Source organism: Panthera onca, chromosome D1 (assembly GCF_046562875.1).
Source record: "Panthera onca isolate mPanOnc1 chromosome D1, mPanOnc1 haplotype 2, whole genome shotgun sequence".
NCBI classification, from domain to species: domain Eukaryota; kingdom Metazoa; phylum Chordata; class Mammalia; order Carnivora; family Felidae; genus Panthera; species Panthera onca.
Genome location: NC_138348.1, coordinates 18,649,965 through 18,927,297, shown reverse-complemented (window position 1 = coordinate 18,927,297; position 277,333 = coordinate 18,649,965). Strand labels below are relative to the sequence as shown.

The following is a 277,333-nucleotide window of genomic DNA, read 5'->3' as shown; positions in this document are numbered from 1 at the left end:
TGTGCTGCCTTCCTCCAGTCCTGCTACCACTGCCTTCCCCCAACCAGGCAGCGCCTCACAGGCAGCAGCTCTGGGTCCTAGCCCTCGCCAGTGCTCCTGGACAGTGAGCTCCCTGTGCCTACACGCGTCCATGACTTTGACCGCTGGACCTTCTGCTTCTTAGCACCGATGACTGTCACGGCCTCAGTTATTTATTTGATTAGTCAGTTCATGTCTGTCTACCCTGATAAACTGTAAGCCCCCTGAAAACAGGGGTTGTCATTGTGTCTGCTGGGCCAATCTGACAGATAGTAGATGCTCGGTAAATACATGTCAAAGGTATGAATGACTACAGCCTTTTCCTCTCTCATCTACTCTTCTCCTGACTCTTCCCCAGAGTCCTGCAAGAGAGTGTCCTCAGCTATAGAGAATGCAGGTACTGTTCTAACATTAAAAAAAAGTGGGGGTGCGCCTGGGGAGCTTAGTCTGTTGAGCAGCTGACTCTTGATTTCAGCTCAGGTCATGATCCCAGGCATAGGATTGAGCCCCGAGTTGGGTTCTGTGCTGGGCGGGGAACCTGCTTAAGATCGGCTCTCTCTCGCCCTCTGCCCCTCCTCAACTTGCACCCTCTCTCTTCTCTCTCTCTCTCAAATAAAAAATAAAATAAAGAAAGAATTAAGGCACTTTTGATGGTTCAGAGAAAGAAAGGACCTGTTTCCAGAATCCCACACCAAGCAAGGAACAGAGCTAGGACCCAGGCCCATTCCACCTTTGTGAATTGTGTCCCCCACTGCCCTTTACCTCAGTGTTCAGATTCCCAGCCCCAAGGAAGTACCTCTGGGCTTCTGGAAACCCACACATAAGGACTCTGGGTAGTATTTAGTTCTCAGGAAAATGGAGTTATTTATATTTCTAATACTTGGTTTTGAAATTTACATAATTGAGGGGTTTCTGGTGAGTCATGGCAATACCAGGAGGGGCCTTAGAAGCCATCTAAAATTGACAGCTATCCTTGGCTGTGCAATTCTACAGGTGACCACAAGAGACCTTTCTGGGAAGACTGTCTTATGCCTCCCATGAAGTCCAGACCCACCTGGTAATAGAAGATTGAGACTAAACCCAGCAGATGAGGAGACATACCCTAGGGCACAGGTGATGTGCTGTCACTGACGGGCACAAGAAAGGAGTTTCTGTATCAGATTTACCAACAGGGCCAAATAAAGGGTGAATATCAATTCAAAGAAAAAAGTCATTTAAAACCCAAGCAATGAGTCAGGACCAGGAGGAGAATACCCATGAGTGGGGTTTCTCTGGAGCAGAATCACTGAGGGAGCTGGTTAATGCAGACTCGTGGGCTCTACCTCAATAATGCTAAGTCACAACCTCTAAAAGGAGTTTTTCTCTTTCACAAGTGTCCATCCACCCAAAGGAACACTGACTCACACTAGTCATTGAAGCCCAGTGTCATAGAGAAAAGACTACATGATATGCCCTGGCATGAGAAACCTCCAATACCAAATATTTAATGTGTCCTTTGAAACTAAAAGAATAAAAAAATAATCCCATGTAAAGAACTAAAAGATAAAGAATAGTGGGCATGGTTATATGACTATCAGATAAAGTAGATTTTAAAACAAAAAGCAGAGACTAACTAATAGAAATCCAGATGGCGGTTAAAAGAAGGATCACCATCTTGGGGCACCTGGGTGGCTCAGTCTATTGAGCAACCACTTCGGCTCCTGGGCTCAGATCATGATCTCCCGGTTGGTGGGTTGGAGCTCCACATGGGGCTCCTCTCAGCATGCCCAGTGCACTTCAGATCCTGTATTTCCCTCTCTCTCTGCCCCTCCCCCACGCACGCTCTCGCTCTCTCTCAAAACTAAAATAAGATATTTTTTTTTTAAAAAAAGAAGGATCACCATCTTGATTACAGTAGCAGGCTGCAGGTGCTCATTTCTGGGATAGATGAAAAGAGGGGCTGCCATAAGGACTGGTCGGGGGACTTAACGGTTGCCAACAATGGTCAATGTCTCTGCTGGATAGTGATCTTATGGCTGTTTGCTTTATAACTGTTGTACATAGGACACGATGTACCTTTGCTTTAATTCCTCTCTGTGTTGTATTTCACCCAAGAGTTAGTTTTTGTTTTGTTGATGAATGAATGATGAGAGTGATTCCATCCCAGGCAGCCTGCCATCAAAGCTTAAGCCTTTAGTTACATTAATTCTGTGCTTACTAATTACCTAATGATAAGTAAAGCTCTGTAGATGTGTTAACTTATTTAACCCTCATAATGACCCTATGAGATAGATTCTATTTTTCATCCCCATTTTAAGATGTGGAAACAGGGCAAACACATTAAGTTCAAAGTCAGAGACTAGAAAGGGACGGAGGTGAGAACTGAAACATATATAGTCTAGTTTCTGAGCCTCTGTGCCAGAAGAGCACTTCATGGTCCTTACCACACTCTGGAAACAAAAGAAAGAGGCTTTCGGATGCACTGATAATATTTTTATATCTGTAAATGAATCTTTGCTCTCAGATTGGAGAAAAATTCATATTGAAGAGTAATTGGCTTAGAAGAGCAAAGATAATTTTGGAGAAAAATGGAGAAATAATCCTATACTAGTATTTATTAAAGAAAAAAATTGCTAAGCACTGTCTTTTAGGGGAATGGAATTGAGGACCTAGAAACAGACCCACATAAGTATGGGAGTAGAGAATCAGTAGGGAGACATTACAAATCAGTGAGGAAAGTATGGGCAATTTAATATATTCTGTTGGAGAAAATGGCTATCCATATGGAAAAACATAAAGCTAAGTTACTAACTCACACCACATGTAGTTATAAATTTCAGACAGATTTAAGACCTTTTTTTAGCAGAAAACATAGAAGAAATGTCTTTATGTCTTTATGACTATATTGAAATTTTTAAAAACCCAAAAGATATATATCAAGTTAAAAGATGCACCGCATATATCCTGGGCTTCCTGTGTTTTATCTGGCAACTTTACTGAAAAGATGCTTGACCTCACTAGAAATCAAAACAGGCAAATTACAACAACAATGAAATTTCACATCCATCAGGGTAGCGAAAATACTCTAATAACAGTTGCAGGTGAGTATATAAATGGGTGCACTCATTTCAGAGAGAATTTTGTAATACCTGCTAAAATTGAAAATGGTTGTTGCACTATGACCTAACAATTCTATTCTTCGGTGTCCGTGGAGAAACTTGCTCACCAGTACGTAAAGGAACACATACAAGATGTTGATTGCATGCTATAGAAGTAAGGAAACAAAACAAAACAAAACAAGATGAAGACAACCCTGTCACCCTTCAGTGGCTCAAACCTTTGTCAAAGGTTGCATCATGTAACATGACTGTCATCACAATCACAGAACAAAGAGCTAATCAGTAGTCAAAAATGAATGAGTTCGAGCTGGATGTACATTTCCACATGGATACACTGCAAATACATTACATGGAGTGATTGAGACACAAATGGATGCCTCCAGCACACTTAGAGCCACACAATCGCAGAGGATGCTATTTATTAGTATGTGTCTGCACGCTGGAAGTGAAAGACTAATTTATGTGTGGGTATGTGTCTTGGCACCAGATGGAAGTGCGAGAGGTCAAAGTAGGGGTGAGCTTTTAACTATATTTTTACTGCTTTCTTCCTATAATAAAAATGTTAAATCTGTTTCATCCAGGTGGTGGGGTGTGGAGGTTGCTGTTTTTCCTATTTTCTGTATCTTTGAAATGATGCAGAATTAAGAGTCAGAAGTCATTTTTTTTTTTTAAAGGAACAAAATGATCTGGTAGATATTGCAATGCCCAGATGTGCTTCCAGTTCACAGGCAGTATTTGGTATCAACTCTGGCTCAGGTTACTAATCTCGTGGATCTCCTTGAGTCACCTCCAAAGGGAAGGTTGTTATACTCCAGTGAGTCATTCTCAAGCTGGTGGCTGCTTTTAAGTAAGGCGGGCGTGTGTCTGGGTGGGAAGGCAGCATGAATTGCATGGACAGCAGGGAGATGCCTTTTGTGTGTGTCAATCCTGCCTTAGCTATAGATGATGGGTGGTATTTCGAAGTCCCTTGTTCACACCTAACTTGTTTCGGCAGGCTTTGGCAGAGGGCAGGTGCTGTCAACCCAAAAGGCTGTTTCGACCTGTTCCAACCCAAGCCAGGCCTTAGTGCGTTAAGCAGAGCTGGGCCCCATACCTTCTCTCAGCTTCCTCCTCCCTTTCAGCATCAGCCTACGGTTTAAGGGCCTCTAAGGCCAAGGCTTGCCTGGGCCAGCTCTGCTTCATTGGGCTTGCTTTGCCTGCCAAGAGAAACATGGAGTGCGGGGAGGAGGCACAAAAGCGGTATTAGAGAGGAAGGGGGCCAAGTGCTGCAGACAAAACGTAAAGCAGCCACTGGCTGAGCCCCTCAAAGGGTCTTCTAAGTGCGTGCATCTCTAGGAGCGCCTGGGTGGCATAGTCGGTTGAGGGTCCAACTCGTGATTTTGGCTCAGGTCATGATCCCAGGGTTGTGCTGAGCATGGAGCCTGCTTAGTGCTCTCTCTCCTTCTGCCCCTCTCCCCGCCGCCCCCCCCCCAAATAATAAATAATAGTTTAAATACGTGCATCTTTAGCAACAGGTCGGTAGAGTGCCAGTTCTTAAAAAGCTTACCTTTTCAGCCAGCACCTGTATTTAATAGGGAAGATCAGCACTTAACCTAAAGATGCAAGTCCTAAAAAAATTAAAAAATTAAAAATAAAAATGATGTAAGTCCTAATTAATTCAGTGCAGCTTTCTGGATCCAAACCCTCAACCATTCCCAAATTGTCTACCGAATTCAGTACAGACACCTACCCTGGCATTCAAGACTCCGAACCTGCCTTTCCAGCCTCTTCACTACTTTCTACCACAGCTCTGTGCTCTCACCAAGCCAGACCACTGGCTTTCTAGAGGCTGGCGTAGAGGCATGCCTTCTGCCTCCTGAATTCCAATGCCAAGGCCACTGTCTGTTCACAGGAGGATCTTGGGAAAGCCACTTCAAGTCTCTGAACCTCTGTGTCCTCATCTGTAAAATGGGAATAAAATAGAACTGAAACTTCTTGGTGAGGAATCCATATTATCCATGAGAGAACATCTAGGGTGTGGGAACAGCCCAGAGCCTGGTGTGCGGTTGTTCAGTCAACATGAGTTCACCTTCCCCACATCTGTTGAACCATTTCCCCTTTCAAAATCTACACTTATTGACCATTGTTTCCTTTTCCTTGTTGGTATTTTTCTCACTGGAAACTTTCCTCTCTTCTCTGTCATCATTTATGTGGTAGCCATTGCTACTAGATTTAGCCTACTCTATTGGCTTGAAAAATCATTTTTTATTGGGGTAAAATATACATAACATGAAAGTTATCCTTTAACTATTTTAAGTATACCATTCAATGGCATTAAGTGTATTCACATTGTGCATTCATCACCACCAGCCATCTCTAGAATTTTTTCATGTCCCCAAATTGAAACTCTGTACCTATTAAACACTAACTCTCCATTCCCTCCTCTCCCTTCAGCCTCTGGCAGCCACTATTCTATTTTCATAAATTTGACAACTCTAGGAACTTTATACTAGAGGATTCGTATAGTATTTGTCCTTTTGTGATGGGCTTCAGTTAGCGTAATGCCTTCAGGATTTATCCAGGCTGGAGCCGGTGTCAGAATGCCCTTTCTCACTGTATGTGTTCACCGTTTTGTTTTGTTTTGTTTATCCATTCGTCTGTTGGTGGACAGACACTTGGGTTGCATCTACTGGTCTTTGAATGTCTGGAGGAGCAAGACTGGGTCTCCTGGCAGAGCCTGGCACCAGGAGGCAATGTCAGTCCTTCCGAGTTGGAGAGCTTTTCTCCAGCAACATGAGCGCAGAAGGCAAGAGAGGCCATCACCACACCGAGAAGGAAGCCAGGGAAATCCAAGGCAAAGTGGATGAAAGCAGCTTTTTGACTGTCCCCCACGGCTTCTACCCTTAGTCCTCCCATCCCTCCTTCCAGCTGTAGCGAATGCAAAGATGGCCACGTCAGAACCTTCAACAGCTCCCCAGTATCAAGCTTAAAAAAATTTTTTTTTTACATTTATTTATTTTTGAGAAACAGAGTGAGACAAAGCATGAGCAGGGGAGGGGCAGAGAGAGGGAGACACAGAATCTGAAGCAGGCTCCAGGCTCTGAGCAAGCGGTCAGCACAGAGCCTGATGCGGGGCTTGAACCCATGAACTGTGAGATCATGACCTGAGCTGAAGTCGGACACTCAACCGACTGAGCCACCCAGGCACCCCTAATAAAATTCAAGCTGTTTACGACGGTTCACACAACCCTTCATGCCAACCCTATCCTACCTCCACTCCCATCTCTTAGCAATCCTCTTGCCAGCTGGATTCAGCCTCTTCTGAGTCGTGAAACACATCATGCACAGGTGCCTACAACTCTGTGTGCCTGGAACCCTCTTCTTGGGGCAGATTCCAACTCATCCTTTAGAGTCCAAGTCTGTCCTTTGAATCCTTGCCTCACTGCATGAGGGTTTAACTGCTATAAAGTTTGTTTTCAGTTGCAAGCAACAGAAGAGTCAATACACAGTGATTGATTAGGAGGGACTGTTTATTGTCTCATCACCTATGTTGAGGACTGGTTAATTCAGTGACTCAGGAATGGCATCTAAGTCCCAAAAAACCTTCCTCTTTCCCCTCCGCTATATTCGGGCAATCAGCTCATCCTTTTGGCTTCGCTCCCCTCATGGTGCCAAGATGCTTGCAGCAGCTCCAGGCAGGATGGAGCCTTAGGTGTCTTTTTAGGCACAAAGGAAACCTCCTCCAAAGCCCCCTATCAGATATCCCCAGACGTTCCATTGGCTGGAATTACATCACATGTTCATACCCCAGCTAGTCACATGGCCTGGGGAATGAGATTATGCTGAATACACAGAACAGTCAGGGACCCACCCCCTGTGGGATGGGGAAGGACCCAGCACAGTGCTGCATGAAGGATGAACAAAATCATCATGTTTAAGAAAGGAAGGAGTGAAGAAATGGCTATTTCTTAGTCTCCTCTGTATCCCCAGCGCATAACCAGTGCTTAATATATGATAGGCATTTAATAATTATTCGTTAATTGGTGTCACAAGCCCAAAGGGAGGATGTGGCATTCTTTACCCTTCTGTAAGCATCCATGAACATGTTGCCACCAGATGTGGGCTCCATGCTGTGTTAGGGATAGTCCTTTGAGTGTTTCATGGCATGGATGTCCCTCAGGGCCACCCCATTCCCCACATTGATACTGTGCTCACCAAAATGCCTCATGAGGAAAGCAGAAATACAAACCACCAATACATCTTATTTCAAACGAGGCACTGTAAGGCATGCCAAGAGAAATAAGCTGCCATTTCTTATCTGACAAGTTGGCAGAGGTGAAACTGCTTGATGGCACATAGTATTGGCAAGGGTTTGAGAAAACAGGCACCTCCATTCACTATTCATTAGAGTTGACGCTGGTACAAACTTGGGGGAAGGCAATTTGATGATAACCCTTCACAATGGGTATATGAGCCGGTCTTTGATCCTGGCAGCTCTCCTTGTAGGAACATCGCCTCCAGAAAGCCGCACGAGGCTGTGCAAAGATGTATTTGCAGCAAAGCCTGTAGTATGTTATTCATAATATCAAATCGCTATAATCATTTGAAACATCCATGGGTGGGGGATTGGCAAAGTACATTCCAGGGCAGCCCTACACCAAGAAATTTGATGCCATTGAAAAAAACTAAGTAGATACACTTATTCTTTTTTTTTTTTTAATTTTTTTTAACGTTTATTTATTTTTGAGACAGAGAGACAGAGCATGAATGGGGGAGGGGCAGAGAGAGAGGGAGACACAGAATCGGAAACAGGCTCCAGGCTCTGAGCCATCAGCCCAGAGCCCGACACGGGGCTCGAACTCACGGACCGCGAGATCATGACCTGAGCTGAAGTCGGACGCTTAACCGACTGAGCCACCCAGGCGCCCCTAGATACACTTATTCTTAGCCAAACGTCTGAGAAGCAATAGTGTCTAGAATTAACAGCACAGCTTTGTCCACTTCACAGTTTGTTAACAGGGTAGATCTCATGTCAGGTACACACACACACACACACACACACACGCGCGCGCGACAAAGGGAACTCTGGGAGGTGCTGGGTATGTCTATTACTTTGATTGTTACACAGGTGTTTGCATGTTTCCAAACTCCTCAAATTGTACACTTTAAATATGTGCAGTTCTTTGTATATCAATTTTACTGTAATAAAGCTGCTAAAAAAACACACACACAACTGAGTAGATCTACATGTACTGAAAGATGCCCTTGGTGTACTGCTAAGTGAAAAGAACAGGTTACAAAATAGCATTTATATCAAGGTACGATTTCAGTATTTGTCCCAAAGGTATATGCTTTATATTTGCCCAGTATAAGTCATTCTGAAAGATTTAACAAAACTTAAATGTCTAAGTACTTGTTAATAGTAGCTAGTATGAAAAACTGGCAGGTCTGGCAAAGTCTACACAATAGAACTTCATCTCTGGCTCCAAGTCAAAAGCAGGTGTCCTGACCCATGCACTTCTCTCCTCCAAGCAGTGACGCAGAATTCCAGACCCATCCTGAGTGCTGCCATTTTCCGTATAGGGTGTCCCAGGAGGAGGCTTCCCGGGGCCAGGCTTGCAAGCAGTGGCCTTCACCCCTGTGTGTCCTCATTGGCCAGAACATGTCACATGGCCACCCAGGACTACAGGGAAGATTGGGAAAAGAGGACCAGCTGTGTGCCTGCTGAGAATGTGAGGCTTGTTCCAATGAATACATTACGGTGCATTGCAGTCACATGCTTCTATAATGTTTATTTTGCGTGAGCAGATACTACTTTTGTAAAGTAACCATAAATAGCTTTGGGTAAATAATCCTCATGCTGGGTCTTTCTGACCTATCAGGACCAGGACAGGCATGCTTCCAACTGTGACAGATCATTGATGTTCCTGGCCTAGGAATCAGTCTCTTGGGCATTTTCGTCAGGATGAGTCAGTTTCTCCACTGGGTGGGTGAAAACCAGACCCTGAGTTTGGTGGCTCCTTGAAGTCACTGCCTCCCTAAGCGTGGTAGGCAGAGCAATGTACCCCCTTCAACCAAATGTCTAGGACCTTATCCCCAGAGCCTGTGAAGAATATGTTCTGTTCCATGACAAAGGGGAATTAAGGCTGCAGATGGAAGTAAGGATGCTAATCAGATGACTTCGAAATAAAGAGATTATCCTGGATTACCTAAATAGCCCAATGTAACGGCAGGGTCTTGACGTGGGAAAAGGGGAGCAGAAGAATGAGAACCAAGGAACAGGCATCGTGTAAAGACACCATTGGCCTTTGCTCGCTTTGTAGATGCTGGTGGAGGCCACCAGCCAAGGACAGGGCAGCTCTGGAAGGCAGAAAGGGTTAGGAAGTGGATTTTCCCTTAAGCCTCCTGAAAGGAAGGCAGCTGTGCCAGCACCTTGACTCTAGCCCAGTGAGACCTATTGTAGACTTCTGACCTCCTTCCAAATTCTAAGATGATACATTTGTGTTGTTTCAAGCCACCAAGTTGGTGTGATTTTTTGCAGCAACAATCGGGAAGGAATATACTGGGTATCCTGCCTAAGGAACTTACCAGGATTGTCTGGAGACATCTCTGTCTCTCTCAATGTAACAGCAGTCCGCAGTTGTGTAGCCAAATTGACTGGGTTTGAATCTTGACCTCACCACTCACCAGCTGTGTGACCTTAGGCAAGTCACTTCATGTCTCTGAGCTTCATTTTCCTCCGTTGTAAGATGGGGAGGATAATGTTTTTAGGGTTGTTCTGGGTAACAAATGACATCATTTTCATACAACATGTAGCATATGCCCCATCCTGATGGCAATAATAACGATGCACGTGTCACTGGATGGAAGAATCTCTCCTTTACTTGCCTCTAGGAAGGTCCAGCCCAAGACGATCGAGATCTGTCCTTGGCCTGCCATTTTGTCAAGTGCTTTTGTAAGGCACTCATGAAATATGGTTGGAAGAAAAATCTTGAATTAATACTATAAGCTCACACAGATCGCTGGGCAATAGAGGCTCTTCTGAGGTCCTGGCAGGGTGGTGGGGGCAAGGGGCCCAGAAGCTCCCTCCTCAGCCTCCCCACTGCCAAGGTACTTTGCCCGTACCTACAGATGTATTTTGTTCCCACCTGGACAGGGAGGCACCTTATCTCTCACCACCCCATCCTTTTGAGGTGGGGAAACTTGTTTTTTTCTTTCTGCTTGAGACAGTGCTCACTGGGGTTGATGAAACACTGTCTACTTAATGCCTAAAAAAAACCAAAAAAAAAAATCCTGAAACCTAGAATGAATATAACTTCCTGGTGGAGAAGGTGGGGTTTTCACCAATAAAAGGAAGGACTGCTCTTCTGCCAGCTCTGAGCCCCTCCTGTTCTCCAAGGTCAGCTGGTCTGGTAAGAAGTTTTCATTCTTTTAACTATCTGGCCCCGCTTTAACCCTCAGTGGGGGACACTGTGATCTGGGGTTTCATTAGGAAAGCCTTTTGGTACTAATTATTGTTGTTGTTATGGTTTCCAGGTAAGGAATCTTTCCAATTGCTTTCCCTTAAATCTGGATAAAGGACCAAGGAGGACCCTCACGCACAGGTTCTGGGTGGTTTATAGCTGGCCAAAGTAAAATCGCTCAGGGTTTCTATCACATTCAAGCCTAACACATCTCCTGGGGGGGCTGGGGCAGGGGTCGTGGATGTGGCAATCCTGGCCTTTTATCCCAGGGAAAAAAGCTGCAGTTACTCAGAGAAGCTTTAGACTCACCTTGTGTGTCCTGTATTTGATCTATGTTCTATACACTGGTTGGTACAAAGAGGCCATTTCTCAGAATGTTCTCACATGACTAACCCTAACTCCCTGAAAAGGAAGCTTTTGGCACGACCAGTTGAGACCACCCCACTTACTGCCATCTCTTTTAAAATCCGCATGCTTTGTGTCTAATAATAAAAGAAGTATCTGCAGAGCTCCTGGGTGGCTCAGCGGGTTAGGTGTCTGACTTTGCCTTATGTCATGATCTCACAGTTCATGAGTTTGAGCCCTGCGTTGGGCTCTGTGCTGACAGATCAGTGTCTAGAGCCTGCTTCGGATTCTGTGTCTCTCTCTCTGGCCTCTCTCTCCTGCTCACGCTCTCTCTCTCTCTCTCTCAAAATAAGTAAAACATTAAAAAAAAGATAAATATTTGCTCATCATAAAAAATATGAGAAATACAAAATGCCAAAAAAAGTAGAAAAGAACAAAAAGAGAAAGTCACCTGTGTACCACCCCTGTTAATCTTTGTACTTTCTGTTCTTCCTTGATAGTAGCAGTTTCATACCCTCACCTTATGGTACATGTACTATTTTTGTGAGTTTTCATCACTTAAAATAATCCTGTTTATAGGGGCATTTTTGATCAATGCTTATACATTAAAGGAAAACCACTTTCTCCCAGCACAACGTTATATATGCCCCTCCCAATTTTAGTCAACGACTCCTTCCTACCACCCCAGCATCCCTGGGTGTTTCATAGGAAGCCATTCATCTGTCTTGCTCTTATGCTGGGTAGTTTGCCTTCTGAGCTCCAGGAGGCCAGCCCAGAAAGCTAAACCCTAGAGACCCTCTGCTCACCAGCCTCCTGCCGGGACATCTTGGCAGAATGCCTGGATGGGGAAGGGTGGCTGGTGTCTGTGCTCGCTAGCAGTCTGGGGTGGGATTCTGAGGCCAGGCTGGCTTCCTTCTGCCCATCCCCTTCTGCTGCACCCTCTCCCTGTGGTGAGGGCGGGGGGATCTTCACAGTCTGCTTTTCTTTTTCCAATTCCATTCCAAACATCCCCTGGAAGGACCTGCAAGGGGAGAGGCAGGCGTTGGGGTTTGGTCTGTTTGTGACTTTAAGGGTGTGGAGTAGGCAGAACCCACTTGCTGACAAGGCTTTGGTGACATAGTCAGCTCACTAGAGCATGGTGGGGACGGTTGGGGGGCCTGCAGGGCATGCCAACATGCCCCCTTCCTAGTTTGCAGGGTGACAGAGCCTGAGCTGTGGAGGGCTGTGCACTGCGCCGGACCTTCAGCTCACCTTGTCCTTCCCCTTCATCTCCCTCCCGGGTGCCTTCCCAGGGCCCCCAGTCTAACCTACCTCCCCACCCCAGACCCCCAGACCCTCCTGACCACTTCTGCCCATTGCTAAACTTTTCTTCATACAACTTATCGCCACTTTATCCACTTTCTTTATTGGTGTGTGTGTGTGTGTGTGTGTGTGTGTGTGTGTGTCTCTCACGTGGGGGAGGAAGTAAAGATGCATCCTCTGAGCAGAGAGTCCCCAGCCTTCACCCCATAGCCCAATGCTCTCATGGGGACCTGGGAGCCAGGGGTCCTGGAAGTCCTTCCTCCTGTTGTGGGCTAGGTGCCCGGGAGTCAGCTCTCACAAGGAGATATGTATGCAGGGCCATAATTAAAGGGGACTTTGGGGACCCATGCCATGGGAGGAAGAGAAGAGAGGGAGCGGTGGGTTGCAGCACAGCTGACCTCTCGCCCAGAGCCCAGGTCACTCTGAGGATGGGATGGCCTTGCAGTGCTGTTCCAAGTGGGGCCCAGGGCAGGCCTTTCCTTTGTCAGCCCTCGGATGCAGCTGCCCAGGAGGGGACGGGATGCTGCCCAGGAGGGGACGGGATGCTGGGAGGAGGTTCTCTTCCGAGGCATTCTCTGCCACAGGAGGCTGGCCGCGGAGGGTGGGGGGGGGCAGGCCCTCTGCGTTAAGGGGGTCTGAGCTAGCAGTGCGGCCTCCACCCACAGCCTCTTGCTCGCCATCCCTCCATCCCTCCATGGAAGTGATCTTATGTCCTCCAGACTCTCAAGGGACTTGAGAAGGCAGATAGAAGAGCTTTGGTTAAGGAGTTGTAAATAAAGGTGCTCCTGGCAAAACAAAATTAATTCCAATTACTTGGAATTAATTAAAGAGAAGCAGAAGGCCAAGTTTGAGTTAAGAACATTCTTAAGAAAAAAAGAAGTTCATTGCTTTTATTTATCAACGCTTCTATAAATACCCATTGAGCACCTACTATGTGCCCGGTATGCGGGACTTAGTCCTTGCCTTCATTCGTGTACCTTCTAGTGGGAAGACAGATGACCACCAAGCACACACAGAGGATCCCTTTAGGTGTTGATCACCACTGTGAAGAAGGGAAGGGAAGCACAGACGAGTGTGACAGGGGCTGGGGAGTTCTGTCAGATGGGGGCAGGGAGGTCTCTCTGAGACCCAAGTGCAGGGAGAGAGGAGCCAGGCTTGGGGGAGGTGGGAGGGGCCCGTGTGCAGGGGCCAGGCAGGTGCCGAGGGCGGCCAGATGGGAGGGAATACACGGAGAATGCTGTTGACTGAGGTCATGAAGGAACACAAGTAACTTTTGAAAGAACACACTGAGAGATGGAGGTATTATGCCAGGGTCACTTCGGTGAGTCGTGCCTGAAATGTTGTTGATCTTAAAAATAATCGTGGGGGGCTGGTGGGGGCAGGGAGCGTCAGACAGACCTGGGCGGATGGCAGCCCCTGCACCACTAACCGTGACTTCGCGGTTTCTATAATCATGCAGAACCTCCATCGTCCCTTCCGTGGCACTGAGGGGAAGGGAGAACGCAAATCACCAATATCAGGACTGAAGGAGTGGACATAACTAGAGACCCTATAGACATTGATGAGAGAGGGAACGTAAGGCCAGTACAACTGGAATTTTGGATACAAAAAAATTCTGTGGGAGACATAAATTGTTTCTCAAGAAGATTCAAGAAGAGATAGAACACTTTAGTAGTCTTAAAGCAATTAAAGACATTTGTTTAAAAAATCTGCCTTGCTGAGAAGTTGAGGGAAAGAGACAGAACATGTATAAAATTCCCAGCCCTGTTTCTGGCACATGGGAGGTATCTAACACACATGACTATTATTATGCACTATTCTAAACAACAATGAAAATATTTCATCATCTTCAGAACCACATAACAGTCTAAGAAAAAAAATGCTCTGTAGAGCCTTGCCATTAAAATCTCTCCTCCACCTCTGCCCCTACCGTCCCCCCCCCCCAAAAAAACATTATCTGCTTTATTTATTAGACTTGATAGAAAATGACTTTTTGCTTGTGACTGAAACTACGTCACTTGCTTGCCTCGGGAGAGGATGCCTAGATGAATGTACTGTATGTAGGCTCAGACCTCCTCTAAGTACAAGCAAGAGGTTTGGGAGCACAGAAGCCAGAAGTGAGGCCACTGAAATGCCACCCGCCCTTGACAATGACCCAGCAAGTCTCTGTATTTAGGGATGCTGCGGGGACACGACACTGCAGCCAGGCTCTGAATAAATTAGCAGTGACCCAGAGTTAGTGGTGTCCAAAAGGACATTTCTCTGTGTATCTTGCCAAGATATTCATTTCAAAGAAGGCCCTGGCTCCTTCGGGCGGCCTTTCCCGTCGGCCACGTGCCTCTCCTTCACAGGGCTGTGTTGCACAATTGGTTTTCCAAGCAGAGGTCAGGTCCTGTCCCTTTCCTGTCACAGCCTTGCCCAACAGAGGGTGATTTCTCCAAGCCTGGGCCCACAGGACTCAGATGTGAAGAGCAGGTGGTGAGCGTCTGCTGGACTGAGCAGTGACTGCTGGGAAATGACCAAGGGCTCCTGTGGCCACCAGAGAGAGGGCTGGGGGTGGGCATTCAGATCCACAGCCTTTAGAACCTCCTGGGAGAGGCTAGAGCTGGGGTCCAGGGGCCTTCAAATTAGAGAGACTCAGAGAACTGCACAGAGGGAAGGGGGACCTGTCCAATTACTTGCAACTCCCTATTTGTCAGATGGGGAAACTGAGGCCCAGGGAGAGAAAGGGAGTTGGCCAAGGCAGCACAGCAAGTTCTTTCCAATCCTCCACAGGACCCCCTCTGCCAGAGCTAGTAGGAGTTGTTGTCGGGTGGAGGGTGAGCCTGGATCATGGAACACTGTGGAACAGAAAACAATGTGAGGGAGGCTGGCTTTCCCACGGAATCCTATTCAAAAGCATGTAGGGGCTGTGTGTGGAGAGGTCCCTGGGCTTGGCCCGCTGGTGCCCAAGACTTTCCCCTGCCTTGCCCTCTCCCTGGCCGGATGTTACAAGACCTACAAGGCCACCATTAACACTCCCTCCGTTGAAGGGCTTCTCTGCTATCCTAAGTGCGAGACTCCTGGAGGATTCTTGTGAAAGCAGCGAGACAGAGGTCTACGCTCCCTTTCTGATTTTGCCAGCCCCAAGCTGAAAGCTTCTTCCCTCATTTCCTGTCAGGGGCAGCGGAGGGTGGGCAGGGGCTGTGTCTGCCCCCCTCCAAGTCTAGCTTCGAGGATCATTCAAGATAATGGAAGGCAAAGTGTTTTGAGAACTAAGTGCAGCTCCAATGTAAGAGGTGATTGTAGTTAATGATTTATGCCTGGGGGCTGTGCTTCCTGCCCGGAAGCGGGGGTGGGGAGGGAGAGGAGGGGAGCTGAGGGAGAGCTGGGAAAGCAGGAGCCCAGGACTGAGTTTCCCAGGGGGCCAGCCCGGATGGTGGCTTAGGCACGGTCTGTCCCCGGGGCCCCAGTTTCCAGCCTCATCTGCATACCCAGCGCCCTCTGTCCTTTCAGTTGTTTATTTGACAAACGGTATTGAGCTCCCACCTCCGGCAGCACTGGATTCAAGGCTGAGAGCAAGTTTAGAAGAAGAAAAACCAGGCTCAGCCCCTGCCTCTCGGAACACACCAGGCACACAGGAAAATAGGAGCACGAATCAAATAGGATCCCCACGATTATTGTCCTTGCTATGAACATCCAGCTGCTTCCTCAACATCTCCCCTTGGATGTTTAGCGGCTTCGCTTGCTTAACTCAACTGAAGCTGAGCATTTCATTTGCCCCTCCCCAGTCTTACTATGTTTCCCCTGGGAGCCATCCTTGTGCCTCCCTGTCCCCACAGTCCTCCGCCTCCTCAGCAAGCCCTGTCATTTCTACCACCCAAAGCTCTCTTCCACGAGGTGCATGCCCCTAGGCAAATGGCATCACCTCCCATCCTGACCACGGGCCCCTACAGCCCCCTAACCAGTCACCCTGCTGCCTCTCTCTCTCCCATCCTGTCCCATCCCCCTTTATTCAGAGCAACATATGGTCTTTAAACATAAACCGGATCCCATCAATCCTCTTGCTTATAGCTCTTCCCCAGCTTCCTGGTGCTTTCAAAATAAGACCTGAGCTCCACACCCTGTTCACAAGACCCTGTGTGACCAGGGCCCGACCAGCCTTACAGACCTTGTGGGGGGCTACCCTCTGCACCTCACGGAGATCCAGCAACACCCATTGTGGCCTTTCGTTGCAGAGGATGCTGAGATCTTGCACACCCGAGGTCCTTTTGATGTGGAAATGTTGGCGTTCAGAGCCAAGGCCAAGAAAGAATTTTTGAGACTTTTTGGTGCAAAAAGGTTTTTGCTATTAACGCACGGGAACAGGACCCAGTGGGCAGAAAGCCGCACTGGCGTTGTGAGGAGTGACTGATTCTATACTCAGTTGAGGAGGGAGGTAAAGACAAAGGAAGTTTCCAAGAGGACTTTCATATGCTAAAGAAGACTCACAGGATCCTGGAGGGCTAGCTATTGCCAAGCTCAGGTAGTTTTTCCCTCTAAGAAAGCATTAGCATTAAACAGCTGGGAGTTCCTGGAGTCAGGTCGTACTCTGCCAGCCTCAAGTATTTATCAGTGGGCTGCAGGTTATGAGGAAATTTAATTTTATCTGCATTTCTTTTTGCCTTCGTTCTGCACTTCATGCCCCCTCCCTACAATTTTGACCCTTAAATCTTTAAGGTTATTGAGGGTGGAATGTCCTCTGTAACTTCTTCCTGCTGAATAGGGGCATAGAGAGGTCCCTACCCCATTGGTCAGTTGGGGAATTTATACATAGGAGTTATTGAAGGCAAAGGCAGCCAATCCAAGGTAGACAATACATATGAACCTCCTTGAGTAGAAAGAATCATCTGTCAGCTGGAAGTTATGGCGGTGAAGGGGTCTTGGCAACAGGCTGAGAGACACCAGAAAAGACAACAAAATAAGGTTAATATTATTGACCTTTCATAGTTGATCAAAATCTTCCTCCGGTCCAGGAGTTTAACCAGTCACTACAGGAAAGAGAGAGAGATGTAAAGCACCAATTTGAGTATCTCTATGTTTTAGCAATACGGTTACATTTTTGTGATCTCTGGGATATCCTTGTGCAGCAGTTAAAACATCTAATGCCATTTTGAGAGTCATTTAATTGTGTGGCAGGTGGTGTTAGCCATCATATACTCTGTTTTGTTTAGTAAGCGATCAGGTAGTTAATAAGAGGCAATTTATAGAAACAAAAGAAAAAAATACGGGTTAATGGCTAGAGAAAATTACAAACCCAGTGTCCGAGTCTTGAGTGCTGTCAGTGAGAAGATTTTTAGATGCCAGGCTTGAAGTAAAGAGTGGGAACAGGCAGCTGGAATCAGATGGGTTTTTCTCCTTTGTAATTTAAATGTCTCTGGTGATCCGTTTGAATGGTCCATTGTAAGAAGGAATTATCAGTATAAATTGGAGAAAGGAGAATGAAAAAGAAAGTTACAACCTTCATTTTCATTTGAAGAGAAGTTTGAGGGCTTCTAAACAGGTTCACCGGAATAAGAAGGTGTATTAGCTGGCACACTGGATTCTTGTGAAGAAGGTAAAGGTTTGTTGTTGTTGGGTTTTTTTTTGTACTTACTTTTTTTAAACATTTAATTTACGTTTTAATTTACATCCAAGTTAGTTAGCATATAGTGCAACAATGATTTCAGGAGTGGATTCCTTAATGCCCCTTACTCATTTAGCCTATCCCCCTTCTCACAACCCCTCCAGTAATCCTCTGTTTGTTCTCCATATTTAAGAGTCTCTTATGTTTTGTCCCCCTCCCTGTTTTTATATTATTTTTGCTTGCTTTCCCTGTATTCATCTGTTTTGTCTCTTAAAGTCCTCATATGAGTGAAGTCATATGATATTTGCCTTTCTCTGCCTAATTTCGCTTAGCATACCTTCTAGTTCCATCCACATAGTTGCAAATGGCAAGATTTCGTTCTTTTTGATTGCCAAGTAGTACTCCATTGTGTGTGTGTATATGTATATATATGTATATGTACATATATATGTGTATATATATGTATATATGTATATATGTGTATATGTATATATGTATATGTACATATATATGTGTATATATGTGTATATACATATATGTGTATATACATATATGTGTGTATATATACATATATGTATATGTGCATATACATATATGTGTATATACATATGTGTATATGTGTATGTACATATATGTGTATATACATATGTGTATATACATATATGTATATGTGTGTATACATATATATGTATATATACATATATGTATATGTGTATATATACATATATATGTATATGTGTATATATACATATATGTATATGTATATATATGTATATATATATACATATATACCACATCTTCTTTATCCATTCATCCATCGATGGACAGATATTTGGGCTCCTTCCATACTTTGGCTATTGTTGGTAGCGCTGTTATAAACATTGGGGTGCATGTGCCCCTTCGAAACAGCACACCTGTGTCCCTTGGATAAGTACCTACTAGTGCAATTGCTGGGTTGTAGAGTAGTTCTATTTTTAATTTTTTGAGGAACCTCCATACTGTTTTCCAGAGTGGCTGCACCAGTTTGCATTCCCACTAGCAGTGCAAAAGGGTTTCCCTTACTCTGCATCCTGGCCAACATCTGTTGTTGCATGAGTTGTTAATTTTAGCCATTCTGACATGTGTGAGGTGGTATCTTATTGTGGTTTTGATTTGTATTTCCCTGATGATGAGTGATGTTGAGCATTTTTTCATATGTTGGTTGGCTATCTGGAGAGGAAGGTACAAGTTTAATTGTTGATATATGAGTCCATGAGGAATGTCCTTCTAATTTTATGGGTGGGGAGTACATAATATGACCTGGTAGGGGCCTTTTTATTTTGGAGTTAAACCTCCTGCTATATTAGACTTTCAATTCTTTAAATAAACCATGTCTCCTGGGTTTAAAATGGGGTGGGTTGCTAGTAACTGTTAATCAGGTTTAGGGAGTGTTAGAAATAAGCCCATTGACCCAATCAAAGGAGGGAGGCAGAGACTCAGAGTATAGTGAAGGCACAGTGAATCAAGGCTTTAATCAATATTCTTGCAAGAGTGGTTACCTGATGGACAGGTACACTTGGGGCAGTTACAGCAGACAATTTATCTCCTAGCATGAAGTCCTGCCCCTGGTTCCTCATTGGCTGAGTACTACAGAGATTACAGCCTCACCTGGATGTCATCTGTGCCCATGTAAGGCAAAAAGTAGTCTTATTGGAACAAATGTACATTCTCCGAGATGACGCAGAGACTTTCAGTCCAATCTCCCTTTGTTCTTTGGCACATGCTCATTGAAAAGCCCATGAAAATAAGCCCGAGAAACTGGAGAGGGGAAGAAGAACCAGGAAGTGAAGTGTCTAAGTGTCTGGGACTCCACTGTGGGGGGCTGGGGTTCATACATATTTCCAATAGGTTGTAAACCTACTGTTAACTAGACAGCACAGCTTTCATTTGACATTTCTGAAAACGAACCATCTCCCTTACTTCTCATAGGGGGGATATTGTTTACACATTTATAGAGATTTAAGAATTAATTGGGCCTCAAGTGAATAATTTAATAAAGCATTATTAAGTTAAATTAAATGAATAGATAAATAGTCTATATCTACTGATAGGACTATAGTGAGAAAAGGCTTTTCATATACAATTAATTGTTGGGGAAATCCATCCCATTTTCCAGTTGTTCCAAGAATCATATGCTCATGGGGGCTTGTTATTATCCCCACAGAATAATAAGCAGGAAGATTGTCTATACATGAACTATTTCAATGAAGTTGACCTCAAGTTGTCCAGCATCAGTTTTTAGGACTTTTAGGAAAAAGGCAGTTTTCATTTTTAATGATGTTAAGTCAAGAGGATGGAAGAGGATAGGAAACCTTAGTTGGAGAGTCATAGCCAGATATTTGAGGAAACCTGAAGAATTCAAGATCTAGTCTAGTTTATAATAGTATTAAAATTTAATATCTACAAAGATGTGTTGTTGAAGCATAATTTTCCTCTATATTTACTCTTATTTCCAGAGATAGCCAAATCAAGACTAATTTGTTTGTAGAGCAAGTCCAGTTTAACAGACTTGGCCTAATTATTTACATAAGCTCAGCAAGAACAGTGATTGATCATACAGATCTTTGAAATTTTGCTTTGCTGGAACTTTCCATAAGGAATCTCAATTGAACTTTTAGTAGCCTCTCTAGGCCAGATGCCAAGCCAAATACTTGCCGTCAGACATGCCTGCAATATCTGTAGATTTGGGCAAATTCCTCTTCTTGAGGTCCCCAAAATATCCTGAGTTTCCTGCACCTGCCAAGAAGTAACATTCTTTATTCACCTGATGTGGCTCCTGGGAACTCTGTAAGCAAGGTATCAGGCCAACATTTCCAAGAGGCTTTATTGGTTCCAGGCTTCATAAAGTCAACCTTAGTTTTCTAAAGCTGTCTGGTCATATCTGATTCTATGCAGATTTCTCTCAAATATGACAATTCAACCAAAAGCCTTGGTAAAATGACCATTGTTTCCAGTGGTGTCCTCTTACAAGGAAAACAGATTCTTAATGAACTTATGCAAATAACGGTAAGAGTTTTTGAACTTCAGTGGGTTTGGTAGAAAAGTTAAATAAATGCTTCAGTTTGTTCACAGAGGAATATTTTATCACATTTCTGTAAGTCATAGATATCTTAAGAGCAAATTTCCTTAATATGGAGGAGCAAACATTACATAACCAGCAATGTTTCAAACACAAGTCACAAAAATTATAATCATCTTCCTTGACTTATTTAACCCCATGTTAACTAATGCTTGTTCAGTTTGAGTATAGCTTGCAGTTAGTTCTGGAAATTCTAACCAGTTTTCAAGATATCAAAAACCTTGTCAAAGGTTTGTCAAAAGCCCCCCCCCGTTTTTTTTAAATCTCCTTGAAGATGAAACATGTTACACAAGAGAATAATAACAAGAACTATAAATGAAAAAAGGCTAAAAAATGGACATGGTTAGGGGCACCTGGGCAGCTCAGTTGGTTAAGCGTCTTACTTTGGCTCAAGTCATGATCTTGTGGTTCGTGGGTTTGAGCCCCGCATCGGGCTCTGTGCTGACAGCTCAGAGCCTGGAGCCTGCTTCAGATTTTGTGTCTCCCTCTCTCTCTGCTCCTCCCCACTCACGTTCTGTCTCTGTCTCTCTCAAATATAATTAAAAACATTAAAAAAAATTTTTTTAAATGGACTTGGTTAAAGATCTGATGTGAGTTCATTATAATGTAGCTGACAAGGAAATCTGGTTGTTTCTGTAACACATAACAACGCTTCAATAATTAGAATGTTAAATGATGATCTTATTACCAAAACATTAAAACTTTTACACACACACACACACACATGCGCGCACAGCTGTAGCATTGACCCAAACATAACCTAAGGCTTATTATTTGTTGGATGGTGTTTCCATAGTCACTTAATATACCAAAGAAAAAGGTCTAATTAGTCAGAAAGACTTCATTTACAGTTTAAATCCTGGGAAGTTTGTTTAAAAACCTTAGAAAGCTTTTTTTTTTTTTAATGTTTATTTATTTGTTTTGAGAGAGAGAGCACAAGTAAGAGAGAGGCAGAGAGAGAAGGAGGGAGAGAAAGAATCCCAAGCAGGCTCCATGCTGCCAGTGCAGAGCCCTGTGCGAGGCTCGATCTCATGAACTGTGAGATTAGGACCTGAGCCGAAATCAAGAGTCAGAAACTTAACTGACTGAGCCGCCGAGCCACCCTAGAAAGTTTTTAAAACACATTGCCTAGATAGGATGACAGATCATTACAAAACTTAATTATTTCTTTAACCAAAGCGGCAGTAAGAGATTCTAAAGGCAAGTATGTAGGGTTATGTAGTTATGAGCAAAGCTTAGTGTTTTAGTATTGAAAAGTTTTAACTAAGTAATCAAAGACCTGATAAAGACAAAACATAGAAACTGGTTTTCCTGGCAGACAAAAGAGGAACTAAAACAAATAAGCAAACAAACAAAAAAACCCAAAAAGAAACTTTGTTTACGTTTTCTTATCAAGAGCAGACCAACAATCCAAGAAAACTTTGTCTTTTGAACAGACAGAAAAACAGAATTTCAATCTTATGCCAGTGGACTTTTAAAATCCATTCATTTCAGCTTTAGTCCTGAACACACATAAAATTCCGTTCCAAAGATTTCCCTTCATGAACCTACAACTTTTTAATTCAGAGTTGCTTCCCTTATTTCCATCAGTCTTAACTACATTTAGCAGAGATTTTTAACTCTTGGAAACCTTGGTCTCCAGTGAAAACTAAGTAGTAACCAATTGTGAACTGTTATACAAAAATTCTTTAGATGGCAAGTTATGAATCTATTAAGCACAAATTATGTTTTCCAACAGACTCAAATATCCTTAGTGTCTTTGCAATAAGAAGCGAAAAACACAAACCTACATTCAGTAATCAATGCTTTAGCATTCCATTCTATTTGGAAAGTACTTACATGTCCAACCAATTCAATCCAATTTATCATCCAAGCAAAACTTAAAGTTCCAGGTCACCAAAGACTTTGAAAGCTATCTTAACAATTACCCATGAAAATCTTTAGACAAAATTAGCCATCATTTTAAGTCATCTTTTTGCTGACAAATTTCAAAAGAGATAACACGAATTTATTTGACCTTTAGTAAACTTTGATAGCATAAAAGTTTCTTATATAATGCTGATAGCTCTATAGACATGTCTATCTTAATTAAACCAACAAACTTAAATTAGTTTAAATATAGAATTATGTTCCATCTGCATCCACTTAAAAGTCAATCAATTTGTTCCCCATTGTCAGTTTTTACCTGAGGCACTGATGGGTGGTTTGAGTCCAGTGGGGTGCTCCTCCTTACTTGACAGCAAGAGGAGGAGGAGGAGCCTATGGTGCTGAGAGGCACCTGGATGATGGGAGCTGTTATGTGGACCATACCCAAGGTGGTGCCCAGAGGGGGTGGGGTGGAGGCAGAAGAGGTGAGGTGCTACCTGGAAGGCTGGAGGAGGATAAAAGTCCAGAGAGAAAGAGGTCTCCCAGTCCTAAAACTCATCCGCTTAGACAGATGAAAAGACAGGTTTTCTTTCCACGAGAGTGGTAATAGGCAGTCCATGTCAGGCCAGAGAAAACAGGGAACTTCCCTGAAACAAAAGGAATTCAGACAGAGGCTTGGGAATATTCCTTAAAGTCCCTATCCTGAGGTAGACTCACCAAAGACAATGGGCTCCAATTATCATAGCCGTTAGCCCAGGAAATGAATGAGGGAGAAGCCCCCACATAAGGCTAGAGTAACCTGGGTGTATTAGGAGGAACAGTGAGAGAGAGGGTCAATGTTGCTTCCATCAGGGATGGACTGTGTTTCCTCACGCAACCTGGGTTTATTCAGAGGAGGCGTGTTTAGACAGTCATCATGCAATATATCAGGAGAGGGTTTACTAGCCAAACACATTTGGGCAAACACATTCTGCAAGATGTCCTTAGGTTGGGGTCCTGATTTATGGGCCATGCAGGGCTGGACACAGGGTACCTCTGTTCATTTTCCCTGTTTCCTGCAGAAGAGATCTAACTGATAGATCATATTGAAATTTAATGTCCCATTAATGGGCCATTTTTCTTGTCTATGAAGGAGTACTAAGCCCTTACAGTGTAACAAAAGAAGATCAGGGGTTTTTCCCTTCAATCTCGCAATCTGAACTATTTCCATTGGGTTAAAGGTATCCTGAGGGAGAGTCCCTGGGGACAGAAGAGAGAAGATCCATTACCAAGAAAATCCCCCCTGACACCCTGGTGGCATCCAACACAGGATACGTCAGAGGTTCCTGGTGTCAAAGCAACCAGAGGTGTCCCTTGAAGGAAATCACTATGATCACCATCCTACCAAAAAGGCCCTATAGGAGGGATGCCAGCATTTTCCTATTTTCACATTGCATCCTAGGCTACAGATGGGTGCCTCATGAATGGACCAAAATACTGTGCCATGCCTTGCCTTGACGTGAAGGCTATGCCTTGAAGGCCATACCATACTGTGAATAATCAGCTGTTTTTAACCCATGGGAAACACTAGAAAAGTTTTACAAGAGGAAGTTACCCGATTTTATTTTATTTTATTTATTTATTTTTTTTAACATTTATTTATTTGAGACAGAGAGAGAGAGAGCATGAACAGGGGAGGGTAAGAGAAAGAGGGAGACATAGAATCTGAACCAGACTCCAGGCTCTGAGCTGTCAGCACAGAGCCCGATGTGGGGCTCAAACCCACAGACCGCGAGATCATGACCTGAGCCGAAGTCGGACACTTAACCGACTGAGCCACCCAGGCGCCCCCCAATTTTATAATTTAAGTAGTCAGTAGACAGTGACAGAAAACAGTAAAGATAGAAATCCATCATGATGTAAGTGACATTCCATCATATGTAGTCCTCTAAAGCCAACTTCCCTAGGAAATGGTCCCCAGTTGGGCTTTAATTCAATTCATTCAGGTACTGGTTTCAGCTGGCTCCAAGTGGAGATCTTGTGGCCAGAAGAGGATAGATCAGGGATGTGGGAGGGATCACACTAGACCAATGAGGAGGAAACCTTACACTGGAGTCTTAAGATTGGCAGCATTCCTGGTGACCTAGGTGGCTGTCCTGTGCTCAAGACAGCTTTGTATAAGGACAGGAATAAAGAGAGAGCATCAAGTTCTTGGATCTTATTACCATTCTGGCCAGGGTAATGGTAAAAAAATGGTAAAAATGGTAAAAAATGGTAAAAAAAAAAAAAATGGTAAAAAAAAAAAAAAACTAACTTCCTCTCAAAAGGCAAGCTTTCTACTCCCTGTAGAGTAGCCAAGGGCTAGAGGATTCAGCCTGAGCAATTGACTTGAAAGTGTTCCAGTAACACCATATTCCTTAAAAAGCCCCTTCAATGAAAATAAAAGAAGAGAAGAGGAATTATTCACCAAATTTGCACTGAGGCTGGGAGTCCAGATGAGAGGACTCAGGCCCTCAGGCCCCACATTGGGCGCCAAAATGATGTGGAAATGTTGGGGTTTGGAGCCACTAGTCAAGAAAGAATTGAGATGTCTCTGGTGCAAAAAGGGGTTTTATTGAAGCACAGGGACAGGACCTGCAGGCAGAAAGAGCTATACTGGGGTTATGAGGAGTGGCTGATTATATACTTCAGAGTTGAGGTAGGTAAAGACAAAAGAAGTTTCCAAAAGGAATTTCATATGTTAAGGAAGACTCATGGGATCCTGGAGGCATAACTATTGTCAAGCTAAGGTGGTTTTTTCCTCTAGCAAAGCATTAACATTAAAAAAGTTGGGAGTTCCTAGAAGAACGTCCTATTCTGCCTGTCTCAAGAATTTGTCAATGGGCTGCAGGTAATAAGGAAATTTAATTTTATCTACATTTCTTTTCTTTTTGTTCTCCACATCACTTTAACCTGCTACTTCCTCTGGCTGAAAAAGCCCTTTCCTAGACCTTTACCAGGCTGGCTCCTTCTCATTTTGTGGGCTCAACCTAAATGTCACCTCTTTGGAGAAGCAATAGAGACACCCCGCCCCCCCCCCCCCCCCCCCCGCCAGACCTTTTCTCTACCAAGCACATCCCAGCACCACTCACTTCTGTCACGTTGGTCATTGGTGTTAGTGTCGTTGATGTTGCAGTTGGTCATCTCTCATTCATTTGTTTGCCTATTGGCTAGTTGTCTCACCTACAAGTTCAGGGGCCTTGTCTGGATGGTTCACAGTACAAATTCCATGGTTAGCATATAATATGCCCCCAATAATGAGCACCCAATAACGCCCTCACTGCCCCCCATCCCAGAAGAGGTGAAAGCAGCAGCTTCTTAGAGCCAGAGAAAGTTTGGATCCGGGGCTCAAAAAGTTCTAGCAACACTCCCACTCCAACTATCAGAATGGTGTGGGTACTGCAGCACTCTGGGTCCTACTCCCTCTCTCTGGTGTTCTGGTCCCCTAAATCTGTGCTTAAGAAGAACTTTTTAATTGACCCTTTATTCCCCGTCCCATCCTCTATCACTACTATAGGGGCACATGCATCAGGATTTTCATTTGTGCATTTATTTCGAACATCCTGAGAACCTGGATTCAGAAGTCCTGGGCTTAGGTGTGACCTCTACCACCAACCCATTGTGTAGCTTTGGTCGTGTCTCTGCCTCATTCTGGGGCTTAGTTTGTTCCTGTGTCAAAGGGGAGGTAAGGGGTGGACCTCATGAGCTAAGTCCCTGATGATGTGGGAAACAAAGGCAAAAGAAAAATTAAATTTACTGACTACTTACAGCCCATTGACAAGCCCTTGAGACAAGGGAGCTCAGCTGCCTTGATGATGACACTTTACTAAGGGCAAAAGGCAATCTTAGCTTGGCATTATCCCTTCCCTCCCCTCCAGGATCCTGTGAGTCTATTTTAACATCTGAAAATTCCTTTGGAAACTCCCTTTATCTCTACCACCCAAGATATATGTTAGCAATCATCCTCCAAGCTTATGGTCCACTGATACATATCTGAAAGGCCTCATGACTGAGGTTTTATTAGACAGTAATAAATGACCTTTTCCTAACAATAGCTAGCCCCCTCAAGTACCTGGAAATCTTGCTTCCAAAATTCTTTAGAGACTTACCCTATTCCTAACCCCCTCCCAACTTGAAAGTTTATAATCAGTCACTCATCACAAACCCAGTGCAGCTCTTTCTGCCCATGAGTCCTGTCCCCATGGTTTAATAAAAAAACCTTTTTGCACCAAAGATGTCTCAAGAATTCTTTCTTTCTCATCGGCTCTGAACTCCAACATTTCCACATCATTTCGGTGCCTGAACATGTGGCTCAAGTCTTCTCATCTGGATTCTGAGCTTTGGTGCAAACTTGGTGAGTAATTCCTCTCATCTCTGTTTACTTTCATTTTAGGGGCTTTTCCAGGAGTATGGCCTTATTGGAACACTTTCATATCAATTGCTTAGGCTGAATCCTCTAGCCTGTGGCTACTCTATAGGGAGGAGAAAACCTGCCTTTTGGCTGGAAGTTAGTACCCTGGCCAGCATGGTCATAAGACCCAGAAACTTGATGCCCTCTCTTTATTCCTGTCCTTATACAAAGCTGTGTTGGGCACAGGACAGCCAGCTAAGTCACCAGGAAGGTTGCTGATCTTAAGACTCTCGTGTAAGGTTTTGTCCTCATTGGTCTAATGTGATCCCCTCCATATACCTGGTCTAGGCTCTTCTGGCTGCAAGACCTCCACCTGGAGCCAGCCAAAACCAGTGCCGACTTAATTAAAGCCCACTGGGGACTGTTTCTTAGGGAAGTTCGCTGTAGAAGACTACAAATGATGGAATGTCACTTAGATCATGACAGATTTCTTTTTTTTAATGGTTATTTATTTTTGAGACAGAGAGAGAGATAGCGCGCGCACGCGTGCACGAGCAGGTAGGGGAAGGGCAGAGAGAGAGAGAGGGAGACACAGAATCTGAAGCAGGCTTCAGGCTCTGAGCTGTCAGCACAGAGCCTGATGTGGGGCTCAAACACATGAACCATGAGATCATGACCTGAGCCAAAGTCGGACGCCCAACCGACTGAGCCACCAGGTACTCTGATCATGATAGCTTTCTATGTATACTTTTTCTGTTCATGTCATCTACTAACTATTTAAATTACAAAGTTGGGTAATTTTCTCTTGTAAAACTTTTCTGCTGTTTTCCATGGGTTGAAAATAGCAGGTTCTTCATGGCAAGGTAAGGCATGGTCTTCGTGGTATAGCCTTCAAGGTAAGGCATGGAACAGCCTGGGCTTCGTGGCAAGGCAAGGCATGATATCTCAGACCGTACATCAGCACACATTTTGCAGTCTAGAATATGATGGGGGAAGCGGGAGGATGCTGACATCACTCTTACAGGGCCTTTAATGGTAGGGCAGTGATCATAGAGATTTCGTTTGAGGGATTCCTCCAGTCACTTTGACACAGGGTATATGGGATGCCACCTGGGAGTCAGGGGTGGGGGGTTTCCTGCTACTGGACCTTCTCTCTTCTTTGGGCTCCAAGGACTCTCCCTTGGGATGCCTTTTACCCCACTGAAAACAATTTGGATTGCAAAATTTGAGGAAGGATTGATCTTCTGTAACACTGCATGGCCTCAGGATAATCTGTCAGTTAGATCTATTGGCAACAGGGCAAATGGACAGAGGTACCCTAGTTCCAGGCCTTCAGGGCCCTAAATCAGGATCTGGATCTGAGGGCCTCTTAGAAGACATGTTGGGTCAATAACCAGGCCAGTAAACTCCCTCCTGATATATTGGATGATAATTATCTAAACCTAAACCCAGGTTGTTAGAGGAAACACAGGCATCCCTAATGAAGGGAATGCTGACTCTCTCACTGTTCCTCCTCCTAATACATGTGGAGGCTTCTCCCTCATTCATGTCCCAGGTTAGTGGCTATAATTGGAGTTGACTGTGGTTAGTCTACCTTGGGACAGGGACTTTAAGGAATATTCCCATATAGCTGCCAAAACTCCCTTTGTTTCTAGGAAGTTCCCTGTCTTTTCCAGCCTGACATGGGCTGAATATTTACACTTTGGTGGAAAAAACATGGCATCTGCTCATCTGTTTTAGGTGACAATGTTTAGAACCAGGAACCCTCTTTCTCTGCCTTCTGGTGGTAACTTACTTTTTTTCTTTCCCCCTTCTCCCTCCTCCTGTTTCTGCACCACTTTGGGTGTGGCCTGTATAACGGGTTCCTATGACATCTAGGGTGCCTCCTGCACCGTGGGCTCCTCCTCCTACCCTTGCTGTCAAGGAGTGAGGAACACTTCCTTGGACTTACACCACCCACTTCAGATTTCCCCACCAGTGCCCCAGATAAAAACTGACAATGGGAACAAATTGATTGACTTTAAGTGGACCCAGGTGGAACATAATTCATTATTTAAATGAACTTAAGTTTGTTGGTTTCATTAAAACAGATATGCCTTTAGAATTATCAGTACTAAATATAAAACATTTATTCTACCAAGGTTTACTGAAAGTCAAATAAGCCTTTTGCAATATGTCAGCACAAAGATGACTTAAAATGATGGTTCATTTTATCTCAAAGTTTTCATGGGTAATTGTTACGATAACTTTCAAAGTCTTTGGTAACCTGAAACTTTACAGTTTTGCTTGAATGATAAATGTGATTGAATTTGTTGGACATCTAGGTCTTTTCCAAATAAGATAAAGTGCTAAAGCATTGATTACTAAACAATAACATTTATTTGCTTTTGACTTCTTTTTTCTTTTTTAATTTAATGTTTATTTATTTTGAGAGAGAGAGGCAGAGACAGAGACAGAACACGAGCTGGGGAGGGGCAGAGAGAGAGGGAGACCCAGAATCTGAAGTAGGTTCCAGGCTCAGAGCTGTCAGCACAGAACCTGACTCGGGGCCCAAACTCACCAACCATGAGATCATGATCTGAGCCAAAGTCGGACGCTCAACCAACTGAGCCACCCAGATGCCCCTGCTTTTGACTTCTTATTGCAAAGAAACAAAGGATATTTGAGTCTGTTGGAAACCATGCTTTGTGTGTAAATGTATCCATAAATTTGCCATCTAAAGAATTCCGGTGTAACAGTTCACAACTGGTTACTACTTAGCTTTCACTGGAGACTAAGTTTTCTAAGGGTTAAGATTCTGCTGCATGTAATTAAGACTGAAGGGAGTAAGGGAAGTAACCCTGTATGTGCAAGAAAGATGTAAAGAATGGGAATACATTTTTGTTGAAGGTAAAAGAAGGTAATTTTGTCCAAAATGAGACTGGTTGTTTGGAGAGAAATGGCTTGGGACAAAATCTGAATGCAAAGGAAAGTTGTAGATGGTTTGTGAAGGGAAATCTTTGGAAAGGAATTTTACGTGTGGCAAGGACAGACTAAGGTTGAAATGAATGGATTTTAAAAGTACACTGGTATAAGATTGAAGTCCTCTTTCTCTCTGTTAAAAAAAGAAGTTTTGCTGGATAGTTGGTCTGCTCTTGATAAGAAAATGTAAACAAAGTTGTTTTTCCTTTGTCAGTCCAGAAAAAACAGTTTCTATGTTTTGTCTTTATCAGGTCTTTGATGATTTGTAATCCTGTTTAGACACCTGCTTTAAAACTTTCTAAGGTTTTTAACAAACTTCCCTGAGATTTAAATCACAAATAAAATCTCTTTGACTAATTATTTATTTGGTATGTCACATTCTGGTATAAGGTCATCACTCAATATTCTGATTATTAAAGTGTTATGTGTCACAGAAATAACCAAATTTCCATGTCAATTGCATCATAATGAACTCTCATATTAGATATTTAACAGTGTCCATTTCTGAGTTTTTTTTTTTTTATCATTTATAGTTAGTGTTCTGATGTTCTTGCAAAATGTGTTTCGTCGTCAAGGAGATTCATATAAAAGGCTTTTGACAAATACAGGTAGTTGATATCTTTAAGATCATAAAACTAAAATGGGTGAGAATTTCCAGAACTAACAGAAAAGCTGCATTCAACCTGAACAAGAATTAGTTACATGGGGCAGGGAGTGTCTCCTGGGTGGCTCAGTCGTTAAGCATCAGATTCAGGTCACGATCTTGCTGTTCATGAGTTCGAGCCCCGCATTAGGCTCCACACTGACAGTGGAGAGCCTGCTTGGGATTCTCTCTCTCCCCTCTCTCTCTGTCCCTACCCAACTTGCACACATGCTGTCTCTCAAAATAAATAAATAAAGTTAAAAAAATTTTTAATAACACCCAAAAAAAGAATTAGTAAAATGGGACTAAATGAATTAAGAAAGACGATTCTAGTTTTTGTGACTGTTGTTTGAAACATTGCGGGTTCTCTAATGTTTGCTCTTCCAGATTAAGGAAACTTTCTTTTAAGATATCTATGACTACAGAAATGTGATAGAATATTCATTTGTAAACAAATTGAAGCGTTTAACTTTACTGTCTACCTGAGCCCTCTGAAATGCAAAGTCTCTGTGAGTATTCTTTGTTCCATAGCAATCATCCTTATTTGCATTACTAGTTCAAGAAGAATCTGTCCTCTTTGTAACAGGACACCAATGTAATTGGTCATTTTGCAAGGCTTTGACTGGAATGTCATATTTGAGAGAGACATCCATAGAATCAGATATGACCAGACAACTTTAAGGGACTCAGGTTGACTTCATGAAGCCTGGAACCAATAAAGCCCCTTTGAAATGTTGGCCTGATACCTTACCAGATGAGTAAAGAAATGTCACTTCCTGGCAGGTGTAACAATCTCAGGGTATTTTGGGTCCTTGTGACGAGGAATTCGCCCAAATCTACAGGTATTGCAGGCATGTCTGATGGCGAGTATTATTAGGCTTGACTTCTGGTCTGGAGAGGCTACTCTAAGTTCAATCAAGATTCCTTATAAAAGTTCCAGCAAAGCAGATTTTAAAAGATCTGTACAATAAATCATCATTCTTTCTGCACTTTTCTAAGTAATCAGGCCAAGTTTGTTAAATTCGGACTTGCTTTACAAACAAATTAATCTTGATTTGGCTATCTCTGGAAATAAGGGTGATTTTAGAGAGAAAAATTCTGTTTTAATAACCCACCTTTGTTGATGTTAAATTCTAGTTCTGATTGTCTTTGAGTGTTTGTTGTTTGCCTGAGCTAGACAACTTGGGGTAAACTTCAGAGAAATTGCTACAATAGCTCATGTATAGACAATCTTCTTTCTTGTTATTCTGTGGGGATAATAACAGGACCCGGTGGGCATATGAAATGGAAAAGGCTGGAAAATGCTCCAATAGAGCATAACTGTTCAGAGGTATCAATCTTGTTTATTCTGACCAATCCGACTTAAAAGGGGATTCTCCTATTAGAAATGCAGACGACAGTTGGTTTAGCGATGGCAGAAGTTTCATGGAAAAGGGGATTAGAAAAGCTGGGTGTGCTATAGAAGCCAAAGCTGTCCCAGCAAATACATCCACCCCAAACGCGGAGTTAGTAGCACTCACTGGGGCTTTGCAATTGGCAAAGGGCCTCAAAAGTAACATCTATACTGACTCTAAATATGCCTCCTAGTCCCACATTCCCATGGGGAAATTTGGAAGGAAAGGGGATTATTATCAGCTCCACAATCAAATATGGGCCCGAAGTTATTACTCTTCTTGAGGCTGCACACCTATCTAGGGAGGCAGCTGTAATTCACCTCAGAGGAGATCAAAGGGATATGACCTGAGAATCTAAAGAAAACAATCTGGCAGACGGTGCATCCAAACCAGCAGACAAAATAAACAAATACTAAGTCTTATACCAGCCTTACCTCCAAGAAAGTCCATGACTCCAGTCTATTCAGACCCAGAAAGTCACAGAGCCCAGGAACAAGGATGTTCAAAACATGTACAGGACTGGCTTGTTAATAATGAAGGAAAAATCTTTATACCCAACAATAACCAATGGAAAGTAATACAGGGTTTACACCAAGTAACTCATTTGGGTAAAGAGGCCCTGGGGCGATTGGTTAAAAACACCTTTGCTGGAATTAACTACACCACTACTAGAAAACAGGTCTGTTGATCATGTGCTATTTGTGCACAAGCAAATCCAGAGGGTGCAACTCGACACCCTCTTTTTTTTTTTTTTAACATTTATTTATTTTTGAGACAGAGAGAGATAGAGCATGCGCGGGGGAGGGGCAGAGAGAGAGGGAGTCACAGAATCGGAAGCAGGCTCCAGGCTCCGAGCTGTCAGCACAGAGCCTGATGGGGGGCTCGAACTCACGGACTGTGAGATCACGACCTGAGCCAAAGTCGGATGCTTAACCAACTGAGCCACCCAGGCACCCCTTGACACCCTCTCTTAAGGCTGGCCCAAAGGCAGGGGGGACATATCCTGCGAGGACTGGCAATTAGATTTTACACAAATGCCACCTTGTAAAGGATCTAAGTACTTACTGGTTCATATAGACACCTTTACTGGATGGGTAGAGAGGCCTTTCCTTGTAAAATAAAAAAGTCCACTGAGGTGACAAAAACTTTGCTAAGAGAAATTGTCCCTAGATTTGGCCTCTCTTGGTCCTTACAAAGTGACAACACTCTCTTTTACTGCACAAATAACTCAGCAAGTAGCTTGGGCCTGAAAAATTAATTACTATTTGCATTCGGCCTGGCATCCACAGTCCTCCAAAACTGAATTGCCCTTGATATTCTGACTGCAGTTCAAGGGGGCTGAAGACTAGATTGCTGGCCTCTAACAGGGCCCCAACGGCTATGCTGCTGTAACTTGTGTCCATGGCTTCCACAGGCTGGTGAGGCTGCTGTATTCTGGGTTTTGCCTCGACGCACAGATGCATTATTAAAACCACTACCAACCCAGCCAACCTTCCAAGTTTAAAACAACGGTGAACACATTCTGTGTTTCATTGGTGTGACCACCTAACATCCATCCTTGTTTCCTCTTTGGGGCTGAAGAATGTTGTGTGGCACACGGAAACTCTTAATAAGTACGTAGTCAAAGCCCTAAATGACACCCAAAATAGCATTTCCCTATTAAACACTTAAGTAACAAACGGGTAAAGCAATTTTACAAAATAGAACGGCATTAGATGTTTTAACGGCTGCGCAAGGCAGAACTTGTGCTCTCATAGAAACAGAATGCTGTGTATACATTCCAGATTACCACAAAAATATTTCTGGGTTTCTGACAGACAAGAATACTCAGTTTGGTGCTTTAAACGATCCCTCTCTTTCCTTTAATGATTGGTTAAACTCCTGGACTGGAAGAATATTTTGTCAACTATCAAAGGACTCTTATTTGGGCTGCTTCTTCTTTTTGTTATTCTAATGATGTTTTACCGTTTTCCTCCCATGTCTCTCCACCTGGTGCTGAGCCTCCTTCACTGACATAAATTCAAGGCAACAGATAGCGCTTTCCACTCGGGAAGATCCATACATGTGGTCTCCCTTAGATTCAGCTGCCTCTGCCTTTCATAACTCCCGTAAATTCCCCAACTGACCGATGTTGACCCATAGGTAGAGACATCTCTATGCCCCTCATTCAGAAGATGAGACTTTCCTCCCTCCCTCAGCAACCTTAAAGATTTAAGGGTCAAAATTATTCAGGGGGGAATGATGGGGGAAACAAAGGCAAAAGAAAAATTAGATTTCCTTACTACTTACTACTATAGCCCAGTGACAAGTCCTTGAGACAGGCAGTGACCTTTCTCTGCCTCGAAGATGACACTTTGCTAACAGCAAACGGTAATCGTATAGCCCTCTCCGCCCCCGGGATGCTGTGAGTCCTACTTTAACATATAAAAATTCCTTTGGAAACTTCCTTTATCTCCAGCCCCTGAGATATATGTTAGCAATCATCCTCCAAGCATATGGTCCACTGATAGACATCTGAAGGGTCTTGTGACTCAGGTTTTATTTTATTTTATTTTGTTTTGTTTTATTTTATTTTATTTTATTTTATTTTATTTTATTTTATTTTATAAGGTTTTTGTTTGTTTGTTTAAATGTTTATTAATTTTAGAGAGAGAGGGCTCGAGAGAGAGTATGGGCTTAGGAGGGGCAGAGAGAGTGGGGGACAGAGGATCCAAAGCGAGTTCTGTGCTGACAGCAGAGACCCTGATGCAGGGTTCTGTGGGGCTTGCAGAAGGGAGATCATGACCTGAGCAGCAGAAGTTAGATGGTCAACTGACTGAGCCACCCAAGTGCCCCTGTTTGTTCATTTTTAAGTTTATTCATTTATTTTGAGAGTGAGAGCAAGTGAGCACAGGGGAGGGGCAGAGAGAGAGGGATAGAGAATCGCAAGCAGGCCCCACATTGTGGAGCCCTGATATGAGGCTTGAACCCACGAACCATGAGATCATGACCTGAGCTGGAATTGAGTCAGACGCTTACCTAACTGAGCCACCCAGGTGCCCCTCATGACTAAGGTTTTATTAGACAGTAATAAACGACCTTTTCCTAACAACAGCTAGCTCCTCAAGATGCTAGAAAACTTGCTTCCAAAATTCCTTAGAGACTTACGCTATCCCTAACCCCCTCCCAACTTGAGAGTATACAATCAGTCATCCCATCACAACCCCAGTGCAGCTTTTCCTGCCCGTGGGTCCCATCCCTGTACTTTAATAAAACCACCTTTCTGCACGGAAGACATCTCAAGAATTCCTTCTTGGCCATTTGTTCTGAACCCCAACATTGTCACCTCCATTAAAAAGGGCTGGGGACATGGTCCAGGGGGACCATGTGGGCTGTGGGATGTCTGAGTCTAGCTGGAGCGAGTGAGTCTAGCCTCACTCACGGCAGGGAGACAGTCGGTTTCCTGCTGGCCTGTGCTCCACGTGTCCAGCCCTCCTAGCTGGTATCTGGGAATGAAGGGAAGTGGGACAGGACGGGAAATCTGGGTCACCAGCCCACCAAGCACACCCGCCCCGCCACGTTCCCAGACTCTCTCTGCCTCCCTCTGAACTGAGCTTCCTCACAGGCTGTGGAAGTGGCCCAGGTCTCATGCAGTAACTGTCCCAATCTATGGGAAGAGCAGGGTGGGGGGAGGGGCAGGGCGGGGAGCACAGAGCAGGCAGACCAGCCAACTTCCCAAAATAGGCTCACATCTCTTCCCAAGTGAACGGAATCAAGATAATCCAGCCTTCTGAAGTTCAAGGCCAAGGCAGGGCAGAGGTCCCAGCAGAAGTGGGTTTGAGGCTGGGGATATGGCAGGAACAATAATGTGCATTTGGCAGGCAGAGAAGATTTTTCCTTTCAGGCACTTCAGGCGGATGCTTCTTCCTGCACCTCCTGCAGGGAATTTCCTTGGGCCAAGGACTAGCAGACCCTGGAAGAGTCCGCATGGAAACTGATTTCCCTGGTTTCTGTCCCAGGGGTCAGATCTGCATCCCCATTCCAATCCCAAGCAAAACAGGATGGATGAATTCCCCTGTGGCTCTCTCGGCTCTCTCTTGGCACACACACTCTCTCTCATCTCTCTGTCTCTCTGGGCTCAAGCAAGAATTTTCCATGGTGTGAAACCTTTTCTTCTACAGACTTGGTCACCTCACTAGAAAGTCCCCTTCCCCCTTTCAAGGACAGTAGTCTGTTAAACTAATTCATATCAAGGTGTGAACAATTCCCTGATGGCTTTCAACCTGCTGTGTGCATTTGACTATGAACTCCTGCAGCAGGGGGTGGTGGGGGAGGCTGTAATTAGTGTTTGGATAATAATAAAGACGATGACCGTAATAAGTAATAGTAGATAACAAATCGTAACAGCCAGCAATTACGGAATGTTTTCTAAATGCAATGCAATCTCTTAAAGACTTTATGTATATTACCTTATCTCACTACCCCTTATGGTAGGTACTATTCTTACCCCACTTTACAGAGGAGGAACTAAGGCTCAAAGAAGGTAAATAAGGTGCCTAGAATCTCACCAGAGCGGGGTGGGTTGGAGCCTCAAATTGGAGAGTCCCTTCCAACAGGTGTGTGGATGGTGGCGGGAGCAGATGGGAGAGGACCGAGCCAGGCCCCAGCTTTGGGGTAGAAGATGGGCCTATGGCCTCTGCAAGGTTTGTGTCGTCCCTGCCTTCCTCCCAGGCAGAACCCTGAGTGCCGAAACCACCCTCACTACCAAGCCTCGTATTGCTGGGGCTCTCCCAGGCAGCCGCGGGGCAGGCATGCCACAAGACTGGTCCTTCCTGGGCTACCCTTGGTGAGTCACAAACTTGGCTTCCAAGGGGAGCTGGTCTCACGTTAGGTTTAGCCAAAAGGTAGGGGATTAATAGCAGGCCGCAGGCCTTGCCGTCCAGCCTCATGGCCGTGAGGACAGCTCAACACCGTGCGCGGGCCTACCCAGCTCTGCCCCTTGCCAGCTGTGTGGCCTTGGACGAGTCACTTTATCTCTCCGAGTCTCAGCCTCCTGATATTTCAAATGACAACAACCCTTGCCTTGCAACCGTGCCATAAGAGTCCACGGAAGATGAACAGAAAACCTGGCAGGGAGAGGTGCTGGGTGAATGGTGGGCGCCTGCTTGGCTCAGGGCTGCCAGCCCATCCACACTCCGGCTCTCCCCTCCCCCGCCCCACTTCCGGCCCAGGCTCGGCCAGATGGTGGGACCTGGGAAACGCAGCCGAGCTGCACGCTCCTGGTCTATTTTGAGAATCCTCCTGTTTCCTTTCCTGCCTGGGGCCATGTGGTGGCTGCGGGTCTCTGCTCACAGGATGGGCTCAGAGCTGGACCTTATCCTTCCCCTGCCCCTCACTTCTAGCCCTTCCCTTCCTCCTGGCCTGGGCCCTGTGAGCCCCCACATCCTGGCTCCCAGCTCAGACACTGCAGCCGGTGACCACAGGGGCAAAGGTCGGGTGCCCAAAGGGGCTTTGAGGTGGGGGCTGGTCGATTGCCTACAATATCGAGAAGGTGGGCAGCTAGAGCCGGCCCCTTGTTGCCCTAGCCTGGGCCCCACTTCTGCAGAGCCTTGTCCTCAGAGGCCGCCAGCACCCTGTTGTCACTGCTAGATTGCCGGTTGGGTGGAGTCATCTGTATTCCACACACTGTTTCCTTCACAACCACCTCGGGATCCTACAGAGAATCCTGGCCCAGGCGGAAAGTGAGAATGTTCCCTGGCCTGGGCCCTGGCTGGTTCAAATTCCAGGGGAGCAGGGGAAGCAGAGGTCCCACATCCCTCAGTCACCATGCTGGAAACCTGGGAGTCCTCCTTGCCTCCTCTCCCTCCCTTCCTCCTCTCTGCACAGAGCTCTGATGCCCTCTGCCTGGCTTTCAGTCCCCCCTCCCTCACTTATTAAATCTGTGACCTCTCACCTCTCGGTGCCTCAGTTTGCTCATCTGAGAAAAGAAGGGTACCTACTTCATGGGCCTGTGGGGAAGTGATATTGAGTCGATACTGGTAAAGTGCTTAGGAAAGTGCCTGGCACATAGTAATTGCTCAATAAAGTGTAGCTCCTATTCTCTAACTGGTCAACAAAGTCTGCCTCCTCCAATTCTCTTACGTGGTTTCATCCCTTCTGTTGCTGTCCTTGTTCACCCTCTCCTGGGGTGCAGCCAAATCCTTCCACCGGTTTCACCTCCTCTGTTCTTCACCCTGCTAAAACTGGGCATCTTTCTGAATAAAAAGTCTGATTTGTGTTGCAGGGTTTTGGAATCAGATAGATTCACTAATTTGCTCAACAAATTCTTGAGCACCTACTGTGCCCTCAGCCCTATTCTGAGAGCTGGACCCCCCGAGTGCCCTAAACAAAGTATGAAGTGAATTTTCTAGTGGGTTCCAGTTCCAGCCCCTACTACCCAGTGGCCATGGGCAAGTTCCTTACCTCTGGGACTCTCAATTCTGTCAGCTACACAATGGGATCATGGAGAACCTGCCCTGGGCTGGCTGTGAGGATTAGGTGAGGATTAAGTGAGCACATGGCTCTACACACGGAGTGTATGAAATGTTGTCCCAGTGATAGCTCCAGAGTAACGCCTGGGAGGATGGTGTCATTCCACCCCTCATAACCTTCCAAGTTTCATGCTGGCCTCAGGCATGGCATTCAAGGCGCGTGTGATCTGGTCCCGGGAGACGCCTCCCCACCCCCACCATTCCTGTCTCTGTGCAACTCCGGCCAACCCAGGTGTCCCCCCAGGCTCCCCCCCCCCCCCTCAGCCGCTCGGCAGGAACGTGTCACATGTACCTTGTGCTCCCAGACCCTATCCCTGGCGTGGCGTACCGGCATGCCGTGGATTTTGGTGGATGCGTGTGCGAGGGCGCATGCGTGTGGGGGGATCAGTGTCAGAGGTTCACGCTCCACTGGAGGGGAGAGGGTCCCCACAGGCTGGTGGGATGGAATGCGTCAGCTAGCATCCACTAGCTAGCAACAAGCAGCAACGAGTAGAGCCCAACGTGGATAATGGGGCAAACATAATAGGTGTTCATTTCTCACTGGAGCCTGAGGCCAACGCTGGCCGGGCTGCCTGCGGGTTTCCTCCACGCTCTGATCTGGGGAGGCCGAGGCCGGCTCCCTCGAGCTGGTGGCTCTGCCACTATTTAGGTGTCTTCTGCATCCGACTGGCAGAGAAAGAATGTGGAGGAGGTACAGCTGCTCTTCAAAGCCTTGGCTCAGCAGTGGTACTCGTTGCTTCAGCTCATGTCCCATTGCCCAGAGCTCCGTCACACGGCCTGGCCTGGGAGCAGGGGACGTGGGAAACGGAGTCTAGCCATGTGCCCTGGAAAGAGCAGGGAGCACGGGTTTCGGTGATCACTGACCATCCCTGCCAGTACAGCCACCAGGCTGACTCCGGTTTTCTAGTCGCCCCTCTGTGTGTGTGTGTGGACACCGTTGGGCAGACCCCCAGGCCACCGTGAAGGGGGCGGGGCTGCCGGCTTGGCTGCCCCCACGCGCCTCACTATGTGGGACTGACACAGCTTAATTCACGGGTTACAGCCCCTCCTCTTCTGCTGGGCAGAGAGCGAGGCTGACCACCCCCCCCACCCCCGCCATGCATCAGGATGGGGGTGGGGCTGGAGGGTGGCTCGAGGTCAAGTGCTCTTCTTGGTGGACTGAGGGCTCTGTCAGGGTTCGGGGACAGGGCTTTCGAGCTGCGGGAGTCCAGACCCGTGCCGACTGCTGCTCTTCCTCCTTCGTCAGGAGGAGTCTGGGCTGTGTCCTGCATAAGGTCCTAATCTTCCAGATGGTCACAGCTGCTTCTCCGAAGCCGCAGCACCATCCAGTAGTGGAGACCAGGCTTATTTCTATGGCCAAGTGCACTCGCTTGCAGTTTGAAAGGCTCTTTGAGAGCCAAGCCTCTTTGCCCCTCAAAACTTCCAGCCATGGGAAGCAGAAAACAGGCCTCCCCCACCCCTCACCCCCACCCCTCGCTGTCGCTGTCTCGGGCAGAGCAGTGTCAGCTAGAGCACCGGGCAGCCTGGCCAGCCCCGCCCCTCGGCTTCCTGCCCCACCTCTTGTGCAACTGCAACGCCTGCCCCCTCCTCAGCCAGCCTCACTCCAAGGCCAAGAATCTCAGGAAACCCTAGCCCAGGGGTCCTCACTGGGGAACGTTTAGAACTTAGTGGGGGCATTTTATATTGCTGCCGGGACTGGGGCGTACACTGGCCGAGGAAGCCGCAGAATCTGGGCCATGTAAGAACCATCCTGCGTCCTGCGCCACCTCTGCCCGTGCAGCCGTGTATTCCTGTAGGACAGTGCTTCTCAAACTCGAACATGCAAGGCCTGAAAACAGACCGCTGGGCTTCATCTTACAGCTCCTGATCCAGTGGGTCTGCAGCGGGCCGAAGGGTGTGTGTTTCTAACGGTTCCCAGGTGATACCGGGGACCATGCTCTGAGAACTGTCGTAGGGGGAAATCTGTTTTTAAGCATCTGAGCCTCGGTATAATTCTGTTTTACATCTGAACACAAAGTATTCCTTGCGTTTTTATATTCGCGTAATTTTCCTGGATTGCAACTGCTGCGTCAATTAATCTCTTTTGTTCTTTTGCGAACTTTACCAGGAGTTTTTCACCTCAGAAAATGGCCTCCCCGGCGATGCCCCTGGGGGTGTCCAGATTGTGGGTTTGTCGCTGTAGCAATCTGCGTTCACAGCTGCCACGTGACATTTGAAGTTTGTGTCCATCTCTCTCCGTATGTGCCAGTCTCTGACTGTTTCTTCAGGCCTTCGATGTACTCTTAGCATTATTCAAATAGTTTTAAAACGCCCGTGACTTTATTGCAAAATGCTTTCCTTTTGTTTCTCCCTTGTATCAGAGTTTGTGTGTGTGTGTGTGTGTGTGTGTGTGTGTATTTCAGATTAGCGACTGGATAATTTTTTGTTTCTGAGAATTTCATTTGGGGAGGTCAAGGGGGGTGTTTCTAAATCTTTATTTTAAAAACAGGTATTGCATCTGTTAGAATTGAGACCAATGGTTTAGTCCAGCTCCCACACTGGACAGGGTAAAACACACCCCAGATGGGGGAGTGACTTGGGGGAGGCACAGGGACTCCTTCCACCCCCCACCCTGACTCTGGGGTCCATAGCAGCAGAGGAGAACGAGCCTCTGTGAAAGCCTACTGGGTGCTGGGCACCCTAGTGGGTATTACAGGAGATGGGAGAGGGTGTCATTAGACCCATTTTCCAGCTCAGGAAGGTTGGGTGACCTGCCCAACAGACACACAGCTGTGAAATTGTAGCACTGGGATTCCAGCCCCAAGACTCTGGTTCCACAGCCACTAAGAAGGCTGCTCACCGCTATGCGGAAAGAGGATATTTTCAATGACTGCTGTTCTCACCACGCAGCTGATAATCCACACGTGTTGAGGACATGCACGAGACCCTATGTGCCTCAGCTGTCAACAGAATTGATTTAGTGTCTCTCTTCAAGGAGCTTATGTTCTGGTGGAGAAGCCTGAGCATAAATAGCTCATTGCAAGGTGGATGTTCTAACAAGGTGGAGAAGACAATGAGAGCGTGTGCTAGGAAACGTGACCTGACCGGGGAGTGAGGGTGGGAAGGCTGGGGTGGGGAAGGGCGGGCAGTGCAGTCGGTAAGGAGGCAGGAAGGAGAGGGCTCTGTACCCAAGAAGACAGTGGTAGGAACTGTCCGATATGATTTGTGTCCAGTTGTGAGGAACCCAGTGCATTTAAGAGGAAGGAGGCTGATGTGTTTGGAGCCTGGAGAGCAAGAGAGAGAACAAAGCAGGAAAGGTAGCCAGGTCAGCCCCCACCGGACCAGTTGGGACAGAGGACCAGGGGAAGAGTTTGATTTTTATCCTAAAAGCAATAGGAAGCCAGGTGTTATGGTCAAATGTGTCCCTCCTCACACATGCCCCCTAAAAGATGTTGAAGTCCTACTCCCCAGTACCTGCGGATGTGACCTTATTTGGAAATAGGGTCTTTGTAGACAGTCAAGTTAGGATGAGATCATTAGAGTGGACCCTAATGCAATATGACCAACAGCCTTATAAAAAGGGGGAAACGTGGACCCAGAGGCAGGAAAGGCCATGTGAAGACACAGGGAGAGCTGTCTACAAGCCCAGGAGTGCCCGAGGCTCCCAGAAGCCGGAGGAGAGGCATGGAGCAGGTTCTCCATCACAGTCCTCCAACCCTGCCCACACCTGATCTCAGGTGAGGGCCTCCAGAGTGGTGAGACCATGCATTTCTGTCGTCTAAACTGCCCGGTCTGGGGTACTGTGCTGTAGCAGCTCCAGGAAACAAATGCACCAAGGATGGCTTTTAGCAGAGGAATGGTGTGGCCAGATTTGACGTTTTGAGATGGTCTTGCTTGTCATGGCGTAGAGAATGGACAGAGGCACACAAGTGGCTGTGGGGAAAAGGCTGTCACGCTCCAAAGACAGTTGATGGTAGCATGGCGTGGGTGGAGCAGACAGAGATGGACCAAAGTGGACCGAGGTGGGAGATGCATAGAAGATGGAGTTTATAGGGCGTGTCCAGGATGGATCCTAGGATGCTGGCTGCTGCTAAGGAGAGGAGGGCAGTGCCCGTCCCTGAGATGAAGACACCTGGGCCAGGTCTGAGGGTAAAGATCGTGAGTTTGTGTCTGAATCTGAGGTGCTTTTAGGGCATCCGGTGGAGCTACAGATTCTGTCCCCCAGGAAATTTGAACCGGAGATAAAGTTTGGACCCACATTCCAGATGTTTCCAGAAGCTTCTGCCTTGGGGACTCAGGGCAGCTTTCATGGGCCTCAGTGTGGCAGAACTCATGTCCTTCAACAGAAGTCCTCGCCTTGGCTTCACATGATGCTCAAGTGGGGAGATTTTAAGGTCCCAATGCCCAGCCCGTATCCCAGACCAATTAAACTGGGAGCTCCTGCGGTAGGACCCAGGCATCAGTGTCTGTGTTTCCCTTTCAGCCGAGCAGAGAGTGCCGTGTTGCTGCTCCGCTGTGGGGTTGTCTGACTGAACCGCTTTTGGAAACCCCCGGTGTTAGTTTCTTTGGGGCTGTTGGAGTTCCAGAGATTCTTCTAGTTCCCTCGCCTCTTCTGCCTGGGTGGGGTTGGGCGGGAGAGCCAGGGGTGGGAGGGGTTGCCCAACCTCAAGGAATGGAAAAGGGGATCTGGGGAAATTTGAAAGTAGATGTATATGTTTGGGGTTCACCCAGCCAAGGGGCGGCTGTGAACACCCGGAGATACGGGTTACTTATTGCCAATGTAGCATCAGGAAGGCTTTGGGCCGTGTGTGATAGAAACCCCAATGAACAGTGGCTACAACAACTGTGGCTTTGTTTGTCCTCCACAAGAGGCTAGATTCAAGCAGCTGAAGACTTTGGTTCGAGGGCTCCGTGGTGCTGGTGGCTGCTCTCTGCAATCCTCTTGGCCTCGCCTCATGGGAAGAGAATGCCTTCCTTCTTCATCTGTGGGGGGGACAGGCAAGGGAGAAGGGGAGTGGGTGCTGGGTTAGCCACCCAACAGTCTCTCTCGCGGTCACCAAATCGCCGTCAGCATGGCATGGTGGTTAAAGGTGCGGCGTCTGGAATCAGGCAAACCTTGGCGCAAATCCCAGCTCTACAGTTTCTTAACTGTTTTGAGCCTGGAATTCCCCATCTGTGAAAAGAGAATGATAGCAGCACCTCCCTAAACAAGGGATCGTGATAATGAAACGAGAGGAGGTATGTAAATGGTTGAGCCGGGGCGGGAGTGGACGGGTGGGGTGTCCTTTTGGAGGAATGGAGTACATGGAGGTGCTCCACATCACTGTCACCGCCAGGTATAAATGTTAGCCAGGTTAGGCTGGCCAGAGCCGTTTAATCCTGTATTTGACCCAATGAAATAAATACTGTCAGCACATTTCACAGAATAGGAGGCTGAGGCACAGAGAGGTTAAGAAAATTGAGGCTAGATTCAAACCCAGGCAGTGTGATTCTGGAACTCATCCTCATGACTATTTTTTTAAATGTGTATTTATTTTTGAGGTGGGGGAGGGGCACAGAGGATCTGAAGCGGGCTCTGCGCTGACAGCAGTGAGCCCGACGTGGGGCTCGAACTCACTAACCATGAGATCCTGACCTGGGCTGACGTCAGACGCTCTACCGACTGAGCCACCCAGGCACCCCTGGAGCTTATAACTTTTACACCAAGCTGCCTTCTTGACATATAGTAGCCATTATTGTTATCATTCATTAATAATAACTATTCATTAATAATAATAACATTAAGTAAGCTCCTGTTTTGTGCCAGGTTCTGTTCTGGGCATAGGGGTCACAGAGATGTACTAAGATAGAGTCTCCACCCCCAAGGAGCAAGGAGTCTTGTAGGGGAGACAGAACCATAAACAGACACATAATAGCAGGTGGTGTGGACACCGGGACCCATCTACCAGCAGAAAAATTGGTGAGTGGTACTCATTATTTGTATGCAAAATGAAATCCCAACGGTGAATTGTGCTTGCAATCAGGAGCGAAACAAGCTTCCCAGCTTTGGGTGGTGGCTTGCTTCCAGCTTTGCCCACGGGTCTTTTCTGGCTCTTTCTGTTCAGACTTTTGCTGGCAGCAGCAACAGGCATCCAGGTTTAAAAAAAAAAAAAAAACAAAAAAGGAGAAATTTCAAAATTATTAAAATTGGGAAATGCTGTAAGATTTAGGGGAAAGGAATGGAAGTCGGTGTCTCTTGCGCTGGTGACCTGCCAGTGGCCTCACTTTGCCCATCTGTTAAATGGAGACTCATTCACGCGTTCCCGCATTCATTCAGGAAACTGTGAGAGAGATCCCACCCACCCTGTTCAGAGCTAATTATAAACACAAACTTTAAGTGGACAGGAAGAATTCTAGAAAAGGAGGCTCGGCTTATGCCTTAGAACACAGGGGTTGCAGGGTGGGAAGGGCTGGGATGAAGGGGTTTAGTCCGAGTGTAAGAAGGAAGCTGAGCCCTGCTTCCCCACAGGCTCCTTCTCCCACCTGGATGTTGAAAGGGCTGCGGAGATCAGAATCCCTTTTTCCCTGGTACCCCTCACCCCCCTGCACCCTGAGTAACAGGTCCTCTCAGAGGCAGAACGGCTTGTTCCCAGTATTAATGGCTCAGGGAGGGGGCCTTGGTGACAGGCGATCAGGGAGAAGGAAATGGTTTTGCAATTACAGTCTTTATCTCTCTCTCTCTCTCTCTCTCTCTCTCTCTGTTTTTTCCATCTGCAAGCAAGGAGGTAGGGAAAGCCTTTGTCCCTGCTCCTTTGTCCCTGCTTCTGGGCCAGGTGACACAGGCCCTCCCTCCTCTTGTGCTCTGTGACCCAAGACCATGTGGGGGTGCATTCTAGTGGGACTGAGCCTCCCCGTGCTGCTCTGGGCTTTGTTGGAGCCTGACCTTGAAGGACTATCTCCTCAGACTCCTTCCAGACCTTCTTGCCTCTGAGCTGGCCTGGTGGCACCCAGGTGGGGTACAAAGGACCCCCAGGAAAAACCCACTCTTTGGAAGAAGATGCACCCCAGATGGTTTTCAGAGCAAGCTTATGACATGGGGGTCTCTGGCAGTTAGTAAACATGTCTCCTCTGGTTTCTGTTTATGGCTTCTCTGGCCTGACACAGGAAGGCCAAATTAGTCCCTGCAGCCAACTCATGGTTTTACAGCTCACTTCCCCAAGAGACTGGGCCTTGGGAACTGCCATCAAGCCATCATTCCCCAGGGGCCACCCCTCCCTTACTCGGGGCCCTCCCAAGCCTAAATTGGCATCTGGAAAAGGGCAATTTGGGAATCTGCCTTCTATGGGTCTGAATGCTGTGTGACGTTTTAACCTCTCTGGGCCTCAGAATCCTCACTGGCAAAATGGGGATAGTCAACTTACCTGGCAGTGATTTTTGTTGTGGAGATTCAGTGAGATAAGACGCAAAATCCAGTGCCTGTGGAGAAGCTAGTCTACAAGAGAGAGTGACTGCTATGGCCTTGTCCAGGGCTACAGGGTCTGGATGGGGCACTGTGAGGGTGGCCCTTCTGGGAACGAGGAGGGAGAAAATGTGACCCCGCCGACATGCAGAGGGGCCACAGCTATGCAGGCGGTGTTTTATTGCTTAAACTGGGTGGGCGTTCATGGGTAAGACTTTTTGGTTCATCTGAATTATTTCATAATAAACATTCCTAAATATAAAAGGTTATGGCATTTTGCAGAAAAGTAACTCAATTACTAAAAACCTGTGGTTAAAAATTTGTTTTTAAATTTTTTAAATGTTTTGTATTTATTTTTGAGGCAGAGGGAAAGCACGAGCTGGGGAGGGGCAGAGAAAGAGACAGGATCCAAAGCAGCCTCTACGCTGACAGCAGACAGCCTGATGCGGGACTTGAACTCATGAACCGTGAGGTCATGACCTGAACCAAAGTCGGACACTCAACTGGCTGAGCCAGTCAGGCGCACCTAAAAATTAAAAAAAAACCTTTTTTTTTTTTTTTAACATTTATTCATTTTTGAGAGACAGAGACAGAGTGTGAGTGGGGGAGAGTCAGAGAGAGAGGGAGATGAGAATCCGAAGCAGACTCCCGGTGCTGAAGTCTCACACTGACTGTGAGATCATGACCCGAGCTGAAGTCGGATGCTTAACCTAACCGACTAAGCCACCCAGGCACCCCACCTAAAAGAAATTTTTTAAAGTAATCTCTACACCTAACATGGGGCTTGAACTCATGACCCTGAGATAAAGACCCACACATTCTACTGACTAAGCCAGCCAGGCACCCCAAGAAACCTGTTTTTAAAAAGAGTGAGAGAGAGAGAAAAATTATAACAAAGCCCGGGTTTCAGTGGCCAAGGGCTGTGGAAGGCGCTTCTCAGGGCCCATTCAGTCAGTCCTTCAGACTCCACCCTGTCTTTTCACCTGCCCTTCTGGTTGCCGGCATGGGGAGGCAGGCCAGGAGGTTTCCAGAAGCTCACTACCAGATGCTGCCTGTGGGCTGTGGGTCTGTATCCTGCCGGGGGGCACCTGTTACCCAGGAGACGGTAGGTGCCTCACGGGGAAGAGCCTCGTCCAGGTCCTCAGCTGGCAGGCAGGGAGGCACTCCTTCTGGAGTTGTGGGCTGGAGACAGGAAGGTGACGGTGCGTGAGAGGGGCTGCAGCCGGCTGAGCAAGCCAGGCATCTGGTGCGGGGGGGGTGGGGGGGGGGTGGGGGGGGTGGGGGGGAGCAGGCGCTGGGGACAGGATCACCAGAACCAGGCCCCCTGGCCCTTGAGCAAAGACTGCCTCACTACCTGCAACCTCTAGTTCCAGGTGTGGGGTAAGCCTGCAGTTGGGAAAGGGAAGCTGAGGCCAAGGAGCTCTCGGGAATGAGTCAGGTGAAGGGGAGGAGAGTATCCCAGGCAGCTAGAGCCACTGCACAGAAGCTCGGAGCTGGAAGAACCTGGAACAGGACAGTCAGGAGTGCAAGTCAGGGGAAGGGCACGGATCAGGTTGTCCTGGGCCAAGCTCTTCTTGGTGTCTGCCCACCCATGTGCCCCCCTTGGGGGCCCCCAAACCACCCACAGACCCCAAGATCAAGAGGTGAGAGAAACAGTTCCGACATCTGAGCTCAGGCTGATCCCTACCCCCACCCACGGCTTTCTGGGTGAGCTGCGCCGAGCTGAGGTCCCGCTGCTCCCTGACATGCCATTCTGCAGCTCACGAAGGCGTATTTTCAGCTGCTTTTCCATTTTGTTCATAACACAGCCCAATGATACGGACACAATGTCCCCTCTTTTCTGTGTTAGGATAACGAGGCTCTGGGAGTTTAGGGGGCTTGCTCAATGTCACAGAGCAGGAAAATGACCCCAGGGTCTTCCTCTCCCTTCTGCCCACGGCATCCCCAGAGATGCATTGGAACCTCGCTCCTCAGACTGTGGTCCAACATGAGGACATCGGCAGCATCTGGGAGCCGGTTAGAAATGCAGAATTTCATTGGGTGCCCCGGTGGCTCAGTTGTTTAGCATCTGACTGTGGCTCCGGTCACGATCTCACAGTGTGTGAGTTTGAACTCCGCCTTGGGTGAGCTTGAGCCCTGCTTGGGGTAAGACATGAACCCCGGCGAGCCCCGCCTCTCTCTCTCTCTCTCCCTTCTCTCTCTCTCCCCCTCATGGGATTCTCTCTCTCTCTGCCCCTCACTCACCTGCACCCTCTCTGTCTCTCAAAAAAAAGAAAAAAAGAAAAGAAATGCAGAATTTCGGGACGCTCCCTGGATCCCCAAACCAGAATCTACATTTCAGCAAGAACCCTGGTAATTTGCAAGCACTTTCCGGTTGGAGAAGCAGCTCTTTAGAGAAGTTCTTTCCTGTTTAGATGAGACTTCCCAACAGGGAGGCGATACCTACTTCAAAAGGGTGGGCCCCTAATGAAGGACATTGAGACACTTGTGGAAGATCTCTTTTGTGGGGCATGCTGCAGTGATGAGGGTGGCCCTGCCTTCAGAGACCCTCCGCTCCCCACCCACCACTTCTCCCCCATGTCAGTCTGCGTGGTGCTTTCGGATTCCAGCAAGCGCACCCTCACCCCTTCATCTACACGACAGCTGTAGAGGGGTGGGGGGAGCTGTTTCAATGGCTGCCTCCCCACAACTCCCAATCTTTCCCTGCCCCCAGCACCCCTGCCTGGTGAGGCTGATTGTCCCATTCAGCACCCCCTCGCCGCGGCATCGGCTGATGGGCTTTCAAACCCCCTTCGATGCCTAATTACCGCTGATCGGGGGCTGCACGTGCAGGCTTCTGTGAATAAGTGATTCTGTAATTATGGCTGGCACCCAGCCTGCCAGGATGGGGAGGGAAGGGTTCTGAGGACAAAGGGGTTCCTCTGCGAGGAGGGCCTCCCTCCCCGCCAGGGCAGTACTGGGCTTTGTTCTGCTCTGGGACTCCAGTGGCACATCCCCTGCAGTGAGGCAGGGCTGATGTAGGGAGCCCCAGCTGAGGAGTGGGCTTGTTAATGCAAAACAGTTTGTGTGCCTTGAGTGTGTTCTGGGCCAGGCTCTCTGCTCCGTGCTTCGCATAGTGGATCTTACAGGGTGACAACTCATCTTGGTTTCCCTGGGGCATTCCCAGTTTTGACGCTTCCCCCAGAGACCACCCCCGCACCACCACTCCCCGCACCAGTTCCAGGCAAACGTGGACAGGTTGTCCTGCCACATCTAATTCTCTCAACAACTGGAGGATCCCGGAGACCCATTAACCCCATTTTACAGATGGAGAAAGCAATGCTCCAAGGCGGTGAGGATTTTGCCTAGGGCCGAACAGCTGCTGAGTGGCAGAAGCTAGATTTGGACCCAGGTCTATCTGATCCCAGAGACGTGTGGTGCAAGGAACCTGCCCAAGGGCCGAAGTGCAGTGGAAGGCTGGTCTGTGGTGTCCCTCTAGCCCCATCTTTTCTCCGAACCGTGGCTAAGGCCCAAAGCCCCCTCCCACCCCTTCCCCAGCTGCCCACAGGGTTTCCAGCCTTTCTCTGTACAGACTGTTTTCTCTTGGATCCCAGCACTGGACCTGGCTCAGGAGGGCTGGGCTGTGTACAGCCAGGACGTGGCTAGAGGCTTAGGGGCAGGGTGCCCAGGGCAGGGTGCCTGGATCTGCCACCGACGAGCAGCCTGGAGACCCAGGCTCCCCTGTGGGGTGGAGGCGTTGGCTTGGATGCAGGCTGAGGCCCCTTCCAGCTCCGTGTGCAAGCTGGATCCAGCCCGTTCGAGTGGCTGAGAGCCAGTGCGCCTGGCTCTGCAGCCCCTAGATGACCATGTGACCTTGGGCAAATTACCTAACTTCTAGAAGGCTCTTGGGAAGGAAGGATAATGATGCTGCCCACCTCTTTAAGGTCTTAAAGAAACAATGGATGAAAAGCTCTTAGTACGATGGCTGGTGGAAATAACAGCTGGTTGTGGCTATTGTTATTATTTTTCTTATTATTTTTAGTGATCTCCTTCTCCCTGAGATTAGGGACTCAAGCTAATTCCCCCCATTTCCTGGCTGCGTCAGGGTCCTGGCAGGCCTGGCTGACGTTTGAGCCAAGGAGAGCTGAGGGGAGAGACTGACACTACCCTCGGGGCCTAAAATAGAGATAAAGCTGACTGCAAAGCAAGTTTTGCAGGAGGATTTTGCCCGTACAAGGCCAGAGGCGTGCCACCTTGCAGCCCCTTGGGGCAGGGAGCCGCGGGGCGGACTGCCTCGGGTCTGCCCCAATGGTGTGACAGGCTCTTTCTCCCTCTGATGGATGACTCTCTGGGGGCTGACTTTTATTTAAAATCAGTTTAAGAGAAGAGGCCCCCGGCTCCAGGCCCCCCCTCCCGGCCAGACAAGCCAGAGCCGGCCCGGGAAAGAGGCCCCACAGCCCGAGATTTCCCAGATGCCCCTCTTGGATGTGGAATTTGGAGCCGCTGCTTCTGGGGAGTGTCTGGGCAAAAGCGAGGGGCTTCAAGATCTACCCCGCACTCCCCCGCGAAATAGACCTCTAGGTGGCTGTTCAGTCATGCGTCACTTAGGTCCTCTTTGTCCTAGAAGGAAGCTGGTCCCTCAAACCACGTCCCCGTTGCCTCACAGGGGGAAGGCCTTGGAATCGGTCCAAGAAAAGACACCCAAGTGTAAGGGGAAAGGCAATTCCTGAACCTGGCCTCTGACACCCAGGAGCTGTGTGACCTTAGGCTAGACGCTTAACCCCTCTGCGCCTCGGCTTCTCCTCTGGTAAATAGGGATAATAATGCACGCCTTGTGGGTTTGTGGTGGGGTTGAAGGAAACAACGAAGGATGGAACGAGCAAGCCCAGGGCTGGTGCACTGGAGGCGTTCTGTACACGCTCCCCTTACTCCTCTGCTCACAAGACAGTGTGGGTGATGGTTTGGGTGGTGCAGTGACACCTGTTTCAACTCCTGGAAACAGCACACGGGGTTCAGCTCTCTCTCTCTCTCTCTCAAGGTTGCATCAGGCACTTGAGGGTAGGAAGAAGGCACCAGATGGCGTCCACCCAGCACTTGCGTACGTGGGGCACTGGTCTGGCCTGGAGCAAGGCATAGCTGCTGACCCTCCAGCCAGTTTCTGGGCTTCTGTCCCATCGTTCCCATCAACCTGGACGTGCCGATACTTCAGTACCCAAGGGACACCTCCCAAAAGCCTCTCACACCCCAGGAGGTCATCCTATATGGCTGCCACTCACTCCAGGCCATAAGCAGGTGCTCAGTGACTGCTTTTGGGGGTGGTGGTGGGGACCCTAACCACTGTGAGTTTAGATACGTCCTCCTTGGGATGCGATCAGATTATAGAAAGCTAAGAAAGGTGACCCACCGGCCCAGGGCCAGGTACCTGGCCTGCAGGGATCTGTTTGTGCTCTGGTCACCTCTTGGGCATGTCCTGGAGCTGTCAGGGCAGAGAGCAGTGCTGGGGAAACTGATCGGCACCCTAGGGACCGTCCTGTTCTGTTGCTGTGGTGAGCAGGACTCATCTGCACCTTGTTTTCCTCGTCCGTAAAAGGAGGATTTGCTGAGACCCTGAGCTCAGTGGTTTAGAAGGTGAGCTTGCTTCACCAGCTCCTGAGTGGTTTAGAAGGTGAGCTGGCTTCACCAGGAGCCAGCTGCCTGAATTTGAAGAGTAGGCCTCCTACGTGTGACCTGTGCCCGCCTGGGTGGGCTATTGAGTCTTTCGGGGCCTCTGTTTCCCCATTTGTAGAATGCCAATGGTGACAGAACCTGTCTCCTAAGTTTGCTGCTGTAAATGGTCCAAGGCACCTGGTAACACAGGCTGAATGCCTGCCACATGTGGGCCACCTGCATCGACGGGTGCCATCTTCCGGACAACTCTTGGAAGTAGGTGCCAATGCTAGTCCTGTTTACAGATAAGGAAACTGAGGTCCAAGGTCACATAGCTAGTGACTGTCAGAGCCAAAGCATCTGGCTCCATGAGCCCACATTCTTAATAAATAATGTTACCTTCTAGTGTTATTGTTGTAATTAAAATGAAACACAATGCCGGTGTCCCATAAATGTGACCTGCCATTGCTGTTGAATAGGACAAGGGTGAGGTGGTGTCAGTGTCCCCAGGCCTGTGCTTCCCCCAGCTGCTAAAGAGGATTCTGTTGTTTCTCTTGCCCGCCTGGGGGACGAGGGCTGCCTAGTGCAGGGCAGTCCACAGCCATAGCCAGGACTCAGAGAAGAGGGACCAGGAGAGCTGGAAGGGAGCACCAGAGAACAGAGGCAGGAAACAAAATTGGGAGAAGAAAAAAACTGAATGTAAAAAAAAGTCGCCCAGAGCTATGAACTGGTCTCTTAAGAACCCTTTAAGAAATGGGGCGCCTGGGTGGCTCAGTCTGTTGAACGTCAGACTTCGGCTCAGGTCATGATCTCACAGTTCAGGAGTTCAAGCCCCACGTCAGGCTCTGTGCTGACAGCTCAGAGCCTGGAGCCTGCTTCTGATTCTGTGTCTCCCTCTCTGCCTCTGCCCTACTCATGCTCTGTCTCTGAAAAATGAATAAACATTAAAAAACATTTTTTTAAAGAAATGTGAGTTAAGAAAGAACCTATTTCATTGTGAACTGTCATTTGTGCTGTCTGAATCCAACACCACCTACAGGCTTAGCCATCAGCAGGGTTACATTTGGGGTTATGCCCGGGCCTCAGGGAGGCCCTGGATGCCTGGGGGAGGCACAGGGAGCAGGCTGACTTCTGGTGCCTCAGAACGGCAGGTGAGTCTTGACACTATTACGCGTGCCTTCCCTCTTGGTGAGGCGAAATCCCCACCTTCCCTTGCCCTCTGGCCTCCTGAGGTCTAGGGGGGCTCAGGCCTCTCCTGGTGACCCCTGATGAGGGGTCTCAGCTGCATCCCAGTGAGTCCTGAAGCAAAGCCCCTCTTTGGGAAGCCCCCTCTGGGCAGTGAGGACCGGAGGCCGGGGCTGCAGTGGGGACCCATCAACGTCTGGGTCAAAGGCCCAAAGAGCCCTTGTTCTTAACACCCCTGGTGCAGCCTAACAGGACTGTGAAGGATGAGGGCCACTGGGCAAGTGCAGAGTCAATGTGTGGCTAGGGGAGCAGACAACGAGGCTGACCGCTAGGGCCTGCGTCCCCAGTGGAGCGCCCAGATGTCTTGTAGGGCTGATGTGATGAAATGCGCTGGGGGCCAGGATAGTGTTTTATTTATTTATTTGTTTGTTTATTTAATGTTTGTTTATTTTGAGAGAAAGAGAGCATGCATGTGCAGGGGAGGGGCAGAGAGAGAGAGAGAGAGAGAGAGAGAGAGAGAGAGAGAGAAAATCCTGAGCAGGCTCCATGCTTTCAGCACAGCATGAACCGTGAGATCATGACCTGAGCTGAAATGAAGAGTCGGTCGCTCAACTGACTGAGCCATCCAGGCACCCTCAGGATAGTGTTTTAAAAATGAATACACTGCATATTTCCATCCGTTATAAGACAAACCATTGACTTTATCCTAGTTCTTTGGGGGGACAGGAAAAATAGATGTCTTTTAAACGTATTTATCAATTGGGAGGCCCATTCAGGTACTCCTACTATGGAAATGTGAACAAATTGTGTATCTTAGAATCAGGGACTCTGCTGCTCATGGAAAAAGTGTCCTCACTCTGAGCAGACAGGTCACCCTCACCAGCCCTCGGTTCTCTCTTCCCTCTGTCCTTCCTGGTCATACACATCTTCTCTCTTATTAAGTGATGCTAAATGTGAGGCCAGAGCTGCCTGCTCCTGACTCTTTGGTGATGGAAGACTAAGGGGACTGACACATACATGAGCGATAACAAAGCATCCTCCCATTCATTCATTCATTCATTCAACAAATAATGAACACTTCCTATGTGCAGAAAGTAGTCTGGGAGATGGAGATGAAATGGAAAAATGGTCCAAGTTGACTTGGGTCTTCATAGCATACTGGCTACATGACTGGCAACATTGAGATCAAGCCCTCTCATGTCCAGGTAGATAACAACATAGGAAGCAAAGTCTCCCTTCTCTCTTGAGCTCTCCCTGCTGAGTGGCTCTGCCGGTCGCCGAGCAACGCATTGACAATGCCCTTATGTCGCAGATCCTGGGTAGTCGAAACTGAGACAGAACCACACAGGCAGATATGGTGTAGTATGGTGCAGGTGGCTAGAAGCAAGCAATGAACTTGCTCATCTAAAGTCAAAGCCCTTTTCTGGGTCTCCTGAGAAGTTGTCTGGGCTGGAAAATGGCAACGAAAAGTTGAAAAATAGAAGAGGGAACAAGAAGTACGGATAGCTGAGTGAGGTTTCACTCCTGTGAAAACCAGGATTAAGGAGCTTGCACCAAATTTTTAGCAAGAAGTTGTAAACATATCCATGTAAGTTACCTCTGTCCCTAGTCGGTGAGGGTGACTCAAGTTAGGCAAATGGCATGATGGAAAATCTGGGAATTAAAAGTCCAAATAAGTTAAAATATTGTGTTGCACTCAGGGCCTGGAATCTGGGACTTTCCCAATGTTTCCATCCTCTGGAAAAGACTCCACCGTGAGCCAGAAACCCAGGAGTCCCCTATTCCTCCTTCTCCTTGTCCTACTGTGATTTTCCTTCCTAAGGATCTCAGATCTGTTCACGTCTCTCCATCTCCCCTGCTACCTATTGGATTCATGCTGCTGTCGTCTCCTGCCTGGACATCTTCTCAACTGGTACATCCAGCCTCTCAACCCCCATGAGTCAGGCCAAATTCCCCCCATCACTAGCTCTGGCACTAGCAGTTTTCCACGGTGCTTATCGTGGTCCTAACCGTGGATTTATTAGTGAGCTTGTTTAAGTAATGGCTGCCTCCCCCGCTTCATTATAACCTCCTTGAGTGCAGGGACTACATCTGTTTTTGCTCATCATTCTGTCCCCTGCACTTAGCACGAAGCTAGGAAGGAGTTGGAAACATATTTTGACCAAGACTTTGTAAACATATCCATATAAGTTAGCTCTATCCTTACACTTCCCCTCTATCTTTGCTTATCCTTAGCCATGGCGGGTGCTCAATAAATATTTGTTGAATGAATAGATTAATGACTAAAGCTGTTTTAAACATAAAAGAGAGAGACATAATTTTTACATGTATGAAATCAGCTTTTTTTTCTCCCCCACTAAACAAATGCTGAAGACATATTTCAAGACTGTCCATTTGGAAGGACATTTTGGCCTGTTCGGAGACCAAAATGTGGGTGGTGGAGCCCCTTACAAACAGTGTGTGTGTGTGTGTGTGTGTGTGTGTGTGTGTGTGTGTTTGAGAGATTATTCCCTGGGGAGTGCACAAAGAGGAAGACAGTGAGGATTATCTATGATCTGATCATCTATTATCTGATTATCTAATTATCTGTTAAGACAAACACATCCAACTGAGAGTCCCGGGGACTTCCATGAAGTAAAAATAAAATCCTGCTAAGTATTTGCACACTGAATGCTGACATGAAGGAAGCATTAGCCTGGTGCTGATGCTATGAACAGGTGTAGGAGAAAAGATAGGTATCTTCTTCGCAGACTTTCTCTCTCCATCTTGTCAAATCTTTTCCTGGATGCTGCTGCGGGTTCCTGGGAGGAGGTGACAGCCCCGGAAGTAGTCTGCTGTGGTCAGTGGGGCTACTGTTTGGCTCTCGACATAGTCCTTGCCCCTCCCTCCGCTCCCCCGTCCCCGCCTTTACACCCACTTTGTGCTCAGCCATCCAATAAGACCTGTGCTAAGTGTAGAGAAACAGGCTCTCTTCTCTACTGTTTTGGGGGCTGTAAATTTCATCCACATTTTGCAGGGCAATTTAGCAGTACCTATCAAACATTTAAAGACATGTCCACCTTGATCACGGCCAATTCTCTTCGAGAACTGTATTTCCACAGATATACTTGGACTTGTTTGCGGAGATGGATGTGTGAAGATGTCCATTGCAGTATCATTTATGCCAGCAAACAAAAATTAGAGCAATTAAATGTGAAATGTAGGAAATGGCCTAATAAATTGTGTCCATCTGTACTGTGCAATATTATAAAGCTGCGGGATGGCTTTCTCGCATGGTTCTTCCAGACTCCAGAGTGTTCCTTCTCAGTGTCCTTTTGAGTTCACTTTCTCTCGACAACAAAGAATTATCTGGCCCCAAATGTCAATAGTGCCGAGGATGAGAAATCCTGGGCTAAACCCGAGCCTAGAACGCAGAAAGTGCTCATTAAATATGTTATAAATGAACAGAGTCTGGCATGTGTTAGGTGCTCCGTAAGTAATTAGTAAATGATTGGAGGAAAGAAAATGAGGTAGATCCACACATTTCAATGGGGAAATAAGTCTCAGATACGGTGTTAAAAAAAAAAAAAAGCAAAAGTGCAAAACTGTGTATATTACTGTTGCTTTTTGGTTAAAAATGATATAAACAAATGAATATGCTTGTCTATGCATAGGAAATTCATGTAAGAGAACGTAAGTAAGTCTTACTGGTTATCTCTGTTAAGTGGGACAGAGTTTGGAGTGGGAAACAGGGGAAAACATTGGCTTTTCATTTCATAGGATATTTGAACTCTTTTAATTTTTTTTAAGTTTATTTATTTATTTTGAGAGAGAGACAGAGCACCTGAGCAGGGGAGGGGGAGGCAAGGAGAGGGAGAGAGAGAGAGAGAGAGAGAGAGAGAGAGAGAGAGAGAAACAGAGAATCCGCAGCAGGCTCCACACTGCCAGCGTAGAGTCCAATGTGGGGCTCGAACCCACAAACTGTGAGATCGTGACCTGAGCCCCTGAGCCGAGGTTAAGAACCAGATGCTTAACCGAGTCAGCTGCCCTTGTGCCCCTGAGCCATTTTAATTTTATATCATGAGCATACAGTGATTCTAGAACACCCACCACCACCACCGAACCCAGCTTAATTAAAAAACCCAAACCAAAACAATAGGATGGGCTGGTCTACCTCAGAGGCAACAACACTCGGTGTAAAAAGTGGCACGTGGGGCCTGGTGGACTGAACCTCTGGGTGGGGGGAGCTGCATGTGGTTTTCGCAGCCTACAGCGGTGCCTCCCCCCCCCCCCCCCCCCCCCCGGCCAGTAAGCCACCTCCGACTCTCAGCTCATCTCGGTTGGTCTTCATATCAGCCCTGAGAAGGCCTGTCATCATTTTTACTGTTGAGGAAGCTGAGGCCGGAAGAAATTATAGTGCCTTGCTGAGGGGGAGACAGCAGAAGAGTGTCCTTTTGTGCTTTGACCCCACGGGTATTGGTGGGGAGGGGGGCGTGTATTAGTTATCTAATGCTGCGAAACAAAAGATCCCGAAACAGCATCTTAAGACAAGAAACCTTTATTGTCTCACAGTTGCTGAAGGTCAGAGGTTCTGGTTCGTGGTTTCTCCTAAGGTTGCTGTCAAGCTGAAGGCTGGGACTGCTGTCCTCTGAAGGGGGAGGATCCGCTTCCTGTCACCCTGTGGGCATTGGCAGGCCTGGATTCCTCAGTGGCTCTTAGAGATTCGCTTCCTCACCGTGTCGGCCCCGGGCTGTCTGAATGTCTGTATGGTGGGTCAGCCGGCTTCCACTAGGGCAATGAGCTGAAAGATTGAGGGAGAGAAAGAGAGAACCCAAGGCAGAAGCGTGGAGTTTTATGACCTAACCTCAGAAGGGACATGCAGTCACTTCTGCCATGTTCTGTTGGCCACACAGTACAGCATGGGAGGAGACCACACAAGGGTGTGGGTTCCAGCAAGTGGGATAATTGGAGGACGTCTTGGAGGCTGGTGACCACAGAGCAGCTTCTGGAAGTCTTACTCTGAAAGCCCGGACTCTATCTTTGGGTGGCCCCTGGGGCGGGAGAATAGGAGGACCCACCTGGACCGGTGCTGTGGTGCAGCAGGGGGCACCACGGAGAGACACCCGGAGGGACGAAGGGGTACGGACCTCCGGAGCACATCCCCAGTGTGGGCTTCTGCCCCAACCCTGAGAAATCACAGGCAAATCGTCGTGCTCTCTGGGTCTCAGCACCCCCGTCCAGGGCCAATGGCGACTTGACCCTTAGCCTTCCCTCCGCTCGGGAACGTGGTGGCCCAACTGTGGGCAGTGCCCGGGAGTCAGTGAGCCCTGTCAGCGCCATAATCACAGGCCTGAGTGACCCGCTCTGGACAAATGACCTCGCCGAGCTGGCCACGTGGCGAGTGCTAGACAAGCGCTCGGTGACAGGTCAATGGCTCCCTTTGTAAACACATGTACTCATTGTTTACTGCATGCCAGGTCCTTGGCTAGGCCTCCAGTTCACACATTACATCGGCGTTCACCCCCAGCACACTATAAGGTTGGTAGTTATATTAGGCCCCATTTTACAGATGGGAAACGGAGGCAGGGAAGTTCAGGGCATTGCCCCAAACCACACCGGACTTGGGCCCCAATCGGCATGGCTCTAACATCTCTGTTCTCCCTGCTGATGCGGCACTGCCTCCCATTCGCTTCCCTGCAGTGGGAGTCAGGGCTCTTTAGCGGGAGGGCATGAGTCTGCGGCCTGAGAGGCTTCTGGGTCCTCTATTCCCCACCGAAGGGGTGGAGAAGGTGCAGTCCCAAGACAAGAAGCCTCCTCTTCCCTCCTTGAGTTGGAGGCAGAGCCCAGACCCAAAGCCTCCTAAGAGCCAGACTGGTGGTCTGGAAGCCCAGTCCTCATATCACCTCCTGCAAAAATACTTCTGCAACAAGCAGGAGGCTGGTTCATTTTCAAGGCCGGAGCTAATTCCTAGTAGGCAGCCTGCCAGAAAGAGCCTGGGCTGTGGCAAGAGGCAGATCTGTGTTAAGTCCTTGGGCAAGCAGCTAACCTTTCTGAACCTCAGCTTCCATATCTGCAAAATGGGGACAATCACACTAATTTCTAAGTTAGTCCTTTTAGAGCATATTGCAGAAGCTCCGAGTCTCCCTCCAATAAAGATGTTCTTCTCTGCATTAAAACGGGGCCCTCAGGGGCACTTGGGTGGCTTAGTCAGTTGAGTGTCAGACTGGCTCAGGTCACGATCTCACGGTTCATGGGTTCAAGCCTCACGTCGGGCTTTGTACTGACAGCATGGAGCCTGCTTTGGATCGTCTGGCTCCCTCTCTCTCTGCCCCTCCCGGCTTACACACTCTTTCTCTCTCAAAAATAAACATTAAAAAAAATTTTAAAAAAAGGGGGGCCCTCAGTCTTGCCTGCTAGGGTTTTTTTTCCCTGTGTGACCTTAACATCTCCAAACACTTCTTCCAACCAGTGAAGACCTCCACAGCGTTGATGGGGGCTTTCTCTTCTGCACCTTGTTAGAGCCGGACCTGAAGCCCCCAAGAAAAGGGAGCCTTGATATAGCCGACCTCATTTCACCAACGGCTCCTCTAGTGGGCCAGGTTGGGGGAAGTTCCTGCAGTACTTCCGGAGTGGAAAAACCCCAGGTCTCCAGGTGGTGGCTGCTGCACTACTTTTGGCCAGCTTAGTCACTGGCGGCAGGCCTCGGAAGTGGTTGGATTCCAGCAGCTGAGGTCCCATGGGGAGCAGCTGCTTCTGTCCTCGGGAGCTGGGGGAGGGGGCATGGGAGAGCAGACATTCTAGAGACTCTCATCTAGTCCACAGTGGGATTGGGAATGAGGCTAAATTCTCTCCTAGCTACTCTGGCCTGAAGTTTTAGGGTGAAAACCAGGCCCCTGTGGCTTGCTTACTCACAAATGGTTTATTTAATAGAAACAGAAAAAGGTAGTATAGGGGCGCCTGGGTGGCTCAGTCTGTTAAGCGTCCAGCTTCCGCTCAGGTCATGATCTCGTGGTTCGTGAGTTCGAGCCCTCACCGGACTGTGCCGACAGCTCAGAGCCTGGAACCTGCTTCGGACTCTGTGTCTCCTTCTCTCTCTGGCCCTCCCCCACTCACGTTCTGTGTCTCTTTCTCTCAAAAATAAATAAACATAGAAAGAAAGAAAGAAAGAAAGAAAGAAAGAAAGAAAGAAAGAAAGAAAAAGAAAAGAAAGAAAAGAAAAAGATAGTATCCTTTCAGGTAGGGAGGCTGGCTCCTGGCAAAGGTTGGGTGGTTCTTAGGGAACTGAAAGGTGGTCAGACCAGGCCTTGAAGGTCATTTCCAGTCCCCAAGATGCAGGGCTCCCTGATTTGGGACATTGCTCTAGATCAAGTAGATAAGAATGAGGGCTCATAGACAAACCCACCACAGCATCCCTACCTGAGAAGCAGGGCCAAGAGCCAAGACCCAGGGCGGAAAAAGTACCAGAGCAAGTCAGACCTCTGACTGACCTTGTGACCCCAGGCAAACCACTTTCCTTGCTGAGCCTCTGTGTCCCCGCTTATAAAATAGGGAGGACATGCTCCTTTACAGACACTTGCAGCTCTGAAAATCCCTGCTTCATTTCTGGAGTTTTGGCCTCGTCCCTGGTAATCTGGAGACCTGCCAGTACGCAAATATTTATGGAACATTTGGCACCTTGTCAGGTGAGGTAGGAGAAACAAGTAATTTCAGAGTCAGCCTCTGTCCTCCTGGAGCTCATCAAGGACACTCAGATGTAGGCAGGCACACACACAGAAGTGGCTACTGATACCCAGTGGATGGTGCCTGTTACAGGACCACCCAGCGTGGTCCACAAAGACTTTCTGGAGGAGGCAGAATTTGAGGCAGGCTTTGCAAGATGGGAAGAATTCACTAGTTTAGGGGAAGGGACTAGGGTATCTGTGCAAGGCCTGGTGAAAAGTCAGGGCTCACACATACAGCTGTGTGGGATGTGCACTGCACAAGTTCAGAGGCACTCTGCATTGTAGCTCATGTGACTAGCACTCCCTCCCTGTGTATAACCTCCATGGCCTTGCGTGAAAACCCTGGAAAAATGCTGGGATAGGTGTCTTCCAGGGCTGGTGGGGTGGGGCCCATTTGCCCACCCCTGGCCTGAGGTGATACGATTCTCTCGGCCTTGGGCTGTAAGCTGTGCTCCTTCTTGAACAAGGCTCCAAACGTTCATGAAAAGAGCTCAAAGAAATCAGATTCAGGTGTTTCTTCCATTGCTTTGTGGGATCCTCAGCAAGTGGCACAACCTCTCCAGTCCTCGGTTCCCTCCTGAAAGTGGGCATCATAAGAATTCCACTCTACTGGGTGTGGAGGAAGTGAAAGCAGATCACGTATTTATTTATTTATTTTTTTTAATTTTTTTTTTTAATGTTTATTTATTTTTGAGACAGAGAGAGACAGAGCATGAACGGGGGAGGGTCAGAGAGAGAGGGAGACACAGAATCTGAAACAGGCTCCAGGCTCTGAGCTGTCAGCACAGAGCCCGACGCGGGGCTCGAACCCACGGACCGCGAGATCATGACCTGAGCTGAAGTCGGACGCTCAACCAACTGAGCCACCCAGGCGCCCCCAGATCACGTATTTAAAGTGCTAGCCCTGGGCTTGAGAAATGATCTGTGCGATGATGACTGACTTGGGGACAGAGAGAGAGGACGGAGACAGAGAGGTTGGTTCCTGGAAACTACTGGGTTCTGGGGACGGTTGAGTGGGGGCAAGCAGCTTGCAATTGGGCTGGGCAAGAGCTGTTGCCAAATAGCAATGATTTTGCCATGAACTTTTAAATGGCTCCCAGGGCACTAGCAGGGTCTTGTGGGAGAACTGTTTTAGGAAAAAATATTTTGTGAAGAACATTGGAGCCGGGGCCTCAGGGGATTGGAGTTCTTTGCTTCGCCCAGCAGGGATGCTGGGCCACTCCCTGAATCTGAGTTTCTGTGTGTCCCTCACCCCATTAGGGGAAGGACCTCACAGTGGCTAGACTCCTTGGCCACCCTGGGCACTGCCCACCCCAGGCCCGGTTAAGGAGCCAGAAAATGCAGGTATACCCAGGGGAAGTTGAGCTTTCCAGGGAACATCATGACTCCAGGCAGCCAGACTGGAACCTGAACTCACAGCAGTGGAGTCTATGCAGTCAGTCTTAGTTTCACTCTGCTTACACCGCTCTGCAGACCCAAGGCTGAGCAGCAGGAGGCTCCAGCTCACCCCCATTTACCCCCAGGTTTGCCTTCTGGACCCAGGAATCTACTGATAGGACGGAAGCTTCTTCCAAAGGCTTGGACTCAGCCCGGGTTCAACTTCCTCTTCCAATGGCAGGTGCAGACAGAAAGTGAAGGGGTCTTCACTTGGTGGGGGCACCAGCCCCTCGGTCCTTCAGATCCCATTCTAGAAGCGTGGCCAGGCTCAGGGCCAGCATAATAATAAAAAAAATAATAATAAGTGTTCATTTTTAAATAAAACAGCTTTATTATAATTCTCAGATCTTAAAATTCACCCTTCAAAAGCATACAATTCGGTGGTTTTATTTTATTCACAAAGTTGTGCAATTATCAATCCCTATTATCTAATCCCAGAACGTTTTCAACAAAGAAACCCGGACCCAATTAGCGGTCAGTCTCCATTCCCTCTTCCCCCTCAGCCCCTGGCAACCTCTGGTCTCCTTTCTGTCTTCATGAATTTAATTCTTCTGAGCATTTCACATAAATGGAATCACATAAAGCCTTTTATGACCGGTGTGTTTCACTTAGCATACTGTTTTCAGTGTGGCATATATCAGCACTTTGTTCCTTTTTTATGGGTGAATGATATTCCATTGCAGGGATAGGCCACGTTTTGTCTATCCATTTACCAGTTGATGAACTAGGCTGTTTCCAGCTTTTGGAATATTATGAATAATACTGTTATGAATAGCTAAGTTTTTAATATGGCAGGGGGCCAATATCAGCCTTTGCATGAGAATGTCCAGTTGTTCATGTCATTTGTTGAGGCTCTTCTCGCCCCCATTCAAATGTCGTGGCAGTCTCACTGAAAACAAATTGACCATAAATGCAGGGGTTTATTGCTAGGCTTTCAATTCTATTCCGTCGATCTATAATACATGTTTGCCTTTCTTTCAGTATCGCATTGTCTTGATTACTGCAACTTTGCAGTAAATTTTGAAATTGGGAAGTGTCAAACCTTCATCTTTGCTTTCTTTTTCAAGAAATTTTCTTTTTCAAAATTTTTTGGGGGCTATGGGGTGCCTGGGTGGCTCAGTTGGTTAAGCATCCGACTTTGACTCAGGTCACGATCTCACAGTTCGTGAGTTTGAGCCCCACGTGGGGCTCTGTGCTGACAGGGCAGAGCCTGGAGCCTGCTTCGGATTCTGTGTCTCCCTCTCTCTCTCTGCCCCTCCCCTCCTCACACTCTGTCCCTCTCCCTCTCAAAATTAAATAAATATTTAAAAAAATTAAAAGAAAAATTTTTTGGCTATGTAGGTCCCAAATTAATTTTATAGTATCAGCTTGTCAATGTCTGCAAAAAAACGCAGCTGGCGTTTTGATAAGGATTTTTATTGAATCTGTAGTTCAATTTGGGGTTTATTACCATCTTAACGATTTGTCTTTCATCCATAGACATGTCATTTCATTTATTTAGATCTTCTTTAGTTTCTTTCAGTGATGTTTTGCAGCTTTAAATGTACAAATCTTACACTTCTTTTGTTAAATTTATTCCTAAGTATTTTATTCTTATGTCTTTAAAACGAGTATGAAATTGTTTTCCCAATTTCATTTTTGAATTGTTCATTGCTCGAGGGTAGAAATGCAACTGATTTTTATATTTTGATCTTGAATCCTGCAACCTTGCTAAATTCATTCCTTACGTCTAATTGTGTATGTGTTTGCACGTACCTGTGCACATGTGTTTCCTTAGGATTTTTTTTTTTTTTTTAATTTTTTTTTTTCAACGTTTATTTATTTTTGGGACAGAGAGAGACAGAGCATGAACGGGGGAGGGACAGAGAGAGAGGGAGACACAGAATCGGAAACAGGCTCCAGGCTCTGAGCCATCAGCCCAGAGCCTGACGCGGGGCTCGAACTCACGGACCGTGAGATCGTGACCTGGCTGAAGTCGGACGCTTAACCGACTGCGCCACCCAGGCGCCCCTCCTTAGGATTTTTTATATGTAAGATCATGTCATCTGCAAATAGTTTCCTTCTCCTGCTCCTCTTCCTCCTTCTCCTCATCCTTCTTCTTCTCCTCCTTTGCAATCTGGATGCCTTTTATTTTATTTTTTTCTTGCTTAATTGTCCTGGTTAGAACCTCCAGTACAATATTGAATAGGAATAGTGAAAACAGACATTCTTTTCTTGTTCCTGATCTTAGGGGAAAAGCTTTTAGTCTGTCACCATTAAAAATGATGTTAAAACTGAGAACAAACTGAGGGTTGATGGGGGGTGGGAGGGAGGGCAGGGTGGGTGATGGGTATTGAGGAGGGCACCTTTTGGGATAAGCACTGGGTGTTGTGTGGAAACCAATTTGACAATAAACTTCATATATTGAAAAAAAAAAAGAGAGAGAACAGCAAAAAAAAAAAAAAAAAAAAATGATGTTAACTGTTGAGGTGCCTGGCTGGCTCAGTCAGAAAAGCATGTGACTCTTGATCTTCGGGTTGTGAGATTACTAAAAAAAAAAAAAAAAAAAAAAAAAAAAAGAATGATGTTAACTGTGGAGTTTTCATAGATGTCCTTTATCAGGCTGAGAAAGTTCCCTTCTTTCTCAATACTATTGAGTATTTTTATCATGAAAGAGTGTTGGAGTCCTTTAAATTCTTTTTCTGATTCTATTAAGATGATTATATGGTTTTTGTCCTGATTCTGTTTTTTCAAATATATTTATTTATTTTGAGAGAGAGAGAGAGCAAGGGAGGGGTAGAGAGAGGGAGAGAGAGAGAATCCCAAGCAGGCTCCTCACTGTCAGCGCAGAGCCCGATGCAGGGCTTGAACCCATGAACAATGAGATCATGGTCTGAGCTGAAATCAAGAGTTGGAGGCTTAACCAACTGAGCCACCCAGGTGCCCCTGTCCTAATTCTATTAATATGGTATATAATTATACTGATTGATTTTTGGATGGTAACGCAACCTTGTATTTCTGGGATAAATCCTACCTGGTCATAGTGTATAATCCTTTTTATGTGTTGCTGGATTCTGTTTGCTAGTTTTTGTTTAAAATTTTTATGTCTACATTTATAAGGGATATCTTTGTAGGTTTTTTTTTTCCTTGTGCTAATTTTGTATGGAGGGTAATACTGTCCTTGCAGAATGAGTTAAGAAGTATTCCCTCCTTTTCTGTTTTTAAAAAGAGTTTAGATTGGTTCGTCTTTATATATTTAATATAATTCACCAGTGAAGCCATCTGGGTCTGGACTTTTCTTTGTGGGAGGATTTTGATTATTACTTCTGTCTCTGTACTTATCATAGTTTTGTTCAGATTTTCTATTTCTTCTTGAGTCCATTTTAATAGTTTGTGTCTTTCTAGGAATTTGTCCCTTTAATTTTTTTTTTTAATGTTTATTTATTTTTGAGACAGAGACAGAGCATGAACGGGGGAGGGTCAGAGAGAGAGGGAGACACAGAATCTGAAACAGGCTCCAGGCTCTGAGCAGTCAGCACAGAGCCCGACGAGGGGCTCGAACTCACGGACGGTGAGATCGTGACCTGAGCCGAAGTCAGACGCTTAACCGACTGAGCCACCCAGGCGCCCCTGTCCCTTTAATTTAAACTATCTTATTTGTTGGCATATAGTGGTTCATAGGTTTCCCTTATAAACATTTTATTTCTGTAAGGTTGGTATTCTTGGTACTATGTCCTCTCTCTCATTTTTTATTTTAGTAACTTTAATATTTTCTTTTTCTTTTTTTTCCCCTCGGTCAATCTAGCTAAAGCTGTGTCAGATTTTTTTTTTTTTTTAATTCAGGAAATATTTATTGAGACCTACTCTGCCAGGCATTGTTCTGTTTTTTTGTTTTTGTTTTTACATTTTTTTCCTTAAAAAATTTAATTCCAATATAGTTAACATACAGCATTATATTAAAAGGTTTGTCAGTTGTGTTATCTTTATCTTTTCAAAGCATCAACTTTTGATTTTGTTGATTTTCTTTAGTATTTTTCTATTCTTTATTTCACTTATTTTGTTTCAGTTTTTATTTCTTTCCTCCTGCTTCCTTTAGGTTTTGTTTTTTTTCTTATTTATATTTTTATTAAGATATAATTGACATGTAACATTATATTGGTTTCAGATGCACAACAAAATGGTTTGGTATTTGTACATATTGTGAAATGATTATCCCAATAAGTCTAGTTAATACCTGTCATCACACTTAGTCACAAATTTTTTTCTTGTGATGGGAACTTTTATAATCTACTCTCCTAGCAACTTTCAAATATATAACTAATATAGTCATCATGTTGTACCTGACATCCTATGACTTATTTATTTTATAACTAGAACTTTTTACCTTTGACCCCCTTCACACCCATCTCACACATTTCTTAACTACTTAAGGTGGAATATTAGTTTACTTATTTGAGATCTTTCTTCTTTTTACTTTTTATTATTTATTTTTTAAATATTTTATTTTTAAATTTTTAAATGTTTATTTTTAAAGGAGAGAGAGACAGACAGACAGACAGACAGAGCATGAGCAGGGGAAGGGCAGAGAGACAGGGAGACACAGAATCTGAAGCAGGCTCCAGGCTCTGAGCTGTCAGCACAGAGCCCGAGGCGGGACTTGAACTCACCTGCTATGAGATCACAACATGAGGTGAAGTCAGACGCTTAACCGACTGAGCCACCAAGCCATCCCTTAAATATTTTATTTTTAAGTAATCTCTACACCCAACCTGGGGCTTGTACTCATGACCCCCAAGATCAAGAGTTGCTTTTTCCTCCAACCGAACCAGCCAGGCACCCCACCTTTCTTCTTTTTAAATATAGATGTTTACACCTGTCAATTTCTCTCTAAGCACTGCTTTATCTGCATCTCATAAACTTGGTATGTTGTGTTTTCATGTGTACTCATTTCAAAGCATTCTTATTTTCTTGTGTTTTCTGCTTTAATCTATTGGCTATTTAAGAGTGTGTTGTTTAATTTCCACATATTTTCTTCTGTTAATTGATTTCTAATTTTATTCCATTGTGTCCAGAGAACATACTTTATATTACTTCAATCCTTTTAGATTTATGGCCTAAAGTTTGGTCTGTCCTGGAGAATGTCCCAGGACATTCTGTGGGTATGCTCACAGCCCTGTGCATGTATGTGGAATTCTAGATTCCCAGAATATAAGGGCACTTTTCACAGCCCTCTATGGACATTCCATTCTTGTGTCTACTTTTAAGTTTAAATTTGGTGAGCATTTACTGTGTGCTAGGCCCAGGGCTAGGTCTCGTGAACCTCTTTCCCTGATTCTTATAAGAATTCAGTTGATTTTTTTATTGGAGCATTTACTTTATGGATTAAAAGGCTGGGGCTCAGAAAGGTGAAGAAATGTGCCCAGGGGCGCATAGCTGGTTGAATGGTGAAGTTCTTCTCTATTTCCCATGCCTCTACTATACCAGGGTTTCGACATCACAAGATGATTTGAGGTAATATATAATCACTTAACAGTTTTAATTGCGCGTGTGTGCGTGCGTGTGTGTGTGTGTGTGTGTGTGTGTGTGTGTGTGTAATTTGTATACCCAATCCATGCCTTTACGTTTAGGACAAGGCATAAATCCGTGATTAACTTTGAAGAGTTAGTCAATCTAAAAACAATTTTAAGGGCACCTGGGTGGCTCAGTCATTGAAACATCTGACTCTTGATTTCGGCTCAGGTCATGACCTCAAGGTTCATGGGATCAAGCTTCATGTCGGGCTCTGAGCTGACCGCATGGAGCCTGCTTGAGATTCTCTCTCTCCCTCTCTCTCTGCCCCACCCCTGCTCTCTCTCTGTCTCTCTCAAAATAAATACATAAATATCAAAAAATTAAAAACAGTTATTAAATAATATATGGTTACGGGCGATATCTGTCAGGACAAAAGTTGAGCATGATGGAAGTTGGCATGACACCACATTCTGCCCACACGCCCTCCACTCTGACATTGGGAGTTAGGGTGGGGGAGGGCAGAAGGCGTGTGTATACGGCACCATCCGGTAGGATTTTCTGTGATAACAGAAACATTCTGCTATCTGTACAGCCCAATACGGTAGCCACTGACCACATCAAGTACTTGAAATTGTATTTAATTGTAATTCTTTTAAATTCGAATTCATACAGCCACGTGTGATTAGCGGCTGCTATATTGGAGAGGTCAGCCACGGCCAATTTCAGCTCACCTGCTCCACAGGTCTGCCGGCTTCACTGAGCTGGGAGTTGTCATCCCAGAAACTCGTACCCAGGAGAGCAGCAGACAAGGCTTCTGCCTCTAACTCTAGATTGTGTGGCTATTTGGTCTTGCCCAAAGGACTGAGTGTTTTCATGCCTCTGTTTCCTCATATGTAAAACAGGACTAATAATTACTGCCCCATGCATCACATAGGCTTATGATGAGGGTCATGTGACTAATTTAGGAAAGAAAGTTTTATGAACCATTAAGTAGTGGAGAAATGAAAAAAAAAAAAAACCATCTAAAAATATTTTCAGAATAGATGAGTTTCTTGGAACAAGTGTGGCCAGGCTGGGCTGGGTGTGGGGAGGCGGTGTGAGTGAATTTGGGGTCATGGAATCTGACCCACACTACAGCCTGGACCTCGGCTTGTCCTCTGGACCACACAGCCTGGGTCTGAACTCGCCTGTGGGCTGTTCCAGAGTAAATGCATCAGATGATATGATGAGAGGCCCTCAGGGAACCCGTACTGACCTCAGGCTGGATCCACACCATTTTCCTGTGGTTTCCCCTACCTCAGTAAATGGCAACTCGAGCTTTCCAGCAGTCGTCCTTGAGGCCTTTCTTTCCCTCCCATCCCACCCCTGAGGACTTGACTTCTATCCAGAATCAGCCACTTCTTACCATTCTCACATTATCACCAGCTCACCCCGGAGCTATCATAATATCCTCCTATCTGGTCCCACCCTTGACCCTCTACAACAGCATCTTTTCCCCTATAATCAGGGAGATCTTTTCCAATGCTAAATCAGATCAAGTCTGCCTTAAAACCCTGTAAAGGCTTCCTGCTCCACGGGGGAAGCCTGCATCCTTCTGGTGGCCCACAGAGCCTACCTACCTGTTCCCTCTGACCTCCTCTCCAAATACTCCACTCCAGCCATCCAGCTTCTTGCTGGTCCTTGAACACATTAAGCCTCAGGGCCTTTGCACTTACTGGCCCCCTGCTTGGAATGCCCTCCTGCCAGATACCCTGTTGGCTCACCGCTAGTGCCTCCAGGTCTCTGCTCAAATGTCACCTTATCAGAGGGGATTTCTGTGTACACCTGACAAAATGATCATCTCTGTCTCTGGCCCTTGCATGCCAACTTCCCGAGGACAGTGCCCGGGACGTACTTGGCAGTGTCATTCTTGCTGGATGAATGATGTTCTGGGCAGATGGGATCACTGGCAGCTCAGGAAACTTGCTATGTGGTTTGGACAAACTGCCCTCTTTGGACTTCAAATGCCCCATCTGCACAATGAGGCCTAAATAAGGGACGGCACAGTCTTGAAGATTGCTCACAGTTTGAAAGAGTCCTTAGGGCCCCCGATTCTGCTCTCGCGTTTGCCTGATGTTGGTGAGGTGGCCCTCCAGAGGGGTGTTGGACCTCGGGCTGGCTGAGGCATCACTTAGGAAGGAGAAGGATGAGATCGAAGGTTGGGCCCCTGGGGTGGTCCACAGGGCCAAAAGACAACTTCTGCAGAACATGGGCCTCTTGGAAGCTGCTCCCTTGGCCTCGGATCCTTTTAGATACTTCAGTCCGGGTCCCCTGGGCCTGTTTTGTTTTGTTTTGTTTTGTTTTGTCTTTAAGGTCCTCAGGGGCTCCTCTCATCTTTCTTGCTTAGAGGCACGGTGGCCTGCCGCTCCCCTTCTGGTTTATCAAGTCTAGCCCCCGGCACTTCCTCTCCCCACTTCCTGAGCAGTATTTCCTTAGGATTTTCTGGCATTTCTTTCTCCTCTTCTGGGAAGTCTCATCTCCCCACCATCCCCTCAGACCCCAAACTGCAGAGCCCCACTCCCCCCGCCCCGTTTCTCATGGACATGGGCGTGTGTCCAGGAGCCAGGCCCGTCCCCTCTGTTCCTCCCTTTTCTTCTCCAGCCGCACAAGGGGCTGTCTGCTGCTTGGGCTATTTTTATCCCAGGAGCTTTCTCAAGGAGAGAGCAACATGGTCCCCAAGCCAAAGCATGGGGCTGTGTCCCTGTGGAAAACCTCCCCTCATGGGGAAAGAATCTGGGGTTTTGGGTTTTTTTTTTTTTGGGTCCTGGCTTCAAGCCTTCAATTTTTGTGTGTTCCTTGCTAATTTATCAAGGTTTCAGTTGTTGAAATGTTGTGTTTTTATAGGGACGAAGGCAACACCAGATTATGAGTCAGGCTTGGATGTCGTCTCTTGTGTTATTGTGATCAGCCTGCGTTTGGGGTTTTTTAAAAAAACTTCTTACCTTATTTCTGTCAATAGTGGAGTGGAACAAAGGTATAATGAGGCAGGAGTGGCAGTGCAGAGCAGAGCTAATATGTCCTGAACACCCACTAGCATCAGATTCTGTTTTCTATGCTTACAAGGCCCCTAGGAAGAAGGGACAGTTAGTGTCCAGGTTTTATATGTGGGGAAACAGAGACTCAAAGAGATCAAATAACTTGCCCAAGGTCTTCCAGGAACACATGAAAGAGCAGAGATTTACCCCCAGGATTTGGGAAGCAACTGATGGCTCAGCTTCCTGGGTTTAAGTCTTGGCCCTGCCACATGGTAGCTGTGTGACCTGAGGCAAGCAGCTTCACCTCTCTGAGCCTTGTGTCCTCACCTGTAAAGTAGAGATCGTAATACTTGCCTTATGGGCATTTGGGAGGATCCAGCGAGATACTGTGTAAAGGGCTTGGGGCAGAGAAGAAAATATATGTTGGCATCTGCACCCCCCCCCCCCCCCCCCCCCGCCTTTCCTTCTGGGTCACAATCGTTCCAAAGAGCCAGCTGCCTGTCGGGCTCCCCAGGCATGTCTGTGGAGGTTCCTGCACCTTGTTTTTCTTGTCCTGGGAGTTTTCCTTTTCCTCGGCCTCAGAGAGTCTGAGTTCTGGACAGTAGCACCCTTTGAAGATGGCTGTTTTTGCGGAGAGGAAAAGAGTAGGGAGAGAAAGAAAAGGAAGTGTCGGCGGAGATTCCAAGGGTTGTGAGTCTTAGTGCTGTCGCTGCGTTCGTTCATGTACTCTGAGAAGCGGGCACCACAGTGCAATTCAAAATATAGCATGTTTATTGGAGGCAACACCTGCGAAGCATGACTGGAGGGGGCAGGAGGAGGCGGGGAAGAGCCTTCAGACCGTGCTTTCCTGGGAGAGAAGAGAGAAGGAAGGGGAATGAGGGATAGAAGACTCTTGCATTGCAAGACAATTGCAAAAAAGGCTCCGCCAGGCCGATGAGGAGTCCTTGAGCCAAAGTAGGCCAATGGAGGAACCCCACGTCTCCCGGGAAGAGCCTGTGCTGCTGGCACCCTGGTCCTCCATGGGCTGGGAGCAGCCTGGGGGAAGCCGAAGCGGACCGCAGGGAGACTGCAATGGTGGATCCAGGCAGACAGTAGCTGGGGCCGTCAGTCCATTAAGCCCCACCCGACAAGAGATCCCAGTGGTCATTCTCACAGCCACCGGCTTGCTTACTCACTGGGCAACCGTGGGAAATGTGCTGAAGCTCCCTGACCCTCAGTCGGCATCTGTGAAAAGGGGATGATGATAGTATATCCAGGTCCAAGGACTTGTCTCCGTGTTCCACTGCTGTGTAACAAATCATCCCTGACAGTTTTGGCTTAAAAGAGTGATGTATTATTACTCATGATTCTGTGGGTTAACGGGGATAGTTAGGTAGTTCTGCAGCTTTGCACATTATTGCTAAGGTTCCTCGCAGGGGCTAAAATCAGATAGGCCCTCCTGGCTGGGACCGGATTGTGCAAGGTGCCTCCCAGCCTCCAGGCTGTCTCTCCACATGGCCTCTCCCCACTACGTGGTCTAGCCTGGGCTTCCTTACAGCATGGTGGCTGGCTTCGAAGGACAAGCATTCCAAGAGGACAAGCCCCAGGGCCTGAGCACTTGTCACACCTCTGGCTGGTACCAGGCATGCTAATGTCCCATTAGCCTAAGCGCATGGCATGGCCAGTCCAGGGGACCACCCAGGACATTCACAGGGCTGTGGGAGGGGAGGGAAGTGATAATGTTGTTAAGTGCTTCAAACATGCACCCAATGAAGAGTGGCTGGAGCCTCATGAAATTGCTCTCAGAAGGGCTGGAGGGTGGGGCTGGGGTGGGGTGGGGAGGGGAGGGTGAGGGGGGGCCCTCTCTGGCCCTGAGGGAAATTAGAAGACTGGGCTGGGGGGAGGAAAGATGCCGGAAGCTGTGTGGCCAGAAGGATGCCCAAGAATTCCTAGGAAGAAGGGAGGTGGTAGGGACCAGCTTCATGGAGTCTGGGGATGGGGTGTGTGTGTGGGGGGGTGGTTAACTTAGGTCAACAGAAGCCCAATAAGTCGGGGCAGGCCTCTCTCTCAGGGGCAAGAAGACTTCCCGCCGAGAAGTTTCCTGGTGGGAAGGATATGGCACATGTGGTGTGACTGGAAGAGTCCTGTGGAAGCTCCGCTCATCATTTCCTGGGTCTGCCGGGTGAGAGTCACAGGAGTCAGCTCCCTCCAGAACATTCCTTATAACTGCTTCAGTCTTGAGAAACTGGTGAGTGTGTAGTACAGCTCAGTAGTGATGGATGGAAAGAATGAAGGTTTAAATGATGGGGTGGAGGAATGCTTTGGTGGATGGATGGCCGGACAGAATCTGGAAGAGGGGAGGCTCCAAATTTATCTGTTATTTCACATAATCTTCTCAACCGCCTTCCCTTATGCCTTCACAGATGAGCAGCTGATGCCCAGAGATGCTTAACAACTTAGAGCCACACAGTGTGTAGGTGGCTGAGCTGGGACTTGAACCCCAGAACCCTGATAACAGCTCAATATAGATCACATCACACCGTATCCCATACAGAGAAAAGGGACATCTCAGGGGACCACAGCAAACAGGGCCAGAGAACAAGTAGATGAGTCTGGCACCTGCCAAGGCCAGTCAGCCCCGCCCCCACCCCCTAGGGAGCCGGGCCACCCAGTCACCCCACTGCTGTCATCTCCTGCCTGCTCTCCCCTAGCATACCCAGGGCCGAGGTCACTCTGTCTCCCTCCCAGGACCTGGGCTCTTGAAGGGGGGGGGGGGGGGCTCCACTTTGAAGGGTGGGTGACATGCGTAGATAGTGTCACTGGAAAATGAAACAAAACTCTTTTCTTTGTGCCCTCGGCAGTCTACCAAGTCCTGGGCAGGGGGAGAAAAAAGCGTTTGGAACAAACTCCTCTTTGATGGCCGAAGTAGGAAGACCTTGGGGGAAAAGCAAACAGAAAGAAAAGTCTGACCTAACTGAGCCACAGCTCTGGCAGGGAGAACAGCTTATTCACGTTTGAAGAGCTATCGAATGCTGGCAGCATATTAAGTGCTGAAGGCAGGGAGACACTGCCATCCAAATAAATCTAGGCACAGTAATGAGATGGAGAAGCCGGAGGGGAGAGCATTGGCAGGAGAGGTGGGGTGGTGGGGAGGGAAGGATCGGGGAGGCAAAGGGGCTGGCCAGCATTCCAGGCAGTGGGTTAGGGTGGCGGTTTCCCTAGCAGACCCACTTTGTTTGCCTTGGAATGTGGTTCTCTATCTTGGGGAGTCTGATGAAAGCCGTGGCCTTTAGCATCCCTTTGCCAAACATACGCGCAGATAAAATGTGGGGTGGGAGGAGAGACCCCCTGCGTCCCTGCCACACAGCCCCTCTGAGACAGTGCTTCTTAACGAGTGGCATTCACCTTCCTGCCCGCCCCAGAGACACTGGTTTTGGGGAAAAGCTTCCCAGGTGATTCTGACATAGCGTGCTGGTTGAGAATGCTGTCCAGGGGCTCCGGGAACTCCAGATGAAGTTCTTTTCGGGAGCAAAGGTTTTTTTAAGCTAGCAGTGAGAACAAGTGAATCCAAGCCAGGAATGTACCTCATATAGCTGGAGGTGTCCTTACTGGTTTGGGACCCCCAGCCAGCTCTACAGGGCAGTTAGTGATTCACATACCAGCTCTGGAAGATCTGTGCTGCCTTCCCGTCATGCTTAGATTCAAAGCCAAAGTCTTTATCGAGGTTCACAAAATCTCACGAGATCCTTTCCTCAAATACAGCAAATACATGCTCCTACCTCAGGGCCTTTGCGCTTGCTGCTCCCCCTGTCTGGACACTGTTTCCTCAGAGAGCCCCATGGGTTACTCCCTCACTTTCTGTGGGTCTTTGCCTAATGACCTTATCTAAATAGCATTCCTTCCCGCTGTTGATCCCTTACCCAACTGGAGTATTCCTCACAGCATTTATCCAACCATATCTATTCATATACGTCGTTCATTTTCTATCACCTGCTTGAGAAGCTAAATTGCAGGAGGGCTGTATCTGTTTTGTGGCCATCCTTGTCACCAGGACCTAGAACAGTGTCTACCACATGGCAGTTGCTCAATAAATATCTGTTGAATGGCTGAATAATGCTAACGTGCTCCTCCCGGTTGTCCAACAGGATGCGAATGCCATTTTCGAATTTGGTTAAAACCGCCATGTAAACAGTGAGCTGCTTTTTGGATCTGTTTCCCATATGGATTCCCATGTAAACTGTAAACAGGTAAACAAAGAGCAGTTAGTTACCTGACACCTACTATATGCCCAGCCCCCACAGGCTAAAGGGAGGTACAAGCAAAGAGTCTTTCTCTTCAAGGCCCTTAGGGTCCTGTCAGGTATGAGTGCTAAGGTCAGAATACCCAGGTGGGCAGCTGCTCAGGACCTTGAAAGACAGCAGTCGCTGCTCTGAGGGGCTGGCGGGGTCAGAGGGGCTTAGTGGAGGTGTGCCCTTGGAGGAGCAGGACCCAGAGGGCAACCACGCGGGAACCAGTAAGGTACCTGGCTCTGAGGCCCTGCCAGAGCAAGATGAGTTGCGTGAGCCAGAGCCACGGGCCCCTGACATCATGGCGTCTCTCCTCCACCTCCCTGCTTGGGGTTGCCTCATACAACCCCGAGACCCGGCCAAACCCAACAGGACCGTTAGGGGACTGGTGCTTTGGGCAAGTACCCAGAGAACACTGGGAAGAAGGCCTGGATTCAGACATGCCTGGAGTCAGGCATCGGTGCAGGTGGCGTAAACTCGGATAACGTTGAGGAAAACTCGCTGGGTCTCAGTTACCCCACTTGTAAGGTGAGGCCAAGGGCACTCTCCTCACTGGATTGTGGGGAAGGCCAGAGATGTGGAGCCAGAAATGTGGATGTGGACCTCTCGACCCATGTCAGCAGAGAGAGCCCCTCATTACAGACTCCCAGGTTCTGGTCACAGGTGTGTACAGGCCACAGTCTTCTGGGGTAGCAACCCCCCCCCCCCCAACTTAGTTTCACGGCTGTCTTTGCTTGAGAAGGCACAAAAGACCGTTTGTTTGCAGCCTCCTCCCCCTTCTGCCTTTATCTCTGTGCCTCAGGCTCCTCTCTGAAGTGGATCTTCCTGTGACCTAGTGGCTACTTAAAAGATCAGGGGACTGAAATCAAGGGGGTAAGAGTGATAGAGACAGGGAGATGGTGGGGGTGGAGGGCGCCTGGGTCCCGTTCTTGAGGGAGGAGCTCTGCCTTTCCCCCACCCCCCACTGCCTCCCTGCTCGCTTTCCAGACCTGGAAAGAGAACCCAAGGGCCTTCCGAGTTAGGCCACGCCAGGCACAGGACTTGGAATCTTTCTTGCTTTGCTTTTGGAACAGAGAGATGCCAAAAGCAGCTGGGGAGGAGGACGGAGGGAGGAGCAACAGTGCTCCTCCAATCTGGATTCGAATCCTACCACTGATGTTTTCTAGTCGTGTGACAATGGCCAGGGCACCCCACATCTCGGAGCCTGGGGTCCTCTCTAGAAGCCCGAGACCCCCAGGAGAGCCTCAGAGCACAGGGCGGCGGTGCGTTAGAACGGGTTGTGTCGCCGGTCCCTCGCGCGGCGCGCGAGCCGCTCGGTGCCCAGGCTTCCGCGGGTGTGCACTGCGCGCACCGGGACGGCTGCTCCGGGAGGGCGCGGCCCTTCGCCCACCTTTCCTCGTCCTCCCGCCCGGGCTTCGCCGCGTCTGGGGAGGTGGCGGCCCTGTTCTCCGAGCCAGAAAGGAAAATAGGGGTTTCGCGCCCCCTCTTGGCGAATCCATGTTACGGCTGTTGTGGTCGGAAGTGGGGCCACGGGAGAGGCTCTGGCTGCCGCAGGTTGTGGGCAACGTAGGAGGTCGTGGAAAATGGGGGTTTTCCTCTGGACAAGTCTTCACTCCGCCGTCAGCGTTCACCTGCTGCTGACAACTAATTCCCTCAATTCCGTCTCAACCGCTGATAAGTTGCCAACAACACTGAACAAACACTTTATAACCAAGAAGCCCCTCTGTGCCTTGAAACTATCGCAGAACCAGAGGGGGACGCAGACCTTAAATTGCATATGACATCCGTCCATCCGTCCACCCACCCATCCGTCCACCCATCTGTCCATCCACCCATCTGTCCACCCATCCTTCCACAAATATTGAGCTTCCCTAAAGGCCAAGCACTGTTCTTTGCCTTTGAGGAACATCAGTAAACAAAACAACTGAAGAGCCTTGGCCCTCGTGGAGTTTATGTATGAGAAGGGGGAAGGATAACAAACAATGCACATAACAAATAAGAAAATATATGGTACGTACTTGGAGGAGAAAAGTGCTGTAAAAAATGACAGATAGAATAGGGGAGGAGGTACCACCGTGTGGCGAGGGTGGGAGCAGGTTGTGGAACAAAGTAGGTGATCATAGTAGACCTCTGGGGGAAGGTGACATTTGAGCAAAGACAAGGAAGTGAGGGAGTGAGCCAACCAGGTACTGGGGGCAGGGCAGCGCAGGCATCAGAGCTCAGCTGGAGCAAAGGCCCTGGGCACACTCCCTGGCTTGTGTGCTTTATACCCTTGGCATGGGCCCCTACACCTACCTGGGGAGTCAGGGAGGAAGATTCCTTGGAGGAGCATAGACTTAGTCTGCCGAGGAGGTGAATCTGTGAGTGGGCTTTCTGAGTGGAGGGAACAGCATGTACAAAGAATGAATGAGAGATCCTGGCATGCTGGGAGAGTTACGGGAGGGTCAGTGTTTGGTGTTGTCGCCTGGAGGCGGAATGGAAGAGATGTGCAAAGAATGGGATTAGGGAGGTAGGCTCTCATCGATTATTCTAGAATCTGATATGCCACAGGAATGAGTTTGGATTCAGAGGTTGCAAACTGATGGCTGAGGGGCTGACATAAACTGGTCAAACCATTTTGCTCTCTTTGCACTTTTGTTACCATTGTGTCCCCGAGGTATTTGAGTTTATAACCCCTCAAAAAAGGGGAGCCGTTGGAGGATCTTAGGCACAGGAAAGATGTGATCAGATTTTTCCATTGGAAGGTATTCTGGGGCTTCTTGAAGCCAGGGACCTTTTCCTGCATTCTGATAGTCTCAAGGTCTAACACAGCCTAACACAGGATCTAACACATGTATCATGGGTACATAATAGGTACCCAGTGAATTGTTTTTATAGCTTTAATGAGTGGGGGGTGAACAAATAAATGACACAAGGAATGGGCCGTCAGGGTGGGCCAGGCTGGGGGACATGTGAGGTCTTAACCCTCTGCAGTAAAGTGCCAGCCCACAGCTCATGCTTCCTCTCACTGCGGAGTCTGCCTGGACAATGTGTCTCCAAGAGTAGTCCATAATCACCTGCCATGTTTGTTTTAGAATGCAGACTACCAGGCCCAAGTGTAGACGTACTGACTGGAATCCCTTAGTGGAGCCCAGGCATCTGCACATTAAACCAACACCCACTAAAGTTGGAGGAGAGTCACAAGGCAGGGTGTTTTCAGACTACAGCCTGCCTTTGGCCTTGCTTCTGTTTGTTGGCCCTCAGGGAAAGCAGGACAGGAACTGTCAAGCGTGAAACTGATAAGCCCACACATAGAGTTATGCAGTAGTTCTCTCATTTGGGCGTCTATCCTCTGATTCAGCCTCCACATCACCCTCTGTGAGGTAGGTTTCTTGATCTGCCCCTTCGACAAGGAGTAACTGAAGACCGGAAAGACCCGCAAGGATATGCTGACAGGTGAGGCTGGGGGGATTGGGCCCGGGCTTTCTGGCAGCCGGCCACTCCAGTGCCTCCTTGTCGAGTTGTCCTTCCTGCCCTAGGTTAACCCACTTCGACCTGTTCTCAATCATGGCCTCTCCAGAAATGGGGAAAATTAGTAGCTCATTTGGGCTTTAACTGAGATTTGCTCGCTCCAGTGGTTCTCAAATGCTGGTAGTATTTGAATCACCTGGCCGTCTTGAGCTACCACACGGCCCCGGCCCCAGCCTACTTCTAAGAGCTCCTGGCTCTTTATTACCTCTCCAGGTGGTGCCAATGCCTCCACAGTTTGAGAACCGTGGCTCAACATGTGGTTCTTCCATGTGTGGATATTGCTGAGCCTTTCCTGTAAAGATGCGAAGAAAGGCCATTTTAGGTAATGAGGAGCTCCTGGGGAGATCCCTGTGGAAGGGAAAGGGTGGATCTTATTATTGCCCTTGAAACTACTTTGTACTTAAAAGCAGAGCATGCGGGCACAAAGCAAGCTTAGTGACAGGAGGAGGGTGGTGGAGAGGTCTCTGAGCCCTGACATTCAAGGACAGTTTCATCAGGCATAGTAAGGATTTGAGGCTGGAGAAGAGATGAGTGGAAACAGAGATAAAGGTAAATGTGGAATGGTAAGGAGGGGGAGCCGTGGGACATGGAATGTGAGAGGGGCTTTGGACGAGACATTGCTGTGGCTTCAGCTGGGGCTCCTGGACCCCCAGTGGGGTAGGACCCACCATCTGACTTAGGTTTTGGATTCCCAAAACTGAGTACCAAGTTTTGAAGGTATGTGCACCCTTCCAGGAAGAGGCCTTGAGGGAGGATGGGGTCTGGGGTTAGCAGACTTGGGGTTAAAGCTCCCCTTTCCCATCCTACTTGTGTGAGTCACCTCCTTCTTTTGGGCCTCTGGTTCTTCATCTGTAAAGTGACGCTAATGGCAGTGCTCTGCTAACAGGCCTTTTGAGGATTAAATCACCCAGGCCAGAGCTTGGCTCCGACAGTGCTCAATCAGGGTTAGCTGTCACTGATAATATTGTGATTTGGGGGAGTTTTGTGTCCTCCCCCCCTCCAAAAGCTTACATCACTCATGCTCATCCTGGATATATTGGGGGGCCTTGTTGAATTCAATGGACTGTAATAAATTATGTCATTAGTTGCTCCATCCGAAAGCTGGGAATAATTCTTATCACCTAGAGGTTAGGATTAAATGCTGCGTGTGGCTGGGGCTGCTGGGCAGCTGCTAGGCTCACTCATTAGGTAAGTGACCCGGGTTGAAAATGCTGGTCTAGTGTTTACTACCAAAGTCTGGTTGGCATATGTGTGCAACACAGGTGAGGCTGTGTTCCGATAAAACTGTATCTACAGAAACATGAGTCGGGCCTCTATTCTGTCACTACACTAAAGTCTCTTGTAGATCATCTGCGAATTCTCTAGTGTCTTCTAGGCAGACACTAGTAATCTGTAGATAGCAGAACTCCAGATTGCCTTGTTCTAACTCTAATTTCTTTCCTTGCCTAATCTCGGCCAAGACCTCTGGTACAATGTCAGCTATTTGACAGTGACAATGGGTGGCCTTTCCTTTTGTTCAGGAGTTCAAACCTTTCAGAATTTCCCAAATGAGTAAGAGTCTGGCTTTTTGGCTGAGAGATGTCTAATGTTAAAGAGGTATCCATTCATCCTATTGTCTAAGTCAAGAATGGGTGTCTAATTTTGTCAGATGTCTTTTTAGTGTCTATAGATCAAATGATTTTTATTCCCCTAGGATCTTAAGGAGAAGTTCATTCAAATCATAGGGTTGAAACATCCTTCCATTCTGTATGATCCCATTTGGTCATAAGGTTATGTTACGATGCGTTTGGAGTCTGTGTGCAAAGTGCTATTCAGCTTTTAAGTATTGATAATCTGATGATAGGTAAGACTTGACCATAGTTCTTCTTACAAAGTTCATCAGATATGTTATTGTTTAGTTGTAAAATGTGGGTGTTTTTCCTCTTCTCTGTACAGTTTAAATAGAACTGGAATAATATACTTCTTTAAATATATGATAGAGTTCCTGGTGAGACTGTCTGGACCAGTTACTTTTTTAGGGAATTAGTCCTTTGATAACTTCTATGTAAATTGATTTCTTTTGACTTTATTTCTCACCTGGGATTAGGATTAATAAACTACATTTTTAAGCTAAATTAGTAATTTCATCCAGACTTAAACATTCTCTATATGTGCTTTTTTTTTTTTTTTTTTTTTTTGAGAATTGGCTCTTCATTTCTTTCCTACTATAAATAATTATGTAAATGTGCTCCTGTGTCCTTGGCACCTGCCCCCATATGGGTCTTTCCACTTAATGGGCTAGCACTGGAAGCAAACTTACTTGGCTATTTATATCCTAACAGAATTTTAAATTAGCTACAGCTACATTTGAAAAACCTGCTTCCTAAATATATTAAAATTCCTAAGTGTACAATTTGAACTATGACAAACGGTATAGCCATGTAACCACAACCTCAAGTTATAGATCACGTCATCTCCCCAGAATGTTGCCTGTACCACATTGCTGTCATTTTCCCAACCTCCTCCCCAGGCAACCTCTGTTCTGATTTTTATCACTATGGGTTACTTTTGCTTGTTCCATAAGTAGAACTGTACAATGTGTACTGTGTCTGGTTTCTTTCACTCGGTTGGCCTTAGCTTTTAAAGGCACCTTACTTGCTCAGATTAGTAGTATCCTCTGCACAAATCTAGTCCCTCTAGCAGGGAGGAATTGGTAACACCTACTGAAATATTGATCCTTTGATGGCTACAGGATTCTAGGTTGGGAGTTATTTTCTCTCTATATGGTGAAAATAACGTTTCAGGGGTACCTGGGTGGCTCAGTCGGTTAAGCATCCGACTTCAGCTCAGGTCATGATCTCACGGCTCGTGAGTTCGAGCCTTGCGTCGGGCTCTGTGCTGACAGCTCAGAGCCTGGAGCCTGCTTCAGATCCTGTGTGTGTCTTTCTCTCTCTCTGCTTCTACCCTGCTCGCACTCTGTCTCTATTTCTCTCAAAAATAAATAAACGTTAAAAAATTTTAAAAAATAAAAGAACATTTCATTGTTTTCAGGTTTCCGCTGTTGGCTGAAGTCAGCTTTTGGTCTATTATTCCTCTGAGGGTAACTTTTTTTCTTGGCTGATTTTTGAGATGTTTGTCTTTTTGTAGATATAAAATCTCCTAAATATATACGTATATACATATATGTATGTATATGTAGATTGCTTTATTTTAATTTGCATTTGTTGGGCTTGCTGAATCCATGCTGCGGTGTCTGGTTATTTGGCACTGATAAAACATCTTGTTCAGATTGCTTCTGCTCTATTTTTCTCTTCCTTTGGGACTCGAAATGAATATGTATATGTACATTTTAGATCCTCTGCTATCTTCTTTTACTTTTGTGTCTTCATGTCACGTTTTAGAAAGTTTCTTCAGCCTCTTCTTCTGGGTCATTAATTTTTTCTTTAGCGGTATCTAATTTGATGTTAAACTCTGCCATTGAGGCTTTTCACTTTCGGTCAGTGGATTTTAACCTCTAGAATTGATTGATTTCTTTCAAATTTGTCCTCTTAATAATTTCCATTTATTCTGTCAGTTTTCGGACTTGAGTTTCTATCTCCTTGAGAAGAAAAGCAATCATTTTATAGTCTACTCTTAGTAGCTGGAGTCCATTTTAGTCTTTCTGTTGTCTGTACTGGTCTTACCTCATGCTGCTTATTCATGTGTCTGTATTTTGTGTTCTGGACACTGTATTTGAAAAGTCATCCTCTGAAAAATGCAAGTAAGTCTAAGGTAACCACTTCCAGAGTATTTGTCAGCTTCTGCCTGGGGGCTTGGAGTCAATACAGGAGGACAAGATTGTTGGGTGAAGTTAATCCGCCTTCAGCAATTGAGACTTCCTGGACATTGTGACATGAGGCCAAGCTGCTGTCCATGTAAGGGCTGGTTTTCTTCTAGCTTTCTCTTGTTCCCAGGAGTTCTGGGCTGACATGGGAGGTCTGAGGTTTAAATCCTGGCTCTACTGTGACCTAGAAGTGACTCATCTTCATGAAGCTTCAGTTTTATCCCCTTGAATTGAGGTATCTTCTTATCTTACATATGAGAAACTGATGCCCAGACAGGGGAGATCATTCTTACAACATGCTACAATTGGTGAGTAGGATCTATAAAATAGAATCTAGGCTCTACAAGGCTGCTTTTACCTGAGACTTCAATTTTGCTACTTGTGTTTAGGGGTCTATTTCCCCCACACCTTGCTTCTCACGCACATAAAGGAGGCTCCCCAATCCTTATCATACTTCCCATAACAAGGAGGAAGTATCTGACTGAGGCCCAAGGACTGGGACACCAGGAGAAGCTGGTACATGACAAAGGAAAGGAAGGTTGGAGGGCAAGACCGAGCTAGAGAGCTTGTAGGGTCCTAGGGAAAGTGACATAAAAATTGTCCTGCTTGGAGTCAGGTGCTGGCATTGCAAACAAATGAGCTGGTTCTAGCTCATTTCCCATGTTCATTCCCTATTCCCAGCTTCTACTGTTTGTCAGCCCTTTGGCTCTTTTCAGAAGGTTGTTTGTATCAGTTGGGCTGGTTCTGAGCCATGGCTTCTAGCTGTTATAGAAGACCCCTGAGTGTGACTTAATAGGCAGATGGTTGGAAGCTGGGGAATGTTGAAACCAAGGTATGTACAAGACAACTTGAGGAAAGGGTTGGTATACCTCAATACCAGACAATTTAGGGGCATTATTGCCTTTGTGGGCCAACATTTTTCACAATAGACTTTTCTTATAGAGAATATAAGTCTTGGCAGAAATCTAACTGCCAGGTTTCCTCCTGGCCTTACCACATACTCATTTCAAATACATTTTGGGGTGCCTGCGTGACTCAGGTTAAACGTCAGACTTTGGCTCTGGTCATGATCTTGCGGTTTGTGAGTTTGAGCCCTGCATCAGGCCCTGTGGTGACAGTGTGGAGCCTGCTTGGGATTCTGCCTCTCCCTCTCTCGCTGCCCTTTCCCCACTTGCTGTCTCTCTCTCTCAAAATAAATAAATAAACTTAAAAAGAATTTGGGGGCACCCGGGTGGCTCAGTTGGTTAACCACCCAACCTTGGTTCAGGTCATGATCTCATGATTTGTGGGTTCGAGCCCGGTGTCGGGCTCTGTGCTGACAGCTCAGAGCCTAGAGCCTGCTGAGGATTCTGTCTCTCTCTCTCTCTCTCTCTCTCTCTCTCTCTCTGCCCCTTCCCTGTTCACACTCTGTCTCTGTCTCAAAAATAAACATTTAAAAAAGAAAAAAAATACATTTTTCCAAGAAAACACACTTCTTTTAGGTACTTGCCTTAGCACTATTTGCTGTTCCATAAGCCTGCCTGGAGAGGTTCTCATCCTAACTGCTTCGAGCAGCCTTTCTCCTCTAATAGCTTGTTGGGCCACACTGGCCTCCAGTTTCCCTACATAATTCTGATCACTGTTTTCTTTGTACCTGGAGTCCCTGGCTGAGGGCTGGGTGGATGGGACAGAGTCGTGGAGTTTTGGTAACATCAAGGACTTCCGGGGCAAGAAGTTCAAGAGAGCCCCTAATCCAGCCTGAACTGGGATTACTGCTTAGTCTGAGACCATGTGCTGGTCTAGTGGATATTACAGAGCTGTGATATCTTTGGTTTTGTTATTAAGGTGGTACAGGACAAAGACCCTCAATATGTGAGAGCGTAGCCCTGGAAGAAAGCGGAAACCCCCTACTTCTTGCCCATTGAAGAGAAATCTTGTCCAGCAGTGTGGCCCTTCCCGCCAAACTCCTCAGAACCAGCAGGGATGATAGGCACCACCTTTTGGAAGGCAAAACCACAGGAATCTCTGTTGACACGTAACTACCCCTCTATGCTATCCGAGTATAGATTTTCCTTGACTTATGATGGACTTCTGTCCTGATAAACCCGTTATAAGTTGAAAATGCATTTAATACACCTGAACTACTGAGCATCATAGTTTAGTCTTGCCTACCTTAATTATTTAAAAAATTTTTTTTCAACGTTTTTTATTTATTTTTGGGACAGAGAGAGACAGAGCATGAACGGGGGAGGGGCAGAGAGAGAGGGAGACACAGAATCGGAAACAGGCTCCAGGCTCCGAGCCATCAGCCCAGAGCCCGACGCGGGGCTCGAACTCACGGACCGCAAGATCGTGACCTGGCTGAAGTCGGACGCTTAACCGACTGCGCCACCCAGGCACCCCTTGCCTACCTTAATTATTTTTAGAACACTCACACTGGCCTACAGCTGGGCAAAATCCTCGAACACTGTCCATTTTATAATAAAGTGTGGAGTATCTCATTTAGTTTATTGAATACTGAAAGTGAAAAGCAGAAGGGTTGTATGGGTACAGGATAGTTGTAAATGGTTTTTACCCTCGTGATTGTGGGGCTGACTGGGAGCTGCATCTTGCTGCCAGTGCCCAGCATCCTGAGACGGGATCCTACGGCACATCACTGGCCCAGGAAAAGGTTCAAATTCGAAATTCCAAGTACAGTTTCTACTGAATGCGTGTCACTTCTGCACCATCGTCAAGTCATAAAGTCAAGAACTGAACCATTCTAAGTTGGGGGATGTCTGTATCTGGAAGGACCGTATGAGCTCCTTATCTGCAGGGTTGAAAGCCCCACTGAAATGACCCTTTAACTTGTAGGGGAGGGAGTCTGAGGCAGAACAAAGTATTTTGCTTGTGGAACAAAGGGTTAGTCTAGACATGAGAATGTATATCTGTTCAATCTCTTTCTAAACAATATGCGTGTTCCTAATTCTGGCGCGTGAAGTTCTTTGTATCACTGCCGATGAGAAGTTGGCACCCTAAATCAAGACTCAGTACTGTTTCGTCCTGTGGCTGTATCTGGTCACCGCCCCATCTTCTATAGCAAAGTCCTCATGGCTTTGCTCTTCTCTTCACTGACTTGGCAACATCCTGTGGTTGTGCCTCTCCTCCTAGCTACCTATGTGCCAGGCACTGCGCTAACGGTAGAATGATGAAGGCTGACCTGGGGAGATACTGAACATGTAACAGTATTAAGTGTCATGAGGGGGAAGTATAGATGGCTATGGGCATATCCCAGGCAGACTGGACATGTTTTGGAGAAGTTGGGCAGAGTGTCCAGTACTTTGAAGCCCTGGTGCAACAAACCCGTGAAGGAGGTAACGAGGCTTTGCATATGGCGGGGATGGAACTTAGAATAAGAACTCAGAATATGGCATCTAGTGGAAGGGCTGTAAATCTAGAATTTTTTAGGAAAAGAGGTCTCTGTGTCTGGGAATATGAAGATTGTCATACAAAGAATTAGAGGCAGCTGTTGGCCTCAGGTTTTCTTACCTTGTGGCTTCTTGCTCTCCGATGTGTTTGGTTGATTCTTCAAGGCTTGAAAAAGGTGTTTCTTAGGTCTTTCCCATCATTTTGACCTCTCTTCAGATGAAAGGTTGGTCTGAATAGTCAGAGGCTCTCAAAGTAGAGTCTCAGGAACTTGTTCGAACTGAAAATTCTCCGGCCCCACCCCAGATTTACCGAATCAAAGTCTGGCAGGGAGGCCTCGCCATCTCTGTGCTAACAAGTCCTCCAAGTGATTCTGGTGAAGTTTGAAGTTCAAGAACCATGTATCTAGCCCCTGGTTACTAGTGATGGAAGTCTGAGGCAGCTGTCACAGTGAGCAGGTTGAAGGTATTTGTAAGGAAATGACACAAAGAAGGATAGAAGGACTGAGGAAAAACAGACAAAAAGAGGGGCTGATGTTCTAGAACAAGGGATGGCAAACTTTTTCCAAACGGGGCCAGATAATGAACATTTTATGCCTTGTGAGTCATATCCTATGGTCTGTGTCACAGCTATTCAGGCCTGCCATTATAGTGTGAAAGCAGCCATAGATGATATATCAATAAACAAATGTGACTGTATTCCAGTAAAACTTTATTTACAAAAAGAGGTAGCTGGATTTGGCCCTTGGGCAGTACTCACCTCTATGCTAGCAGAATAATTTACTCAGGCTTTTTATTCTTTATCTCTCTCTCTCTCTCTCCCCCCCCATCCCCCCCCCCCGTCTTTCCCTCTCTTTCTTTCTTTTTCTCTCTCTGTCTCTTTATTTCTACAGAATCCCCTTTTCTTAGAACATTGTAAAGCAGGAATTGCTCTGATGGAGGGAGAAGGAGGAGACCCCAGAAGCATACCTGTTCACTTTCCCCTTTTTCTCAAAGTGGGCCCTAATGCTCTTCTTCAGAACACATTTTAATGCCATTTAACTATAGTGTTCCAGGGTCTGGGCTTGGGGCCTCTTAGGCATTGCCCTTGAATGAGTCGGTAATTCTCCCTGAGCCAACATGTACCTATACCCAAGGCATGGAAGTAGGAGGAGGCAGTGAGGAGCCTGAGATCCGGCCTGGATCTCCTCAGGGTCAAGGAGGGTTTCCTTTATTATTATTTTTATTTATTTATTTATTTATTTATTTATTTATTTATTAAAAAAATTTTTTTTAACGTTTATTTATTTTTGAGACAGAGAGAGACAGAGCATGAACAGGGGAGGGGCAGAGAGAGAGGGAGACACAGAATCTGAAACAGGCTCCAGGCTCTGAGCGGTCAGCACAGAGCCCGACACGGGGCTCGAACTCAAGGACCGTGAGATCATGACCTGAGCCGAAGTCGGACGCTTAACCGACCGAGCCACCCAGGCGCCCCGGGGAGGGTTTCCTTTAATGCACTGCGTGGTCTCTCGCTTTCTCTGCAGGTTCCAGCCAGCCTGCTGAGGCCAAGACAAAGACCCAGAGCATGAGTCATCGATTAGGCATGTTCCGTATGCCCTCTGCCCAGATGAGGGGTCAGGGCCTCAGAAACCAGAGAATCCACACCCACCTGATGGAGATGATGCTGCACTTGAAGCAGACCATAGAGAAGAACCTCATGCACCTCACGACCAGGCACCTGCAGCAGGACCTGGTGCTGGAGGAGCAGAGGCACAGTCAGGCCGCCAGCGAGCAGGAAGCCCTCCTGGGCCACTTAATGTACCAGTTGGTCAACCTCCTACAGTCTGGGGCCATGGGTGGCCTAGGGCTCCAACCGTCTTGCCCTTCCCTGGATGTTAGGCGTGATGTCAGAGGCGGGCAGTGGGCCCAGTCCTCCAGGCAGCCTGACTGGCCAGTTCACCAACTGAGTGATCCTGAAGCTACATTTGTCAGTCAGCACCTGTCCAGCCGTGGGATTGACATCTCTGCCTTATACCACTCCAGCTTCCAGGACTACAAGATCTACCAGAGAGACAAATACCACGAGGACAAGAACACCATGGTGAGGATGAGGGCAGGGGGAGACACCTACTCAAGGGCCCCAATCACTAGGGTTGACTGAGTCCTGTGCCAAGTGCTGGGCTCTCTTACTCTTCTTAGCTCTGTAAAGTAGACGCTATTGTCGTCTTATAGATAAGGGAATGGGCACAGAAACAAGGTGACATGCCTAATAAAATTAAGAGCTGTGTCTGAGTCCCCTGCCTTCCAGTTCCCCCAGACTCCCGCCCCCCCCCCCCCCCCCAGCCTGCTTTCCCTGAGTCCATGCTCTTCCCCACTAGGAGTCACTGTGGTCAAAGTGGTAAAAGCAGACATGCCCTCATGGAACTCAGTCTAGTGATGAATGTAGTCAGCCATTGGGGAAAGGAACATGAATAATAATTCCGAGTGTACGAGGGGTTGCCTTCTTCGGGTGGTCTAAGGTGTCTTAAAGACTGAATCAGCCAGCCATATGGTGGAGGTGGTGGGAGGGGGGACCTCTAGGTAGGAGGAACTACATGTGTGAAAGCTTCGTGGTGGGAAGGGCTGGGAGTGATAAGGGAAAGGCTAGGTTGGGGGAAATGAGTGCTGTGACGAGGTGTGGATGGGGGCAGGCCATTGTGAGGTATTGGGATGGTATCCTAAGTGTTAGGGAGCCAACGAGAGACTTCCAGCAAGGGAGGTTCACTATAGCTCTCCAGCCAAAGGATGGAGGACAGTGCTAGTCAAACCTTTTCTGTTTCTAGTTAAGTGGTGTGTGGTCAGTGGCCATCTGCTTCTCTGGGGACCAATTGAGCCCAGTATCTCCACTGGACTCTGAGGGACCATATCTCCTCCAATAAGTTGAGGGCCCTCTCATGGAAGCAGAGATGGATATGAGGCAGGTACTGGGTCAGGCAGGTGGGTTCTGCCCATCGCTGTGGTCACATGGCTAGTAGGTTATTCAATCTTTCTGAGATTCACTCTCTTTAAATCATGTGCTAGGGTCTGCCTCATGATAAGAACTCAACGACTGGTATCTGGTATATAAGTACTATGTGGCTCTGAAGGGGAAAACTTGCAAGCTGTAAGATTTTTGGGTCTGTGAAAGTTTTCTAGCACTTGAAGTTGTTAAACATGGATTGAACTGCCTCATGGGGCAGTGAGATTTCCATTTGAAATAACCTAGGATGAGTATTTACTAGAATGTTTAAGGAGGCCCATATAGGGCAGGGCAAATGGACTGATCTCAGATTCCTTCCATCTCCAGGGCTTCATTAACCTTGGACTCAGTGAGAATAAGCTCTGCCTCGATCTGATGACTGAACGGGTAAGCCAAGCCCTGTGCTATGCTGGGACCCGCCATTGGGCCTAGTCCCACTAGAATGTTTCTTAGCAAGCGGTAGATACAGGAGTTGGACTTAGGAGTTTGGGGAAAGAAGGGAGAAAAGAGCTTCTAGAATAGCACATCTAACCTTCTGGCTTACTGACTGTGTTTGGAGGTGTGCTGTGAATGGGTATATGGTGGGTAGGCTGCCAAGGGAGCCTCTGGCCCTGTAGGGTCATCAGACACTCCCCAGTGATTCTCTATTTGTATAATCTATGACAAGATTGGGCCTCCATTCATTAAGGGGCATGTTTCCCTGTTTGTCTTCTGTCAGGCCCTGTGTTGTAGGGCAAACACCCAGATGTGTCTGAGCCGTGGGATGAGGCCTGTTGGGCTTCCTTGGGCTGGCTGTCCTCATGCTCTGTTTGTCCACAGTTGAGTCAGAGTGATATGAACTACATTGAGGATGCCTTGCTGCAATATCCTGATTGGAGAGGGCAACCATTGTAAGTAACTTCCAGATCTAAAGTCTCTTGGCCCCTAGACACCTGCTCTCATCCAGGGAAGGACCCAAAGCACCAGATTCTTGGTTGGCTACCTCCCTATTTCTTTGGGTAACAACTTCTACAAAATATCTAGAGCGAAACCTCATCAGGAGCCTGGTGTCATAGAAATAACACTGCCCTATAATTCAAAAGGCTTGATTTCTTGTCTCAACTCTCATACTTCTTGTCTGTGTCGCCTGGGGAGTTGATCGCCTCAGTCAGTAACCTGTAACATGAGGTTGGATACCTTGCTCTTTGGAAAAGACTGTAGTCTAGATCCCGAATGAGGAAGGGCCCCTGGGCCTGGGCACCACAAAGTCTCTCCGGGTTTGTCCACAGCCTGCGAGAAGAGGTGGCCCGGTTCCTGACCTACTACTGCAAGGTACCTGACCAGCTTGATCCAGAAAATGTGAGTCAGTTTCCCGCCCTCACTGACCCCTTGGTAGAGGGCTTTATTCTTGGGGGACTCTTTTGTATTTTCTAGAACGAGCAGAGACCCTCAGGGCCAGGGCAGAGGAAAGGCCAATGGATAAGGCCAGTGGATAACCAGATAAAGAGGTTCCTGATACCTGTCCTAGGGGGAGGGAGAGAAAAGGGCTAGACCTTCTTATATGGGGGATGGGTTTTGATTTCTGTCTTCTGTGCATCCTCAGGTAGTTGTTCTAAATGGCTGCTCCTCTGTGTTCTCCACACTGGCCATGGTTCTTTGTGATCCAGGGGGTAAGTTAATGGGCTTTGCTTTCCCTCTGGGAAATAGCAGCACAATGGGCACTGGACCTTAGGGAAGAAGAATATCTTGACCCAAGGCCTTTCCCCTAAAATACTGGGACTTCTACATTGATCAGAACATCTTCCTACTATTTCTGTAGTAGCGAGAGATTTGGGTCCCCATTTAATATGGAAGGAAAATGTATGATGGTCCTCAGTGAGTTATGCTTTAGAAATGTGACAATGGGAGCCAATTCAGTATATTCTTAGCTGGGCTTCTGGACTCAACTCCAATACAGAGAGCCCTGGTAACTGGCTCACAAGATAGATTTCCTATCCTCGTCCACCAAACAAACAAACAAACAAACAAACAAAATACACACACACACACACACACACACACACACACACACTAACAACCCCTCCCCCCCACCCAAACAAACAAACAAACAAACAAAAAGCTAATTAGTTCTAGATCAAACAAGGCTGAGGGATCTGTTCTTGGTCTCCCTCCTAACAACACCCAAACAAGAGTCTCAGATCTTGATGAGCTCTGGCTGCATAGAAGGAAGTTACCAAGATGGCAGTTTCATTCAAAGGCGTGAGTCCTTGGTTTGCTCATCAATGAGGCCAAAGGAATGGGAAGAAAAGAACCCATGGGTTCACCAAGTCTAGGTAACCTGAGCCATGCAGAGAGATGAGCGCCCTCTCTGGGCACAGACCTCAGCCTCTTGTGTTCCTACTGGAGCTGGTAAGACTCAGTGGATGACTAGCATTTCACCTGTTAGCAAGCCTATTTTGGTTTGTAACCTGGATTCTGAGCCATTCATAGCAATATTCTTCCCCTTCTCCTTCTCTAGCAGACCCCCAAAGAAGAAACTTCTCTAGCGTTCCCCAAATAACATTTATAAGAATGCAACTTTTGTAGAGCCTGAGCCCAAAAGCATTAAGCCCCAAGCAGGATGGATTGCCAAACTAACCTTCTCTGTCTATAGTGTTGCTGCTGGTCTAGGGGGCCTGGCGTGTTCTGATGGGGAGACCATGGACTGACGACTTTCTCTCCCTGTGCTTCCAGAGGCCTTTCTGATTCCTGCCCCCTTTTACGGTGGCTTCGCCTTTAGTGCCTGCCTGTATTCGAAAGTTGAGCTGATTCTTGTCCACCTGGACAGTGAGGTCAGAATGGGGACCCTTCCCCCTGCTTAGCCCACCTAGGCAATGGAAGGTCTCTAGGGCATTTGGAAGGTGTAGGGGAACTCTCTTTCCTCCCATATAAGTGACAGTGGGGGGAGATGGAGAAATTAGAGCAAAGAAGGCATGTGGGGCTGTAGCCCTGGGCATGAAGCATTGTTCAGTGTCTGTGGGATGAGGAACTAAGGCTTAGAAGCTTTCTGGTAGGCAGTTCTCAGACAGCGTTTGTCTTCCAGGTCACAGATGCAAATCCCCATCCTTTCCAGCTCACTGTGGACAAGCTGGAGCAAGCTCTACTTGAGGCTAGGCTTACAGTAAGGAGGGACCTCTGTCTTCAGGGTGGGCACTGCTGTCCCTGAGAAGGGTTGAGGACTGAGACCCGGTACAACCTTCTCACCACAGTGGTGTGGGCTCCTTCGGAAGAAGCAGTGTCCCAGGGGCCGTGTCCCCCTGGGAGCCCTGAGCCTTGTCTATGGCAGCCCCCAGAGCTCCTTCTGGGCCTGCATGTTCAAGATCCCACCTAAAGGAGCTGAGATCCCAATGAGGCCTTGGTTGGGTGTCCATAATGGGGTGTCCTGATGTGACCTTTAGCTGAACTTCAGGTAGATGTGTAGGACTTGTGTTCACTCAGTTATGGTTTTTTATATTTTTTTTTTAGGGGAAAAAGGTCAGAGGCCTCATTCTAATCAACCCTCAGAATCCTTTGGGAGACGTCTACTCTCGAGACTCACTACAAGAATACCTGGAGTTTGCCAAGAGGTAAGAGTTCCACCCCTCAAGACTACACAAAGTCCCTTAACAATGTTCTGATCACTCACGGTCAAGAAGTCAGAACCAGACAAACTTACTCCAATATTTTTACTGCACAGTATACTTTGCAAAGCTATGTAGAACTCACACTGAAATTGAAGGAAAAGGCGCCCACATGCTTCAACCCTACATTTTTGGGCCATTTTGCCTTTTTTCTTTTTTTTTTCCTGCCCAGGTACAGACACCTACATAACAATTATGATCTGGTTTTGTTGCTTTTCCAATTCTTGTTGTGTAACCACTCTCTCCCAGCATCCATTTCCCAAACTACTTGGCCTGAGGTGCTGAGAAAGACAGACTTTCAGACCTTGTGGGGTGAAGATGTGTCCCCAGAGAACCCTCATGTCCCATTCCTACAAACATGTTGACATCCACCATCTCTGGAGTTCTGAAATAGCCCTATTGTTTAGGGTACCTAATCTCCCATTTTCTAGAAGAAACACTTATTCAAATTTCATAACCCTAATCCAGACCAATTCATGGCAGAGCAGGAGGACAAGAGAATGAACACTGGAAGTCTGTGGGCTGGAATTTGACAGAACTAGGTTCAAATCCCAGCTCTAGCATCTGCTGATTGAGGAAATGAACTATGTCTCAGAAACTGTTTCTTCATCTGTGAGATGGAGATACCACCACTGCTTCAGAGGGTTTTGGGAAAATAAACAAGATGATGTGCATTAGCACTGAGCCCACTGAATGCCACTACTCAGTTTGGACCCTGGGTGGGAGGTCCCTGACTACACCAGATATAAAACTCTTTGGGACACCCAGCCCCCCTCATTGGTCTCTGCTTTACAGTTGAAGGGTTAGATGTTCTCCTGAGTGTCTTTGGGTCCTCTTCCTTCCTACCCCCGAGCCAGGTCTAAAGACCCCTTCTGGTGGCCACCCCCCTTCTACCTTGCCATGCCGCTTGGAAGGGTTGGATGGGCTGCTGGAGCAGTAGGAGTAGCTGATCTGTGTCCAGAGAAGACCATAAAAGAAAATGAGTTGAGATTGGAGAGCGCCTAGACATTCTCCTTCTTTTACCCAACCTGCAGGTACCACCTTCATGTAGTTATAGATGAGATTTACATGCTGTCCGTGTTTGATGAATTCATCACATTCCACAGTGTTTTGAGCATGGAAAGGTGAGTTGGCCTCAGCCGTTGGGAATGAGAGCCAGGAGGTTCCTGCTTTTGCGGGGTGAGTTCATGTGCCATAAACTTTACCGGCTATGTGCTAGGAAATGGGCTAAGTGCCACTGGGAGTGTGAAAATGAGCAAAGCGTCATCTTTCCTCTCAAGTGTCTTTAAGTTTATTTATTTTGAGAGAGAGGATGTGAGTGGGGGAGGGGAAGAGAGAGGGAGAGCAAGAATCCCAAGCAGGCTCCACGCTGTCAGCACAGAGCCTGATGTGGAGCTTGAACTCATGAACTGTGAGATCATAACCAGACCTGAAATCCAGAGTTGGATGCTTAATCGACTGAGCCCCTCAGGTGCCCCCCAGAGGTCTTTTTTAAATGCCATTTTGTACATGAGATAACTTGACAGCATGGTAGAAAGGTTACTGTCAACATAAAGCCCTACAGAAGGTCAGGGAGGAACTTCTTGATAAGCAGTACACAGGGAGAGAATAAAAATAGGGGGAAACTTTTTTAGAAATTTTTATTTTGAGAGAGATTGAGTGAGCACGAGCAGGGGAGGGGCAGAGAGAGAGGGAGAGAGAGAGAATCCCAAGCAGGCTTGGTGCTGATAGCACAGAGCCAAATGCAGGGCTTGATCTCATGAACCATGAGACCATGACTTGAGCTGAAATCAAGAGTTGGATGCTTAACTGTCTGAGCCACCCAGGCGCCCCTAAGGCAAAACTTTCTTAAGGATAGTATATGGCCCTAAGATAGGATCCCAGCAGCCAAAGCAAGGCAAGGGCATGCCCAGCAGAAGGAACAGCTTCACCAAAAATGAGACGATAAGAAATAGGTGAGCACATTTTAGAAACAATGGGTGGCCCATATGTGTGAAGAGCTAACTGCTAAAAAGGTGGCTTTGGACCAGCTACAGGAAGGCCACCAGCCAGGCTGAGGGTCCTGGACTTCGTTCAGTGGGCGCTTGGGGGCTGTCCCATCTAGTTTGCCAGCAAAACCTGTTGTTGACTTCCTGGCTTAACTGGGGCAACTGTTTCTTGAACTTTGGGCCCTGTAGGCCTTTTTGTCTAGGAAGGACCTCAAGTCCATTTTCCCCTTCTTACCCGCATTGACCCCAAGTCTTCATTCTTCACATACTTCTTCATAACCATGATTGTACTGTCTCCTCTCCAGTTTGCCTGACCCCAACAGGACCCATGTGATCTGGGGCACCAGTAAGGTGAGCCCCAGCTTCCTGTCTTTGGGTAGGAAAGGAAAGGGAGCCAGGAGGTGGGCAGACCAGGTATTCCTTCTCCTACTTCTTTTCCTCTAGGATTTTGGCATCTCTGGCTTCCGCTTTGGTGTTCTCTACACCCACAACAGGGAGGTGGCCTCTGCTGTGAGCTCTTTTGGCTACCTCCATGGCATTTCTGGCATTGCCCAGCATAAGTTGTGCCGGTTGCTCCAGGACAGAGGTACTGAGTCCCATCCCGGGCTGGGATCTTGGCTAGACTCCATGGCCATGGGGATTCCTGGGTCTGCTTGGGCCTCTGATGTACGTCTAAAACACTGAGACTCTGTTTGCTGTCTTGGGCTCAATGGTGGCAGGACAGGAAGTTTTTGAAGAAGGGCAGGATGTGGCTCTGATAGTATAGTAGGGCAGAGATGGAAGACGGAGCTGCTGGTCTGAAATGTAGATGGGCCTTGTGTCTAACTGTCTGGGAGCTCATGCTCTGCCTGGACAGGGATAGTCAAATTGTACTCTAAGGCTTGAAAGCCCAAAATTCGCCTTTACGTGGAGGTCAGTTTTCCCTCCCTAGTGCCCTGCTTGCTTTAGGCAGAGCTTACAAAGAAATGCCATGACTCCTTGAATATGACTTGACTTCATCATCTAAGGTGGCCAAAGGAGGGCTGCCATTTGGGCAAGTTGGTGTGGCTAGATCTATGGCACCTGGATTTAACTTCCTCCGTGGATCACAAGTGAATACCGGCTTCAGAGGAAACACCCCCCCACCCCCTCTGTCTAATGCCATGGCCCAAACTTAGATAAGGCCCTCTCTCTTTAATTCCCTATAACAGAGCAGATGCCAGGCTGGAGGATTTAAATTAAAAGCTGGTATATAATGTTACAAATGAATGTAATTCAATAATCTGGTTTAGGGACACTGTCTTTCAGCTTTGGCAGGGGGAAAGGGGTAGATAGGAGAAATCCAAGCAGATATCTCTGGTGGATGGTGCCAGGCCCTTTTGATATTTGGCAGAAACCAGGTTCCTAGCCCCTCGAACACTAGTTCTCAGCCTTCGACACATGGGAACTGTCTGGGGAGCTTAAATGCTGATATATGGGTGTTATCCCCCAAGATTCTGATTTAGATGATCTAGAGCTATAACCTGGGCATCAGGACTTTTAAAAGCTCCCCAAGCATATCTAGGTTTCTCAAAGTCTGCTGCGTGAGGCTCTGAGGCAGGAGGTAAGGAGGGCTCTGATTATCTGCTACTTGCCCAGTTGACAATAGGAGCATCAACCTCACTTAGGGGGTACCCTGACTCTTTGTATCAGGGGTGTAAATCCAAATAGAACATCCCTACCAGACTATTGAGAAGCCTGATATCTCTACCCCGGCTCTAGGTAAGTGGTGGGTGTGTTGGGGATAAAGGTCATCAGATATAATACAGAGTCAGTCTTGAATAGGAACAGCTGGCACAAAGCCCAGGTAGGGAGCCTTGGGTAAGGATCCCTCTGGCAGATCTCTGCCACAAGCCCTGTGACAGCGGTCTTTCCCCACCCATCCAGAGTGGATTGACAAAGTATACCTGCCCACCTACCGCTCCCGGCTGCAGATAGCTCACGGATACATGACCAAGAAGTTGGAGGCATTAGGGATCCCTTTTCTCAACCGTGGCTCTGGCCTCTACATCTGGATGAACTTGAAAATGGTGAGCTCTGGGATGAGGCCCAGTGCCGTTGGGCAGACCTACCGGATGGGTCCTGGGCTCAGCTCTGTCCTTCTGCCTGCCCTAGTACCTGGATCCGTGCACCTTTGAGGAAGAGCTGCTCCTGCATCGCCGCTTCCTGGACAACAAGCTGATATTGTCCCGTGGCAGGACCTACATGTGCAAGGAGCCCGGCTGGTTCCGTATCACCTTTGCGGATAAGCCCCTCCTGCTAAAACAAGGTGAATGGTCCTGACCTCCAAATCCTGGCATCCTTCAAAGATGCCTCACCAACTCCTCTGTCGCCCGATTCCTGAATCTTCCTGTTTTTCGGCCTTTAGCAGCCGATAGCGCTAGCCCTCCTATACCATCTGTTCCATTTTCCGTTTTTTTTTTTTTTTTAAGTCTATTTTGAGAGAGACAGCACGAGTGGGGGAGAGGCAGAGAGGGAAAGAGCGAGAATCCCAAGCAGGCTCTGCACTGTCAGCACAGCAGAGCCTGACTTGGGGCTCGAACTCATGAAACCTTGAGATCATGACCTGAGCCAAAACCAAGAGTTGGATGCTTAACCATCTGAGACACCCAGGTGCACCCCACTTTCCTATCTCCTATTTCCCAAGCTCCTTTGCAAACAGGAACAGATAGGCACTTGAAGGACACTGCGCCCTTTGGGTATCTGTTCTGTGCATGCATTGAGCAGGGCATTGGGACTATCAGCTAATCAGAAGCGGTGCACTGCCCTTGTGCAGCCGTGGTTTGGTAGGTGAGACAGACGGAGGACCATGGAGGTCCGTGTACATTATACTGTGGTGTTTCAGATTCTCCTCTGAAGGTTATAGAGAACATGACCTTTATTTCACCAACTTTTTTATTGCATCTCTCCACATACCAGACACTCTTCTACCTGCTGGGAATAGGACTGTTAACGAGAGAACGTTTATGTTACAGAAACATTTTTAGAGCATGGACTGAGCCAAAGGACACTAGAGGCAGATAGAAACCCTGATGAGGACAAAGCTATAAGCCAGGTTACAGGATCGGAGATATGAAGGTGTCTGGCAGGCAGATGCCGTGATAACGAAGCTTAGCAAGAGACCCTGGGGAGGCGGCAGGTAGACTGGGAAATCTGTCCCAAAGAAGGGAGGATTGAACTTCAGCATCCCTGAACGAGGGGCTCTGTGGTGGTCTGCCATGATCTAGGGATGTCTGGAACCCACCCGCAAACCCACTAAATCTTCATTTCTCTGTCCCCATTTGGACCCTCTAGCCATGCACCGGTTCTATCAGGTGCTCTCGGAGCGGAAGCAGGATCTGATCGTGAAGCAACTGGAGAATGCACAGAGAGAGTAAGTGGGCTGCCGCCAGTCACATGCTCAGGGCATCCCTGACATCAGCGTCTGGTCCAGAAGGCTGAGGGTTTTGGCCTGATGCTGTGACGGAGCCAACAAGGGGCTCTTCCAGGAATGGGCTCATCTGACCCAATCATCAATTTTCTCAAGCTGAGCATCTGTCGTTTTGGAAGCGTTGCACCTTTTAGTCTTTGCTAGCCATTGTGTGCCTATGTGTAATGCTTTTATAGAGTTTGGGGTGGGAGCTTTCGGGGTCCCTATTTTGATGGTTTTACTTTTGTATTTAGTATCTAATAAATTTAATCTTCTCTTAAACTCTAGGCCTATTTTATTTCTTTACATTCTTTTGTATCATCTTCGGGGGCTTTTTTTTTTTTTTTTTTTTTTTTTTTGGTCCTTTTTAAATTCTAAGGCAGGTTATATGTGAAGAATACTGCATGGGGAAGGTCAGAAAGGAGGAGAAAAAGCGATCTCTAATTGACAGAGCACGTTCTAGCTGTCAGGATCCTATGAGACACTGCATCCCATGAGATCAGGCCCCCCTTACAGCTGAGTGGGTAAGTGCAGGGTGGGGGTATAATACCAGATGTCCCTTCTTCCAAATAGGAGTTTTTTCCATTTGCGCCCCATTCAAGAAGCTTTTATTTTATTTTATTTTTAACGTTTTTTATTTATTTTTGAGACAGGGAGAGACAGAGCATGAACAGGGGAGGGTCAGAGAGAGGGAGACACAGAATCTGAAACAGGCTCCAGGCTCTGAGCTGTCAGCACAGAGCCCGACGCGGGGCTCGAACTCATGGACCGCGAGATCATGACCTGAGCCAAAGTCGGACGCTTTAACCGACTGAGCCACCCAGGCGCCCCTCAAGAAGCTTTTAAAATGAATCTCTGGCGATGAGCCTGGGATCTCCCAGTTTCATATCGAGTGTTTTCAGCTGTTGGAATCACATCACCTGGGAGTTGCTCTGTAAAGCTCTTGGATATCTGCACTCTAGTTGGGGGATTGATGCTGTGAAACCGGCACAGCAGGGGCTACCACATTTTGTAGAGGACAGAAGAGCTTTTAAAACCAATTGATAGCTTTGGTCAGTCATTTGGGTTTGTGATCATCCTCTCTCTCTTACGTCCAGAGTTGGTGATTCTTGTTCTTCAATGACAATCTTTCTTCTTCTTCTTTTTTTTTTTTCTAATCATCAAAAAGTAGCATGCCAACAAATCCTGATTCTTCAGTTTATTTTTTTTAACCCCGGAAACTTTTTTTTTTTTTTAAGAGAAATTGACTAATAAGGTAACTGACAAGGGGGAGTTCACTGTATGAATGAGGGAGCTCACAGGACCAGAGAGAAGATGAAGATCAGAACCACAAGTGCTCTCGGGATCTCTGTAAGGGACCTAATAGCGAGTCTCATCAGCACACTGTGCTGGGGCAAAAGGGGTGGTGACTTCCGTGGAAGGGGTAGACTATTTCTGTCTTCATTTCCACTCAAGATTTGAATGATTAAAGGGAGAGAATTTAATATCTCCCTATCTATGAGCATGGAGTCTCCTTCCATTTATTTAGGTCTTTAATTTCTCTCAGCAAGGTCTTTGTGGCTTTCAGTGTATGCATTTTGTTTTACACACGTTTTAAGTTTATCACTATCCTATGCTTTTCATGTTCTGTTAAATGTATCGTTAACTTCATTTTCTAATCGTTGCTAGTACGAAACAACAGATGTTTGTATCTTGTATCAGGAGCTTTGAAGGCTCTGAAGTTTTACCCTACTTATAAATGAACAGGTGTTATGGATGCTGGCAGAAGGCATGAGAATCCAGGGTCAGAGATAAAGGACAGCTTATTGCTCAAAGAAGTAGCAGGAATCAGAGTAGCTGGTTTTGGCTCCCAAGTCCTGATTCCTATAGGGCAAATTGAAGAGTATCAACTGATGCTTGCACGTGCAGTGTGGTATATTGCAGAAGAGGAAACCCAAGCTTAAGGAACATGATTCTTTTATGGTTAGCAGTAAGCCTGCCTGAATTTTGGCCCCAAGGGAGACATTATCCCTATTATATTGAGTAATAAACCCACCCTTTGCTCCAGAGGCAAATACTATTGCTATCATTCAGGGCTGTTCACTCTACACGTGTGTGTGTGTGTGTGTGTGTGTGTGTATCTCCTTGAAGATAGCCTAGAACAAAGACAGTCAGTGCTCCTTTTTATAAGACAGGCAGAAACATGAGAGACCCAGAAAGAATCCTCTTGTGACATTGCTAAATTCATTTATTAGCCCTAGCAGCGTCGGGTGAGGGATTTCTTTGAATTTTCAGTGTATACAATCATGTTGACTGTGAATAAAGATGATTTTCCTTCTTCTTTTCCAATATTTCTAATTTTTCTGTTCTAATTGCATTGCCTGGAACCTCCAGTGCAATGTTAACTAAAGGTAGTGAAGGAGGACATTCTTGTTCTCAATCTTAGGAGGACCTACGTCACTCTCTCTCTCTTTTTACTTTCTTTTTTTAACGTTCATCCATTTTTGAGAGCGAGAGACAGACAGACAGACAGACAGAATATGAAGCTGGCTCCAGGCTCTGAGCCATCAGCACAGAGCCCAACACAGGGCTCAAACTCACGAACTGGGAGATCATGACCTGAGCCGAAGTCGGACACCCAACTGACTGAGCCGCCCAGGCGCCCCACTCTTAGTCTTAAGTACAAAGTCACTGTAAGTATTTTTATACTGCCCTTTCCCAGATAAGAGTTCCTTTGATTCTTAGTTTGCTGAGAGTTTTTCCATGAATGAGGGTTCAATCTTTGTCATGTTTTATACCTCTAGAGAAGATACAATTCTTTTAATTATTAATGTGGCAAACTACATTAAATTTTTTAAATGATGGGGTGCCTGGGTGGCTCAGTCGGTTAAGTGTCCGACTTTGGCTCAGGTCATGATCTTGTGGTTTGTGAGTTCGAGCCCATGTCAGGCTCTGTGCTGACGGCTCAGAGCCTGGAGCCTGCTTTGGATTCTGTGTCTCCCTCTCTCTCTCTCTGCCCCTCCCCTGCCCATGCTCTGTCTCTCTCTCTTTCTCAAAAATAAATAAACATTAAAAAAATTTTGGGGGGCTGCCTGGGTGGCTCAGTCGGTTAAGCGTCCGACTTCAGCTCAGGTCATGATCTCACGGTCTGTGGGTTTGAGCCCCGCGTCAGGCTCTGTGCTGACAGCTCAGAGCCTGGAGCCTGCTTTGGATTCTGTGTCTCCCTCTCTCTCTGCTCCTCCCCTGCTCATACTCTGTCTCTGTCTCAAAAATAAATAAAAACATTAAAGAAAAAAATTTAAAAAAATTTGTTTTAAATATTAAGCCAAGGTCCTATTCCTGCAATAAGGCCCACACAGTCATAATGCATCCTCAATTTATATATTGTTGGATTTGGTTCAGTATTAAGAATTTTGCATCTATTTTCGTGAGGAATATTGTGCTATAATTTTCTTTTTAGTATTGCATTGTTGGTTTTGGTATCAGAGTAATACTGACCTCTTAAATGTTTTTGGAAGTGTTCCTTATTTTTCTGAAAGGAAAATTTCCACATTTTGGCTATTGTGAATAATGCTGCTGCAAACACGGGCGTACAAATATCTCTTCAAGAATCTGCTTTCAATTCTTTTGAAAACATACCCAGAGGGGCGCCTGGGTGGCGCAGTCGGTTAAGCGTCCGACTTCAGCCAGGTCACGATCTCGCGGTCCGTGAGTTCGAGCCCCGCGTCAGGCTCTGGGCTGATGGCTCGGAGCCTGGAGCCTGTTTCCGATTCTGTGTCTCCCTCTCTCTCTGCCCCTCCCCCGTTCATGCTCTGTCTCTCTCTGTCCAAAAATAAATTAAAAAAAAAAAACAAAAAACAAAAAACGTTGAAAACATACCCAGAAGTGGAATTACTGGGCCAAATTTACTTCTATTTTTAATTTTTTGAGGAATCTCCATATTGTCCACAGTGGCTATACCATTTTACACTCCCACCCAAAGTGCGCAAGCGTTCCAATTTCTCCTTGCCAACATTTGTTTTCTGGTTTTTGGATAATTGCCATCTTTTTCCGATTTTACTTTTAACCTTTTGTCTTTTTATTTAACGTGTCTCTTGCAATTACCATATGCTTGAACCTTGCTGCTTTGTCCAGTCTGATGATCTTTTAATTGGCCCTTAGTGATAACATTTTAATGTGATTATTGATATGGTTGGATTTCAGTCAGCTATCTTGCTGTTTTCTATTGTGCCATATGCTCTTTGTTCATTTTTTCCTTCCTGCCTGTCTTCTTTCAGATTAATCAAGCATTATTTAGGATTATTTTTTATTACCTTTTTTTGGCTTCTTGGTGATAGCTTTTGATTTAAAACAAATTGTTTGGTATAGAGCAATGCTCTCAGTGAGAAGTTCACAGTTCTTATCATGGTTGGTTTACAAGGACTCATGACCCCAGCCCTGCCTCTATCTCCAACCTTTCACCCAAACCCTGCAAGCTCCAGCCATGTTAGATTTCTTCCCGTTTATTAATGTTCCACCTCGACCCTGACCTTCAAGGCCCTATCAAACACTTCCATCTGCTTCCACCATTGCACCCTCTCACTATCTAGGTAGGACTTATCCTTCAGAACTCAGCCATCACTTCCTAAGTGTTCATAGCAATTTTATGCGTGTGTAGGGCTTCCTATGTGGGGCCAGTGCATGTGCTGGGGTTGGCAGTGAATCTCCCTGCTGCATGCTTCCATGACACTGGGTAACCTCGTTCTTAATAGTCGTCATATTTGTATGTCTGCCTTCCCAATCAACCACGCAGGCCCACTGTTAGTTTTGCTCATCACTGTACTCCAGTACTTTGCAGAGATCTGGCACAAAACAGGCATTCAGTAAGAGTACTTATCAGAATTAAATAGAATATGACTTAAATGGGGAGAACTGGCTTGTTTTACAGAACATAACACAGAGGACCAACAAAGTCAGGAGAACCGCTTAAGGTCACAAGGGTAGTGGCAAGGCCAAAGAGAAGACCAGAAGTGGAGTGGGCAGAAGACAGCTCAGTCTTTCCAGCCATACTTGTGTTGAGTTAGCCTGCCGGTTTCATGAGAAAGATTTTTCCTACTCAAGGCTCTGCGCAGGCTGAGGCCTAGGTAGCTTCACTCACTGCCCAAGCACCGGAAGGTCTAGGGTCCACGGCGGAGTTCAACAAATATTCCATGAAACGCCGGTAAAACAAACAAAACTCTCACAGGGAAGGATGTTTTGATGGCCTCACCTTAACCTGGAAAGGCTGTTCCATGGGTGCAAACAGGCAGACATTTGCCAAGTAACCTCCGTGACTCTAACTGCTTCAAAATCGGGAAACTGAGGCCGGAAGGCAGAGGGAGGGGCGTCTCTGCTTCCGCCGCGCCCCGGCGGGGGTCGGCACCGGGAGGGGCGGGGGGGGGGGGGGGTCCCGGTGCGCCCGCTACACGGAAGCCCGGCGCCGGAGGGCGGGTCCGGGCGGAGGAAGAGGCCCCGGGGCTCACGGCGGAGCGCCCGCCTCCCCAGCGCGGCTCCGGGGCTGCGGTCCCGCCTTGCAGGGCAGCCCTCCACGCGGGCTCGGGGATCGTCCGCAGGCGTCCACGCCCCCGTCTCGCAGCCCCGGGGCGGCTCAAGCGTCCTCGTCCCGGAAGCTCCCCCGTCTCGTCTCGCGAGGCTCCGCCGCCCGCCCAGACCTCGGCCGTCCCACCGCGGGGTCCGCCCCTGGCGCAACGCGGAGGCCCGGTGGCGCGACGGCCGGAGCCGCGGCCCTGCGCTCCCGCTCGGCGTCCGCCCGCGCCGCCCGTCCGCCGGCCTGCGCTGTCGGGGGGAGCGAGGTGAGCGCCCGGGAGAGCCCGGCCACTTGGGGAGGGGAGGGGAGGGGCTGCGTGGAGCAGTGTTTCACCGCGGGGTTAACCGTGTTTAACCCTGGGGTTCAGGGCCGCTGGCCGTCACCCGTCACTTGGCGTGCGGGCTTGCTTCAGGACCGGGGGACTGCGCGCGAGGAGCTGTAATAACACTTCACTGAACTGCGGCCATGAGCCAGGCTTTGTTCTAAGCGCTTTATACTTCTAGCCTCAATGCTGCCCTGCTCGGCAGGTGAGGAAACTGCCTTACAAAGTGGAGGAGCTCACACCCGCTGGCAGGAGGTGACTGCCCTCCCTGGCACCTGCGCTTCCCTCCCTCTGGTGTGAAGACCGGCCCCTGGAGCTCTGCCCGGGGAGACCCCCAGGCGTCCTTCCTTTAGTCCCCACCCATCGTCCGCTCCAGACCACCAAATAATCTGTCCTTTACCCCAGCTGACTTCAACCACCACAAGACCCCTGGGACTCCCCACTCTTTCTGCCTTTTTGTTGTTGTTGTTTAAGTTTATTATTTACTTGGGGGCGGGGGAGGGGGCAGAGAGAGAGGGAGACAGAGAATCCCAAGCAGGCTCCACACTGTCAGCACGGAACCCACCAACCCTGAGATCATGACCCGAGCCAAATCAAGGAGTCGGACACTTAACAGACTGAGCCACTCAGGTGCCCCCAGGCTCCTTCTGCTTTAAGTCAGAAAATTTTAACCTGATTTTTGGAAATCGAGGTCAGCAAGGATAGAAAAAGAACGTTGGTGACCCTTAGGCTGCAGAATGAGCTCCCATAAGCTGTTGTCAAGTACAACCCCTGACACTGAATAGATCCTTAGCAGAATTTACTTGTTGAAGGCTTTGCCCACATGGTTACAACCAGTAAGGGACACAGGAAGCAGGGAATGCATAAATGTAAAGGAAGGGGCAGATGGAGAATGGGAAGGATCTCGACTCCCAGTTCATTTCCCCTGCTACGAAAAGCCCTCGAACAGGCACGCTCAGTGCTTTCAAATGCTTTTGTCTTTTTTGCAGATGTTCACTCTGCCTCAGAAGGAATCCAAGGCACCTACCACCTGTCCAGGCCCAGCCTCCACACAGGACCTGGACAGTAACCATGGGGATGGTCTGGAAAGAGAATGCTCTAGAAAGCCAGACTGGAAGCTGCCAGAGTTCTGTGGAGGGGGTGATCCTACCGCCACAGCGTCCTCTGACAGCTCCCACCTGTCCTCTAGAGGAAGCATCATTAAATGGTTCTGGGACTCAGCTGAGGAGGGCTACCGGACCTACCACATGGACGAGTACGATGAGGATAAGAACCCCAGTGTGAGTGAAATCCCTGTTCCCACTGGAACCCAAGGTGGGATACCCTACCTTGACCACTAGGCAGGCGCCCAGCTTGCTCTTGTCAGGTTGGAGTTACAGTCCTCTGACCTCCAAGAAGGCTTCTGCTGTAGCTCAGAGAGTCCCCGGTTCGTTGTCTGGATCAGAAAACGGCCCGTTAATGATTGAGGGGACCCTGATTTGTGAGGGAGGAATTCAAGAATCATGGAGAGCTCCCCTGTGGATTCTGACCACAGCCCATCGACCATGCACCTTGAGAGCTGGGACACGACTAGAGGTCAGGCTGCAGCCGTCTCGCTTAGGGGTTGTGTATTCTTGAACTAACACACTCAAGGCTTCTAATGAACAGAATACGGGGGTGTCACATCCTGCAAGAATCGGTCATAAAGTCTGTGGCTTCCCTCTTGGGTACTCACGGTGTCTCGTCCTCTCCCTCGGACCACCTGCCCTGGGGGAAGCCAGCTGCCCTTTCACGAGGCAGTGCTGTGGGGAATCCCGTGTGGCGAGGGACTGAGGCCTGCCAACAACCGCGTGAACGAGTCTGGAAGTGGATCCTTCCCCCAACAGAAGATCCTTTCTAGATGGGGTTCTGGGCGGGGGGCTTCCTGGAGGAGATGGCATTTGAATGGAGCTTTAGAAATGGGAAGACGGGACCAGGGAGCTGAGTGAAGGTAGGGCTCGAACAAGGGCAAGGAACGGTGTTTGGCTTTGCTTTGCTGCCTCCGTGGGCTCCTCGGGCCTTCTTTTGGGACCCCTCGGCTCTGTTGACCCTGCCTCCGTATCTCTGTCTCCAGGGCATCATTAACATGGGCACCAGCGAGAACAAACTCTGCTTTGACCTGCTGTCCAGGCGGGTAAGTCCCGGTGCTCCTCTGGGTGGTATCACCAGTTCCCAGGGAACTGTCCTCTCTTGGACTTCCCCCGAATGCCTCCCTGACAAGAGCCTGCTGCTCACCTGAGGTCAGGAGACCCGGGTTCCACATCTGCCTCGGGGGCAACTTTCTCTGTGATCTTGGGCAAGTCACTTCCCTGTTCGGACCCTGCTTCTTGAAGACCTCCTCCCCATACTTGGTGCCTCCTGCTGGCTGGGTCCCTACTCTGAGTGGGGAGCACTCAGCAAGGTGAGGTCAGTATTTAACACCTGGCTCTGGGGTAAGGAGGACTCTGATTTGTGGCTTTTGCCAATTCCCATAGTGTAAATACTCCCACCGTGGCTGGTTTCAAGGTACAGATGTGACATCCCTGCAGACAACTTGGGAAAAGCGGTGTTAGAGGCACCCATGAGGTAGTGTCCCCACTGTCTAGGCACATAGATGGAAGTAACCTCGAGGGCACACGTAAAAATGTAGTAACATAACCAGAAACGGTGATGTTTGAGTTATTACCTTGGTTTTTTAATGCACTTTACTTATTTATACATTTATATAATTTAATTTTTTTTAATGACTTTTTTTTTTTTTTAACACAGCTTGTAAAATTCCTGGAAACGTAATTAAGCAGATTTCTTGAGCTGGTATGAGCCCTCTCTAGCAAACCGCTGGAAATACCTGGGAAATGTGTCTCCCAAGGCCACGGAGTCAGAGTTGGGGATTGTAGAGAGAGTGACGTCTAACCCAAAAGAACTTCTTTCCAGAGGTGACAAATCCAACACCTAAGGGAAGAGGAAAGTAGGGAATGGGTTCAAAAGGCGCATTCTCTCTGACTCCAGGTCCCCGCTGCACTGCCCAAAACAAATAAAATGTGAGCCACATATATAATTGAAACTTTTCTATTACATAAGTAAAAAGCAACTGGTAGATTCATCTTAATAACATATTTAGCCCATTATATGCAAAAACAGGACCATTTCAACATGTAATCAATAGAAAAAAATGAGAATATTTTGCATACTGTTTTTTTAAAAAAAATTTTTTTTTTTAACGTTTATTTATTTTTGAGATAGAGACAGAGCATGAACGGGGGGAGCGTCAGAGAGAGAGGGAGACACAGAATCCAAAACAGGCTCCAGGCTCTGAGCGGTCAGCACAGAGCCCGACGTGGGGCTCGAACTCACGGACCGCGCGATCATGACCTGAGCCGAAGTCGGACGCTTAACCGACTGAGCCACCCAGGCGCCCCATTGCATACCGTTTTCATATCAAGCCTTCAAAATCCAGCGTGTCTCCACTGAGGCCAGCCACATTCCGCGTGCTCTGTAGGCAGCTGTGGCTGGCGGACTCCATACTGGACAGCCAGCTCTATGGGATCAGGGAGAGGGAAGAGGCTGGAGTTATATACAAGGGGCTGATTACCCTTTTTCTTCGGGTCCTCCCCCCAAGACCCCTACCTTTCCTTGACATTGTGTATGTGATGCCCTGGGAGTTCCTAACCCCGCACCTGGTCATGGTGGGGATGGTCTAGACACAGCCACACTTTCCGGAGTGTAATGTTGAGCAGAACCTGCAGGCCGAGTCCGTCCAGAAGTTGGAGCCAACACCGAAGTGATGGCACCCGATTCTGGGACCCCTTCTGTCACCCCAGGGAGAAGCTGAGTAGCGCGATCTCCTATCACGGCCTCCACAAATCCACCCCTCTGGGTTTTTTAGATGGCAGTGTTGCATAAAGAGCACTGGATTAGAAGGCAGACGTTCTGGGTTTTGTCTCAGCTCTGCCACTTGCTAGCTCTGTGACCTTGGCTGAGTCAACTCACTTTTTTGAGCCTCAGTTTCCTCATCTGCAGAATGGGCAGGAGAATGCTGTGCCTGTGCTGTGTCACAGTTTCTCTGATGAGCCGACCGAGCCCAGGCTTTAACGGCCCTAGTGCTGGGTGGATGCGGGTCCAGTGCTGGCGGTCACCATGAGGATGCGTGGCCCTCAGTCCCGCTCTTCCCTCTGTCCCCAGCTGAGTCAGAGCGACATGCTGTGGGTGGAGCCATCTCTGCTGCAGTACCCTGACTGGAGGGGACATCTGTTGTGAGTAGTTGCCACGAGCCAGTGGTTCTCAGTCTGGGCTGGTTTTGCTCCCCAGGGGACAAAGGACATCTGGAGACATTTTTAGTGGTCATAACTGGGGGGGGGGGGGGGGCTGTCACTGGCATTTATCGGGTAGAGACAAGAGATGCTGCCAAGCCTCGTACAATGCCCAGGGTAGCCCCCCCACAACAATTAGCCTGCCCAAAGGTGAGTGGGGCAGGTGGAGGGGGCCTGCCTCAGGCTGAGGGCCGGTCCTGGGGACCTGGCGATCACGGGGTCTCCTGGAGCGTCTGCAGGGAACTCGTACCTCTGCCAGTCCCAACCCAGCTCAGGAGCTCCCAGCTTGGCTTCCCTGGGTCTGAGGCGCGGGGAGGGCCTTCAGGCATGGAGTCTTTGTCCCTGCTTTCTCGGTAGTCTTAGAGGAACCAGAACTAGCGCTGGGGGCGAAGGGGCGGGGCTGGCTAGGGCATTTTCCTCCAGGAAAGATGGGAGGTGGTACCTAATACTAATTGGAGTTTGTCCTCGTTGAGCACTTGCTAGGGGCCACCTGCTGTTCTAAGGACTTAGCGGCCAAGCAGGACTGGATTCCAAAGTGCACGTTCTTCTAGTAATTAGGATTGTGGGTCCTGGAGACAGGCCACTGGCATGAGTGTGGAGTCTGCCGCTTACCAGCAAGTGACTGATTTCCTTCAAGCCTCCGTTTCTTTGTCTGTAAAATGGGTATAATAATAATAATAATAATAATAATAATAATAGTAATAATAATAATAACAACATCATAGAGTTGTCATGAAGATTAAATGAGTAAAATTCCCCCAAGTAACTCCTGCGTCATGTAAATGCTCAATAACTGTTAGCAACAGTAACTATGATGACAGTTATTGTTACAACATTATTATCTGCTAGATTTACATGCAGATAGAGTATTACTTTTGATATTCCTCCCCTCCCCTACCCCTGGATCCTACCCAGTCCAGTTGATCAGGTGGGTCGGGGGTCCTAGAACTACAGAGAAGGCAGGTTTTTACGCCTGTGGGTGGTGGTGGGGTGGGGGGCCCCGAGATGTGGAGACAGCACCGGCCTCACTGCCCTCGTGAGAAAGTGGAGAAGGATAATGGCAGCTATCTGAAGATTCACCAGGGGACCTTTGGGATGGACTGTGGGTTGGGGACCCTCTGACAAGTGTCCATCTCTCTGTCCAAACTTTAGCCTCCGGGAGGAAGTGGCCAGATTCCTCTCTTTCTACTGCAAGAGCCCTGCACCCCTGAAACCAGAGAATGTGAGTAGCCCCCTCCTCTGCCTTCTGCTCTTCTGCCCACCTCCCCCAGTTTTTGACTGGCCAGGGGTAAGGTAGGGCTGGGATCTGCCTTTCACTCAGTTTTGACTTGTTTCCAGGTGGAATTAGGAATACCCCCTCTCCCTTTCCTCCTCACCCTAGATATTTAGGATATAACTGGGATGTAATTTCTGCTCCACTTGGTTCTGTGGTTCCTTGTTGCCTCGACACCTTTGGGCAAGACCCTCTAAGCGACCAGCTCCCTCTTCCTTGCTCTGTTGATCTAGAGCATCGACCAAAGAATAAGCCACACAAATGCGCCCGGCTGTTAGGAGGGGCCCGTGGCTGCCTCTGGTGACCGTGCTGTGACAGAGCCCCGGAGGGCCCCGAGGTGGGGCCTGGCCGTCCCTCTGTGCCAGCCTGGATACAGCCATAGGTCCTTGCTTCCACTTGCACAGGTTATTCATCTTTTTTGTGTGGATGTGTCACCCTCAGGTGGTGGTTCTGAACGGCTGTGCCTCTCTCTTCTCTGCTCTGGCCACAGTGCTGTGTGAGGTGGGGGGTAAGTAAACTGTGGGCTGCTCAACACTGGGGGCTGCCCTCCGCCTGCCGTGTCCACAGCCGCCTGTCTTTGCAGGCTGCACGGGAATGCTTTGGGCCATAGTAGACTGCTAGACCGCAGGGGGCGAATTAGCACTTTGACAAGATACCCGATGTTGGCAGTTTCAGGGGAGGTCAACTGATGCCAGGGTTCTGGGCTTCTCTCTGCCATGACCTTGGTTTCTCCTGTCGTGTGATGCTATGGCCTCCTTACATGACAGTGTGTCCTAAGGCAGGAAGGAAGGGATGAGGTGGTACCTTGCCTGTGTCTTTCTTATTGGGAGGGTGCAGGACTTTCCCAAAAGAGTCCCAGCAGGGCTCCCCTTATGTCTTACTGGCCAGAACTGACTCTCAAACCCATTCCTGAAGCAGTCCCTGAAAAACGGGATTAAGAACCACGGTTGGCTTAAACCAAACATGGTTTATCCTCAGGGGCTGGGGAAAGGCCATCTTTCCTTCCCTCCCACCTTCCTCGGACTTATTGCTGGCCATATCTGGGAAATCTGATGCTCTCTTCACAAGAAAGTTGGAGTGGCTGTTGAGTAGGCCACCAGCAGTGTCTGAAACAGGAGCCAAAGTCAGATTGAGAACGGGTCATGGTCAGGGGTTATTGTCGCCAGAACAGAGAGACCAGACCTACTCACCGTAGCTTAACTAGTAGTGATTATACTGGTAACTATTACTGACCGAATACCGTGTTGCAGGCACTGGCCTAAGGCTTTACACCTAGTCTGTCATTTAATCCTCAGTACATCCCTCAGAGGCAGGTTCTGTGTCAGCCCCATTTCACAGATGAGGACATGAAGGCACAGGGGGTTAAGTAACCTGTCAAATTCATACACACACAGAGCTCGTAACCAGGACTCGAACCACAAAAAGAAGATTCATTGCAAGGATATAATAGGCAATTTCCTACCCATTCTAGAACAGTCAAGAACAGGATTGGTGTCACACTGTCCATCTCTCATTGGGGTATATAGTTCCTCTTCCTCCCCTTTTTATATGTGAGCCTCTCTCCGGACCTTTCTCAGCTCCCGCATGGCCCAGTGTAGCTGCCCCAGCTCCCACTGCACGTGACCTTTCTGTCCAGGTGCTCATTCTCATCTGATGAGCGTCTGTGCTTCCTAGAGCAAAGTCATGAGAGAGAGCACGTGATGGGCTTCTGGCCGGCCAGTGGAGGGGCTCGCTTGGGTGCCTTGTTTACCTCCTGTCCACTCCCTGCGGCTGGGGTAGGGAACATGTAGGATGAAGGCTGTCCCTCCCAGAGCTGCGAGTGGGGCAGGCGGGGGGAGGGGAAGGCGGCCTGACCATGTGTCCTCCCCAGAACTAGAGGAATGCCTTTGCTCTGCATTACGATAGACCTTGGCGGTCATCACCAACCACCCCCCGCCCCCATCCACAGCTGGGGTCTTCTGGATGATGCCCCCTCCCCAGCATGCCGTCTCAGCCTTTGGTTCCAATGTGCCCAGAGGGGGAATATCCACTCCTCCCGAACCCACTCTATCTCTGGGCAGTTCTGTCTGCTCTCAAGCGTGTCCATTTGTCCAGCCCAGATCACCCTGCAGCTTCTACTCAGTGGATCCCTGTCTTCTTGGAGTGACCCAGCACGTTGAGTGCTTTAGAGGGATCCTCTGAGGTTCAGTTTGCTCATCAGTAAAGTTACTGACATTACAGAGCGATAGTGAGGACCAAATGAGCTAACACGCAAGTGCATGTTTAACACAGTTCCCGGCACGTAGTAAGCGTTGAGTAAATGTTGGCTATTGATTATCAGCAAAGGGACTGATCTCAGTGGATCCAGTACTAGAGCTTGAGAGTTGAGAGACACAGTGTGCCTCCACTGTTCCCCTGAGGACGTGGAAGTCTGGGAGAGGTGTGGAGCCTTTGGTTGGGGGGATTGGGGCGTTCGGGCCAGAGAGTGACAGACCCTGGCCCACTCCTGCCCTCAGAGGCGTTCCTGATCCCTGCCCCTTACTATGGAGCCATCACACAGCACGTCTATCTCTATGGCGGCGTCCGACTGGTCTGTGTCTATCTGGACAGTGAGGTAGGAGCTCCTGGGACCCCAGGCAGGACCCACGCCTTCCTATAGATGAAGACTTTTCTCTCTGTGAATTTGAGGGTGGACGTGGGAAGAAGTCCGTGCCGAGGGCTTTGGGGTTATGGCTGCAAGGAAGTGGAGCCTTCTGTTGCCCATGACTGTCCATACCTGGGTTCCCCAGGGGTTCTCCAAGTCCTGGTTTTGAGAGCTCTGGGGTCAGTGTAGAAGCCAAGGGCAGTCCCAGGGAGACTACATCAAAATGGTGGGGTGAGGATGGGGCAGAGAAGACCTCAACATGAAAGTTCTTGGACCCCAAGCAGAGTGTCTCTCGGGCCTCTTCCCAACTAAGAGTGATGAAGTGTCCCTGATGTGATGGGGTGGGGGTTGGTGGCAATGAGGAGAGTGAGCCTATCTGTGTTTTTTTTTTTCAGAAACTGCACTGGGGAGGCTAGAGATGACAAGGGTTGGAGAGGCCCCAGAAGTTCAGGTTTAGGGGATCCCTGAATTTGGCTGGTGGCTTTTCTCCATCTTTGTCTAGGTCACTGGGCTGGACACACGCCCCTTCCAGCTCACAGTGGAGAAGCTGGAGATGGCCCTGCAAAGAGCTAACTTTGAGGTCTGGAGGTCATATCAAACCCAAGGCTGGGAGTGGGTGGGTCTAAGCAGGACAACAGACTTCCTGTGGCTGATCTCATCCTGGGAGTGGGTTGGCACTCCCTGATGGGGATGGGGTGTCGGGGGGTCAAGTAGGAGCCTGCCCAAAGAGGGTCTTCTCACTGGAGAAAGACCCTGAGACCTCTGTGTACAAAGAGTCAACCAGGGAACTTGATTAACACCCCCGCCTCTACCACCCTATTTTGATTTTGTGGTCAGGTGTGGAACCTAGCTGTCTGTAGTTGAGCAGTCTCCCTGATGATTTGAGGACATGATTCTCCTCTTGCCTTGAGGGGACCTCCTGAAGAAAGGCAGAGACAAGTACTACTCCTGTGGTTCCTTTCTAGTCCGAGGTCATTAACGCTGTGCATGTAGGAATTCTAAAAGTGAAAACCCCCACCCACACTATTCTACCGACAAAGGCAACCTTTACCCTTTGGGCATATTTGCCTCTGGGCTTTGTTCTCTGCCTTTGTTTCCTTTCCTGGTTGACCCCATGCTACAGACATGTAATTCTCTGCCCTTGTTCACTCCACATTGGGTGGTGAACACATTCCCATCACATTTCCCTGGGAGCCTGCCCAGCAACCAGCCCCATCTAGTGGGACCGTGTGGCTCTGGCCTTCAGGAAGAGCTGAGGGTTTCCTGCCCCACTGATGGTTTCAGGGTGTGAAGGTCAAAGGCCTCATCCTCATCAACCCCCAGAACCCTCTGGGTGACATCTACTCCCCAGGAGAGCTGCGGGACTACTTGGAATTTGCCAAGAGGTGAGGCACCTTGCAGTCCCCCCATAAAACGTGCCGGCGGATCAGGAAACTGACACAGGCTTTGGTACAGGCCCTTCTACCCTGTTCCCTCCGCTGTGGGCTCCCACCCGCTTTGGTCCTTCCCCCCCAGTGGGGTGGGGAAGCAGGGATTTGTGGGATGCCGCTTCTCTCTCTTTCTCTCTTTCTTGTTATAACAACAGCTGTCATTCAGCATATAGGCTCTAGGGGCCAGGTACCCTGCTAAGCGCTTCATGTGCCGTGTCTCCTGTAATCCTCCCAGTCACCCTATTATCACACTGTCATTATCCCCCGTTTGCTGAGCAAGGAGTGGAGCCAGACTTGAATCTGGGTCTGTCCGTACGTAACTGTTTTGCACTTATTCGTGTCCTTTGTGGAGGTGCCCACGGCCTCTCCGCCTCTCCCAGACAGTGCTCCGAAAGCCCCACTGCCGTCTGCTTTGTGTGTGCGGCTTCCTGTTTGAAGAAACAGGCATAAGAAGGGTGTCTCTGGAAGAAAGTTTGGTAACCCTGGGCCAGACTGTGGTCCCCTTGGATTTCTGATTCATTGCTTCCCCCACCCCGGGGGACCTATTTGGCCTGCAAACCAAGCTCTCTCCTCCAGGCACAAGCTGCACGTGCTGGTGGATGAGGTCTACATGCTGTCCGTGTTTGAGAAGTCGGCGGGGTACCACAGCGTCCTAAGCCTGGAAGGGTGAGGCTGCCCCACCAAATCTGACTCTGCCAGCCCCCCAGTCCCCCACGGTGCCCTGGCCCTTTGTGGCTCGGCCCTCAGGATGTGGCCTAAGTTCATTTCCTCTCACATCCAGCTAATCCCACCGTCCTCAGATCTCCTAAGGAGAACATGGGAAGCCAGGCTGCATCATGGGTTTTCATATTGTTCTGTGGGGTTTCTGTAGAGCCCCAAGGAGGGGCCGGGCCATAGGATTCCTGGGGACGGGGGGGGGGGGGGGGGGGGGGGGGGGGGGAGGGGGGGGGAGGGTGGTGCTGCGAGGGTGGGAACTGGCCTTCTTTGCTGTTTTCCAGAGTAGCTCTAGCTTTATCCATTCACTCACTCACTTACCCATTCATTTACCCTTTCATTCATTCATTTACTCAGTCGTTCACTCCCTCCCTCATTCACTCACTCCCTCCCTCCCTCATTCACTCACTCCCTCCCTCCCTCATTCACTCACTCCCTCCCTCCCTCATTCACTCACTCCCTCCCTCATTCACTCACTCCCTCCCTCATTCACTCACTCCCTCATTCACTTACTCCCTCCCTCACTCCACTCACTCCCTCCCTCACTCCCTCACTCACTCCCTCCCTCAGTTGTTTGTTCCCTCACTCCCTCACTCATTCACTGACTCACTCGTTCACTTCCTCACTCATTCACTCACTCATTCACTTACTCCCTCACTCCCGCATTCACTCACTCACGCACGCATTCACTCACTCAGTTGGTCACTCAGCAAATCCTTCTGCAGCCCCAGGCACGTGCCAAGCACTTCCAGCTGTTTGGGCTCTTTCATTGGATTTGGTATAAGCCAAACATTTGTGGCTAAAACAGCTTTGGAGACTCTTAGACCAGATCATCTGTAAAGTCTGCAAATCCGACATTCAGAGATTCTAACAGTTCCTGATACTTGTTCAGACCTGTTGACCCTGTGAAGTCCTTTCCATTGGTTCTCTCGGCTAGTCCTCAGGCCAGGTAGACAGTTGTCGCTTCTGTTTGTTTATGGGTTAGGAAAGTGAGACACAGAGAAACAGTGACTTGCCATCTACTCTGTGCCAGTCATTGTGCCAGGCGCTGGGATACAACAGTGAGCAGGAAAGGAATAGGCCCCTCTTGGGTGGAACTTCTATTTCTAGCCAGGAAAACGTTAGCAGCTAAATACACAGTGCTTTGATTGTGGCCGTGCGAAGTGCTAAGAAGGAGAAGTCTGGGGAGCTGTGAGGGGATCTACTTAGGGTCCTCCATTGGCCCCGTCTACGGGGAGGTGGTCAGAGAAGTGTGTTTGAGGAAGTAGAACTCGAGCTATGCTCCAGATCAGGGATTGGCAAATGTTTTTTGGATCAGATGGCAAATATTTAAGGCTTTATAGGCCATACGGTCTCTCCCTCAACTGCCATGCAGCATAAATGCAATCATCGACGGTATGCACACGAAGAAGCATGGCTGTGTTCCAGTAAACCTTTATTTACGGAAACAGGCAGTGGGCTGGGTTTAGCCTGCAGGCTATGTCTGCCGACTCTTGCTCTAAAGGATGTGTAGGAATTGCTGATTCAAGAGATGAAACCGGAGCTTCACAGAAGAACCGGAACCAAATTCGTCCACCCATCTCATTTGTTCAGCCGAACGTGTATGAGCCTTTGTGGTGGATCTGTGTTCCCATGTTCCCACACTGTGCTCTCTGCAGGTTGCCTGACCCCCAGAGGACCCATGTAATGTGGGCGACCAGCAAGGTAGGTTCCTGTATGGCCTCGGGGGTGTCGGGGAGGTGAGAGGGCAGAGAGGTGGGTGGAACCAGCTTCCTGTGTGGCGGGATGGCCACCGGGTGCCTTTCTCCTGCAGGACTTCGGGATGTCTGGGCTCCGCTTCGGCACGCTGTACACAGAGAACCGGGACGTGGCCACTGCGGTGGCTTCCCTCTGCCGCTATCACGGCCTCAGTGGCTTAGTCCAGTACCAGATGGCACAGCTGCTCCGGGACCGTGGTGACTGCCTGGGCCCGGTCACTTGAGAACTGGGGGGAAGGTTGTAGTCCATCGGGGACTGGCCAGGCATCATGGGTGCTTCTCTCATGAGAATTCAGGGTGGCATTTGGAAGTCCCAGTGACCTGACTCGGGCACTCCCTGGCTGTGTGGCACCTTCCTTCGCCTCCCCAAACCTCAGTTAGCGTGACTTGTGAATTAGCGATAGCACCTGGCGTAAAGAGGCGCTTGGTCAGTGTGAACCCATTGCTATTAGCTGTGAGCACTTAGAAAAAGTAGAAGCTACGGAGGGAAAATGGTTCTAAGGCAAGTCTCTCTCTGTGAGCATCTCAGTGTAGACAGCAAAGGTGGTCTGTAATTGCCACCGTTTATTGAGCCCTGCTAGAGGTTCTCAGTGCACCAGCTCATTTGTCCCTCCCCTGAATCCAGGAGCAGATATTCCTGTATTTTCCCTGGTATTTTGTAGATGAGGACAGGAGGACCAGATACCATACACCTGCTGTAGCAGCTATAATTAAAAAAAAAATAGCGACACCATCAAGTGTCTCGAGGGTGTGCAGCAGCTGGAACTCTCACGGGCCACCCTGGGAATGCAGGAAGGCGCGGCCACTTTGCAAAGCAATTGGCCGTTGCTTACGAAGTTAAACACACGCTTACCAAACGGCCCAGCGATCCCTCCCCTAGCTCTTTACCCTTACGGTCACCCAAAACCCACTACGTGAATATTTATAGCTGCTTTGTCCACAATCACCCCACGCTGGAACCCGCCCCCCGCAACGTCCTTGTGGGCATGAACAGGGGAACAGACTGTGGCCCATCCGCACAATGGAATACGACTCTGGCATAAAATCCAAGGCAACACAGGTTGAGCTCAAAGGCATTGTGCTGAGGGAAAGAGGCCAGTCTCAAAAGATGACGTGATGTGTAATTCTACTTATGTGCCGTTCTGGAAAAGGCAAAAGTAGAGTGACGGAGAACAGGCCAGTGGTTGTGGGGCCATGGGGGAGGCGGGACTACAAACGGCATGAGGGTGTTCTGTGGGGCGAGGGAACTGTTGGTGTCCTGCTTGTGGGGGGGTGGGGGGGTTTACACAAATCTGCACATGTGTTAAAACTCATCAAACTGGACACCACGGAAAGTTAATAAAAAAAGGTGAGGATGGGGGGGTGAAGTTGCTCAAGGCTCCACAAGTTGTCAGCGGACAGGCTGGGACCTGAACCTCAGCCTCTGTGAGCCGGAAGCATTGCTCTGTGAGTGGGCCACCCCTCCGGTAGGATCCACATCCTGAGGGACTTTGTGTCTGCGGCACAGGGAGCTGTCAGGCCAGGTATCTGGATTTCAGGTGCTTTGTACTGATACTGAATATTTCCATCGCCCCCATCATCCAGCTGGAGGAAGGGTCCTGGCCTTTTTGTTGTCAGTGTTTATACTCCTGGGACAGAGTGAAGGATTGATGAGAGTTTTGTGTTTTGGCCTCTCTTTGTACCCAGACTGGATCAACCAGGTGTACCTACCTGAGAACCATGCCCGGCTCAAGGCTGCCCACACCTATGTCGCAGGAGAGCTCCGGGCCCTGGGGATCCCCTTCCTCAGCAGTGGGGCAGGCTTCTTCATCTGGGTTGACCTGAGGAAGGTAATGCAGGTGGCGGGGCTGGTGCTGCAGGCTGGGAGGGAGTTTAGGCCTCCCTCCAGCAGCTGAGGGGCAGGGCTGTCCCATTTGCATCCTGAGCCCCTCCCCCCCTCCCAGTACCTGCCCGAGGCCACCTTTAAGGAGGAAATGCTGCTTTGGCGCCGCTTTTTGGACAACAAGGTACTGCTGTCCTGTGGCAAAGCCTTCCAGTGTAAAGAGCCTGGCTGGTTCCGCTTGGTCTTCTCGGACAAGGCCCACCGGCTTTGCCTGGGTAAGCGATCTCACCTCCTCACACACCCTTCGGTCTGCCTTCCCTCCCCCGGTCCCCGCTGTGGCTCCAGCAGCCTTAGCTCGTGCATCCTGCCGCCCAGCTATCCGTGCCAATGCAGCTGTCCCTTCTTCCCAGGGATGCAGAGGGTCCGGCAGGTGCTGGAGGGCAAATCCCAGGTGCCAGATGACCCCGCTTCCTGTCAGAGCCAGGAGTCAGGGAACCAGCGCACGTGAGCTGGTCGTTGCCTGGTGACCGCAGGACCTGGCAGCCGCCACCAATCTGACCCATTTGGGGCTGTGAAGACTGGCGGGGGCGAGCCGTTTGCCAGGAGGGTACCTGACTTGGCCTTGGCCCTGAAGAAGAACCATTGCTTGCCTCTCTCAGTGGCGGTGAGACTCCTCCAGCGGTGCTTTGACTCAGCCCCACCCCCTCTATTAAACAAGACTGGGAGAAACTAGAAGCCTCGGCTGTAATTTGCTGAATGGAGGAGTCGCGACTGCTGCTAACCACAACCCTTAGGACCCACCCCTCCCAGGATGTGAGAACAAAACAACACGTACCTTCTTTCTTCCTTCTTCTTTGTTGCCAGGGAAACAAGTTAGAGGAGCAACACATATGAGAGAGAATATGCCCCCCGAAATAAACAAGAGTGATAATCCCCGAACTGCTAGGTGAAAGGAATTAATTCTGTATGTTCAGATTGTTCTCCCCACGTGAGGATGTGTGGGCCCACAGTACACCTGGGACCTGGGACGGGCCTCTGCTTGGGCCGTGGTGAAGAGGACCCTGTGCTGGTGATCAGGAAGAACTTCTCTCCCTCCTCCTTCCTGGCAGGGAGGTGCCCTCACTGATGATCTCAAACCTGAGTGATCTAGCCATGACTGGGGGGGGATACGGGCTAGACCTTGAACCAAGGCTTTCCACCCTACGCATGCAAAGGACCACTCACCCCATCTCCAGGGGTGCTTTAGTCCAGGGCCCAGATGAGCTTTCTGAACTGATCTTAAAGCTTTGTGCTGAGGACCCTTCTCTGGTGTCTATGCTCCTGATAAGAAAAGCTGTCTCTTTGCTTGTTTCTGTTTTAAGAGAATGTCAGTGCGATCAGTGTTTCATTTCTGTAAACCGTGGTGCTCAGTTTAGGATTTGCTGTCCTCTATCTTTCTGCCTTTCACTTATTCATTTCTTCTCCCTGTCTTTTCTTGAATATGTTCCATGTGCCAGATACTGTGCTGGCAGTTTCTATGCGTTATTTCTTACTTTAACAACAAGCTGATGTTATTATCCCCCATTTTAGAGATGAGGAAATGGAGTCTCAAAGATATGGAATGATGTTCCCAACGTCACGTAACTAAAAAGTATCAGAGCCGGGATTCAAAAAGTCGGATTGGTTTGGTTGAAAGTCCTGTGCTGTTTTTACTCTGTCACACCAGGTTCCAGCAAGATGCTCTGACTCTCTCCAGGCCTGAGAATCAAGCTTTGTGTTGTCATTGTCGCCCCCTTTAATTATTCTTCAGTGTCTTTGGCTAAGTATTGCTCCTGTCTATTCCCACTTCAAGGAAACATTGGTACTAGGATTTGCTGAGTCACTGGAAAGCCTTCAGGTTTACAGAGGATCAGAATGAGAATGGCCACATGGAGAGCCCTTTGCATCCCCTTCAAAAGCCTCCGTTGTGATGCTTGCCATTGCTTAGGGTCCCCCAGGGAAGGTTCCAGGTGATACATTCCAGTTTAGAATTCTCAGAAGAATGACTCCTCCTTCAGAGGGAATCTAAGCTGGCTTCCCAGCAGAGGCGGACTGAACCGGGAATTGGCCTGAATGTTTCAGTAGGCAGAAGAGGGGCCTACAATCCCAGCTGGCCTGTGCTGTGCTGATGGGCTGTGCTCCACGTGTATGTCTTTGTGAAGTGTGGGTCCGGCATATTCTACCCCCATCTCATGTCCTCCCTAGTCACCTTTCTGCTTTGCTCTTTACTGCAGCCAGCCAGCCGTGTGTGCGCTTAGCCCAAGGGCACCTCAGCTGCTCCAAATGTCACTTTCTGGCACAGCCATTTGGGGCACATGTACACTGGGAGGTCTGAGGGAGTTCACACTTCTGGGATGATCCTTGAGCAATGGGGGCTGGGGCAGGAGCCAGTGGATAAATATCCCTCCCTGCAGTAGACAGTTCTGACGTTCTGCGTGGCTTCTTCAAGAGTCCTGCTGGGAGTGAGCCCCGGGAGCCCACGGCAGTAGCCTGCTCTGTAACACACCCCTGGATGGGCTTTCTCTTTTCTCCTGGACTCATTCCAATTTCACTATTCCCTTAAGATTACTTCCCAAAATAGTTAACTGCATCAAGCCTCTCTCTCAGGGAAGGGCAAGACAGAGGGCACATGATAGGTGAACAACATCCACCATGTATTTTCTGAGCTCAAGCCATTTTCCCCCACAACCCTGAGATGCAGGCCCAGGTTTGGGCACCAAGTGATTGGATTTCTGTGAGTCTTTGGGAGAACCCTCTACTGTTGGCAGTTACAGGGCGAAAGGTTTTTCATAGGGAAATAATATATTTCCCTTTTCTCAATCGATGAGAATTTCTAAGTTATTCTCTTACTTAAGACTTGTTTATAAAAATGGTGAACACAGCTCATATTTAAACAGAAGGGTAGAGGGTTTATTGAATTTACTAGGAAGGGGAAGGGCAGATGTTTCAGGCATGACTCTAGCCAGGAGTTCAAATGATGCCATCAGATTTCGTGCTTGCTCCCGTATCCTCTATGTAGCCTCATTTCAGACATGCTCCATTTAGGTGGTGGCAAGATGGCTTCCAGACAGCTCCAAGCGCCGTGCTCCTTGTAGCAGATCCTACAGGGTGTTTGAAGGATAGATACCCTTTCTTCCTCGGCATTCATGTCTCTCCTCTTCCAGGAGGCCAACTGGCCTTACCTCAGTCACCCGTATTCCAGGGGAATGTGGTGCTCAGAGCCCAGGTTCTGTTCATCTGCCCACCCTGCTCTCCTAACACATTGATGTTTCCCATTCGGGCTTCCTTCCTCACGGTCTCAATATGGCCCCAGAAGCTCCACACGTCACCCCCTCACCAAGTGCTTCCAGAGACAGAGAGGAGAGTATGTTTTCTGGTGCCTCCTTTTTGTTTTGTTTCAGTCATTTATTCACTCATTTATTTAAAAAGATATTTGTGGGGCGCCTGGGTGGCTCAGTCGGTTGAGTGTTCGACTCCAGCTCAGGTCGTGATCTCCTGGTTTGTGGATTCGTGCCCCATGTCGGGCTCTGCACTGACAGTGTGGAGCCTGCTTCAGATCCTCTGGCCCCTCCTCTCTCTCTGCCCCTTCCCTGCTTGCTCTCTCTCTTTTAGAAACAAACAAACATTAAAAATAAATAAGGGGTGCCTGGGTGGCTTAGTCAGTTGAGCATCCGACTTCGGCTCAGGTTATGATCTCACGGTTTATGGGTTCGAGCCCCACATCAGGCTCTGTGTTGATAGCTCAGAGCCTGGAGCCTGCTTCAGATTCTCTCTCCTTCTATCTTTCTGCCTCCACCGCTCATGCTTTGTCTCTGTCTCTCAAAAATAAATACATGTTAAAAAAATTAAAATAAGTAAATAAGAAAGATATTTGTCAGGCTTCAAATGTGTAGGGGTTTGTTATCCAAGCGAGCACTTTGCCAGATACTCTGAAATTATTCACATTCATACTTCCATCATTTATTTATTTTAAAAGTTTATTTTAGAGAGTGCATGCACACAGGGGAGGGGCAGAGAGAGGGGGAGAGAGAGAGAGAATCCCAAGCAGGGTCCACATTGTCAGTGCAGAGCCTGATGCGGGGCTGGAACATAAGAACCTTGAGATTATGACCGGAGCCAAAATCAAGAGTCAGATGCTTAACCCACTGAGCCAGCCAAGCGCCCCAACATTCATACTTTTAGTATTTTCTTTACCCTTCTCCTAAGCATGGAAATGCCCTTTTACATTTAACTCTTACTCCTTTATTTTCATCTCCTGTGACACTGTTGACTAGTATTTTAGTTAATGCCTAGGTGGTCTGTTTGTTCCTTCTTCCTCCAGAAACTGTGCTTTGGAGACTCATGACAACCCCAGTTTAGGCAAAGACCAGGCAAAATAGAACTTCTACTTTAAATTTTTTAAAATGGTTATTTATTTATTTTGAGAGAGAGAGAGAATAAGCATGAGCGAGGGAGGGTCGGAGAGAGAGAATAAGCATGAGCGAGGGAGGGTCAGAGAGAGAGGGAGAGAGAGAAAATCCCAAGCAAGCTCCACACTATCAGCACAGAGCCCAACGCAGTGCTTGAACTCGGTAACTGTGAGATCATGACCTGAGCCAAAATCAAGAGTCAGATGCTTTAACGGCCTGAGCTACCTAGGCGCCCCTTGTTTTTGTTTTTAGACTCTGCAAATAAGAGAGATCACCCAGTATTTGTCTTTCTCTGTCTGACTTACTTAGCACGATACCCTTGAGGTCCATCCATGGTATCACACGTGGCAAGATTTCATTCATTATTATGGCTGAATAATATTCCATTGTACGTGTATATATCCCCTTTTCTTTATGCACTCATCTATTGATGGACAAAGTAGGTTGTTTCCATACCTTGGCTACTGTAAATAATGCTGCAGTGAACACGGGGGTAAACATCTAGTTTTTAATCTCCAAATCAGTCATTTTTATTTTTATAGTTTTATACAGCTACTGTTTGTTATTGTTGCTTTAGTCAGCATTTGTTTTGATTTACCCATGAGTTTATCAGTTTCATTGTTTGCCGTCCGTCCTTCATCTCAGTACTTTCTTCTGGTTCTAACATTCCTTTTCCTGAAATACATCTTTCAGAAATTCCGTTAGGAAGGGTCCACTGATGGTAAATTCTTTCTATTTGTGTCTGTCTCTTTCTATTTGTGTCTCGTATTCTTCAAAGATGGTTTTACTAGGTATACAATTTACATGGGCTGCTAGCTTCTCTTGGCCCTTTTTTCCATTATCTTATGACTCCTGTTTGTTTTTGTTGAGAAGTCTGCTGTTAGTCTCACTGTCCATCCGTTACAGATAGTCATCCCCACCCAATAATGGAAAATTCTCAGCTGCTCTCTCCCTGGATACCAAAATCAAGAGTCAGACACTTAAGCAACTGAGCCACCCAGGTGCCCCAGGCACCTTTCCTCTGATGGGCTTATTGTTCATGTGCTCATTCTGGATTGTGAACTTAACATTTGTTTGGTTTTTATCTGTCAGCATCCTGGGCAACCTGTGTGGAGGCATGACCCTCTGGGCGGAGGGTCGGAGGGGGGCTGGGCATGGATTTATATTTCCTTCTTCAGGTGCTACCAATCTGGGTTGATGATACGTCGTGTTATTCTCTAGGCTTGGAGATTTCTGGACCATGCTGGTAATATAAATTCAAACCCCACATCGTTGTGAAGCCTGATGTTAAACGTTCTCGGCAGAGACTCTTCTTTTTCCGCTCTCCGGACAAGACAGTTTTTTGGTTTGTTGTTACTGATGCCGAGTCAATTTTCCAGGCTGCCATCTCACTGTCCTAGCTTTACATGGCCTTCTTGGTATCAGCTCCCCACCTTATACACCCAACTTTGTAGCTTTCACACTCATTTTTCTCACTGTGCTTCATTTCTGGCTTCTGTATATTTTCTTTACTATTTTCGTGAGCCCAGCCACCCACCTGACAGAGTGTTCGTTATATCTGATGTGGTTTTAATAGGTGTTTTCTAGTTCTCCAGGCTGCCTGCCGGTGTTGTTTAAGCTGAGCCAACATAAAATACCACAGAACGATTCTTTCACAGAGTCTTTTTCCTTGGAGATGACACCTGTCTTCATTCTTGCAAACTGCTGTCATTTAAAGGAAGTGGTAAATCTGGGACTCAACTGCACACAGGCAATTCTTCCTGCTGGTAACCTTGCTTTCCCCTGATGATGCCACTTTCCTTGAAAGCCACGCCTTTTCTAACTCCCACCTTTGCTTTTCCTGACTCTCTGGGTAGGTGGGGGTCGGTGCGGTCTCTGTTTTTCTTTCTTTCTGTACCTTCAAAGTGAGTAATGCAACATCTTTCTATAGCCTCTCCTCTTTTAACTGCTGACCACTAAGACTTTTCTACCTTCTCAGAGGCGTCAGGTCTGGCTTATAGTTTTATTCCCCACTCTTTGCTCTCATCCCCAGCTGCTTTAGCATGGCTTCTAATATCATAACTTCTGTGCTTTCCTACCTCCAATCACTGGCATGGTTTCTACCCCTAGAAATGCAGCCACATCGTTCCAGTTACACTGGATTAAAAAAACACTTGGTCTTTCTGATGGCTTCTCCCGTTTTTACACCTCCTCCTTCTCATCTGGGTTTTTGCTCATGACTTTTTCTCTGTCTGGAACGCCCTATTCACAGCAAAGATATTACATCTTGGGTGAAGGCTTCCCAGATCTTTGCAACTGGATGGGTTGCTTTCTCTTTTGAGCCCTGTAACACTTGGTGTATATTCTCCCACACCACTTTTCACCCTCAGTTTTGGCTAATCTTGCTCGTATACTTGTCTTATTCTATTGAGGCCCACCTAGTTCTTGGGCACCCTTTATTCGTATTCACTGAGCACTTACTGTGTTCCAGGCACTGTACATGTGTAGGGTTATAAAAAGTAAATAAGATAGGTTCCTCAGAGGCTGAGCCTAACACAGGCCTTTAACACAGAAAGTCCTCATTTAATGGACGAATAATGATTAATGAAAAGCATATATACTATAGATATATTTAATTCAGAGGAAGACAAAGAAGAAAAAATATTTTCCATCTTTCCATTTATCAAATGGGGTGTATGTACCTGTGCTAAATTTCCTATGGTTTGGGGAAGATGTGGACTTGGATAGCAGAGCAGTACTCTCTCGGATGTGGAGAAGAAAATGTGGGTTTCCCATCTCCAGAACATTCTCATCCCAGTCTCCCTGGATCTGTGACAAACAGACATATTAACTCACAATATCCACGGAATCACTGTTGCTGCGGGAAGCCCCAGTCTCTGGACTCGGAAACATTCCCATGAATATTGAAGCTGTAAGGGACAACGTCCACCAGGTGGCGCTAAGGGATAGCTGGGCCTAAAATGGATTTGGCTTCTGTCGCCAGTTACCTGTAAACTACACAAGCTCAATGGGGTCATCTCATTAACCTCTCAATAACGTCACTCTGCATTTTGATTTAATTTTTTAGACTCCACTTATGCCTTATGACGGGTTTTACTGTGCCTGTATAAGGCCAGATCATGTAAATAATACAGAAAACAAAACAATCTCTTTCCCCCATTTCTACCTTCATAATTACTCCCCCCCAAAAGTCTTCATCGCTTCTTGGATTCCTTCCAAAAAAAAAATATTATACATACGCTTGAATATAAACATCTACATGTATAGTTTCTCTCTCCTGTTTTTGCATGTAAATATATTTTACAGAAAAGGGATCATACTTGCTCACCGTTCTAGAGCACGCTTTCATATTAACACACCTTCGAGATTATTTCTATACCGACATCTATACGCATTCTCACATGATTCTATTCTAATCATAACTTTTTTCATAGTTTATTTTGCCGGTTTCCGGTTTTCAGGTATTCTTAGGAACAATGCTGTAATGAGTAATTCCGGTGAACGTTGTTGAGAATACCTGTGGGGTAAAATCCACACAGAGGGATTGGAGGGGCAAGGTTGCGGGCATTTCACGTTTGATGGATACTGCCAAATTGTCCTCCGGGAATCTGCACGCTCGCCGGTGCTGATTGTAATAAAACGTTTACGTCTGTGTCAGTTTTGTAAGTGAAGCACGGTGCGTAGCTACTTGGGTCTGCAGTTACTTTGATTATGAGCCTGCGGGTCTTTGCGTGAGAGTTTCAGGATGGAGCCTGAGCTGCGCGTGCCTGCCAGGGAGACATCCTAAGCGGTGCCCTGACTCCTCCTGTCCAGCAGGGGGCGCGGGCCCGGCCGCTCCCGCATGCGCAGTGAGCTCGGTGTCAGGCGTCACCAAGCCCGGTCGCTGGCGCCTCGCTCCCCGCTCGCTTGCGCAGACCCGGCGCTGGCGGTGGCGGCCGGCGACTCGGCGCGATTCCTCCTGGGCGGCCGTGGCCCGCGCCCCGCGGCATGCGCCGGTGACCGAGCGCGGGGCCGAGCGGGAGGCAACCGTGGCCGAGGTAAGCGCGGCTCGGAAGGGCCTCGGTGGCAGCGTCAGAGTCGGGCCGGGCCGCCGGGAACCGCGGGCCGCGCGGAGGCCTGAGGGCGATGAGAGGCGACCCCACCCCCGCCGGGCCGCTCGCTACTTCTCCAGCTGTGGGAGCGCTTTGATTTCCGCACCGCCTTCTCGTCGCTCCCCTGGCCCGCCCCGCGCTTGGGTGCCCACCTGTCTCCCTTGCCCACGCCTGCCCCGCCGGCCCCTTTCCTCTCTTTCCGGACCCCGAAAAGAGAGGGCCCATCCTGCGCGGTGACCTCTGCCATCCCGCTGCCACCTCCGTCCCGCGAGCTGCGGAAGATCTGCTTCCCTACGCGGCGCCTTCTGGAGCGCTGGGCTCTCCCGTGGCCTGTGGCATCCCGGCAGGTTCCGGTGCGCGGAAAGACTGGTGGGGAAGGTGGCCAAAGATGCCCTGAGTTTGGGCATCGGCTCGAAGCTCAGAGGCGTTTGGAGGTTTACTACTGGCGGTGGGAACCAGATCTATGTGTACAGTTTCGAGGTTCACATGATCGCTTGGTGTAACTTACTGGGAATTGCTAATCTGGAAGCGTCCTTGACTTGCTCCTTGTCTGAAGATTCCTTGAAATAGAAACATGCCAATTTTAATTCTTGGAAGTCAGTTGAGTGCTCTAAGGACTTACATTGGACTTGGTTTGTAAATTTCAGGGCTCACAGGCTATTCGCGGTAGTATATGAGTCAGTTTCCAGCATTTCTCACTTCCGCTGACTTAAGCCTTTTGGCTGCATATGCTGGGTATGGATAGGTTTGGGTCCGTCAAGTTATGCTGGCTTTGCTAATTGAGTGAAAAAGGTAGATCTAATCTAGGGTGTTAAAGGTAATTAGGGGAGGCATGGGGTTTGAGAGCTCAGGCTCCAGAGCCAGACTACCATCCTCCAAATCCTAGCCTTGGCATTTTCTAGTTTTGTGACATTGTGCAAGTTACTTATGCTTCCCGTTGCACTTTCCCTGTCTGTAAAATGAGGGTAATAATAAAGCTTGTCAGGTGGCACTGTTAGATTAAATTAATACAAAATGCTTAAAACAGATTGTAGCGTGTAGTAAGTCCTCAATAAAGTTTAGTCATTAGTTAGTATATGCACTGTATTATAATTCCCACAAAGAAGCACTTTTTATTCCCCCTTGAAAATTTCACCATTTTTAGGGATGGCTAGCCATAATATAGCTTTAATTATAAAGGACCCTATCAGGTAAGGGAGTGAATTGCAGATTTTCCTACCTTTGCTAATATTTGGTTCCTTTGTTTTCAGGCACTGTTGGGTTGAGTTCCAGTGTAGCAGTGGCCCTGGGAGTTCAGTTGTGAGGCCTTTTCTAAAAAGGTTAAGACCAGAGATTGTGACTGAAAGCATTGGACTAAGTGGATTGGATATAGCCCGAAGCACCAAGGAAAGGGTTTTTCAGGCAAATTTTAGGAATAAATAATTCCAGGAACAGAAAATGCAGCTCATCCTGACATTAGAGTGGAGTTAACAGATTTTTCCAGTGACTCAGTGCTTGACAGCTAGCCAGATGATTCCAGTGTTTTGCAGGGACAGGTTTGATATGTTTTAAGGAAGATGAAGTTTGTAGGGCTTAGTTATGAAATTCTTGTTTCATCTGGGTTCTGGTATTACATGGAACATTACTTAGCAGAAGCCTCCTTTCAGTCTGTTGTCTTCAGAGAAGCTCAGCATCAGGAGCTTTGGACATGGTGGTGGTAGTGAGTGTCCTCTTTGGATGGAAAGATGATTACTTGTTCTCTTGGATGATGGTTTTGGGGAATACATCTTTCTGAGCTTCAGTGTGTGCAAACTGACTACAAGAACATGACAACCAGTAGAAGAGACTGGCAAATATTTATTTATTTTTATTTTTTTAAATGTTTATTTATTTTTGAGAGAGAGAGCATGAGCAAGGGGAGGGGCAGAGAGAGAAGGGGGCACAGAATCCGAAGCAGGCTCCAGGCTCTGAGCTGTCAGCACAGAGCCCGATGCGGGGCTCGAACTCACGGACTGTGAGATCGTGACCTGAGCCGACGTTGGATGCTTAACTGACTGAGCCACCCAGGTGCCCCAGACTTGCAAATATTTTATATAACGTGGCAGATACTGTGATGAGGTCAGTAAAAGGTGCGTGGATGCTCACCAAGAAGGTTCTCTGTTTCTGAAACACCACTGAGTAAGGGACTTTTTTGCTCTATCTCTCATCCTTTCCTTTCCTTTTTCATTTAAGACTTTCCCCCTCATTTTAAAATAGTTTTTATTCTACCTCAAGCACTCACCGTATCTCTTAGCTGTTTGGCAAAAACTTGTGGGAGCTCGCTTAGCCTGTGCAGGGCATACCTTGGAAATGTGAGTTTATATCTTGGAATAGCCCTCAGCCCCTGGGGGATGGGCTTCAGTGGATAAATGCCATAGCTTCAGATCCTTTAAAGAGACAGTTCGGAGGTGTGTTCCATATAGTCCCGCAGATGGATCCTTCTGCAGAGGACAGAAGCCCATTTCCCAGCTCAGTGCGGTAACCCCGATGGCTTTCTGTCCTTCCCCTACTCCTCTCCTTTGTCCCTCACTCTGGCTCTGTGGACTCCCCTTCTGCCAGCTACCTGCTTTCAGGTTTTTTTTTTCTTAGTTTGGCAGAACATAAACTGAAGACAGATGGTACGAGAAGTGGCTCTAGAAAGCCAGCCCTGATGAGAATAGTATTGTGAAACTGGAATCCTTCACCCTCAGATGGCAACGAGGACCCCTCTGCTGGTGTTGGGAACCATTTACTCTCTGGCATCACAGTTACATGACTTGCCGGCGGTGGGAGGGATGCGATTCAGGTAGAAGGGGAAGCGGTGGCTACTACAGTGGCTCTAACACTTGAGCAGTATGTGGACAACGGTAATGATAAGGCCAGCGGAGTTGGCTGTCTCTTGCCTTCTTCCCGGGAGCCTTGAGGTAAGGTCTGGCTCACGTCAGCCAGATACCAACTCAGGATACACCGTGAGCGACAGAAGGCTCTGTGGCGGCATCTCCTGCAGCTGGAGGGCAGGCTGTTGAAAATCAGCCCCAGAGCTTCATCATCATCACGGCAGAACTGCAGGGGAGGCCGAATGCACAGCCTTGGCAGGCGGCCGCTGCTAAAGCGAGACCGGGTGAGACCAGGGTGGAGATGTTTGGTAGAAGCGCTGAGAACTTTGAAGCCCCAGGTTTCCTTGGATCCCCTGGGCCAGCGGAAGGATCCACTGCTTTTCGGACACTCTGCAAAGACCTCGCTTAAGGCCATTGCCTTGCAGGATGGTATATATCCTCCTCAAGATCTGCCTCCCCCTTCACCAGATCTCAGCATTGCCCAAGTGGGCAAGGACAGTCCCTGCTACTGGAGAAACAGCTTTTGTACTGAATGAGCTACGGGACCTGGCTCACAGGCAGGAGCAGGAGCTGGGGGCGCACGCGTGGGAGTGAGTCTGGAGGTCGCTAGGTGAAGAGCGGGCTAGCGGTGGCCTGTAAAGCCGCTTGGGACAGGCTGTGTTGCTTTGGGAGTGTTCCCTCAGGATTCAGGATTTAATGATCTTGCAAGAACAACTGGAGCCAATCTGCTGGACAGATTCCTTGAAACTTGAACGTGACAGTGCTCGGTACCACTGGTTCTCAGCTAGGGGTGACTTGGCCTCCCCGGGGGATGTTTGGCGATCCGGATATGTGGCGGGTTGTCACAACTGGGGGTTGTTTCTGCCTCCCCCGCAGGAAAGGATGACCTGGCTCAAAATGTCGGTGGTGCCGGTAGGGCCTGGCCTATGGTAAAGGAGGTGGAGACGCCAGAGCTGTCTTGGCAGGTGTTGAGGAAGTTATGAGGGGCATAGGGAAGTGGAGATTTGCACTTGATTTATTGCTTGAGGCTGGTGTTCCCAGGAGGGCTCACTCCCTTCTCTCTGGTAACGTGGACACCCAGAGGAGGCCAGCATCTTTGAGAAGCTTGGTGTTGGTTGTCCCCTGCGGGCCAGAATTGACTCCAGCACGTGTGACATGGAATTGGGTTCCTGAGGATCTGTGAGCATGATAGGATTCTGAAGTAGCAGAGGTGGTGGCACTAACCATCCGTGACATGGTAGACCAATACTCCTAGTGGGATATAAGGCCCAAATCATAACCTATGTGTCTTCTGTGATGCTAAAAGAGTATGGTCTTCTTCTTTTTTTTTTTTTTTTAATTTTTTTTAACTTTTCATTTATTTTTGAGAGAGAGAGAGAGACAGGGTACGAGGTGGGGAGGGACAGACAGACAGGGAGACACAGAAGGTGAAGTAGGCTCCAGGCTCTGAGCTGTCAGCACAGAGCCCACTCGTGAACCACGAGATTGTGACCTGAGCCGAAGTCAGATGCTCAACTGACTGAGCCACCCAGGCGCCCCTAGAGTATGGTATTCTTGAGGGCAGTATAGATGGGCGGCCAACTAGGGCATCGCTTGACTTGTTTTCCCAGAAAAAAAAACCGGAAAAAAACAACAACCCAAGAGTGGGCAAATAGACGCCTGGTGTCAGCTGTTGTAATGGAAAAATCCTGTTTTCTGACATGAGCTCAGACCCATATCCTATGTATTGAGAGGGAGGCTGGATCTCTTTGAAGACGACTTTGCAGCATCCTTGCAAATATAGACAGAGGTTCACCCAGTCCTTCCTCAAGAAACTGCAGCTCTGTATCAGACTGACGTGCACCAAAGAAAGGTTAGTATCCAGACATTTTGGCGGTTGTTGAGTACAGAGTATGAGCTGGTAATAATGCCAGGCCACCCTCAAGCAGTAGTGTGCAGTTGGGAGATAAATGCCTTGGGCTCTCATCCTTCTGAGGGACAGAAGGTGTAGTCCACATGATTCTTAAAGGCTTCCCAGCCCTCCTAGAGTCCCTGTTGCCCACCGCAGTGACCGGCTTAAATCACGCACCTCTTACTGGCTTTCCCTGGTTCCCTGTCTCTCTCTTCTTGATAGCTGCTCTGTCTTTCTGAGGTCACCTTCCAAGTAAGTAAACGACCTGCACCTCCATCCTTGTCTCTGGTTCTTTTTTTGGGGGGGCGGGGGGCAGAGGGACCAAACTGACGAGTAGAAGCAAAATGTGATGCCTAGGACTCTAACGTAGGAGCATTAGCTCCTCTTCTCTCCAGCCCTTATGCTGACCACCTGGGACTCTGGAGCCTGTTCACATTCCTGCCAGGATGTGCCAGGTCCCTGCCAGCACTGGGTGGTGTGTTTGATTCTTATACTTCTTGCGCTCGTGGGTAGATGGTGTCTCATTGTGGTTGTACTTCCCCCGATTAATGAGACTAAACGTGTTTCTCAAAAGTTGATGTGCTGGTTTTGTTTCCTCTTCTGTGAAATTCCTGTTTGTCTTTTGTCTGGTTTTCTATTTTTTGTTTGTTTTGTTTTTATTGTTTTGTAGGCATTCTTTATTCTCATTGCTAGTCTTTATTGGTTATATGTATTGCAGGTATCTACTAGTTTATTGATTGTCTTTTAACTTATGGTGTCCTTTTTTTACAAAAAACTATTTATTGAGAGAGAGGACACAGAGAGAGTGAGCAGGGGAAGGGCAGAGAGAGAGAGGGAAAGAGAGAGAGAGAATCCCAAGCAGGCTCCACACTTTTAGTGCAGATCCTGACATGGGGCTTGTACCCACGAACCGCAACCAAGACTTGGTCGCTTAACCAACTGAGCCACCCAGGCAACCCGATGAACAAAAATTCTTAATTGTGACACAGAATTTATCATTTTATCTTTTTATGGTTTGCACTTTTTTGTATTTTGTTTTAGAAATCATTCTCTGCTCAGAAGCCATAGAGATCTCTGTTCTAAATATTTTATAGTTTTGCCTGTAATGTGTAGCTTTTTAATCTACCTTGGATAGATTTTTGTCCCCTCTGGCCGCTTTTAACATTTTTCTTTGGCTTTCTTTTCAGTAGTTTTACTTTGACATATGTAGGTGGGGTTTTCTTTGTATATATTCTGCTTGGACTTGAGATCTTGAATCTGTGAGTTGGTATCTTTCATTATATTAGGAAAAACTTATCAGAAGACAGCTGGATTCTCATATCTATTTCTGCAGTCTTTGCAATACCATGGATCACATGGCCTCAAAAATGAAAGTGAAAAATCTTACCAGTATTATTATAAAAACACTTCAGAGCCTTTGAAAGGATTGTGGGGAGCCCTCAGACATACTTTGAAATCCACCTGTGTGAGATTTTGGTATTAAGGTTATACTAGTCTCCTAATATAAGCTGGGGAATGTTTCACCTTTTTTCTGAACTTGGAACTTATTTGTGTAAAATTGGAATTATTTCTTGACTGTGTAGTAGAACTTGGGAAATCTTCTGGGCCTAGGATTTGCTTTCTAGGAAGATTTTTAAACCGTTGATTTGATTTCTTTAATGTTATACAAATATTCAGGTTTGCTGTTACTCCTTGAAAAATTTTATATATATATATATATATATATATTTTTTTTTTTTTTAAATGTTTATTTTGAGAGAGAGAGAGAGAATGAGCAGGGGAGGGACAGAGAGAGAGGGGGAGAGAGAATCCCAAGCAGGTTCCACACTGTCAGTGCAGAGCCCAGTGTGGTGCTCAAACCCACAAACCATGAGATCATGACCTGAGCCAAAATCAAGAGTCAGATGCCCCAACCAACTGAGCCACCCAGGTGGCCTGGGAAATTAAATTTTATATATAAATTAAATTTATATATATATATATATACACACATTTATATATATATATTTATATATACACATTTATATATATATATTTATATATACACATTTATATATATATATATATATATATATATATATATATATATACACATATAATGTGTGTGTGTGATTTTTTTTAAGGTTTTATTTATTTTTGAAAGAGCACAAACGGGGGGAGATGCAGAGAGAGAAGGGGACAGAGGATCAGAAGCAGTCTCTGTGCTGAAACTCATGAACTGCGAGATCATGGCTAGAGCCGAAGTCAGACACTCAACCGACTTGAGCCACCCAGACGCCCCCGGGGAAATTATATTAAAAAATTTTTAAAAATGTTTGTTTATTTTTGAGACAATGCAAGAGACAGAGTGCAAGTGGCTAAGTGCCAGAGAGAGAGGGAGACACAGAATCTGAAGCAGGCTCCAGGCTCTGAGCTGTCAGCACACAGCCCGATGTGGGGCTTGAACTCACAAACCATGAGATCATGACCTGAGCCGAAGTCGGACGCCCAACCGACTGAGCCATTCAGGTGCCCCAAGAAATTATATTTTTAAAGAATTTTTCTAGTTCATCTAAGTTTTCAAATACCTTGGCATAAGTTTATTGATATCATCTTATCTTTTAAATACAGGCAGCATTTAGAGTTATGTTCCCCTTTTCATTCTAGATATTTATTTGTGCTTTTTTTCTCTTTATCTTGATTAATCCTACCAGAAGTATATCAAATGTCAATTTTATTCATTTTTTTAAAAAAGCAAACTTTAGCTTTGTTGATCATTTCTGTTTTGTTTAATTAGTTAATTACTGTGTTTTTATTATTTCCTTCTACTTAGGTTTATTTTGTTGTGATAGTGCCTTTCTCATAGTCTATAACTTGTGAACATTTGTAAGCTCATGTGTGGATTCTATTTTTGTTCCATTAATCCCACTTTTGTTACATATGAAATCAGTTTTTTTCTAAACTGTGGGTGTCTAAATTATTGGCTGATTGAACTGATCTAGTAGGTAAGGCCAGAATTTTAACAAAAGCAGTAGAATAACAATGGAAAAAATTTAGTATTCATTACATATTCTATGGCTAGTGCTGTATACTAAGATTAAATGTTTTGTCAAGCTTTTATTTCAAATACAAACACACACACACACACACACACACACACACCCCTGTGTCTGTACTGGGTCAATATAAAATGTAAAATGTAAAATGCATTTCTTATGGCAGGTTTTAAGAAAAAAAAAAGCTTGAAAGCCACTGTGTTAAATTGGTTTGTTTAATTTCAGTAAAGATTTCAAACCTGTTTGCACAAAATAAACACTGAGGAGCCTGCTAAACTGACAGATTCTATGACCCTATCTTAGACCTGCTAATACAAAGCTCCCGCATTGGGGCCAAGGACTGTTTTGTAACAAGCCGTCTCTGTGATTCTCACCCATTGGGTGTTCGAGAACCGCTGATTCAGGCTGTAAATACACCTGGAGAGCCTGTGGGACGTTCTAACTTGCGGCAGTGAAGGACGTGGAGCGTGCAGCTGGCTCCTGGCACACATTTGTCCTGAAACTTCCTGTCTTCTAAGTCGCGCAGAGACCCAAGAGTGTGGCAAGAAAGCTACGAAGGGACGGGGGGGGGGGGGGGGGGGGGGGGGCGGGGCTGGCAGTGGTAGGGAGTAGGGGCAAACTGGTTGTTAGAATGGCAGAAAAAGTGAAATCACTCCCATGTTCCTGGACCCAATGGGTATATATTGGATGACTGATGTATATTCCCCAACGATGCTAATTTTTGAGCTTAAAATGTGTGCGCTTTCGTGCATCAGTCTGTGACCAGCAAATTTTCTAGGTTCTAACTCATGGTCTCAAGAGATGGGAGTTGAAATCGTTCATGACTATTTACATTTTGCCCAAAAAGCTGATAAGGGTTACAGCCTTCAAAGCTTGGCAGTATTCAGCTAGCTGGGCAAGGGACAGTTTTGTGGTCTGGACAGCAGTTGGGGAGAGCTCCATTTAGCCAAAGTAAAAATGGCTGTTAACCTTTGCGATGGTCTGTGGACTCCTCAGTTATTTTCCCTTTTTATTAATAGCTTTTCTGCAAGACCAGTGAGTGGAATGAGGCCATTTCATAGGCTGGGACTTTGACACTTGGCATGCCACAGTAGCTTACTGCAGTAACCTCGTGGGTCTGTGAGGCGTGGCGCCACCCACGTGGCTCTGCCCTCCCTACAGTATCTAGGCATCGGATGGGGCAGGTTTGTCTGGTAAGGATCCTAAGTTGTGATCTACAAGGAAAGTTTGTCTTTTCAATTGAGGACTAAGAATTTTCTATCAGTCAGCGATGGTTATTGGCTGTTTCATTTACGTATTGCTGTATGACAAACCAACCCCAAGTGTTGTGGCTTAAATGACAGTAACAACCATGGATTTGCTCCAGATCCTGGGGTTGGTTCTTACCTCTTCCAAGAGTTTCCACTGGGGTCTCCCTGCAGTTGCCTTCAGCCGGGAGCCCAGCTTCCTTGCGGTGTGGCAGCCGGAGTCCCAGAGGACAAAAGCAGCCGCTGCCGAGTCTCTTAAGGCCTGAGCTCAGAAGCCCTCGAATGTCACTTCTGCCACATTCTCTTGGTCAGAGCAGGTCACGAGGCTAGCCCAGATTCACATTCTGCCTTTTGATGGGGAAAGTAGCACGCACCCTCAAAGATGTAGATTGCTGGCACCAATCTTTGGAAATCGATCCACCACATTGGGCCTTCTTTCCCTCCTCCCAGTCTCCCTGTGCTCTTCTTCATTCCTTCCTTCTATCTGAGCGTGTCATCTGTCACCTTCATTATGAAGCACCAGCACCAATGTGTGTTTTACTTAAATATTAATCTTTTCTTCTCTAACAACCCTTGGCACTTCATTGATACTTTCCTAGTGATATTTTTACATTCGGCATTTTGTTAGATCCGTTCCCATGAGGTGGGGCCTTTGCTTTCCTCCTCGTTTCCTGCACAGTGCGTGGTGGGTGCCTGCTCACCCGGGGCTGCTTGGGTAAGTGAATGAAAGCAGATTTTAGAATAACCAAGAGTCAGCTTGTCTAGATGAAGCATCAGTTTCTATTGGGCAAGTGTTAGAGAAAACAAAGCAAAGCAACTATCTAGCTATTCTGCTTTTGATTTTTCTTCCTTGGTCAGAGCCCTTCTTCCTAGGCCCCACACAGTTACCACTTAATGCTTTCCTTGTATGTATAATTATAGGCTCTAGTTCTCTTTTTATATTTATCAATATTTATGTTTAGTATGTGTAGTATTAAATATGTCATGTAGCATTTAATGCACAAATATATATTTGTCTATGTTTATAAGAAGGGTCAAAAATCCCTTTTCGTCATTTCATCAAATCACTTAAGGGAAAGAAATAGGTATACTAAGTCATTTGCCACCCTAAGGACTTCATTTGTCTCGTTTCTCCCCCTGGAACTAGGAGCGTGAGGAAGAGGCTGCCTGTGTCATTATGTGTGCGTCGGTCAAGTACAATATCCGGGGTCCTGCCCTCATCCCAAGAATGAAGAGCAAGCACCGAATCTACTACATCACCCTCTTCTCCATTGTCCTCCTGGGCCTCATTGCCACTGGCATGTTCCAGTTCTGGCCGCATTCCATCGAGTCCTCCAGCGACTGGAGCGTGGAGAAGCGCAGCGTCCGGGACGTGCCGGTGGTCAGGCTGCCCGCCGACAGCCCCATCCCCGAGCGGGGCGATCTCAGCTGCAGGATGCACACGTGCTTTGACGTCTACCGCTGTGGCTTCAACCCAAAGAACAAAATCAAGGTGTACATCTACTCTCTGAAGAAGTACGTGGATGACTTTGGTGTCCCAGTCAGCAACACCATCTCCCGGGAGTATAACGAACTGCTCACGGCCATCTCTGACAGTGACTACTACACCGATGACATCAGCCGCGCCTGCCTGTTCGTCCCGTCCATCGACGTACTTAACCAGAACACGCTCCGCATTAAGGAGACAGCACAAGCCTTGGCCCAGCTCTCTAGGTAGCTAGTACTTTCGCAGACGGGAGCGCAGTCCTTGGGGAACTAAAGGGAAGGCCAGGGAGAGGGAGTGGTTCTTCTCTTGATCTGGCTCCAGCTGCTGTCTCTTTGCTCGAGGGAGGGCATGCGTGTGAGTGACTGACTTGGGGGACGAGGCCAACGCCATAAGCACCTGGCCTCTGTTCCAGTGAAAAGCATTTGGCCATCAGTGCTATTGCTGTGGGCTCTCAGCATCTCAGAGTTTAGAATCTAAGGATGGCTCATCTTCTCACACCTTTCCTTTTATGCTTAAATGTTCCCTCTTTGTTACTTACACAATACATGTTCACTGTAAAAAGTCTGAAAATACAAGGAAGCAAAAAGAAGAACGTAAGGTTTGTTCCATGGTGCTGCTGTGATGTTAGTTTCCGGTCACTTTTTTAAAAATGTTTTATTTGTTTTTTGAGAGAGAGAGTACGAGTCAAGCAGGGGCAGAGAGATTGGGGGACAGGGGATCTGAAGCGGGCTCTATGCTGACAGGCTGACAGCAGCGAGCCTGAAGGGGGGCTCGGACTCACGAACCACGAGATCATGACCTGAGCTGAAGTCAGATGCTCAACCGACTGAGCCACCCAGGCACCCCTTCCAGTCACTTTTGTATAAAAAATAAATACATATGCGTGTAATATTCATTTTTGTATGAAATATATGCATACCTCAGTGTACATATACATTTTGTCAAGGGATTACACATTATATATTCTTACGCTGTCTTTCTCCTCTGATATGTTATGAATCTGTTTCCAAATAATTTCATATTCTTTTACTATATAATTTTAAGAGTTGTATAGCATTCCATTTTACACGTTCCATTCTGTATTTAAGCCAGCCTTATATATTTTATATATTTTTTTGTTTCTTTAACCAGATGGTGCACATTCAGATAGTTTTCAGGTTGTCCTAATCATGGGCACTTCTGTAGTGGACAGACTTCAAGTAAACATCCACCCATGTTTTTCTTTTGAGGAACCAGGGTGGCCTGGATGTCCTCTTGGGATTTCTAGGAATTCACTTTGCACACCCGAGAAGTGGGCCTATTTTGGGTTGGGGATATTTGCTGCTTGTCATTCAGTAACTGACCCTTGTATTTGTTTCTTGGGAGTTGACATGTGAATTCCCCTACATGTATAATTTTTTTTTTTAATAGGTGGGATCGAGGTACAAACCACCTGCTGTTCAACATGTTGCCTGGAGGTCCCCCCGATTATAACACAGCGCTGGATGTCCCCAGAGACAGGTAACTGTATTTGGAGTTGTCCCTGTGAGGGGTTTCTGAGGATCAAGGAAATACAAGACCCTTTCCTTCCCATGAAGTCATTTTCTAAGCCTAGTGGGACAGACTGTGTCATCAGAATTGTTTGTTAAATTAAAAAAAATGCCCTTGGCATTTACCTCCTCAGGACCTGGAAGTAGTGAGACCTGACCTACTTAAATCTGTTGTGTTGAACCGACCAGAACTTCCATTATAGCATTGCATTTTAGTTAGTGTATTTATTTATTTATAAAAATTTTTTGTGTATTTATTTATTTTGAGAGAGAATGTGCACACAAATGGGGGAGGGGCAGAGAGAAGGAGAAACAGAGTCCCACGCAGGCTCCACGCCATCAGCACAGAGCCTGATGTGGGGCCCAAACCCACGAACTGTGAGCTCATGACCTGAGTTGAGATCAAGAGTCGGAGGCTTAACTGACTGCACCACCCAGGCGCCCCTGTAGCATCGCATTTTAAAAAACTGTCTTTTTTTCTCGGTCTGACTTATGCTGTCCTTAGTGCCGCACCCCCACCCCCAAGACCGGGTTCATGATTGGCTTGTGTGTGCTCTGTCTGAATTTGGGAGCGTTTGCCAAAAGTGGAGCCACAGCTCACTGTGGGAAGGGGGTGCGGAGGTGTGAAAGTGACACCCACAGCCCGTCACGTCGGAGGACAGGGTGGGGGCAGTCTGGTTGTCATTTACTCTCCATTGCCTAAGTCAGTGGGACTCTTCCTTCCTCCCTCCCCTCCTCGCCCCCACCCATTTCTTGCCTTCCTTTCTTCCTGATGAAGCCTTCCCGACAGCACTTATGTTACGGGGTGGCCGAGATTGCATGATTATGATTCTTAGTTCACGTACTGTACTCGTCAGCCCTTTCATACAGCGGCTGAACCCCTTGGGCTGGAGGCTTCCTGGAAGGCTTGGGAATGAGGTCCGCTTGGCCTTCCTCTCCTGGTACTTGATTCAAGGCTTTGAGGAGAGCAGAAATGTTAGGCCCAGGGTAGGGCTCCCGGGCAGTGCTCAAGGTACAGGATTGTTGTAAACTTATGTAAAACTCACTTAAAAGTAATTTTATTATGGTTGATATTTAATTCTTAAAGTGATTCTTACTGGCAAAGGTTAGAGAATGACCCGAGGCCAGCCATGCTCTCAGCTTCCCGGAGGCTGACATTGTTGTCATTTGTGAAAATCTGCACTAAACACTACTTTTCCCTGGAAAATTAAACCCAAGCTCTTTTCGCTTTATGTGATTGTATAGGGTCAGTGTTGTGTTTTTATCTGGAAATACTGTTAATGCTACAAGAGACCTACACTCCAGGACCACTCTTCACCTTTGGTGTAGGAACCATTTTGGTCGATAGAGGGCAGTCAGGCCACACACATTCGGTAGAAACCAGCCGAACACAAGGTGAGCCCTGGTTTGGCCCTCAGCCCCAGCCAGACCTGAGTGGGCTACTGTTTTATGGATTTGGTTGCTCAGGGAAAGAGAAATACTTTAGGGAACAGAGAAGGGGAGAAAAAGCTGTTAGGAATGCAGTGTCTCTACCTGCTGTTTTGGGTTTATTTTGAGAAGGCCTTCTTTCTTTCTTTCTTTTAAATTTTTAATGTTTATTTATTTTAGAGAGAGAGAGAGAGAGAACGAGCAGAGGCAGAGAGAAAGGGAGACACAGAATCTGAAGCAGGCTCCAGGCTCTGAGCTGTCAGCACAGAACCTGATGCAGGACTTGAACCCACGAACTGCGAGATCATGACCTGAGCCAAAGTTGGATGCTTAACCGACTGAGCCATCCAGGCGCCCCCCCCCCCCCCGCCTTTTTTTTTAATTGTTTATTTTTGATAGAGAGAGAAGGCCTTATTTCTATATGAGACGTTTCACTTTTTGCTGACATTTTGGTATATGTATTTGCATGGGAGAAGGATTTTATTTTTATCAAGTGCATATGTGAAATGGGGTTTCATGTCTCTGCAGGAAAGTGTCAGGTGGTCAGGAAGAAGTTTGAGTTCCTGCTAGTGCTTAGGTGTTAAGGATCAGGAAGGTTAAATCTTTTTCCCTGCGCATGTATTTTTGTAAGTGATTATGGCAATCCTACAGCAAGTAATGAATCACTGTTTAGTCTTCCTTTATCTCTGCACATGGGAAATTGCGTTTTGAGACCTGGGTGGTCTTCTGGAAGGAAGGAAGAGCAGATTTTTTGTTAGTTTTTCTTATCATTTGTCCTTGCTCCTGGATTCAGAGGAAGCAAGAGCCATGAATATACACTGGTTTTAGCAGGAGCTGCGTATCAGGTTATTTGGAAATTAGAAAGCAGGCAGCCTAGATTAGACTGTTTCTTAGGGTCTCCTGAAGTCTAAGGTCATAGGTGTGATTATTTGAGAATGATTTGACCCAGGGAAATGCAAGGAACAGGACAGAAGGAAATGTCTTCTCAGCATATAATCTTTCGTGCTGCTTAAATCTGTCTTTATTTCTCTTTCACTTTTTAAAGATCCTACACATGATATACCTGATAATGTACACTTTCTTTGTACAAGATTGTAACAATATGCAAGTGTATAAAGAGTGAAATATAAAAGTATGCTTTCAAACACTCCTCTATTTTCACTCCCTTACCGAAAGATAATTAAGTACTATGTATTTTTTCTAGCCTTTTTCCTATGGGTTTATACATAAACGTGTGTGTGTGTGTGTGTGTGTGTGTGTGTGTGAGACACCCATTTTTTAAAGTTTTCTTTATTTTTTGAGAGAGAGAGAGCTAGAGGGAGAGAGAGAGAGAAAATTACAAGCAGGCTGCACACTATCAGCATGGAGCCTGATGTGGGGCTCAGACCCACCAACTGAATGGTGAGATCGTGACCTGAGCGGAAATCAAGAGTTGGACGCGCAACTGGCTGAGCCACCCAGGTGCCCCGGTATATATGCCCACTTTATGGATGTATGTTTATTTAGAGAGAGCGAGTACGTGCACGTGCATGAATGGAGGAGGGGCAGAGAGAGAGGGAGAGAGAATCCCAAGCAGGCTCCATGCTGTCAGCACAGAGCCCGACAGAGGGCTCAGACTCACGAGCCATGAGATCATGACCGGAACCAAAATCAAGAGTCAGTGGTTTAACTGACTGAACCACCCAGTCACCTCTGTATACACCCATTTTAAGTGGGAGCAAATTATACCTCTTTAATGCCTTACTCTACTAATCTTTGTTTTCTCATATATGTTCTGTAATATTATTACTACCCTGGATTTTTATTATCATTTCTTTGCATGTATCTCTCACAGATTTCCACTTTGTGTGGGTTTTATTTAACTTGTTATGGAAAGTTTCAAACCTATATAAAAGAAGAGATGATGAGGCACCTGAGTGGCTCAGTCACTTGAGCATCCGACTCTTGATTTCCGCTCAGGATCCCAGGTCATTGGATTGGGCCCTGTGTATGGCTCCACACTGAGTGTAGAGCCTGCTTAAGATTCTCTCCCTCTCTCTCTCTCTCTCTCTCTCTCTCTCTCTCTGTCCCTCTGTCCCTCCCTCCAGCTTGTGCTTTCTCTCTCTCTCTAAAAAAAAATAAAAATAAAAAAATAAATAAAAGAGACTAGCACAGTGAACCCGTGTGCCCCTGTCCAGCTTTAGTAATCGTCGTCTCGAGGCTGGTCTCCATTCATCTGTACTCCTACCCCTGCCCCACCTGATTATCAAGAAGCAAATGCCAGACATCGTATCATTTTATCTATAAATATTTCCATTTGAATCTCTGCATAAGGGATTTAAGAATATATATAACTATAGTACTATTTCTGCACCTAAAAAGTTAATAGGAACCTAATATCACCAGATATCTAGCCATTGTTCAGATCTACTTGTCTCAAATATGTTTTTACAGTTTGTTTGATTCAGTAAACAAGTAAGGATGACTAATAGAATTGGTCAGTTTTTGTTTTTGTTTTTTTTTCTTTACGAAATTTGAAGCTTTATATTTGAGGAATTTGCAGGCCTGATTACATGCAAAGGTTGACCTTGCAGACGAACTGTGTTTAGGCCCTGCCGACACTCAGATAGGAGGAAAGCTGGGGGAACATCTGAGGACAGATCAGAGTGGGGACGGTGGAGTGCATGAGTCGAGCAGGTGGCTTGGTGACAGAGGAGCTGTCCTAGAGCTTCAGAAAAGCCTGCCACATGCTAAAAATGCTAGAGGACACTTTCAGTGACATAACACTTGGCCTGGCATGAGTCTGATCATCAGATTAATACTTGTGTAGCTGCAAGTTTTCTCTTCACTCTCTTGCAGCTTTGGAACTGATCTCTGATTTTAGGGATATATAATGGGGAAAGAGAATGTGCTTTTCAGAGCTGTGCTTTTCCCTCAATGTAAAACACATGTTCTGTAAAGCAGGGGAAGCTTACTGTATTGTCTCCATTATAATATTATGGAGTGCTTGGCAGAAGACGATATAGGGACTTGCATTCTTAGCAGCAGCAGGGCTGGTGTGAGGTCTTTTTGACTAATTGCAATCCTGGCTCTTGCCGAGGTCACAAGTGGAGATCTTGAGTGTATGATGGGTGACGTAAGCCATGCTTCAGATGGCATGCTTTCCTCCTACCAGTGCATAACCCCCACCCTACTCTCCTCGAACAGAGTAACAGTTGGGGCCCCAGGGACAGAATTATAGGAAAAGTTGGTGTGATGCACACCTGCTTCCTCTCTTGCCACATACACATTCCCCTCTCCTCCGGGGCTGTGGGTGTAATTACCTAACCACCTACCACTCTGGCTTACCTGGACTGCCTGGTGCCTCCATATTGGATCTATGTGTGTTTCTCCGTGCATAGGTCATGGGGCCCCATACAGTCCGCGTGCTGTTGTGGAACCGGCCCAAACTCATGTTGGATGGATTCATTACTGAATGCTAATCAGGAAAAATAAGACCGTATGTTGGTACTAAGGATAGTCATTAAGTTTTACAGAGTAGACTGGCAGCTGGAGAGGTTTTTAGCCTGCACATTACCTCACTAACCAATTCTTGGTTTCATAAAGCTTAAACAAACAGATTGGGATTTCCAGGGGTGGTTGGAAAATCTTTGAACTTAAACTGGTCATGTTAGAAGGGAATGTAGGTTGTCATCAGGGCAGGGAAAGGATTGGTAGCAATCAATATTGCAAAAAGTGTGGTTTCTCAGCTCAGACATTTTGGCTCAGACTGTGCGGTGCGTGGAACTGGCAAAACTCTGCCCCAGTAGGTGATGTTGATGGGTTTGGGGCCCCAGGGACAGAGTAACAGTCAAAGCTGGTGTGCTATACACCTGCTTCCTCTCTCTGATGAAGTGCCACTGTACTACTTGCTGGATCCAATTAAAGCAGTGTGTTCACAGCTTTCTAATTAAGGAGAATAAGAGCTAGTACATGCAAACTGCAAGAGAAGCAGTAAAGGTCGTCCTGGTTTCTTGCTTCCTGAATGGGGACTGAGTAGCCGGAATGGATGGCGAGAGCTGGTGGAGGCTACGTGATCCACACGCAGCTCTCGGACGACACTGGAGGACCTGCCTGGGGCAGCAGTTGCACGGGACCAGATGCTTGGCTGTCCCTGCCGCTTTCTGTGCCCACTGTCTCCTGAGATTTGGGCCAGAGGCTGGGTAAGTGACTGCCCCGGACAGTCTTCCCATGCAGACCTATTGTTCATTCCTGCTGTCGTGAATGTTGTGAATGACTTTGGGGAGAGGCGAATGGGATCTGAGTAGGGTGGCGGAGGGGCTGTTCAGAGGGTGTCCTCTGGGCTGTGATGTGTTTTATAAAATGGAAAATAAGGAAAGACTACCTAGGACCCCAGAAGAAGGCCGATGACTCAGGGGTAGAATGCAGCTGATGTCCAGGAGATGTGAGTGTAAAACACGTAGCGCTGTGTCTTTATAGAAAAGTGGGCCAGTAAACAAGTTTTTGTTGATATGATAATATTAAGACTCAATTCTTCTATCCCTTCTCACAGAGCTTATCAGAATGAAGGCCTTCCTTTCTCATTGTTTGACGAAATCCTTTCCTTTCAGGGCTCTATTGGCTGGTGGTGGCTTTTCTACGTGGACTTACCGGCAAGGCTACGATGTCAGCATTCCCGTCTACAGTCCCCTGTCAGCTGAGGTGGAGCTTCCAGAGAAAGGACCGGGGTAAGGTGCATTCAGCTCAGCCGGGCGTGCTGTGAGATGCTGACCAGGTTCAGCGTGCTGGGTATCACAGCAGCTGAAGCCTCGGTTACAAGCCAGTATCTTGGAGTCTGTCATCTGCCCCCCGCCCCCCGCCCCCAGTCCTGTTTGTCCTCCACTTTTCTCTGACTCAGTGAATGTACCGTGCTGTGTACCCAGCTTTCCAATCTGGAATCGCTGTGATGTCCTTGACTCCTTCCTTCCCTTACTTCCTGTACCGGAAGAGTAAGTCCTATTGATTCTCCCTCCTAAATATGTCTTAGCTCTGCCCTATTTCCCCATCTGCTCTGCTCCCCCGCACACCAGGTTACTGTCATCTCTCCTGTGGATTGTGGAAACGGACCCCTGTTGGGTTTCCCTGCCTCTAGTCTTGCTGCCCCTACAACCTGATTGTTGACTTCCCATTTCCCTTTGGATAAAGCCCAGACCCTCTGGCACGTGACCACTCTCTCCGTCTCTAGATTTTTTTTTTCCCCCTTTTAGTTCTTTTCTCAGGATGAGCTTTGCTGTCTCGGTTTTTCTGGGTTGCAGATATTCTCCACTGTCTGGAGGTCTTTTTCCTTATTTTCATCAGACTGATCACCTGCCTGTCCTTTGGGTTTTCACTCGAGTACCTCTCACCACTTTGCTAGCCTTGGAATGGCTCTTCTGCCTTATGCCCCGAGAGCGGTCGTGTGCCACTCACGAGGCCACGTCGTAACGGCTTGCTCGCAGCCTCTCTGCTGGGGATTTTGGATTCCGGTGCCAGATCTGTTTTTTAACAGCCATGTTCACTGTGCCTGGCACATGATTGGCTCATATTGTTGACATGTGAGTGGGTAAATGGAAAGAGCTGACAGCATAGACGTACAGGGCATCTTGTGTAGCCCTTTTTGAGGTAGTATATTTAAAATTGTGCTAATTCACGGCGAGAATCTCAGTGAGCTTTAAACAAATATGGGCAGAATAGTATTCTGTGTGCCAAGTGCTCAGGTATGAAAGTGATGGATTTGTGTATTGCCACACTAGAAATCTCACAGGGGGAGATTTAAAAACCCACACGTACCATTTGGTCACAGAAATGAGTGTCAAGGAAATAGTTTGCAAAGCATCTCAGACTTCCCCTTAGAAGCCTTTATGGATTCTCTTGTGTATGTGTGTCCTACTGTGTGGCCTGGTGATCAAATTCTGGAACTTTCTTTAGACATAGCAAATTTTGTTATTTAGACAAGATTGAAACGTTTTTCTGTCTTTAGGCAAGTGCCAAGAAAGACTAAATAGTTCATGAACTTCTTGCCTAGATCAACTTTCCGGATTTTTCTGTTAGTGACTTCCAGAGTTGACTTTTTGTTTTGTTACTTTGTTATTTTTTTATTGAGATGTAATTCAGTTACCATAAAGTTCACTCTTTTAAAGAATATACTTCAGTGGGTTTATTTTTAAATGAGATATAGTGGACATATAACGGTAGGTAAATTTAAGGTATACAACTGCTAATTTGATACAGTTCAGTGGTTTTTAGTGTATTTGCAAACTTGTACAACTGTCATCACTGCTGTCTCATTACAGAACATTTCATCACCCCCAAAATAAGCCCCATACCTGTTAGCAGCCACTTTTCTGTCCCTGCCCTCAAATTTCACACCCTCTACCCCCAACAGCAACTGCTCAGCTACCTTCCTTCTCTGTGGATTTGCCCATTCCGGACATTTCCTAAAAATATAGTCATATAACGGGTGGCCTTTTGTGTCTCTTTTCACCCAGCATAACACTTTCAGGGTTTATCCATTTTGTAGCACGGAATCAGTGCTTTATTCCTTTTTTGGCTGAATACTGTTTTGTCATATGGATATACCACGTTTTGTTTATCCTTTTATAAGTTGATGGACATTTGGGTTTTTTCCACTTTTTAGCTATTCTTAATAATGCTGCTATCAATATGTGTATACAAGTTTTGTGTTTTTTTTAATTTTTTTTAATATTTATTTTTGAGAGAGAGACCGAGTGTGAGCAGCGGAGGGGCAGAGAGGGAGACACAGAATCTGAAGCATACTCCAGGCTCTGCTCTGTCAGCACAGAGCCCAACGTGAGGTTCGGACTCATGAACTGTGAGATCGTGATCTGAGCCAAAGTTGGACGCTTAACCAGCTGTGCCACCCAGGTGCCCCGGACATTGAAAAACTCTTAGCAGTATTTATCACTAAACATGAGCAAAAATATGCCTGTACTAATTTTTTTGGATCATCATCAAGATGAAAATACAAAATCTTACAGAGGATTTGTAGACTGGAGAGAAGTATGCAGTTGGTGCTATGTTTTGAGACTGGATTTTTCTCTGATGAGAAGGTACCAGCCTAGCTGGTCCCTGTTGGGGTGGTACAGATTTCTGTCATGTATCTCGGATCTTAATTTGGCATCTTTATGTAGCAGTAGATATAATAGATATTACCATAATATAAATATATTATGATAGATATTATAATATGAAACTATGATAGTGGAGAAAAGTCCACTGAACTTAGAAAAAAGATTTATCTTCTCTGTTGCTTCTGCGAACATTTAAATTTAAATCAGCTGTGTGATTTTTGAAAGTTAATTTTTAACCCTTTGCCTTTTTTTTCCGCCTGAAGTTGTTTTGGAAACAGTTTAATTCCGTTCACTTCAGTTCTAATCAAACCTTTATTGAAGGCCTATCTGGACCACGCATGGCCGGATGAGCGGTTCTCAACATCGGAGGGGTTGATTTTATCTCCCCAGGGATATTTGGCAGTCTGTGGAGGCTTTTTGACTGTTGTGACTGAGGAGTGTGTGTGTCAGGGGTCCCCTAGACCACCTCCGATTTCGATGATTTGCCAGGAGAGCTCAGGACTCGGTACGTAGTCCTACTCGTGGCTATGACTGTAGCAGAAGGAGACAGAGCATAGTCAGCAAAGGGAAAAGGCACATGGGGTGAAGCCCAAGGAAACCAGGTGCAGGTATCAAAGGTCCTCTCCCATTGGTGTCACACCGTCACACAGGATGGGCAAGTGGTGACAGCAGGCATGAAATGTCACTTACTGGGGACTCGTTAGAGACTCTCCGTGCCCGCGGTTTTCATTGGGAGTTAATCACATGCAGTCTCTGCTTGACACGTGCCCCCGTTTCAGATTTCCAGAAGGAAAGCAGGTGTTCGGCATAAGCCATATTGTTTGTACAGTTCGGGCCCGGTAAGCCACTCCTCTCGGTTCGGGGGAGGGTGGGAACTCTCCCAAAATTGGCGTTCCCATATACCAGCCAAGAGCCAGCCTTGAAGAGCAGTCAGGCCTGCTGGGTTGACTCTGTTCTGCGCGGGGTGCTCCTGGCGGCCAGTGGGTGGACGCCGGGGGTGCCAGTAAACCTCTGTAGCGCACACACTGTGCAACAAAGACTCCGGGGCCCACATGGCAGCAGTCTGCTGCAGAGAAAGCCTGGCTGAGGCCAAGACGAGCGGCTGGGGCCCGGGTCTGTCCTGTTGGCACGGCTGACTCTGGGCCGCGTTTTCTTAAGACTGCTTGAACTCTACTGTCTTTATTCTCTAATCTCTCTAGTGTGTAACCCAGCTCTCTTAGGACTCTTCCTTCCCTTCAGATTTGACCTAGGGGCAAAAGCCTACCGAAAAGAAAAGATTTAGTAAAAACAAAGGAGAACAAACCACCTCTAAAGAGTAAAAATTATTTTCAGGCGATTACTTTTCAGAGATTTAAACTGCTGCTGGTGGCTATTTTCTCAGTAACGACACCTCCCTAGTTTTTACGTATATCAAGATTGAAATTAAGATCTTTAACTAGATCCCTAGATGTCAGAGTGTGAAATTCTGCACTCAGTAGCTAGATGGAAGAAAGTAGATCTTCAAGGAGCAGGGAAAAAGCTGAAGGCTGCCTGGGGCACGACCCTCCCTCTGCTGGCCAGTTGGTGGATTTCTAGAGCTCAGCCTGACCCACACTTGTGTTCCCTCCAGCCTGCAGTTCCCTTGTCTCTGAAAGGAAGAAAAGAAGGAGGAGGAGAGGGAGGAGAAGAAGGAAAAAACAACAAAGGGCAAAAGCAGGCTCCAGACTCATCAGCCTGTCCAGGGACCTGGGAGGGAGGAGGCAGGGAGGTGACCTCATGGCCGTGCTTCGGATTTGTTGCTCTTGGTGAGAGTTGCTTTTCAAGGGGATTCCCACATCTCTTGAGGGCTACATAGAGTAGTGAGAGCTTTGTTTTTATTTTTATTTTAAATCTCTCTCAATATTTTTTCAATGGGAAGCTGAGGATTGTTGCTATTGATAGCTTCTTCTCACAGCTGTGCCGGTCTCAGCTGGAATTCTTGTCATTTTCTTTCTAAAAGGAACTAAATTGGGAGTTTACAGCTGTTACTATTGAGGGAGACTTCAAGTTCTCAGCGTGATTTTACTTAAACTTAGATTTCAGCGCTGCTGGGAGGAAACATGAAAGTCATAGCTAGTAATTCTAGTCCTTAAAAGAAAAACAAGTCCACCTTAACATTTTGTTTGCTTAGAACTAAAATGGGCACACACCCCATCAACCATCTGTCAGGTCAGGGAGAGCCGGCAAGCAGAGGGAGCATTTTTAGACTCCGTGCACATCTGCACATTTATGTTGAAAATGCAGTAATGGTAGAGTAGGGATCCAGTGATCCTGGCAACCAAACGTCTAAAATAGAACTTTTTTTCTCAACAGTGAAACCTCAGCCAGAGTCCTCTCCTCAGGAGCTTCTTGGAGCACCACACACTAACGTCTGTATTTTTTCCTGTATCCACCTGGGTGGGTGGTCGCTATGTGATCTACATGCGTTCCTGTCAGTATCTCCAGTTCCACCAGGCACCGCACGAGCCTTCCGGTTTTCTCTTTTTGCGTCTTTGTAACTCCGTTCTCAGACAGTGAGAAATCTGGCTCCCATTATCCTCAATATCTTCACTTATTTGATCAACCCTCCTCCATGTAACCAAAGTTCTGTGCCGCCACTGCCTCCATCACTGCACGGTGCCCTCTTCGGCCCTACTCAGACACTGACTCCCCCATGTTGGCTCTTGCTGCTGTCTCCTTCCCACCTGCCCCAGCAGATACCCTCCTCAGCCTTCTTGGGTTCCAGCACCCCACACTGGGATGATGGGACTGTTGCTATCATCCTCCCCACAAACATGCTAACCTCGCTTGTTCTCCAGCATCCCACTGGGTTGTCATGGCTACCTTCACCCCTGCCCCCCCAGTGCAGAATCGGGTACCCTTGCAGGACTCTCACACCCTGCATTGAGCCACCTCCCAGCTCTTCCCTGAGTAGAAGCCTTCACTGGGGTGAAAACCTTTGTGGGGAAAGGCTCCAACACTCTGTGTGGGCCATTTCTGTCCCCACACACGCCATGCAGAAATAGAAGCACCCTTTTCTCTCTAGAACTCCCAACACTCTGCGCCCTTCTGCATGGACACCCTCCTGGATGCCAGTGTGTCTCTTCTTACTCTAGATGGCATAGAGCCTGCCAGTTTTATGCCAGCAGCTCTACTTAAATAGAAAGTCCCTAGAAACATCCGGCAAGTATCCGTGCCCGATGAGATCCATCATAGAACCAGTGTCTTAGGAACTGGAAAGACCTTTAAAGGCCACTTAGCTCTAACTTGATGCATGGCTGATTTCACTATAACTTGTTAATGAAAATTTTTCTGATTTGAAAGAAGAAAAACCCCAGTCCATTTCATTTGCAAATAGCTTTAAGTGTTAAGATGTTTTTAAACCCTGCTTGTCTTGTGATTTTTGCCTATAAATCTTTCTCTTGTTTAAATAGACAAGTTTGATTACAGAAATAATTTCAAAGTAGATGGTATTCACTTCACAATGATCTGCAGGTGCTCTTATATGGGATCTTTTCATCACAACGTCATCCCTCTGAAAGTTAATACTTTTTTTAAAAAGTTTATGTATTTTGAGAAAGAGAGGGAGGCGCGAGCAGGGGAGGGGCAGAGAGAGAGAGAGAGAGAGAGAGAATGAATCCCAAACAAGCTATGCACTGTCGGTGCAGAGCCTGATGCGGGACTCAAACTCACAACTATGAGATCATGACCTGAGCCGAAATCAAGTGTCAGATGCTTAACCGACTGAGCCAGTCAGGCGCCCCTGAAAATTAATGCTTTTACAAAAGAAAAATTATCGAGGCTCAGGGCTGAACATAGAATCCAAGAGTCCATTTCAGTGTCTAGAAGGAATACTTTTAACTATAGATATTCAGCACATTGTTCAATAGATTATAACTTAGGGGGAAGTTGCCCGGGATGACAGGAACCGATCTGTGCAGCTGATCCAAACTCACTTCCCCATAGATTGCTCTTCCACATCTTTCTTATCTCCACTTACTTTTCCCCTGGTTTCTGGGTCTGAACAACCATTGAGGGCCACTCTATCAAATAGAGCTTTCTGCAGTGGGGAGACCATCTGTATTTGAGCTGTTAGGTACCCACTAGCCACGTATGGCCATTGACAATTTGAAATGTGGCTAGTGTGACTGAGGAACTGAATTTTATGTTTTACTTAAATGGCCTCAGGACGTCTGGGTGGCTCAGTCGGTTAAGCGTCTGACTTCGGACATGATCTCACGGTTCGTGAGTTCCAACACCATATCGGGCTCTGTGTTGACAGCTCAGAGCCTGGAGCCTGCTTCAGATTCTGTCTCCCTCTCTCTCTGCCCCTCCCCTGCCCACGATCGGTCTCTCTCTCTCTCTCTCATAAATAAACATTAACAACAATTTTTTTAAATGGCCTCGTGTGGCTAATTGCTATTAGGCAGTGAGGTTTTAGGAATGCGCGCATCCCTTTCTTTCCTAACTGTGGCATGGGAAGTACCCTTTGCTTTCAGTTTAGCTGCTTAAAGAGATGGTTCTGAGGATTTGAAAGCAATCTGGCTGTGGTATGCGTTGCTCTGTTCTCTGGAGTTTCTTTAGCTGATCTGGCTGGTGAGGTGAGGGTTCCCCTTCTCCACTCATTGCTCTATGTGTTTGGGACCTGAAGTTCAGCGCTGGGTAAAACATGATTTCCAGTTTCAGGATGGGTTGTTCTTACTGGGTTAGGTGTTCTCTAGCTAGAACCTCCAAGTAAGTTTGAGAAACTAAAAAAACAAAAAAACAATAACCCTTCCATTCTCTCAAAGCAAGAAGAGAGAGAGACAGAGAGAGAGAATGGGGTCATAGAGTATAGGTTTTGGTCCTTTCTTATGTGCATACTCATATCAGCTTGCCTGGTGGCATTGTCTGTGAGATCTACCAACCCCTGGGACTTCCCCTGGTGTAGACCATTGGGGGTAGATTCATGTGACTGTTGCTTCTAGGTTTAATGGGTGCTTTACTTCTTCCTGGAACCTGCTTTATATTATTTATGTCTTTGATGGTGATCACTAGTGGTCCCTCAACCTATGTAGTGTTTATGCTCTGGAACCTCTCCGCTCTGTAGGAGTCTTGCCTTCCAGGAGAGAATTACCATCTGGTCTTCCTCAAATCTCCCCCGTAACTTCTGGCTTATGAACTTTGTATTCATGTTTTTGTCTCTTGTGGAGATCTAAATGGTACTAGACCCATGGAAATCCTTTCTGCTCTCCATTTTCTTTTAGATGTCCTTGCTATCCAGATGTTAAGACTGGTTCCATACTTTGGTGAAGATAGTTTTTTCCACTTGCTCTCAACTACCAATTCCGTCTTCCTGTGTCCAGGTGGCTGAGGATGGGGCTCTCTTCCCTGCAGCATCTCTGTAGCATGAGGAAGCCATTCAGCACCCAGAAGCAGTCCTTCACCTCTTCCGTTTTTTTGTTTTTTGTTTTTTGTTTTTTGTTTTTTTTTACATTTATTTATTTTTGAGAGACAGAGACAGAGCACAAGTGGGGGAGGGGCAGAGAGAGAAGGAGACACAGAATCCGAAGCAGGCTGCAGGCTCAGAGCTGTCAGCACAGAGCCCGATGCGGGGCTATAACCCACAAACCAGTGAGATCATGACCTGAGCCGAGGTCGGACGCTCAACTGACTGAGCCACCCAGGCGCCCCAGCTCTTCCGGTTTTATAGCCACTACTGCCCATTGTTTGTCTTCCTTCCCGTTTGAAGGATGCAGGCAGCTGTCGGTTCTTTCTCAGATCAGAGACCTCAGATATAGCTAATGATAATATGTTGATGCTTCTTCCAAATAGCCATCCAGTCAGTTTCTCTCTTTTCCCACACACACGCATACACATATTTATGGTATGCTCTCCAAGCTTGGCATATTATAAGCCTTTCCTCAAAACGTGAAGAACTTATCCCAAATAAAACCTTTAATGATTGCATAAGATTTCAGCACATGAATGAGCCGTACCTTACATTCTGACAGGGTATGATACTGTAAATATTCAGCAATGCTACAGAGTATAATCTCCCAGAAAATCGAGGGGTGTGAAGCCTGGTGAGGACACCCTTCCTGCCGTAGGTTTAACGCCAGAGTTTGTCGCACTTTGACCGGCATGCCAGCGGCAGCGTCGCAGTCACCCTCTTTCCTCTCTCGTAGGCCCCGGCGGTACTTCCTCCTGTCCTCTCAGCCGGCTGTCCACCCCGAGTACAGAGAAGACCTGGAGGCCCTCCAAGCCAGACACGGGGAGGCGGTGTTAGTCCTGGATAAGTGCACCAACCTCTCAGAGGGCGTCCTCTCCGTCCGTAGGCGCTGCCACAAGCACCAGGTCTTCGATTACCCCCAGGTGCTGCAGGTGAGTGTCCGTCACCCTCTCTTGAGGCTTGGTAGAGCTCGCTTCCACAGAGTCACATGCAGCCCAGCGCAAGAGGCTGGTTTCCACACGCGGCCGGGAGAACTACCCAAGGGGAGAAGAGGAAAACGTAGTGCTGCTCCTTACCGGACACGCAGGCCTGCGGGCGCGTCCGTGTCTGCCGTGTTGTCCGTGCGCAGCCGCTTGGCCTGTGCGTGTCCCTCCTCCTTTCCGGTGTTCATCATACTTCGGAATCGCAAAGCTGATGGGTTTGCAGAGAAGCCACATGGACAAAGCGGGCACATGTATTTTACTTGTACCCTTGTCTTCACAAGCCCGTCCAGGGAAATTTCCTTCTTTCAGGAGGCTGCTTGTATCCCCTGCCATGCTGGCCCACAAGGCCGCCGTCGGCTTTTGCTGGGAGTGGGAGCTTCTCATTTTTTGTTACTGTCTTGTCCGTTGGTGTTTTGCCACCCTTGGCATGTCCTGCTATTAGTGTGTCCTTTGCTCGGTCACGGGCCTGGCAGTACTTCCTTAGCCATGGGCAGAGTGGTCCTTTGGGGATGTTTTAAGCATAAGCAGGATGCTTGACATTCCAAGGGCCGGGAGCGGGGGAGGGGGGCTAGGAAAGGAGAAAGTGAGTTTTTTTCACTGAAATATTTAAAATAGCTCAAGGAGAAATAGCAAGGAGCTGGTGTGACTTTTTTTTTTTCTTTTTTTTTAAATCTCCACAGAGAACTGGCCCATGCTGAGATTGTTAAAATACTTTCTCTGAAAGAGTGCTGCATGTCCTGTGGAATGTCTGACTGATAGCAGTGGTGATGCGAGTGGGAGTATTTCTAGTAACCTTTGTCTAGACAGGAAAAATGGTTATCAGCATGCGTGTCCACATCTGGATGCCGACTCTTCGGGGCAGGCCGAGCTGTCCACCTGCACTCCGGGCGCCATGATGCATTCTCTTCTTCAGCCCTCGCTGCTTTCTCATTTATTCCCAGAGGAGTTTGGCATATTGAGTTTCTTTGTATTTTTTTTCTGGACTTTCCTTTACTCTAGCTGTAAAGGTTAAACAGTGAGGTTTTTTTTTTTTTTTTTGCTTTTTATCTTTTTTTTTTTCCCCTCCCGAAGGGGCAAGCACTGGGAGAAACTAAGTGTCGGAGATAGGATCATTTCTTACTTTGGTTTACCTGCTGCAACTGCTTGTTCTCCTGCATGTCTTTCATTTTCCAAAAGGTTCTCCACTTTGACTAGGCTTGAGGGAGTGAAGGGAGAAGACATTTTTTGACTTTGCTTTCTGTTTGATTTATTGTTCTACGGGAACCTATTTGTCGTAGTATGTTTTCAAAGGCATTGCATTCACGAAATGAACATCTTCTGTGTGCAAAGCACACCGCTAGATGCCACGAGGGGTAGAAAGATGAAAGGAGAGTTTGCGGCTTCCCTCTAGGGGGTCCTCGAGGGAGCCCGGAATGCCCAGACAACGTAATCCCGTGACGAGGTAGGCTGAGGTAGGCACCGTAAGCCACGCTCAGCCACCGTGCCTCGGTGTGTTTGCATCACACACTAGGGCTGCAGGGGACCGGGCTGTGGGAGGTCACACTCTTGAGTGCCCAGAGGAAGACTTGGGCTTTGGTTTCAGACTTTTCAGATGCTGCCAGTGGAGGCAGTGACATAGCACGGAAGCATTGCAGCCGGTGCAGCTTTTCAGGTTCCACTGGGGTGAACTGTTACCTTTTGGCATTTTCCGCCAGGATGTCTCAGTGTTGCTTGGCCTCAGCCCTTGGGAGAACGTGGTCTGCCGCGATCAGAGCAAGCGGATCGGCGAAACTGGCGTGTAATCCCCTACCTCTGCTTGTGTTCCTGCAGGAGGCCACTTTCTGTGTGGTCCTTCGAGGTGCTCGGCTGGGCCAGGCGGTACTGAGTGACGTTTTACGCGCCGGCTGTGTCCCAGTTGTCATTGCAGACTCTTACGTTTTGCCTTTCTCTGAAGTTCTTGACTGGAAGAGGTGAGTGTTTCCTTCTGGTAAACTTTATACCAGTGGCTCTGTGTGTATTGGATTCGGAGAGCCCCTTAGGTAACTGTAATGCATACCTAGGTTTGAAAACTACTCCTTTAGATTATCGTGCTGTATTTTCCATCAGAAGAGTCCGTCTGTTGGCCTAGAGCAGGGGTTCGCAAACTGAGGCCTTTGGGTCAGATATGGGAAGCTGCCAGGTTTTGTAAATAAAGTTTTATTGAAACACATCCACACCCATTCATTTGCATATTATCTGCTGGTTGTTTTTGTGCTATGGTGGCAGAGCTGAGTAGTTGCTGCAGAGATTCTCTGGCCCACAAAGCATAAGATATTACTTACCTAGCTTCTTATCTAAGATGTTTAGCAACCCTTGGTCAAGAGCAGTGGCTCTCCATTATAACTGCAGCGCATACTCACCTGAAGGACTTTAAAAGATGCCTGGGCCTCATCCTCAGGAACGCTGTACTTGAAGCTCCGCGGGTGTGATTTGTAGCCATAGTTGTGAACCACCGCTCTTAGAGACCAACGAATTTGCACAGTGTTACCAGCTGGAGATGGAGTGTCTGCACGTGGGTAAAAGCTTAGAAACAGTCCCAGTGAACAGATGGACAAACGTAGGTTCCGCTAGGTTGTAGGTTGTTCCCTAGGACTTTGGAAGTTGAAGATTATTGAAAATCAGCTGCCTTTGTGTTTACCTCTCTGGCTGGACTGCCTCAGATATTGCTTTCTCCTCTCCCGACTGTTTGGATATTTCTGTTCGCGTCTGACTACCATAGATAGGTATTTGAACAACGTTAAGTAGCATTCATTCATGTGTACATTCATTCGTCTTGTACTTATTGGAACGTCTACTGCGAGCAATGCGGTCTCTGCTTCTGAGAAGGCTGGCATCTAGTGGGGAGGACAAACCGAGAATTCTCATAGCATGTGATATGTGCTGTGGCAGAGGCCTGCACAGGGGGCAGTGGAGGCCCAGAACAGAGGGGGAGCCTCATTCAGCCTGAAAGAGGGCTCTGTGTAATTCTGTTTATCTTAGAGAAGTGCTGAGAGCCACAGCCAGTCGACCATGCATCCGTGGAAACATTCGTTCAGGGCCCTTTGTCTGCCAGGGGCCGTGTTAGGTATGGGGATGCAAAGATGAGCAAGGTCAGACCTTGCCTCCTGGACGCTCCTAGCCTAGTGGTGGGAGATAGACAAGTAGACCGGCAACGGCCAGCTACCGTGAGGGGACACAGCCCAGGCTGGGTGGGACGCTGGGAGAAGGGTGAGGTGGCCGCACACGCCATCACTGGCAGTGGCTGGAGTTGGTGAGGGCTCCGTGGAGGCAGTGACCCTGAGCTGAGTCTGGAAAGATACTCTCGTGAGAATCCGGACTGGCTTGGGTAGTTGTAATTACGGTTAAGTGGAGGCAGGGCTCTGAATTTGGAGCCAGAAGGCCTGGGTTCAGATAACCATCGCTGGCTAACTTTGTGATCTTGTCAAATCATTCTTTTTTGAGCCTCAGTTTTCCCATCTGTATAGTGGAAATCATGGACTGACTTAGCAGATACTTACTAAGTGCCAGCTCCGTGTGCCAGACGGTACCACGTGCTCAGGGTGTGTGTTGGAAAGCAGGTGTGGTTTCCATCCTAACGGACTAGTTTTGTTGGGGAGGGGGTTTCGGGTTTTAAAGTTCATCTGTACAGATATAACAGCAAACCTGCTAAATGCCACGACGGGCGGGTCATCGCCGAGCCGTCCCTCTCTCACCCAGGCATCTAGCCTGCCAGCGAGTCCTGCCGGCTCTGTCCGAGCCACTTTTGCCGGCTCTTGTGCATTTTGCGATGGTCTCCAGCTGTTCTGCTCTCTGCCATTTCTTCTGACACCTTAGGCAGAATGACCCCATTGGAACTTAATCAGATCGTGCCAGCTCTCCTAAACCCTTCCTTCTAATGGCTTTCTCTCTCAGTAGAAGCCGAGTCCTTACAATGGCCTGCAAGGCCCCGTGGCTTTGCTGAGCTTCCCCCTCCTCCCCCCCCACATTTGTCTCCTGGTCTCCTCGTCTCCTCCATGTTCTTTACTGTACTCTAGCCACCCTCGCCTCCTTTCTGGTGCCAGAGCATTCCCAGCGTGCTGCTTCCTCAGTGCCGCTGGCTCGTTAGCCCTTTTGCCTGGAATGCTCTCCCACAGGTGTTCTTGTGGTGCTCAGCCCTGGCCTTCTCTGTCTTACGTGGTCACCGTCGTGATCCCAGGACCTGGCACGTAACGGGGACTCCATAAATACATGCGGACTAAGCGAATGGATTTGAGTAGGTAGCTGAAGGCCAAAAGTCCTCGTTGGTTCAGAGTGGGCAAGTATGAGAAGGGAGAGCATACCAGGCAGGAGGGAGTTCACAGCCACAGACCCCGTGGCGGGTAGAGCATGGTTTGTTGAAATGACCAAAAGGGCGCCAGTGTGGCTGGAGCACATGGGTGGGGGCAGGGCGGAGGGAGGTGAGGAAACGCAGCAGGCAGCAAGCGGGAACTGTGCTGAGGAAGGAGGGAGGAGGAGGAGGAGGGGGAGGGGGGGGAGGAGGAGGAGGCACGCACCGGAGGGAATGCGGGTGAAGGAGGGTGCGGGTGTTCGTGTCTGCTCGGAGGGGCTCAGCAGGACATGCACGTGCAAGTGCTTTGTGTGAAGGCCTGTGTGTATGTAAACTGTTTTGCCGTTGTCTCCAGAGCATCTGTGGTTGTGCCAGAAGAAAAGATGTCAGAAGCGTACAGTATTTTGCAGAGCATCCCCCAAAGACAGATTGAAGAAATGCAGCGGCAGGTAAGAGGCCAGGCAGCCTTGCTGGGGACGTGACGTGGGTGGCACGAAAGGGCGGCCTGCACGGTTGGGGTACACGTCCCAGCTGACGCGTGAGCGGGGCTTGTGGCCTCCACCGTGTCGGCTGACCACACTGAAGCGAGGAGAGCAGACTCCGGTGAGTTCCACCAAATGAGGGTTGAAATAGTAACTGTCAGAGATTTGAAAACTCTCCCGAGGTAAGCCTGCCATGTTTTCAGGGTCTTGCATAGCAGTGTGTTCAGCCCGCAAAGCTGAACCTTTGGGTGGTTGTGTTCACAGCAGGTGCCACTTACAGTGACTAAGGCGGCCCTGGAAGCAGGGATGCTTCAAGGTGACGCTTCTGAGCAGCTGTTGACCAGGAGAATGTTGTCGTGTCAGCTGGCCTACAGTTCCAGCTTCCTGGTCCCAGAGGCTTCCTCACTGAGAGGCCCTCCCTGCCTCCTGGAGCAGGTGCCGTGCCCCTGCCTCCCTTTCCAGTTTCTCTTCCACCTTCTGATAGTCCTTCCCCTGGGCTGCTCTCGACAGTCTGAAGCACGCCACTGGGGGCCTGAGGTGGCCCTGTTTCCCTTTCTTTTCTCTTTCCAGAAAGGAATTTAGTTGGGCTGAAATGTCAAGCGAGTTAAAAAAAAAAAAAAAAAAAAAGAAAAGAGACTATCCCAAGTTGTTACTGTGCTTGTTGTTTCTGTTTCTTTTCTTTTTAATGGATTTTTAAGGTTTTTATTTTTGTCAAAATTATCTTTGTAGGAGATGCGTGGGAGAGAGGTTTGGAGGTATTCAGCATTAAGTCTGCACCTGTTCCATGTACCCTCTGCTTTTGGTTTGACACCCCCACCCTGGGCAGAGAGCCTGCACGTGACCTTGTCCAGGGAATGGGTGTCAGGCCTCTGTCTGGGTGACGGCAGGGTGGTCACCTGCCAGTGGGGGGTGGGGCGGGGTCTGGGCTTCTGACCACTTCATAAGTACAGGTTCAGTCTGTCCTTCTGCTTTCGGCTCATCTTTGCCCCCACTTGGGGTTCCGCAGTGGCTGACCTCAGGTTTTTCTCAGCTGACTTTTCTCAGCAGCTCCCTTGGGTTTGCAGAGTCAGCTACCCTGTCTCGTTCTGCCCCTCAGCTTCCGCATTTTATTGCTGTCATCTCGTCTCTCATTTTCTTTATCTTGCAGTGATTATGCCTTTGCTTTTAAAAATTTGTCTTAATTGTCGTTTTTGGGTTTTAGGAGGCAGTGAAAATTAGTGGATGTGTCGAGTCTCCCCTCTTCATTAGACCAAGGGATGGCGGCATCATGCAGTAATTAGTCTGTAGGCGCTGACCTTGGACTGCCTGCACTGCATGCGCACGGCTCTGCCCTTGGCCAGGGATTTGCCGTCTGTGGACCTCAGTAACCTCATCTGTAAAACACGCTGGCATTCTGCTTTGAAAACAAATCACAACTTGATTTTAGCCTCCCCGTAGTAGTTTCACAGCCCGCTCATGTCCATTTTAAGTTTCTGGGCCTCTCGGTTGTTATTTAACTACTGACCTCATCTGAGTTTAGTCAGTTAGAAAATCCATCTAGGGATCTCTAGATTCTTCATCTAAATCTCTGGTTGCTATAACTTGTGTAGAAGAAAATATTCCTTTTCACAGAAGAGTCCTCTTGTCTGAGCTCCTTGTGTTTCTTTTGTGGCATCTTGATTCATTAACGCAGCTGAGTATCTGCCAAATCAGATACCATCTTAAGATTCCAGTCGGAGAAGGCCAGGTAAGCACCCTGCACCGTCATGTTGGGAAAGAGAATCATTTGGTTTTCGGAGCAGAGCTCCTACGGCCAGCTTCTAGAACACTGTTGTTCCGCAGAGCCTGGCTGGGGAACCGCGCGTCTGAGACCAGCGCGGCGGGTTATTTCTGAGTCCAGGCTCAGACTCCTAGAACCATGCAGATGGAATGAATAGAGGTCATTTAAAATAGGGTACTTTGAGGTTATTTGGGTTCAGAGAGATATACTTGGGAGTCAGAAGACTTGGGTATGAGCCCTGGCTCTGTCCCTATGAATTGTATGACAGTGGTAAGTCACCAGAGCTCTCTGGGCTTTCATTTCCTCCTTTACGAGATGATGGGGTGGCTGGATCCTCTCTCATGTCCCATTCATCTGTTTAAAAACTCTGTGAACCTCTCGTCCTTAGCAAGAATGTCACCGTCCTTGACGGCATTAATGACCACGTGGCTGTCTCTTCTCTGCTGTTCACCTCTAGGCCTGAGGACCAGTCACCTCCTGGGGTGGTGAGCGCCCCACCTTGTGTAATTGGACAGAAAGGCAGTCTTGGCAGTTTCCTGCCTCCCTTTCCAAGTCTTCCTTCTGCTTTCTGATGCCCTTCTTCTCTGCTGCTTTCAGACTTTCTAAAGCACTCTGCTGCCGTTCCCCTGTGTAGTCCTGCTCCCCTTTCCCTAAGTATCCTGTGTTCTAAAAGTGACCTCTTTTCTTCTCCCAGTCCCAGCTTTCTAGATGGACTGATGTCAACTAGAAGTGAGGTTATCTGGTTAAGTAATTCCCAGATAGATAGAAAGGAGGACCAGGTTCAACTACTAGAGGCCAATAGCACACCCTTTTCCCAAGTCGTGACAACCAAAAATGCCTCTGGACATTGCTAAATGTCCCATGTGGGGCAACATTGCTTTGATTGGGAACCACTGTTCTTTTGGTGGTGATGATCTCATCCCAGATTAGAGAGAGTTCCTTTGCTCTGTAGGACGCTTTGCAGAATATGTTTGTCATTTTGCCCTCTGTTTACTGTCCATCGATTTAACCTGACCTTGGCAGAAGTAGCGAAAAAATAGCACATACTTGGTTCTGGAAAGTTTTTATACCTAGTGAGTTCTCTTTAGGGGGTTCAGATTCAGATCTTTCTGTAAGATAAGTTGCATAAACTTTTAGGGGAAAACCTGTTGCCTCAGCCGTTGATTCCTCAGAGCCTCTGGTTGATAGGTCAGAATGAGCTGAGGCTGAGCAAGTCTGATTTCTTGCTCAGCAGTTGAAAACAAGCTCGAGGAGCTGCATGGACAGTTGCAGCCAGCAGAGGTCTCCATCCACTTCTAAGTGACTCCTTTTCCTTGGGACCATTGAAATGTTTCCAAGAAATCCTAAGGTGCTTCTCACTGGCCTTGTCCTCATAGTCAGTCTCTAGAGATTAGTTCTTTCAGATGAGGAAAAATAGTGCCGAGTGTAGGGTTTTTGCTGTCTGTAGATGGAGCAGAGCTAAAGTTTCTGAACTGACCCCAACATTGTGGGGATGGGATCTTGGTGATAAAAATATCGCAGTGACGTTTTGTAGCTTAGAGCTCGGGATGAGGGAGGCTACAGCGTAACTGGTGGGCACAGCGGCGAAAGCCCTCATCGTGACCTGGGCATTGGGACGCACCAAGGGAGAGACATTTTGCCCGACAAGGAAAAGTGAATCTGCCTTCTGACCGTAGATATATCAAAGCAACCATAAAGTTAAGTACAATGCTAGAGCAAAAGGAAGTAAGGGTTAAGCTAAGGTTTGTGAAGACAAGGACCACCTCTGCCTCCATTATGTACTCCTGAAAAATGACAAGAGGGCTGGCATATGTGGCATTGTACAAGCTAGGGGCTTACAGGTTTGTGTGTGTGTGTGTGTGTGTGTGTGTGTGTGTGTGTGTGTGTGTATGTGTGTGTGTGTGAGAGAGAGAGAGTAGTTAAAAACCAGCTCCTTCAGTTAGTAGAGGGTAAGAGTTATAACAGGATCAAGCCAACATATCAGTTGGCCTTTTGTCATCCTGTGAGCTAAATTAACTACTTAATTTAGTGAAACACTAATTATTATTTTTTCAACGGGAGATGGTGGGAGATCATACTAAATCTGTGATCCCCACTCACAAAGGCTTGTTCTCTTGGGGCTATAGGGACATAAGCACAAAGAAAGTTGAGAAGACAGTGCACATTTTCCAAAGTACATTAGGGGTCTGAAATGGAAGGGAGAAGTTATGGGCTGGAGTCAGGGACAGATTTATTGGGGAGGTGGCATTTGAGGTAGGCCCTAAAGATGGAGAGGCCTATCAAGCACCTTCCCTACACTGGAAGGCAGGAAGAAGTATGCAACTGAATATTTTTCTGTAGTCAGAAGGAACATTCATATCCGCAGTGTCCCTTGAATGACAGTGGAAAAGAAAGCAATCTAGGATCTTGGAAGGCTGGGTAGACACGGGACCGTATAGTTGGAAATGTTTGTGTGGATAGGGAGGAAGGCGTAAATGGATCCCTGGTTTATCTGTTGAGTGGAGTTTCCAAACATTCTTTTATTGGTCAGTGGCTCCACCAGCACTGACCTCTAACCTCAGCCACACTAGGAGGTGGAAGTCAGGAGCCTGCTTTGCCTTTGAACTCTTCTTTGTACTCGATTGACTGGGAGCCTTTGAGGTGGCAGAAACAGTCAGCATCTTCTTTTCTCCCTGGCCTTTAAGCTTGGGTGAGTTAAAATACCAGTTTCTTTTCAGTCTGTTACACAGACCCGTCTCACTTTGCCTTCATATTTTCCTACCAAGCATAGCGAATATTCGTGCTGCTAAAGAGTACTTGAAGATATAACTCGATGATTGGGAAAAAGACAAAACACTTCCATTTAAGAAAATAAAACCCCAGGCCTGTGGCACCCTCACTGACCAGGACTATAGTTAGGTGGCCAGTGTGGCTATGACTAAGGAAAAAGCAGAAAAGAACACAGAGTCCAAATGTGTGTGCACACCAGAGGTCACATACTTTGTCCACACGACAGCCTCTAGACCGAAGCTTGTATTTTATCCTACTTGCATGTAATTTCAGCACAGTGACTTACCCGGTTTCCATAGCCATAGTAGCTTAGCAGTCACAAATTTGAAGGGCGGAAGGCTACAAGGGAGGGTCTGTGAGATGGGGCATCTGCCGTCTGGTGTGAAGAGCAAAGACAGGAAAGCTGTTTTAACAGCAGGACTCTCAGTACGTTGGATAGACGGATAGACGACAGACAGCTCCGCAGGCTTTGCCGTGTCCTGGGTGCGTCGGGGCAAGCTGGCGGACTTCCTTGACTCATAGAAGTACGTGTTTGTTTGCTTTTCGTGTTTTGGATTTCTGACGTCCAAATGAGACCTACCATCAGTTTGAGTATCACTTTTGCTTTTTCCTCTACAGCTGTTCTTGATGCAGTATCTTAAAATTGAGGAGATACAGAAATTGCTATTCTTGGTAATGCCCTCGAATCTTTAAGTGAAGATTTAAATTTTGTTTAGCATATATATAAATGTATATATATATATTTTTAAATAGTGGCTCTTAATGTAATATACTTTATAAAGATTTCTGTCTAGAATGTTTTTTTTTACAGACTCTTAAATACTCTTAAATACAGAGAACAAACTGATGGTTACCAGAGGGGAGGTGGGTGGGGGATGGGGTGAAATAGGTGATGGGGATCAAAGAGCACACTTACCGTGATGAGCACTGAGTAATGCAGAATTGTTGAATCACTGTATTGCACACCTGAAACTAATATAACACTGTATGTTTACTATACTGGAACTGAAATTAAAAATTTAGGGGTGCTTGGGTGGCGTAGTTAGTTAAGTGTCTGACTTTGGCTCAGGTCATGATCTCGTGGTTTGTGGGTTCGAGCCCCGTGTCGGGCTCTGGCTGACAGCTCAGAGCCTGGAGCCTGCTTTGGATTCTGTGTCTCCCTCTCTCTCTGCCTCTCCGTCATTCACCCTCTGTCTCTAAAAAATAAATGAACATTAAAAAAAATTAAAAACTTAATAAAAATGAAGAAAATGAAAATGTTTTTATTTTTAAACAGTGTTTTGTGATTTCCTTAAAGGTGTAAACTCTCCAATGTCTAGAAACCTCGGCAGTGCAGTTCTCTGAAGGTTCCCTGCGCGGGTGGCTTGACCGTCCTGTCCATTGACAGTTATACAGCTGTCCGAGTCCACTTCCCCTCACTCCCCCACCGTTTACAAAGCAAACTGTTTAAACAGAGTAGTGAGATAGGCAGTCAGACAAGTAATCTGAATGTTTTAACGTGAGGAAACTGAGAATAAAGAGATGTAAAGTAATCCTCCCAAGACCGCACACCATGTGAGGGACAGACAGGGAGCATACTCTTTTGCTGCCCACAACTTTATTTAAATCGCAGAGCTGTGTGGCCTGGATTGAGGCAAAAAATCAGACGAACTTGCCAATAATTCAAGATGACTGCTTACTGGATCATCTTCTCAAAAAAGTCGTCGCTTGAGACATTTAGGACTGGATGCCTCCCTGGAAATATATTATGAAGAATATGGAAAATATTTCACTTCTGATTTCCAGAATCAATATTGTAATGTCTGTCATTTTTATCCCTCCACCTGTGAAATTGAAAATTTTTTATGTACATGAACTGAACTCTCACAGCTTTTTAAAAAATGCCAGATATTCCCTGCCTCCTTTCCTCCCCCACTCCCAGGCCCCAACAAGTCACTCCAAGCTGTGTTTCCCAATCTCTGCTTTCGTACTTGCCCTAAAAAAAGCTGCTGGATTGCTTGCCCTTAAACAAAACACATTGACCTGACCCTGGAGTTCTTCCTGTGAAACAGACGACCATGGTTCTGACCCAAAGCTGGGCTCTTTGGCCCATGGGAGAGCCTTGAGGACCGAGCATGATCGCTTTGTGGGATATTTTGAATTTCACAATTTCTTTTCAATAGCACTGGACTCTCTGTGTCTGAGTTTTCCTGAATGCATAAATCCACACTGTGAAGGAGATGGGTTAATGTATGTTGTTTAAAGCAGGATAAAATAAGGACTCGTTTAATTGGAACTCTTAAGGAAGAGCATTTTTATGTGTTTCACTTCTTCCCCCCCCACTTTAGTATTAGGAACCTTATTGGAAAAAGACTTCTGCCAAGTATCTGATGGGAAGCCAAGAAAAGCATTTTAATAGAACTGTCTCAAATTTATAGTGCACGAGGGCCTGTAAATAAATTTTCCTGTCTTTAAGGTTTGCGCTGATTTGCAGTTATTTTGTGTGGCTTCTGAGATTTAAATCCTCACAGTCCAGATGGAGAGACCATAAAGCTGCTTTCCTTGGCAGCCCTGGCAAACCTTGTCCGTGGGCAAACGGTAGCGAGGAACCTCGTCTGCAAATGCCTGCTTATCTTATTATGGCGCCACTTTTAATTCGTTCGGTGGCTTTTCCTAGAGCAGCCCACCTACAAGTTCTCAGAAGGTAGGAGAGTTAGTCTTTAATCTCGTAATGCAAGCCAATCAAATAAATATGTGTTAAGCACCTGCTCTCAACATACTGCATAGGCAAATTGAGGGGGATTTTTTTTTTTTTTTTTTTTTTTTTTTAAGTAGAGGGCACGGCACAGATCCTGCCTTTAAGAAAGGCCCTGAGGTTGCTGGGGAGAGTACTGTCGGTAATATACCCATTGAAAGGCCAGAAGTGCTGTCACTCAGTTGTGCTACGGAGAGTCAGGAATGGATCAGAGGTGAAGGGAATCCTCACAACCAGGTAGTCTCAGATAGGAAGACCGGATGCTCTGGAAGGGTACTGACCTCCGTCTGGAGATGGCTTCTATGAGAAAGACTCAGCAGATGGAGCAGAACGAGCAGGGACCTTGAATACTAGTGGCAAAGAACTTTGCAGAGAATTAGAAGGCAGGGAAGGTCAGTGACAAGGTGGAGAGTAATGAAAAGATCAGTGATGGAGGGGGAAAGCAGTGTTCACTAAGGAGACTGAGAAACAGAATCAAAGAGCTGGAAGGGACCTTCAAAACGGCTCAACCTGTTCCTTGTACTTAAATTTTTTTTTTCTTAATGCTTATTTATTTTTGAGACAGAGCATGAGTGGGGGAGGGGCAGAGAGAGAGGGAGACACAGAATCCGAAGCAGGCTCCAGGCTCTGAGCCGTCAGCCCAGAGCCCGACGCGGGGCTCGAACTCACGAACCGTGAGATCGTGACCTGAGCCGAAGTCGGATGCTCAACCGACTGAGCCACTCAGGTGCCCTGTTCCTGTTCCTTGTATTTTATAAATGACAGGCTCTTGAGTTCAGGTGGTCTTGAGAATGAATTGTCAGGGCCGGGGTTGAGCCTGACTGGAGCCCAGGTCTCCTGACTCCTGGTCTGATGATTTGGGGTGGGGGGGCGGTGCTGGGCATTGGGTACTGCAGTATTTTCCAGACTGAGGCTCTTGATTTGTTAGGAGATCATGCAGTCAATTCATTGGGTGATGACTGGCATTTTATTTTATTTTTTTTTAAATGAAATAGAATAGAAAGGAAAATATCAGCATATTCCGCAGTAAAGATAAGTAGTTCCAGAAACCTCTATTTCAATTATAAATGTAGATGAGTAGTAAGTTGCAGTATAAGATGTATTTGTTTCTTAGTGTGGGTCCGAGTCCAAAAAGTTTGAAAAATGTTGGTAGTGGAAAGCACAGGGGTTTTTGAGTTGGAGAGACCCGAATTCAAATCCTAAACTGTGCCACAAATCCTAATTTGTGACTGTGGTCCAGTTACTTAACTTTCAAAGCTTCCCTTTTGTTATCTCAGACCTAGGGCTAATAACACTGTAGAGCAGTTGTGTTGATCACATGAAGTCATTAAAGCATCTGGGTTCTGGTCTGCCTGCTCCACTCTGACAGTCATCTGGGGTTACCCTGCCTGGGTTTGTGTTTGAATATCGGAAGGAGCCTTCTGGTATGGAGTTTGGTCTTAAGGAACCACAGTGAGTTACCACCATGGATGTATTATGCATTTGCTTCTGGGCTTGGAAACTTGAAACGGAATTTATTCCTGTGGGTCTGGTATACTTTCTACATCTTGGCATGGAAGGTGGTTCACCTCTCTGTTTTTCTGTTGGGATCAGAATGACTGATTAAAATCAGTGGTTCTCTAGCTGGCCTTAAAAAAAAAAAATCATTGGCACATTTGGATAAAGAACTATTACTTTTTTCCCCTTTCTAGTGAGAGAAAATTTTACAGTGAGTCTTTTTTCCCCTCTGAAGATGTGTTTTCTGCCAAATGATGATTTTATTCATTTTTTGGACTGAAAAATCAAAAAAGAAATGAACTTAAAGAGAAAAGTCAGTATGGACATGTGGGGGGTGAACAGTTGAAGGACTTGAGTTGCTGAGTAAGGACTAAAAATAAAGGGCATTTTTATGAGAACGTAAGAGGACCGGTCAGATCTCTTTTTGAAATAGCTGTTGTCCACATCTCACTGAAAAGAGGCTGAGTTCTGTTGTATGAGTTTCCTGGTACTCTCTGCTTCTTCCTTTTTCCTCTCCTCCTCCTGCTACCCATGCCTCCCTTCCCCCATTCCTTTCTGGCCAGCTCCATCCCAGATTTAAAATCCCTCTGGAGAGTGGGGACGAGAGCTTCATCCCCCAGATGATTTGGGCCAGGGGCTAAAACACTGCCATAAATCTGCAGCTCATTTTAATGCCACGTTAAAACAGTGTGAGCGGCTGGTTTCCGTGGCCCCTGCCCTCTTTCTTTATGGGCTTCTTTGGCTCTTCTTTATAAAGAGGCCCCGCGGAGTCATTTTAAAGTTCTTATCAGTTTGCTGACAGCTATATGGGTCTTTCTGCCGAGTCCAGGAGCTCAGGCAGGCGTGTGAAACTTCTGATATTAAAACTGAAGAAAAATGCCAGGCAGGAGGGATTGGGTGGTGCAACCATTATTCGGAGGTAAAAGACTAGTGAGATCATTAACCTTTGCAGGTCCAGAACCCTGCCGTTGGCCGGATGAATCACTTTCTTAGTTGAGGGAGGCTGGGGCGGTGAGGGCTAGGCAAGAGAGGATTTTCCAAGGGCTTTTATTTTTATCCCTTGATTAGAAAATGCCGTTCCGCTGGCAGTTTGTGCTTTCAGGCTTCAGCAAGTCAGTTGGGCAGCCCTGAAGGGCTAGGGGGAGCCAGGTTTACGATGTACTTGTTTTCTAAAGGCCGTCTCACTGGCTAGGCCTCTGCTCGCATGTCTTCGCCAGCGCCAGCTTGCTGTCTCTGTGCCCACGGCATCAGTTATCAAATTTAAAGGGACTTTCATCAGTCTGCTTTGCTGCCCCTTTTAGACCAGATTGCTAACCCTCAGTAATCCTCCCAGAGTGCTTCATGGAAACGCCAGGCCCTCTATAAATGTCAGCCTGCAATGCTTGGCCCTTTTTACCCTCTCCGTTACAGAGAAATGGACTGGATGTGGCTCCTCCCTCTTCCCTACCACTTTTCCTTTCTTTCTTTTCTGGAAAACTCCCGCAGCAGACAGCTGAGGGGAAGGAAAAACCATTACCTGGAACAAGGCCAGCAGCTTGAGGGGAGCTTCAAAATCTCTGGCATCTCCCGACCAGAATGTTTTTCCAGGCATTTCAAAAAGTGCATCCCTGCCCTCCTTCTCCTTTCAGTTTTCCAGCCTTGATTTTCAGAGCAGCTGGGGTGGGTGGAATGTGCCCTCAGGATGGACTTTATATCTGCCTGCTCTTCTAACTGAGGCATTTAGGAAGAGGTTAGTAGAAAGAAGCAAAATCCAATGGATATATATATATATATATATATATATATATATATATATTTAATTGCTCTGCCCCCTTTTGGCACATACACATTATTTTTCCTTTTCAAATAGTTTTCGACATGAGCAGTTTTGCAAGTGTATTTAGCCATTCAACTTGAGGTTGAGGCAAAAGCAAGAAATTCTTATAGCAAGTTAGTCAGATTATATGGCTGTTGATCTAGGATTAATGATTTTCATTGAGCGAACAATAAAAAAATACTGGTTTCTTTTATTGCTCATGTAACTCCTGTGAGGAGAGTAATTAGTTATAAAGGCCAAACGAGCAGTAAAACAAAATATCCCAAACTCTAAAACGATAGAACTACTTTTTTATACATTTGCTGGGGACTAAATTGATACCCGGTAGTTAGTTAAGAAGTTTAATGAACTGGATATTATTGCTTATAGTATAATTATAACAGACTTACTGAAAATATTGAAGTTACCAAAGATAAGCCATATAAAAATAACTTAAGTATATTGGACATTTTCCATAAATACGTGATGATGTACAATCATTGCACGGCTTTTTCCAGGGGTCAGGATAGATGGAATGGTCCGTTTCCTCTTCGGGCATTGGTTGAAGAGCTGTATCTAGAGTTAACGTGGGTTAATCCCTTGTAATGAGTCCCCAGTATGGGACATTGCTTCAGGAAATGGCCTAATAAAAGTGTTAAATATTAATTTGTAGCCTATGTAAGAATTGTCTGACTCTTTGGGGCTGGTTGCCCACAGAGTGGGACTCTTTGTGAGGCATTTCTGAGAAATGATTGCTCATTACAGGAAACCCAGTGCAGCTTTTGTAGATTTGTTTTATGCTTACTTACAAAAATATCTAGGTTTGTTTACAAAACAATGACTTGTAAGTTATCAAGGGTTGCTATGTTTGGTGAAGAGTTCACTGTATTCAGGTCTTCAGTAAGGGTTCAAGTGATCCGTAAGATCTCTGTCAATATTTATAAATGTCAATATAGGTTATACATATATATGCATGTATATATATATATACATATATATGCATATATATGTATATATTCTGTCTCTCTCAGCATTGCAGAGGTTGAGAGGATTTGGTGTTGCATACTTATTTTTGGCATGACATAATTTTTGGCTCTATAATAGCACGATGTTACAATTCCACGCTACTCTTCTTGGGAATGTGAGACAACAATAGTCTATATTTATTTCATCTCTCTTTACTTAAAGACACGTAATACCAAATCAGACCAGGATTGGTACAGAAGCAGCTCCACGTAAACCACTTCTGGCAATATGGTTATCTCTGTCCTGTAAACTTAAGGCTAATTTGTTATGTTGAAACGTGTACTTCCCGTTTTGATAAGGGCCTTAGTAGGACAGCAGTTCACTTGTTATCTTTCAGATTCCAGTACTTTTCCTTAGAAGGTTTCTCTTCAGCCACGTGCAGTGCATATGTGTATTGAGGTATTTTTAACTTTCAGGTTAGCTCGAGCAGGTCTTGATGATCTTCTGTATGTGTCAAAGAGCTTTGAGTTTTTGTTTTAGCTAGAGACCGAGGGTTGAGTTCAGCAGTGAGGCTGAACGTTGGCATTTGGCCAGAATGAAAAGACCCAGAAGTTGGCGATGCAGTGGAGGGTCTGAGTGACACAGCCAAGGATTGTGGTGCAGTGTGGGCAGGAACAGAGGACCCGAGTGGATTCCCTGGAGCCCAGAATAACCGCAAATCCGTATTCCCCCAAGTCTCTGCCTAGCGAGTTGTAGGTAACTCTGGATATGGCGTGACAGCAGGCACGACCTTTGAGAATCTTTCTGGAGTAACCCGCAGATGGGAAACTACAGAGTAGAAAGGTTTTAATGGTCTCATCAGCTGCCGCAGTGATTTTTAACTGTGAGGCGAGGGAGGGATCAGGATTCCCCGCGAGGATTTTCAAACTTCGCATACTTCTCTCACTCCCACTCAGTTCTTTTTTTTTTTTTTTTTTTAATTAAAAACAATTTTTTTTTTTAACGTTTATTTATTTTTGAGACTGGGAGAGACAGAGCACGAGTAGGGGAGGGGCAGAGAGAGAGAGAGAGAGACAGAATCTGAAACAGGTCCAGGCTCTGAGCTGTCAGCATAGGGCCCGACGTGGGGCTTGAACTCCCGGACCGTGAGATCATGACCCGAGTCAAAGTCGGACGCTCAACCGACTGAGCCACCCAGGCGCCCCACTCCCACTCCCACTCCCACTCCCACTCCCACTCAGTTCTTAACTGCGTTCTGGTGTCGGGTTGGGGAATGGGGACTGAGGACATGAATTTCTGTTGAGAGTCCCTGCTACGATAAACCTCCCCACTGTTACTCACGGGTATACATCATCCTTCAGGTGAGAAGGATCGGGGGGAAAATTGAGAGCCACTGACATAGCAGGTGTAGCTACTTCAAGCTTCGCCTCTGTTCAGAGTCCCAGCTCGGAGGCTGGACTTTGGGGTTTCCGCTCAGAGTCAACAGGGGAACTTGTCTTAGTCATCTCTAGTCAGAAGCAGCAGGCAGCTTACAGAGGACTCGTGCCTCTGGTCAGGTGGGAAAGTGAAACACAGCATTGGATCCACACTATTCTCAGTTTCTCTCTTTCTGGGAATACGTAGGGACAGTGGAGAGGGCTCACCTGTGACCTGTCTGCTGAGTTAGTGTCCCCAGCGAAAAAAGAAGCAACCGCCAAAGAATGTCTCCTGAGTTTTCTCTAGTTGGACTGTCACCGTGTGGGAAACAGAGCAGAGGGGAGAATAGCACGCTGCCATGGTGTCACGTGGTAACAGCCTCAGGGATGAAGTAAGCCTTCACATCTGCCCTCTGGGTCGCTTCGCCTATTGTGCTTGTTGTGTTTTAATTAGAGGGGGGAGCGGAGCGGTCCCTTCCAGTGTGCCTGGGTGGAGTGGGGCTTCTTTTACACTGGTCTTCTCTAATCATACTAACTTACACTCCTGTTCTCCTGGTTTTAGCGTAGCAAACACGGGCAGTCTCACCCCAGGCAGATTGCTGTACAAGTAGTTGGCCCATGTTGAGCTGTTATTTATTTTTTTGATGACAGATCTTGATTCAGGTTTTCCAGTCCACTTTTCAGGTATTTCATGGAAGCAGCTGCGGGGGTGAGGGGCGGGGGGGGGGGGGGGGTGGAGAGTTGGTGAGCTGCTAATCACTAAAGAAGCTCCTTGATCTGACCTAGGGAGTAGTGGGATTCAGAGGCGTGGATAGCTCAGAAAACTGGGCACAGCCAAAATGAATCTCTAATCTCTAGTCTCTTTGCTGAGAAGGTTTGACCACGCACAGTTTTATTGGTCAGTGGCTCCTGCTTTAGTAACCTTTCACCTCTGTGACTCTTGGAGGTACAAGCCACTGGCCGGCCTTGCCTTTGAACTCCTCATGGCTCCTGCCACCTCAAAGGCTCCCAGTTAGAGGCTTGTGTTTTGCTTGGGATCTCTCCTCACAGCAGGGTGTCAGCAGTTGGGAAAACTGATCCACCCTTAGAGCATTGATATATTTAAAGGTGATACCCCTGAGAGTTGAAACCTATGGCTTTCTGTTTCAGGAGCTGTCTGTCATATGTCAAGAAACACAACTCAGACTACCCCTTTTTTCTTCCTGGATCCCATCTTGTTTCCCATAGGACAGGAGATCATAACATTTGAGCATTCCCTAGCCGTATGCACAGTCTTCCTCTTCCTTCAAGCTCTTTTACTCCTTTTTCTTCCGACTTGCCCCAGGTAGCATCCATTTTGAAAGAAGTTTTCTATTAAATAGCTCTAAAACGTGCAAATCATAGCCATCTTTGGTGTCTGGGATCATAATTATGCTGAAACTGGCATGGTACAAATGTCACAGGGCTCTCACGATCTGACGAGCCCTCCTCGTGAGATGTGGCTCAGCCGCACTCTTCACTGCCGTCTTGAGTCCATTCCACCTTCTGGGGAAACTAGGTCTTTCAGGGAGACGTAGAGAGAGTGCAGATCACCCTCCCACATCTGCTTGGCCTCCAGTCAGCGGAGCAGGAGTAAAAGCTCTATTACTGAGAGGCAGACCCAGGGACCCATGGCTATGAGATGATTTCAGCATAGCTTCTTTGGCAAGAAATCAAACTTCTCACTCTGAGAATACTGAGTAGAAAACGTCTCTTCTACTCAAGATGCCTTTAGCCTAGGAGAAGGAGCAAATGATCTCTCTTGAGGTCCTCTGCTTTTCGAGAATTCAAATAGAATATTGCTGATCATCTTTAGCAGAAAAGACGGTCTGGCAAAGTCTTTTTCCACGTCAGAGCAAAGGTTGAGTTTTTAGCAGAGACTTAGGCGTTGGAAGAGCCGGGCCTCATTTCCCCACTGTCTAGTTCTGTGGTCACGAGCTTACATTTCCCAGCTGGCAGAGGGAAGGGGAGAATGAACATTTACGTTAACTCCTGTGTTTGGCACTGTGTTAGGAACTTCCTTAGGAAAACCTGATGAGGTAGCTGCTGTTCTTATTTTTATAAACGAGGAAAGCAACTCTTAGAGGCTAGTGGACGGTGTGAGCTTACACGGGGTAAGTGGCAGATTTGGGATTAGAAGGAATTTGTGGCAATGTGATTGAAAGGTATGAAGTTTATTTATAAAGCTCTAATATTCTTCGTTTAGAGCACCTTTTGAACTGTTACAATAACCTAAAATATTTATAAAAAGCCCGCGCTGGGTGAGGTACTGTCCATGATCCAGAGCTGCTCTTGTTCTTGGGCAGCCAGCAGCCTTTTGTTTTTTCTTATTGTGTATTTACTTATTTTTTTTTTAATGTTTATTTATTTTTGAGAGAGAGACAGAACATGAGTAGAGGAGGGACAGAGAGAGAGAGAGAGAGAGAGAGAGAGAGAGAGACAGGCTCCAGGCTCTAAGCTGTTAGCATAGCTGTTAGCATAGCCCCAATGTGGGGCCCGAACTCAAGGACTGAGAGATCATGACCTGAGCCAAAGTTGGATGCTCAACTGACTGAGCCACCCAGGCGCCCCACCCAGCCAGCAGTCTTCAGGGGTGATATGTGACGTCTGTGTCAGTTTGGTACGGCTGCCGTAACAAACCACGACATGCTGTGCGGCTTAAACAACAGTAATTTATTTTCTCACAGTCCTAGAGGCTGGAAGCCAAGGTCAAGGTATCATCAAGGTTGTTCTCTCCTGAGCCCTCTTCCTGGCTTGCAGATGGCTGTCCTCTTGCTGCTTCTTTATATGTTGTCCCTCTATGAATTTTGACGGGATACAGTTGTGTCCCTCAGTGTCTATATAAGGTGCAAGAGCCAAAGCCAGTAGTTATCATTTAATTGGCTCCATTGAGTTGGGTTTTGTGGAATCCACGTCTGAGGCGTTTTCTTCCTAATCCCATTCTCGGCCCCTGACTAGGTAAGAGGGTGGGAAGGGGGTGCGAGAGGGCGAAGAGTAACCTGCTTTCAGTGCCACCTGCACATCCACATAGTGACACACTGCACATCAGGACACTGACGAGTGGACCGTGTGGCTCCACTCAGAATTCGCAAACTGCCTCTGCCCTGGACACCAGTCAGTGAGGGGGGACTCCCGTTGTGCTCTTTAAGCACAGCAGGGTGACAAGGATATTCTCAAAAGAGTTTGTTAAGCCCTATAAAAGCGCAGTTTTCATCTTGTTTTGCCGGATCAGTGGAAAGACTCATAGAGGTGAGATGGTTTTTCTCATTGAAATTTTGAATATCACAATTCATGTTTTAACTATAGAATGGAAAGGTTACAAGTATGGGATTGTGTGCTAGGTTGAGAACTTTACGACTTTAAAAGTACTTGAGAATTTTAAAAAGATTTAATGCAGAAAACCTCTTGTTTGTGCTAAAAGTGATTTCATTTTTCGTAAAACCTGTGTCATTCAAGATGGTTGATGTGGGGGCAGGAGGAATGGAGTGTGGAAGAGGAAACAGGTGTATGAAAATAATGGATTCCCATCCCCTAAAGAGATCTTATTCATTTATCCTCCTAACCATACATGCCTACTGCTGATTGCCTCACTTAAATCCGTCATCTGGATCAACCCCACCCCCACCCCATCTCATCCATGTTACTTCCTGGGCGTCAGAATCAGGTAGATTGTTAGTTTAGTGGTGAATTGTAAGAAAGAAGGCATTTGTTGAGCAATTGTTTTTTTTTACTTTTTTTTTAATGTTTATTCTTTTTTTTTTTGAGAGAGAGAGAGAGAGAGAGAGAGAAAGAGCACGTGCGAGCAAGGGAGGGGCAGAGAGAGAGGGAGACACAGAATCCGAAGCAGGCTCTAGGCTCCAGGCTGCCAGCACAGAGCCCGACGCGGGGCTGGAACTCACGGACTGCAAGATCATGACCTGAGTCAAAGTCAGACACCCAACGGACTGACTTTGGTTTCACTATGGTTTTTAATGACAGAAACCTTATGTGCTTGGCCAAGATAAGTTCATAGTCTTTAACTACATCATTTGTGTGTTTTTCAGAGCATTGGATTCTCCTTGGCTAATAGCCAGAGCGCACGTTTTTCAGAAAACTAAGGACACACAGGGCTTCTAAGTTTATCTTCCGTAAAGCATGTAAATAATCTCTCCAGAAGTTTTCTCTAAGTAAACCAGTTTGCTACTACCACACTCTTAAAGCCAGCCCCACCGTGTGCATTTATTTCTAATGGGCCAGTCCTGGGAGGGAGGAGATGTCTGTATTTTATCGACTCTTTTGCTTTTTTTTCTTGTTCTCTCTGCATTGGTTTTCTGTAGCAAACTTGTTGACATGATTGGTGCACTTGACCTCTTCTATCTTGTGATCTGAGAGATGACATTTCTCTTTAACGGACTAGTTTTTTTCATCAGAGCAGTGAGGCTACTTTGCAGGTGATGTGGGACCCCCTTTCCTCGTAAGAAAGAAACTCTCAGGGGAATTGTGAGCTGAGCATCAGGCCTGGAGAAAGGCACAGCTGAGTACCAGTACTAGGCAGGAGAGGTGCTGGGATGGTCGTCGTATGTGCTCTTTTCATCCTGTCCTTTCCACCGATGCCTAGTGTGTGACTTAGGGTAAGTCACTTGCCTTCAGATGTCTCCATTTTGTCACGTTTGTTTTTATAATTTCTAGTAAGGACGAACTCTTTAACTGTGTTACAGTAACCAGTGAAAGAGATCCAGGGGGAAGGTGGGTGTTAGGTTGTCTAGACAACAACTCTCTAAACATTGCTGAGGAAACTTCCTGGTTATCCAGGAATATATATATACACACACATATATTGAAATGCCTCTCTTAAATTGGCTAAAAGCATGTAGGCATGTGGCTGGGAAAGGGAGGCTTCTGGAAAAGCTGAGCGTCACGGAGGGGTGGGAATCTCGAGGTCATGCACTGATTCCTTTCATGAGCTACAGGAAACCACAGTGCAGCTCATGCTCCAGTTTTACTGGAGTTAAATCACGGGGTGTAGAGAAAAGAGGGACCAGTAAACCCCCGTGAACCTTTCAGTGGCTCCTTTTTCTCATCTGTAAAATAAGGATGCTGACCTTGGGTTGTGAGGATTAAGTTAATACAGGGGAAGCACTTAAAATAGTGCCTGGCTTAAGCAACAATATTTACCAAGTTCCTGCTTTATCTGAGGTGTAGACCGGAGGGCTGGGACGCAGCAGTTAACAAAATAGGTGCGAACCTCGCCTGCGCGGTGCCTACGTTGCTCTGTGGGCAGCACGCGTTAGACGGTGAGCTGATGATCATCCTCTGGGGTTGGGAATATTGGACACAGCGTTCAGTTCACTTACCCTTTGTCCTGGGGCATTTGCCGTTCACACTGAGAGCATGTACGTCTTTTGAGACATTCTTATATTGCTAACGGTTTGTAGTTTTTTTCCTCTTGTCTCCGTTTTCTGTTTCCACCCAGTTGCAGATTTTCTTCTCCCGTTCTAAACCCTATGGCGTGACTTAGAGAAAGAAAGGAATTTGGCATCTCCGGTTTTCATTTTCTTCTCTTCATCCCATGTTTTCTAGTTTTTTCTCTCTATCCTTTCTTTGATGATAACGCAGTTTTAAGCTCTTTATAGGAACCAACCATGCAACATGATGCCATGTGAGCTTATAAAGAGCTTGTAAATGTGTATTAGCCCTTGGAAAAAACACTCTGTCTAATGAAAACGTCTATGAACTTAGGCAAGCACCCTGTCTTCCCTTCAGAAAGTATTGCCCTGGACTTCAGCTTTCAGACCTGTTCCTTACATTTTTCTGAATACTGGGGAATCTGTGCCGTGGCCATTTTCTTTGGTAACTATACGGAGAACTAACTGTATTAATTCTTTAATCACTGCCCGTAAATATAACGACTGAGACTGGAGATGAACAGAAGGAAATCTTTGCTTCGAAATAGACGAGATGCACTTATGTACGGGCCTTTGGGAGTTTTCCAGCCAGCTGTGTGGCAGAGTAGGATCTGAGTATTGGTCCGTGTGCTTGCTTGTTTTCCTACCCTTTGAGTGAGTGACTCATAGTTTTGGATGTGAGAATAAGATCTAGAACTTTTTTTTTTTTTTAAGCTTATTTATTTTGAGAGAGACAGACAGCCTGAGTGGGGAAGGGGAGGGGCAGAGAGAGAGGGAGACAGAGAATCCTAAGCAGCCTCCATACTGTCAGTGTGGAGCCCAGCACAGGTCTCAAACTCATGTGGGATGCTTAACTGACTGGGCCACCCAGGCGCCCCAGATCTAGAACTTTTATAAATAAGCTATACGAAGGGGAAGCTGTGTATTTGAGTATTCACGCAGGGATGTGGCTGCTGCTGCCATCCTTCAGAAATCCTTGGGAGCATGCTAGGGAGACATGGCTTGGGGGACTGTGTAAAGCTTCTTCAACAAATCTCAGTGCCAGGAAAATGGGATTAAATTAAGAGATGGTTAACAAAAATGCTAGGCATGGAGAAAATTGGATTTGGAGGAGTAAGTCCTGTGCAGGCCACCAAGGGGAAAGCTCGTGAGCAAGTTTTCAAAGCCCTAAGAGGGGCGAGAAAGAGAAAAAAGCGTTCATTGAGTATGGCAGAATTTTGTAACTGTGTTTCTTAATATTTAGGTGATTTTTTTCTTCCTTTCCACTATTTATGTGCTGGATAGAGACTATTTAAAATTTTTTTTAATGTTTATTCATTTTTGAGAGACAGAGAAAGACACAGAGAGAGAGAGAGAGAGAGAGCGAGAGAGCGAGCGAGCGAGCATGTGCGAGCAAGGGAGGGGCAGAGAGAGAGGGAGATACAGAATCCGATGCAGGCTCCAGGCTTGAGATGTCAGCAGAGCCTGACACAGGGCTTGAACTCATGAACCGCACAAGATCATGACCTGAGCCGAAGTCAGATGCTCAACCAACTAAGCCACCCAGGCGCCCCTGGATGGAGACTGTTTTAAACAACACAAAATAGCAACAAATCTACTGTGGATTCTAAATCCTAATGTTCTTTTTAGAAGGCTGAGAATGAGGGATAAGGTGAAAATAAAATTGAGATTAATTCCTAGCAAGAATTAGTGGGCTCTGTGTGAGATCCTAGAAGAGCAAAAATTTGTTCACTAGGGTGTGATACCTGAAATCTTGCACTGGGCAGTGGCTGTATTTAAAATGGTTCTTAGTGGTTCTTAGCTGTTCCCCTGGTTAACCCTACTGGTTATGCCAAGCCTAATCCTGCTTTGTTGCTGCTCTTGGGAAAAAGGAGTTGTGACGTGGTGGATGGCATTCTGTCTCCTTAATCCATTCCAATTTTCCAAGCCACTTGGACCCATCTGCAGGATACCAGCCTACAGAAGCTCTGAGAATTCACAGAAACCCACTGCCCCAAGTCTGTAGGATTTATGGGCTGATTTCTTGAATGCTTGCCCGTAGGTGGGGGCTAGGAAATTCGGGTTTGTATTGTGGGCCCACCATCAAAGACTTTTTAGTCTAACTGGGAAGATAAGTTTTTTTCCCTCTATAAAATAACAGTGGGACAGAGGATAATGCTGACTTTTGTGTAAAAATTGTCAGATGAATTAGAAAAGAAGGGCCTTGTGTAGTTTCAAGGAGGAGGTGAACATGGAAGGATTTTTAAATTAGTAAATTTTATGTATGTAGGTATGTATGTATTTATTATTTTAGAGTGAGGGAGAGTGCGAGCAAGGAAGGGATGAAGGGAAAGGGAGAGAGAGACTCTTAAGTAGGCTCCATGCTCTGCACGGAGCCCGATGTGGGGCTCAATCCCATGACCCTGAGATCATCACCTGAGCCAAGATCAAGAGTCAGACACTCAAGTGACTGAGCCACCCAGCCGACCCTAATTTTATTTTTCAGAGCAGTTTTAGGTTTATAGGAAAATCGAGTGGAACGTAGACAGAGTTCCCGTTACCACCTGTCTCCACAGATGCTCGGACTCGCCCGTATTGGCCTTCTGCACCACAGTGATCCATTTGTTATGGCTGAAGCTACACTGATACTTCATTGTCATCCAGAGTCAATAGTTTATGGTTCACTCTTGGTGCTGTATATTCTCTGGGTTTTGACAAACGTACAATGACACGTATCCACCATGTAACTATTTTTAATTTAATTCCATTGTGGTATAAGAGCTGACGTTATAAGATCTTTTTTTTTTTTTTTTTTTTTTAAATTTGCTAAGGTATGTTTTATGGCCCAGAATGTGGTCTGTCCTGGTGAATGTTCCACGTGAGCTTGAGAAGACTATGCAGTCTGCTGTTGGAGAAAGTTGTCTACAGATGTCACTTACATGGTGCTGTTAAGTTCCACTGTGTCCTTACTGATTTTCTGGCTTTCGGATCTGTCCGTTTCTGACCGAGGGTGTTAAAGTCTCCAGCTTTCATAGTGGAGCATCTTTTTCTCTTTAGGCTTGTGTCAGTTTCTGCTCCACATATTTTGATGGTCTTGTGTAGGGTGCATACACATTCATGACTGTTGTCCTCTTGGGGTATTGACCCCTTGATCATTATGTGATACCTGATTACTTCCTGGCTCCAGATTCTACTCTCTCTGAAATTGATATAGCTATTCCCACTGCTTTGGATTAGTGGTAGCACGGTGTATTTTTCTCCATCCTTCTACCTTTAATTTATGTGTCTTTATATTTAAAGTGGGTTTCTTGTATTTATTTTTAAAGTTTACTTATTTATTTTGAGAGAGATAAAGTGGGTTTCTTATAGGCACGTGTAGTTGGGTTTTGGTCTCGATCCGCTCTCACGATCTTTTAATTGGTATATTTAGACCATTAACATTTAAAGTGATTATTAATATAGTTGGATTCATATTGGCCATATTTATTACTATTTTCTAGTTTTTCCTTTGTCCCTCGTTCCTTTTTCTGACTCCCACACTTTTTATGTCTTTTGTGGTTATAACTGAGTATTTACATGATTGCATTTTCTCTACTTTCTTAGCATGTCAATTGTATTTGTTTTTTAAAACATTTTTAGTGGTTGCCCTCAGGTTTGCGCTATACATATCCATCAAATCCAAGTTCACTTTCTTTTTTTTTCTTTAAAAAAATTTTTTTTTATGTTTTATATTTGGGGGGGAGAGAGAGAGAGAGAGAGAGAGAGAGAGAGAGGGATGGAGGGAGGGAGGGAGAGAGAGAAAGTGTGAGCAGGGGAGGGGCAGAGAGATGGAGACAGAATCTGAAGCAAGCTCTAGGCTCCGAACTGTCAGCACAGAGCCTGACGTGGGACTCGAACTCATGAGAAGTGAGATCATGACCTGAGCCCAAGTTGGACGCTCAACTGACTGAACCACCCAGGCGCCCCCCCCAAGTTTACTTTCATATTGACACTTTACTGCTTCATAGGTTGTGGAAGTACAGATCCTCCTTGACTTACGATGGGGATATGTCCTGTAAACCCATAGTGAGTTGAAAGTATTACAAGTTGAAAATGCACTTAATACAAATAAACTATTGAACATCATAGCTCAGCTTAGCCTATCTTAAATGTGCTCAGAGAATTTACATTGGCCTCCAGTGGGGCAAAATCATGTAATGCAAAGCATATTTTATATTCAAGTGTTGGGTATCTTGTAATTTGTTGAATCCTGTAGTGAAAATAAAAAACAGAATGGTTGTTAAGTGTAGCGGTCTTTGACCCTCACGGTCACGCGGCTGACCGGGAGCTCCTTGCCTCTGCCCAGCATCACCATATCACAGATCGCTAACCTGGGAGAAGATCCAAATTCACAATGCAAAGTATGGCTTCTACTGAATGTGTATTGCTTTCATATCATTGTAGAGTCAAAAACATGTAAGTCAAACCACCTTAAGTCTAGGAAACTGTCTATACCTAACATTAGCAACAGAATTTTATTTCCTCTTATCCCTTGTATCACTGCTGTCATTTAATTGATACATAAGCATAGGTAATGGAATACATTTGTTGCCATTATTACTTTGAACAACTTGTTAGATGAATTAAGAATAAGAAACATAAAAGTTTTGGGGCGCCTGGGTGGCTCAGTCAGTTAAGCATCTGACTCTTGATTTTGGCTCAGGTCATGATCTCACTGTTGCAAGATTCTCTCTCTCCCTCCCCTTCCCCCACTCATGTGCCTGCATGCACGCATGTGCTCTCTCTCTCTGTCTCCGGAAAAAAAAAAAAAAAAAGAGAGAGACATAGAGGTTTTTTTAATTTTACCTTTACTTATTTCTTCTCTGATTCTCTTCCTTTCTTCATGTAGATCTGAGTTTCTGACCCATGTCGTTTTCTTTCTCTCTGAAGAACTTCTTTGAACATTTCTTGCCAGGCAGGACTACTGGCAACAAATCCTCTCAGTTTTTGTTTGTCTGAGAATTTCTCTATTGTTCAAAACTTCACTTTTGGAGGAGAGTTTTCCAGAGTACAGAATTCTAGCTCGGTGGGCTTTTTTTTCACTTTCAATATTTCTGAGGAGACGTTGCACATAATTGTCACCTGTGCTTCTCTATAGGTGAAGTGCTTTTTTCCCCTCTTCCTCCAGGATTTTTAAAAAATATTTGATTTTCTGAAGTTTTAGTGTGATACGGACGGGAAACAGGTGCAGTGCGTTTGGTCGCTCTCCTGCTTGGAGCCCTCTGAGCTTCCTGGATCTGTGGTTTGGTGTCTGACATTAGTTTGGGGGAAACTGGTCATTATTGCTTTAAATATGGCTTTTCCTTTTGTTTTTCTCCTGGTATTTGTATTGCGTATATGTTCCACCTTTCACGGTTGTCCACAGGCTTTGGATATTCTGTTCTGGTTTTCTGTCCTGCCTTCAAGCCCAGAGATCCTTTCCTCAGCCCTGTCCATCCCATACTGATGAGCCTGCCATAGGCCTTCTTCATTTCTAACAGTGCTTTTGATCTCTAGCATTTGTGATTGTTTTTTAGATTTTCCATCCCTCTGAATTTTGAGTGTAGAAGAGTCCTCTCTCAATTGTAAGGTATGAAAATTGAGATCTGGAAAGTTAAATGGCTTGTCAACATTTATTTACTATTTAATGGCAGAAGCCCAAATGAGAATCCTATCCGTTCGACTCTCGTACTCTTTCTACTACGCGTATTAAAGTTGGTGCTGCAGACAAGCGTTGTAAGTCGTGGGCCGTCCTCCAGCTGATACTCAAGTCACTACTTGTGCAGCACAATCCCTAGTTTCCCTGGGAGACTTACTGCTTTCATGCGCTTTGGAATCATTTAATACAAGGCCTCTTTCACTTAATTTGAACATGTGGTATTATTAGTGGATACTGCCTTGGTGATTGAGAATCATGTTCTGTTTAGTTAATGACATTCAGAGAAACCTGTATTGGAGAAAAGTCTTAACAGGTGAAACCCAACCTGATTCAAAGCCTGGGTACAGTTCTGGATTTATCCTTTAAGGCAGCCTGTGGTTTCATCAGAACTGTGATGAAAAGATCACCGACTTCAGAATTAGACAAAGTGGTTTTGAATTCTGGATCTGTCAGGTTAAAAGCTTTGTGATGACAGACAAGTTACTATTAATCTTTCTGAGCCTTGTTTTCCTGTCTGTAGAGATATGTTAATTATAGGATTGTTGGGAGGATGAAGTGAAAAAGTACAAACCATATTTAACTGATTTTTCTCAGACCTATATTTTTTCACATTTTAAAATCTCTGATGTCACAGGACGCCTGGGTGACTCAGTTGGCTAAGCATCCCACTCTTGATTTCGGCTCAGATCATGATCTCACGGTTTGTGGGATTGAGCCCCACATAAGGCTCTGTGCTGTCAATGTGGAGTCTACTTGGGATTCTCCCTCTCTCTCTCTCTCTCCCTCCCTCCCTCCCTCCCTCTCCCCCTCTCTCCCCCTCATGTGCATGCACACACACCCACTCTCTCTCTCTAAATAAATGTTAAAATCAAATAAAGTCTCTGGTGTCAGCTTTGTGTTACAATTGATAATGTTTTAGTGTTGTGTCATACCTTGAGAACTTTTTCTTAGGGTTATATAACATAATGGTGCATCTTATAATTCTTGGTGGCAGGCAGCTATCCCACATTAACACAGATGCACAAATCCTAAACAAAATCATAACATTGAATCTGGCAGCATATAAAAAAAGGATACTGTGTCATGACTAAGTGAGATGAGGAATGTAAAGTTGGTTTGATACTGAAAAAAATTAATCAGTGTAAATTACCACGTTAACAAACTGAGGGAGAAAACCCATCTCATCATCTTCTAAATGTAGAAAAAAAACATTCGATAAAATTCAACAATTCTTGAGAAAAACTCTCAGCTAAATGAAAAATAGAAAGGAACTTCTGCAATTTGATGAGGGATATTTATGAAAAACCTACATCTAACATACTACTTAGTGATTAAATATTGAATGCTTTCCCCTAAGGTTGGGATCATGTGAAGGATGCTCACTCTTACCACTTGTATTCAGTATTGTACTGAAGGTCCTAGGCAGTGGAGAAGGAAAATAAAGACGTAAAAATTGGAAAAGAAAATGTTAACATGTCTTCATTTGGAAATGACATGGTGGTATAATCAGAAAAGCCAAAGTAATCTACAAACTATTGAACTAATAGGTGAATTTAACAAGATTATAGAACACAAATGATTTGGCTCTAAAAAATAGACAGATTGTTACTTTGTCCAATGTTTTCTTGTGGTATAGATGGTAGTCTTTTGTGATCTTCTGTAACCTAGCTAGAAGTAGAATCAAACTATTGATTTTATTATATATATTTCATAATTGTTCACCTTCCTGGATTTTATCCTTACTGTGCAGATTTCTAGCTCATGCTCTTGATTCTTCTAGATATAAAGTCCTATCATCTATAAATAATGATTGCTTTATTTAAGGTCATGAAGTTCATGTTATGGTCTTCACAGAAGAGGACAGTATCAGGAGGATATCTAGGAGAATATAAAAGAAAACTCTACTAACAATTGCCTAAGGAAATTAGGGTTTACAGGTCTCACACTACACTTGATCTTAGCCAAAAGGCCGAGAAGCGATACAGGTCTCACACTAGAAGAAATGCGGAAGGAGCTCATCCAGGACAATTGTAGTGATTCAGTGATGCCGCGAGGGAAGCAGGTTTCTTTCTGTATTTCTGCTCTGTCACCACGTAAGCAGGCTGGCCTTTTCTTTTCAGTTACAGTACATCTGCTTCAATCCCAGCCCGCCATGTTTGCATTCTAGGCAAGCAGGAGAGAGAGGGCCAAGGGAAAAGACCAAAAGGCTTGTAGCAAGACTTTATCTTTTTTATTTAGGAAAGCACACCTTGTTTGCATTGCCGCAGAAAAGTCTGGACTATTTTGTTAGTAAAGATGAGGAGGTAAAGGATGTTGGGAAGGCAACTGTTGTCGATCACAAGGACTAAGTAATCTGGACTGTGAACATTGGGGTAATGGGAAGGGCCCTGCCACTAACTTGTGTGTGTACAGTCTCACTGAGTATTGCTGAGATTTAACAGTTGGGAGTTTTGTTTTATTTGTTTATGAAAAAAATTATTTTGTAGCTGGTTACTTTAGTGATCTTCCTTACTAGTTCTGATAGGTTTTTAGCTGATTCTCTAAGTTTTATGAATAGCCAATCTATGGAAAGCTCTTGGATTTCTTTTCAAATTCCTTTCTTTTTTCTCTTTTCTTATTAATTACTACTTGTTTTCTGAACTTTGTTTCATTCTTTTCCAGATAATCAAATTGGGTGGTTGCTTTATTTTTGAACAGTAATTCTGTGTTTACAAGCAGGGTGAAATTAAATATGAGACTAGAATCAATTGAAATTTAGAAATGTTTGAGGGCTCAGTAGATTTCATGCCTGAGCTTTTTAATAAAAAGTAGCTATGTGTTTTCTCTTTTAAATGGATGAGATATATGATCGGGCTTCTACTTAACATTTAAGGCAAATGTCATGTTTTTTATTTAGTAAAATTATTAGTGGGGAAAGAAAATGTTTTAATATTTCCACAAGCCACAAATCCCCATGGGTTTAAGGATTTTTTCTTTTTTCTTTTTTTTTTTTTTTTTTTGAGAGAGAGAGAGAGAGAACATGCGTATGTGTACGGGAGTGGAGGAGGGGCAGAGGGAGAAGGAAAGAGAGGTAGAGCTTAATTACCCTCCCTGGGAATACAGACAAACATAGTGACTTGCTTCTGACAAATAGAATATGGAATGGGGACAGTAACATTACAGTGGAGAAGCCAGCAGACCCCACCTTAACCAGGTGATCACGGTTCATTTCCCCGTGATAAGTCATGTTGATAGCGTATGTCCCTTGATATGATGTGAGAAGGAGGGCATATCACCTCTGGAGCATCCTCCAAAATCCATAACCTCAGTCTCATGATTAGAAAACATCAGACTGACCCAAATTGAGGGACATTCTACAAAATGCTTGACGAGTACTATTCAAAACTGTCAAGGTCGTGAAAGACCAGGAAAGACTGAGAAACTTTCTCAGATTGGAGGAAACTAAGGAGACATGACAACTAAATGCAGTGAGGCCTCCTGGACTAGATCCTGGAACAGAAAAGGACCTTAAGGGAAAACTGGGGAAATCCATAAAGAAAAAGTCTAGTGAATGGAATTAACTACATGTTAACTTCTTAGTTTTGATCATTGTGCCATGGTGAAGTAACATGGTAACGAAAGGGGAACCTGAGTCAGGGATGTTTGGGAACCCTCTGTACTACCATTGTTTCTTGAGGTCTCAAATTATTTCAGAATAAAGTTAAAAAGAAAGCAGTTACCACTTTGCATGGTAAAGAAACAAAAAAGGGTTTACACCTACCAAAAAACCGCAGAATGACTTCTGATGCTGTTACGTAAACGGATGTCTGTGCTTTTGTGAGCATGACAGACGTGGGTTCCTGTGGTGCTGTGTTCAGGTAATTGAGATGAGGGGACTAGGAAACTTCACTGGATGGTGGAAGAGTGTCCCAGAGGTATTGGACTTTCAGGTGGAGGATGCATCTGGAGAGGGCAAATACAGCAGCTCATGAACAAGGGAGTGAAAAAAACACTCTCCTATTTTATGTTGCAAAGTATCCTAAATGCAATGAAATTAACAGAGTAAGTATTTTAAGTGAAGGAAAAAATGGAGTGCTGATAAATCCTAGGTATATTAATCCTTTTCTTCAGAAATTTTATTTTATTTTTTTATTAAAAAAAATTTTTTTTTTTACGTTTATTTATTTTTGAGACAGAGAGAGACAGAGCATGAACGGGGGAGGTCAGAGAGAGAGGGAGACACAGAATCCGAAACAGGCTCCAGGCTCTGAGCTGTCAGCACAGAGCCCGACGCGGGGCTCGAACTCACGGACCGCGAGATCATGACCTGAGCTGAAGTCGGCTGCCCAACCGACTGAGCCACCCAGGCGCCCCTTAAAATTTTTTTTAATGTTTATTTTTGAGAGAGAGAGACAGAGTGTGAGTGGGGGAGGGGCAGACAGAGAGGGAGACAGAATCCAAAGCAGGCTGCAGGCTCTGAGCTGTCGGCACGATGCGGGGCTCAAACCCATGAACCATGAGATCATGACCTGAGCCAAAGTTGGACACTTAACTAACTGAGCCACTAGGCACCCCAGAAATTTCTTTTTATTTTAAAGAAAGTAAATTCTATTTATTATTGTTTGTTTAATCGTTGAGTGATGGTGTATTACCTGTTTGTGAACTTTCTCTGCTCTAGAAAAACCTTCAGTCCAGGAGAAGTGCCTCTGAGGGGTTTGGCTGATATATATATATATATATGTATATATATATATATATATATATTTTTTTTTTTTTTTTTTTAACATTTATTTATTATTGAGAGACAGAGACAGACCATGAGCAGGGGAGGGGCAGAGAGAGAGGGAGACACAGAATCTGAAGCAGGCTTCAGGCTCCAGGCTCTGAGCTGTCAGCACAGAGCCCAACGCGGGGCTTGAACTCACAAACCGTGAGATCATGACCTGAGCCGAAGTCGGATGCTTAACCGAGTGAGCCACCCAGGCGCCCCGGTTGATATTCTTTTCACGTAACTCTTATGTTTATAAACATAGAGAGTAAGCAAAAGGAATAACAAAAGTACTCCTGCCGACAGTAATTGTCAACTAGAAATCAGGATGCTTGGGTTATCATTTGACATCACCGCTGAGTTTTTAGCTGTCAGGTAGAGACGACCTGAGCCTGTCTCTGCTGCCTCCAGGATGTGACACGGTTGTCCAGGAAGGGCATCAGGCCCCCTGCTCCGGCGCTGTCACCTCTCCTGTAAGGCAGTGAGGGAAAGAACCCGTGTAACCCTGAGCGTGCTGCCCAGGAGGCTTGGGAAAGGCAGGAACGCACGTGGGGTCCATTTTGTCACAGCAAACAAACGAAAAGGAGATAGTGAGCCTTTGGTCCGTGTGTTTGGAAAGGTTTGGAATCCCTTTGGCAGTTCTGAGATTCATCTTCAGACACAGCTTTGAGAAATTAATGTGTGGGGCATGAAAATACCTTGTAGCCCTTCACCGGAAAGGAACGGTTCCGTCGACGTTAGCGCGCTGAGAGAATCTCCCGTGGCTCAGATCTCTTGAATGTCCTGCGTGCTCAGAGGCAGACGTGCTTTCACACCTTTAACGGTACGGCTGTTCCTTCAGCTTTTTGAGGGAGAAGGTGAATGCTTTATTTAATGTTTGGGTTCTCTGAGCTTCTTGAGCCTATGTGTTGTTTTTCATCCATTTTGGAAAATCATTTAAATGAGTACATCTGTTTCCTTGTTTTCCACCCCATCTCCTAGGGCTCCAGTAACTGGCATGACAGAACATTCGATAGCATCCTGCAGTTCTTGGATCTCTGTTTTCTTCCACACCTTTTCTTCTGTGCATTTCAGTTTGGATAATTCTCCATTTTCAAGTTCGCTGTTCTTTCCCCCTCCTGTTTCCAGTGGGCTGATAAGCTGGTTGAAGGAATTCTTCGTTTATACTACATTTTTACTTCTGGCCTTTCATTTGGTCATTTTTGTATAGTTTCCATCTCTCTGTTGAATATTTCCGTCTGTTGACGCAAGTTGTCTCCCTTCTTCCCCAGATTTTGTAACATATTAATTGTAGTTATCTTAAAGTTCTTGTGTAATAATTCCACAGCAGCTTGGTCATCTTTGGTCTGGTTCTGTTGGCAGCTTTATATCACGACAGTGGATTGTTTTCTGGTAAATTTTGATTGGATGATGGATACTGTGTAGTAAAAACACCCTAAAGTAGATGTCATATTCAGAAATGGGCACGAGGCTGACGGGCCTAGTGTGTAACAGGCCGCGTTTGGGTTTTCTGCTGCCTGGCTCGCCTTCACACACCTGGACTTCAGATGTTGCCGGTGGCCAGCCGCTGCCTTGTTCTTGGTGTGGGCCAGTGTACTGAGGTTTTCCTCAGAGTTAGCCTCACCCTCTGCTTTGAGCAGGCCCTGCCTGCCTGTGCCCTCAGTGACGGACTCCCGTTGCTTGTATGTGGTGCTGGGCTAACGGTGGGGACAGTGGGATTCTCCCTCCTCCCGGTCCAGTGGTAGTCTTGAGCAGACACGTTTGCCAGGGTGTTAGAGGTGGGGCTTCTCAGGTTCTGCTCCTCCTCCCTTTGGAAGCCCTATTTTCTTCCGTACCTGGGAGAGGTCTCGGGTTAGAGAGAGTTTCCTACCCCTCCCGTGGGGGCCGAGGCTTCTGCTTTGCCCTCTCCCTCAGTGGTGGTCTGGAGGGAGCTGAAAGGGTTCCTACCCAGCCCCAGTGGCTGGCTGCCTTTCCACACCTGCCCCACAGCCAGTACGTCTGTGATTGTATCTTGAGTATGGGAGGGCTTCCTGCTCGTCCCCCAGCCCTTTAAGGCTTTGCTTTGGAGGAAAAGAAGTCCAGGAAATGGGCAGAGTGTGTGCCTGGGTGCCACTGGGGCGGCCTCTCTTTGATTTCCTTCCCGGCCGCAGTCCTTCTCGGGAACATCCAGCAGGAAAGAGCTTGCAAGGGATTGCTGACTCCCCTTGTGCCTAGAGCTTCCCAGCAGTCCTGCTAGCCAACACTTTTTAAGAATTCGTTAATACTTTAGCTGTTTTCTTTGGTGGCTTTTACTGCAGCATCTCTACCTTCTGTGATCTTCCAAAGCTGGAATAATTTGTCCCATCGTTCCTAGAGGAGCTTGTCACCCTTTGAAATCCGAATTCCCTGATTGCCTTATGACCACAGCCCTCTGACGGGCCTAAAACAGGTTATGATGTTGGTGGGTTATTGGTTGTGTTTTCTCATTGTTATGGTGGAGTCTGTGTTCTTGTGGCTTTCTACCTCTTAAACGGAGGCAAATACTTTATGTTGTGAGCACCCAGTGGATTGGGGGCAGGGGAATAGAGCAGTATCCGGACAAGTTCTGATCCATAGGTACCTGCTGTTGTTGGGTGTTTGGACAGCATTACCACTTGGAATTTGGGACAGAAGCATAACCGGCTGATTTGTTGTTTGTTTTGTGTGCGTGTGGTTTTCATTAGAAAACTCCAGCATACTAGAACGAAGCCATCAACACGGGTCACATTCTGGAGGTTCTGATGAAAAGCACCGTTCAGAGCTGGCTGGTTACTGAGAAGGCACTGAGAGCCATTGTTGTACTTTTGGGGTGAAGATGCTCTTGGACCACTTTGGGGTAATTGAGGGGTTCTTCTACATAAACTTTGCCCAGTTAGCTATCCCGACCACTCCTAGGTAGCAAACTTACATGGCATACTTTAAAAAAAAAATTTTTTTTTTAATGTTTATTTATTTTTGAGAGAGACAGAGCATGAGCAGGCGAGGGGGAGAGGTAGAGAGAGGGAGACACAGAGTCCGAAGCAGGCTCCAGGCACTGAGCTGTCAGCGCAGAGCCTGATGCGAGGCACGAACTCACAAACTGTGAGATCATGACCTGGGCTGAAGTCGGTCATTTAACTGACTGAGCTACCCAGGCGCCCCTACATGGCATAGTTTGAAAACTGTTTATCTCCCTCACGGTCTATACCTAGTCCATATAGTCTACACTAAGCATAATGTGTGGGACGCTGTTAGTCCTGTTTCTGCCTTGATGTCCCAGCTAGGAATGGATTTGCCTTCTTTTCCCTCAAATCCACATCCCTCATGTCTCACCTTTTAAAATTCCGTATACAAGATGTGATCATTCTTATTAAACAATGGCTTGGCACTTACAAGGTTTGGAGATTTCCATGAGGTACCTGTAGTCCCCATGCTGCCTTGGGCCTCTGAGGGTTGGTGCCGGGTGGGTTCAGTCTTCCGGCAAGTGTGTGCCTGCCTCCTCTTTGACAGGCACCGTGCTGAAGGTGGGGACTTCGTGGTGAGCAAAGCCGGATGTGTTCCCTCTCTCCCAGTTTCTGGAGAAGGACCATCTTCTTCCTTGGAAGCTTGGAGGTTAAGCTAGAAGGGACGTGTTAATGGCTGTACTTTTCAGTATAAAGTTCTGTCACTCCCATGTGATGTGTTTTTATTATTTCTGACTCTCTAATATGTTGGATTTCTTCACTGCCTTCAAGAATTGAGATGAGTGGAGTGTGACACTGGGGTCCCGTTCTGTCACTCCTCTTCCCCTCCCTGCGTTCTCACTCCAAAACGGTGTGGAATGCATTCTAATGTAAGTGACAAAGACCCTGAGGGAACAGGACGGGTGGGAGTGTTGAGGACAGAGCCAACAGTTTCCAATTGTCTGTTCTGCACTAGTACCCAGTGAGGAGCTTTGTAAACATCATCGAATCTTTACGGCTTCCTGACCTAGGTGGTATGCTTTCTGTCTTACGGATGCAGAAAAACCGGAGGTTAAGTAACTTGAATTGTGCTCATAGCCATGGCTTTTCAACAGTGCTGCACTGGCTTCCTTTAAACACTGGTTATTGCTCATCCTGGTGGCTTTATGTTACTGAAAATCAAAGCAATTAATGACATTTAGCTGATGTATAAACCGAGGTAGCAATTTTAATTTGATACTTATGATAGTTTTAAGTGGGCCCAATTCCAGATCTGTAGGAACTTTGTGATTCTCAGGATTGGAAGCGTCGTAAGAACTTTGTAGTTCTTATGCTTTGAAATCTGCATGTTTTATAAAATTACGGAGGCATATGTATAATGAAGAAAGGTTAGATGCTTTGTCCGATATTACGTTGGTATGACCAATGCCTCTGTGACTTAACTCTTCCAACTGTGCAGCTCCCACGGCTTAAGTGACTGAGAAATTTGCATAGATGCTGAAGAGACCCTCATTTAACTTTTCGGGTAGTGATAAATGTGGCCCCTGTTTTGGGGGAAAAAAGGAAACCAAAACATAATAAGCATTTGCTTACTGAATGGGAGCATTGCCAGCATAGCTGAAAACTCCTTCCCCTCTGCTGACAAGTGGCTGATACTGAGTCCTGGAGGGGCCATAAATTATAATGCCTTCTAAATGCTACAAGGTGTTACCGAGGTCCTGCAGAAATAATTAAGCCTGAGAAGTTCACTTATCCTCAGGCTGAGACACTTGAGCTATGATTATGTGCAAAGCTTGCTTCCTTTCCGAGTGAACTACAATTTGGTGGACAGGACGAGATGATTTGAGACATCTTAAATTAGAAGCTTTGTCCTATGGTTGTGCCTTTGGCTGGTATGCTAGATGGATTTGTTACCGATCATTGTTTCCTATAAATCCCAAAGGCTACCGTCTCCACTGTGATTGAATGGGAACATAAAGCTTTGGAATGCTTACGTTTGAGTGTGGTTTAATTTGAGTGCGATTTAAAATGAAAGAATACATAATGGACTTGTTGGGGTAGAAAAGGAGGTGAATATTTAAGACGTGTGTGTTTTTGTGTGGGCTCATTGCTTCTTAGTGAATTTTCACACCTTTCAGTTTCTTGAGAAAGGATCGTCTCCTAAAACTTAGTGTGGCTGGTACTCCTTATACTCTAGAACAGGGTGGGAAAAGTCCTGGGCTTGAGTTGTGACTCTACCACTTAACATCTTTGGGTCTTGGTTTCCTCACATGGAAGAGGAAACTGCCACAGATAAGTGACATGCTGGTTATAAACAGCAAATGAGATCGTGCCTACCAAAGTGCTTTGCAGCAGGTCAGACATCCTCACACCTACAAGGAACTCATAGTCTAGCTGGGGAGAGAAAAGCTATCATCTGAAATAACAGGAAGACCATTCTAGAATAGAATATAGCAGAAACAACCTGTAAGGTAACGGCTATAAGTGCTGTGGGATTTCAGGGTAAGGAGAGATTGTTGGTGTTTGGGGTGATCAGTGAAGGTTTCCCAGGGAAGATGGATTCTTTCAGGTCTCATAAAATGTAAATATTTTGACTGGATGATGGGCAGGACAGCAGTAACATGAGTAAGCAGGAATGAAATTGGAGTGAGTAGGGTATATCTAAGCAGCAGTGGCAGGCAGCCAGCCAGCCACGAGGCTGTACCCAGATGGCAGCCTACAGGACAGCATAAGCCAGGTGCCCTTGGTAGCTAAACCTGTGTCAGCTTTTCTTTGAGTAACAGAAATTCTCTTTGTGCGGCTCTGCTTCATTCTTATACTTAGCGGAGGGAGAGAGTAGTCATCATATACTTTCCTTAATTATTGGAGCACTTACTGGGAAACAGAACAAAAGTCAGCAGGTGTAGACTAGAAAGTATCTTTTTCTTCTACCTGTTTTAGTGGTATTTCGAATTTCTCTTGTCCCATTTTCAAATGTCCCCTCTCTTGCAGAACTCCTCATGGCCTCTGATTCCGAGTGGAATCACAAGTCTGAATGAAGCTGGACGGGTCACGTAGACCAGCGTCTTGCTTTCTTGGGGACTGAATCTGAACTCTGCTTGGACGAGAAAACTGTCTTCTTTCAAAAAGCCACATTGGGCTGTGACAGAGTAGCTAGTAGTAGAGTAACCCTCCTCCTAGGAAAAGAAAAAGAAGTATCAAAGCTTATTAAAATAGATAGAGCAACAGTTGAGAGGCACTGGAGAGCCATCAGCACAGTCAGTTCTTGAGGGACTGTGGCTCCTGAAGGAAGGGACTCAACGCTGGGCGGCATGTTCCCTTGAGCTTTTTCCCTGAGGGCACTTTCTAATTCACAGTCTGTACATCTGGAGTCCGAGCAGAAAGCAGCAGCCCCCTAGGGCCGAGAGGTTGGAATTAGGGGTACCCCAAAGTGTCGGGGACATGAAGGACAAAATCCCTGGAAGACGGGAACCGCAGGAAGTAAGCAAAAATTGGGCATGTGGCCTTCCCTTGAAGTGTTTGCCAACTCCTGAGGGGAGCAGAGCAAGACTGTAAGAATCCCTGCAGAAAGAAGCATCTGGGAGCCTGACAAGCTGTGCAAACATCCCAGCCGCCATGTATAGTACTGGTGAGATGGAGCTTGGTATCCCAGGCTGCCAAGATACAGGGGACCTGGTGGACACTCCAGGCTTTACTTGAAGGCCCCAAAGGGCCCCACTACAAGAGAAAGGGAAAGCCAAGAAAAGTTAGCCCTAACAAAAGGTAAAGTCACCCACTGATAGGATTAAAGTGGGCTGACTGCCTTCGCTGTGCCCTCCAGAAGAAATGTTACACTCTTAGGAGGAAGATAATTTGGTACATCCAGAACCGCTACAGTTTTTAATGCAGAATGTTTGGTGTCCAATAAAAAATTAAGAGGTACATTGGAAATGGAAACCAGATGACCAAAACGAAGAGTAAATACAGATAGTAGAAAGAGACCCACAGGTGATTCAGATGTTGGGGTTACCAATCAGGAACTATGCTCAATAAAAGAAGAGAATTGCAACAAAGATATGAAATCTACTTTTTAAAAAGTCGAATGGAAATTCTGTAACTGAAAAACATATGAACTAAATGGAGAAGTGAATATATGGGTATGATAGCAGTATAGACACACACACACACACACACACACACACACACAGGACAGAGGATTATTAGACCAGGAGAAAAAGTAGCAGAAAATACCCAGATTGCAGCACAGAAAAGAGAATAAGAAACCTATGGGGCATGGTGAAGACATTTCTGTCTGTGTATCTGGAGTCCTAGAAGAGAGTGTGATAGAACCAATATTTAAAGAAATATTGGCTAAGGTTTTTCTAAAACTAGTGAAAGACATCGAACCACAGGGTGAAGAAGCTCTAACCTCAGTGGGGTTAATACCATGAGCCACACCTAGGTACATCATAGGCAAACTATTGTAAGCTGAAGACAGAGGGCAAAGTTTTGAAATAACACATGCTCTCAGACTATAGTGCAATCAAAGTAGAAATCAGTAACAGAAAGATAAATAGAAAATCCCAAAATGTTTGGAGATTAAACGGTATACTTCTAAAAAGTTCATTTTTTTTACCTAAACTATAATGAAAATGACATACAATTTTGTAGGAAGCATTTAAAATAATGCGTAGAGGTACATTTATAGCTTTAAATGCATATATTAGAAATGAAGAAAGATTAAAATCAGCAATCTAAACTTCAATCTCAAGCTAAATGCAGGGCGCCTGGGTGGCTCAGCCGGTTGAGCATCTGACTTCGTCTCTGGTCATGATCTCGCAGTCCGTGAGTTCAAGCCCCGCATCGGGCTCTTCTCTGACAGCTCGGAGCCTGAAGCCAGCTTCAGATTCTGTGTCTCCCTCTCTCTCTGTGCCCCTCCCCTGCTTGTGTCCGTGCTCTCTTTCTCTCTCTCTCAAAAATAAATATTTTAGGGGCGCCTGGGTGGCTCAGTGGGTTGAGCATCCGACTTCAGCTCAGGTCATGATCTCACAGCTCGTGAGTTCAAGCCCCACGTCAGGCTCTGTGCTGACAGCTTGGAGCCTGGAGCCTGCTTCAGATTCTGTGCCTCCCTCTCTCTCTGCCCCAACCCACTTGCATTCTGTCTCTCTCCTCTCAAAAATAAATAAACATTTAAAAAAATAAAAAAATTAAAGAAAAAATATTTTTAAAAATTTAAAAAAGAAGCTAAATGCAAGATGAATTAAAGTCCCCCAAAATAGAAGAAAGGGAATAAAAATAATAGCAGACCAGATAGAAAGATAAGAAAAAAGAAGTATGATAAAGAAAATCAGCAAAACCAAACATTGGTTTTTTGAAGAGATTAACAAAGTTGATAAACCTCTGGTAAGAGGAAATGCAAAGAGAAGACACAGATTATCAACATGAGGAATGAAAAGTGGTATATTACTGCAAATTCTACAACACATTGAATGGATTTAGTCCAATAAATTTCACAACTTAGATGAACACATTTCTTGAAAAATACTACTTTTGAAGCCGACACTCATTAAAATACGCATAATCCTGTGTGGATGAAAGAGGACTAATCATGATTTAAAACCTTCACACACCAAAAAACACCTAGCCCAGATGGCTTTTAGGTGAATTCTTCTAAACCTTTCAAGAAAGAAATAATGCCAACCTTGCATTAAATTTCTCGGGGAATAGAAAAAGAAGGAACACTTTCAACATTTTATGAGGCCAGCATAACCTTGGCAGCAAAATCTGACTTAAATGTTCTAACTGTTGACAAAAGAAACCAGGCACAAGAGAATAAGTACTGTTTTGATTCCATTTGTATGAAGTTCAGTAGCAGGCACAATAGAAATCAGGATAATGATTACTCTCGGATGATTGAGAAAGTGCCTGGGAAGCATGAGGGAATCTTCTGGGGTTGCTGAATGTTCTATACCTTTATATGGGTAGTAGTTATAAGAGTATGTACATACCTAAAAAATCATTGAATTGTAAACTTTAAGGTTTGTTCACTTTATCTAAAAAAGAACTATAACTTGTTCTGCTATAATGTGTTGCCATCATCGGACATAGTTTCTCTTATATTCAGATTGAATCCAATGTGCACTTCACTTGCTTACACTGTTTTGACTGAGTTTGACAAACTATTCCAGCACTATTCTGCTGCAGCTGGCTTGAACAGCAGGGAACGTTTGCTGTAGGCTCTTTCCCTTTGGGAATAAAGGAATTACCCAGACCCAGAGGTGGCTGTGATAGAGCATCTAGTTCTTCACTCTGTCTCGCTTGCTTACTTAATTCAGTGTTGTTTTCTTTACAGGCACGGTGGTTCTGGGAAGCGTACTTCCAGTCAATTAAAGCCATTGCCCTGGCCACTCTGCAGATCATCAATGACCGCATATATCCATATGCTGCCCTCTCCTATGAAGAATGGAATGACCCCCCCACTGTGGTGAGTGAATTCCGCTGCTAACCATGTCAGCCATGGTCCAGATGTCAAGATGGGACAAAGAAAGACGTCCTGAGTTTGTAAAGATTATTTAAATTCTAGCTATCTAAGATGAGGCTGTGCTTGGGGTCTGACAAAGTCAGCTTAATTCTGAAATGATAACAAAAGTCAGAAATACAGAAGCAGCAGCTTCTAGTTTGTTTTCAATGTGGTTAGGAAGACGGTGTGCTTATTTATTGCAGAGGTAAATGGGAAGGCCTGGCTCTTGTTGGAAATCAAACGCTTCCCGATGACTTTTGCAGTTGTAGTACGTAGAACTCTTGAAAAGATTCTATAGGCAGTGTAATAATAATAGCTTATATTTTGAATGCTTAGTCTCTGCCAGGGACAGTGCTAAGTGCTTTGCATGGATGATTTCAATCAGCACTGCCATCACTGTGTGAGGAAAATAATCAGCAAAAGCGATCTAGAGACATTATGGATTGCCACAGTCAAAACTTGCTCACGATTGTCCTTTCAAAAGACTGTACCAATTAATACTTCTACCGACAACATTTTGGTTATTTGGGCTCTCCCTGCCTTCTGTAACCCTGAATGCTTGAATCTGTGCTCATCTGCTAGGTAAAAAATGATCTTACATGTGTGTATTTTTCAAGTGGAAGGTTGATATCTCTGTTAGTTTCTCCCAGAATATAAATATAAATCCTATTTGTATTTTGTTGGTCACATGGAATTTTTAGATTGTTTTAGGCATTTATTCATTCAGTAGGTATTTACTGAGTGCCCACTACCTTCTTCCTTCTAAACAGTGTTCTTGGTACTTGAAGTGTATCAGTGAACAAAGCAGAGAAGATCCATGCCTTTGGGGAGTTTACACCGCAATGGGTCTTGTTATCTGGAAGCAAGATTTATCTTTCTAGTTGAATTTTAAAGTTTTCTTTAAAAAAATTTTTTTAAGTGTTTTATTTATTTTTGAGAGAGAGAGAGAGAGAGACAGAGACAGAGTATGAGTGGGGAGGGGCAGAGAGAGAGGGAGACACAGAATCCAAAGCAGGCTCCAGGCTCTGAGCTGTCAGTGCAGAGCCTGATGCAGGGCTCGAACTCATGAACCATGAGATTGTGACCTGAGCCGAAGTCGGATGCTTAACCAACTGAGCCACCCAGGCGCCCCAGAATTTTAAAGTTTTCTTTATATCAGTTCTTCACAATTCCTGATTAATTTTTTCTAATTTTACCTTTCTTATTCTCTATAAAGGAATACTTTCTAATATTATAGTTTCTAACTAGCTACCATTGTATAAAGACACATTATTGTTTTTTTATATAAATTTTGTTAAGTATTCTTTTACTGAGTTCTACAATTTTTTCACTTTTATTTAGTTGATTCTCTTGTTTTCTAAATCTGCAATCATATGTGCAAATGCTGACTTTCCCTCTTTTTCCCAATACTTAAACCTTTTATGGTTATTATTATTATTTTTTTTATCTAAACACGCTGGCTAGTACATTCAGCACAATGCTAATTGATGATCTGAGTGTTAAAAGAGAAAGGAGGTGTTATCTAGTCCGAGAAAGGGGGGATATTGGTCCCATGCAGAAGGAACAGCAGATCCAGAGGTTCAGAGGCGCTGGAGAACGTGTGGGTTTAAGGAACCGCAAGGAGGTCAGTGTGGCAGGACTGGCGGAGGCTCACGAGGGAGAGGCCAAAGACGAAGCCTGGAGAGGGCCCCAGTCACAGAACACGTCAAATGTCATGGAGGTGTTGGCCTGTTATCTGTGGGTTATTTAAGCCGGGAAGTAAAGTGGGGAGATTGTATTTTGGGTCAATCAGACATCAGTGTGGAGAACGGATCCCTCGCGGTGGGACGGGTCGAGAGCAGAGGCAGGGGCCTATTTAAGGAATCCAGGTGAGAATTAGTAGGGGGCAGTTTGAGGGACCACAGGAAGAACTGGCTATGCTAACTGGCTGGTGAGTGAGAGCAGTTAGGGAGAGTGAGGCATACGGGGTATTTTATCCAGATAGGGAGTGTGGGCACATGGAGGTTGCGGGCAAGCGTGCTACTCGAGTCCAAACTCAGTCTGACTGCAGGGCCTTCCAGTCTGGCTCCAGCCTGCCTTTCCGGTTTCATTCCCTTCTGTTCCCCTTTAGGGAGTTCTGGGTTTCTGCCAACACAACCTTGTCCTTCTTGTGTATGATCCGTGCTTTTCCTTCTTTGTGCCTTTGAGATGCCTTTCTCCACCATTACCTCCAAGTGTCCATATTTTATCCAAATTTCAGTGACCTGCTCATATACCTCTCCCTCCATGAGGTTTTCCTAGACCCCTTAAATAGAAAGTAATCGTTCCTCCTTGTAACTCTTAGAGCATATTTCTGTATTTCTTTCCTGACTCTTAACACGCATAGAAGCATAATTTCCCGTAGAGTTTTAAGCTTCTTAACGGAATTTCTGAGTTATCTTGGTATTTCTTGTAATACCTAGGACAAGTTAATTCAGACAGGAGGCCCTTGATGTATAAAGGAGGGAGGGAGGAAAGGAGGGACATTGGGATCCCAGGACATGAGCCATCTAGGGCTTACTCACATGCTGATGTGACATCCATTGTTTCATTTGACCTAAACCCTGTTGAGAAGATGGGAAAAGTGATATATTCTTTCCCTTCTATTAAGTGGACATAATGAATGTCACAATGCGTAATGACTTGGCTGGGGTCATATAATTGGCAAGTTGCATAAACAAGTGAGAACCCAGGTCTTCTGATGATCTTGAATTGCTTATGGAGTTTCGTAGGTGCCATTGGGCCTCCTCTGGGCTGAAACATTTCTACTATTCCAACTCTATGGCATCAGCTTGAGACGAAGAATACCACCCTGTTCCTCTACAGGAGAATCATACAGGTGGGGTGTCATGATCCAACCAGAAGGTGTGGAAAGAGTGGGACTTTATTTCTGTACTTTTAATCTAAAACTCTAAGAAAAGTCCAATGAGAATAAATGGTTGGAATTTTGATTCTCTGTTTTTCATAAGACTATTGGGCCAGGGGAAAGTAGTACATGAAAATTTGTAGTTTTGAAATACTTGTGTTTTAATGTAGGACAAAATGGTCATACTGCTGGACTGTCAATTTGGGAAAGAATGTAAGTATAAAAAGCTTAAATCTGGATATGCAACTGGAAAATATGATCAATTTTTTTTTTTTTTTTTTTTTTTTTTACTTCTTAAACAGTTCTTTTTAGGGGAATTTAGTGCTCACCACATTTCTAGGAGCTCAGGTGATGAGAGCCCTGATTTAAAGCAGCGGGTTGTACATTTCTGCGTTTTCAGCAAAGGCAACTGACAGGAGGTCTGAGTAGTACTGATTTATTTATAGCTAACTTTTCCCCTCCCCTTTGGAAATATTTAACCTACTCTAGATGTGATTTCTGTGAGCCCAACCTGCAGGGGAGTCTCCTGTGTAGATTCCATCAAATTTACAATATCAGACACCACGAGGTGGGAGGAGGTGTGCATCTTGGTCAGTAAATCAAGGGATGGTCTGGTGTTTTCAAAGCTACGCTGTCAGGGCCTCCAGCCAGCCATGCACTGAACTTGCTCAGGCCAGAGAGGAAAGAGTGAGAGCAGAGTCCTGTTTTGCCAGATGTTACTGCCTTAGTTTAATGTAAACAACAACAACAACAACAACAACAACAGCAACCTGTGTGTGTGTGTGTGTGTGTGTGTGTGTGTGTGTGTGTGAGATAAAGATAGCGAGGGGTGGCCTTGTAGAAACCAAGTGTTTCTGTCACCAGATGACACATTTGCCATTTTTATCTTTAGGTAGGAGGTACGTTACATTATCCACGTTGTGCCACACTCTCGAAACTTGAACAAGTTTGACAAAATAATTCTTGAGCATAACTTTAAAGCAGCAGATGTATCTGGTTTGGAGAGATTGGCACTTTGTTTTCATTCTCCTCTTTGGAAGGAATTTCTCACCAAGTTAAGCTTCCTTACGAGAGCACAACAAGTTTTATTTCACCAATAATTTTCTTAGCTCCTCATGGCAAGGCTGACTGTATTTCCCTGCCTTTTTGGTCTTTCCATATGCTTTTTCAATCTCTCTCCCCTTTTTTGCAGATATCAGCAAAACTTTATCATCTCCCCAAATACTCCACCCCTGTATCACTTGTAACATTAGTGTCATTTCTGGTCTTGCCTGTGGCAGGCCTCATCCGTACATCTGGGCCTCGCCTGTGGAGTGGAGGGGCGGGGTGGGGGGGGGGTGGTGCTCCTCAGACACCCTCTCCTGCCTTAACTCTGGTTCTTTGCCAAATGTGAGCATGTCTGGCAGACAGAGACCAGCAAGTGAGCATTCCATGTGCTCTGGGGACGCAGTCGGCCAACAACTGTGGGAATTTGGGGTTTTGTAGAATTTTGTAGAATTTTGGGTTTCTGACATGTGTGACCAAAACCATATCCTCTCGGTGACAGTTTTTTAAAAATTCAAAATATTATGGCCCTCAAGTCATGTTCGAGAGTGCAGTATTTTCCTAGGTCATGTTTCTACGACGTGACTTGAAAGACTGTACCTCACCTTTATCAGTAAGTCATAACCTTACTTACCCAGTCCCTTTAGACCGACACTTCGTGTTTTTCAAATTTGCCATCCTAGGAAACACTAATAGAGAGACCGCAGGTTATCCCCTCTTCCGCACTGGTTCTACTGGCCCTAGAGCAGAAAGGAGAGCTAGCTACAGTCCCATGGCCTTTGACAAAAATTGATGAGAAAAATACGGAAATGACTTAAAATGGATTATTGTATCCAGCATAAGAGCGAGGTTGAAAAACAAGAGCTTTTTCCTGTGAAATCTAGCCAGAGGGGCAACTTAGCTGCGAGCAAGACTTCAGATGAGGATCATGTGCTTGGCCGGACTTCTACGAGCCTCGTGTCCGAGCCTCAGCAAGGGACCGGCAGAGGGGGGTTGTGCATCAGAGTCCTTGGTTGGTACTTTTCACCCTTGAGGAGCAGGAATCAGAGTTGTGGCTAAAAGATGGCAGAGCCTGCCGTGGCCCCGTAAGGCCTTAAGGAGGTGAGTGCAGTCTTTCTCCTAGAAAGCTTCTTCTGAAACACAGACTGCTGCCACTCTAGCCTGAGTGACAGATTGAGTAGGTCTGGGCGGGGTCCTGGAACTTGCATCTGTAGCAAGTTTCCAGATGGTGTTCATATTGCTAGTCCAGGGACCCCACTTTAATGTGGAGTTGACGCACTGTGTGTGTCCTGACTCACCCACTGGAGAGGAGGGCTCTCCCTGTCCTATCCAGTGCCTCCTCTGGACTCCTTGGGCCTGGATCCGAAGCATCCAGAGACAGTTCAGACTGCATCTATCTCAGCCACATGAAGTAGTCCGGGCTGGCCGCACTGAGATGTCCAGGCTGCAGCCCCCACTCACCAATGTTGTGGGTGTACGAGCAGTTGAAAATATCACTCGCTATAAACGCTACCGAGCAGTAAATCACTCTGGAGGCTGAAGAAGCGCCAGCTCACACGCATGAAACAGAGCTCTGACTTGAAGAGATATGATGTTAACAGTCTGTTTAACTCTGCTCAGTGCCCTTGAACTTCCAGGTTGTGGAATGTTTCTCTGGAATTTGAAAGCCTACCCTGCCCCCAGGAGGCCTCCTTGGCTTATTCTCCCCCTCCTTCCTCCCACTGCCTAGATATGGACTAAAGTATGTGTGGAATTTAGAAATTTAAGCTTGAATTTTTAAGTACACGTAAGTTGTTTGAAGTCTTGTTTTTAGAGGTATGACATTTGTAGGATCACAGTTGCACAAGGGGTCCAGTACACTACTAGGAATTCAAACCTTCCCATGTGTAGACTTTGCCACTGAGCTGTTTCGTACCTGTAGTGACTTCCATGGAAACAAGCTAGAAAGTCTCAGATCATCAGTAGCCAGGGAATAAAGAAAGCCGAGTTAGGTCTGTGGTGGACAGATGCATAAGGTCCCAAGAGCTGAATCTGGGGCGCCAAGCAAAGAACTTGGCTGATGGTCAGGTAAAGATGGGAAAGATGAGGTCACAAGCCGGATCCAGACGGAGAGGACGTGCAAGCAATCTGAAGAGGTGAGCCTGGGGGTGGGGCTAAGATGATTGCGTCAGTTAGGTCTTTTGCATGAACACCCTAGGTCCTTCCTAATGGAGGCTTGTATACCTGTGGAGCACGCACCTGTATGGCAGCTGCAGTGGTGGTGGTGGGTGAATCGACTCACACCATTTCCCTGGATGCAGTCCTACCTCCATTGCCTTCGTAGAGTCCATTTTGCTGGCTCTGGCTTTCATGAATCCAAACCTGACTGCTTCTTTACATCACACAGCTGGTAGGAGGGCGGTGACTAGAATGGTTTTTCAGAGTCCGTGGAAGCTTGATCTGACAGCAGATTAAGAACATACCGAATGTTTTGGCACAGTCATCCTTGGCACATGTCCTAGCGATCAGTTATTAGCACAGATTCCCTTTCCCCTTTTTGGGGGGCCACTTTAGTTCTCTCTTGATGTCTGCTTAAATGATTCAGCAGCAGAAGTTACCAGGAAACTAGAGTTGCTGGGTATTATAACATCAGGATAATGATTTGTTTTGTTTTGTTTTCATTTCTGCTATCCTTTGGTAGTTACATGCCTCCCAATTAATGAATATTTGAGTGTAATTTCTTAATAAGTGGGTTGTTACAGCTGCAGAGTAGAAAAATTTCCCCATTGCTTGAATGAGAGGTTGATTGTTGATGTTTGGTTTTCTTTTTTTTATCTCAACTATATTTCTTTATTTTACTTTTTTTTTTCTTACTTTAAATTCAAGTTAGTTAACATATAGTGTATTATTGGTTTCAGGAGTAGAATTTACTGATTCATCACTTACATATAACACCATTGCCCATCAGGCATTTAGCCCATCCCCCCACCCACCTGCCCTCCAGTGACCCTCAGTTTGTTCTCTGTATTTAAGAGCCTCTTATGGTTTGCCTCCGTTTTTATCTTATTTTTCCTTCCCTTCCCCTGTGTTCATCTGTTTCTTAAATTCGACATATGAGTGAAATCATATGATATTTGTCTTCTTTTTTTACTTATTTTGCTTAGCATAATACACTCTAGTGCCATCCACGTTGTTGTAAATGGCAAGATTTCATTCTTTTTGATTACTGAGGAATATTCCATTATACATATTCCATTATACACACATACCATATCGTTATCCATTCATCAGTTGATGGACATTTGGGCTCTTTCCATGATTTGGCTATTTTTGATGGTACTGCTGTAAATATTGGGGTGCATGTGCCCCTCCGAATCAGCGTTTTTGTATCCTTTGGATAGATGCCTAGTGGTGCAATTGCTGGGACATAGGGTAGTTCTATTTTTAACTTTTTGAGGAGCCTCCATACTGTTTTCCAGAGTGGCTGCACCAGTTTGCACTGCCACCAACATGTATGGTTTAAAAATTAAAATAGTAAAATAAAGCATGTAACTAAAATTGAGGCAACTCAGTTTGTCCCAAGGGGCAACTGCTCTCAACTCTCAGCTTTCCTCTGGGATTTAATCTTCTCATCTCCCCCAAAATGCTTACAGTGCTGTTTTTTTTAATTTCTCAATCATAGACATTATATTTTTACTACCTTTGGGTCAGGACTTCATCTCTTGTTCTCTCCCCTTTCTTTACACATTTCACTTTTCCCATCTTACCACTAGGGCTTTATCACCATTTTTCATTAAAGCAGTATTTATTGTATGCATTATTAGGACTATATAAATACTGTTTTTAAATTTTTTTTTAACGTTTATTTATTTTTAAGACAGAGAGAGACAGAGCATGAACAGGGGAGGGTCAGAGAGAAAGGGAGACACAGAATCTAAAACAGGCTCCAGGCTCTGAGCTGTCAGCACAGAGCCCGTCGTGGGGCTCGAACTCATGGACTGTGAGATCATGACCTGAGCCGAAGTCGGGCGCTTAACCCACTGAGCCACCCAGGTGCCCCATAAATACTGTTTTTAACTGAACCAAGAGTAAACCATGATTATGCTTTTGTTCGTGTACAACTTTGTATTTTCCAGGGAGTTAATAACTGGTTACCTCTTTTTTTTCTCCTCCTAGCTTTATTATTTTTATTTTTTATTTTTTATTTTTTATTACATTTATTCATTTTTGAGAGACAGAGACAGAGCACAAGTGGGGGAGGGGCAGAGAGAGAGGGAGACACAGAATCCCAAGCAGGCTCCAGGCTCAGGGCTGTCAGCACAGAGCCCGATGTGGGGCTTGAACTCAAAAACCACGAGATCATGACCTGAGCTGAAGCCGGACACTTAACCAACTGAGCCACCCGGGTGCCCCTCCTCTTAGTTTTAAATGTTCCTATCACTAATTGATATTTTACTCAGTTCTCCAACAAAAGAGGAAAATGGTCAAGCATAAAAAAATTTTTCTTACTTTTTTTTTTCTTTCCGTTTGTCTCCTTCTTTCTTATTTTCTTTTTTTTTTCTCTCTCTGCCTTCCTCCCACCCCCTCCCTTTTCTCCTATAGTGATTCATCTTAAGCTTCAGTCTGGATTGATTGCTCCTGGAGTTTCCTGGGCAGCATTCTAAATTTTAAGTTCACTATGATTCTGGGAATTTGTTTTTTCTCTCCTTTGTTGGATTCTTTATTTCCAAGGTCTAACATCTTCCTCTTTTTTTTTTTTTTTTTTTTTGGTTTATTTTTTCCAACGGTTTCTGGAAGAGGAGAGACCATTGGGAGATAAATTTGCATGTCTGAAAGTGTATTTATTCTATTTCACATTTGATTAATAACTGGACTGGTGTGGACTTCTGGTTGAGGTGGGTTTTCTTCTGAATTTTGAAAGGATGGTTCCATTATCCTCGAAGTTTCCCATTTTAATTTCAGAAAGTGAGATGTCATTCTAATTCCTGATCCTTTTATGTGACATTTTTATCCTGGGAAATTCTGTGTTCTCCAATTTTATGATATGCCTTGGTATGAGTGGTTTTTTTGTTCAGTGGACACTGATTTGGGCTCTTTTAATTGGAAATTCATGTCCAATTCTGAGAAATTTTTGTTTTGTGTTTTATATGTCCAATTCTTTTCTTCCCATGTTTTCCTCTTTTTTCTCTTTATGGAACTTCTGTTACCTAAATGATGAATGTGTTAGATTGAGCCTTGTTTTCCTTATCATTTCTGTTCTGTTTATCATCTCTTTTTATTTCAATGATCTTTTTGTTTTAGTTTCTTAGATATTTTCTCAATTTTATCTTCTAACCTTTCTTTTGATTTTTAAAATTTTGTTCGCTTTTAATTTCTAAGTTTTTCTTGATTTCTAATTAATCTTTTTCTGTAGCTTCCTATTGTTGCAAGGATACAGTACTTTCTTCTCTGAAAATACTGTGATTTTGTTTTTTTCTTAGCTCCTTGTATTGTTTGTGTCCTTTGAATTCCTCTTTCAGTTCTTTGTGTTTTTTTTTTAATATGAAATTTATTGTCAAATTGGTTTCCATACAACACCCAGTGCTCATCCCAACAGGTGCCCTCCTCAATACCCATCACCCACCTTCCCCTCCCTCCCACCCCCATCAACCCTCAGTTTGTTCGCAGTCTCTTATGCTTTGGCTCTCTCCCACTCTAACCTATTTTTTTTTTTCCTTCCCCTCCCCCATGGGTTTCTGTTAAGTTTCTCAGGATCCACATGAGAATGAAACCATATGGTATCTGTCTTTCTCTGTATGGCTTATTTCACTTAGCATCACACTCTCCAGTTCCATCCACGTTGCTACAAAGGGCCATATTTCGTTCTTTCTCATTGCCACGTAGTACTCCATTGTGTATATAAACCACAATTTCTTTATCCATTCATAAGTTGATGGACATTTAGGCTCTTTCCATAATTTGGCTATTGTTAAAAGTGCTGCTGTAAACATTGGGGTGCAAGTGCCCCTATGCATCAGCACTCCTGTATCCCTTGGGTAAATTCCTAGCAGTGGTATTGCTGGGTCATAGGCTAGATCTATTTTTAACTTTTTGAGGAACCTCCACACTGTTTTCCAGAGCAGCTGCACCAGTTTGCATTCCCACCAACAGTGCAAGAGGGTTCCCATTTCTCCACATCCTCTCCAGCATCTATAGTCTCTTGATTTGTTCATTTTAGCCGCTCTGACTGGCGTGAGGTGGTATCTCAGTGTGGTTTTGATTTGTATTTCCCTGATGAGGAGTGACGTTGAGCATCTTTTCATGTGCCTATTGGCCATCTGGATGTCTTCTTTAGAGAAGTGTCTATTCATCTTTTCTGCCCATTTCTTTACTGGATTATTTGTTTTTTGGGTGTGGAGTTTGGTGAGTTCTTTATAGATTTTGGATACTAGCCCTTTGTCCGATAGGTCACTTGCAAATATCTTTTTCCATTCCGTTGGATCCTAAACCAGACAGAGACCCAGCAAAAAAGAGAACTACAGACCAATATCCCTGATGAATATGGATGCAAAAATTCTCAATAAAATACTAGCAAATCAAATTCAACAGCATATAAAAAGAATTATTCACCATGATCAAGTGGGATTCATTCCTGGGCTGCAAGGCTGGTTAAACATTCACAAATTAATCAATGTGATACATCACATTAATAAAAGAAAAGAACCATATGATCCTGTCAATCGATGCAGAAAAAGCATTTGACAAAATTCAGCAACCTTTCTCAATAAAAACCCTCAAGAAAGTCGGGATAGAAGGGACATACTTAAACATCATAAAAGCCATTTATGAAAAGCCCACAGCTAATATCATACTCAATGGGGAAAAACTGAGAACTTTCCCCCTAAGATCAGGAACACGACAGGGATGTCCACTCTTACCGCTATTGTTTAACATAGTGTTGGAAGTTCTAGCATCAGCAATCAGACAACAAAAGGAAATCAAAGGCATCAAAATTAGCAAAGATGAAGTCAAGGTTTCACTTTTTGCAGATGACGTGATACTATACATGGAAAACCCGATAGACTTCACCAAAAGTCTGCTAGAACTGATACATGAATTCAGCAAAGTCGCAGGATACAAAATCAGTGTACAGAAATCAGTTGCATTCTTATACACTAATAATGAAACAACAGAAAGACAAATAAAGAAACTGATCCCATTCACAATTGCACCAGGAATCATAAAATACCTAGGAATAAACCTAACCAAAGATGTACAAGATCTGTATGCTGAAAACTATAGAAAGCTTATGAAGGAAATTGAAGAAGATATAAAGAAATGGAAAAGCATTCCGTGCTCATGGATTGGAAGAATAAATATTGTTAAAATGTCAATACTACCCAAAGCAGTCTACACATTCAATGCAATCCCAATCAAAATTGCACCAGCATTCTTCTCGAAGCTAGAACAAGCAATCCTAAAGTTTGTATGGAACCACAAAAGACCCCAAATAGCCAAAGTAATATTGAAGAAGAAAACCAAAGTGGGAGGCGTCACAATCCCAGACTTTAGCCTCTACTACGAAGCTGTAATCATCAAGACAGCATGGTATTGGCACAAAAACAGACACATAGACCAATGGAATAGATAGAGACTCCAGAACTGTACACACAAAAGTATGGCCAACTAATCTTTGACAAAGCAGGAAAGAATATCCAATGGAAAAAAGACAGTCTTTTTAACAAATGATGCTGGGAGAACTGGACAGCAACATGCAGAAGAATGAAACTAGACCACTTTTTTACACCATTCACAAAAATAAACTCACAAGGGATAAAGGACCTGAATGTGAGACAGGAAACCATCAAAACCCTAGAGGAGAAAGCAGGAAAAAACCTCTCTGGCTTCAGCCGCAGCAATTTCTTACTTGACACATCTGCAAAGGCAAGGGAATTAAAAGAAAAAATGAACTGTTGGTACCTCATGAAGATAAAAAGCTTCTGCACAGCAAAGGAAACAACCAACAAAACTAAAAGGCAATCAGTGGAATGGGAAAAGATATTTGCAAATGTTTTTTATCTTTCATATTGGAAACTTTCTTCAAATACCTGATGTTTTCAGCAGTCTTCTTTTAAGGGTGAGATTCCAAAAGCTGATCGGAAGCTTTGTGTACATGTATAAGGCTTATCAACTGGTGGGCTTTACTTAGGTTAAGAGGTTGAGGACGCAATTGGTAGCCAAATGTCAGTATTCATGTGTTATTTCTGTTGAATTCGTTCATTGATCCAGAGAATAATCCTTCTGCCTTTGGGGGTGGGAAAGGATATATAATGTTTGGGCTGTAAGTGTTTGGGGAGCTGAATGGGGGATGGGGGGGAAGGAGAGTTTCTCATTCTTCATTTTATAGATAATCACTTAATTCATAGTTTTCCGTGTGGTGCCTTGCCCTGCCTTCCATGCCTGGGGTCTCTGTGGACTCTCTCAAATTCATTTTCTCCAGAGAATAAACTTCCCTTCTCCTGCAAAGGTGGTGGGGTGGGGGGTAGGGGGTGGGCGTAGGGTTCGGGAAGGGAGGACTGGGAGAGCATTGGCCTGCCTTTGCCTCTTAGTTTAAGTGATCTTGGAACCAATGTTCCTTATGTCTGTTTTCAGAGTCCCTTCTTCCTGGACATTGGAAAGTTTACCCTTTTTTTTTTGCTTTGCTGGTAGTTTGTGTTGCTCTATCTGCTTTTTGTTTGCTTGCTTAAACAGCCCTAAAATTCTCTATATTTTTTACTTAATTTTTTATTTTGACATAATTTCAAACTTAAAGTTCCAGAAATAGTACAGAGTCTCTGTACATGCTACACCATATTTGTCAAATGTTAATATTTTACTATATTCTTTTTTTTCCTGTGTATATACATTTATATATTTATATATATTTTTCCTGAGCCATTTGAAAGTTGCAGATGCAACCCACCTTTACTCCTGAATACTTCTCATATAGAATCACAGTGCAGTTATCGAAGTCATCTGAAATAGACATTGATATAATATTTTTACTTAATCTATAGACCTTATTTAGATTTTGCCATTTTTCCTAAATGTCCATTTTATGGCAAAAGAAATTCCAGACCATGCATTACATGCATATATTAGTTGTCAAGTCTCTTTCATCTCCTTACTCTAGAACAATTTCTCAGTCTTTGCCTTGCATGACATTGATGTGATTTAAGAGAACATGTCAGTTATTTTGTAAGATGTCTCTTGATTTGGCTTTGTCTGATAATTTTTGTATCGACTTACACATTCAATTTAAAATTGTTGAAATTCAAATTATGCATTTTTTTATAGGAATACTACAAAAGTAATGTGTTTTCAGTACATCATGATGGTGGACACATTATGTCAGTTTGTCCCGTGACAAGTGACGTTAACTTCAATCACAGGTTTTGGCTGGATTTCTCTAATGTCACATTACTGTTTTGTTCTTACTGTGTCTTGTGGGGAAATGCTTTGAGACCATGTAAATATCCTGCTGCTTCTCAAGCGTTGCAGGCTGGTTGTAGCTCCCACTGGTGACTTCTTGCCTGCATCATTTGTTACAATGGTTGCTAAATGGTGACTCTAATTCCCATTCTCTATCAGCTTTTGAGAGTGTTTGTTTTTGTTTTTGTTTTTTGTTTTCCTTTGACCTGAGAGTTCATGTCTTTAATCAGTTTTGGAAAATTCTCCATTGTTTTCTCTCTGAATATTACATATCTGTCATTTTCATTAATCTTTCCTTTTCCTGTTAAATGTATGTCAGACCTCCTTCATCCTGTTGTTATGTCTCTCAGGGTTTTTTTTCCCCTCACGTTTCCACATTCTTATCTCTTTGTACTGCACTCTGGATAATTTTTTCACATTGATTTTGCTATTCCCTTCAGCTGTGACTCATTTTTCACCCATCCATATGAGATTTAAATTTCAGTGGTTATTTTTAGAAACTCTATTATTTATTATTTATTATTTAATTATTTATCAAGTCTGCCTGGTCTTTTTTTCAGTGTCTTTTTTACAAGATATGTTTATAATTCATTCTTTTATATCTCTAATTATTTGAGATACTTTATATTTTCCAGTTATCCAATTTTTAAATTTCTTACAGGGTCTGCTCCTATCATTGGTCTACTGCCTTTTGCTCTTGTTGCATTGTTTCCTTATATGTTTTATGATTTTGGAATGTGTGTTCATTTATTTTTTAATGTTTATTTTGAGAGAGAGAGAGAGAGAGAGAGAGAGAGAGAGAGAGAGAGAGAATATGCAAGCCAGGGAGGGACAGAGAGAGAGGGAGAGAGGGAGACAGAATGCAAGCCAGGGAGGGGCAGAGAGAGAGAGAGAGAGAGAGAGAGACAGAATGAAAGCCAGGGAGGGACAGAGAGAGAGAGAGAGAGAGAGAGAGAGAGAGGGAGAGAGAGGGAGAGGGAATCCCAAGTAGACTCCATGCTGTCGGCACAGCAGAACCCGATGCGAGGCTCAATCTCACAACTGTGAGGTTATGACCTGAGCTAAAATCAAGAGCCAGATGCTTAACCAACTGAGCCACCCAGGCACCCTCTGAGTTCATCTTCAGTAAGGTTTTCTGTGGTAGTCTTTGCCACCTAGGCTAAGGGGGTGTCACTCTAGAGGGTCGGTTTGTTCTTGTTTGTTTGTCTGTTTTGGCTTCTGCTGGCTATTCCAGAGGTATCCTGGAGATAAATCAGTTTTTTACATTAATTTCTCAGTAGGAGGTTTCCATACGACAGATACAGATTTCGTTTAAACCCCAAACCTGTATGAGGGCTGGCCTCTGTTAAAGCACCCTAACCTAAACTCAGGTTTTTTTTTTTAATTAAAAAAATTTTTGTTTTAATGTTTATTTTTGAGAGACAGAGCATGAGCAGGGGAGGGGCAGAGAGAGAGGGAGACACAGAATCCCAAACAGGCTCCAGGCTCTGAGCTGTCAGCACAGAGTCTGATGCAGGGCTCGAACCCACAGACCGCAAGATCATGACCTGAGCCCAAGCCAGACACTTAACTGACTGAGCCACCCAGGCACACGCCCCCCTCCCCCCCCCCCCCCGCAATTTTTTTTAATGTTTATTTATTTTTGAGAGAGAGAGAGAGAGAGAGAACGAGTGGGGATAGGTCAGAGAGAGGGAGACACAGAATCGGAAGGCTCCAGGCTCCAAGTTGTCAGTACAGACCCCTATGCGGGGCTTGAGCCCACAAACCCTGAGATCATGACCTGAGCTGAAGTCACGCTGAGCCACCCAGATGCCCCCAAAAAGAAGTGTTTTTTATTGCCTCTATCTACTAGGGAATGACCTTCTGGGCCACCTTTTTGTTGATTGTGCAGGCCTTGAGGGATTCTGCCTTTGTGTGTCTGTCCCACTTCTAGTTCCCTCACTTCCTGTGCCCAAAGACATCGTCCCTCTGCCAGCATGGACATTACACCCGAAGTCACTGAGCCCAGCGACTACCTCTGCCCTCCACAGGGTGCCGGAGTGCCAACCACCCCCTGTGCTCTCAGCCCCCAAGTGCGGCTTTTTCTTCATTTTTGGTGCCTGGGACTTCCGCTTCCTGTGACCTCAGCTGGGCATTTAAAAGGAGTTTTGTTATATTTTATCCTACATTTCCGTGTATCGTTTAGCAAGAGACTTCATGCGTTTCGCCTCCCAAAACGTGTTGAATTCTTGTCCACTGTTGTCGCCTTGCCTGTTCTTTCTGCCTTTGTAGGTTCATGCCTTTTCTTTTTCCAGGAGGAAGCGGAGATAAAACAGAGTAGACAAAACATATGCCTTATTGGAATTCCAGAGAAATGAAGAATTAAGAAATGACTGCATTTTAGAGGTTGCTCTTTCCACATTGTATCAACTTTACCGGTGGCATTATACTCCTGTCAGCTCAGAACCACACAAGGCTTTGGTTTTCTTGCTCGTAACTGTGTTGGTGTTTTGTGCTTAGATGCCACAAGGTGTAACTCCATCTTTTTCAGGAGTTTCTGTTTACTCCACCAGTGAAGTCTTCCTCCGTACCATAGCTGGCCTCTTACAGCCAGTGGGCTCAGCAAACATTTTTATGCCTGGGCCAGAGAATGAACTTCTCTTTCCAACTGTCAGAATATTTCAAGTGCGGGATAGTCAGACGAAATCATGAATTTGTTTTACCTCTCGTGAGAAGTAGCTGTTTCGGCTGCCATTAACATTCTTGAAACACTTTGGATTGTAGATCAGCTTTGTTTATTTGCATCAAATAAATCGCTAGTGTTTTCATTAAAACATATCTTCTAAGTGTTTTCAGTACACTTCTTAAATAACAGATCTGCGGATGGTAATTATGTTCTAAAAATAATCCAGATCTTGTGAACTATGTCAAGTAGGTGAACTGTTATTTTTAATATATCAAAGTATGAACCAACAGAATCAATGATGTGTTATTTTTGCCCCATTTAATTGATTAGACAGTGTCTTAAACTATCTTACCATAGATATATTTAGCGAAATTTATTACTTGCAGACTGATATAACTCATGAATTATTAAAAGCATCAGCATATGGAACCCACTCTTTCCTCATTCTAAATTCTTTTAATATGGCTTATGTTGAGCCATTTAACTGGCTTCTATCCATCCCACCGATGGAAGCTGCAGCCAGATGAGGATTCTTATAAATGATTGGCTTCCTTTCCAAGCAAAAGGAGGATGAAATGTCAGCTTTTTCCTCCACTACCTGAAAAGCAATCAGTGGCAACCTTTCCTGGCCTTCTTGACAGTAGTTTGGCTCTATAGAAGAGGGTGGGCATTTAGCCAAATGTGAATTTCAGTGCTATATCAAGAAAAAAGTAGCTAAAACTCAGATAATAGCTGGAATTTGCAGAGAGGCATTCAGATGGGTCTAACCTGTGAGTCTTCAGTAAGCTAACCATAGCTCAGAAATTCCTGAAGTGCGCATTTTAATCCCTTCTTTCCTAGGGATGAGCTGAGTGACCAGAGGTTACCTACCAAATCTGTCTTCTCGGCTGTGTGCGCTCCTCTGTAGGACTGGGTTTAGGGGTACCAACAGCTTCAGAATAGTGTAGCATGGTGACTGATTACCGACGACAAATCAAGACCACTGAAAAGGACTCCAAGGAATCAAACCTTGGAGTTCAAGACCATTTATTAACTCGAACTTATGCTTTGAAATTTGTTATCCTTATCTGTAAAATGGGGATATTACTTATTTCACAGGATTATTATGAAATCTTAAATAGTATATGTGGAAGCATTTTGTAAGTGGTGTGGGACTATAAAAAGTAAAGTGTTGTTAACATAAGGCTGCTAGTATAATGCTTTATCACATGGAACAAATTTTAAAATTGTGAAGGACACTGGTGGGGAAAAACTGAAATTCACAGGACAGTGGTTTTTTTGTTTTTTCTTTTTGTTTTTTGTACCCATATAGGCTCTATTATGTTTTTTCTGTTGTTTAATCCTTACAACTCCAAGAGTTAACATTCTGTTAGCTCTGTTCTTACAGACGAAGAAAGTGAGACTTACTTAAGATCTACCTCTCCATCATTCTGTGTTATAAAAGAGGAAATGGAGACTAAAGAAGATTCTCAGTCCATCATTCCATCTATTATAATATACTACTGTATTTTCATAACTGTTTTTATCTTGCACACAAACTTGGCCCCCAAATTAAATAGGAAACACAATAGCAAATAATTAGATTGACAGCGTAAATAGAGACAGACTTCCGTCACTGGCGTTATGATGGATTAGATATGCTATATGACCCTCCCAACTGAACAAAATACTGAATGAAATATCATAAAGCAGTTTTAGCCTATTGCTAAGCTGGCATGAAAGTAAGATATTTGTTGACTCACTAAACAAAATGAGGCTGGGTATCCTGGCAGGTGATTGGGAACCAGAGCAGCTTTGCGTGGACATGTTTGTAATTTGATGACCTGGGGCTTCTGCTATGAAGAATGGGGCAGGGAAGCAGGATGGACAGCCTGCGGCCTATGTAAGTTGGGGAATCTAGAAAGAACTTCCTGGAGAATCCAGGAAATCAAAAGACTATATTTTCAGTTAAAGGGGAAAAGAAGTAGGTCTGTAATGATCCTGCTGTTGAGAACTACAGTTTTAAGCCACCTTCACATGGTTCGTGGTCCGAATTCATACAATAGGTGTCATCCAAATACACTTTCAGAGAATTTCGTTGGAAGTGGCCCTGAATTGGTAGGGACCAGCAGAAGTAGACAAACCCACTCTTGAGTAATTCATCTTCAATCTGGGTCTCAATTCTTACAAAATAAAGTATTTCAGGAAAATCACAGTTACAACCCACAAGACCATAAAGAAATAAGGCAATATCATGACTGAGAACCAGCGGAAATTCACCTTCAAGGACTCTGATTATGGGATTAGATTATTAGATTCAAAGAAATTGTTGAGGGGCGCCTGAGTGGCTGAGTTGGTTAAGCGTCTGACTTCAGGTGGTGATCTCGTGGTTTATGAATTTGAGCCCCTCATCAGGCTCTATGCTGACAGCTCGGAGCCTGGAGCCTGCTTTGGATTCTGTCTCTCTGTCTCTGTCTCTCTCTCTCTCTCTGTCTCTGCCCCTCCCCCACTCATGCTCTTTCTCTCAAAAATAAACAAACATTAAAAAAATTTTTAAAAAAAAGAAGAAATTGTTGAAATATAACCCAAAGAGACCAAAAAGTGAAGTGATGTGGAGAGTGGAGGATGTCTAATCAAGAGTTCTAGAAGGAGAAGAGAGGAACGGTGGAAAGAGGCCCTCTGAAAGGATAATGGCTGAGAACTTTCCGTCATTGTTGAATTCCAGACTTCAGATTCAGGAAGACCTATATATAAATCACGAAGCAGGATGAAACCACAGTACACCGAAGAAAAAGAGAAGACCTTAAACTCGTCTGAAGAAAAAGAGACTGACAGTAGAAATTACTTGCCCCACGCTCCTGTGACCCTGGGTTAGTCTCTCAGAGAGTCGCCCAAGCCTGTTATTCTGGTACACTCAAATGCGGTTAGACTCATTCCAGCTCCACCATAGAAAACGTATTCAGGAGCAAATTGCCCTAAGGAAGTTCTAGGGATGCTAAGTTGATAATTTACTGTCTCCCTTAGTTAAGTCTGCCGCACTAAGGGGATTTCTGACCTTTGATTTTCTTCATCTTTCGTGTGTCTGTTTACCGTGAAGTCAGTGAGATTGTAGCCATCCGTGTTACCTTGTGTTTGTGAACAATCAGTTGTTTTTTTGTGGGTGGAATGAATTAAAGGTAGGACGCAGCAAGTAGACTTCAGACCTGTCGCCGAATCTTTTCTCCCTTGATCTGAGAGAGCCGGCCTGAAGACCGCGCTAGGTCCCTGTACTTCTCTGGTTTCCTGAGGCAGCGCATGCCCAGTGGAGTGTGTGCCCAGTTGTTGGGGCTGCAGAGGTTTAATGGTTAAGGTAACATGGGCCACATTACTGATTGCCCCTTTCAAATCTCCCAGTAACCATTAACATAAATATCATCTCACCATTTGGGACAGGGGACACCACCCTTATGCACGTTAGTAATGTGATGCTAATGCTTAACCCTTTCCTGGCTCTGTTCGCTTCCGAGGCCTTGCTCTGTATCCTTTAGTAGGAGGTCTCTGTGAACCTCGAGATGAAATGGAAGGGTTAACTCCTTTTGGTTTTGCCCTTTGACCACTTCAGGATGAGAGGCATGATGAAATACTTTTCAAAATCTTCAGTGGAAACACATCATGCATAATTGGAGCAAAAAAGAATAAATCAAAGCTTTTCCCCCCTTTTAGTCTGGTAATTCATAATTGAAACCACATTGAGGTAGGGGCTGATAACTTCAAAACAAGCAGGGAAACTGCCCTTTCTGTCAAGGTAGGGATAGGTAAGGCTCCTCATTACCAAGGGCTCAAAAGCTTCTGTATAACAAGCCTGTCCTCTCCTCCCTTCCTTTCTTTGAATTCTCACTCTTCTGCTCAGCCAGTTACCTTCAGTTAAATCAAATCTGGGTTCATTCCAATGTGCTTAGTTCTCTTCTTGTCACATGAATTTATACGTGGTGACATTTTAAAAAAATCTCTGATATGGTGAGTAATAGGAATTAAATTTTGAATCATCCTGCTTCAAGGTTGATTTCTTCTGTCTGGAATTTGGTTGGTTTAGGTTGAAAGAGTCCTTTAGTTAGTAACGGCATGTGGTTTTCCTCGCTCTTGATTTTATAATCCTCCGGTAGTGGCAGCAAGAACATTTCAGAATGGTTACCAAAGGCCATGTACTTGCTCCCTGCCTTCCTCTGCTTTCTGCATGGTAGGTAACCATGGCTAGGATGGTTTTGGCTAGGCTCATGTCGGGCTACCGTGACCTTTCAACTAAAAAAAAAAAAAGAAAAAAAAAAGGCAAAATGAGATTGCGGGAGAGGTCCAGACAACTTTCCTTGTATGAGATTGCCAAAGGCACACCTAATTTGAGTTTGAATTTCTTTCTTGAAGGGGAAAACCCCTTTGCACTGAAGGGTGACCCTATGCGTCTCTTTCAGGCATCCTGAAACCCGAGCCCACGACTCTCTCTTGCAGGTTGGCCTGCTCACTGCTCACTCACCAGGGCTTTCCAGAATAAGCAATATGAAAGAACTTTTCCTCAGCTGGTCTTGTGACCTGGCAGTTTTTGTAGCTATTATGGATTACTTTTATGTGATTGCAGTTTAACAATCTGGATTTCTTATTGAAGCTTCTAGAATGAATGGGTGTTGTGGGAGTGAAAGTGAAGTTTGGGAGGAGGGGCGGGAGATGGCCAAGGTATTCTGGCCACATGCCAGTACTCTGCCACAGTGATACATACCTCTCCTCTTGGCTTCTCCTCCCATCTCTGACTAAACGGTTTCATGGGGGAGATTTGAAGGCGGTGTCGATAGCCCAGATTCTGGCGGTGCCGCTGCGGTAGGTGGGCTTTGCCTTTTCTTCAGGTCACTATTGCTGGGTGCCTGGTTCCATGCCCTGTCCTGCCATGATGGAGATTTAATCAGGCAACAGAGTTAATTGCCAGCGTTGTTTGCCTTTTCCCTGGCAGAAGTCAGAGTCTTGAGTAAATTATGGAGGTTTAAATTTGCTTGATTTCCTGCAGAAAGTGGGGTCAAGAGGTCCCAGACTGTAGACACTCTCTCTGGTCAGCCAGCAGGGGGTCAGTTCTTAAGGGTATTTCAGAGGAGACTGAATGCCATTCTTGAAATGTCCTTCTCCACCAGTTTTTTTCTCTGGGGGTTAGTTTGTTGACCTTACCCCAGTGGAGCGGAGGGTCTATGTGAAGGCACACACCCCAATTAAAGCCGCCTTTCTCCACGCTGTCCTTGTGCTCCAAAGGCAAATGGGATTACGTTTGAGGAGGAAAAAAGCGATTGGCACAGAAGCCTAGTTGTAGAGCAGCATTTCCTATTTCTGACCTTTTGAAAAAGAACATAAAGGGAACCATGTTTACTTCTCAGGAAAACAATACTCAGGAAAAGAAAGCTTTGAAAGACATCAACAGGAAGCTAATCATGTGACTTAAAAGACCCTTCCGTCATTCCAGGCTTCTGGTGCCATGGCGTTGGCCTGCCCGGCCGGTCCCTCTCGTTTCCGCTCTCCTCCCTTGTCTCCCTGTCTTGTTTGCTACTCAGTTCGCCAGCATGCGCCTGCTTACCCTTGACGACGACGCAGCAGTCCCCTCCTCGTCTCTTCCAGGGAGGCAGAGGCCACTGTATCGGCCTTCACGTTCCCTGCTGCCCCGGACTTGAACACCTTGCGTTGGTACTTGTTATTTTACCTGGCCGTCTTCCCCACCAGATTATGAGCATGTCAAGGGGAAGGCCTTGGTTTGTCTTGGCATCTGTAACGTTCTTCTAGGAATATGGGATGTGCTCAGGAAATGTTGACTGAATGAATGAGCATCAGAAATACTATCGGTAGGAACAATCGCTGAATTGCTAACACCAGTATTTGGGCAGGTTGGAAGAATACGGGTAGGGAGAGCCGCACGTTTTTGTGTTTGTGTTAAACTACAGTTCATGGAGCTCTATGCTGAGCCCTCTGCTCAGAGCTTCTGTGCATCATCTCTCTTAGTCATCATCGCCCTAGGAGATGGTACCATCATGGTCCCCATTTTACAGAGGAGGAAATTCATACAGGAGTAGCTTCACGCATCACAAAACTAGTAAATGGCAGGACCTAGATTCAGACTCTCTGCTAAATATCCTTATCCTACACTTCTTTGGAATATTTGGTACAATAAGATTCTTGGTAAGTGCTTTCAAATGAATGAGCTAGGTTGGAACTTACTTTAGAACTCATGACGTCACGCATTTGAGTGTATATCAACTCTTCACATCCATACATGAAGAGGACAGAAAGAACATCACCTGGGCCCTGTGGATTTAATGGAATTTAATTTAATCTTACTCATTTTTATTTATTTATTTTTGTATTAATGGACTTTTTTGGAAGGGCACCTGGGTGGCTCAGATGGTTAAGCATTTGACTTTGGCTCAGGTCAGTTTGTGAGTTTGAGCCCCATATCCAGCTCTGTGCTGTCAGCGCAGTGCCCACTTCGGATCCTCTGTCCCTCTCTCTGTGTGCCCCTCCCCGATCCATGCTATCTCTCTCTCTCTCTCAAAAATAAACATTAAAAAAAAAAAGAATCAGTAACAAAAAAATGTTTAGTGTTTATTTTTGAGAGAGACAGAGAGAGAGAGAGAGAGACAGAAAGAGAGAATGTACACGAGCAGGCGAGGGGCAGAGAGAGAGGGAGAGAAGGAATCCCAAGCAGGCTCTGCACCTTCTGTGTAGAGCCTGAGGCAGGGCTTGATCTAACGAACCATAAGATCATGACCTGAGCTGAAATCAAGAGTTGGCTGCTTAACTGACTGAGCGGCCCAGGTACCCCGACTTACTCATTTTTAAACAGGTTTTCATCGGGTAGCGCTAGGCACTATGCTAGGTGCTAGGTGTTAAAACAGCTATGGTTCTTGCTTTCATGGAGCTTTCAAGGTAAAATATAAAGAGTAGGAAGGAAAAGAGGAAACTGTGAAAATAAAAACAGTATATTTGGAGAAGGAGTAGAGGTAGAGAATCTGGATAAACTAGGACCCTAGAGCATGATAAGGTCAAGGTAGAGAGGAAGAAGGATTTCATCTAGACTTCTTGCTGGAAAAGACTTGACAATTGCCATCCCACTTTCAAGACGTGTGTAAAGTAAAGCCCAGAGAAATTATTACTCCCACAGGGTCAACCATTGGTTACCATTTATCGAATGCTTGCATGTGTGAGGTACTTTACATATATTAAATATTTACTTTTATTAACAGCCTCTTGGTTGTTAAGAAATGCCAATTAAGAAATGTAAATAATTAACATTGTTAGAAATTATTACTCTTATTATTTCTCATAGCTGGAGAAATAGTATTATTATCACAATTATGGAAACTGAGGTGCAAGAGAGGTTAAGTACTTTGCCCCGGTCACACTGCTGCTAAGTGAAAGAATCTAGATTCCTATTAAGGACACACAGTTCCCAAACTGACCCCAAACATGTCGACTCAGGTTTTGAAGTCACCTGCCTCATATAACCCTGGCGGTATATCCTACAGGAAAGCACCGAGCCCGTATCCCAGTAAATACATGCTCGGCCGCTTCTGGGTTAGGTCTGTGCTCATCTCGAGATCTGTATTTCATGGGGAAGTGTTGGTAAGATTTCAGTCCCTATTCTGCTCCTTGGCGTGCTGTCTCCCCTTTAGGTTGCCTCTTCTTTTCTTTTTCTTTTTTTTTTTTTTTAATGTTTATTTATTCTTGAGAGAGAGACAGAGCGTGAGAGGCGGAGGGGCAGAGAGAGAAGGAGTCACAGAATCTGAAGCAGGCTCCAGGCTCTGAGCGGTCAGCACAGAGCCCGACGCGGGGCTCGAACTCACGGACTGTGAGATCATGACCTGAGCTGAAGTCGGACGCTTAACTGACTGAGCCACCCAGGCGCCCCTAGGTTGCCTCTTCTGCTTCCACCTTCTCAAGCCTTACCTGGTGTGCAAGTGAGTAGTGTGGAAAAGTAGTACACCAAGACAAGTTACCGTCGGGTCCTACCCACCCCCTTCCCCGCCTCTCCTCCTCCCCTTCCACCGCCCTCCACTTCCCAAATGGAGCTGGCCAAGGGGATGAGACCCGATCTGTCGTCTTGCCAGAGACTGTGGTTCCTTCTCCTGGCAGTGCCTTGAAATCAGAGCTGTGATGCCCTTCAGGGGGTGCCTCAGTTTAAATTCCAAGGGATTCGTTTTCCGAAACCAAGCTTTGCATCTCTCAGGGAACTTTCCTCTCCTTTTAATGTCATACAGGCATTCGAGTGTGCTAGCATTCCCCACTTCTCCCAAGAACAGACCTCATTTTGTTGGGGTTTTAATAGTTTTTCCTTCTGTGTTAGAGGTGTATTTACCTTTTTTAATTTATGTGTTTCCTCTGTGTCAGTGTTACATATTTATTCCACGTACCTTTGGAAATCGTAGAGTTTGGGGTGGGCTCTTGCCCATATGTGATTATCAAGGGTAAAGAACTTCCAGCATTTTTGTCTCAGAGAAGAGTTAGAAGTAGTAAACTCTGGTGTTCCCCACAGTTCCATTTTCTAGAGTCTATAAAATGGTGATGCCTGCCTTGGACTCGGAGGAGGAGGGCATGGGGAAGGGCTGTGAACCTCCACCACCCAGTGTTCTGGAGCTAGACAGCTTACACATTGTGTAACCTTGAGCACCTAGCATCATTCCCTCCCCTCCCCTCCCCTCCCTTCTTTCTTTCTTTCTTTCTTTCTTTCTTTCTTTCTTTCTTTCTTTCTTTCTTTCTGGTAAAGCAAATGATTAGACATCATTCACTATTTTTAATCTTATAGTTTCATCATCTGCAAAATAAGAATAACTGTGTCTACCAGGGGGTTGTTGTGAGTGAAACTCAAGTGAGATAATACGTGTAAAGCCCAGTGCCTAACGCTTAGTAAATACTCGGTAAATCTTTCATCACACATTACATTAGTTTACACCCTTCTTCAAAAAATCTGTTTTTCTGCCTTTTCCACTTAAAGTGGTGCTTTTCAAGCGTAAGAGAGTATTGTGTTGGCAGGAGTAAATGAGTGGGTTGGGATGGCGATGGCAGAGAGGCCATGCACCTTCAGGATTAGTTGTGACTTAAGCATAAGCTACTTACTGACCAGTTTCCATAAAAGTCAGGAGGATAAAAGAATAAGATTTGGGGTCGAAAAGTAAAAGGGGTTCCTACAAATGTGATGAGATGCTAGGGTACCGGTGCTAAAGTCCAGGCACCTTCCTAAGACTGCAGCTTAATGTCAGAGCATGAGGTCATAGACACAGAAAGTCCGCATTGAGCAGATAGCCTTTCCTATTGTGTCTCGTGGCTGTGAAATCTAATTATGGCCTGTTGTGGACGTTCTGGCTTTAATATCCTGGTTACATTAGGACTCCTGGAATCCCATTCAGTCTCTGTGAGTTCCCATCCCATGTGTATTCCATGTGTTTGTGTACATTTCCTGTCCCACACTGTTACATCTGGCAAACAGCTGTTGTCCTCTACGTGGTGATGGGTGTCCATCAGTGATAAGGATGAGGTTGAAGGGGAACCTTGGGAATGCCAGAGTAGGAGAGACGCTAGGGAAGTGTAAGCGGCCAGAATAACAGATAGGACATTTCGTGTTCAGCCACCTTCTGACAGAGATGAAGTCCGGTCCTGGACTTTTCACATAATATGAATGTGAATGTAATTAATGCCACTGAACTGTACCCTTAAAAATGGTTAAAATGCTGATTTCATGTTATATTTGACCATGGTTTAAAAAAATTAATGTACCAAAAACCGTTTTATGCTTTAAATGAGTGGATTGTATATTATATGAATTATATCTCACAAAAGCTGTTTAAAAATATAAAGTTGTTTTAACAATCTTATTATCAGTACAAAAATATTTTTGCTTATATTACCGTATCAAAAGTTACTTAATGTTTTAAGGGTAGCAAATAATTTGAATTTCCGTCAGTACTTTTTAAACCTTATTTTGAGAAAATTTCAAACCTACAGAGAAATTGAAAGAATTGTACAGTGAACTCACACCTAGAACTCCTTGCCAGGATTTATGCATTTTATGTATTCACACTCTTTATTCCCAGTGTCAGAAGTGATGTGCTTTGATATATTTTATTTTGTTTTGCTTTTTGTTTTTGTTTTTGTTTTTTTTTTCAAATTCAATGTGCTAATTACTTCTTGGGCCCTTTCAACTTGAAAACTCATGTCTCTTCTACTGTTCTGAGAACTTATTTCTTTGGTAATTTTGTTTCTTCTGTATTCTGTGTTTTCTTTTTCAGGAACCTGTTAGATGGATGTTGGACCTCCTGGATTTTCTCATCTTTTTTGTCCTGTTTTTTATCTCTGCCCTTTTTGTTCACTAGATTGGAATATGTTGCCTTTTTCTTTCAATCCTGCTTTTAAAAAAAATTAAGCTATATTTTTAATGTTCAAGTATTCTTTCCTGTTCTTTGATAGATCTTTTTAAATAAAAATAGCAATTTATTCTTATTTCATGGATGAAAAATTCTCTTCCTGAGGATATAATTTATTGATGTTGTTCTAATATTCTTCTGCTTTTCTATTGTCTCTGTTTCCCCTGAGTTCCTGCTTTTCTATTCGTTCATTTGGTTTCTGTCATTATGCGGAAGATATTGTTGAAACGGCTGTGATTCTAGGATCTGTTCATAATTACCAGGGAATCACTGAAAACCTGACCGGAAGGAAGCTCTGTGTGTGAGGGCAAGCCTACTTCCCGGAGGGCTGTGAGGTGGTAGAGGGGCAAGTGGGCTCCATGGCCGCCAGCATTTGGGGAGCTGGAGAGCAAGAAGGCTCTGGGGCTCATCACTCAGAACACAGACTGGCACCTGCATTTTCCTTCCAAAGGTGTCCACATTTCCATACCCAGAGCTTCAGTTCCCCAGAGAATATACCTCCCTCCCCCTGCAGGGGTGGGCAAGAAGAGGAGTTTTCTGGCTGAGTGGCTGGGTGAAGGGAAGTTTTGTGGATCTGGGTCTTTTTTTGCTCCTTACACATATTTTTAACCAGTCTTCCTGTTTTCAGCCCTGCCCCTCCTCTTACCCCACAAGGTTCCTGCTGAACTCCATTCTGAGCCTTTGGGGGCTGAGCAGTTTGGACTGGTTTGCCTTCGTGGGCCCCCCTCTGTGTAGGCACTTCGCTTCCACTCTCATTCTCCTGCCCCGTTTCCACTTCACCCTTCCAGTCTTTCAGAAACCCGTCCCTGCTGCTCATCAGCTGTTGTGGCCTCTCTCATTTCACTGTCGTCGTCCATTTCTATTTCCGATCTACGGTCACTTTAGTGGACTTGAGGAGAGAATGGAGATAATGCATGTATTTCATCTGCTGGGTTTAACTAGAAATCTCTTCTGGGCTACAGACATTCTCTGCTCCTGTTTTAGTGGCATCAGAGCTAAAGTTAATTAAAGAGAGTCTGTACAAAAGCTCTTGGGCTGGTCATGGTGACAGCCACCAAATCTCCCACGTTCTAGACTGCTGACAGCAGTGGCAAAGAGATCAGCCCCATGGTTACTAGACCCTTCGCTGACTCCTATTCATCTGTTCTCTTGCAGAAGCGGGGCAGTGTGAGCAACCCACTCTTCCTCCCACTGATTCCACCACAGTCCCAAGGTTTTACCGCCATCGTCCTCACCTACGACCGAGTGGAGAGCCTCTTCCGGGTCATCACTGAAGTGTCCAAGGTGCCCAGTCTGTCCAAGCTGCTCGTTGTCTGGAATAATCAGAATAAAAATCCCCCGGAAGGTAAAAAGGGTGGGAAGGTGCTGTGTTCAGGAACGGCCTGCTTTGGGTGTCGGCGCGCCTCCCAGCCGGGTCAGTTTGGGACGGCCACATTATTTGCATCCTTAGGCTTGCATGAAGTTTCCTGCTTTGTCAACAGTAATGCCATTTCTGAGGCAGCGTGACCCCAGTTTAGTCAGCCATCTCATTCTTGTTCTGGGGTGGCCCAGCTCACTGTGCGCCCAGGGTTGAGCGCACAGCTCACGTGTGAGCTGCAGCCACGAGGGTCTGAGAGCTTAGGAATCAGTGGGATCAAAGGCCAGCAGCCTTGGGAAAACAGACCTCAGCTTCCCTCGGCCATCTCAGCTGATTTGTTTACATGAAAGCTCAGTTTAAAAGGCATTAGTTTTCTCCTTCCTTATCTCGGCTCTGATACTGTGCTTTCCTTAAAAAAAAAAAAAAAAAAAAGATGGCCTCACTTCCAACTGGGCAAGTCAGCAGAGCATGCCGTCTCCAGGCTTCGAATCAGTTCCTTAACGTGAGTGCGCACTACGGTCCCCAGGCGGTTCATCGCTAATCGCTTTGTCCCTTGCCTTGGCCACCGTGTGAGCTGCTGGCTGGCGCTGGCAGCTAGGGTTGAGGACTGTTTGATTAATTGGATTTCTTTTTCATTCAGGAGGCATAGAGTACGTTCCACCTGCATTTAGTTTCTCATTCAGTCTGTCTATTACTGATCCTAATCCCAGGCACTTCAAAGCTCCTGCCCTTTATAGCCTATTAAAGCCAGGAAGTTTCTGATGGATTAGAGCAAGGAATGAGTTTGAAGTTTGTAATGTGCACCACTATCACTGATAAGGTCTAGTTTATTGCCTGACAGTAGTATCTGCACTTTTTATGGCTATTCTCTTTTAATTGGGAATACTGAAGTCAGGATAGTCAGCCCTGGAAACTACCCCCGGTAGATCTATAGTTTAGGCTGGAAGAAGAACATTTTCTGTCTGTGAGGCCAATCAGAAATTACCCCCAAGAAAATTCTCTAGTACCTCCTGAGACATTTAAGAAGTGTTCCTTAGTGGGATTTTTGTTCTCTGAGAGAATCCTACACTTTCTCTCTAGATTTAGGGAGCCGTGGTTTAAGTAAACAAAATGTCTACTTTAAATGACGCTCCCATTTTACGCTCCAAAGAACAGTGCTTTTTCTTATTAAGTACATCTTTTTATGCCAAGTCCGTTTTCCTCCCAACAACCAGTTTCCTGGATTTTTGTTTGTTTCATTTATTTGACTCTCAGGAAAGGGGTAGAAGGAAAAGGGAGGAGAGGGGAGGAGGAAGAACTGGGCAGGAGGAAGGGAAAGGCAGAGGGAAACGGGAGCTGAGCAGGGAGGGGCGTGGAGAGGCCCCAGCCCGGTGCCTCACCTGGAGGGGGGTGGGTGAGCCGGCCGGCACTGTTGTGCTGCTCCTTGGTCTGGCACTCGAAAGGGACGAGTCCTGTTTTGAGAAGGAAGGCTGTGGGTCCCTGCTCGGATCTGCGGCAGCTCACTGCATCCTGCCACGTTCACCCTCCTGCGCCTGCCCCCGCGCACGCAGGCCGCCGGCTTTCAGAGGGAGCCCCCACCCGCCCGGGTAGGCACAGGTGCAGATCCTGGAGCTAAATGCAAAGGAGGCTTCTCCTTCCTTCGACACCTTGGTTAGGCACTTCGCGCTCCAGGGGAATGATTTCTTGCCAGTGCGAGTCACTCGCAGACCGTGAGAAGGGAGGAATCGTTCTCTGCCCTCCTAGTCGAAGCCCTCACCTCGCCCTGGTTTGACGGAAAGCAGTAACACAAACCTAGAGGTTTTGGAGCTGGGTGTTCAGTCTTAATTTTGGGGAGACCTTGCTAAAATGTGGTTAATTTTACGACCGGGAGCTTAGTTTATTTTTGTAATGTTTTGGCTCCAGGGAAGAGAGCGAGCCCTCAACCGACGAGACCCCAAATTTGACACGTTTAGAGACTGAACCAGCTTTTTTTTCCCTCGCAGTGGTTTTTAGGTCTCCACTCCGGCTCTGGCGATGTGGTTGTTTGGGGAGAGCGTGAACCACGTTTAATCTTCTGTGGGGTGTTTGTTCAGTTGGTAAATGAGGCTGTCAGCTCTGGTCCTCATGCCAGCAAAGCCATCTGAGTCTGCATGTATGGCATTAGTAACATATATATCTTTTATAAAGCAAGTCCAAGGCTTTGAAATATTAGAGGCAAAAATGATGTTTTTCACTTTCTCTACATTTACTAAAATAAATATTGCGGTGAACATGTCTGCTGCTGGGAGGGTTAATGTAGGCAGAAATCCACCACCCCCCCCCGGCTCCCCCCACCACTTTTTTTTTTTTTCCCTCTCCAACACAACCAAATACTTTTTGCTTTTTGGTTACATTTAAGCCTAAATTGCTGGGTTTGAAGTTTAAGTAAATACTTAGACTAGGCAATAGAAATTTCCAGCGAGTTTTCGTCACATCGGTTTCGAGCTCTGTCAGAAAAAAAAGGCAAGCCACTGCCTTCCTCCTCCCCAGCTCTTCAGTTTCCAAACTTGATGGATATAGAGGTTGTTTGGCTTGGCCCCTGGCCTCCGTGTGAAGGAAGCTCTTACATTGTACATCTCAGACAGGTTTAACTCAGCCTTCTGTTTTAGCTGATTTCAGTGTTAAATTTGAATTGACCTCAGGAGCTCCCTGGCTTCAGATTGTGACTTTGATAGTTGTTAGCAGGCGGGCTGGGCTGAGTGTGTCGGGATGGTCAACCCAGAGGAGGCAACAGAGAAGTAGAAGTCACAGCCAGCCACCTTGCATTTGTGCTGAATTCTGGGACTGTGGGGAATTAATGTCATGGGGACCAGCTGGACACCAGCAGCTTGAGCACTCCAGAAGTGAGCTCAAGGTTTGTATGGAGATAATCTGACCATTTATTTTATGGATCTGTGGTTGTGTTTGTGACAGTGTTGGCCAGGATGGGCTTGGGGTCATCTTCAGTCAACCTGAGCATTTTATAGTACCTTTGCCAAGATGGAGGGAAAATTCTCTTTGCTCACATCTTTCTTGGCATCCAACATGGAGAAAACCATTAATCAGTACGCATTTTAAAAAAACCCTCAACACAAGGAGTTCTTTTTCTCCTTAGAGCTAGACTAAAGCTCCTAACTGTGAAGTTATCAGGTCACCTGGCTCAGCTGTTTGTTTTTCATAAATTCTGCAATGTGCTTGGAAAACCCTTGTTTTTCAGACTACTTTGTGTGAATGGAAGGTGACATTTTTATTTTGCCAGCTGCAGATTCACAGGATGAGACATAAGGTACATTGTTTTGAATTCATTTAGAATTTAGAAGGAGTACAGAAAAAGAGACCCCATTTGGGCTCAGCAATGGAATTGGAGCCTGAAGGTCTCTGGCTATGCTACTGTGTCCTTCTGCATCCTAAGGGGCCTCCGCACAGCCGTGTGTCTACACCTCTTCAGATTGTCAGGGGAGAAGTGAAGTTTGTGAGACTTTACAAGAACCCAGTTATAAAGATGAAAACGATACGATGTTTTTATAACCACGTATTATGTACCTTTTAAATCCCAGGAATAGGCACTGTGCCAGGTGCTTTACACATATTATCTCTAGTCCTTAGGACAAACCTGCCAGGAAGCTGTTCTTATTCCCATTTTACAAAAATGAAACTCCCGATGAGACGTGTAATTTGCCCGAATCACAAAACTGCAAATGGCAGAGCCAGAAATAAACACGTGTCTCTGTGGATGCGAAGCTCATGCCCTTTTGCACAAAGCCCCACTGTATCTATTTGGATTACCATTTAGTAGTAGGCAGATCATCACGCTTTGTCTGTTCTCTGATTTGGGATTATGTAGACGAACTAGGTCCTTGTCAGGGACTCAAAAGAGAGACAGAAGAGTAAGTCTGTTCTTTTGAAAATACTAATGGAAAGAGGAGAAAAAGTTCTTCTTTCTCACCCATATTTTTCTCTCCTACCTTGAGCTTCTGTCCTAATTTTTTAAACAATCAAAATCCCATGTCAGAATTATCTACTTTAAGGGCAGGGGGTAATTTATAATGTTTATTTTTGGTGCTGCCCTCCACAGAAGGAATGCTGAAGCCTGGGCGAATGGTAGTTCCTTTTCTTGGAGGCCTATTTTACTTGAAAATGTGAAAGCGAGAAACTGGGAGTTCTGTTGGGAGGCCTGTCTGTGCTAATGATGGTGCATAGACAGCTGACTGTTGAGGTGGAGACTGCTCTCGCCGTGGCTGACTTTTGGCTACCGAGGTGTGACTCGGAACAGGGAAGGGTAGTCCCGTGTCCATCTTCACCTCCTTGGCCCATATCATCCTCCTTGGCCCTGCATCGTTCCCTAAAACTTCCCCATCAAAGACTTTACAAGGGCAGGGGCAAGTTAGTTCCCTATGGATATTGTCTCAAGTAATTCTTTGGCTATGTAGGTGATACATGTGGAAAGCCGTCTGTGCTTCGAACATGCTGTGCACATTCACCAAGTGGAAGTCCAAATCCCATGCAGGGTAGAGGAAAGTTCATACTCAACCCAAGCAGCTAGCCTGTTGTCTATACACACTGCAGAAAGAGGAGCTATTTGTTACTTTGTGTTCTTTTGCTTCATTTCTGTGTTCCATTGTCTCAGCTCTAGAGGATTAATAATGGCAGGGATCCTATTTATTTAAAAGTGGATATGGGGGCACCTGGGTGGCTCAGTCGGTTAAGTGCCCAACTCTTGATTTCAGCTCAGGTCATGATCTCACCGTTTGTGAGTTCGAGCCTCACATGGGGCTCTGTGCTGACCGTGTGGAGACTGCTTGGAATTCTCCCTCTCTCTGCCCCTACCTGGCTCACGCTGTCTCTGTCTCTGTCTCTCTCTCAGTAAATACATACATACATACATACATACATACATACATACATACATACATAAAAGTGGATATGGAAGGTACAAGCTGGGTGATGCCACTGGATTTTCAGAGTAATGTATCAGATCTAACATATACCACTTTGGCACCCCTAAGGTTCAAAAGAAGTCCTTTGGTTCTGTAAATAGACACATATGTTCAAAGGAAGGCACAGCTAACATTTACTGGATATCTGCCATGTGCCAGGCGCTGTGCTGCTAATTGCTTTCATGTTCATTCTCACAGTCAGTGATGGGAAGATAGTGTTATTATTCTGTCTTCGTAGTTGAAGACACGGGTTAAACGCGATTGATTTGTTTAGGATCACATGACTAGTAAGGAGTACACCTGGGATTTGAAGCTCTTCCCAAAGACTGTTCGTTTTTTCTCTTTCTTTCATCTTTCTTTCTTTCTTTCTTTCTTTTTCTTTCTTTCTTTCTTTCTTTCTTTCTTTCTTTCTTTCTTTCTTTCTTTCTCTTTCTTTCTTTCTTTCTTTCTTTCTTTCTTTCTTTCTTTCTTATTTAGAGAGAAAGTGAGTGTGAGTTGGGGAGCCACAGAGAGAGAGAGAGAATCCCAGGCAGGCTCCAAGTGAATGCAGGGTTTGTTCCCATGACCCTGGCTGGCATCATGACCGGAGCCAAAATCAAGAGTTAGATGCTTAACTGACTGAGTCACCCAGGCACCCCCAGAGACTGTTCTTTCTATGATATATTACTGTCTTATGTGATCCCGGACCTTAGAGACATCTTGTTTGGTTTCTCATATGATGTCGAGTAGAAATCTGACCTAAATTAGTACATTTCAAGTAAAAGGGTGCATTGAACTGCTGAAGGCATTTCACTGTATCTAAAACAGTTTCTGCCATCAGAAGATTCCTACCTATTTTGAATCTAAATCCGTTTCCCTGCAACTTTCACCCAGCTACTGGTCATGGTTCTAACTTTAGAGGCCATGGAGAACAATTCCCCTTTCATCTGATAACCCTCCTGATAGCCTAATGTATTAGTCAAGGCCAACGTAGAAGACCGAAACCACCAGTAACCTGAACAGGAAAAGTTTAATATAAAGAATCATTAACCAGTAACGGGTGATTGGTGACTAAGAAGTAAAAACTGTAAAGATAACAGGAGCCCCTTCCCCAGCTAGATGTGAGATTCAGACCTTGTTGGAGAGTGTGTGACCGTACGTAGCCCAGTGAAGTGTGCGGGGGTTGCAGGCTCAGTCTGGTGACCGGGAAATCTATCGCTCCCCTTCAGTACCCACGGAATTCAATAGGAAGCTACGCAGAGCGTGTTCTTGAACTTACTAGGAAACTGTTGAGGGCTTCAGTGAGCTCCCGTGGAACCACCCATGGCGAGGGACCCTCAGCTGCATTGCTCTTGGGGGTCTCTGCAGAACCTGTTGTGAAGGGGCCCCTTAGAGGTGCCACTTACACCTGGTGGGGAGAAGTGCGGCTGCCTGTCTGTCTTCTGGCCAAGGACCGAAGGAGCAAGAAGTTAAAGAGGCACACTGAAACCTAGAAGAAAAGCCCCCTTCCCTCCCAAGGGTCCCTCCAGCACCCTCCACAGACAAAGCCTAGAATTGAGCTAGTTGGCAAAAGGGAAGTGTATACGGGATCTAGTTCCAGTATGAGAAACAGGGCAATGAAGGGTGGCATTGGAGCTGAGGGGCAGTACGCTGACAGCTGGCACAGTTGGTTTCTTTAAACATTCCATAGAAATCCTGGATTCATGTGCCTGCACTGCCCCTGTCACTCCTCCCAGACTGTTTTCCAGGTTGTTGGAACTTTCTCCGTATTGTGACACCCAAATCTGAACACAAAAGCTCTCAAAGTGTGGTCCAGGGACCTGGACATCCATGAGAATCTTGCAGGGGGTCTGGGAGGTTGAAATTATGTTCATAATAATACTAAGTCACCTCCATTTCCCACTCTTTATTTTTTCACAAGGTGACAGAGGAGTTTTTCAGAGGCTACGTAACATGGGATAACATCAATCTAGTGGCTAGTGGAATGTGTGCTTGTGTATTCTTGTGTTTTAAAATTTCCTCAGTTTTCATTTCTCATACAAATAAATTGTGTGTGTGTGTGTGTGTGTGTGTGTGTGTGTGTGTGTATCCCATATAAGGAAAGCTTCTTTGGGGTTCTCAACGATATATATATTTATTTATAATATAAATTATTGTCAAGTTAGCTAACGTACATTGTATACACTGTGCTCTGGGCTTCAGGAGCAGATTCCCATGATTCATCGCTTACATACAACACCCACTGCTCATCCCAACAATGTGCCCTCCTCAATGCCCATCACCCATATCCCCCTCTCCCCCACACCCACCCCAGGGTTCTCAACAACTTTTAAGAGCCTATAGGAATCCTGACACCAGAAAGTTTGAGACTCAGTGGTCTAGTAGGTGGGGCTATAACCTCTTATATTTTAGACGTTACGATTCATGTTTTATAAGGATTTAGACAGTAGATTTATGCCAGGGGTTTTATTTACCTGGAAGAGGGAGTGGGGAGCAAACGAGAATAAGGATGACTGCTGGAGAAAACATTGAACTTCATTGTTTTGTCCCAGATCTAGACAAGCATGAGGTGTTCAAGCTGCAATAGATTGTACATGTTCTGTTTGGTTTTTGATGCTAAACAGACTTAGATTCAGTCACAGGCCTTCTCATTTATTAGCTCTGTAACTCCTGCCAAATTACTTAATCTCTGTGAGCCTTGTAACTACTGCTACTACTTTGTAAATAATTTCTGCCCCACGGGGTTGTCAGGAGGATTGAATGACATTGCATCTACAAAGTGTGTGGCATATACTAGTTGCTTAGTAAAGGTGCCCTCCCCCCACCCCTGCTTATTCTTAGAGCAGAACGAGAAGGAGTTGCCTGAGACCCCATAGGTAATAGAGGACCCAGGTCTTCAGTCTCTCAAGTCCTGTGTCCGTCCATTTATTCCAAAGTTATTTATTATGTGCTTCTGTGCCAAGAAGGAAACTATAATTAACTACTGTTATTGATTAAAAGGCAGTGACCCATAGGATCATTTCTTTGGTGTTCAGTTCAGTCTTTTCCCAAACATACTTCTTGGAGTTGACTGCTTTTTCAGGCTCTGTGCTTATTTAAGGCTGAATGCCTTCCTTAATTACAGGGCCTCCATTGTGCCGGCTTCTTCCAGGACTCTGGAAGTGTCCCAACAATGTGTTACATGGATACACTATAAAATGTACCTTAGTGAGATATTTCATCCGAAGGCAGTAAAGACAGCCTTTTCCCTTCTGACTCTCCCTCACCACACTTCTCGTTAGTATGGGGACCTGGGAGCGGCCACAGGCATTTGCAACTTCAAGACCCATGCAGACTGCATCTTTCCACAATTACACAATGGAGTTTTGGGAACCAGTATGACACCTAGCTTTCCTCTTGTCATTTGACAAATGCTGTGTGAAGAACACCCTACCCTCTATAAAGAACCCTGAGGTCTATGGACAGGGGTGCTATGCTAAATGCACCATTTTAAAATAAGGAACCTGTAGTTGAATTACTTCAATCATTTCAGAGTAGAATGGCAAAAAATGTAAGGCAGGTCATGGGTTGGTGTTTCTTCAGTATACTAGAAAATCCCGCATAATTGGACCTAGAAATTTGATATTTATTTTGTAAATTGGTCATGATGAGAAACCAAACCTAGTGAATCAGAGCGAAGGGGTGGTTGAGGGGATAAAGTGCTAAGTTAAGAAACCCACGTCGTTCAGTGAGACCCATTTTGAGGGCTGGATTTTAGCGGCATTGATCTCTGTTTGTGATTGCATTGTGGAGGCCGGCACATCGGGGCAGACACCTCGAGTGCGTGCTTTGTCTTTGCTGGCAGAGCGGCGGCATGCTTTGAGCTGGGGTGTGCCTGGCCGGAGGTATTCAGGGGAGCCGGTGGAATTCTAGTAGCAAACCCTGGGCCTGAGAATGAGACAGTGTGGACTTGACCCCTCCTCTTGTTGTGATCTTGGGTCTCTCTGCTTCTCTGTGTCTCAGTTGTGAGCGGAAGCCATCTGTGCACTCTGGCTAAGACAGCCTTGAGGTTGAGTAGTGTTGTGAGGACCTAGAGAGGACAGAAGTACTTACCGAATTTTATAACCGGGCATCTGTAAGAGCTCCCCCGTGCACAGTTGTACGTGTGGGTTGAGTGGGAGCCGTGGAAGTAAGTTCCATCACATCTGTGGCATGGTGCATTCACTGCTTTATCTCCTCACAGAGGTTAGAAGAGTAATGCATACCTCGTTTCTTCCCCCCCACAGACTCTCTCTGGCCCAAAATCCGGGTTCCATTAAAAGTTGTGAGGACTGCTGAAAACAAATTGAGTAACCGATTCTTCCCTTACGACGAAATCGAGACAGAGGCTGTCCTGGCTATCGACGATGATATCATCATGCTGACCTCTGATGAGCTGCAGTTTGGTTATGAGGTAAGGAGGTTTCAGACAGTCTGTTTACATATTGACTGTTTCTTGCCTAGCGTTGCTTGTCTTTCCTAATGAAGAGGATTAGATTTCATCGTCTAAAGCCATAGTTTCTACTCCCTGGTCGATAGTGCATAAGAGCGTGGGTTATGAAGCTGTTCTCCCAGACTTTGGGGAAACCCTATCCTAGAGTGACAGCTGTGGCCTCCACTACTTTTGGGAACTCCCAGGGAGAGTCCCAGGGGATATTTTCAAAAGAGCGTCTATAGCATTTAACGAGCACTTAATTGATGTCTCCTCGAATGGCACTTCCCCTGACTCAAGCAGCTGGGCGCGGCAACAATAAAAACGCCAATGAGCAGAGACGCTGGAGACGCTGACAAACAGAAAGCAGACCCTGTTGATGGCTTTCTTTCTGAGGTTTAAGTGGAGAGGTTGGCTGCTGTCTTTAGGGAGAAACATGCTCTATCACCGTTCATTCAGTGCGGCTGATGGATTAGGCTGGGTTCAAGGGTTAAGTATGGAGACCAGTAAAGGTCTCCCCAGGGGAAAGTGCCAGAGCCGAGGCCTGGTGAAAAGCAATAGGAATTGATGAGCTCTGTCAGGGAGGATGTGCGTGAGATGCATGGCATGAAGGCGGCAGGAGGAGGCCTGCGGTGCGGGGATGTGACGGCGGCATCGGACCTAAGCAAAACGGAGAGTATACGTCAATTAGCCACGGCCGACACAGGGAAAGTGGTCCAGTCTGTCCCCTACGCTCATCCTGCCCATGAGAGAGGCAGCCGTCTTCTGTAGTTGACTCGGGGTTTGCTGAAGTTAAGGTTCTAAGAAATCACGAAATGTTATTATATGAGGCCATATTTGACACTCAGGTTTTATTAAATGAATATATATTCTATATTGTATATTTATTATAGAAGTTTATTTTCTAACCCTTAAGCTAGAAGTGGATTTTCAGGGGAAGAAATAGGAATCCCCCTGCCACCACCACCAAAAATTAAAAGCTCAAGTTTTTTGTTTGTTTGTTTTTTTAAGTTTGAGTGTAACAGAAATTGTTGTGAATGAGGCTGGTGTGTGATACAGTCAGTATAGTTACTGGCCGGTGAAAGGCGTGAGAGTGGCTAATCAAACATGTATGTCATCTTTTTGGGCTTATTCTCATTCACAGAGATGTCTTTTACATTATCACATCTAGGATATTAGATGATTTGTAGCACACTATCATTCCCATTTTTAAAAAAAGCAAATTACCTACTTGTTTCTCTAGCCAACTCATGGCAAAAAGACCTTTTTTTTTGGCCAGTGTTTTCTCTCTTCGTTGCATATAGTGGCTTCAGACTATATTCATGGGGGTTTTTTTTTGTGGTGAAAGGGAGGTGGATAAAAGGGAACATTTGGAATGATTAGCCAAGATGGATAGAGTGCTCCCTCCTCAGTATTTTCAGTTGGGCTAAATGAAGTCTAGTGAAAGAAAGGTAGGCTTGAGGCACCTGGCTGACTCATTCGGTTGAGCGTCCTGCTCTTGATTTTGGCTCAGGTCATGATCTCACTGTCGTGGAGTGGAGCCTGCTTAAGCGTCTCTCTCTCTCCCTTTCCCTGTCTCCGCTCATGCTCTCTCTCTAAAAAAAAGAAAGAAAGGTGGACTAAATGTATTCCTTTTGACCTTGAGTTGAAATCTTTTTTTCAACGTTTTTTTTTTTTAATTTATTTTTGGGACAGAGAGAGACAGAGCATGAACGGGGGAGGGTCAGAGAGAGAGGGAGACACAGAATCGGAAACAGACTCCAGGCTCCGAGCCATCAGCCCAGAGCCTGACGCGGGGCTCGAACTCACGGACCGCGAGATCGTGACCTGGCTGAAGTCGGACGCTTAACCGACTGCGCCACCCAGGCGCCCCAAAATCTTAAGATGTTATGTATATTGAACTCTGGGATTTCTTTCAACCTTGAATTTGTTTCAAGCCTCTTCCGCTCTTTCCTCTGATGACCTGTGTTTGATTCCACATCACCTTGAAAGAAGTACCTGCCTATTGGAGGAGTGGCAGGCAGGAAAACGCCTCCTCTACATTAATCTGAATCTTCTCCAGATGCCGTGGAAGGCGAACTTTCATAACTACCCTCTGTATTCCAGTGAATGTTCTGGGTGTTCTTCTATTACTTACGATCTTTTCTCAAACCTGCAAGACAGTTACTGCTTTTCTCATTCTTTACTAAGACTAAGAAGGTTAGATAACTTATCTGCAGTCACACAGCTAATGAGTGGAAGAGTTGGAATTTAAGTCCAAGTTTGTCTACACTATGCTGTCCTCTAAGGTTTTACCCTGTCAGAGACTACTGGTTTGCAAAAGTAGTACGAAGAGCCATGAGCATATCAGTTGTCTCTCACAGAGTTATCCTGATGCTAAGGAAAACAAACAGGTTTCTCAGGCATCCCTACCATTGGTGCTTTAGGGTAACTTTGTAAAAGTTATTTCTTGCATAGTAGTTAATATAATGGACAAAGTTAGGATAGCTCTGGACCTGAATTCCTGCCCTTTCACTGACTAGTTAATGACCATGGACAAGTTTTTTAATCTCTCTGGATGTTATTTTATTCTTGCATAAAATGGCAGTAACAATATCCACTTCATTAGGTTATTGTGTACATAGAAAATTCCGTAGTGCCTAGCACATGGAAAGAGAATGCTCAGTGACTGCTCCTTCTATGTGGTAGGCAGTATACTCTGCACTTTACAAGACACCATGTTGGCTGCTATAATGGCAGCTACTATGGTTATTCCCATTATCCCACTCATGACTCCGCTGTGGTTCATGGGAAAGGTTGTTGTTTCCATTCTTCTTGGGACATTACTGTTCTAGAGAGGGTACCCACTTTTGTGTTGAGTCAAAAGACAGAAGGTGATGGGGCTCCTGATCCTGTTGTTTGTTTGTTTGTTTGTTTGTTTTTGGCCAAAGCCTGGGATTATTTCATGCAGGAATTGGGAGCAAGCCTGACTGATAAAGTGAATTAATAAATCTGTTAACAAAAATTTATGTCCAAGGGGAGTTACGTTGGAACCCAGAGCTACTTTCTTGTGCTGAGCACAGTGCATTTGGATTATATCTATCTTATTAATTGCTACTCATCTGTCAGCACTCAGCTCAATTGTTGCTATCTCAGAGAAGCTTCCAGGGAGGTTAGGTTCAGAGCACTCTACCTCTTTGTAAGCAAATAATTAATTGTGAAGTATATGTTTAATGTCTGCTTTTCTTCTAGAATGTAAGCCCCACAAGGGCAGGAATCATGGCTGTCTTGTTCATTGCTTTATCTCTATGCCTGACCCGGTTTATTCCATTCAGTGGTTACTCAGTAATAGTCGATGAATAAACAAACCTTTATCACCAGCATGCACATGAAAGCTATGGAATAAGTTACTCCGGCGTGCGTGCCCATCCACCGTGATCCACAGTCTGGATCCAGCCATTTTGAAAAACCATTTGGAATTTCAGATGCTAAGCATATACCTACCGTGTGACCCACCATTCTTCGTATAGAGATTTACCCTAGAGAAATAGGAGCACACATATACACAAATACTTGTACACCAATATTCATAGCAGTTTTTATTTGTAAAAGCTGGAAACTAGAGGAAAAACACAGAATGTCTGTCCAGTCTGAATGAATAATCGTGGTATATCCATACAATAGAATACTACTCAGTAATAGATATGAATGAGCTATGGAGACATACCATGGATGTATTTAATAATAATTATGATGAGTGAATGAAGCAAGATGAAAAAGAACATGTATTATGATTACCTTTACGTAAAATTTTAGAAAATACAAACTAATTTTCAGTGATTGAAAGATCAGTGGTTGCCACACTTAGGAGTGGGGAGGGTCAAGCTGTGAAGGGCAAGAGGGAGAATAACAAAGAGGCAAAAAAGCTTTTAGGGGTTATGGATATGTTCATTATCTTAACTGGGATGATGATTTTACTGTGTATATAGATGTACACATACCAAATTATGCATGTCAAGTTATACACTTCAAATAGATTTAGTTTATCGTATGTCAAATCTTATTTCCAAAAAGCTATAAAAAATTATATTCACGCAAATGCGTAAAAAATGCTTGAAAAATTGAAGGTAATGTGTGCCAGATATGTTCAGTAAAAACTACAAAATGTTGCTGAGAGAAATTGAAGTACAACTGCATAAATGGAAAGCTGTATCCTATGTATACATTCAAAAGTGTAATTTCTCCCCAAATTGTTCTATAGATTCAAAGCAATCCCAGTCAGAATCCCAGACGGCTTTTTCTTTTTTCTTTTTTTTAATTGAAATTGACAGATTTGTTCTAAAATTCTTTTTTTTTTTTAATTTTTTTTTAACGTTTTATTTATTTTTGAGACAGAGAGAGACAGAGCATGAACGGGGGAGGGGCAGAGAGAGAGGGAGACACAGAATCGGAAGCAGGCTCCAGGCTCTGAGCCATCAGCCCAGAGCCCGACGCGGGGCTCGAACTCATGGACCGCGAGATCGTGACCTGAGCCGAAGTCGGACGTTTAACCGACTGAGCCACCCAGGCGCCCCATCTAAAATTCAAATGGAAGCAGAGTAGACCTGAAAAAGCCAAAGCAATTTTGGGAAGTAGAACAAAGTTTCAGGACTACCTCATTGTAAGTATTATGATAAAGCTACAGTAATCAAGACACTGTGGTCTTGTTGTCAACTTAGACATACACATCAACGAGACACAAGAAAGAGTCCAGAAGTAGAGCACACATGTATGTCGTTAATTTTTGACAAAGGACCCAAGTCCATTCAATAGAGATGGGAGAGTCTTTTCACTAAGTGGTGTTAGAACAATGTGATATCCTTATGTCAAAGAAAAATAAATCATGACCCTCACCTCACAGTGTATGTAAAAATTTAACTAGTCCTCAGTGTAAGAACTAAAATTACAGAACTTCTTAAAGCAGAGGAGAAAATCATAGCACATTGAAGCTAAGCAATTATTGTTAAATAGGGGACAAGTAGCACGACTTATAAAAGAAACCAAAATGGATAGGTTGGACTTCCTCAAAATTACAACACTTGAAAAGACACTTCTAAGAAAGTGAAAAGGAAAGTCCTATATTGGGAAAAATATTTTCAGAACATACATGTGGTAAAGAACTTGTATCTAAAATATATAAAGAGCCCTCACAACTCAGGGAGAAGAAGACAAAGAAGTCAGTAAAAAAGAAAAGGGGCAAAAGATTGGAGCAGTTACTTCACAAAGGAAGATAAGATATGTAGGTATAAACTAGCATACGAAAAAGTCCTCCACATCATAGTCATTAGGACAATTCTAAAATACAAGCACAGTGAGTTACCACTACATACTCACTAGAATGACTAAAAAAAATGTGAAAGACTGGCAATGCCATGTGTTGATGAGGCCATGGAGCAGCTAGAACTCTCACATGTTACTGGTAAATATGCGAACTGGTACAACTAATTTGGAAAACAGTTTTGCAGATTCTCATGAAGTTAAACGTATACTTTTCATATGATGCAGCCTCCAAAAGAAATAAAAACATATGTCTTTACACGAAGACATGTACTCAATGTTTACAGCCTTATTCATAAGATCCCAAACTGTAGATATCAGCTGGCAAATGGAAGAGCAAATTGTGGAATATCTATGCAATGGAATGCTACTCAGCAAGAAAAAGAAATGGACTACTGATATATGGAGCAACCTGTAAAAGTGTCAGAATCATTATGCTAAGTGAACGAAGCCAGATACCAAAGAGTACTTCCTATACGTGTTGCCCATGTATATGAAGTTCTAGAGTAGAAAAAACTATGTTGCCGGGGGTAGTGGATGAGACTGACGAGAAAAGGACAGAAAGGAACTTTTCAGTCAATGGAAATGTTCTAAGCTTTGTGACGGTGGTTTTATGACTATATACGCTTGTCAAAACAAACTTAAATTTGGTGATTTTATTGTAAGTAAATTCCATTTCAAAGCTGAAAAAAAATTGTGGGATGCAACTAAAGTGGTTCTTAGGGGAAATTTATAACATTAAATGCTTGTATTCGGAAGGAAGAAACGTCTAAAAGCAACACCTAAAGTTTGTTCCACCTTTAACAACTTTGAAAAGGAAGAGTAAATTAAACCCAAAGCAAGTGGAAGGAAAGAGTAAAAGAAGTGCTAATGATGAAGTAGAAAACAAACCAACAGAGAAAATTTACAGATACAGAAATTGACCTTTTGAAAGAATGAACAAAATTGGTAAGCCCCTAGCCAGAACACTCAAAAAAAAGAGAACACAAATTATCATTGTCAGGAATGCAAAGGAATTAAAGAAGGATTGACGTTATAGATCCTACAGACATTAAAAGAACACTAAGAGAATATTATTAAAGTTTTTCTGAAAGTAAGAATTCTTTGGAAATTACAGCATGTGTAAAATTAAATAGAATATATGTATATATATAATTCTCTATTAAAAAACTGAAGTTGTTATCAAAATCTTCCTGCAAAGAAAACTCTAGGCCCAGATGGTTTTACTGGTGATTTCTTAAGAATATAAGGTGTTGGAAAGAAAATTAGAAAGTGAAGAATAAAGAAAATTAGAGATAATCTAGCTTCCTCACGTTATGGGTAAGGCCCATCTGTAAGCTATATATGAAGCCCTTAAGTGACTTACCCGGTGTCACCCAGTTAGTAATTGGCACTAATAAGGCTTAAACTCATTTTAGTGGTATTTTCACCATACCATGTCACCTGTAAAGATTTCATTATATAACTGGGCTTAGAACCAGTTACAGTATATAGAATTATAATGATCATTATATATATAGCTGTTCTTATTTTTTGGCTGTGTACCATTCAAACCAATTTGTTGAAATCTCCCTGTGGGGAAGATAAAAACACCTGAACGTTTTCTTTGTTATTCTAATATTCACAAGCAAGAATCCATATCAGTCAGGAAAACAAATCCATATTAGTTGTTTCAATAGAATGGATTTAATATATGAAAACTTCTGATACAGGGTATTAGAGAGCTTGAAAGAGCAAAAGGGACCCCTGGAGGTATAAAGAGATGATAACTGTAGGACATGAGGAACAAAGGAAAGGAAGGAAGTGGTTGGGGTCATAGAACCTACATGCTGGGAAGAGAGCCTTCCCCCTCCCCCAGTGCTGGGCCTTAGACCTTCGCAAAGGGCCACTGGCTGACTTTTGCTGGTAGTTCAGAGAGCAAAGAAGTTGCACCTCATCCCTTCCCAGCCAGAGAGTGGAGGGAAGATTAAGGAAAGGAGGAAGCTGAAAAAGGGATTCTCTAAATCTGTGTGTAAAGTCCTGGGGGCACTCCCACCTCTCCCTTCAAAGCAGCCCATGCACGGAACTAATTAGAATCAACACAGCAAAAGCTTTGAAAAGTGAACAGTGGTGTAGAATACCAACCAGGTTTCAAGAATTAGCGCCTGGGTAACACCCAAGTTGGGCAGACCAGAAGAGCACTATCAAGTCTTTGAAGACTGAATTGTTACTCGATCCACAGCCCACAAAGGTGGGTCAGGGCATACATTCTGAACCTAAACTCCCTGATAAAGTATGGAAACTTAAAAGGAACAGAGTCTCATAGTAATATTCAAAATGTTCAGGGTATAATTCAAAATTACTCATCATACCAGAATTGGGAAAATTGCAACTTTTATGAGAAAAGACAGTCAACAGATGCCAACACCAAGATGATACAAATATTGGAATTATTTGACAAGGATTTGAAAACCACTATCATAAAAGATGATTTAATAAGCACTTATGAGCACTCTTGAAACAAATGGAAAAATAGAAAGTTGCAGCAAAGAAACAGATATAAAGAACAACCATATGGGAATTTCAAAACTGATAATTACAGAAACCAAAATTTAAAATTCACTGATGGGCCCAGTAGATGAATGAAGATAACAGGAAAAAATTAGTGAACTTGAGGATAAATCAGTAGGAATTACCCAATCTGAACAACAGAGGGAACATAGACTGAAAAAAAGAAATGAACAGAGCCTCAGGGACTTATGGGACAATCACAAAAGATACATTTGGGTCATCAGAGTCCCAGAAGGAGAAGAGAAAAGAAAGAATGTGGGGCAGAGGAAATATTCGAAGAAATAATGACTGAAAACTTCCAAAATTTGGCAAAGGACATTAAACTCACAGGTTCAAGAGCTGAAGAAGCCACAGACATCCAAAGAGTTGTATAAATTTACGTACATTGTACAAACTGAATAAATTGTAGCAGAAATTATTATGTCAAATAGTAATTGGAGAAGGAGACAAAGAAATTGGTGTACACACACACACACACACACACACGCACACACACACACACACACACACACACAAGGAAAGGAGAAAATCTGCATAGCTACAGTGGTCTCTGTACCTATAATAGCTTGGTCGTGAGAGCATAGTTGATATTTATAACTTTCTCCTTACACCACCCATTCAATGTTCCCTCTGTTCTCAGCCAGCTCTCTAGCATATGAATTACACACCCAGTTTCTTTAATGACTCCAGCACTGTTCAGACTTCCTATTTCTTGTTGTGTTCATTTTTGATAAATTATGTTTTTCAGGAAATCTCTTCATTTCATTTGTATTGTAAAATGTATTGCTATAAAGCCGTCATGGGTTTTATCTTGTTGTTTAAAGTCTAGAGATCTGGAATGGTGTTTTCTTTTTCACTCCTGGTGTTGGTGGTTTTTGTTTTCTTTTTCTTGATCAGTGTTGTTACAGGTAGAGCAGGGTCATAATCTTTGCAAAGGGTCAGCTTTTGATTTTGTTGATTTTTCTTTATTGTGTATTTGTTTTATCTTTAACTTTTGTTGGTTAGTTTCTTTGTTTACTTTCATGGATTTAAGTTGCTGTTATTTTTCTAGTCTTTTGATAGCTTAGATCTCAGTATTTATTTTCATAATGTATGCATTTAAAGCTGTAAATTTCTTGGTAATTACTACTTTAGGTTTATTCCCAAGTCTTGATTTCATATTTCTATTATCCTTAAGTTTAAAATATTTTATTTCTATTGTAGAATCTTCTTTGACCCATAGTTATATAAAAGTATATTGCTTACTTTTGCCAGTTTTTAAAGTTACCTTTTTCTTGATTTCGCATTTGATTCTACTATGGTCATATACTACATATGGTTTCATTATTTTTGAAATTTACTGCGACTGGATGGTCCAATGAAAGGTCTATTTTGGTAAATGTTCTGTGTGCACCTAAAATAAGTTTACATTCTGTAGGGGCAGCTGGGTGGCTCAGTTGGTTGAGCATCCGCCTTCGGCTCAGGTCTGATCTCACGGTTTGTGGGTTCGAGCCCTGCATCAGGCTCTGTGCTGACAGCTGAGAGCCTGGAGCCTGCCTCAGATTCTGTGTCTCCCTCTCTCTCTGCCCCTCTCCTGCTCTCATTCTGTCTCTCTTTCTCTCTCAAAAATAAATTCTAAAAAAACATTAAAATTTTAAATGAGTTTATATTCTGTAGTTGTAGATGTAATGATCTTATGGGGCCAGTTAGGTAAGATCAGTTATCTCGGTGCTTTTATTTTTTTGTTTTTATTTAAATTCCAGTTAGCACACAGTGTAATATTATTTTCAGGTATACAATATAGTCATTTCACATTTCTATAAAACACCCAGCACTCCTTAATCGCCGTCACCTGTTCAGCCCATCCTTCCACCCACCTCCCCCCAGTAACCATCAGTTTATTCTCCACGGTGAGACTTTTTAATTTTAATATAATCATCCCTGTGCTTGTTCTTCTCTATAATAGGCATCTCCAATTCTTCTGTTATTTTTCTCCCAAAGCCTTTCTCATTTCTGTAGTAAATTCACTACCCTCGTTTAAATTGAAAAAAAAAAAAAAAGTTTAAATACAGTATTTAATATGTGAGAACCAAAGAGAAACCAGCAACAGACCTTTCTTACTGTGGCTCCAAAGAATTTTTTGAGAAATCTGGAGAGACAGAAGCATCTCCCCATTTGGGAATTTTTCAGAAAGAGGAAGCCAGCAGTCTTTCCAGCCTCTAGAGTGGTTTTACTAGTGCTGCCAGGAGACAGAAGAATAGACCAGATGACTTCCTGAAATCCCTTTGGGTGTAACGAATCTGAGGGATAAAAAGTACAGGCAAAGCAGTACAGTGTGGTTGTATGTGGAAAAGCGTCAAACTTCTGTGCCTTTATATAAAGTGACAAACCCCTTCCCTTCCCTGTGAAATGTGGAAAGTTCGCACGAGGGAGGATCCAGGGGGGCGGTGGCCAACAGCAACGTGTCGGGAGTCCGAGGGGAGAATACGGCAGTTACCGGAAGGGGGAGCCCAGGCCTGCTGTGGGCGCGGTTCTGCCCACGCCCCTTCTGAGGCCTAGCACCTACTCAGGCACAGAGTCCCAGCACGGTTTCCACAGACATGAGGGCATTTTAAGGTAGCGCATCTGTCAGAGGGTTGGAACCATCGATGTGCAGAGACCGTTTTGGAGTGGCGGGCTCCAGGGCGTGCCTGAGGAACTAGGGCAGAGACCAAAGGGCAGCTCACAGGCTGCATGCATCCCAAAGCGAGAGAGGGAAAGGTGGGGCTAGTGTAAGAGGTAAGAGAGAGTGGATCTAGAACCCTTTCCAGAAGACAGCTCACTAGAGCACAGCTAGGTCATGTTAGTCCTGTCTCCCGAGGCAGGTAGACTGGCCGAGAGGGTGGGGATCACTGTGCACCCAGTGACCGTTCACAGCACCCCGGCTGGAAGGCTGTTTTAGAGAAACACAGTGCCAGAACGTGAAGGGACCTTAGGGATCATCCTGTCACCTGATGCTTTGTTGCCGAGCAAACAGAGGTGCAGAGAGGGCGGTGACTTCTTTAAGATGTGCCATGGGCGTGGACTATCCCCCTGCAGGTGCAACACAGCAGGCCCTGGGCACGGAAGGCCAGACCGTGTTCGAGAGCCCTCTTTCCTTCCAGTGGCAGTGATTTGAGCCCACAGACGTTTGGATTCGAGACCTAATACTGCGGATCATTATTTATTTAATTGGAAGAAAACACAGGGGTCACTTGCCTGTTTATATGGGTCATATCCCTGTTGGAGAGCAGAGGGTTTGGGAAATGTTACATTCCCTCTCCAGCCCTGAAATCAGGAGCTGAAGAATGCTCTTCTCTGGCCCTGCGTGTTTCTGACTTGTTTGACAAGCTCTAGTGAGCTACCAGATGTGGGAATTCTTTTCAGCCTGGGATAATTTATTTATCTGTTTATGTATTTTACCAGGAAAGTATCTATTGAGTCCTTGATACTCATTTGCAAGGAAGCCCTGGGGGAGCAGTAGCAGCATATAGTGTTACTTGAGTGTGATTTTTTTCCCCCCTAAGTCTGGCTGCTTTTATTCCAGACCTAAAGAGCTGGGAAATAAAATGCAACTTGTTCCTCCTCCCCTCCCCCGCCTTTAAGAGAGTTTCAAACATGTGGCAGAAAATGAGCCAGGCGGACTTGGCCGAATGTATGAACCCGTGAATTTATTTTTCCTTTCATACTTTGATCCTCATTTCCAACCATAAAAATTATTAGTAGCACTTAAGCGCTGAACATTTTTCACCTGAGAGATGTGAAACGCTCTTGGCTAATAATACTGGTTATAAAGTCAGTACTTCATGTGCGGATGGGAATTGGCTTAGAGTGGCCGTGTGTTGCAGGCGCACAAAAATGCTGATGCCTTCCTTTCACTGGCTGGGTATCCGTAGGTGGCAGAGGCTGGTTGAACCTCTTGGGTGCTAATGAATTTGGAGAATTTAGTTGTATTATTTTGTTCATAACTCCCTGGGGTAATGGCAAGTACATACTCTCAAAGAATCGTGGCAAGACAGCAAGATAGCTTAGAATGCTCCGCTTTTTTTCTGGACGACATACAACCATCTCTGAGTGGCTCTCCTGGTATAGGAAGAACCGAGAGGAAAGGCACCAAGGGGAGAGTGAGCTCGGTGTGTGTGGTCGGCGAGAAGCAGATTGACCTGAGGAGGGAGGAAGTTGTGCCTCGGTTAACAACGGAAGCTAGCTTGGTTACACAACGTAGGGCCAGCTGAAAAGCTTAAGAAGTGGTAGAAAGAAGGACTGTAGGTTTGTATGAGTGTCTGGTCCAAAGCAGTCAGATCACAGGATGAATGCGAAACAGCAGACACTAAAGACAGCGAAGGCCAGGTGGATAGAGGTGGGAAGTCTATAGACTTAATGTTCAAGTGGATTAAAGAACCAAAGAGAAGAAGACAGGCTTCCCCATAGCTCACATTTAATTTGTGATGAGGGAGCTTGGCTAATTGAAGAATTCCAGAGTTGAGGCCCTGTATAACAGTTACATTTGAAACAGAATTTGTAGAATTTGGAGATACTTCTATATTCATCCAGGGAGAGCAGACAGATGGTGTAATCTGTGATCCTAAGTAAACTATCCCACTTTTTCTCTCCTTGCTAGAGGAGCTGAGAGGTGAAGACAGCCTATCATAGAGTAGCCTTCATGGTAACCTCTAGCAGATAATTTAAAGAGAGAGAGAGAGAGAGAGAGAGAGAGAGAGAGAGAGAGACTATCTCTGTCCTCTTCATTTCTCTCCAAGCTTTCTGCCAGTGAAAGTGCCACAGATACTGAGCCGGGGGAACAAATAAATGTAAAACAAGTGTTGGGCTGGGTCTAAAGATTGTTTCTCACAGACTTGTGGTTATGATCCTTCTGATAGGTTAACTGCTTTCCTCCCTAGATGTAAGCCAGAGCCCTAAATCTTACGACGTGCTCTGGTTTGTTGGGAATACAGGAGGCTGACTTCAGAAGAGTTTTCCTTGATGGCACATGGAACTCATCCTGCCGTGGGCTCTAGGGCAAGCTTACCCTTAGGGTTCATCTAGGGCACCAAGAAACTCAGTTCTTACACAGCCAAGACAGATAAAAAAGGGAACGTCCCTAAAGGAGGACCCAAAATGCAAGGGATATCCTCTCAGTGGGCGGATAATCTAATTGCTGGAACCGTCTCAGACTTCGGAAAGAACCAGTGCCGTAGATTTCCATTCTTTGACCTCTTGGCTGACTCGGATCCTTGAGCTTTCACAGCGTCTGACCTAGTGGGTGACTGAGAGGTTCCAGTATTTCCTTCTCTTCTCTGAAGGATGGACTCTCCTCATGGCCGCTGGCACTAGGATTCACTGTGAGCTGGGCCCATTTCTGGCACGCACAAAGTCAAACCTTGCAAAAGCTGTTCTGGATTAGCATTTGTGCTGGGTCTGACACTAAAGCTTTACAGTGTAGCTAGAGCCAAAGTGGAGCTTTTTAGAATTATACGTTTCTTAGGACTCGTGGTGTGCCCTCCTCATCAATTACCTGGAGAAGTAGATGGCTGTAAGCTCTTTGGACCTTGTGCATTATGTCTGAGTGAGTGATAGTACATTTCCTGAGCCCGGCCGTAATATCGGTACAGTGGTGAATGTTGAAAAACACATCTGTCCGTCTTTCCTTACTTTGTTCACTTTCTTATGTACCCAAAGAGTGGGCATTATAGAGACTGTTGTCTTCCGAAGAGGACTAGGCCAGATGGCTCATTTCGGTGACTGTCCCTGCCCAGAAGGTGTAGTCAGAGCCTCCCTCAGAGGAGACATGTGGAAGACTGTGGCTCTTTCATAGAGAGATCTGTCCCTGGGGTGTCCCTTATTGCTGCGGGCTCCGTTTGCAGCCTGGAGGAGAGTCCCGAGGAATGTGTTAGGTCTGTCCTATCTCCAGCTTGCACTGATTCACACCCGGGGCTCCCGGGAGCCGGGGAAGCCGTGCATGTGGGCCGCTGCTACAGCCGGGGCTGCTGAAAGAGGACCCGAAGCCACGGCCAGGAGCCCACGGAGGTGCTGAGAGGAGCTGCGGTGAAGTTTGACCTCTCAGAGCTCTTCTAAAGCGCCCAGTCCCCACTGGAGAATAAGTCAAACAAATATTAAGGGAAGGAAATCGAATATCTATGCTGAACGTTGGAGTAAGATCTGAGCATTTTAAAAGAGTGCCCAGTTGGGAATTACAATAGAGTGACACTTTTTTCTTCCCCACTGAGCAAATTAAAATGACAAGCTCAGAATTTATTTACCTAGCCATTAATGAAACATCCTATCTTCCCTGTCCCAAAGAGGGGGAGTGTGCTTCCTGCTGGCACATCTTCCCACCGAGGTGTCTCCTCCTCACTGACTTCCCCCCCAGATAAGGCAGGTGAGTCGGTTTCAATATGTTTTCCATAAGCGCTTATTTCTTGCGGGGCAGTGCTGGTGCTCTTCTGCCCTCTCCACCCCCGGGCCTGTGTGCTCCCCACCGAGCCTCCGCGTCTCTCCCGTCTGCGGCACCAGCGGGCCCACCTGGCTCTGTGGCTCCGTGCCTCAAAGAGCTAATGCTTATAATGTGGGATAGTTATTTTAAAGAGGTGTTGGTACACTTGATGGTTTAAAGAATGCATACTTTTCCTCCCCACCCCCATTCAAAAGGAGATATCTGCAATGATATTCCAACCTGAAAGGATCCATATGTTTGAGGGTTATTGTTCCAAAAGCTGCCTGTTGTCTCGTTGGGATTGATTACAGGCTTTGGCTGCTCCAGGAATTCAGAGCTTCAGAATTTGGCTTATGATTTGGGGATATGGGGAATTCATCTTGCATGGGCTGCTTATCTGCCTTGATTTTGATAGAGTTGCTTAAGGGAGGTGTGTGGACAGGCCTTGGCATAGGGCCAGGGGAAACGAAAGCCATAGCAGCATCCAGGCCATGAGCGTCCCCAGCATCTGGGGGGCTGGGCGGGGGGGGGGGGGGGGGCAGCGTCTGTAGCTTTCCAAAGAAAATTCTATGTTGTTCCCCAGTGTGAACCTGCATCCTTCACTGCCGGTTATAAACCTGCTTGCAAAATCATGAATTGGACACCGTGGTTGTTGATTGCTGCTGCATTAAACCTAGCAATTTCACATTTTGGAAGAATAAAAAGAAAGCAAGCTTAAAGGATCAGAGTAGTCCCCTGACTTCAGAATGGTCGTGACTAGGAACAGTGAGTCTTTAGAAAGCAAGGTGAACTAGTCAGTGTAATGTTTACGGCTCCCCTCTTAGATCAGATTTATTTCTTGGTGCTCGCAAGTTGGTGCCTAGGGTTCTCGTTAATCGTGATTGCTGTATGTTTGCTACTCTCTGTTGACGGGTTTAGATCAGGCATTGGCAACCTTAGTTTCTAGTTTCCCAACCAGCCTTTGAGTTGGACTGAAGATGTGAGGGTTGGGGCAGAGGTCCTGTTGACCCTCTGCTCGCTTCTTACTGCTAGGCCCCTAATTACACCCACGGCCTAGATCTCTGGGGCTAGATTGAAAAACTCCCCTAATTCAGAGTAGCCCATTCAGGCAGGATTGTGTCTGCCCTGTTTACTACTCCGTGCCTAGTGCTTAACACATAGTGGATGCTCAGTAAATATTTATTGACGGAATGAGTGAACTTAATGTGTTCGGACATTGAATTTTCTGTAACATACAGTTTCTGAGAGTAAAATTACTTGTTGTTCAAAGTTAGATGATCCCCTCTTCTGTATTCAGTGAGAGAATCCACGTAGAGGTTGTCTACTTGCTGGCCTGCTAATAAACACATAGCGAAGAGTAATTTTGTACTAATTACTTACCTGGTTGGGGGCAGTGGAAATCTCAACCCTCACTTTGTAGTTCTCTTAAAATGAAATCCATGAAGTCTTTTCCTTATTCCCTGGTCTCCCACCCCCAACCCAGAAGTAATCTTACCATCCTCTTAACTCACTTTTGTGCTTTTTCCTGTGTCCTTGCTCTCTTTCATGTCTAGCTTTTTGTGCATATGTCACTAGCTTTTCTAAACAATTAGGCCCTTAATAATAAGATACATGCTTTATTTTTGTATACATTCTTTGGATTGTAAGACAGTCCCTAAAAATTATGCTGAGTGAAAAAAGCCAATCCCAAAAGGTTGTATACTACGTGATTCCATTTATATAACCTTCTTGAAATTATAAAATTATAGAAATGGAGAACCCACTAGTGGTTGCCAGTGATTGAGGGGGAGGGTGTCTATAAAAGATCAGGCGGAGAAAGCTCTGTATCTTAACTGTGTCAGTGTCAGTGTCATGTGATATCACACTATAGTTTTGAGGTGTTGCCATTGGGGGAAACCGGGTAAACGGTACACAGGCTCTTCGTTCATTATTTCTTACAACTGCTTTCGAATTTGCAATTATCTCAAAATATTTGATTAAAAAAATAGTAGGGACTCAGTAAGTATCTGTGAATTGAATGTATAAATTAATTGACAAATAGGAATACTCATCTCTCTCTATCCCCAAACTTTATGATTTTAGCTTGCTGCTTGATTGCCTTTCTAGAACTTGATATTAGAATTAATATTCTTAACAGTAGATGGAATGAGTCTGAATTTTTAAAAAAATGCTGTTGAGGACATCCTTTGTTTTGACAGTTTGGACTTTAAAAAGAAATTTTTTTTAAATGTTTTATTTATTATTGAGAGACAAAGAGCACAAGCGGGGGAGGGACAGAGAGAGAGGGAGACACAGAATTTGAAGTAGGCTCCAGGCTCTGCGTTGTCAGCAAAGAGCCCGGTGTAGGGCTCGAACCCACACACCATGCGATCATGACCTGAGCCAAAGTCGGATGCTTAACCGGAGCCACCCAGGCGCCCTGACAGTTTGGACTTTATTTTAGTTTTTGCCTTTTATCGTAAGGAAATGCATTTTTTTGGAAATGCATGGGATATAAATAAATAAATAATTTGAAAGAGTCCCTCAGCTGCTTGATTCCCCACCAGGACATTATGGGGTTTAAGCAGACATATAAGGAGGGCATCATGCTGAATTAATTCATGCATAATCCGTTTGGAACCACACTGATGCCTCAGCCAGGATTACAGAGTTTATGGTCAGTGCCACTTCTTCCCTTTGCACGGTGAGACGAGAACAAAGTATTGGCCAGTTTTGTAGTAGTGTCCCCGATTGCTAGGCGATGGAAGTCACCAGGGCAGTGACCTGAAGTAAGGAGAGTTCCCCCTTACTGGACAGAGCTCGTATCTTCGGTCCCCCCTCTTTTAAATTGAGCCTCACCAAAATCAACTGGAAATTCTGAAGCCTCAATAATAGTTATTCATAAAAACTAAAGTTTCCGTTTTCCACTCGATTTAAAGGATTTAAAGAGAGTAGCCATTTGACTTATCACTTTTCTTCTTTTAACTTTATTAAACAATCCCATGGGACCAGACTTAGAAATAGTATCCCCCGTCCCCCCCCACCCCGAGCTGAGGTTATGGAAATAAAAATGATTTCACGTTTAGTGTGTCCTGAGGAGTGTGAGATTGGAAAACCCACGACCCAGTCCTGACCCATCCCGTACCGCTCCCGTCCCCTCAAACTCACGTCTTTCCTTCTCTTTGTTATTCTCTCTCAGGAGAGTCATTGCCTCGTGAAAGATAGTAGTGGAGTTTAATCTTTCATTCAGCTGCTTTTTGCTTGTATTTCCTTCTCTGTCCCGAGCCTCCCCGATTACCGGGATCCAGCAGACACACGGATGTCATCGGTGGGGTCTCACTAGTTTGCTGCACAGCTGACAGGACTTCCTTCTTTTAATGGTGTGAGCATGTGGCTTTCTTTGCTAAATGGGAACCACATTCATGAAGAGCCTTCAGCTTTTAGCAGACGAACGCCGGGGGGAGCACAGGGTTTTGTGGGTTTCCCCACCTCCTCTCCCTGCCCGTTCTACCCTCAGCTCGGTCAGTACGCGTGCGTGACTCTTCCCGTGTCTGCACTAGCACTCGTGTAGAGCACCGGTCCTGAATGCCATTCCAGACAGCACCGCCTGACTTCTTTGTTTCCCAAGCGGGGCGCTGAGTGTGGGGAGATGAGGCGCTTTTCAGCCTCGGGAGAGTGGGAAATCCTGCGACTTCATGCACAGATGCCCAGGCTGGGAGTTAGGCTCCAGCTTCGGCTCGAACTGACAATGTAACGTTGGGAGGGCCTCTTCTTCTCCAGCTGTTTTCTCATCTGTACGGCGAGGGAGCCGCACAGAATGAGCTCTGCCTGCCGCGTGGCCTCCAGCTGCGGATCTCTGAAGTGGCCCGGGCAGGGGCCAGCAGCTCAGACTGCCAAAGCGCGAGTCTTCTCCTTACCATCCACAGAAGACCCCTGGTTGTGCCATCGGGTGACACGGTACAGATCAGGATGAGGAGAATGTTTCAAAGCCAGCTTCTCCAGCAGGGTCTTCTTCATTGTGGTTACCATTGCGGGATTTAATGGTACACTGTCTCAACTCTGGCCAACCCCAGCCTGTCTCTTTGCCTTCATCACTGCCCCGAGTCCGAAGAGAGAACTCGAGAGGAACGGGAGAGCATGTCTCCCAGCACCACGGCACTGACCTTCAGCCAGACTGGGGCAAGTAGAATGGCTGCCCAAATCCCAGAGGGCTCCCCATGATCCTGGCTTTGCTGCTTGGCTTATTTTAAGCAAACCCTGGCCTTGGATTGGAAAGGTCTCTCGGGCACACTGAAGTGATCCAACAGGTAAATCTTAATACCTAACACAGCGTGTACACGTATTTGTCAAAACCAACCAGCATCAGGGAACTCCAGGTGACAGCTCAGGGCTCCCTCGCTCTAGATGTCTAGCGTTGGCATTTAACTGCATCCCGGGTGTGGATGGAGGCTCTTTGGCTTTTTTGCAAAAAGACCTCTTGACGAAAACTACCAACCACCGGTGTGACTAAAACGCATGAGCTGAGGGGCGCCTGGTGGTCAGTCGGTTAAGCGTCCGACTTCGGCTCAGGTCATGATCTCACAGTTTGCGACTTTGAGCCCCGTGTCGGGCTCTGTGCACACAGCTCGGAGCCTGGAGTCTGCTTCGGATTCTGTGTCTCCCTCTCTCTCTGCCCCTCCCCTGCTCACGCTCTTTTTCTTTCAAACATAAATAAACATTTAAAAAAATTTAAAAAAAAGCATGAGCTGAAAATGAAGCCAATCAACTCAAGCCCCAGTCTACTTCTTTTCAGGAAATTCCAAATATAAAAGGTGAGCTTTGTTCCTGGAGGGCTGAGAGTGAATCCGATAACTGGCCCTTCTGTGGAAACTGGCCAGGAATTGGCATGCAGCCAGCTAGCCCTCTCCCATCTGGGCAGCATGCAGGACAAGCCCGAGGGAAGAAGGGCCACTAATCCAAAGATGTTCAAAAGTCAGGATCCCAGCAGCTCTGCCTCCGCTGACCCAGGCGTGTGACCACGGGGTTTGGGCTGGTTCCTGGGGTTCTGTTCCACTCTGATGGTTAGGGATGGACACAACCCAGGGGCCGTGTACAAGGACAGAAGTGAAACCGCAGCCCGGTTTGATGTGCCTTGGATCGATATTTCCCGCATTTCCCTCACTGCTTCTTCATCTATCTGGGCTCCTGACTCCTGATACATGTGGTATCCCTCTCACCCAGTAGCAATATCCCTGTGGAACTGTGTCTTTGAACTGTGATGACTACAGCAGCCCCTTCAGAGAGTTGCTTTTCTCCTAAAGCTGACCCGTGATTTCATAATTGCATAGCCCAGATGGGTACCACCTGTTGTTACACCTTCCCCCTGCTCCCCCCGGTCTGTTTCCTGAATCTGTGGTTAGCACACACCCTGGGTTTAAAATGCACTCTCCAAGTTAGCTTGGAATATAGTGCATTAGCTAGCCTCTTTTCAGGAACATTTGTTGGGTACCCATATGTGAACGGTACTTTAAACCAAAGTTAAATAATGCGGGCCGTGTACTTTAGAGAGTTACAACTCACAACTGATCACAGCTGGGTTAGTTTCTTTGGGAGTATGTCAGTGAGGAAGAAGATAGAAGATTTTAGCCCTGAAAGGACGTTAGAGGCCATTTAATCCAGCCCCTCTTTTGCAGATGGCAAAACGAACGCAGGACAACCTGAAGAGTTTGCTTGCACAGCTCCTCAGTGGCAGGGCGAGGCCTGGATCTGCTTTACCCAGATCCTCTTGGGGCACTTTCTGTAGCAGGTGATCTAGGCTGCCTCGTGTGCCTTTGAAACAAAGATACACGGTCCTAGTTTGATCAGCTAGCATTGGGAAGCCACAGAAGACCTCAGGAAGTTGGAGGGAGGGAGGAAGGGAGAGAGGAAGAGAGAGAGAGGGGAGATAGATAACTCTGAAAACAGCTCAGTGAGCATAGCTGGGAGTTCAGAGAAGAACACATTTCCATAATCCAGGTAAGAGGTGGTCAGGACCAAGTTTGTAAACTTTTGAGTGGAAGCGAACAGCATGGTATTACATTGTTTAAACAGTGATGTGGAATTGGCCCCTAAATGTAAGGATTCTGTGTCTCCCTCTCTCTCCCCCCACCTCTCTCTTAACTCTCTCACTCTCTCTCAAAAATAAACATTAAAAAAATAGATGAGGACAGTCTATACAGAGGACTTCAGCAGTGCAGGCAACACCGTCGAGTAATGGCTCAGTGACCTGAGCATAGCTGTGGAAGCACTGTTACTAGAACCCCAGGGATATCGTGTGAAGTTTCAGATGCCCGCACTGCAATAGATAAAGGCATCTGTTAGCAATGACAAAAGGCTGACCCCAGAGCATTTCCCTGAGGTAAAAAGAAAAAAGTTGAATTAGAGTGGGAGGTGGGTAGCCATGAGGGGAGGGGGTGGAATTAGAGTTCTCGCTCTGCTGGCTGGGAAGATGCTTTACTGTCTACATAATCGACTTCGTACTACACTGGGGCTCGATCAGAGAGGGCCCATCCTGCTCGGCCCCACTCTGTTTTGATCCCGTAGTCAGCTGCAGAGTTATAGATGAAGTGACAAGGATGATATCTTGATTGTATCCAGCTGCCTGGAGTAAGTCAAGGGCAGAGAGGCCCCGCCTGCGGAACAGCGCTCACCAACGGCTCCAAAGGAATCTGAAGTTCAGGACACCTCTGATGCTTTTAGAACAGCATAGTTCAGCATTCTGTGACCCAGTGTCACCGAATTAAGTCCCTGTGGAGGGAAGTCTGATAAGTGGCTTCAGCCAACAGGAAGAAGACTGAAATCCTGACGGTGTTGGACCCTAAAACTGAGCCAGTGTTATTATGGTTGCTGCCAGTGGGGGCTTGCAGAGAAGGACCCGTGGGAAAGCGCAGGGATTGCAAAGCTTTGTTGACTCAAAGTGGATGCGGGGAAGATGCAGCTTTCATCCGGCAGGGGTGCCAGCTGAATGGATGCCTCCACCCGTCTGTGCCCCCCCCGCCCCCCCCGCCCCTTCCCCACCCCTGGTGTTTAGTTTACTTACTTGTGCCTGGAGCCCTTTCAGAAGCTCTTTAATTCCACTGAGGTGACTGCGGCAGCGGCGTGACTTGAACAGGCAGGTGTCCGGTGTTGGCAAAAGGAAACTGGCGGTGCGTTTCATGGAGGGTGCTCGGGCCCACAGACCAAACAGCAGTTATGGCTCACATACTATGTTGTTGCTCTGCGCTCTATAAAACTGTAAGAGTATCATATTATTTTAATCTGCTGAAACACAAGCCCCAGAGTAGGAACACAGCAGCAGCCTTACACATCCGAGGAAATGTTTGACACGACTTCGTTTGTCTGCAGCTATTATGACGATGGCTGTGGCTGATTAACTCTGTTGGTTACAACATGGTGTTAATGAGGCCAAGGTTGTGGGTTTGAGAGGTTTCACACAAAGGAAACCCCAGGCCACGCTCAAGACCCAGGTCAGAGAGCCCATAAAAGCACGTGGATGATCACAGGAGGACTGGGTGAGACAGTGTAATGACTCAGCGAATATCCCTTATCCGCTTCTGGAGAAGCCGTTTAAAACATGTGCTTTGGTGATGGTGAATTATTACTGTGATCCTCACACGCAAGGGATATCCCAGTATTACTCGTGGTAGCTGTCGAGCGGTACCGTTGCAGACTTTCTGAATAAAGGAGGACACTGGCTGTGATCTGTAGTGCCTTCTTGTATTCTCAGCTTTTTCAAAAGCCTGCGAGAGCCTCCGTGTCCGTACGTTCAGAAAGTGCGCGTGGAACGCTGCCATGCGCGGGTGCTGTTCTTTGTGCTTGAGAAACCACAGGGAAGAAGACTAAACTTCTGTCCTCATGGAGATAAACAATAAGGAAACAATAAATAACCAAAGCAATTTCAGAAAATGAAAGTTTGGTGAAGAAAAAGATGGAGTGAGGGGATGTGATGGAGAATGGCCGGGTGGGAGAGGTGTTCACCTTGGCTAGGAAGGTGTTAAAGGGCCTCTTAAAAGTAGGCGACATTTAAGCAGAGACCTCACTGATGAGCAAGAACCAGCTTTTTGAAGAGCTGGGACAATATCCCCGTCAGAAGAAAAAGACACAGAGGTTAGGATTAAAGAACAGAAAGGCCACTGAAATGTGGAAGAACATGGTAGAAGAGGTTGGAGAGTGGGTGCACCCTTCAGAATATGCTAAGGAATTTGGCTGTTATTCTGGTCATGGGAACCCATTCTTTGTTTTGTTTCAGAGCTATAGCATTTCTTAAAGATTTTGGGGGTGTTGGGTTGAAGTGTGTCCCTCTAAGAAAGATATATTGAAATCTTAACCCTTAGTAACCTTATTTGGAAATAGGATCTTCTCGGGTAATAAAGTTAAAATGAGGTCATTGGGGTGGGCTCTAATCCAGTTGGACTGGTATCCCTATAAAAAGGAAAATTTTGGGCCCAGAGACACACACACAGAGGGAGGAGGGCCATACGAAGACAGAGGTTAGGAGTGATGCACCTACAAGCCTAGAAAGACCCAAGATGGACAGCCAAATGAAGCTGAACAGCAAGGAAGCATCCTTCCCCTATAGGTGTCAGAAGGGAGCATGGCCCTGCCAGCACCTTGACTTCAGACTTCTAGATTTCTGTTGCTTTAAGCCGCCTGGTGTGGTGAGTCTGTTCCACTAGCCCTGGCAAACTACAGAAGGGGCGGGGGGCGCTGGCCCACTGGCTGTGCCTCTGGGCAAGCAATGACACATCCTCCCTGGACTCAGTGACACCTAGGCATTGAGGAAGCCTCTGCTTGCTGCAGCATGTGACCATATGACATATATATGCGGGGACATATATGATGAAGATAATATTAAGATGTATATATGTGTATATATATATGTATATATATATGTGTGTGTGTGTGTATATATATATTAAGATGTATATATGTGTATATATATGTATATATGTGTATGTGTATATATATATATATACATACACATATATATGTATACACACACACACACACACAAACACACACAAACACACACAATGGGATACAGCCTGTTGGCTGAGTTACCCTGTATAGAGTACAGATTTTTCTCAACATGCCATAGGGTTACCTGATAAGCCCATTGTAAGTTGAAAATGCATTTAGTAAACCTGATTTACCAAACATCCCAGCTTAGCCTATTCTACCCTAAAAGGTGCTCAGAACACTTACATTAGCCTACAGTTGGGCACAATCATCTAACACAGAGCCTATAAAGTTGAGCACCTTGTGTAATTTATTGAATACTGCACTGAAAGCAAAAAACAGAATAGTTGCCTGGGTACAGGATGGCTCTAGATATATAGATTGTGGACCCCGTGGTCGCATGGTGACTGGAAGCTGCAGCTTGCTGCCACTGCCCAGCCTCATGAGAAAGGATCGTACTGCAGATTGCTAGCCCAGGACAAGATCCAAATGCAAAAAATTCGAAATACGGTTTCTACTGAATGCGTATTGCTTTTGCACCATTGTAAATGTCAAAAAACCATAAGTTGAACTATCCTAAGTTAGGGACCATCTGTACTCTAATATTCTTTTAGGAATAGTCCTCTTAGAGATACTCTATAAATAATGGTCTGGAAGGGTGAGAGTGGAAGCAAGGAGATGAGTTAGAGCCCTGTTAACAACAGTCTAGGTGAGAGAGGATGGTGGTTTGGGCTAGAGAGAGGGGTGGGAGAATTGGCAAGAGGTGGTCAGAAGTAGAGCCAGCAGGACTTGCTGATGGATGGGGTGTGGGGAAGCAGGAAAGGAAGGAATAAAGGCTGTCTCGTAGCTTTTGGGCTGGGGCAGTCAGGTATCCGGTTTATTGAGATGAGGAGATTGAGAGAACGGCTCATCTGGGGATATGGAATCAAGAGTTACGTGTTGGCCATGTTAAGTTTGAGATGCCTGTTTATCCAGTGGAAGATATTAAGGAAGTAGTTGGTTATCTCTGGAACATTCTGGGCCAAACAAATTTAGAGGTCAGTAGATTATAGAAGGTATTTAAAGGGATGAAAACTAGTTGAAATTAGAGAGTTTAAAGAATAGGGCACAGGACTGGACCCTCAGGAGCCTTAGAGGCCTGGTAAAGGATGAGGAATCATGGTGCTGAGACGTGGCAGCATGAACAGCTGGTAAATTGTCAATACTCCTTAACGATACACACTTCCTCTTTTTTAAAGGTTAAACTAACTTACACAGAAATACAGGGGGAAAGATCATTGGAGGTACCCCACCCCCAGTATACCAAATTTTGTTTCACAAAACCGTATCTAAGAACCTTTCCAAATGTGGAATTCAAGTTTTTGTTTTCAGTGTGTTACGTTATAGAATCAGGCACATTCTCTACACATGAGGCTTCTAAAAGGCCATAGGAATGGCTGTGTGCTCCAGAGAAATTGTTTTGTTTTGTTTTGTTTTGTTTTTTAAGAAACAGAGACTTTCTAAGGTTTCACAATTGCCAAATTTAATATAAACTAGGACAGTTGAGTTGCACGGTTTCATTTATTCTTCATGTGTGCATTCATTAAAAATGGAACCTATTTCCATAATCATTTGTTAAGGGATTACCTACCTTAGCCCAATTCAGTAAGCTATTTTCTTTTTTTTTTTTTTTTTTTTAACTTTTTTTTACTTATTTTTGAGACAGAGAGAGACAGAACATGAGCAGGGGAGGGGCAGAGAGAGAGGGAGACCCAGAATCTGAAGCAGGCTCCAGGCTCTGAGCTGTCAGCACAGAGCCTGATGGCGGGGCTCGAACTCACAGACTGTGAGATCATGACCTGAGCTGAAGTCGGACACTTAACCGACTGAGCCACCCAGGCGCCCCTCAGTAAGCTATTTTCAAGCAACCGCAGGAAGATTTGGAGGAAGTTAGAATCCGCATCTGTCTTTGAGTATTGACGGAATAACTAGCACCTGTTTAATTGAACATCTTCAGGGGTGCATTCTGATCTGAGCTGGTGAAGAGTTCAGCCTGGCGAGTCTGCATACCATGTGTATAACTTAGCACTGTGCTCGGTCGTCGTCTGAACTGGGAATTGATTGTTGATGTATTTCTTGCCTTAGGTGTGGCGGGAATTTCCTGACCGGTTGGTGGGTTACCCAGGTCGTCTGCATCTCTGGGACCATGAGATGAATAAGTGGAAGTATGAGTCGGAGTGGACCAATGAGGTGTCCATGGTGCTCACGGGGGCAGCGTTTTATCACAAGGTAAGAGGGGGGCAGCAGGCGGGGGCAGGTGGGTCTGAGGTGACCCAACTGAGAGCATGCTGTTTGTTCTGTTTGGCCCAGTTGAATTTCTGCTGAGTTTAGGAAAAATGTTCTAGTCCGAGGGCTTACGAAGGCCGTGTCGTGTCGTGTGTCAACTACACTAGTTAAGGAAGAAAGGCCATGTTGTGTGATTTTTTTAGTTATATTTCTTATTATACAGATAACGCATATACTGCTATTAGCAAATATGGAAAATTCAGAACAAATGTTATCATAGAAGAAAAGTCACCTGTAGTCCCATCACTCAGAGACAATCATTGTTACCGTATAGATGTTTTTTGCGGTTTGCCTTTTATTTATTTACTTATTCACGTACGCAGACTGTTGTAAATATTCTCATTAGCCTGCTTTTTGCATGTATTATGAGTTTTTTTAACATTAACGTTTCTTCGTAACATAACTGCTAATATGCTATTGTATTAATATTCCATAAATCATGTGTAACTATTTTTCTATCACTAGATGTTTAGATTGTGTCTAATTTTTTATTTGCTATTTTATTTATTTATTTATTTTACTTTTTTTGTTGAGAGAGAGAGAGTATATGAGTGGGAGAGAGGAGCAGAGGCAGAGAGAGACTCTTAAGCAGGATCCAAGCTCAGTGTCGGTCCCACGACCCCCAGCATCACGACCTGAGCCGAAATCAAGAGTTGAGCGCTCAGCTGATTGAGCTATCCAGGCACCCTTTGTGTTTTTTGCTTTTGGTTTTTTTGTTTTGGTTTGTTTTGCTATTTTAGATAAGCTTAATATCTAATGCTTAAATAGTGATCAGTATCCATTTTCATAATTGTGCTTGTGACAGATTTCTAGAAGTAGAATTACATCAAAGGGAATGAACATTTTGGGGAGGTTTTGATGTATATATTTGTCTGTTGTTTTGAGCATTGTTTGCACCAATTTGCACACCCAGCAAAATATAAAACTATCTTACTATTACCCCTCCTTGCATGAAATATGTAAAAAGAGAAAAATCAAACTGAAGCTGTTTTGATAAGTGAAGACGGATCTTACTGTTTTCACTCTGATTTGATTATTGTGGTTGAAATTCCTCTTGTGTCTTTTGTGTTTCCTCTCTTCTGAGAATTGTCACCTCATGTGTTTGACTTTTTTTACTAGGGAGAGGTTGAAGAGTGCGTATTGGACTTTAGAATATTCGGTTTGATGATTGAGTGCCCCTGGGAGTGTATAGTTTAATTGAACTCTAACAACTTGTCTGTTGTCAGCAGTAGCACAAGGTACTGATGTCAGGAGAACATCTGTATGTCTGTCCACCCCAGTGTAGTTAAGTTAACGAGCTGTATTGTAGTGATTGCTTGTTGGTATCTCGGCACTGCTGTGTATTTTTCAGGGCTCTGAATTTAGAAATGGGTTTTTGTTCTTGCCAATAAATAAATAAATGTTTATAATTCTTGGAGTTTATGGTAGTACGGTGTGTGCACTTTTTTCTCCATGAATGTCCACACTATTTCATACATGTAAGTGATGGAAGTAGCAGAATTGCCTCATATGTATTTTACTTTAAAAAACACATACTGGGGTGCCAGGTGGCTCAGTCGGTTAAGCGTCAGACTCTTGATGTCAGCTCAGGTCATGATCTCATAGTTTGTGTGTTTGAGCCCTGCATCAGGCTGTGTGCTGACAGTGTGGAGTCTGCTTGGAATTCTGTCTCTCTCTCTCTGTCTCTCTCTCTCTTTCTGTCTCTCTCCCTCCCTTTCCTTCCCTCCCTCCCCTTTCCTTCTCCCCCCCCCCCCACTTACTCTCTGTATCTTTCTCAAAAATAAATAAAAATAAACTTAAAAAAAAACACATACCTTTGCAGTGTCAGTCCACCATTAATTTATGTCTGTCTCTGTTTTCAATCTGCGGGGAGAATGTAGCAAAGAGGATTGAGCATTGTGACTCAAGGAAAAGAATTTGGTAGCGATCCATATACAGTGTGTCTCTGAATGATATTTTACTTATTAAATACATGGAACATAAGTCTGAAGCATCTGCATTCAAGGGCTTCACGCTCTACCTACGCTGCTTATAATAGGTGATTTTTATTTTTTATGTTATTTATTTATTTGGGGTTTTGAGGCAGAGAGAGCTCACACAAGTGGGGGAGAGAGGGAGAGAATCTTTTTTTTTTTTTTAAGTTTATTTTTGAGAGGGAGAACACAAGCGAGGGAGGGGCAGAGAGAGAGAGGGAGAGAAGGAATCCCAAGTAGGCTCCACACGGTCAGCACAGAGTCCATTGCCGGGCTTGAATTCACAACTGTGAGATCATGACCTGAGCTGAAGTCGGGCACTTAACCGACTGAGCCACCCAGGCGACCCAGAAGAGAGAGAATCTTCAGCAGGCTCCACCCTCAACTTGGAGCCTGACATGATGCTTCATCCCAGGACCCTGGGATCATGACCTGAGCCGAAATCAAGAGTCGGATGCTTCACCCGCTGAGTCATCTAGGTGCCCCAACAATAGGTGAATTTTAAAAGAATGACAGTATTGAAGATACTTGATCACCTGACCAGCCTTGTGATTAATCCTATGAGAGAAAGCTTGTCTCCACAATATGATTAAGTGACTCTTTGTCTTAACCATCAACCATTAAGTGGCCCCATCAACCATGGCCCACTGCCATTTGCATCTTTCTTCTTTTTGTCTTACCTGACAGTATTTTAATTACCTGTATACCTACAAAATGCCTGGGGATATCAAGAACTGGGTGGATGCTCATATGAACTGTGAAGACATTGCCATGAACTTCCTGGTAGCTAACGTCACGGGAAAAGCTGTCATCAAGGTAGGAGGCATGCTGGTCCAGCTCTGCTGCTAACTTTGTGATCTTGGGCAAGTCTTTGTTTCTCTGAGCCTGAGAAGTTCTCATAACTATAAATGAAGTGTTGGATTGGATGACTTTAAGCTCTCTTTTAGCTTTAAGATGCAGTCACATTGTAACGCTGAAGCTAGGCTTTGATAATTTAAACATATTTTCTTTTTTTAAAATACAGTTTCTTTGGTTACAGTTTTTAATCTCCAGTATGAGAGATAAAGGCTGTAATGGTCAATCTACAACTCATGTGTTTAAAAAACTTTATTCTCAAAGCTGATAGGGAATCTAGATCTGTTAGTTAAAGCATGCAACTTACATCTTTCTTAAAGTAGCTGATTTTTATTTTTTACAGACATAGAGAAGATAGTACACTTTGTGCAATGATAACTGTAGTTTTTCTAAACATTTTAAAATATCAGTTACCAGTTTTTAAAAGTATCTTTCCCATAACATATTAAAAGCTAAGAGTAAAAAAATAAATAAAAGCTGAGAGTACACAAGGATCACATGGGGATCTCTGTATCTGTAATGGATGTCTGTTTCTGAAATGTAGATTTTGCTCAAACCCAGATCCCCAGATACGAAGAGAGAGTTTCCTTATTTTTATGAGTGGAATCATCTTGACCTTCTTTCCTTCTGAATTCGGATTCCATATAAAAATGGGCTGTGCTTCAAGGACAGATTCCTATAATGGAGTCTTGCCGTACTGGCAGTACATTGGAAGCGTGGTATGGCCCCCACTGATTGTTCATGCTATTAATTGAGGGGAGAAGTCAGATTAAGCCAAAGTGACTAAAAAAGAGGAAGAGTCCCTATCTGTAATCTGCAAACTTGACCCAGTCCTCCCCCTGCCCTCTAACTTAGTCAACAGCTCACTGCAAGAAAAAGTCCAATATGTAAATCACAAAATTAGGTTTAAAGGAACCCCTCTTATCTCCAGAGTTGCTTTTTGATGTGCTTCAAGAGATTTTAGCTGTGCCTGCTCACTCTGGACAGTCGTTCTGGCATCTGTGTGCTTCTTAGCCTGGCCTTAGTTATCTAGCATTCTCCCCCTGCCCAACCTCTGTCTGCTCTTTATTTAGCTTCACTGGGTTTGGATAACAGTCTCCCTGGGTTTGCTAAGAAAATCATTAGGAGTTTAAGGTTCGGGAGAGCGGGAGGGAGAGTCAGGGAAAAGAATTCAGAGGGCGAGAGACCATGGGATTTTTTTCCTGATTGAAGGGAATTGCAAAAGAAGCTGGCACCTTCAGGAGCATGGTGCTGCTCAAAGCATTTGCCATTAGCTGGAAGAAGGAAAAAGAGTGCCTGTTGGAACCGAGGTTACGGTGAAAGTTATGGGAAGCTGTATTTCATCGCCCTTATGGCTGCAAGAACAAATGGTGTTTATACAAGGACCTTGGCAGTGAGAAAACAGTCATTAAACAGGAATTAAGGAGCTTGTCATCACCACTTCTTTCCAGTTACAGAAGGCAAAAGCCCTCCAAGCCTTTTTTATTGGGCCCTTGTGAGTTGTGCCGTTGGCCAAGCCAGACAGAACTGAATGGAGGAATGGCGAGGGGTGTGTGTGTGCGCGCACGCGCGTGTGTGTGCGTGTGGAGAGAGCAGGAAGCTCAGCTTACAGAACAGAAGCATGCAGAGTGTTGTCACAAGCGTGATTTTATCGTCCTTGGCACTGACGGCCAGGTGTATTTTTGTACTTCTCTGGCAGGTAACACCGCGAAAGAAATTCAAGTGTCCTGAGTGCACAGCCATTGACGGGCTTTCGCTAGACCAGACGCACATGGTGGAGAGGTGAGCGAGCCTCTAACCAAAAGTCTGCCCTAGCCTCTGATCCCCATTTCCTGCCTTGGGCCTGTTTATGGGACTTGTTGGAGATATAAGGACAGCAGCTGGTAGCCATAGTCACCTCCTTTTGCACTGTGGGAATTGGGTTAGTTCAAGCCCAGGTCACCCAAAGAATTAATTTGGAATGCTACTCACTCAATTTGTAATGGCTGGAAGGGTCTTAAAAATATAGCTGGCCTTAAGCTCCTGAAGTCAGATTCTCCATGTGGACTAACAGTCAGCCATCCACAGTCATTCGGGTGGAGGCTAGTTAATTCCAAGAGAATACGGCATTGTTTTGCAGGGTATCTCCACGTGACAATAAAAGTTTGATTAGAAGGAATGAAACCAAACCTAGAGACAAATTACCTTTTCTGACCAAACACCTACCAAGAACAGAATGGAAAGCACAGCTCTTTACATTACAGAGTGAGAGGAGCAGGTCAGCTCTGAAATCCTCCTTTTATTTCAATTCAGTCAGTTACTCAACAAGCATACTTTTGTGTGAGACATAATACTAAGCCTCGTAGGGGAACGGATGTAAAAGGAGTGGGAAACCTACATCTTCCCTTCGGATCGTTATAATCTTTCCCTAGACCTCACCATTCTCACTTGTATCCCGAAGGTCCCCAAGCTTGGCATCTCCTGAATCAAACCTAATTCTTCCAAAAGGCAGCTCCTTACATAAGACAACAAGCCCGGACATCCCATAGCAGTGCTGTCAGGGGACCAAAGTGCACTCAGGGAAGGTTGTAGTGGCCCTTAGAGAATGAGATATCTAGCGCAGGTGTCCACGGGTCCCATGTGGGTCTGCTTGCAGTCTTTCTGAAATCGATCCCCCATGTTAAAATCCTTAAAGCCTGGAAGATCTTTTTGTGCAGAAAGTTGTTTCACTTGGCCTGGATTCTATAATGCTTTACTCCTTCGTATTCCTACTTCTTTCCTACCCTGTAAATAATCCTTTTATCTCTTTCATATATAAATATTTTACCCAAATGACATGACTTTTATTAATTGTCAGTGTGAAATAACATATTCTTCTGATTTTGGAAATATCTGTCACGGGTATCATAGTTACTACACAGTCAAGGGCAGTCACAATGACTGTCATAGCTCATTTGGAAGAGACCCCAATTATAGTTATATTGGAGTACATGAAATTATTATTAAACCCACCTCCATTCTTTGTGTTGGGAGAATTCATAGCATTAAGCGATTGGTTGTTGAGTAGGCTGAGTTGAAATGATGGGGTTATATGGTGTAAGACAGGAATTTTAGGGACCAACGTTGGCCTGATAATGGCCTTGAAGTTCATGCTAAGGCTAAGCAACTCTTCTCCAGCACCGCTGAGATGACCAATGTAAAGAGACTTAAAATACGGTGAGAGAGATTTAAGTTAGATATAATTATTATTAAACACTGACTACAGTAACTAAGGGAGATGTGGGGGCTTCCTGTTGGGAACAGACTTTTGAAAGTAGAATAGGTGGCTACCCAGATGTTGTTAGGCTTAAATCCGATTCTGTCAGAATTTATAATTAACAGCCACACACACACACACACACACACACACACACACGTGTGTGTGTGTAACAATCCAAAGCTATATGTGATAAGTACCATAAGGGAGGCTCAGAATGTTATAATTGGTCAGAGGAAAGAGACGTGGCTTCTCACTAGGTTGATTACTAGGAATAATTTTGTAAAAGATGGCACTTGAAATAAGCCTTCAAAGATCACTAGGATCACTGGACAAGAAGAGAAGATCCCAGGCAGGGGAAACCAGGTGGCTGAAGGTTCCAGTCATCAGGTTGAAGGTGTATCTGGCAGGCAGTTAGGGGTCCGGTGTGGCTAGAGTGTAGAATTCTGTCCTGTTGGTGCTAGACCCTGAAGGACTGCCCAGTGAAGGAGCTTGAACGAACTTCTTCAGGCTCTGACATGCCGTCGAAAGTTTTTGAACAACGGAGCTTGATCGAAGTATTGTTTTGAGATTAATTTGGAAGTGGTGCAGAGTAGAATGAAGGCGAAGAAATTGACGAAAGTACATATGGAAATGGGAAGCTTGAGCTAAGTTGAGTGTGGAAAGGAAGGGATGGATTAAATATTCAGAGATGCTTTTTCACCCAAAGGAAGATATGCTAGAACTTGAGGTTATGGAGAAGGAATTGACAGAGGGAGCTTAGATGTCGAGTCAGGAAGAGTGGTAGTACCATCAACAGTGTGAATAATACAGTCAGGGGGAGACGGCCAGCTAAGGGAGGAGGGAACACAGATGGTTGCACCTTTAACAGTGTAATTAACAAGGACGGGAGGAGATTTTAACCATGGGCAAAGTTGGAGAACAGTCAGGTTGGTGAAGATTTGGGGGTCTTTCCCTCTGTATGTGCAGGTGTAGATATGGAGCAAGCAGTTGGAAATGTGGAACCTTCAGGAAGAAGATGAAAACAAAGGTAGATATCTGAAAGACATCTTCCCAGAGATGGCCACTGACTGAAGAAAAGCCAAGGGCAGAATCTTGAGAAATTCTGACATTTAGGAGACAGAAAGAGTAACGAAAACAGAGAAGCAGCCACCGGAGAAGCCAGGAGAGACCCAGGGTCTATAGTGCACAGAAGCAAGGGAGGAGCAGGAAACATGCAGACTGGGAAAAGATCTTGGAATTAAATGGTCATTGGTGACTTTGAAAAAAAATAATGCCATGGAGCAGTGGGGCTTAAGGGTTATGGAGTGTGAGTCTGTGGTGAGGAAGTAGAGTTAGTGTATGTAGAATACCCTTTTGAGAAATTTGATAGGGAACAGAGGAAATCAATCTGGAAATCAGAAACTGGGAGCAAAACTATTTGGATTAAAGATTGAATCACTAAATTGTTATATAAGGCACTTAGGTCGGGAGGGAGGAAGGCATGATTTAAGCCATCGTGGGTAGATCCAGAAGTGGAGTTACCGTTGTAGAATGGCTCATTTGTTGTTTTTTCTTAATAGTTCCCTTTGCAAAATTCACATTTTGCACAAAACAGTGAAGCAAGTTAACCACTTTGCAAGTTATGACCTTGTGTTGGGTTTTGTGGTTTAATAAGCTTATTTATTCTTATATTTGGGGTCTTGGAGCAGAAATCACAGTTGTGTAGGAAAGTAGCTTTTACTGCCAGCATCCATTTCCAGGATGGTCTGTTAGTTCTTTAAGAGCCAGAAAACCAGGGGCGCCTGGGTGGCTCAGTCGGTTAAGCGGCTGACTTCGGCTCAGGTCATGATCTCGCGGTCCGGGAGTTCGAGCCCCGCGTCGGGCTCTGTGCTGACAGCTCAGAGCCTGGAGCCTGTTTCAGATTCTGTGTCTCCCTCTCTCTCTGCCCCTCCCCCGTTCATGCTCTGTCTCTCTCTGTCTCAAAAATAAACGTTAAAAAAATTTAAAAAAAAAAAAAAAAAAAAAAAAAAGAGCCAGAAAACCAGAAGGCTATGTAACTGTTCATTTTGACCAATAGCTTCAACAAGGTAAGGGAATATGGCAGACGGTGCTGATCTTAAGAAAAAGAACACTGTATTCTGATTCAGGCCAGTCTTTGTTCAAATTATGGATTTGTCACTTAGTAGCTATCTGACTTAAGACAATTGATTGACTTTATGCTAAACTCCCATCTCCTTATCTCCTAAAATGGGTGTATTAGTATCTATCACATTACAGTGTCCATTCATGGGTTCAACAAATATCTATTGAGCCTCTTTGTACCAAATACCGTGTTATATGCTGGGGATGAATGAAGTAATAACATATGAAAGCCTGTAGCACGATGCCTGGCAACATTATTTCCTTCCCAGTTTCCCTAGCATTCGTCCTAAAGGCTCCCGGTTACTTCAGGTAATTGCATGTGTTTACAAGGAAAACAGAAAACCGTTAGTCCTTTCTCCCACAGACACTTCCAGCACTTCAGAGGTAGACAATGGTGGTTCTCAGCCTGTCTGTACTGGATTATAAAAGCAACCCAGGGGAGCATTTACTGACAAGGTGGCTGGACCTCTGACAGAACAACGCAAGTCACCTACCAGCCACCACCAGACTCACCGTCTACCCCAACCTGTTCCCCAACCCAGATGCCCTGTGTGAAAAGAAGGTAGACAGCACTGTCAGTACCTGGCCGGAGAGTTAAGGACCTTCACCACTCAGAGTAGCCAGCGGCTTCCCCGGCGCAGGCTGCATGGAGAGAAAGAAGCACTCACTAGGCCCGGGTCAGCCAGGGGCAGCTGTCGACAAGTCAGCTGGCCTGAGCCCCAGTGGCCTCCTGCCTGTGGCCCGGCCCTGTTGGCAGATCTGTTTACAGAGGAGACATTGTGCTCAGTCTCCTCCAGCGGGCCAGGGAGCCGCTATCCTCTGCCAAGAACCATGGTTCTTCTTTAATACGTACCCACCGGTACCTGTGTTGTGTGTTGGGCCCTGCTGGGCTTTGCTGGCCAGAGTCTACAGGCATAATGACTGGAAACTGGAAGAATCTGTACATGTTTGTAGGCAGAACAGCTGCCAAGAGTAAGACCTCGGAGAGACTAACTTTGTCTGCACTGCCCTGACCCTGTACCTCGAGGAGAGGGCGGCTGTTGTGCTTCCTCGGCAGCACTTTGAGGACACGCCTCGGTCTTTTCCCGGGTCCCCTCTCAGTTTGGAACCTCAGCCTCCACCTCCCGAGTCTCCCAGGAGTGGTGGCAGGAGGGAAAGTCATTGCCTCTGCATTTTGGTAGGCTGAGGGAAAGTACAGAGGCTCTCTTGCCAGTGCAGGCCTGGGCTGGACACCCAGCTCCGGCACTTTCCAGCTCTGGGGCTCAGGCCTCAGCTTTAACTTGTCGGCCCATAACAGGAAGCTGCTGTAAACCAGCCGTTGGGCATGTCAAGGGGGATACTTTAAGGAATCGATGAAATCGTGTTTGTAAATTCTCTGGCACATCATAGGAGCGCAAAAGTCGTTAATTTCCAACCGCTCCACTTGGACTCTAGAATTGTGTTCGTAAATAAATTGTATCATCTCATAATTAAGATTTTTTAGCCTCAGGAGCCAGACTGCCTGGGTTTGGTGCTGCCTCTTACTGTTATTTGGCCTTTGGACATATTACTCAGCCCCTCTCTCTCTCAGTCTTCCCAGTAGAAAATTGGAATAATCATAGGACCTACCCCCTAGGGTTGTCGGGAGGTTGGAGTGGGTTCCTAATACATGTAGGGCGCTTGTAAGGCAGCCTGGAATCCATAATAAGTGTTAGTTGTTGATTCGTGGTGGTGGACACAGGCATGTTATTAGCTCCAAGAGCTCCGAATGAAGTGGTAACACGTTCTCTTAGAAACGTAGTAAGAGAAAGGAATTGAGGATAACTGGCTTCTTTATTAATTGGTCTCTTCCCCAAGCTCAGAAGACTCAAAAACTTACTGAGTAAAATAATTTGAAACAAAGCTCGCAGTGTCTCGGGACAGGAGAGGCTTCTGGTCGGGGTCTTGGACTTCCACCCCTCTTGGGGAAATGGTTCTGCCTCCGATTGGTGTGTTCTTACCCTAGCTGTCGGGTGCCGTGGGCCCGACTTGAGGGGAGAGAGCGCTGACCTTTCTGAAATGCATCCTTGAGGTCCCCCTGACTTCAAAAGCGGTGTTTATGGGCTTGTTTTTCCCTCTGGTCCGGATGCGGGAGCGTCCTCATTACCCGGCTGTCACACTCAGTTGGCCTGATTGACCAGAGCCGTTTCCCGCCAGCGTGCCTGACCCGCTCACCTCTGAGGAGATGGCTCATGGGCTTCAGGGGGCGGTATGGAGTCAAGGACACCGGCGTCTCCCCTCCTGCAGCGCTGCTGGGCTGCCCTGGCCCTAAGCCCGTGTCGCTGCTGGTTCTGACACGGGAGCGGCTGGCCCGCTCTCGGGGAGGAGCTCGTGGAAGGTGGCCAGCAGTTCTGGCATCGCCCTCGAGAAACGCTGGTTGAGCGAGTGAAGGGCTTACTGTTTGGAAGTGAGCCTCACTGCCCGTTACCTTCTGCCTTCCGTTGCTGCTGGTGTAAGGTCCTCTCTTCGGCTTTTTAAACTCCGGTGAGCTGAAGCTCGGATCCAGGCGCCCCTTCCCTCTCCACCCTTTGCCCTCTCTTTAGCTGGCAGAGACGGGGTTAAGAATTGTTCACAGCCGATCCACCTTGGTTTGAGGCCTGCTTGTAGTGACGGGGAAGAATGACTGGAATTTGAGGGGGAGGGGGAAAGAGACTGACCTCTGCACAGGCCGGTGACCTCCTGCCAGCATCCTCTGTTCACTCTCTCCCCCTGAACTAATAGTCACAGCACCCCCAGATCACTTCTTGTGTCCACACCCTCCCAACCTTTTCTAAGAACCTGGGAGCAGGCTTGCGATACTTGGATTTCTTTTGTTGATATTGAGTAGTGTATGTATGTTGCTCTCATCTGTCGGCCCCTTGAACATTTTCTCTCTTCTCCTTACCCCTTTCCCTCTTCACCTGCCTCCCCCGCGCCCACCCAAAACCCTTCAGGTCCGAGTGCATCAACAAGTTTGCTTCAGTCTTCGGGACGATGCCGCTCAAGGTGGTGGAGCATCGAGCTGACCCTGTCCTGTACAAAGATGACTTTCCCGAGAAACTGAAGAGCTTCCCCAACATCGGCAGCTTGTGAAACCCATCAGTGACGGAGGTCTGAATGTGACGCGTGGACAAAGTAGGGGAGCACAGCCTCCCGGCACCCTGATATCAGGGTGTGGGGGATCTTCAGTTGACACACTGGACTGTGACACGTAACCTGCTTCCTCGAGAACTGGAACCTGAAGAGAGCGTCTAAGCACCTTGAGCGGTGCGTGCGCTATTCTAGTGTTTCTTATGAGCCCCGATGGGTTCTTGCTGGAAATGCCGAATGGGAGCCTTTGTGGCATGCTCTGGGTTTAGATGCAGCCCAGGCTCCCTTTGTTTGCAGGGAACAGTCTGAAAGGAAACTTCACTGACCCTCAGACTGTAGAGCAGACAGACCTGTCAACCATGTTCGATCTGGGGAATCATGTAAATCGTGCCCGTATTTCACCTTTAGCTCTTTCAGATCAGTGAGTTTTTAGGAGGAAAAGCCAAACCAAGAATTTGGCACAAAATCCCAGCAGCTTAGAGGGATTTGACGCATGCCCTAGGACCTGAGGCACTGGACCCAGGTGTAGGTGGAGCACCCAGTGCTGAATTGGGATCCTGTAAATTCCATGAACCATTCCTCTTTGGTTTGGCTTTTTAATATGATTAAAATAATTTTTTATTCCTTTTTATAGTATGTCTTAAATGCTGATTATTGGTAACCCAAGGAACTTTGTTTTTTGTGTGTGTGTATTTTACCTCCATCTTCTGGCCTTAACTCCAGTCTATTTCCAAACCTCCTACCACGTCCAGGAGGACACACAGCCAAGAGGAATATCTGGTGCCGTGTGCCTCAAGCAGAAGAAGATCTCCAAGCTGTAAACATTCTAAGAGAAGATGTCTCCCCAAACCTCCAAAGGACTCTGTTTGCTTCTTGATCAGATCCAGTCAGTTTTTCATAGGTATTCTTAGGGAAAAACAGAGGGCCTGTAATAACCATACACTGAGTTGCTGTAGCTGGTACCGTGTTGTAAAAGTCGAGGCAGTTGTGATCCCCACCCCAAGGGGATTCCAAAATTTCCCTCCTTCTTTCGGTGTAAACTTAACGTTAGCCAGGGAGGTTCTGGCTAATGTTAAATACTGCTATAACAACTGCTTTGCCATAGTTGCCGGTATATTTAAATCGTTAAATTTCAGCATTTAGTAATACTGCACATGTGTGAATTATACCTCTTTAAGCCCTGTTGATGAACAAATCTACTCTGGCAAATGTTAGATGTTATGGATTCGAAACAGATTTATCTGGCTCTAATATTAAGATTAGCCACAGTTTGGGTTTTAGCCATAACATATGTCCCCAGAACACAAAATACAGAACAATTTGCTTGGAATATGGTTATAATTACTGAAACCGAGTTGTGTGCCAGTTGAAGTCACTAATATGCCACCCATTGTTCTCTTGAGTGACACGAAGGTGAAGAGTTACTGTGCTATCGATTTTAAACGTGTAGTTTTAACAACAATCACTTCCAATGTGTTCCTATAGACTTCGAGAGGTCAGAGAAAACTTCAGGAAGTAACAAAATTGAAAGCGGGAATCATGAGTTTTACTCTCTCACACTGAGGAGCAAGAGCCTGGGACTGGTGCTGGTAGAATGGACAAGAAGGGACAAGATGCCTCCCCGCTCCCCGCCGTCTGTTCACGTTGCAGGTGCACACACGGAACCTGTGATTATTCCTCGTGTTGCATTCAAACACCGGTGCCTAATAAATACTTCTGATTTGAATAATTCTATATTTGTCAGTAGGGGATATGGGAAGGCGCTTAGTCTCATATTCACAATCCTGGGGATGGTAGGATAGAAACCAAGAGAACGGGAATTCTGTTGTCACAGATGATGAGTACTGCTAACCTTTCTGGGGTTCCTTAGCCATTTTTCCAAGGTTCAAGGTGGGTGGAAGGGTTGGGCCTCACATTTAAATCCCTGCCAGAAGCTAAGAACCGGGTGAGCGTTGTATACATGCATATATATCACCCCCGGTATTTTTCCCTCAGCATCGTCACCTCAGATTTTCTGCTCTTTTTCCCATCTCTGAATCCTCTGTCTTAGTGGCTGGCTTGTAATCCAGGTCTCCCTCTCTGAGGGTAAATATTTTCTTTCTTTTCTTTTTAAAAACTTTGTCAGCCCTTTGATTTTGGAAGAGGACCACTTCCATCTGAGATGATTGGGAGCCCCAGGGGGCTCTGTTAGTGTAACTTTATCACCTTGTTAGGAGTCACTGGACTTCTCAGGGCATTAAAATTCCATTTAAGGCACCTTACTACCCCCAGAAATATTGTGGGTTAGATCTGGCAACATAGCATAAAACAGTATCTATCGCAGAATGAGTATTATATCCTAGGTACTTGAAACAAACCTCGGAGGTTCTATCCTACGAACAGACAGGTGGTACAGGTCACAGGGAGAAATTCGGGGCAAGAATGTAGCAGGGGATCATGATTCATGGATTCCGAGGGGCCTGGGGACTCCACCCCTTTCTCTGTGTATTTATTTGCTGCTCACCAGCAACCCTCACCCATAAGCCTGGGTTGGGATCATCTGCCCTTGGGATGCCATAGAGCCGTGTTTCAGAAGCGGAACAATAATGCTAATTAAAATGTCATGTTCTGGCCTACAGCAGACAACAGCTGGTTTTAGATTAAGAAATCTTTTTTAAGAAATTGCATCCTGCTGGCCTGTACAGAAGATGAACCTGAGCTGGCCCTGGCCCTGGCCCAAATGTGTGCACTGAGTCACTCGCCTTTTCCCCCAGGGACCCAACTGGGATGAGCCAGTTTGGAATGCCAAGATTGGAAACACTTTTTTGCTGGTTAGCATTAGATAGTTCTTAATATTCTTATCTCGTGTGTTTTACCAGCCCTCACACGTGTTTAGGCAAAAACCTCCTTCTCTAGGAAAATTGAAGAGGAAAGCAACAACTTCTGTTCTCAGAATCTCTGGTTCTTTCCTGCAAATGATGCTCTACTGTGTCTTCTCCTTACTTGGTGTCATGAAGTTCAAAACCTACTATCCCGGTGCTCTGCCAAAGTCTGATGTACTTCCAACTGTGCTTCCAGCTTGTGGCTTTTAGGGCCAGTTTCTCTGCTGCCTTTGGGAGGCCGTGAGCATCACGCTGGTGTGTGCGACCGGGACTGGGAGCCAGAAGGGGCAAGCCGCTTTTTTGCTGTCCTCTGTTGAAGGAGTTGCTAATAACCCTGTGACCCCAGCGGCTGCCTGGAATGGTCGTCTCTGGCAGGAGTGTTTGAAAAGATGCAGGTTTCTAGCCACAGGCTCAAAAGATATGATTGCTGGGGTAAAATTCAAGACCCTTTGACGGTAGAATTCTTAAGTAGCTGAAGGCAGAGGCCGGCTGCTTGGGAAGTGGCTCGGTTCTGGCGAGACTTCGTGGCTGGGCACTGAGAGGGGCAGTCAGAGAGGGTCCCGTGGGAGCCCGGCTGGGAGGGAGAGGTTTGGGCACTTGCAGGTCTCTCACCGGCCACCCATCCTGAGCCTGGTGGGTCTCCTTCGCTTTGGGGACGGTGGCTTCTCTTGGGGCAGGCTCCCTTCTCCATCTCTTGGGGCCCAGGTTGCCTTCTGTTGCAGCAGCAGAAGCCGCAGCAGCTGCTCCTCAGGGAGCCGTGGCACAGCGAGGCGGGGACAGAGTGCTCAGTGGCCCCCGGCCTCTTCAGCCACTTCCTAGGAGCCGTTCTGGCAGGAGTGCTCACCATATTGGCAGGCAGCTGCCATCCGGGAAGACTCTGGAAGCAGCTTGAGCTTCCCACCGCAGGGCCTGCAGCAGGTGAAACTGGGGGGCCGGTCTGCTCACCTCAGCCCTGCTCTGTTCCACGCCTCCCTAAGAGCCTTCCCTTCAGAATATTCAGTGACACCGTTTTCTGTTTCTGAGTTAAAATCAGGAATAGCTTGTGGCCCCATTGTGCCAACCAAGCATGGTCTGGCAATCTGCGAACAGTCTTCATTGACCTTCTCCTGGCAGAGGAAAGTGAGACAGCACTGTACTCTCAATTTTAAGGTTTCCCCTCTCTTTAGGGTGGGAGCATTCTAAGCTCAACCCACACCCTCTCATCCGCCTTTGTCAGTGTCAAATGGACTGTCAGGTTTCAGCTTCAGGCTTTGTGACTTCCAGGTTCTCAGGGAGGAGGCAACTTTGTGCCATGGCTTTTTAATTCCAGACTCACTGTTGCTGGCATCACAGGGAACATGACTGGGAGAGTTTGGCCCCTTCTCTCAGCCTTCCAGGCCTCTTTCATTTTCCAGAAACAACAGTTGAGTCACCAGCATCTGTGTCTGGCATTTCATTTCCACAATCGTACAACCTTTTCAGGGTAGAGCTTTTTCTTTTCTTCTGATCCCAAGTGGTTGGGCCCTTGGTGGCATTTCCTCCCAGTCCCCTGAAGGGTACAGAGCTGTCAGGCAGAAGACAAAGAAAGGGAAGGATGCCTGTGTGGCGCTCGAGAGGTACCAGGCCAGCTGTGTCTGCCGGAGGCTTCTCAGCAAAGCTCCCTCTTGTCTGCAACCTCTCAGGAGTGGCACATGGGCTGAGAGGTTCCAGCAGAGCAGGGACTGGAGTCCATATGTCTTAGACCCAAACCACCAGCCACTCCATCTAGAGTGCTTTCCTACGGAAGCCTCCATAAGAGCCTTCCGTTCAGAATATGTCTATTTGGTCTTTTATTTATAGCCACCAACTTACATCATTAGCAACTATGCCCAAGAATAAACTCAAGGAATGCCTGGTTTTCTGGTAATCACAGCTGAAGCACAACCAACTAGTTACTGATCCAGGTGAGGTAAGAGGACATTTATTGGGTCGTTGAGTTTTTCTAATCATTCATCATTCATCAAAATATACTTTTTGCTGGACTCTGTGCTGGGTCCAGGAAATAGAGTTGAATAAGACTCTGTCCTGAGCTCAAGGCGCTCCAACTCTACCGGGAGCTCTTGAGCTGTGTAAGATGGCATGAGCCCATCAGTGGCCAAGGACTCTGTATACCTACGTTTCAGTCCCAACTGTAAATGAAGACTCCGTTAACACCATCTTCTCCGGTGTCTGGAGGATGCAAGGGTTTTGTTTTGTTTTGTTTTTTCCCTCTTAGCACCTTCCCCTTGAGTTGAACCCTAGCCTTCCTTGGTCTTGAGAGTCCACTCTCATGCCTCAGTTTCCTCAACTAGGAGCTGGAGGCAGCAAGATCACTTAGACCCAGGATGGTGAGATGGGATGATGTATTAGATCTTTTCCCCTTCTCTCAGGGCCTTTACAAGATTGTACCTGGTGATGCTGGCAGCCGGCCCTCTTCCGGCCCCTATTTCTGTTCACCCTGTTACCAGAGAGCTTGGGGGTCTGGATCCTATCTGGCCCCGTCAGGGTGGATTACCAAATGAGTGGTTCTTTTGCCCCAGTCCCTTTCCTGAGCTATAAATAAGCCCCATGTTTATTTTCTTATGTTATTGAAATGAGCACTTGGGATCTGGGCCTCTTGACGGGTCCAGAGAGCGTCCATCCGGTGCCTGGTGAGGGCCCTGTGTGGCTGGCTGCTGTCTGAAGCTATTTGGAGTCCTATCCCCTGTGTTCTGGATGTGGCTTAATTTCAATAGTAAGGGCCGTATGTAGCCCTGTATCTGCTGATTTTCAGGTTTCAGCTTTCTGCCAGCCCCACTGTCTGCTTAGAAGTGAAGTTGTGTTTCTCATTAAGGGAATAACAGCCACAATTGAGGTAATTAACGAAAATTGTGCATTGGTGGCACAGCTCCTATAGGATTTCCAATAGTCTTTCTTTAGGAGATCCTGAGAGGCTTACCTTCATCCCCTCCCTTCTGCCTACCCTGTGCCCAGTCTCTGTTCCTTGTTTTCTGGATGTAGTCCCAATAATTTCTCTCCAAACAGCCTTGTTCTTGTCACCAGTTTGGGTCAATGTATTGACAACTTGGCCAAATGAGGATTCCATTAAGTCCATCTTCTTCAATTCTTGGGAGATGCAGGGATTTTTTTTGTCTCTTCTCATAGCATCTTCCAGTTGCCAGTTGTATCTTAGCCTTTCTTCAGAAGTAATAAGGATGAGTATCCATTAAAATCAGACTGATGCTCCTTTTAGTCCCATGGCTACACCATCTTACTGGAAAGGGTGACCTAGGACAGTGTTGGAATAGAAAGGAAACATCTGAACTAGGAAATGTTCTGAGTTAGGGCCTCCTAAGGAGTGATTTCTACCTTCTTCAGGCTTCAGAAACACATCAGAAGTACACAGTGAGACTATGGGCAGGACAAAACTTTGTCTGTCAGAACTTGGACTGAAGAGCATCATTCACTCTGGATGGATTGGCCTGGTTAAGTCAGTAGAGAAATCTTTTTGTAGATACAACCTGACCCTGAAATATGTTAATGAAGACAATTGCACCTAACAACCAGATTTAATTCACTTTCAGAGAAGGGACCAGGAGAAAGTAAATTTTCATTCTGGTGTTTTTAGTCTACTGACTCCTAAAGATAATTTTCCTTGAGAAAATAAACCAGATGTGGTGGATTCATTCAATCAACAAATATTTGTTGAGCTTTATACCAGATACTATTCTTCATGTGATGCTGCTGCATTGAACAGAACAACAAAATGCCCCCACTTTTATCTAAAGGTTTACATTCTAAGAAGGAAGACCACCAAAACAAGTGAATGAATATAATTTCAAATGGCAGTAAATGCTGTGAAGAAAATAAAGCAGAGTAAGGGGAGATTAGTGGCTTGGGTGTGAGGAAGTATTTTAGATGGGTTGGTCAGAAGTGACGTTTAAGCACAGATATACATGTTGAGAAGGAGTGAACCATGAAGGTACCAGGCAATGGGAAGAGCTAGCACGAAGGCCCTCAGGCAGGACAAAGCTCAGCTTGTTTTAAGAACAGCAAGATCGCCTGTGTATTTAATGTGGAGAGCATGGGAGAGATGATGCCAGAAAAGTGGGTCAGAGCCAAATTGTGTTAGGACCATGTAGGCCAAAAGGATTCTAGATTTTTATTGTGTGTGACAGGAAAACACTGGAAGGTTTTAAGCAAAGTGGTAATACCTGAATGGTATTTTTTTTTTTAAGATAATTTCAACTAATGTGTGGAGCTCAGGCTACATGCAGCAAGAATGAAGGAAAGGAAATCAATTAGAAGGCTATTTTAGGGAGCCCAAGTGAGAGATGGTGGCTTCATTAGCCTTGGATGGTAGTAGCAGGGGTAGTAAGAAGTTATGCTGGGAATAGAGTCTTATTGGACTTACTGATGAATATAGGAGAGGAAAACAATAGAGGATTCCCAGCCAACTCCTAGGTTTTTGTCCTGAGTAATGGAATGATACCATTAACTGAAATATGCTGACTATGCAGGGGTGAGGGGAGGGAAGTGTTGAGAGTGAAAATCAAAGGCCTTACTTCAGACATGCTCTTTGAGTTACCTTTTGGAAACCTAAGTAGTAGTGTCATTTAAGCAGTTAGGTATCTAGAGCTCAGGGGAAAAGTTAAGACTGAATATATAGATGGGGTTTAAAACCATGAGACTGGATAAGATTGCCCAGAGAGTCAGCATAGGTAGAGAAGAGAAAAGGACTGGGACCTGATTATTGGGCCCACTCTAACCTTTATAGATAGAGAAAAAAAGGAAA

General features: G+C 45.9%; 3 protein-coding genes and 1 non-coding gene across 6 annotated transcripts; 3 read left to right on the top strand and 1 right to left on the bottom strand.

Moving 5' to 3' along the window:
- Positions 1-43,567: 43,567 nt before the first annotated feature.
- Positions 43,568-97,770, top strand: ACCSL (1-aminocyclopropane-1-carboxylate synthase homolog (inactive) like). Its single transcript, XM_060606440.2, has 15 exons — positions 43,568-43,866; positions 87,004-87,560; positions 88,785-88,844; positions 89,277-89,347; positions 89,726-89,795; positions 90,040-90,106; positions 91,170-91,267; positions 91,519-91,596; positions 91,941-92,041; positions 93,130-93,219; positions 94,389-94,434; positions 94,528-94,669; positions 95,989-96,131; positions 96,217-96,370; positions 97,396-97,770. Exons 2-15 carry the CDS (start codon positions 87,045-87,047, stop codon positions 97,476-97,478), a joined length of 1,719 nt encoding a protein of 572 aa, XP_060462423.2. The 5' UTR covers positions 43,568-43,866; positions 87,004-87,044; the 3' UTR covers positions 97,479-97,770.
- A 5,178-nt stretch (positions 97,771-102,948) lies between these two features.
- On the top strand, positions 102,949-118,242 carry ACCS (1-aminocyclopropane-1-carboxylate synthase homolog (inactive)). Of its 2 annotated transcripts, none has more exons than XM_060606443.3 (16): positions 102,949-103,320; positions 104,367-104,657; positions 105,470-105,529; positions 107,557-107,627; positions 108,837-108,906; positions 109,399-109,465; positions 111,453-111,550; positions 112,083-112,160; positions 112,865-112,965; positions 113,587-113,676; positions 115,383-115,428; positions 115,538-115,679; positions 117,168-117,310; positions 117,425-117,578; positions 117,714-117,807; positions 117,963-118,242. In XM_060606443.3, the coding sequence occupies exons 2-16, from the start codon at positions 104,367-104,369 to the stop codon at positions 117,991-117,993; spliced, it is 1,536 nt and encodes a 511-aa protein (XP_060462426.2). In that variant the 5' UTR covers positions 102,949-103,320; the 3' UTR covers positions 117,994-118,242. The 2 variants fall into 2 exon arrangements, with proteins under 2 accessions (XP_060462426.2, XP_078289511.2); XM_078433385.2 differs by lacking the exon at positions 102,949-103,320 and adding an exon at positions 103,462-103,582.
- A 7,342-nt stretch (positions 118,243-125,584) lies between these two features.
- On the top strand, positions 125,585-270,332 carry EXT2 (exostosin glycosyltransferase 2). 2 transcript variants are annotated; one of them, XM_060606442.3, is made up of 14 exons: positions 125,585-125,767; positions 135,976-136,541; positions 137,725-137,814; positions 143,861-143,977; positions 152,524-152,719; positions 154,580-154,719; positions 157,429-157,522; positions 195,566-195,697; positions 223,308-223,497; positions 232,688-232,854; positions 258,227-258,370; positions 261,088-261,216; positions 262,955-263,037; positions 269,566-270,332. In XM_060606442.3, the coding sequence occupies exons 2-14, from the start codon at positions 136,006-136,008 to the stop codon at positions 269,702-269,704; spliced, it is 2,157 nt and encodes a 718-aa protein (XP_060462425.1). In that variant the 5' UTR covers positions 125,585-125,767; positions 135,976-136,005; the 3' UTR covers positions 269,705-270,332. The 2 variants fall into 2 exon arrangements, with proteins under 2 accessions (XP_060462425.1, XP_060462424.1); XM_060606441.3 differs by lacking the exon at positions 125,585-125,767 and adding an exon at positions 134,662-134,774.
- Positions 183,334-183,529, bottom strand: LOC132662686 (U2 spliceosomal RNA). The gene has a single exon (XR_009602689.1). It is a non-coding gene; the product is annotated as a U2 spliceosomal RNA (small nuclear RNA).
- Positions 270,333-277,333: the final 7,001 nt, after the last annotated feature.

Excerpts from the sequence above, each read along its gene's own strand:
- ACCSL (XM_060606440.2), top strand. The coding sequence starts at position 87,045 with ATGAGTCATCGATTAGGCATGTTCCGTATGCCCTCTGCCCAGATGAGG. Across the intron at positions 91,268-91,518 it reads TTGTCCACCTGGACAGTGAG|GTCACAGATGCAAATCCCCA; the intron begins GTCAGAATGGGG and ends TTTGTCTTCCAG. Across the intron at positions 92,042-93,129 it reads TACCTGGAGTTTGCCAAGAG|GTACCACCTTCATGTAGTTA; the intron begins GTAAGAGTTCCA and ends CCCAACCTGCAG.
- ACCS (XM_060606443.3), top strand. The coding sequence starts at position 104,367 with ATGTTCACTCTGCCTCAGAAGGAATCCAAGGCACCTACCACCTGTCCA. Across the intron at positions 112,966-113,586 it reads TACTTGGAATTTGCCAAGAG|GCACAAGCTGCACGTGCTGG; the intron begins GTGAGGCACCTT and ends TCTCTCCTCCAG. Across the intron at positions 113,677-115,382 it reads AGCGTCCTAAGCCTGGAAGG|GTTGCCTGACCCCCAGAGGA; the intron begins GTGAGGCTGCCC and ends TGCTCTCTGCAG.
- EXT2 (XM_060606441.3), top strand. Across the intron at positions 137,815-143,860 it reads CTGGATGTCCCCAGAGACAG|GGCTCTATTGGCTGGTGGTG; the intron begins GTAACTGTATTT and ends CTTTCCTTTCAG. Across the intron at positions 143,978-152,523 it reads CTTCCAGAGAAAGGACCGGG|GCCCCGGCGGTACTTCCTCC; the intron begins GTAAGGTGCATT and ends CCTCTCTCGTAG.